Genomic DNA, 284,535 nt, shown 5'->3' on the forward strand with positions numbered 1-284,535 from the left:
CAGGGCTGGGGGGTCCCTGAGGAAGTTCACCTTTCCCTGCATTATGACACAGGGTCAGGGGAGGAGGAGGTTTGGTCTCTCAACTCGACAGACTTTGTACGTAAGAACATAAGAATAGCCATATTGGGGTCAGCTGAATGGTCCATCTACCCTGTTACTAACAGTGGCCAATCTAGGTCACAAATACCTGGCAGAAACTCAAATAGTAGCAACATTCCATACTACCAATCCCAGGGCAAGCAGTGGCTTCCTAATGTCTGTCTCAATAGCAGACAATGGACTTTTCCTCCAGGAACTTGTCTAAACCTTTTTTTTTAACCCAGATACACTATCCGCTGTTCCTACATCTTCTAGCAACAAGTTAGAGCTTAACTATTCGAGTGAAAAAAAATATTTCCTATTTGTTTTGAAAGTATTTCATGTAACTTCATTGAGTGTCCCCTAGTCTTTGTACTTTTTGAAAGCATGAAAAATCAATTCACTTCTACTCATTTTATGTCCCCCTCATCAGTCTCTCTTGAGCCCTAACCATTGGAGAGGAGTTCCATCCCCTTTATCATTTTGGTTACTGGTCTTTGAACCTTTTCCAAAGCTATATATATATTTTTTGAGATACGGTGAACACAATACTTAAGGTGACATCTCATTATGGAACAGTACTGAGGCATTATAATACTCGATCTTATTTATCATCCCTTTCCTAATAATGCCTAGTGCTCTTTTTTGGCTGTCACCACCACACAGTGAGCAGAGGATTTCAGAATATTATGTACCATGACACCTAGATCTTTTTCTTTGGTGATGACTGCTAAGGTAGAGCCCCAGCATTAAGTAACTATGATTCAAACTATTCTTCCCTATATACAGCACTTTGCATTTGTCTAGTCTTCCTGTAAATTTTCACAATCTGCATGTGTGAATAGTTTTGTGTCATCTGCAAATTTAATCACCTCACTTGTTCTGTTTTCCAGATTTATAAATGTTAAATAGCACTGGTCCCAGTACCTGATCCCTGTGGCACTCCACTATTCACTCTCCTCCATTGAGAAAAAGGTGAAATTAGGTCTTACCTGCTAATTTTCTTTCCTCTAGATCCTCCAGACCGTTCAACACGCTGGGGTTATGCACTCCTACCAGCAGAGGGACACTGAGAACACTAAAACTTCTTACACAAGTAGCCTCAGGAGCTTAACCGAGATTGGATAGCAGAGCCGATAGTGGGAGGCGGGACTGGAGGTTGGGAGGCAGGGATAGTGCTGGGCAGACTTATACGGTCTGTGCCAGAGCCGGTGGTGGGAGGCGGGGATAGTGCTGGGCAGACTTATACGGTCTGTGCCAGAGCCGGTGGTGGGAGACAGGGATAGTGCTGGGCAGACTTATACGGTCAGTGCCAGAGCCGGTGGTGGGAGGCGGGAATAGTGCGGGGCAGACTTATACGGTCTGTGTCAGAGCTGGTGGTTGGGAGGCGGGGATAGTGCTGGGCAGACTTATACGGTCTGTGCCCTGAAGAGCATAGGTACAAATCAAAGTAGGGTATACACAAAAAGTAGCACACATGAGTTGTCTTGTTGGGCAGACTGGATGGACCGTGCAGCTCTTTTTCTGCCATCATCTACTATGTTACTATGTTAGCCTGTGCAGACCCTCTACTAACCAGTAAAACAGTAACAAAGCAGAGGAACAAAACACCTCCACCTAAACAAAACCACTGAATCCACACTCAGATCTCCTCCCCTTAAGACGGGGGAATTCCACTGCAGATGGGCACAAACGGTACCACAAACTGCCCTTAGTAAAACTCCAGGATCCAAACCACAGGAGCTACTAGAAATATCAGCAACTGAAGTCTAAAGAAAATATCATACTGACCTGTCCGATACACTGGGTGGGCTCTTGAACAGTCTGGAGGATCTAGAGGAAAGAAAATTAGCAGGTAAGGCCTAATTTCACCTTCCTCAGCAATCCAGACCATTTAAGATGCTTGGGAAGTACCAAAGCAGTAAACACATCTAAGGGTGGGACCTGCGAAGCCCAGAGGACAGGACTGCAGCTCCAAAACTGGCATCCTCCCTTGCCTGTACATCTGTAATGTTTGACAAAAGAATGCAGGGAGGACCACACCACCGCTCTACAAATTTCCACCGGTGGAACAAAACTACTCTCTGCCCAAGAAGCCGCCATCCCCCTAGTGGAATGTGCCTTGAGCCCCACCGGCACCGTATGGCTATGCAACGGAAGCCAAAGAGCTGGCATCCTTCATCCACCGAGCTATAGATGCCGTAGAAGCAGCCACTCCCTTCTTGGGCCCCCATGAAAGACAAATAGCCTGTCCGAAGACCTGAATTCCTCCGACCTGCGCAAGTAAACCGTTAACACTCTGCACACATCCAATTTCGCCAAACGACACTGAGAAGCATCTCCCGTCTGGTCCCCCAAGACCGGCAACAAAATCACCTGATTGGCATGAAAGGAGGATACCACCTTAAGCAAAAACGAAGGGACTGGACGCAGCAAAACCTTTTCCTTAGAAAACCACAGAAACAGAGGCCTACATGAAAGAGCCTGAAGTTCCGAAATCCTGCGAGCCGACAATATAGCTACCAAAAAGACCACCTTCATAGTAAGGTCTTTTATCAAACAAGACTCTAAGGGCTCAAAAGGAGAACCCGCCAAACAGTCAAGAACGATATTAAGATCCCATTGAGGAACTACCGGCCGCTGAGGTGGACGAAGCAACTTCACCCCCCTCAAAAAAATGGACCACATCCGGGAAAGACGCAACCGACCTGCCCTGCACCTTACCACGAAAACACGCCAAAGCAGCCAGCTGCACCTTCAAAGATGACAATGAAAGGCCCTTCTCAAAACCATCCTGCAAGAAATCTAAAATGCACGACACAAAAGCTGTTGAAGGGACACATGCCCGGTCCCCACTCCAATCTTCAAATATGCGCCACAAACGCACATAGGCCAAAGACGTCGCACGTTTGCGAGACTGCAGCATCATCTGAATCAACTGAGGGGAAAACCCTTTCCTTCTCAACCGTTCCCTCTCAAGGGCCACAACGGGAGAGAGAACCGAGCCGGATCCGGCATGACAATTGGACCCTGACACAACAGCACCGAGCCCCCCAGCTGCAGAGGCTCGCCTTCTAACAAGCGCATCAGATCCCCGAACCACGGCCAACGCGGCCAATTCGGAGCCACCAACAACACCGGACCCGCATGACATTCTACCCTTTGTAGGACTCGACCTATCACGGGGGAAACACGTACAGCAATACCCGCTGAGGTCACGGAAGGACCAACGCATCGATTCCTTCCTCTTGCGGATCTCGACGCCGACTAAAATGCCGAGGAACCTGAGCATTTTGTGCCGACGCCATGAGATCCACTACTGGCATCCCTCACTTTAGAACTATCTGGTCGAACACCGACCGGTGTAGAAACCATTCTCCGCTTAGAAAATCCGCGTTCACGTTGTCCACCCCGGGCCACGTGCACCGCCGAAATCTGCACTAGATGCCTTTCCGCCCAACTCAAGAGCAGAGCCGTCTCAATTGCCAACCGCGGACTCTTTGTGCCGCCCTGCCGGTTGACATAGGCTACCGTTGTTGCGTTGTCGGACATGACTCTTATCGCCTTTCCGACCACACTTGAGCGAAACGCTAAGAGAGCTAGCCAAATCGCCCTCGTCTACAACCGGTTGATAGACCACTGAGCTTCCTCCATCAACCACCGCCCCTGTGTGGACCGACCGAGACACAGAGCTCCCCAGCCCAGCAGACTGGCATCTGTTACCAGAATCACCCACTGAGGAGGTTCCAACGGCATGCCCTTTTTCAGATGGGCCGAGCACAGCCACCACTGGAGACTGCGCCGAGGAGCCCCCCTCAATGGCAACCGCAACTCCAAACTGTGTACCTGGGGAGACCACCGGGACAACAGAGACGACTTAAGCTGACGCATAAGTGCCCTGGCCCATGGTACTACCTCTATCGTCGCTGCCATGAGGCCCAGAACCCGAAGGTACATTTGAACCGTCGGACTCTGAACGGACATTAACAGCTGGACCTGCTGCTGAAGAGAGGCGATCCGAGAATCTGGCAGAAAAACACGACCCACTGCCGTGTCGAACCGCACTCCCAAGTACTCCAGACTGTGCGATGGGATCAACTGACTTTTGACTACATTCACTACCCATCCGAGCGATTCCAGAAACGCAACCACCTGAGCCGTCGCTGCAACACTCTGAGCCCGAGACTTCACCCGGATCTACCAGTCATCCAGATACGGATGCACCAGAATTCCCTGCCTCCGCAAAGCAGCTGCTACCACCACCATTATCTTGGAGAAGGTGCATGGAGCCGTTGCCAGACCAAAAGGCAGAGCACCGAACTGAAAGTGCCTCCCTAAAACGGCAAAACGAAGGAAACGCTGATGGGCCGCTCGAATCAGCACGTGCAGATACGCTTCCGTGAGATCCAGTGACGTGAGAAATTCTCCCTGACGAACAGCCACTATGACCGAGCGCAGAGTCTCCATGCGGAAGGATGGCACCTTGAGCGCCCTATTGACCCTCTTGAAATCTAAAATGGGTCGAAACCGGTCTTCCTTCTTTGGCACCACAAAATAAATGGAATAACAACCCATTCCCTGTTCGTGCCGAGGAACGGGTACCACAGCTCCCAACTGGATTAAGCGACCCAGAGTCTCTTGAATAGCCTTTAACTTGACCCGAGAGTGACAAGGAGAGGGAAGAAACAGATTCGGCAGCGGGTGCTCGAACTCGAGCGCATAAGCATCACGAACAACCTCCAGCACCCACTGATCTGAAGTAATTTGGGTCCACCCCTGATAAAACAGATGAAGTCGCACCCCGACCTTCACCAGAGGCTGGATCCGCACACCTTCATAGGGAGGACTTATTACCATTTCCGGCACCTCCGGAGGAGTCCCGACCTCCTCAACGACCCCCTCGAAAGGACAGCGTCCGCTGGAAAAAATGGCTTTTAAAAGGAGACACATCTGCCCAGCTTCTACTGCCGCGCGTCCTTAAACCGACCTCTAGCCGAACCCCCTCGACTAGCCGCCTTAGGCCGTAACTCCGGCAACCGTGAGACCTTGGTATCCCCAAGACCACTCATCAGTTTATCCAAGTCCTCTCCAAACAACATAGAACCTTTGAAAGGCAGAGAACACAACTTTGCTTTGGAGGCCGCATCTGCAACCCAGCCCCTAAGCCAAAGAGCCCTGCGAGCCGTAACCGCCAGAGCCACATTCTTAGCCGAAGCCCTTAGCAAATCATAAAGGGTGTCCGCCAAAAACGAAGACCCCATCTCCAATTTGGCCAACTCCTGAACCAAACCATTCCTATCTAACGCAGGCTCATCCAAGAGCTTCTCCGCCCAACGGAAACAAGCTCTGGCTACCAAGCCCCCACACACCGAGGCTTGCAAGGCCAAAGCCGACAAATCAAAGCTGCGCTTCAGAAAGGACTCTAGCTTCCTATCCTGAGGATCTCGTAAGGCTGTACTGCCACCCACCGGAATGGCCGTAGCCGTAGTGACCGCCTTAGTGACCGCCGTAACCACCGCATCCACATTAGGTGGTTTCAGCAGGGCCAAATCTTCTGGAAGCGAGGGCTACGGCCGCGCCATAGCCCTAGACACCTTAAAAGCAGCCTCCGGCACAGATCATTCCTGAAAAACCATGTCTCTAATGTCTGAATTCATGGGAAAGGAACGGGAGGCTCTCAGAATCCCCTTAACCAAGGGATCTACCTGGGGTCCCTCCGCAGAGGGAGTGGCCACCGGAGCAAACTTCAAAGTAGAGATCACCTGATCAATGAGCTCTAACAACTCCTCCTTATGAAAAATGCGAACCACTGAAGAATCTTCCCCAGGCCTTAGCCCATCCTGATCCTCAGACTAACCTAAGAGATCCTCCTATCCTTGGTCACTCCAAACCTCCGACCCAGGCAGAGAAAGTATCTCCATAGGCTCCAAAATATCCACCCATGGCGCTTAATTCCCACTGAGCTAGCAGCCTCCGGGGAACAAACAGCCTGAGAGGGGCCAGCTCTCCAGGCATTATACACAGACCAAACAAACTCAGGAGCGAAACCAGACACCCCCCCCCCCACCGCTGCTGAAGCATGAAAAACACTTCCCGCAGCCTTCGTGATGGACCCCCCTCGCTCCCGAAGCGGTAGGTCCATCGCATGATCCGCGGCTAAACTAGGTGCACTTCCCGCCAAGAACAGGTCCCCCGGCGCCGGTAAGGAATGCGCGGCCAAAATGTCTGCACCTCCCGCCAAAAATGGCTCCATCGAGCCCGACCCGGGACGCGCGGCCAAAATGTCCGTGTTTCTCACCAAAATCGGCCCCGCCGTTGCCGGGCCGGAATGTGTGGCAGATTTAGGTACGTTCCTGTTGATTCGGATGTGTTTCTAGTTGGTAGGTCGATTAAGTCTCTCGTGTATCCCGGGACTCTATCATATCTCTCCTTAGTCATAAGGTGAAAAGCCCTAACCACTTTAGCCTTTTCTCATATGCATCATTCCAGCCCCTCTCTGTACCTTTTCCAGTTCCATTATATCTTTTTTTTAGATGCAGAAACCAGAATTGTATCCAGATATGTGTGAACCACACCTTCTTGACTACCACTAAACCTAAGTCTGCCTCTTCAATTACAGCCTCTAGATTCAGAATCTTATTTCCCTTACTATGAGCATTAGTACATACCAGGGGCGTAGCCAGACAGCAGATTTTGGGTGGGCCTAGTCAAGAAGTGGGTGGGCACCAAGTGTTATCCCCCCCCCCCCCCAATGTGATGAGGTCAGTATCAGCAGCTTAGGAAGCTTAGACTGCTGAAGTGGAGAGCAGTGTTTTCAGCAACATCAGGGGGAGGTCTTCAGCTGGCGGAGCTTGGGATCCCCACTAGCTAGCACTAAATGGGTGGGCCTGAGCCCTAAGTGGATGGGCCCCTGCCCACCCAGGCCAGCTGTGGCTACACCACTGGTACACACAGCTTTCCAGAAGTATTTAATGTTTTACTTACCTGAGGGCTTTGTTCACCCATCTCCAATGATTCTAGTTTAATTCTCTCCTCAATAGGTTAGCCATGCATTCATCACCTGGGTGCAAGCTTCTCTGCCTTGGCCTTTACCCTGAACAGGGAGGATTGATAAGAAGAACACCTGTACACCTGTCTGCTTCACTCCGTCTCCCAGAGCCATGAAGTCACTTTTGATGCATTTGGTGGGATACCTATCAGTTTAATACGTGCCAGCGTGGATGAGCAACATTGAAAATAGCAGGCTTGATGAGTCTTGGCAAATTCTTCCTAATGTCTTGAACAGGGGCGTAGCCAGACACCCAAGTTTGGGTGGGCCTGGACCCAAGGTGGGTGGGCAGAACTCCGCCTTGTCCTACAAGTGATTTGGTTTCTCCCTCTCGCCTGCATGCCAAATGGTCTTTCAAAAATCTCCTCTTCCCCGTATGCCTTTTAAATAGTAGATTTTCACTGGCAGCAAACAGTTGTTGGGAGTTTTTGGCTGGTGGGGCTTGGGATCCCTGCCAGCCACATTATAGGTGTGCTGCTACTTGGTGGGCCTGAACTTAAGTGGATGGGCCTGGGCCCACCCCAGCCCACCCTTGGCTACGCCACTGGTCTTGAATCCTGGCACCAGACGGCACACCTCCCAAGAAGTTATGAGTGGTCTGTAGATGGATGCCTCTGTACTTTTTAGAAAGGAATCACCAAGCACCACTATCCTGTGCTTCCTAGTGGTCAGTGGTCCAGGCAGCAGCTTTTGTGGGGGGGGGGGGGGGGTTGAGCTTCTGTTCCTCCTCTTTCAGGGTTGTATACCGGTTCTTGAGTTCTAGGGAGGTGGAATCTGGGTATTTATTTAATTATTCCACGGTTTCCTGATTCTGCAGGCTCTGGTGAGTCCTTTCAGCACAGCTTCTTCCCCTCTGCTGGAGATCCTTGACATCTCAAGAAGCATTTTGTAGATGTATTTCTCACTGCCATGGATACTTCTCAGCCTCAACACCTCCTCCCTCAGTTCATCCACTTCTTTCATGAGTAATTCAATCTACAGACATCTCACACATAGAACCAGACCTTGCCTTGCATCATGCTTTCCATCAGGGCAGAGACACAAGCTTTAAGGGGGCAACAGCTTTGGTGACATGAGGTTTCCCACTTATAATTCAGTTACTGGAATTTTTGCACCTGTTGAAATATCAGAGAAAAAGACCTAGGAAAGTCCTTACTGTTTCCTTAGCTATCCTGCGCCTTCAACAGGAGCTCTTCCTTCTTAAAGTTTAAGGGTATTAAAACTTGTTTTATTATTTAGCAGGCCTTCATATAAGTAGTTGGGTGGCTTGTCTCCTGAGGTTCTGTAGACAGCTTAGAAGGAATTGTAATACTAGTTATTTTATTTGTTTTGAGCTCTTGAGGTTTTGAACTGTTCATTGCCATTTGCAATTTATTTATTTATTTGTAACATAGAATTGTAACGATTATGCTGATTGTTGTATTTTGTGGCTTTTGTTGATTAGTTATTGTAAATTGTGTTAAGCAAATCTTGTAAATAAATAATATACCAGGGTACACACAATATGTAGAGTGTTATGGGAGATAGGAGAAAGGGTGTGTGCTGTGTATGTGTGTTATAGCATACAGGAGACAGGGCACACATGGTGTCTGTGACAAAAGTAGGAAGCAAGGCACACACAAAGGAGTATCAAACATATAAACGGCAAGTGACCGACTTACCTGCAAATGCGCAGTAGAGACTTCTCTCTGTCCCGCCCTCGCGTCAAGACATGATGAAGTCAGAGGGCGGAACAGAGAGGGAAACGGAGTCGGAGTCACTGTCGGACGCTGCCGCCTAGAAACGAGCATCGCGCGCACCAACCTCCACCCTCCCCCCCATCCCCCTCCGTATCGGGCCCCTGCACTGACCTGACAGCGCTTCTCACCTCCGTGTGGTGAGAGGCGCTGTCAGGTCAGTGCAGGGGGCCCGGCACGGAGGGGGGAGGAAGCGGCAGCGAGGAGGGTAGCTGGAAATCTCGCCCGTTTTAATGGGCTTAATGGCTAGTTATAGAATAAATGAGTCAGGGAGCACACCGTGTGTGTATGTATGTATGTGTGCATGAGGAAGTATTATGGGATGTATCAAGTGGTTCAGCACACTGATGTAGGAAGCAGAATGCATGTACAGAGTATTAACAGATGTAGGAGGCAGGGAACTTGTTGTATATGTGTGTGGGGTGGTGGATGTATGTATGTGTGTGTGCATGAGGAGTTTATCATGGAAGGAGAAGGCAAAGACATGCTGTGGACATGTATGAGGAAGTTTATTATGGGATGAGGAGCCAAGGAAATGCTGTGTATGTGTGCAGAGTATTATGGAATATAGGAGGCAGGGAGTGCAGAGCATATGTGTGTGTGTGTGTATGTATGTATGCATGCATGCATGTGTGGGGCAGTTATGGGATGAGGAAGCAAGAATATGCACTGTGTGTAAAGTATTATGGGATGGGGAGGCAAGGCTATGGTACTATGTATGTCTGATGTAGAGATGCGGGGACCACATATGTGTGCATGTATGTATTGAAATTATTATGGGATGGAGGACGTGCTGTGTGTGTGTAAAGTATTATGGGATGGTGGCAGGGAGCCTGCTGTATATATATATGTATCCCTATATGTGAGGAGATTATTGTGGATGGAGAGGCAAGGCTATGGTACTATGGGAGCACATATGTGTGCATGTATGTATTGAAATTATTATGGGATGGAGAGATAAGGACATGCTGTGTGTGTGGAGAGTATTATGGGATGCAGGAGGCTGCGGCCTGTGAGAGAGTATTATGGGATGGGTGGGAGGCAGCAGGGAAAATACTTTCTGTGAAGGAGTATTATGGGATGGAGAAGGGTATTATTATGGGATGTGATGAGAGAGCGCGCCGCTGCCGTGTGCTTGTGTGAGGAGAGCATTATGGGATGTGGGAGGCAGCAGCAGGGCGCGCGGGCGCGCTGTGTGCGCTTGTGTGAGGAGAGGAGAGTATTATGGGATGTGTGAGAGGCAGGGCGCGCGTGCTATGAGCTGGTGAGGAGAGTATTATGGGATGTAGGAAGCAAGTGGGGCGCGCGCGCGCGCGGTGTATGTGAGGGAGGTATTATTATGGGATAGCAGCAGGCCTGACGGGCGGGTTCTCGCGTTTCTGTGGCAATGGCACTGGTTGCTATGGAGACGCCGGCTCTCGGTGGGAGGGGGCAGCGGGGGGGCGGAGTTTGCGGCCGGGTCCTGGCGCGGGACAGGCGGCGGCGGCGGCAGCGACGAGACACCGACTGAGCTGCTGGACACTGAGGTACCGGAGTCGGAGGGAAGGAGGAAAGCGCGGGATACTGAGGTACTGGAGGGGGGGGGGGGGGGTAGCGAGGGGGGGGGAACTACTTTTCCTTGTTACTGGCTCTTGTTATAGGGAAAGTAAAGTGTAGGGGGGGGGGTCAGGCAATGGTTGCGAGGAAGAGTCGCTGGGGTGGGGGGGTCTGGATAATCTCTGCCCCCCCCCTCATAGGTATAGAGAGGGAGAGAGTGTTGTACAGAGCCCGCTGCCCCCCCCCTCCCGGACACCCACCCGGAAAGGACAGAGGAGAGGCCTCGTGCGAGCAGTTTGGGCGCCCCCGGATTAGACAAAGCCAGGGAGGGGGGGGGCGAGTGGTGTGAGAAGGATCCTCCCATCCGGGGAGAGAAAGGAAGCGGTGCCCCCCCCCCCCTCCAAAGCACACGCACTGGATCGAAGGAGGCAGCACAGACCAGGCCCTGAAGATAATCCCATCCCCCCCCCCCCCAGCACAGAGGTAATGATTTATTCCTGATGCATATTCCCTGGGGGGGGCTGCTGAGATCCCCCCCCCAATGCACCAGCACACAATACCCAGCAGCTCCCTCTCCTGGGGGGGGGGGGGGGTGATACCTTCCTGTGGGCCGCACTTGCTCCCTCCCCCCCTCCCTCCCTGAGCTTTGGGCGTGATTGGCATCTGGCCTTTGGGAGGGGGGGACAAAGGGAGGAAGAGGGAACATGGATCCTCTGCAAGGACCTGTCTTTGGCCACCTCTCGCCCTCTTTTCTTCTGTTTATCAATATAAAAAGCCGGAATCTCCAGCAATGATGTTGTTGAAGCTCTGACAGTAATAATAATAAACATGTTTTTTATACATTGGCAACTCAAGTAAGAGCCCAAATTCAAGAGTGTCATTCAGAACAACAACTGTTTATTATCTTCAACAACGTTTGACATCTAACCCCATCCCAGTCTCCTCTTTGGGTTGGTTTCTATAAAGTTACCACTGTAATTGCTGACAACTGAATAGATTTTATTTTGAAAGTCAAGACTTCTAAACTTATTAGAAAGTTTGTTTCTATTTGGTGGACAGAGGTACCCAAGCCTCAGAAATGAAGACAATTTAGTAAATCCAGTATAATTCACTCCTTTGCAAAGGAAGGCTCTGTACTTATCTTTGACTTTTTCTTGAATTTACTGTTTTTGTTGTTGGATTGGCCGCTGTCGTGGACAGGATGCTGGGCTCGATGGACCCTTGGCATTACTTATGCACTTATGCCTTTAACCTGGGAGGCCATTCAGTTCATGCACTGTCCTCATTGTAAAGCTGTGGTTTCCCCTCAGACCTTGGCTGTGCAGCCAGTCACATGGGGCTCTTTAACCAATCTGGTGACCAGTAACCTTTACTTTTGTTCATTTTCCTTGTCAGCATAACCTTTTTGTGGGGAAATTCCCACTAAAGTTTGGAATAGGGTGCAATCCTTTAATGCATACAGTGAAGGCAGTGTTAGAACATGCATGGCTTTAAACTTATCATTTCTGTGCAAAGGTGTCACAAGCAAGGTTCTTGGGGTAAGTTTGAAGCATTTAGACTACTGTTAGGATTTTATACCCTATAATGCTTTAAAGGACTGTTGTACCTGAAGCTGAAGTATGGTCGTGCCTTGAGGGTCCTATGGTAGAAGTACAGGTTCAACTGTTCACATCTTCCTTTCCGCTCTTTCAATGAAGGAACACTTTATTTTGCTGGGTTTTTAAATCCTCTTCTGTTTTGCTGTTGTGCTTGGATGGAGAACAAGCTTCTTTCTGGGTGTAATGTTTATCTAAGCGCTATTTTTCCACATTGATGCAGTGTTTGTTTCCCTTTGAACCTACTGCAGGCTACCACTGAATTGCAACCTCTTCACTCCCAAGAGACAAGTGGTGTGGGAGCAGTCAGGTGCTGAAGCGACGAACAGACTCCGTACCCTGTGGATTTAATGTTTTTTGTAAGATGGCATCATCTGGTTTAGGGTCGCCCTCTCCGAGCTCTGCCATCAGTGAGGATGATGACATGGAGGTGTTAATGAACAGCAGCATCCCACAGCACCGTGGTGAGTAGACTGCTTTATTTAACTGCCTTTATTTCTGTTGGCATTGGGTTCTCTGAGGCCCAAATATATATTTTTTTGAGATGAGGTGACCAGTTACAGAAATGGTGTGGGAATTAGGATGTTGCGTGAAGGCTTCTGATGACGTGTAGTTCCTTTCTGGTGTTGCTGGAGTTCAAAGGTTTTGATTGATCCAGGACTTGCTTGCTTTGGTTTCAGGGTTAAGAGTAAAATGTGGAGAATATGATATGTTTGTCGCTTCCTGTTATTTCAGTGCAAGTAGTCGCCCATCTGTGGGGATTTTAGACCTAAATGAAGGCCTGGGTGTTTGACATGTGAGACAATGTGCCTGCGTAACAAGCTGAACTCTGGGAACGCTGGGCATTATGTCAGATTTCTGCTTCTACTTAAAAATAAATAAATAAAATAACTGAAACAATGTGCTGCTATTGCAAGCATCCCCTGCTTTAAGGCTTTGTCAGCTGTTCAGGATCTAAGTATGTTATTCAGTAGGTATTACTCAGTTTCAGATCTTGATTAATGGAGGGGAGGGGTATATCTGGGGTATTTTTCGCATGAAAAATGTATATTGATGTACACTGAGCTTAAATATGTGCTTAAATGTTGTTTGTGCTCTATTAAGACTTTTCGATGTACCTTGACAGTGAACATTACTCATAAACCATGTGCATCTGACTCTGTTCAGACAGTGTTAACGTTGCAGTCTGTTTAAGGTTTATTCTTTGCAAGTTTGAGTTCCTTGGCTTTGAAGGGAGAAGGACTTGTGGGGATGCTTGGCATACACAAAAACTTTATTGATAGAGCATTTCAACCAGTATTTGGATTATAGGTTGCAAGCAAAGGGTTAAAAGACCTTTATCTGTGTATCCTTCTTGTTTATGCGGGAGAGATGTTGTTATTTTTGTTATGGGGCTTGCAGAGCTAAGGATGGAGTTGTGAGAAGATGCTGGTTGAGGGGAGAACCACTCAGAATTTGACTGGCTGTAAATATAATCTGCAGGGTGCAAGTTACTCAGTCTTTCTGGGTTTCTTGCTGGACCTCTGTTCAAAGGTTATTTTTCCTTTTACTATGTGCCCAGGGAAAGTCCATTGACTAGGCCCTCTGAATCTGAGTGTTGTGGCTAGCATGGGTAGGCTCCAATCAGAAGCCATTTTCTCTTTGCTCTGTGCCCTATGGGGGGAGGAGGAGTTGCTGTCGAGTTTGGTCATAGTAAAGGAAATGGATGTCAGCCCTCACCAATCCTGCCACCTCCCCGCCTACTCTCCCCCCTCCCTCCCTCCCCCACCCCATGCTGCTCCTGTTCACTGCACATCTGGCAGCTTTTCTTTCTGTATGTACATAAGATCTTCAGCGCTCCCCTCCATCTTCCTTTGCTTTTGACCATGTTGTTTCTTTATAATTTGTCAGTTACTACATGTTTGCTGATTTTCCTCTTTGTAGCTCCCTGTACATGTCTTTTTATGTTTATGGAGTGCAGGTGCTCTCGCCCCCCACTTCTCCTGCTTTCTGGATTTTTGTCAGGAAGTGTGTTGGGAGGTGCAGATTTGGAGATGAAGGGAGAGCACAGGTCAGCAATTTCCATGCCAGCCATCTCGCTGCACTTTCCACAAACCAAGAAAATGAAGGGAGGGGGTGTATATATGTGGTTGGACTCTGAGCACACCAACTTTATTTTCATCGTGTAGAGTATTTTGGGTGAGGAATCTGTTTTCTTCTGTGGATGGTATGCTGCCTTTCAGGGGAAATCTGGGGCATGGCTCAGGATTTCTCAACCCTGTCCTTGGGACACACCTTGCCAGTCAGGTTTTCAGGATACCCACAGTGAATATTCATGAAATACAGTTGTATGCCCTACCTCTGTGGTATGCAAATGTATCTCATGTATATTCATTGTTGGCTATCCTGAAAACCTGAGTGGCTTGGTGATCTTAAGGCATCAGTGAAATCTGCAGGTTAGAAGTGTTCACCTTTTCAAATCTGAGCTCAAGGTGACTTGCACTCAAAACAATAGACAGTTTATTTCTCAGGACTGTTAATGATGATGTATGAAGACACATTGACTCATCCAGTCTGTCCAATTGAGATACTTCATCTCTACCTCTACACCATTTTGGGTAGATGAATATATGAAACTCTATGCCACAACCAGTGCCACTGTTACCCTCATAATTGTTGCTGTAGAGAACTGCATAATCCTCTGGCTCTGTATCAAAATAAGTTTTATGAGAGACTTTGATCTGGTTTCTCAGCGGTACAGTAATGATAATCTGTGACTCTTGATCTAGCAGTGTCTTCCTTCTTTTTAGGTCCTTTAGCTCATCTAGACCCAAAGCTCATACTCGTATCACCCCTCTCCTCAAGTCACATCACTGGCTTCCAATCAGATACCGCATACAGTTCAAGCTTCTTCTTCTTACCTATAAATGCACTCAGTCTGCTGCCCCTCACTACCTCTCTACCCTCATCTCCCCTTACGTTCCCGCCCGAAACCTCCGCTCACAGGACAAATCCCTCAGTACCCTTCTCCACCACCGCCAACTCCAGGCTTCGCCCATTCTGCCTCGCCTCACCCTATGCCTGGAATAAACTTCCTGAGCCCTTACGCCAAGCCCCCTCCCTACCCATCTTCAAATCCCTACTCAAAACCCACCAATGTTGCTTTCGGCACCTAACCTTTATACCTTTCAGGTAATCTAGACTGCCCCAATTTGACTGACTGTACATTTGTCCTTTAGATTGTAAGCTCCTTTGAGCAGGGACTGTCCTTCTATGTTAAATTGTACAGCGCTGCATAACCCTAGTAGCGCTTTACAAATGTTAAATAGTAGTAGTAAAGCTGTGATTTAGTGCCCTGAGTCTTCATTCACGTGTACTCAAGGATTTTTCCCCTATTTTTGTATGTTCTCTAACATACTAGTCTGGTCATTGTATGATAGTCCTTGCAATCCTGCAAGCATAAGCCTAAATCTGACTCTTGAGCAGTGACGATGGCATCCCCCTTAACAGGGAGAAGACCCAACTCAGGTTGAACCAGAGACCTGTATGGCTGCATGACTACTAACCATCAGGCTGGCTCAAAATCCATTATAACACTCATTATTTTATCTCTTCCCTGTCTTAGAGCATAATGAAGATTTGGATGAGGAGCTTTCTGAGGAAGAAACACCAAAACTGAAGAAAAAGAAGAAGGCGAAGAAACTGCGAGAACCCAAAATACTAAAAACCAAACGGCAGAAAAAGGAGGTGAATACCTTGCTGGCCTGGAGAGAGAAGCACAGGGCTCTCTATTTGAGGGAATGGAAAGAGGGAAACAGTTATCTTGTTGGTGGAGGGAGGTCCAGGTGTTTTCAGAATCGGGGTGAGGGAAGGAGTGTTTGGATTTCATGGAAGTTCATTGGGGAAGGGTGGGGGAGGCTTGGAATCGAAATGGAGTTATGGAAGTTCCCTGCTGCAGTGGGAGAGGGGACAATTGAGGTTCCTTGAAATTTTTCAGGGGAGGAGAGTGTAGAAGTGGCCAGGGGGCTAATGAGCATGTGGTACTGGGATCACAGGTACTCCCTGGTTAGAGGGAGATTGAAGTTATGGGAGTTTGTTGCTAGAGCAAGGAGATGGGAATTAGAGGTCACAGAAACCACCTACTGGCTGTGAGTTACGATGTGAGGAAGGGTTGTGATGTTCAATAGTGGTATAACTGTATTGTGTTATGGAGAGAGCAGTGGTTTTATGCAACTCCAGCCACTGTTTCATTTCTGTTACTACTAGCAAATAGTTCTGGGATGTTTATAAAATCCAGGGGTGTCTAGTGTTGACCCATTTTCCTAAATGTTTCAGCACTGTTGATCTCAGGAGTTTAATGCTGGACCCTTCTCTTTCCCAGGATCTCGGCGACAGTTCTGGAGAAGGTAATGATTTTGGGGAAGAGGAGGAGGAGGCACCAGTGCTGCGGTCTGACAGTGAAGGCAGTGATTACACCCCAGGCAAGAAGAAGAAGAAGAAACCAGGGCAGAAGAAAGAGAAGAAAAGCAAATCTAAACGCAAAGAGGAGGAGGAAGAGGAAGATGAGGAGGAAGATTCCAAGGTATCTCTCAGAATCCATCATGTTATTTTACTGTTTCCGTTACGTAGCTTCCCACTAATCTAGAACCTGCAGGATAGTTGTGGAGATAGAAAATACTGAGAAGCTGGACTGGATGCCAAGAGAACTATGACTCAGCTCAGTTTTACGTTCTCTATCTCCAGCAGGTGGATGAACACACTTTTCAGCCTCTGGTTCTGAGTGATTTGCTCCTGGTCTAGTTGGTCAGCTGGTCCACAGTTGAACTTTGCAGGTGGCTTGAATCTGCAAAGTCATATCTGAAAGTCTCTAGTGCCCTGCAGATTTACTTCTCCTTCCCTTCACTTCCCCCTTGTTTTCTCTGGAGTTCTCCTTTTCTAGCACAACAACTTTTAAAAAAAGAGGAGATCGTGGGACAGAGCGTCAGTCCTGATTCTTTCTCATCTTGAATGAGACTTGTGGAGACTGTGAGCTTGGGGGGAGCAGCAGTCCTACTAAAGTTTGGTACAGCAGAAATCCACTGAAGTGGAGAAATCTGAAATCCTACGGGGTATAGCATCAGAAGACAATGAGTGGGAAATTGACCGTGCTCTCCAGAAAGGAGATGGACAATCTTGACACTTTAAAGATCTATTGATAAAAAGATTCGACACAGCGCTGTGTTTCAGCCTATGGCCTGCCTCAGGAGTATATTGATGACAACTAGATGACAATCTTCAATATAATATTTTTTCAATGCAAAAACCACTAAGGAAGGGTCTTGAAAAAGACCGTAGATAAGAAATGAAAAATCGGCACGTCCTCTGGTTGAGTGGTTCACCCGACTCCCAGCATGGACAGAAGTAGGAGTAGTCAGGCAGGAAAAGACTTGCTGGTGGCGGGCCCCCTCTTGAAGGCAGAGACAGAAAGGTAAGGGGGTGGGGGGGTGGCGCGCGGTGGTCCGGTTCTGCCTTGGGCCCGGCGGTGTGTGTCGGCGGCCCTGTGTTGGTCTGTCACTTCAGGGCTTTGCCCTTCGGTCTCGCCACAGCACCAAAACTGGTCTACCAAGGTTGTTATGGTGGTGGCGGCCTTCCTTCGGCACCAGAGAATCAGTTCATCTGTTTCTCAAAGACTGGCTCATTTGTGTGTTGTCCTATTCAGACAGAGTGGCAGCGACGGACAAAGTTGTCCATCTTCTGCAGTCAGGTTGGTTCATCAGTTTTGAGAAGAGCAGACTAACCATCGCAGGCGCTGGAGTATCTGGGTGTTCTGTTCGACACAGCAAGGGAGAGGATCTAACTCACAGAACACAGAAAGTTGAAGCAGGTCAACAGATTCGTCTTCAGTCATGGCAGGCCCAGGGTCTGGGACTTCAGATTCTGGAGTCAATGATGGAAGTGGTGTCATTGGCAAGGGTTCAAATGCATCTTTTACAGGAGTATCTTCTCAGTTGCTGGTCTCCAGTGTCGCAGAAGTAAGACCTTTATCTTCCTTGGATGCTGGTTGCAAGACAGAATATGCAGTGGTAGTTGTTGCCCAGGAATTTGACTATTGGAGCTCCCTTTTTGATAATACAATGGGAGGTGGTGACAACAGATGCTAGCGAGACTGATTTGGGAGCTCGTTACAAGTTCCATCTGGTACAGGACACATGGATGAAACAGGACTCTCGGTGATTGATAAATTGTTGGCACTCTGGGTAGTGCTTGATGCTTTGCATGACTTCGCAACCTTTCTGGCGTGGGCAGAGTTTTCTCCGATAATGCAACTGCAGTGACTTTATATCAAGAAGCAAGGTGGATCCTGTAGCCATCTGATGGTGGTGGAGGTGGCCTCCCTCATGAGTTGGGAGGAGAAAAATTGCCTCTGCTTGTCGGCAGCTTACATTCCTGAGTCCTGGAATGTGGAGGTGGACTTTTTGTATCAGGCACTCCTTGGACCCGGGAAAATGGGAACTATCCAGCCAGGGTTTTCAGGTGATAGTGGACCGATGGAGTTCTTGGTTTCTGGACTTCATGGCACCAAAAAGGAACACCAAAGTGCAGAACTGGGCTCGATGGGGATTGAATCCCTACTGCAGTCCTGGCAGGAGACTCATTTACTGTATGTTTTCCCTCCTTGGCAAGCTGCATGTTGAAAAGGATCGCATTGTGTCTAATAATTCTTGTATACCTGGCTTGGCTGTTGTACGCAGACCTGATTCAACTGCTGGATGGGGATCCTCTCCATCTTCTGCAGGTACATGGCCTACTGTAAGCAAAGTCTGGTGCTCATGGAGGATCTGTGCTCCTTTTGGATGTACGGCTTGGCCGTGTCAGTTGAGACGAAAACATTATTCTGATTCGGTCATTGCTATTTTGCTTCAGTCTCATAAATGCTCTACATCCATGGCGTATGCAAGGGTGTGGAGGACATTCGAGTGATGGTGTTCTAAGAGCAGACTTTCTCCCTTCTCTTAGCACACACATTAGTGTTTCTCCAGGCAGGTCTGCTAGAAAGGATTGGTGATAGGTTCTCTAAAATTTCAGGACACAGCTTTGGCCTGTTTCAGGAGCTGACTACAGAAGACTGCTCTTGTTTGTTATTGTTTCTTGCAGGGATTAGGTCGCTTGTGGCCTCCCTTCCATATGCCATGTCCAGAGTGGAAATTTAGTCTTTTGGGCTCTTCAGTAACCTCCTTTTGAGCCACTCTGGAAGGCCTCCTTGAAAGATCTTACGCTAAAGGCGGCATTCTTGGTGGTTGTTGCATAGGCAATTAAAGGTTTCAGAGCTACAGGTTCTGTTGTTGAGATCCCTTTCTCCTCTTTTTGGAGGCAGGGGTCCCCCTATGCACAGTTCCTTCCCATCTTCCTAAAGTAGTATCTACTGTCATCTCAACAAATCTGTGGAGCTTCTGTCCTTTCACAGAGAGAATGAGGAGGCTTGGTATTCTTCCTTGAAACTTCTTAATATGCGTAGCAATCTTATTAGATATCTGGAAGTCATAAATGTTTTTGGCAAATCATTCAGACTGTGCTTTTTGGTAAACAGAGCCTTGGCTTCATGGCCTCGAAGCCCACAATTGTTAGATGGCTGAAGGAGACTTTTGCATTGGCTTATTTGCTTGAGGGGAAGCAGGCTCCTTGGACCTTGCAGGCTCACGAGGCATACAGAGACTTCCTTACTGTCTCTGGCAGATATTCGCAAGGCGGCGATATGGTCGACGATGCACACCTTTGCCAAGTACTATATGGAGTGTGTTGAGGTGTCCTTGGAAGCCAGTTTTGGGGCTTTGGCCCTCAGGGCGGTGGTGCCAGGATCCCACCCACTCTAGGGATAGCTTTTATACATTCCATAGGTTCTGGAATATTGGGAACCTATGTAATGGGAGGAGAAATTAGGTCTGTCTTGATAATTTTGTTTCCAAGATGTTTAGTCGCTGTGAAGTGATGGGTCAAATACGACTTGTCACCTTGCATGGTGCTTTCTGCATATCTTTTGTTCTCTAGGTTGTTCAGAGATGACAGGTCCACACATATTTGCTCATCTGGTTAGTGTTAGCAAGTTGTTTGTTGTGTTTATTCTGAGTTTTTCCTTACTGCTTGTCTACGTAAATACTGAGGAGCTGGACTAGATGCCAAGAGATGTCAGCTCAGTTTTCTGTTCTCTATCTCTACCTGATGGTTGGCGGACACAGCTATCCCACAGGTTCTGGAATAGTGGGAAGGACTAATGGAAAGAAAATTACCAGGTAAGATTTAATTTCTCCATTTCATTTTAAAATTTCTAAGAATAAACTAAACCACTGCCTTACTTGTGAGTTGAATGTAGGTAGAAGCTGTATTGGATTTTGCATTCTATTAAGTTGTGGCTTTGTTCTGATGACCTTGAATGGGGTGGGGATCCTCTTCTCTCCTGTGTAGGAGCCCAAGTCTTCAGGACAGCTGCTAGAGGACTGGGGCATGGCAGACATTGACCATACCTTCACTGAGGAAGACTATCGTACTCTCACTAACTACAAGGCCTTCAGTCAGTTTGTGAGGTGAGAGGCGCTGGGGGTAGAAGAAAGAGCCGTTGTCTGCTTTTCCATGCTGACATGTGCCTCTGCATGACACATGTTTCCTATCCCACAGACCCCTGATTGCTGCCAAGAATCCAAAAATTGCGGTGTCGAAAATGATGATGGTGTTAGGGGCCAAATGGAGGGAATTCAGCACCAACAATCCTTTCAAAGGCAGCTCGGGAGCATCTGTGGCAGCTGCTGCCGCTGCCGCTGTTGCTGTAGTGGAGAGCATGGTTTCAAACTCTGAGGTGGTTGTGCCTTTGCCCCCAGCAGACGTTCCTCTCCGCAAAGCCAAGACGAAAGAAGGGAAAGGTAAGGCGAGGGGTCTTTCCTCTGATTTCATACACCGCTACTAGTTAGGACCCAACCCATTCTCTTGTTTGTGGAGTGTGCTATGTGGGACATTTATATATCTCAAAGTGGTTTTCTGTGCCTCCTATGACGGGGTGTTCTATGGGGTATTTCTCTGTGCTCATATTTTTAGGATTTGGATTTCTTGATTTTAGATTTAATCACATTTCCTGCCTGGCACGGTGTTCTGTTAGGGCTTTTTAAAGCTTGCATTGGTTGATTGGGATGTTCTGAGGTCCTTTCTGTGTATATGTTGGAAGACAAAGGTTAATCTCGCACTTCTTTCTACTCGTATTTTAGGACCCAATGCCAGAAGGAAACCAAAGATCACACGAGTTCCAGATGCCAAGAAAACCAAAACAAAGAAGGTGGCACCCCTGAAAATCAAGCTCGGGGGCTTTGGATCGAAACGCAAGAGGTCCTCGGTGAGGAGCCAGTCCTTGGGAACACAGTGTCCTGTTCCAATAGTCAAGCTGGGTGGAGTGGTATAAATGTGGGTGAGGAGGTGTTAGCACATCCCCCCCCCACAAAGCAAAGATGATTTGAAGTACTAGCACAGAGGTCCACTAGCTATGGCCTACTGGCTAGATACACGCTTGGAGCAATTATTTGGCCCTTCATGCTTTTCCTGTTCAGATGTTTGTGCTGTTTAACACTTATTTTGCCCATATGAGCAGCCTAGCCTGAGTCTCAGTAGTCCTCCCTCTCTACTCCCTCACTAAATTGTCCTGCTGCTCAGATGCTTTTTCTCTTCTTTCTCTCTGCTGGGAAAGTGGCTGCAGGAATAAGGTGAAAGAGCAACAGGGTCAGAAACCGCTAATGCTCTGGAGCCTGGAATTACTAAATATGTTAAAAGTGACTTGTTCCAACTGTCTCCAATTCCCACAATTGCATTTCAGGCCTGACATGCATCTGTTATAGCCTTGGTGCCTTCATAACTGTGGGAAATAAGCTACTTTTTACTCTTGGTAATGCAAGGCTGCAGATCTTGAGAGAGTTGTTGGGGTTGCGGGACCTAGATGGAGGAAGGGAGTCTCCTCAACAGGAGACAGGATGGAAGAAAGGAAGGTAAAGAGAAGGGGTGGGGGGGGGGGCGTAAGAAAAGGGACAGGTGAATGTACTGAGGTTGTGAGTGGTAGAGAGTCCACCACCACCACCCACGTTATTTTCCAAGGTACAGGTGCTGTGGAAATGGGGATGAAAGGGGATAGGGGTTGTCTACCTTACTTCTGGGAACTTTGTCTCCCCCCTTCACCTCCATCTGAAATTACAGAAGAGTCAAGGCATGATGGCCCTCTTCTCTGGAAGTGGGGACCCATTTTGAGATGTCCTTTGTGGCCATTCAAGCAAAATGTTTATAGTATATGGATAGAGGGGTCCTATCTCATGTTCAACTCCTCTTGTACAGAACAAGGATAATAATCTGAAGGGCATGGTATATGGGAGAGGGCCTTGTGCTATCTCTTTACTCTCTCTACAGAGTGAAGAGGATGACCTGGAAGGGGAATCTGACTTCGACGATGGTAGCATGAACAGTTACTCTGTTTCGGATGGCTCCACCAGCCGCAGCAGCCGCAGCCGGAAGAGGTTGAAGGCTAGCAAGAGAAAGAAGAAAGGTAATGCATCCACTTGTTCAAACACAACTGCAGCAGAGCTTCACTGGTCCTTTCTTCCTTCTCTCTGGCTGATAACGGAAAAGAGCATTGATCTTACTCTCTGAAGGTTCTTCGGTGCCTGTTTACATCCTTTGTACTGATGAGGAATACTTCTGGGATGTCCAGCGAGTACAGTCTGTGTTCCTTTAAATCTTTTTTGACACTGAATAACAATGCCCTGGTGGCCTGGGCTTTGGTTTTGTTTCCCTCCTTTTTCAGGGATGTAGATAAATGAAAGAAATTCATGCCTGGTTATACGCCAGCAGAAGGAGAAAGATGAGCTCTTCCCGTATAAGAGGCATGTACAGCCACAGCTTGCCAGAATTGTCTGACTGTAGTAGGCAGTAACGAGCATCCTGTGCAGCTCGGGGCTGGGCTGGTGGAAAGCTGGTCACCCAGTCGAGCTTAGAAAGGCAATTTGGAATTGAGGGCATCTGCCTTTTGGAGGAGTCCAGATCCCTCCCCTGTCAAGCCAGCCAGGCTCCTTTGGGGTTGATAAACATAGAAAGCATGGGCAGATAAAGACTATATGGCCTATCCAGTCTGCCCATCTATTCTCCCTATCACTCCCTTAAAGATCTTATGTACTTGACTCAAGCATGGAGTGCCTGGTAGACTCAAATTGTGTGTAATACATGGAGAGAATAGTCAAATGAGATTCAGAAGCTGGGTGGTAGGAGTAATTTATTTATTTTCCAGACTTCATATACCACTAGTACCTAAGCATGCCAAAGAAATAGTTAAGCTATGAACCGTTATTAACCCCATCATTCAATTTAAGTATTTCTCCACTCCCAACCTTATCAAAGTGATCTTAAAGAACTGTGAAGGATAGTTTTCCCCTCGGGTGCTTAATGGCAAGTGGTCTTTTTTTGATGGTGGATGGGGGAGGGAAGGGAGAGTCCGAATTTTTCTTTATTAAAAGTGACTTGTCATGCGTAAAATGGTGTATTCCTTCCTCTTCACCATTACCCAACTTCTTAAAACGAGCATCAACTGGTCCAACACAGATCTTCATATTTATTAGACCTTTTACAGCTACTGGTACAAATTTATTTAATTTCTCTTCACTTTTAAAGAAATTTCCCCAGATCCTGTGTTGAATTGCTAATCTATTTTAATGTTGCTGTTGGTTAATCAAGGCTGACTAATATAGATGAGTTTTGGAGATAATTCTTTAAACATTTCTTCATGTCCAATTTCCCAGTTTCTCAGGATTAGTCATACTATTAGAAACCTGTTTAAAAAGGCATACCCTATCGATCCAACTTTAAATGCCTAATCTCTGCAACACAACCAAACTAAAGCACGTAATGGACATAACACAACTTTTCCGTTCTCCGATTCCCTAATGTGGCTGTGCAACATGAACTTGATCTTACCACAACATCACCCTGTATTTGTTCACACCGGAGCCTCCGGTACTATGTAAGCCACATTGTGCCTATAAATAGGTGGGGAATTGTGGGATACAAATGTAACAAATAAATAAAAATAGGGAAAGAGAAAGGGGTAGGGAGGAGTATCCAGAAAGCAGAGTAAGGAGAAGGCTAAGAGGTAGAGGGAATGGAGAACAGAAAACAGAAGTATTAAAAAAGAAGATGGAAAAAAGGTGAGTTTTTTTTAAAGAGCTTGCTTGCATTTAGGGAGGGTTGGTTGGTTTCTGACACGCAATGGAAGGTCATTCCATGATACTTAGGTCCCCAGCTATGGAACGCCCTTCCATTGCATGTCAGAAACCAGCAGTCATGTACAGATTATTGTTGGGTTATTGTCAGCAGAGGGGTATAGGGTTTCTGTCTCCATCTGCTGGCCAATGGGCATACCCATATCTAATCCCCCCCCCACACACACACACCTGCCAAGGCAAAATCTAGAATCTAACAAAATTGTTATATAAATTTGAGCTGTGTTTGTAGATACCTTGTTTTGCCTTGTGCAGTGATGAGTAAAAGTTGTCAAAAAACATTCAGCTCTCTTTAGAGTGGCAAGATCTGGTATGTACATGATGTGTCTGAACTAATGGCAAAACTTAGTAAACAATGATAGTTATCTTGACTTCCCACTCATTTGTTAGCAGGCAGTTACTAGGTTTTGCCGGGTGCGGGGTTCGGATATATTCTAGGCTGGTGTGGTTGGACTTGAGGAAAGAAAATAGCAGGACCAAATTTTTCCATCATTCACATTTCCTACCAGACCCTGTCCTTTCTGTCTCTGCAGGTGAGGAGGATGCATCACAAGTGACCCCAGTGGATGGGTATGAGACAGATCACCAGGATTATTGTGAAGTGTGTCAGCAAGGTGGTGAGATCATCCTGTGTGATACCTGCCCTCGTGCATATCATATGGTCTGCCTGGACCCTGACATGGAGAAAGCTCCTGAGGGCAAGTGGAGCTGCCCCCATTGTGTGAGTACCTGGGACGGGAGTAAAGGGGAAGAAGTAGTGTGGCTGTGCTGTCTGCTTATGGGAAGGTACAGCTTTATATTTCTGGTGGAAGCCTGCAGAAAAATGTTAAAATTTACACACTTATCAACATAACATAGTGTGAGAGAACGCCTAGCCACCATCTAAACATTTGTAAACTTTCTAAAAAGTACCTGGGAAGTTCAGGACATAACAGCTGCTCCACAGGTTATCAAATATAACTGTTTACAGGGCTTTAGCAAAGAGATCCCTCTGTTTTCTTCCTGGCTAAGACTAGGGGAAAAAGCCAGGTGAAATGAGCTCCTGGGCCAATCGGAGCCCAGAACAACACCCTTTGAAAGTATACTGCAGACTGCCTTTCCAAAGGCTTAAACAAAGAAAACAGCTTCAAAACATAAACATGCACCCCCTGCTGGCCAAACTAGAGAAATACACTTCAGGAAATAAGGCAGTTTTACAGACTTAAAACATACTGTTCTGTCCCACATAGTCACTGTCTTTGCATAATTAATGAAGTTGATATTCAGCATGGTTTTTAGTCAGACAGGTGGGGCAATAGGCTGGGAGCAGGTATTCAGTGGCACTTAACCTGAGAGTGCTGCTGAATATCTGCTTTGAGCGCTGGAGCAAGAAGCTGTCCCAGGTTAACTGGTTAACTATCTGGTAACTCCCGACGGCAGAAACTGATATTCGCTGCTAGTATCTGCATAGGTGCCAGTACCAAATATCCAGGTTTAATTAAGCCTACGGTGTCCAGTGTTCAAAATGATACAGAAAAAGTGTTAGAGGCAATAGGCAGTGACAGCATTTTAAATTTTTGTTAAATTCACATGCAGCAATCCCCAAGGATTACTGTAAAAGAGCAACTCCTCCTTGTCGTCAGCAGCAGATGAATCTGGAGACTTGTGGGTTATGACCATCTACCAGCAGGTGGAGATAGGTACCAAACTGAACTCTGCCACATAGTACAGTATGCTCCTTGGTTAGTCAGTATTCTGTATCTCCAGCAGGCAGTGGACAGTCTCAAGCTCCTATTTTCTCCTGCTTCTGTGGCTCCTGTTCAGGTTCCCTAGTTCAGTTGAGCTTACGGGTGTCTAGGCCATAGAGATGCCTGACTTGGGGTATATCTGGGGGTGCCAGGTTCCCCCCCCCCCAACTCTCCTTCCACTTCGTCACAGAACTTTGGGGGGAAAACGCTGGAAAAGAAGAGCTTTCTGCTTATATGGCATTCTGGAGGAGAGGGGGGTGTCTCTGCGCTCCTGCAACTGTCTGGATTGAGCCACCTGATTGGAGTCAGAAGGCCTTTGGGTACTACTACTACTACTTAACATTTCTAGAGCGCTACTAGGGTTATGCAGCGCTGTACAAAATAAACAAAGAAGGACGGTCCCTGCTCAAATTAGCTTACAATCTAAAGAACGAAATGTCAAGTTGGGCAGTCTAGATTTCTTGGGTAGAGGTGTAGAGGTTAGGTGCCGAAGGCGACATTGAAGAGGTGGGCTTTAAGCAGAGATTTGAAGATGGGGAGGGAGGGAGGGGGGCTGACGTATGTGTGGTTGGACCATTAAGGCCAGCAAAATTGACACGTTTTCCAGACCTTTTCTGGTGGATGGTTTTGGCTAGATCTAAGGCATCATTTGGGCTGTCAGTTCTTTCTACCGCTGAGTCTGGTTCCCACCCTACTTACGGACTGCTTTACTACGTCCCACGAGTCTGGATTTGTCTGCTGATGATGAAAAGGAAGGAAAATTTCTTACTTAATAATTCTTTCCTTTAGTTGCAGCAGACAAATCCAGAGTCTCACCCTTCCACAAGGTTGACACTATTGGTTGTCTGTTTCTCTGCTTAGATTTCTTGCTGTGGTTGCCTGTTCATAATTCTGCTAAAATTGACAGGTTTATGCCTCATTTGTGTGAGGAGGGAAAAATGTTTGCCATGTTATTCCTTTTCTTTGTTATGAGAAATACTGACTAACGAAGGATCATACCATTCTATGTGGTAGAGTTCAGTTTGATACACTTATTTCCACCTGCTGGTAGATGGTTATAATCCACAAGTCTCTGGATTCATCTGTTGTGACTAAAGGAAAGAAAAATATCAGGTAAGACACAATTATTTCTTTAGTGTCATTGCACTGGTTACCATTGAGTGTGTTGTGATCTTTGCATTGAAAAGAAGTTTTCCATTATGTAGCTTCCCACTATTCCAGAACCTGTGGAATTCTTATTTGTGTCCATCAGCCAGCAGGTGGAGATGGAGAACTGAAAACAGAGCTGAGATATCTCTGGCTTTTGGCATCTGGTCCAGCTCCTCAGTATTTTCTATGTCCAGCAGGTGGATAAACACATTGGTCAACTGGTCCCCAGTTGAGCTTTGTGGATGGCTTGAGTCTGCAGAGTCATATCTTGAGGTCTTCAGATCCCTCTCTCTGGTGCCTTGCAAATTTACTTCTTACCTCCTCTCATCTCTCCCCTGTTTCCTGTGGGGCTCTCCTTTTCCAGCACAACAACCTTTAAAAAGAAAAAAAGAAGGTGAGCATGGGACAGAGTGTCAGTCTTGAATCTTTCTCATCTGGGGTAAGACTTGTGGAGACACAGAGCTTGGAGGGAGCAGCCAACAGTGGTAATTCTGACTAAAGTTTGGCTTATAACCGGTCAGAGGACTGTAAGTTCTACTTGGTGCAGGGGAGGGTTCTGACTTGCTGGTTCGGACTTCGTTGTGCTGTTTTTTTGCCGGTCTGGGTGAATGGTGACTCCCACGGATGTACGCTTTTCTGCAACCACAAGCTGGCCTGTGGGCGTTGCAGTGTGTGCAAGCCAGGAATTCCACGGAACATGGGGAAAACGGTTGGCAGCAGCACGTCTTTGGATTTGGCACAGCATCTGAATATGCTGGGGACTTTGGGCTTCCCAGCAGGGCTGGTGCACAGTTTGATGCAGGAGAGCACAGGAACCTGCGCCATTTTGTCGGGGCCAACTGGCAGTGAGGAGCAGCATCTGGCTGATCACTTGCAGAGCACAGCCACCATTTTATAACCTCAGGGCCTACCAGTGTCTCAGAAATAAGAGTACTGAACTCCTCTTTATAAAACAACCTTGGTATTTTCAGATCATCTCCCTCCTCTAACAGCTCCATCAGATAAGGAGGGAGAAGCACTGAGACGGCATCATCTGCCCATACCTGGAGGTCTAAATGAGATCTTAAGAGCTGGAGGGACAGCGGGGCGTGAAACTGAAGTGCCTTGCAGCAATTTTGACCATCCCTGGAAGAGGGAAATACGGCTAGCGAAAGCATTAGCGGAAGAAAAAATGGCTAAAGATGTAAAGAGAGGTGACAAGACCTTTTTCAGATATATTGGAGAAAGGAGGAGAGAGGAATGGAATTGTGAGACTGAAAGATAATGAGAATGGCTATGTGCAGAGTGATGAAGATAAAGCGAACGTGCTAATCAATTATTTCTCTTCGGTGTTCACGGAGGAAAATCCTGGAGAAGGACTGCGATTGGCTGCCGAGGGAACGTCTGCCGTGTAGGGAAGAAACAGTTTATAAACAGCTGGAGAATCTGAAGGTGGACAGAGCTATGGGGCCGGATGGGATACATCCCAGGATACTGAAGGAGCTCAGAGAGGTCCTAGCGGGACCACTTAAAGATTTATTTATTAGATCTTTAGAAACTGGAGAGGTTCCGCAAGATTGGAGACGAGCGGATGTGGTCCCTCGTCACAAAAGTTGAGTCAGGGAAGAAGTGGGAAACTACAGACCGGCAAGTCTCACGTCGGTGGTAGGAAAAATAAAGGAGTCTCTGCTGAAAGAAAGGATGGTTAACTTTCTAGAAGCCGACGGGTTACAGGACCCGAGGCAACATGGCTTTACTAAAGGAAAATCCTGCCAAACGAATCTTATTGACTCTTTTGACTGGGTGACCAAAGAACTGGATAAAGGATGTGCGCTAGATGTAATCTACTTGGACTTCAGCAAAGCCTTTGATACGGTCCCCCACAGAAGACTCGTGAATAAGCTGAAAGGGTTGAACTTAGGAACGAAAGTGGTGAACTGGATAAGAAACTGGTTGACCGACAAGTGGCAGAGGGTGGTGGTAAATGGAATCTGCTCTTAGGAAAGGAAGGTGAGCAGTGGAGTTCCTCGGGGGTCGGTGCTGGGGCCCATTCTTATTTGTGGGAGATATTGCTGAAGGGTTGAAAGGAAAGGTGTGCCTTTTTGCGGATGGCTTAGAGGTCCTTCTCCCGGTACATCCTGACAATCAAGACATTCAGGACCGGATTACAGCAGAATGTCTTACGGGACGTGGGGTTGAGTGTGGGAAGAGCCATGAGTCGGTTCTACCTGTTGGGTCCGGAGGAGAAAGATAAATTGCAACTTACCAGGTTAGCTCCTTGTTATGGCAGTGACTAAGAAGACCATCCTGTTGGTGGAAGGGGGGCATTGCCCTAAAAGACCTACAAAATAGGAAGCTAGAAGACTCGTTGGAGCAAGCCTTTGAAGTGGCCTCTTTGGGCCTTTAGGCAACAGTGTGCAGCTCATTCGTGGCAAGAGGATGCCTGAAGTGGCATCAGCAGTTGGGGTTGACCTATTTGGTGGATGCTATTTGTTATGTTATGGATTACAGTCTGCGGTATGTCTTTGGCTATTGCAGCATTGGGCAGCGAATGAAGCTGTCAGGTAGTGGTAGAAGCCTCCATTCTCCTGCATTGGGCTCATTTGTCAGCTCTCGGCAGTCCACATAGCAGGCATGGACAACGAGCAGGCACATGGACTCGGAGGAATGGACCTTTGAGAAGGTTGATCATTTTGGTGCTGGACTTGATGGTGACTGCGCACAATGCTCAAGTTCCTCAATTTTTCAGTCACTGGAGAGAAACACGATTGGAAGGGATAGATGCACCGATTCTTCCCTTGCCCAGAGACAACCTGTTGTATGCGTTTCTCCAGTGGCCTTTGGTGGGTCAGATCATTCAGTGCATAGTCTCTTCCAGGCACGGTGATTCTGAGAGCATTGGACTGGCTGCACAGGCCTTGGTATGGTGATCCGATTCCACTGATAGTGGACGACCTGCTGCACCTGCATCAAGGACCGGTGGTGAAGCCAGACCCATTGCTTACGACATGGCTTTTGAAGGCATGTCTGAAGAAAGAGAGGTTTTTCTTTTGAGTTGATTGCTTTGTTGAAGTTGTCACGAAACACCTAGCCACCCGCCTGGGGTTACCCCATGGCCACTTAGGGTCATTCCCCAACACAGCACAGGTCCTCCTGCACCTGCCGCTTGTGCTCTACAGTAGCACCTTCCTCCAAACGATTGGGTCACAACCACCTCTGGGCAGAAAGCACTCACAGACCCAACACACAAACCACCAGGATTCTTTATCAGTCCAGACAAGCAGAGCGAACAAACAATTTTGTTTGTGCTCATAAAAATTGAACACTGAACGAAAATGTCAAATAGCAAACAGTAACAAGTAACTGAAAAATGGATCAATTAGAAAACTAAACATCTATATACTGTCTAAACAGTACCTGAGAAGATCAGGACATCTGTGGCATGAGGAGGTCATTACAACCCTTCTGCAGGCGTAATAAAGGATTTGGAGGACTTCCAAAGAGTGGTATGCAGAGCATGAATTCTCTTCAGGCTCCAGTTACATATTAATCTGTTTTTGCAGGAGGGACTAAAAAGTCCAGCATTTGGTTCTTTGAAAGCTCGGATGGCAACATTCCCATATTTACAAGGATGCCTAGAAGGAGCGCAGTTAGCGTCTCATTCGGATGAGACTTTGCCTTGCCATGCCCTTGTTTTGCCTTTTGTTCCTAGAGCCCATCAATAATAGGTGTGCATTTTTCTGTGTTGCATCTCATCTCTAGAATGCCCCTTCCATGCTCTCTCTGAGCAGAATGCTCTCAACCAAAATTCAGGGCAGCTCTGAAATCCTATCTTTTGCCAAAGGTTTTTGGGCAATCACTAGTGCGATAGGTGCTGGGCTTTACTGGCCAGAATTGCAGCATTTTTTTTCTTTTTGGCTCTCTGCTCTTTTGGGCTCTACATCCTTCTTGGTTTTCTATCTTTACTGTCAAGATTTATAGTTATTTTCTGTTTTCTTTTCTCATGAATTGACTGTGAACCACTCTGATGGTTTTGTTTTATTGAAAAGTGGTATATCTAGTGACAAACGTAAGCATGGCTTTTACGTTTTAATAACTTTTATTGATGATGATGAGCACATTAGACAGGACCGTAACAATTCAAATATGACCTTTTGAATATTATAACATGCTTGTAAACATAAATATAAATCAGGCAACTTTTATCATCAAAGATTTTACTTTTTCTCCCTCCCGCCCCCCTCCCTATGGCCTATAGTTCCCAGTAGTTGACAACCCAGCGACACAAACAGCTTGACACAGCAAGTGTCTTAATAGGTTACATAATATAGTGCATTAACCAGACAAGTGGTCCTTAGTCTTTAGTCGTTAATCCTACTGTCAAGCCCCTTTCCCTCTCCCGCCCCTGTACCCTCCCATCCCTCCACCCCCCTCCCATACCCCCCACCCCCTTAGCGAGCAGGACCAAATTCCCCTCTGCTAAACCGTTAACCATACCTTCGGGTTAACCAGAGTTGAGGAGTAAACTACGTCCCCTGGGGCTCAGCTGCTGTAGGTACGGAGCCCAAACCTGAAGAAATAGCTTTTTACATTTAGCTGATCACTTTGAATCCCGAGCTTCCATGTAGCTAGAAGATGTACCTGGTTTCGCCAGTGCCAATAGGCGGGAGCCTCTGGAGAAGTCCAATATTGTAGAACGCACTTACGAGCAACCAAACTCAGCTTCCTACAAAGATAGCTGCAGGTGCGCGAAGAGGTGCAAAAGCTCGGGCTGGTCTAACAAACATTGCCTTTCTGTTCCTGTAATTTTATTCCCCATCTGAATCAAAAATCCAAATACCCTCTGCCAAAATGCTCGAATTTTTGGGCATTGCCACATGGCATGATAAAATGAGTCTGGGCCCCCTCCGCACTTAGAACAATTAGAGCTCTCCGTTCCCGTCAAATGAGCCAGCTGTGCCTTGGACATGTATCCTCGTAGAATCACTCTGGAGGAGAGGTTCTTTCCCCTCTCCCTCCATTTTTGTTACATAAATACTGATGAACATGTGGTTGCAAGATGCCCTATATAGGGTAGGACTTGCAGGTCTTTGTTCTGTCTCCATCTGCTGGATGAAAGCATAGTCCATTTGTCATGAAACGCCTACCACCCCTCTGGGGTTACCCCACGGCTACTAAAAGGGTCTGTCCCCAGCACAGCTCAGGTCCACTTGTTCCTGCCGTTTGTGCTGTACACTAGCACCCTCCTCCCACATCCGCTTCTAGGTGAGTCTCCTGTTCTCAAATTATCACCAGTGATTTCTAGGTTACTGGATCCACACTCCAGTGGTTCCACAGTTTCCAATAAGCACTCACAGATCCAGCACACAAACCAGGATCCTTTATCGGTCCAGATAGAGAGGCAATAAACTAAATTATTTATTATCTTAAAAATTGAACAAAGAGCAAAAACAAAACTGCAATCAGCAAACAATAACAGGTAAATGAAATATGGATCAATTATGAAACTAACTAAATGTTTGCTTACTTCCTAGAAAGTATCTGGGGAGATCAGGGCATATATCTGGTCACAGAGCTTCAGCAGAGATCTCTCTCTCTCTCACTCTCACCAAAGAACCACCACCTGCTGGCCAAATAAGAGACATACACCTCAGGACGTAATTAAAACAGGAAAATATCGAATGCATTTTACAGGCTTAAAACATACTGTTTCTTCACGCCATTATTTCTGGATTGATCTGGTAGGACTGAAAGAAAGAGTCTTAGCAGGAAAGACCAAATTTTCCCTTTCTGAGTCCCAGCAGCAAACTCTTGCTTAGACGTCCCCAAAAGAAGCTTTAGGAGTGGGAAAAGCTCTTTTGTACTGCGAGGGTGTGGCTTATTTACCCTAGAGATAAAGTGTAGTGGCAGTGTTCATTGCACAGCAGTATCTGTTTTCTATGAGTATCTCACACTTCTTTCTTGAAGGATCAAGGAGTACATTGGTCTTTTTTTTTTTTTTTTTGGTCACTTTCATTGCAGGAGAAGGAAGGAGTGCAGTGGGAGGTAGAAGTGGAGGATGACATGGAGGAAGGAGCTGGAGATGCTGAAGAAGAAGATGATCATCATATGGAATTCTGTCGTGTATGCAAAGATGGAGGCGAGCTGCTGTGCTGTGACACGTGTCCTTCTTCTTACCATATCCACTGTCTGAACCCTCCTTTACCAGAGATCCCCAATGGGGAGTGGCTATGTCCCCGCTGTACGGTGCGTGTGTTATACAGGGTGGAGGAAGGAGCAAGGGATTGGTTTTGGTGTTTGTCCTGAGATGCATTGTGACCTTTTCTTCCATTAGTGCCCTCCCTTGAAAGGGAAGATCCAGAAAATCTTGACCTGGAGGTGGGGACAGCCGCCCCCTGCCACAGCAGTACTGAAAGCAGCAAATGCAGAACTCTCAATTGTACCACCTAAGCCCCTGGAAGGACGGGCAGAGAGAGAATTCTTTGTAAAATGGCAGGGCATGTCATACTGGCATTGCTCCTGGGTGTCAGAGCTGCAGGTGAGAGATGGTACAGTTTCCAAATTATATCAAAGGGGATGTTCTGTTCATGGGGGTGTAAAATGCTGATCTGTGTCTTGCCCTATTGCTGTTGCTCACAGCTGGAGCTACTTGTGGTGTCTTTAACCATCATCTTTTCTCCTCTTACCCATAGCTAGAGTTGCACTGCCAGGTCATGTTCCGCAATTATCAGCGCAAGAATGACATGGATGACCCGCCACCAGCTGGTGATTATGGAGGGGATGATGATGAGAAGAGCAGGAAGCGAAAGAACAAAGATCCACAGTATCTGGAGATGGAGGAGCGTTTCTACCGCTATGGGATCAAGCCAGAGTGGATGATGGTCCACCGAATCCTGAACCACAGGTGCTGCAGGCATAGGAGAGCTCGGACAGCTCTGTTCCTGTACTAGATCCCTTGGTTAGATCACTCATTTGACAGTATACTCCAAGTTTCTACATAAATTAATATAGATTTCTCTTAAGATTTGTCCAGCACATAACACTTGATTGTAGTTACTGTCTTTTCTGTAACCATGTTGATACCCCCTGTTTCAGACCGAGTCTGTACATTAGCTGTCTACCCTTGTAATGGTTTGATCTTGGTCATATGGTAACTCGCATCTGCCATTTTTTCCAATGTTGATAATGCTTGGATTGGGAAGAAGGAACGAGCATGTGGTATAGCTTTTGCTGACATGGATGTCGTGCTCTTATCAGATATTGATGTATATCTTGATGATGACTTGCTGCTCTTTCATCTTCCTGCAGTGTTGATAAGAAGGGCAATGTGCATTACTTGATCAAATGGCGAGATCTGCCCTATGACCAGGCCTCATGGGAAACGGAAGATGTGGACGTCCAGGATTATGACATTTACAAAGCAAGCTACTGGAACCACAGGTACTGATACATACAGAATCTGTTTTGGGGTTTTTTCTCCCCTTTTTATCACTTCAGTGCTTTTCACTACACTGGCTCTGTTTTACTTGTATACGAGTCTGTCCCTTTCCTCCTGTAGCTCGTGCACTGATTTCCTGCATAACTTTTTAGGGAGCTGATGAGAGGGGAGGAAGGGCGTCCTGGGAAGAAGATTAAAAAAGTGAAAGTAAGAAAATTGGAACGACCTCCGGATACCCCTACAGTGGATGTAAGTGTAGAGAAGCTTAGGTCATTGATGTGTACGCTGTACATGGTCTGTGGTAGACCACTGTATGTAACGGATGCTTGAAGTTCTGCTGCCTATGCTGTCCCTGTTGCATAGTGGGGCAGTGCCTGAAGGAAGAGGGAAAAAAGTTCACACTGTTTTTGCCTGTAACCAATATATGCTCTTGTCTGATTCATACTTTTATTTTTTTATTCTTTCTGTGAAGCCAACGGTTAAATATGACCGGCAGCCGGATTACCTTGATGTGACTGGGGGGACTTTGCATCCATATCAACTAGAGGGATTGAATTGGCTGCGTTTCTCCTGGGCCCAGGGCACTGATACCATACTGGCTGATGAGATGGGTCTGGGGAAGACAGTGCAGACAGCAGTGTTCCTGTATTCACTGTACAAAGAGGTGAGAACTTCTCCATGTACCTCCCCTTCCCTCCATCTGCAAAGAGGTGGGTGAAGGGGGGTGAGTTCATGATATTAGTAGAATCCTGCCTTGGCGCAGTTTTAATGCCTGTATCAGTGCATTGTCACTCTCCCCCTTGCCACAGGGTCACTCAAAGGGACCATTCCTTGTCAGTGCCCCATTGTCTACTATCATCAACTGGGAACGGGAGTTTGAGATGTGGGCTCCAGATATGTATGTGGTGACCTATGTTGGGGATAAGGACAGCCGTGCTGTGATCCGTGAAAATGAATTCTCTTTTGAAGACAATGCCATCCGTGGTGGGAAGAAGGCATCGCGTATGAAGGTGAGTAACTGATAGAGGAGATAATGATGGGCAGTTTCTTCCTCAGTGTTTCTCTGCATGTTCTGAGCCTGCAGTGTGCACAGTTTCTAACATCTTTATGCTCGTTAGCTTTTAAAATATGTGATATGCAGGATTTTGTTTGCTTTGTAGTTGCTTTTCTGAGTGCTTAAGAACGTAATAGCCATACTGTTAAACCAGTGGTCCATCTAGCCCGGTATCCTGCTTTTAAGAGTGGCCAATCCAGTCACAAGTACCTGGCAGAATCCCAAATAGAGTCAATAAATGTTTGGGAGAAATGTAAATATGTGTAGCAGACTCCCCAAACCAGTAAATTACAACAAAACTTTTTGGTAAATATTAAATATACCAGAAAGGCAAGTTGGCATTAGACATGTTTAAGAACAAGCTTTAAGACTTCTTATACCACTCAGCTATTTCAGGGCACAGTTTATATGGAAATGTCAATCATTTGCCAACATGTCTCTCCATCAATCATTTTTACTTTTTATTAAATCCAAATGAGAATAATGTAAAAAAAATACATATCAAAACAGCGACTCCTTATCTTCAGAAGTGCCCACCGCACTGTGTGATAGCAACCAAACATAATGCACCCAACGCCACCTTGGAGTATTGACGTTTTGGTCAAACAAAGACCTGTATCTGGGGTTCTCCGAGGACAAGCAGGCTGCTTGTTCTCACGACTGGGTTGACGTCCGCGGCAGCCCCCACCAACCGGAAAAAGCTTCGCGGGACGGTCGGCACGCAGGGCACGCCCACCGCGCATGCGCGGCCGTCTTCCCGCCCGTGCGCGACCGCTCCCGCCAGTTACTTTTTTTCCGCGACTGAGAGAGTCGTGTTTTTGCAACTCTCTCGTTTCAGCCGCCGGAATTTTCGACCGCGTTTACGCGGGTCGTCGCTCTTGGCCTTTTCGGCCTCTTCTTCTTTCGTTTCGTTTTGTTATCCAAAAAAAAAAAAAAAAAAAAAAAGAATTTTGCGCGTGTGGAGCACGCGCTCCTCCCTTTTCCCTCGCTTTCTAGCGGGGACGCCTCGTTGCGGCCTAGTGGCCGCTCGGTCGGTTTCAATTTTCGTGGTGTGATTTTAGCCACCATTGCCGACTTTGACTTCGCCGACGCGATTTTTCCGTCGATGTCCTCGAAGGTCCCGAGTGGATTTAAAAAGTGTGGTCGCTGCGGCCGGCCGATCTCGCAGACCGACACCCACGCTTGGTGCCTCCAGTGCCTCGGGCCGGAGCACAATCTCAAGTCGTGTGCTTTGTGTCTCGGTCTCCGGAAACGGACTCAGGTTGCGAGGCAAGTTCTGCGGGACCGTCTTTTTGGAACTTGCGCCGGCCCCTCGACGTCGACCTCGACGGCATCGGTATCGAAGGCCGGTTCTTCGGTACCGGTATCGATGCCCGAGACATCGGCACCGATGGCAGCGACCCCAGGAGAACAGGTCCCGTCGGCCCGCCGGTCCGCCGGCGAGAGTGGGGTAGAGAGACCGCGTGGGCAGTCGGCCCCGGTCACTCCCTCAACTCGTGAGCCACGGGACCGAACCCTGTCGGACCCGGTACCTCGAGACCGAGGGGGATCGACCTCCTCCTCCTCCATGCCCTCCGGCACCGGTGACGTGCACCGGAAGAAGGACAAGAAGCGCCGTCACCGGGAGCCCTCGGTGCCTGAAGAGGAGTCGACGCCGAAGCGTCATCACAGAGAGGAGAGATCTCCGTCGGTGGTGGAGGTACCGACGCGTCGGGGGTTCCGGCACCTCGGTGCCGTCTCCTGGCCCCCAGCAGCTTCTGGCACCGACACCCTTACCGGCCCCACCGCCTTTCTCGGCAGCGGGCCTGGACGAGTGCCTCAGAGCCATCCTTCCGGGGCTCCTGGAAGGGCTGATGCGCCAGGCTGTGCCGGCGCCGGGGGTGCTTGCGCCCTCGGCGCCGATGACTGTGGCGCCGGCGAGCTCTAGCCCGGCGCCGGGGCAGTCGACACCGCCGCCGCTTGCGGTGCCGGTCTCGACAGCCACGCAGGTGGAGTCCCCGTCGACGTCGATGGAGGGAGCTCCGTCCCCGCCGGCGCGGGAGTCCACCGCTCGACGACACCGAGGCCTCGGTGCCTCGACGTCGAGCCGGGCCCGGTACCGGACTCAGCTACATGAGCTAATGTCCGATACCGAGGATGAGGACTCGTGGGGGGAAGAGGAGGACCCGAGATATTTCTCCTCAGAGGAGTCTACGGGCCTTCCCTCGGACCCCACGCCGTCACCGGAGAGGAAGCTCTCACCTCCTGAGAGTCTCTCCTTTGCCTCCTTTGTGCGGGATATGTCTATAAGCATTCCCTTTCCCGTGGTCTCTGTGGAAGAGCCGAGGGCCGAGATGCTCGAGGTCCTCGACTATCCATCACCACCTAGAGAGTCCTCCACGGTACCGCTGCACAATGTCCTGAAGGAGACGCTGCTCCGGAACTGGGTGCGACCATTAACTAATCCCACCATTCCCAAGAAAGCAGAGTCCCAGTACAGGATCCACTCTGACCCAGAGCTCATGCGGCCCCAGTTGCCCCATGACTCAGCGGTCGTGGATTCTGCTCTCAAGAGGGCACGGAGTTCGAGGGATACCGCCTCGGCGCCCCCGGGGCGGGAGTCTCGCACTCTGGACTCATTGGGAGGAAGGCCTACCAGTCCTCCATGCTCGTGACCCGCATCCAATCTTACCTGCTCTATATGAGCATCCACATGCGGACCAATGTGCAACAGCTGGCGGACCTGGTCGATAAGCTCCCGCCGGAGCAGTCCAGGCCTTATCAGGAGGTGGTCAGGCAGCTGAAGGCGTGCAGAAAGTTCCTGTCCAGGGGGATTTTTGACACCTGTGACGTGGCATCTCGTGCTGCGGCCCAAGGTATAGTGATGCGCAGGCTCTCATGGCTGCGTGCCTCTGACCTGGACAACCGCACCCAGCAGAGACTGGCTGACGTCCCTTGCCGGGGGGATAACATTTTCGGTGAGAAGGTCGAGCAGATGGTGGACCAACTGCATCAGCGGGAAACCGCTCTCGACAAGCTCTCCCACCGGGCGCCTTCAGCACCCGCCCCCACGGGTGGGCGTTTTTTCCCGGGCACGGCAGGCTGCACCCTATTCTTTTGCAAAGCGTAGGTACAACCAGCCGGCCCGAAGGCCTCGTCAGGCACAGGGACAGCCCCAGCGCGCTCGTTCTCGTCAACAGCGTGCGCCTAAGCAGCCCCCTGCGCCTCCACAGCAAAAGCCGGGGACGGGCTTTTGACTGGATCCACGGGAACATAGCCGCCCTACAAGTGTCCGTACCGGACGATCTGCCGGTCGGAGGGAGGTTAAAATTTTTCACCAAAGGTGGCCTCTCATAACCTCCGACCAGTGGGTTCTCCAAATAGTGCGGTGCGGATACGCCCTGAATTTGGCCTCCCTGCCTCCAAATTGTCCTCCAGGAGCTCAGTCTTTCAGCTCCCATCACAAGCAGGTACTTGCAGAGGAACTCTCCGCCCTTCTCAGCGCCAATGCGGTCGAGCCCGTACCACCCGGGCAGGAAGGGCAGGGATTCTATTCCAGGTACTTCCTTGTGGAAAAGAAAACAGGGGGGATGCGTCCCATCCTAGACCTGAGAGGCCTGAACAAATTCCTGGTCAAAGAAAAGTTCAGGATGCTTTCCTTGGGCACCCTTCTGCCAATGATTCAGAAAAACGATTGGCTATGTTCCCTGGATTTAAAGGACGCATACACTCACATCCCGATACTGCCAGCTCACAGACAGTATCTCAGATTCCGCCTGGGCGCACGGCACTTTCAGTATTGTGTGCTGCCCTTTGGGCTCGCCTCTGCCCCACGAGTGTTTACAAAGTGCCTCGTGGTGGTAGCGGCCTACCTACGCAAGCTGGGAGTGCACGTGTTCCCATATCTCGACGATTGGCTGGTCAAGAACACCTCGGAGGCAGGAGCCCTCCGGTCCATGCAGTGCACTATTCAACTTCTGGAGCTGCTGGGGTTTGTGATAAATTACCCAAAGTCCCATCTCCAGCCAACTCAATCTCTGGAATTCATAGGAGCGCTGCTGAATTCCCAGACAGCTCAGGCCTACCTTCCCGAGGCGAGGGCCACCAATCTCTTGGCCCTGGCTTCGCAGACCAGAGCGTCTCAGCAGATCACAGCTCGGCAGATGTTGAGACTTCTGGGTCATATGGCCTCCACAGTTCATGTGACTCCCATGGCTCGTCTTCACATGAGATCTGCTCAATGGACCCTAGCTTCCCAGTGGTTCCAAGCCACCGGGAATCTAGAAGATGTCATCCGCCTCTCCACCAGTTGTCGCACTTCACTGCTCTGGTGGACTATCCGGACCAATTTGACCCTGGGACGTCCATTCCAAATTCCGCAGCCCACGAAAGTGCTGACGACGGATGCATCTCGCCTGGGGTGGGGAGCCCATGTCGATGGGCTCCACACTCAGGGTCTGTGGTCCCTCCAGGAAAAGGATCTGCAGATCAACCTCCTGGAGCTCCGAGCGATCTGGAACGCACTGAAGGCTTTCAGAGATCGGCTGTCCTGTCAAATTATCCAAATTCGGACAGACAATCAGGTTGCAATGTATTACGTCAACAAGCAGGGGGGCACCGGATCTCGCCCCCTGTGCCAGGAGGCCGTCGGGATGTGGCGTTGGGCGTGTCGGTTCGGCATGCTCCTCCAAGCCACATACCTGGCAGGCGTAAACAACAGTCTGGCCGACAGACTGAGCAGAGTCATGCAACCGCACGAGTGGTCGCTCCATGCCAGAGTGGTACGCAAGATCTTCCGAGCGTGGGGCACCCCCTCGGTGGACCTTTTCGCCTCTCAGACCAACCACAAGCTGCCTCTGTTCTGTTCCAGACTTCAGGCACACGGCAGGCTAGCGTCGGATGCCTTTCTCCTCCATTGGGGGACCGGCCTCCTGTATGCTTATCCTCCCATACCTTTGGTGGGGAAGACCTTACTGAAGCTCAAGCAAGACCGCGGCACCATGATTCTGATAGCGCCCTTTTGGCCCCGTCAGATCTGGTTCCCTCTTCTTCTGGAGTTGTCCTCCGAAGAACCGTGGAGATTGGAGTGTTTTCCGACTCTCATTTCGCAGAACGACGGAGCGTTGCTGCACCCCAACCTTCAGTCTCTGGCTCTCACGGCCTGGATGTTGAGGGCGTAGACTTCACTGCGTTGGGTCTGTCTGAGGGTGTCTCCCGGGTCTTGCTTGCCTCTAGGAAGGATTCCACTAAAAAGAGTTACTTTTTCAAGTGGAGGAGGTTTGTCGTGTGGTGTGAGAGCATGGCCCTAGAACCTCGTTCTTGCCCTGCACAGAACCTGCTTGAATACCTTCTGCACTTATCAGAGTCTGGCCTCAAGACCAACTCAGTAAGGAATCACCTTAGTGCGATTAGTGCTTACCATTATCGTGTGGAAGGTAAAGCCATCTCTGGAGAGCCTTTAGTCGTTCGATTCATGAGAGGCTTGCTTTTGTCAAAGCCCCCTATCAAGCCTCCTACTGTGTCATGGGATCTCAACGTCGTCCTCACCCAGCTGATGAAACCTCCTTTTGAGCCACTGAATACCTGCCATCTGAAGTACTTGACCTGGAAGGTCATTTTCTTGGTGGCAGTTACTTCAGCTCGTAGGGTCAGTGAGCTTCAAGCCCTAGTAGCTCATGCTCCATATACTAAATTTCATCACAACAGAGTAGTGCTCCGCACTCACCCAAAGTTCCTGCCGAAGGTGGTGTCGGAGTTCCATCTTAACCAGTCAATTGTCTTGCCAACATTCTTCCCCAGGCCGCATACCCGCCCTGCTGAACGTCAGTTGCACACATTGGACTGCAAGAGAGCATTGGCCTTCTACTTGGAGCGGACACAGCCCAACAGACAGTCCGCCCAATTGTTTATTTCTTTCGACCCTAACAGGCTAGGGGTCGCTGTCGGGAAACGCACCATCTCTAATTGGCTAGCAGATTGCATTTCCTTCACTTACGCCCAGGCTGGGCTGACTCTTGAGGGTCATGTCACGGCTCATAGTGTCAGAGCCATGGCAGCGTCGGTGGCCCACTTGAAGTCAGCCACTATTGAAGAGATCTGCAAGGCTGCGACGTGGTCATCTGTCCACACATTCACATCTCATTACTGCCTCCAGCAGGATACCCGACGCGATAGTCGGTTCGGGCAGTCGGTGCTGCAGAATCTGTTTGGGGTGTAATCCAACTCCACCCTCCAGGACCCGAATTTATTCTGGTCAGGCTGCACTCTCAGTTAGTTGTTCTTCGTAGGTCAATTTCTGTTGTTTCCTCGCCGTTGCGAGGTTCCATTGACCTGGGTTCTTGTTTTGAGTGAGCCTGAGAGCTAGGGATACCCCAGTCGTGAGAACAAGCAGCCTGCTTGTCCTCGGAGAAAGGGTATGATACATACCTGTAGCAGTTGTTCTCCGAGGACAGCAGGCTGATTGTTCTCACCTACCCTCCCTCCTCCCCTTTGGAGTTGTGTTTTATACTTTATTGCTTGTCATTCAACTGGCGGGAGCGGTCGCGCACGGGCGGGAAGACGGCCGCGCATGCGCGGTGGGCGTGCCCTGCGTGCCGACCGTCCCGCGAAGCTTTTTCCGGTTGGTGGGGGCTGCCGCGGACGTCAACCCAGTCGTGAGAACAATCAGCCTGCTGTCCTCGGAGAACAACTGCTACAGGTATGTATCATACCCTTTAATCACCAGCAGTCGTAAAAATTTCCAGAATTGCAATAGAGCTATGACCAGCAAAAAGCGTTTGTCATGAAACGCCTAGCCACCCTCCTGATGCTATCCTGTACCACTTAGAGGGTCTATTCCCAGCACAGCTCAGGTCCGCTTGCACCTGCTGCTTGTGCTCTACACTAACACCCTCCTCCCACCGACTGGGTCATAACCACCTCTGGGCAAGTCTCTTGCTCTCCAATTATTCCCAGTGATTTCTTGGTTACTGGAGCCACGCTCCCGGTGGTCCCACAGTTCCCAGAAAGCACTCACAGACCCAACACACAAACCACCAGGATTCTTTATTGGTCCACACAGGCAGAACAAACAAATAATTGTGTTTATTCTCAGAACTTGGAGCAGTGGACAAAAATGTGCAAATAGCAAACAGTAACAACTGAAAAATGGATCCATTAAAGTAACTAAACATCTATATACTGTCTAAACAGTACCTGGGAATGTCAGGACATATAATTTTCCGAGCCTCAGCAAAGAGATCTGTCTCTTTCTTCTTCCAGGCTAAGACTGAAGCAACAGTCAGCACTACTGGGTGATTTCAAACTCCAGGCCAATCAGAGCCAAGTCAAGAAGCTTTAAATGTGTACTGCTGCTTGCTTCCTGCTTGTGTTAAAGAAAAAGAACACTTGGTTCCCTATAACAGGCTTTAAGCATAAACATGCACCATCGGGTGGCCAAATGGGAGAAATACATTTCAGACATAATTAAAACAGGGAAAAAACACGCTATTTATTCACAGCGTTCTTACATCTGATTTAAGGAATCCCAAATAGTAGCAAGATTTCATGCTGCTGATCCCAGGTCAAGCAGTGGCTTCCCCCGTGTCCATCTCCATAGCAGACTGTGGACTTTTCCTCCAGGAACTGGTCCAAACCTTTTTTAAACCTAGATATGATAACTGCTGTAACAGCATCATCTGGCAGTAAGTTTGAACTTACTATTTGAGTGAAAAATCGATTTACTTCTACTCATTCTACACATTTGAGATTTTGTAGACCTCTATCATATCCCGCCTCAGGTGTCTTTTCCAAGCTGAAGAGCCCTAACCTCTGTAGTCTTTCCTCATATGGGAGGAATTCCATCCCGTTGATCATTTTAGTTCCCCCCCACCCCCCTTTTGAACCTCTTCTAATTTCACTATATCTTTTTTGAGATACGGCAACCAGAACTGAACGCAGTACCTCAAGGTGAGGTTGCACCATGCAGTGATAGAGGCATTGTAATAATCTTTGTCGTCTTATTCATCCTTTTCCTAATAATTCGTTGCGTGCTTACTTTGTGTAGAGTGTAGGATTTAACATTTTCTCTATTTGTGTAGAAAGAAGCATCTGTGAAATTCCACGTCCTCCTCACTTCTTATGAGCTGATTACGATAGACATGGCAGTGCTGGGCTCCATCGACTGGGCCTGCCTCATTGTGGATGAAGCCCATCGCCTTAAGAACAATCAGTCTAAGGTAAGGCATGGGATGGGGTGAGAGGGGATGGAAAGCTTTAGGTAAGGAACAGTGTTGGAAGGGAGCAGAATGGTCAAGGGTAGTGCTCTTTTAGAGGGGGGGGGGGGGGCAAATCAAAGCAGTTCAGTAGTCAGTTGTGCAGCAGAAGCCAAAGCAGTGAGCAGATTTAATTCCATATGGTCTGCAGTCATTCCCCTATTAGACTATTAGGGAGGGGAGGTTGGTCTAGCTGATTCCTTCCTAGGGTCAATCCTTTGTTGAATGATCTCTTGCATGTGTATTGACTTACGCCTAATTCAGTTTTTCAGGGTCCTTAACGGATACTCACTCCAGCACAAGCTGCTTCTTACAGGGACGCCACTGCAGAACAACTTGGAGGAGCTGTTTCATTTGCTCAATTTCCTCACTCCAGAGAGATTCAAGTATGAAACACCCTCTCAGCTTATCTTCCCATCCCCAGTTAATGATTTATTTGAGACTCCCTCCACTCCATTATAATCCTCCAGATACATATATATATGTTTTTAATGCAATTCCTTTGCATTCCTCCAGCCCAGTCCAGACTGTTTTGAGTTATACACTCCCACCAGAAGATGGAAACTGAGAATTTCTGACTGCTGAGAGAACTATAACTGTCCTCTGCAGCCCACCTAGAGTCGGTATTTCTCAGTCTCCACCAGATGGTGGATGTGGTAAGCGTGATCTAGTTTTGGGGCCTGGAGGAAGATTAGGACATTTTCCCAGGGATCCCAATGATTATCCCTGGTAGCGCAGTTTGGGGCTGAGACCTGAGAGGGGAGTTTCCTTTGCTCCTGGTCTGGTAAGATTAAAGGAAAGAAAGTAGGAAAGCCTAATTTCCCCTTCCTTATTATCCACAACAGCCCAGTCTGCATATTTATTCAGTAATTCCATAACATTCTATCAATCGGAAACTAATAGGGGAGAAGCCTGGATGATGACTGCAAAAAAAGTAATAGTGGATTTTTAAATGTAGAAATGTTTCCCTCATCACCCTTTTAATTTACAACCCCCACCCTCCCCCATCTTAACTACTGTCTTCCTCCCTATCTACTGGCATGTTGAATGCTTAAATGTAGTTTCTGCTCTTGTTTGTCCTTTCTCCTGTAGTAATCTGGAAGGTTTCCTAGAAGAATTTGCAGACATTGCTAAAGAGGATCAGATTAAGAAGCTACACGACATGCTGGGGCCACACATGCTGCGGAGACTAAAAGCTGATGTTTTCAAGAACATGCCATCTAAAACAGAGCTCATTGTCCGGGTGGAACTTAGCCCTATGCAGAAGTACGTGGGTGGGGTTTGGGAGTAGACCAGTCAGAATAAGCCCCTGGATCTGCATGTGGAGGGAAAGAAGAGGAATAAAGGGTTCTAATCTGTTAGAGACAGACTCCCAAGTGCAGGGAGTGTGGAATATAAAAATGCCAACTTGCAGTTCAATTGCTCAGAATAGCAATATAGTGGGATCTTTAAGGGTGAATGGAAAATATACTTAATTTGTGTATAACTCCTGTGTTGTGTTTTGTGCAGGAAATATTACAAATTTATTTTAACGCGTAATTTTGAAGCGCTAAATGCCCGAGGAGGTGGAAACCAAGTGTCTCTGCTCAATGTCGTCATGGACCTGAAGAAATGCTGCAATCATCCCTACCTCTTCCCTGTTGCTGCCATGGTATGCTTTCCTCATACCCATGTACCCCTAAAGAAAAGCCTTTTTGACTGCTCTGGTATCTTTTCCTTTCTCTTGCTGTGGTAACTCTTCTCCTTCCTATTCCTTCTGCAGGAAGCTCCAAAGATGCCAAATGGCATGTATGATGGAGGTGCTCTTATCCGAGGAGCTGGAAAATTGTTACTGCTGCAAAAGATGCTGAAAAAACTGAAGGAGGATGGACACAGAGTACTTATCTTCTCACAGGTATAATTATCAACTCCCCACCTCCAGCACCCATCCATTCTGCCCTTTGTCTTTTTCTTCTCATTTATCTCACTTTCTTCTGTACAGATGACAAAGATGCTGGATCTGCTGGAGGATTTCCTTGAACATGAGGGTTATAAATATGAGCGAATTGATGGTGGGATCACAGGGAACCTGCGACAGGAAGCCATCGATCGCTTCAATGGTTAGTTCTAGTTGCATAGGAGAGGTTACAATCCTTTTCTGTCTCCTATCTTGTCCCTTGCAGGTCAAAACTTTTTTTTTTTCCATCCTGGGATTTCCCAAGACACTTACCATCTCCTCCTCTGTTCTCGGCAGCTCCGGGTGCTCAGCAGTTCTGCTTCCTGCTTTCCACAAGAGCTGGAGGTTTGGGTATTAACTTAGCTACAGCAGACACCGTGATAATCTATGATTCTGACTGGAACCCTCATAATGATATCCAGGTATGTTGGGTTCCAGGGTTTTGGAAAGAGAGAGAGTCCCCAGTCACGTGACTAATCTGCTAGAGTGTGTGAGAATGGTGCTCTATCATATGGCTGTGGTTTCTCTTCTTGTGGATACGGTTGAGCAACATAGGAGCATGTTAGTGTGATGTAGCTGTGTGGTTGTTCTTTTCCTTGGGGATTGTGGTAGTATTGTAACTGTTGTTCTGTCTGCTTCCTTGTAGGCATTCAGCCGAGCACATCGCATTGGACAGAATCGGAAGGTGATGATTTATCGCTTTGTCACCCGGGCCTCAGTGGAGGAGCGCATCACACAGGTGGCCAAGAAGAAGATGATGTTGACTCATCTGGTGGTGCGTCCGGGCCTTGGTTCCAAGACAGGTTCCATGTCTAAGCAGGAGCTAGATGATATCCTGAAGTTTGGTACAGAAGAGCTCTTCAAGGATGAAGCTACTGAAGGTGAGGGAAGGGGATAGCTCCAAGGGACCCCTGGTAACTTGTCCTCTACATTTTGCCTTAAAAGAACTAGGTTTGTTGGGGTTTCAGTAACTTTGTATATTGTTCATTCCTTAGTGTCTTCACCAGACCAGTCTAGAATCTGTGGGTTGTGCCCATCAACCAGCAGATGGAGACAGAAAAAAAAAAGTAATAGTCCAGCCTTAGATGCTCTGTCTCCAGCAGATGGTGACATGTGGACTGTGTAGCTCCTGGACTGGCTACTGAAGCAGCTATTGATCTAGATGGAGAACTGGGCATCAGTTGAACAGAAGGCATCTTACTTGAGGATTTTAGCTTAAAAAAAAGGTGGGGGGAGTGACATTTTCTTGGCATCGTCAACAGACCAGGGCTTGTGGGTTTGTCCATTAACCAGCAGGTGGAGATAAGAGGAAAACTGTGTTCTGCCCTGTAGGGCATTGTTGTGCAGTTCAGATGAATCAGTAATTCTCTATCTCAAGCAGGTAGAAGATGGATCCCTTTGGGGGAAACTGTTTTGATTCACCTTCCTGGGTAGGGGTACACTTGGTAGTATTGGGTCCCTCCCCTGCTACTTTGATGACCCCTTCCTTCTTTTTTTTTTTTTCCCCCGTTACCCTTATTTATGTTTCAACGGTTTTTATTGATGATTCAACACTTGAAACAGAATCATTAAATTTGACGTTTTACAAGTTGAATAACACATGCCACTTGTATACATACAAACTTAATTTCTATCATCAATGTTTTTTTTATCATTTTCTCCCTCCCTCCCTCCAACCTTTTCCTGGCCACCAAACTGTTTACAATTATTTTATTAATTAAACAACATAAATTAAATATATAATTTATCTTATATCTCTTGGGGTGTCAGCATATTATTCTGGACATAGAATTTTTAATGTGCTACTTAGACAATACCCTCAAATATGCATTTCCTTCTCAATCACAGATTGTGTTGGTGACTTTTACCTTTGCAGAACCTTCTCCTCCCCCCAACTCCCTACCCCCCCTTCCGTCCTCTCCTAATTCCTCCTTACTTCATGGTGTCTGCTTCTTCCGAGTTACACTACAAGACTTTATCTGTCTAGAACTATAGGTTATTATCTACTGGGTGCTTTATTGTTGCTATAATTCTGTTTACTGTCAACATCACTATCGTTGCATTCCCTCTCTAGCTTCCCCCGATCCATTTATTCAGAAATTCCTACTGCCCTATGCCTTTTTCTAGATTGTACCAAGTTTGTTGAACATAGCACTTGTTGCTTTATGGGAGATAATTTTGCAAATATTTATTCCATATAGCAACAAAATTCTTTCTTTTCTTTGGGTAACCGTAGGCCGCCCGGGCCTCCCAGAGCATTAATTCATGGAATCTATTTCTCCAGTACCAAAAGGAGGGTGGTTCCTCTTGCAACCAGTGTTTAAGTATACATTTTTTTCCCACTGCATATGCCCCGTTATTTAAAAAGAAAAAAAGATTGTTTCAGAGTTGTATGGTTTTCTTACCCGAAGGGGGATCTATTTCCTTCAGTGATGAGTGCAAGCACTTTCACACTGGATGATTTCATTGGGCTGCAGCTTGTTTCACAGCTAAGACCCCAGTGTCCTTTGGGCTATTTCCCTTATGATAGTGTCAGCGGAAGCCACTAAGCGTGGCTTCCTTTGTGGCATTAGGCTGGCTGCTTTGGGGCAGTGCTAACCCTGTCGCTTTATCTCCCAGGCAGCAACTAGAGTCTGACATTTCTTTAGGGCAGGGTTGTCAATCCTCAGTCCTCAAGGACCACAATCCAGTTGTGCTTTTAAGATTTCCCCAATGAATGTGCATGAGATATGTTTGCATTCGCTGCCTCCATTGTATGCATCCGAGGTTGGATACCCTTGCTTTAGGGGAAGGGCACGGGTTGAGCTCTAAATGGAATTCGGCACTTGGAAGTGAAAGTCTGTTGCATTGATTGCTTCAGCTCCCTCAAAATGCAGAAGCAGCAGCTATTTTGTCTTCTTTCATAGGGGCTAAATTTTGGAATGATCTGATGGTCTACAATTCAGAAAGGTATTGAAAACATGGTTGTTTGAAACTTTTTTTATATTGCTAATTGCTATACTGCTAATATTTTGCTTTGGTAAAGATCTAGAATATTATTTTTTGCTAGGATAGTTTTAATAATACATGTGGATTTTATCCGGTTTTTGAGAGGGTCTCCCTCATCTGTCCCCCTCGCTGTTCCTTTTGTCCCTCCTTGGGATCTTAATTTACAGGCCTTGATTCACTTTCCTTTAGAGCCTCTCTACCTGTTCTCCTAAGGACCTTAAATTTAAAGGCGTTCTTTCTGGTGGCTATCTTGTCTGTGTGGTGTGTATCGGTTGCAAGCCTTGCTGTGCTGGGAGCCTTTTCTGGTTTTCTCTGCCTAAAGTAATGTCAACTTTTTTTCATTTGAACCAGTCAGTCTCGTTGCCAGTCCTTCGTAGAAGCTAGATGTCAGGATAGTGTCGAAGGTGTACTCGAGTAGGATGGAGGATTTTTATCATTCGAAGCGTCTTTTTATCCTTTTTAGTGGAGGCCACAAGAGGTTGGTGGCTTCTAAGCAAGGTTGGTGGATTAAGAGTGCGGTAGCCTCTACATACTTGCTGGCTTGCGGAGACAGTTCCAGAGGTTCTCAAGACCCATTCTATACTAAGGGTCAGGCGGCGGCGTGAACAGAGAGCTCTCTGGTGCCACCAGTGTATTATTGCTTTCTATACTGCTTGAACTGATATGCAGAGCTAGTTGGTGTACATACTTACAAATGAAAGTAATAACTACAATAATATAAAGGACAGAGTGCACTTACACAGAAAGGGATCAGTCACAGATAGCAAATCAAGTCAAAGGACAAGCTTCAGTCACAACCAGGTATAAATTTTAAAAAACCCCAAAACTTAGACATTGCCAAAGAGAGAGAGACTGTGTCCACATAGTCTGTGTCAAAAGGCTGACCAAAGAACCAGGTTTTTATTGCCATCTTAACCTCTTTTAGTGAGACAATACTACGTATACTTAGAGGTAACTCATTTCAGATAGCTGGGGCCTAAAGTAAAAAGCAGCATGCCTTTTGGACATCGGTGGTTGGTCTTCGTTGCATTCGTTCATTCGTCACTATAGAGTGGACGTTCAGACACATGAGGATGGTCGCTACTTTGTTACTGTCTATCACTCTGTCTGGAGGGGCGCTAAGGAAGGAGAAATTAGACCTTACCTGCTAATTTGCTTTTCTTTAGTCTTTTCAGACTGGCCCAGATCCCACCTATTGGTTCTTGTTAGTACTCTGCTGTTGGGTAGTTCATTTGGTGGATTTCACTGGCAGCTGTTGATGGATTTCTAGTTTTTTGTTTTGTTTTTGTCTGCAAGGCATTGGCTAGTTTGTTCTATCTGGTTTTGCATGGTATGTTACCAAGCAAATATTTACAAAAAACAAACAAACAACCCCACAGTAAAAGTTAAAGCAAAACAATTGGAGGAGCAACTTTATTGTGCTCATGGCTCACTGAGTTGTTTCAGCTGTGGGTTTCACAGGAGAAAGGAGAACAGACTAGTGTTCTGGGAGTTTATGGTTTCTGTGCTTTGGGACCTTCCATACTGGCTGTCTTCTGGATGGCCCACTGTAGTTGTAGGTGCTCTCAGGGATCAGTGTTCTCAGACTCTACCCGCTGCTAGAAGTGCATAATCCATCAGCCTTCTCTGGACAAGTCTGAAGGGACTAAAGGAAAGCAAAGCAGATTAGCAGGTAAGGTCTAATTTCTCCTTTGTACCAAGCTAATCATTGCAGGCTCAGACACTTGAAAGTGCAAATAACTGTCTCCCTACATTTTTTATGAGAGTTTACTTTGAATGTGTTTAGCACAAAGTGTAACCAAGGATATTTGTATCTATTGTGGGCCTTGGACAGCATCTGTGTAATTCAGCGCATGATGTCTCCTGCTGCAGGTGAGAACAAAGAAGGCGAGGACATCAGTGTTATCCACTATGATGATAAAGCTATTGATAGACTCCTGGACCGGAACCAAGATGAGACCGAGGACACAGAAATTCAAGGAATGAATGAGTACCTTAGCTCTTTCAAAGTTGCCCAATATGTGGTACGGGAGGAGGAGATGGGGGTAAGTGTGGTGCACATATTGGATGTTCTTAGCTCCGTCAGTGGTCCCAGAGTGTGGTCTGGAAGGTGGGGTGATCATCATCCTAGCAGTAGCTTAAGGTTGGGGGCTGTATTCTTTTTTTGTGTGTGTTTTGCTTTTTATAAGTCTGCCTGGGTGTTTCTGACAAGAGAAGAAGTGGGAGATAATTATAATAGGAAGAAAGTAGTTTCTTATAGTCACCGTCCTATTTTCTGTGCTTGACAGGAAGAGGAGGAGGTGGAACGGGAGATCATTAAGCAGGAGGAGAGTGTGGACCCTGATTACTGGGAGAAGCTTCTGAGGCATCATTACGAGCAGCAGCAGGAAGACCTGGCCCGCAATTTGGGCAAGGGGAAAAGAATCCGCAAACAAGTCAACTACAATGATGGGTCCCAGGAGGATAGAGGTATGTGCCCTCAGATCACTGCATATATCTCAAATCAACCAGACACTCGGTGGTCTATTTTATGGCCCCAAACCTATGCAATGACCTATCCTCCTACTTACTGAATGAGCAATCTTTTTTCCAACTTTTGAGTTATTTTTTTCAACAGTCATTTCATTTGCAGTAGACGGGGCTCCACATGCAGCAGTGGGGACTTGTGATGGGAAGAGCTTAATGTATGAATGGACTGTCCTGTTTTATCATTCCTTTTCTCTTGAATGTTATTTTTAGTTTAATTGTACATCGCTTAGGTCCACATGCTGGTTTTATGCGGTATAGCAAGTTTTTATTAGGCTGTAAACTGTATAGTCCCCTTCCCTCAGTTATTAGATACCCAGTGTTATGAAACGCCTAGCCACCCGCCTGGGGTTACTTAGCAGCCACTCAGAGGGTCTATCCCCAGCACAGCTCAGGTCCACATGAACCTGCCATGTGCTCTACACTAGCACCCTCCTCCCACCAACAGGGTCACAGTCGCCTCTGGGCGAGTCTCCCACTTCGAAATTATCCCCAGTGATTTCTAGGTTACTGGAGGCCACATTCCCAGTGGTCCCTCAGTTCTCACAGACCCAACACACAAACCATTAGGATTCTTTATCGGTCCAGATGGGCAGAACAAGCAAACATTGTGTTTATTATCTTTAAAGTATTGAACAGTGGAACAAAATAGTGCAAGTAGACAAACAATAACGAATAACTGAAATACGGATCAATTATAATACTAAGTAAACATTTGCATTCTGGCTGAACAGTACCTGGGAAGATCGGGATGTATAATTCACCGAGCCTCAGCAAAGAGATTTATCTCTTTCTTCCTGGTTAAGACTGAAGCAGCAGCCAGCCCCTGCTGGGTAATTTCAAAACTCCAGGCCAATCAGAGCCCAGAACAGTCAAGTTTCAAATAAAACTGGTTATATCACTACAGGCACTTCCTATTTGTGTGCCAAATAAAAGAAAGTCAGTCCTCTGTAACAACTTTAAGCATAAACATGCACCATCTGCTGGCTAACCAGCAGAAGTACACTTCAGACATAATTAAACAGGAAAATATCCAATATATTCCAATATATTGTATCCAATTTATTTTACAGGCTTAAAACACACCGTTTCTTCACACCCAGAGCATTCAGTTCTCAAACACCCAGTAGACACTGGATGTTACACAGCCCATGGTCTCTTGTCACTGAACAGACCTCACAGTATGTGCTGAATCTCTCTCCTTTCTCTCAGATTGGCAGGATGATCAGTCCGATAACCAGTCTGATTACTCTGTGGCTTCAGAAGAGGGTGATGAAGATTTTGATGAGAGGTCAGAAGGTAAGTGTCAAAGGAAGTGGTTTTATTCCATTGATGTAGCATTATCCTGGGATTGTAGTTTTGTTCTGCGCAGGGCAGTTCCCAGGTTCATTGAGTCCTGGCCTATAGCACTTGTATCATTGTGTGTATGTGTATATATATATATATATTTTTTTTTTTTTTCAAATCTTTATTGCAAATGCCAAATACATTGCAAAGAATGAACTGAAATAGCTGAATACATATAGCCAATAATCAACAGCTCAGCAATCATCTCAAATTTCTCACACCCTTCCCCTCCTCCCCTTAACAGTGTCGGGGGTCTTCTCCCAAGGTCTATGTGATCTAGGTCTTTGGCACTGCTCCTGACGATCAACATAAAATGCACAGGATGTACCCAAGAGTGAGTCAGGTGACCACATTAGCTCTCCATACTTGGTAACAGTCCCAGGTCAGGTGCAGCAACCTAGCCTCTGAAGGAGCACTTGGTTGCTTCCAGTCTTTGGCTAGTGTGAAATGGGCTGCTGTAAAAATATGAATAGCCAACTTAAGCTGGACAGGCTTGATCCTCACAGGCTTATGGTGAAGCAAGCGATGCTCTGCCTTCAAGGGATATGGCAGCTGCAAAATCTGCTGTATCAAGTCAGTAACACAACCCCAATAGGGTTGAATAACAGGACAAGTAAACCAAAACATATCCCCAGGCATGCCACAATTAGGCCAACACATACCAGTACCAGATTTAAAAGAAGTCTTTGTGGTGCATTTTATGTCCATTTTTTATCAGAACACTACAATATAGTACTCATCATCCCAGGCATGAATCCCGGTGCATATTGCATTGCCTTATACAAAAAAAACGTGTTCCCCCCCCCCCCCCCCCCCCCGGAAATAATTTTTTCTTAACATCATACCAGGTTTTCAGGGGCCCTTCTATATTTACCGGTATCCTTTTGATGTACTCAAGGATCTGGGAGAAAGGAAGCCAAGGAACTGCCCTCAGTGATAACAATCCCACCCAGCATTGTTCCGTCAGCACCCACACCTTGGGAGACCATGAGAGCCAGTCTGCCAAAATTAGGGGTTGCATTGCCTGATAGTATAAAAAAATCAGGTACTGTCATTCCACCATTTTTGCTGGGATGATACAAGGCCCATCCCTGACCCAAGGAGGGCATTTGTTCCAACTATAGTGAAACCTAAGAAACCTAAGAAAAAAAAGTGTTTGGGATTGGAAGGGGCAAGACCATAAAACAGGTACAGCAATTTCAGCAAAGCATACTTTTGATGGCACTAATTCATCGCACCCATGAAACATTTAAGCCCTATCACCTGTATAATTAAAAAAACATTTTTTTTTTAACTCGTACCTCCACTCCCCCCGCCCCCAGCAGCCCGGCGGCCAAACCGTAAGGGACTGAGAAATGACAAGGACAAGCCGTTGCCTCCTCTCTTGGCTAGAGTTGGTGGGAACATAGAGGTAAGTCACTCCTAGGTAGCTGTAACCTCTGACCCCATTTAAACCAGCTTCTGACAATCACTGAACTTGTCTCCTTTAATTTGTCTCCCTTCCTGTCATGATAGGTACTTGGCTTCAATGCTCGTCAGCGCAAAGCCTTCCTGAATGCTATCATGCGTTATGGCATGCCACCTCAGGATGCCTTCACCACACAGTGGCTTGTGCGGGATCTTCGGGGCAAGTCAGAGAAAGAATTCAAGTGAGCTTTGTTATTTTTTGGGTGGTCGAGAGGGTGCTGTCTCCAGATTTATTTTGTGTAAACTCTGCTCTTAAGCCAAGATCTCATAAGGTGTAATATGTAGAATTAACATTTAAGGTGTGCTTTGGAGTTCTTTTAATCAAACTGGAGGTGCCTAATATAATTAGGACTGTATCTGTATCCTTTTGCCACATTTTTTAAAGTTTTGATGATATCTTTTGGAACTTAATGATCTCTTTCCCTCTTCCCCCAAACATAGTATATAATGGTATTGGCCCACCTATTAGTAATAAGAGTCTTGTTTTTATTCTTTCTGCTGCCTTGCATGCAATGAAGCTACAAAGTAGTAAATTTAAAATGAATCGGAGAAAATGTTTCTTCACTCAACGTGTAGTTAAACTTGGGAATTTGTTGCCAGAGAATGTAATGAAAGCAGTTAGCTTAGTGGGGTTTAAAAAAGGTTTGGATGACTTCCTAACGGAAAAGTCCATAGACTATTGTTAAAATGGACTTGAGGAAAATCCGCTGCTTATTTCTGGGTTAAGCAGCATAAATATATTGTACTTTTATGGGATCTTTTCCAGGTACTTGTGACCTGGATTGGCCACTGTTGGAAACAGGATTCTGGGCTTGATAGGCCTTTGGTCTGTCTCAGTATAGCAGTACTTATGTACACAGGCACCTAGGTCTCTGACACTGACGGACTAGCTAGTAAGCTGTCAACAGATTGTGAAAGGTTATGCTGACACTCTAGGAGCTATGATTAGGTTAATGCCCTAAACAACTGTAAAATGAACACAAGATGAACTTTATATGATAATCCCTACTGCAGTTCCAATGTAGATGTTTTGTGATGCAGATCCACTGGCTATGATCTTGGTACTGGTGGAATTGTCCATGTTAATGAGTGGTGTCCCTCCTTTGTCAGGGCCTATGTCTCCCTATTTATGCGCCATCTCTGTGAACCAGGGGCTGATGGTGCTGAGACATTTGCAGATGGAGTTCCTCGCGAGGGTCTGTCTCGGCAACATGTTCTCACCAGAATCGGGGTCATGTCCCTCATCCGCAAAAAGGTGCAGGAGTTTGAGCATGTGAATGGGCGATGGAGTATGCCAGAGCTAGCGGAGACAGAAGACAGCAAAAAAGCTTCTCAACCAGAGTCTCCATCACCTAAAACACCAACTCCATCTACACCGGGGGACACACAGCCCAACACACCAGCGCCAGTTGCCAATGGTGAGTTACAGCGCCGCCCTCCCCCACTTCCATCAGCATCGAGTGATTCTTAGCACTACATACTGGGACCTATTACTAACAGTGGATTTCAAGCATATTTCTGTGAGCCACAGTAACAAGCTTCCTCCCACTGATAAGATAGAGAATAAAGTTTGTTACATTAGCAATGGATTGGGTCAGTTGTACTTAATATTTTCATAAGTGGTAATGTACCTGGGGAGCCTGGTAGGAAAAGGGATTTAAAAATTTTTTTTTTAATGATGATGCGTTCAAGAGAGGCATTAAAAAAACCCCATAGTTCTCTATACTACAAGACACATAGGTTCTACGTGACTTTCCTTTGGTTTGTTCTTGTGTGCCCTGTATTACAGTCCCAAGCCCAAGGTATGATGAAGGATTGTCAGGCGCACAGAGAGTAATCTGTCTGTTTAGGAGGGCTGCTCCAAATGCTGAGCAGACCCTTAAAGGCATGACAGGACATTATCAGCATTCATGGGACGTAACCCTTCAGTGAAGTGTGGCTTGGGTTTTATCGGACCAGTTACAAATAACCTTACCACTGTAATTCGAACTGACTTGTATCTCCTGTAGCAAGGCAGATCAGCTACAACTCAGGATAGAGTACACACGTTTATTTAGTTATAAAATTTATACCCCATGCCATCTACAATTCTAGGTGGTTTACAAACTCACATCCATAATAATTTTCACATAAAACACACAAAAAATGCTAAAAATAAACATCAAAGTACCAGGTACTTTGAGCCATAGGAGCCAACGTTTCAAAATTGATTGGGGGTGCTGAATTTTTTTTTTTTTTACAGGTGGTGCTTGCCCCCCCTCCCTCTCCTCTGAGTTCCAGGCCCCCCTCCCTCTCCTCCAACTGCCAGTCCGACCGCAGCCCGATCTCTTCTCCCACAACAGTCCTCCACCCCTGCCCTTGCCTTCCTGCGTGCCACCTAGAATTTTAAAAGTCATCTTACCTCGGGGCCCGGCGGCAGCAGTGAAAAGCGAGCAGGCTCGGCGCTTCAGCCTTCCCTACTCTCGTCTCAGCTCTGGTTCCCCTCAGGGAAGGCTGAAGTGACGAGCCTGCTTGCTTTTCACTGCTGCCGCCAGGACCCCGAGGTAAGATGACTTTTAAAATTCTGGGCGACACGCAGGAAGGTGTGAGGGCGGACTGGCGGAGAACTGTTGAGGGAGAAGAGGGTGGGCACCGGGCAGGTTGGGCTGGCAACTTACGACGTCCGGTGGGTCAAATATTGGGGTGCTCGAGCACCCACGGAGTTGGTGCCTATGCTTTGAGCAGTAGAAGCTGTTCCCCTACTTTTGTCTTGAGAAATAGCTATGGGAATAAGGTACTGCTGATGGAGGGATGGGAAAAAATATTTTGTTCCCACTCTAGGATTTTTCTCATCTCTTCAGACCATTCCCAACAAGTGGGTATATGCTCTCCTATAGCAGATGGAGATGAGAACTACTGAGTGATGTCACCCTGTAAGGTCCTGTGCAGTCTTGAGTCAGCCAGTATTTCTCAGTCTCTCCAGACCGTTCCCAAACCCACCTGGATGGTGGTGGAGGATTCGCTGGTTAGGAAGGTCCTGAGTTGTGGCGCACAGCTAGGATTGGGAAGGCTCTGTGATACAAAATTAATAAATGGTAGAACAAATGGCTAACTGTGTATATAAGTTTTAAACTTCTGGTTATTGTCTTCTTCCCATGGGTTCTTGGGGATTTGTTTTGATTTTTGTTCTACTGTTCTGCTTGGTCAATGGAAATACTGGCTGACTCAGAACTGCATTGGACCTGATTAGGGTGATGTCACTTAGTAGTTCTCTGTCTCCATCTGCTGGTAGGAGAGTGTATAACCATAGCTTAGATTACTGCAATTCGTACTATATTGACTGCACAAAACGTTTGAAATACAGGTTGCGGTTGGTACAAAGTTCAACTGATAGGTTGATTTACTGTGCATTTAAATGTGATTCACTGGAAAGTCTCAAGGAAAGAAATTAGCAAGTGAGATCCAATTTCTCTTGTTTGATGCTAACAGAACTGGGTGGGTTGAACTGCAGGTGGGCACTGACAAGTGGCATTCATGGCAGCTGGTTAATAATTTCTGAATAGAGTCTTATTGATGGTGTCTTTGGGGGGGGTCGGGTGTGTGTGTCTTCCAGAAGAGCCGTCAAAGGTTGAAGAAGGGGCCAGTAAAGAGGACATCCAAGAGGCTGAGAAGGAATCAAAACCAGCAAGTGAGGCAATAGAGGTGAGTAGTGATCACCATCTTTATAGTTGCTCATCCAGGAACCTGTGTGGCACTAGTCTATAGGCTAGAACAGATGAAAAGTCCCTCTGCAGTGCCACAGGCAGGTTGGAACAGGTACATTATTCCCCCCTCTCCCATTTCCTACAGCTCCCCCTCTCCAGTCTAGTACTGGTATCCTATCATCCATTCCCCATAGCACCCCTGTCTCTCACTCTCCCCCCGTCATAGGCTGGAACAGATATCTGAAAGTAAAATATCACACAGCTGAAGTCAAATTAGAACAACCTATGAATAAAGTTCACCTATAAATTAGTGTGTGTTCATAAACCAGAAGAAACAGAAAAAAAATAGGCAGATAAAGATCAGTCTGCCCATCCAACTACTCTCCCTATCACTCCCTTAGAGATCCTATGTACTGTACTTGTTCCAAGTTCTCTTGAATTCAGATACTGTTTTTGTGTCCAGTACTTCCACTGAAAAGCTGTTCCATGAATTCGCCACCAATTCTGTGAAGAAGTGTCTCCTCAGGTTACTTCTGAGTCTATCCCCTATCACCTTCATCCTATGCCCCCCTCATTCCAGAGCTTCGTTTTGGTTGAAAGAGACTCTCTTCCTGTGCATTAATGCTGCATAGGTTTTTAAATGCTGCTATCATATCTCCCTTCTCCCGCCTTTCTTCCTAAGTATACATACTGAGATTTTAAAATCTGTCCCTGTATGCTTGATGACAGACCACTGACCATTTTAGTAGCCGCCCTCTGGACCTACTCTAACCTGTTTATATCTTTTTGAAGGTGCGATCTCCAGAATTGTACACAATATTCTAAATGAGGTCTTATACAGGGGCTTGATCACCTCCTTTTTCTTACTGGCCATTCCTCTCCCTATGCACACAAGCATCCTAGCTTTCACTGTCGCCTTTTCTGCCTGTTTAGCCACCTTAAGATCATCACATATGGTTGCACTCAAGTCCCACTCCTCTTTCGTGCACAAAAGTTCTTCACTCCCTAAATTGTACCATTCCCTCTGGTTTTTGGAGCCCAAATGCATGACCCTGCATTTTTTATCATTAAATCTTTAGCTGCCAAATTCCAGACCATTCCTCTAGCTTTGCTAAATCCTTCCTCATGTTATCCACACTATCAGGAGTGTCTACCCTATTGCTGATTTTGGTATCATCTGCAAAGGTGCAAACCTTACCAGGCAGCCTGTTGGTAATATTGCTTACAAAAAAATGTTAAAAAGTACTTGCCCAAGAACCGAACCTTGAGGCACACCACCTTTTTCTCAGAGTGAGTTGCATTTACCAGTACCCTCTATACCCTCTATACCAGTACCGTATGACCAAAGACTTGCTGACCTGAACATGTATACCCTGGAGGAAAGGAGGAACAGGGGTGATGTGATACAGACGTTCAAATACTTGAAAGGTATTAATCCGCAAAAAAATCTTTTCCGGAGATGGGAAGGCGGTAGAACAAGAGGACATGAAATGAGATTGAAGGGGGGCAGACTCAAAAAAGATGTCAGGAAGTATTTTTTCACGGAGAGGGTGGTGGATGCTTGGAATGCCCTCCTGAGGGGTCCCATGATGCAACGCGGCTGATCGGACGCACGCGATCTAGCTCCGCTCCCGACGCCCCTGAAAATCTGCAAATTTAACCGCACAAAGCTCTTTTAAATTACAAAAAACGGAGTCGCGTACAGCGGAAGAGCGGGGCAGCGCATCGGCGCCCTAATCAACAGCCTTACGAGGACGAGAGACGGGTATGCCCGCTAAGACCCAGCGGCCTAAAAAGACCCGCGAGGTGGAAGCGCGCGCCAAAATGGCGACGATAAACATGGCCGCGGGGGAGGTCAGCCAGCCAGCAGACGCCTTTAAAGACTTGATTCAACAAGTTACCGCAATTCTGGAAGAAAAACTATCCAAGTTCCAGACATCAGTGGAACAAATCAGAGAGGCTGTGGAGCGGCAGGGCGCGAGGCTGCAACAAGCAGAGGAAAGAATCTCCAGACAGGAGGACAGGGCAGAGGCAGCAGACACGAGGTTGGTGGCACTTGAACAGAAATGCGGGAAACTGGAGCAGCAACTAGACGATCTGGAGAATAGGAGCAGAAGAAACAATGTGAGAGTAGTGGGACTTCCAGAAACAGTAAAAGAGAAAGATTTATGGCATTTCATGGAGTCATGGCTACCGGAAAAGCTGGGATTAAAGGAGCCTGAGAATGGATTGAAGGTTGAGCGGGTACACAGACTCGGTGCTCTGAAAGAGGGAAATGCACGCCCTAGGACGGTTATTGCCAGAATCCTAAATTATGCTGATAAGGAAAAACTTCTATTAGCATTCCGGAAAGGAAAAGGGGGCCTGGAATACGAGGGGCATAAAATCTTACTGTTTCAGGATTACTCTGCCGCAGTAACTGAACAGCGTCGAAAGATGGGACAGCATTGCAAGAGGCTGTATGAGAAAGGAGTGAAGTTTGCATTGCTTTTCCCCGCTAAAGTTCGTATCATGCAGGATAACAAAGTACTGTTCTTTACAGAACCTAAAGATTTGGAGAACTATGTGGAACGTATGCAGTTTTGAAAGTATGTTTTTCAGTTTACAGTTACCAATTTTCTTATTTCACAAATTCTGAGACAAAGAAAATATGGCCGCAGCCCTGATGGCAAATGTTAGTTGACAATGGGCAGAGCCCCACAGCAAGTTCAGCAAGGGGAAGGAGGCTCTCGACATGTGTTGGACGCTTGCAGGCTACTGGATCAGATTAACAAACGCTGCCTGCTAGAGAAGGATGCGCGTGGAGTTGGGAGGAGCAGGATCATGCCAAGCAATGAGCCGACACCCTTTCCGGTCTGGCAGCAAAGAGAGCCTCCTCAAAGTTCTTATTGTATCTCACTTTGCCCAAGCTGTGGGGCACGAGATGAGAAAAGTGGCAGTGCCTGAGGAGTTCTACACTCAGATATGACCTGCAAAGATTGTGAGCCTCTCAACTTGCAATTGATTATCTGTACTAGTTTAGTTATGTTTACGTTTTACATGCTATGGTTAACATGTTCCAAATGTTATAAGCTCCTTTAGTGGGTGGTCTGCTGACTGGTCTATGTAAAGAGACTTAAGTTTAAAGGCATTACGTTTAACAATGTAACACATGATACAAGCAGGGCACCATGGAGCAGAATCAGGACAGGCTCAAAGAAGGTTATAAGAGATTATCTTGTAGGGGGGGAGGGTAAGCTCAAGGGAACGGGGAGAGTTAGTGTTAGGGGGATGAATGACGTGAAGGACTGGTTGTGTGTGGAGGGGAGTATGATTGGGTTGAATGGGCGGGAGAGCTTGGAAGGCAAGGGGGGGTATCCTTCCATGGGAGGGGGGCAGGGAGTGAAGAGAAGGGGGGAGGGAGCGGGGAAGAAGTTGCTCACTGCACAAATGAAGAAGCTAACTAACACACTGTATGCTGGTACTAGAACTTCCTGGGGGGTTTGGCTGGGAGGCCCCCTTGGTATGAACCTCATGATATTTACTGAAAACTTTCGGCTATGGAGATTGCTTTTATATGGCTAGTTTGAGAGTGATATCACTAAATGTGGACGGAGTCCACTCACCAGTCAAGCGCTTTAAAATTTTACAGACATTACGGAAACAACAAGCTGACATCGCCTTATTGCAGGAAACACACTTGGGGAACGCTGAGCATATCAAATTGCGTAGAGATTGGGTGGGGGAAGTATACTACGCCTCTTACAATAATAGGCAGAGAGGTGTGGCAATCCTATTAAAAAAGAACTTGGCATTTGAGCTGCACAGATTATATCAGGATCCGGAGGGCCGGTATGTAATCATAGCAGGCCTTTTGCAGGGACAGAAAGTAGCTATATGCAGTATATATGCACCTAATATATATTCACAGAAGTTCTTTACCCTGTTGGCTGCAAAGCTCACCACCTTCGATAACTACCCGTTTATACTCGGGGGAGACCTTAATATAACCAGTGACCCCTCGATAGACAGGAAACCCGCTAAGATAGTCAGCAAAGACCATGATGGGAGGGGGGTGAACTTCCTTATCAATGAATTGGGAGTAATTGATATTTGGAGATTATTACACCTAGAAGAGAGAGAGTTTACTTTTTTTTCTCACCCACACGGAGTCCATGCACGCCTTGACTATGTGCTGATAAGTCAATCTTTAGTGAGATTGACTGAGAAAGCAGAAATTGGCGAGGCGGTCGTATCTGATCATGCCCCAGTGTGGGTCCAACTGAGGTGGGGTGGAAAGGAAAAGATGAACCGTTGGCGAATGAACCCGGCAATGTACCAGGACCAGGCCTTCTGCAAATATCTAAAGCAGGTGTGGAAAGAATATGTAGAAGACAATTCAAAGCAGCCAGTAAATAGCAGAATCTTTTGGGAAGCAGCAAAGGCAGTAATCCGCGGAAAGATTCTGGCGTATACCGCTGCACTCAATAGGAAAAGGGATGAGGAGCTTCACACACTTATAGCCCAGGTGCAGGGAGCAAGGAGAGAGCTTGTCCTCGCGCCCTCAGAGGTTAAAAGGTTGGAATACGCAGCAGCCAGAAAGAGATTACAGACAGCGCTAGATGCTAGAGCATTGTATGATATCCGTCTATATAAATACCGCATGCACAGATGGGGCAACAAAACGGGGAAACTGCTAGCAACCCTGGTGCGGCAAAGAAGTGGGAAAAGTTTCATAGGAAAAATTAAGGATAGACTAGGTAAAATTCAAACGGGGAGGACAGAGATTCAACAAGAATTTGTTCAATTTTATTCCTCACTCTACGCAAAGGGTTCTTTCTCAGAGGCCAGTTGTGAGAGTTTTTTTGCAGGGCTGAGATTGCCATCCCTTGCAGAGACTCAGGTGGCTAGTCTGAATAGACCAATTGAGGGGCAGGAGGTACTGAATGTCATAAAACAATTGAAATTGGCAAAGGCCCCTGGACCTGATGGCCTGGGAACAGAGTTCTATAAAATTCTGCAGGGTGAGTTAGTCCCTTCATTTGTGGCTATGTGTGAGGAGGTACGTGATTCTGGTGATATGGGTACTGTTCTGAACCATGTACATATCACGGTATTACCAAAACCCGGTAAAGATGTGGAGCTTGTAGGTTCTTACCGCCCTATATCCCTGCTGAACCAGGACATTAAGATCTTGGCAGCAGTCTTAGCAGCGCGTCTGGGCACAGTGGTCCCACATCTAGTGCATCAAGACCAAGTGGGCTTTGTAAAGGGCAGATTCGCCTCAGCCAACATACTGAAGGTCAGCCGCATTCTGTTGGAGGGCAGGAAAAAAGCAGGGGACAAGATCATGGCAAGCCTAGATGCCGAAAAGGCTTTCGACAAAGTAGTGTGGGAATACCTATTCTGGGTACTCCGCAAATTTGGTATTACAGGCGAGTTCCTGAAGTGGGTTCAGGCACTATATAGCAATCCCACTGCTCAAATTATAATAAATGATATGTTGACTCCTGTGGTGCGCTTGGGGGGAGGCACCAGACAGGGGTGCCCCTTGTCGCCCCTTCTGTTTATCCTCACCCTCGAGCCATTAGCGGCAAAAATCAGACAAGAGCCGACATTGAAAGGGGTTCAGGTAGGAGGTCGGGAATACCGCATAAATATGTTCGCTGACGACATGTTGTTACTGGTGGATGATGCATCCACAGGCATCTTCCAAGTGATGGACCTTATTAAAAAGTTTGGCCAATTTTCGGGTTTGTGCATCAACTTTGGGAAGTCGGAGGCACTTCCAATTAGTAACCCCTGTGCATGTGCCCAGATGTCAGATTTTCCGTTGGGATGGGCCAGTGAAGGGATCAAATATCTGGGAGTGTATTTAAGTGCAAGGGTAGACTGGGTGTACAAAAAAAATGTAGTGGAAAGACTGGAAGCCATTAAAAAGTTATGCAACAAATGGAAAGACCTCCCAGTCAGTTTTATGGGGCGAGTGGCTCTAGTAAAAATGGTCCTGCTACCGAAAATATTGTATCCCTTACAGATGGTGCCATTATGGATCTGTAAAAAGGAAGAGAGCCAATATCGCAGCATAATTACTTCATTCATTTGGCACGCGAAAAGACCCAGAATCTCATTTGCTAAATTGGTGCTAGATAAAACACAGGGAGGCCTCCGGCTCCCCGACCTTAGAGCATACAACGTGGCAGCACTGATGCGCTGGATACATGAGTTATATTCCGGGGGATCGACTTTCTCCCCGGATGATTTTTGGGAGAGTTGGTGTGCTCCTCTAGACCCATTCGTACTTATAGACAAGGCTCAGACTAGTGGTCTTGGCAAGGTAAAAATCAGCCCATACTTGCTTGCACTGCGGAGGGCCTGGAAATGGTGGAAAGAGCTTGGTGGCACTAGGGGAGGAGTGAGTCCTTTTGTCACGTTGACGGGGAACCCAGACTTCCCAGCAGGTCTTGGAAACACGGTATTTCAATCTTGGAAAGCAAGGGGGTGTAGATACATTGGGGAATTCCGTCAGGTGGGAGAACAGATTTTCCCGTCTTTCGAGCAGCTCAAGCGTGCATGGAACTTCCCTAATACCCAGTTTTATGCTTTTTTGCAAGCCAGGGACTATGTATTGTCAATAGAACGTAAAAACGGGGGCCCGGTAACCTTTAGTAAACTGGATTTAGTGCTCATGCAAGTGCCACCTATCTTAAACAAGTTGTCTATGTGGCATAAGATTATCAGGGACAATAGAAAGACTACATACCTGACACAACTAGCACATACGTGGAGTAAAGAAATTGGGGGCACAGTAACCGAGGAAGAATTAGGGACGGCCTTTGGAGAGCTTTGCAAAGTTACACCCAACGCTGCTTTGCAGGAGATACAATTTCGCATTTTGCACAGGGTTCACATCTCCAGGGCAAAAGGGAAAGCATTAGGGCTGTGGACAGATGATCAATGTGTGAGATGTAGGGCGCATGTGGGGACTCTGCTGCACTCTTTTATGGAATGCCCCAAACTGGATAAGCTCTGGCAGGGCGCTCTTACTCATATAGAACGTCTGGTACAAGCGGAATTTGACTGGTCCTACTCAGTTGTATACATGGGTAGCTCGATAAATCTGAGAGAGCAAGGGCTGAATGAGGCCCAATGTAAGTTCATTATAGTGGCCACCATACTAGTGAAAAAGTGTATCCTGATGTCTTGGATAGACAATGTCCCTCCCCAGCTCAATGTGTGGACGGGTCTTATGAGAGAAATGGCTAGCTGGGTACTGAAGACAATACAACCCCAGGCATCTACAGGTTTGCAGCAATATCGACTGATTTGGGGTAGAATCCCAGAGGCTGAAACCTTGCTAATAGATCCCTCAGCAGAGAGCAATTGAGGGCTAATTGATTGATTCTAAGCTAATACACGGAAAAGAGAGTGAAAGACATCTCCAAGCAGAAATCAAGGAGATTTGGAAGTGTCGGGTTAATAGCAGTGGGCAACAGGGGGGGGGGGGAGGGGGGATGGGAGGGATGGGAAGTTTAATCACAAAAAAGTCTAAGGTGTTCTACAAAATTACAAGACATAGTCATGTAGCCTTTCTTGTGATATACCTGTGTACTGGTTATCAACATGTTTGTTGTTGTATCAGAGGAAGTCCCCCTATAGGGACATGTTTATGTACTTCATGTCTGTATTTTTTCCCTGACAATACTGTACACCAAAGACACAATAAAGATATTTTCAAAAAAAAAAAAAAAAAAGGAATGCCCTCCTGCGGGAGGTGGTGGAGATGAAAACGGTAACGGAATTCAAACATGCGTGGGATATGCATAAAGGAATCCTGTGCAGCAGGAATGGATCCTCAGAAGCTTAGCTGAAATTGGGTGGCGGAGCAGGTGGGGGGAAGAGGGATTGGTGGTTGGGAGGCTAGGATAGGGGAGGGCAGACTTATACGGTCTGTACCAGAGCCGGTGATGGGAGACGGGACTGGTGGTTGGGAGGCGGGAAATACTGCTGGGCAGACTTATACGGTCTGTGCCCTGAAAAAGACAGGTACAAATTCAAGATATGAGTTTATCTTGGGCAGACTAGATGGACCATGCAGGTCTTTTTCTGCCATCATCTACTATGTTACTATGTTAGTGATGCCCGATCCGGCTCTTGAGAGGAGCAGGTTTTGAAGAAAGGGTTTTCGTCCAGAGTAATTGATACTATGTTGCAGTTTGGGTGTGGCGAATTTTTGAAAATTGGTGTCGGGAGCGTTCTTATTTTCCTTGGTGGATTTCGGTTCCGGAAGTGCTAGAATTTTTGCAAGATGGTGTGGATAGAGGTCTCGCTCTTTCCTCTTTGAAGGTACAGGTGGCGGCTTTGGCTTGTTTCCAGGGGAAGGTACAGGGTGTATCCTTGGCCTCTTAGGGCGTGGTTCGTTTTTTGCGGGGCGTGAAGTTGATTCGTCCGCCGCAGCATCAGGTAGTTACTCCGTGGGATTTGAATCTGGTGTTCGAGGTGTTGGTGGGTTCCCCCTTTGAGCCGTTGGTTTCGAGTACTTTTAAGGATCTCACTCTGAAGATGGTGTTTTTGGTGGCTATTGCTTCGGCTCGGCGGATTTCGGAGTTGCAGGCTTAGTTTTCTCGTGCTTCTTTTTTGACTTTGTCCCTGAAGCCTGTTCCATCTTTTTTGCCTAAGGTAGTTTCCTCTTTTCATGTGAATCAGGACATTTCTTTGCCGGTTTTGGGCGATAGGTCGGGAGATTCGACTCAACGCCGTTTAGCTAAATTGGATGTTCGTCGAGCTTTGCGTTCTTACTTGACAAGGACTCAAGTGTTTTGGTCCTCTGATAGGTTGTTTGTGTTGTATGGGGGACCTAAGAAGGGTGCTGCAGCTTCTAAAGCAACGATGTTCATATGGTTGAAAGAGGCAGGCTAGAGAGGATGCGAGTTTTGGTGCGGCAGTTCTGACTTCTGGTTTTTGGGGTTCCCGCCCTTAGACTATTTACTGCTTTGGTACTTCCCAAGCGTCTTGACCGGTCTGGAGGGTCGCTGAGGAAGGTGAAATTAGGCCTTGCCTGCTAATTTTCTTTTCTCTAGACCCTCCAGACCGGTCAAGAACCCACCCGGTATGTTTTAGTGTGGTGTGGTCTGCAGACTGTTTTTGGTTTTGTGCCTCAGGGTTGCTATGGCTGATAGGTCTTTAGTTTTGGACTCGTTTTCTGAAGTTCAGTGCATAGCCTCTGCGTTGTCAGGGGCGGACCGCAGCGCTTTGGTGTTCGGTCGACAGAAGCACATTCATGTCTATTTTGAGTTCTGAGTACAGGGTTCTATGTATTGGTTTTATGTGTTTGTTCTTTTCTGCTTTGTTACTGATTTACTGGCTGCTTGGGGGTTGGCAGGTGGCTTATACATTGTTACAGTTTTAGTGTTCTTAGCCTCCCTCTGCTGGTAGGAGTGCATAACCCAAGCGTTTTGACCGTAAGGCCTAATTTCACCTAATTGGTTTACTTTTACACTGTAAACATTTTCTGTAGCATTTCCTGGACTATAGTCACTCTGAGCCCTCTCCTACTTCAGGCTGTTGAATTTCTGTTATGCCTTCTTTTAAACAGGCTGTGACACCTGTGGAGGAGGTGAAATCTCCAGCAAAGCCATCAGGAGTCGAAGAGAAGCCTGTGGAAGAGGCAGAACTGAAGGAAAAGACTGAGTCAGAACCTATGGAAACAGAAGGAAAAGGTACTGAGGAAGAATGGAGTGGGGAGATAGACAAAAGTGATGTTGGAGGAGGTGTTGGGAGTTTTACTAGGAGGAACGACTTTGGTTTAGTACAAATAATTGTAAGGGACCTGATACATATTTAGGATTGGAGGTGAAAGCAGGGTCTGCATATGTGAAGTTCTTGTCTTGTTATTTCAGCTAGGTTAGGGAGGGGGAGGGTCTTTATTAGGGGAAAGGGAATTATACCACAAAAATAACAAATAACTATCATTTAAAAAAAATGTCTGCATATGTTGTGTTTTCACAGTTGAAGGAGAGAAAGTGGAGGAAAAGCCAGTAGCTGAAGGCCCTGTCACAAACATGGAAGAGAAAAAGGGTAAGAGACTTAATCCTCTGGGCTGGATCTGATAATAATGTACATGCTGGTAGAGGAAAGGAAGGACTTGTCATATCAGGGCTGAGGCTCACCAGTAATGTCTCTTCCAGAGGAGAAGGAAGAGAGAGAGCTTAAAGAGGTTAAGCTGCCAAATGGAGAAACCCCAAAAGAGTCTGCTGAGGAGAAACAGAAAAGAGCATCGGCTGCAGCAGCAAAACAAAGATTCATGTTCAATATTGCAGATGGAGGTTTCACAGGTATAAGTAGTAATTGACTTTGTTTTCTGATGTATATCCCTCCCCCCCCCCCTCAAAAGTGAGCATTTCAGAGCAAAAGTGGGTCATATTCACTTTTCACATTTCTAAGCAGAACTATCTTTACTTTTAGAAAAATGACAGATTAAAGCCAATTCAGATATTTCTTGTACTGAAATTTTATCATAAGGTGACTGTTTATCTCATGACTTTCCTAAAAGCAAAGAAAGTTCTGCTTAGAAATTGGACATGGCCTGTTTTTGGTCTAAAGAGTTTAATTACAGTTGGAATTCTGGATAATTCTTCCCTTACTACCCATCCCCTCCCCTTGTTATAGCTGAGAATCTGTGCTGATTTCACTTTTTCCTCTCACTAGAGCTTCACTCTCTGTGGCAGAATGAGGAAAGGGCGGCGACTGTTACTAAGAAAACCTATGAAATTTGGCATCGTCGGCATGATTATTGGCTTCTGGCTGGCATCATTACGTATCCTTTAATGTATATGTGACTTGCATAGGGAGGGGTTGGGGTGGGAGGAAGGATGATGACTATGTATGGTTTGGTTTTCCTAAGCTACCATCTCTGTAGTCACGGCTATGCCCGCTGGCAGGACATCCAGAATGACACGCGCTATGCCATTCTTAATGAGCCCTTCAAGGGAGAGATGAACCGTGGTAACTTCCTGGAGATCAAAAACAAATTTCTGGCACGGCGCTTCAAGGTTAGAGTTCTCAGGGATATGGCCTTAGAATGTAGAGGTAATGTAATGTAATATGATTCTTGTATCCCGCTAGCTCCCACAAAACAGTGGTTCAATGTGGGGAACAAAAAAAAAAAACCTGAAAAATCCCACAGTTCAACAGAGTTAATCCAAAAAAATTTTTAAATAAGTTTTCAAATTTTTGTGAAAAAAAAGATGGAGATGTTTGCAAATCTAAGAGCAAAGAGAGCCAGAAATGTGTAGCCTGATAGCAAAAAGTCATCCAGATATCTCTTATACCTAATGCCTATAAAAGAAGGAAAAAACTTAAACAATCAGGGTCTCTAGGTCTTAAAGTACTGCAGTTAGATGGAAAGGATAACAGTCCAAAAAAATATTCTGTAGAGGAACCATTAAATATCGTAAATATAATACACCCAAGTTTAAAAAGAATACAAGCCTGTATTGGAAGCCAATGAAGAGATCATCAGATGAAATATAAATTTGGACGCTGTATTTTGAAGAATCTGGGTTTTAGTACGTAACTAAACTGAAATAGACATGTAAAGACTATTGCAGTAATCTGAGATAAAATTATGGCCTGAGCGAAGAAACAAATGTTTTTTTTAATAAAAATTATGCCAAACATTACGTAGTGGCCAGAATTTGAAAAACACTATTTGAACTAGATGGTTAACTTGTCTCAAGAGAAGTGTAGTATCTAAAGGTTGAACGGATTTGTTATCAACAAATTATCTGGAGTAGATCTAAGGTCGTAATCGAGCCAAAACAGTTTGGTTTGAATCCATGTATGGAGCTATAATGGATGTAGTGCCGGCCAAATCATTGCTTACCGGAACCAACAAAAACATATCATCCACGTAAGAATAGAATTTTACACCTAATGCAGAAAAACCAAAATCAGCAGAAGACATGTAAACATTAAACAGGATGGGCAAAAGCAGGGAGCCTGTGTCAGGGTTGAGCAGGCAGCTGAGCAGAGTCCTTTGTGAATGTTTGAGGTTAAGGGAATTGTTCTGAGTATGCCTTAGCTGCAATCCCCCGCCTCTGTTACTGACTTTATGCAGGACATTTGAGGAAATTCTATTGCCTTTTTTTTTACCTATTTAATTGAACCACCTTTGGGGCATTGATTTATTTATTACATTTGTATCCCACATTTTCCCACCTGTTTGCGGGCTCAGTGTGGCTTACAATGCACTATCTCATGTTATGGTTTGGCTGGGAATCTTGTTCGTAGGAAATTATAGATTTTGTGTTTGTGCTCCTTCCTTTTTGTCCTAACCAGACCATCTGGAACATATGGGTTATGCCAGCAGATGAATACAGAGACCTAAGGAGCTGTAAGCTGTTTCCTATAAGAAGCACCATTAGCTAGAGCTCAAGTATTCTTGGTCTCCAACAGATGGTGACAAGTATTCCATGCAGCTCTGGGCTGGGCTGGTGAGCCATCAAGTGGGGGGGGGGGGGGGGGGGTGGACAAGCTGGAGTCTGTTTTGTATGTATTTTTATTTTACATTGTAGATAATGTTTTTTTGTACAGTGCATCAGATTAGATTATGGGTCCAGAATTTGTAGTGCAAGCACACCCAGGTGATGCTACTGCTTCCCTGTCTCAAACCACAGCTCATGGGCAGAGCTGCAAGAGTACATAAGTATTGCCATACTGGGACAGACCGAAGGTCCCCATCAAGCCCAACATCCTGTTTCCAACAGTGGCCAATCCATGTCACCAGTGTTTGAGGCACCATTTTAGGTCAGACTCGAGTGCTGTTTGTGCTGTGGAGCCATATGCAGCAAATCCTTGGGGATGGGGCAGGGTAGTGCAGTAGCTGCTGGTGCTGCTTTGGTTGCAACAGTCCAGTGACAGAACACTCTGGAAGGGATGGCTTGGGGAAACAGTCTTATTCTGCCAGAGGACAAACCTCTGCAAATTGAATGCATTTTAGAAAGGTGAAACTGTACTGGCCAGACAGATCATCTGGTTTGCAGCAGAATCAACTGCAGATCAGACCTTCAGCCTTTCTTTGACCAAAGAAAAGGTTCCCAAGATCAAAAAGCCTCAGGAACTTCTAGAGGTCTTGAATAAAAGCTTGGGGGTTCACTCCTCAAGAGAGTAGGTAGGGGTTTGGCTGTCCCCATTTTTCAAGGAATGGATCTAAATCACTTCTGACCAATGGAGGACAAGAATACAAATTGAAATTTTCCTGCTGCCTTGTAGATACTTTTTTTGTCTCTTGGGCAGGGCTCCAGCAAAAAGATTGACGGTGTTATCTACATTGGAAAACTAGTGACTCTTAAGGACAATCAATTTATATCATTGTTCCAGAGAAAAAAAGGTGTTACTTGGCCAATTATGAACTTGAATGAGGTGAACCAAGCTCTGCAGATTCCCGATTTCATGTAGGAGACCTTGCATTCAATCATTTTCAGCAGTGAGGGCAAGAGAGTTTCACACAGTTCTCGATCTCAAGGAAGCATATTTGCACATTCTTATCTGGGTGCCCCCCGCCCCCCACTAAAGGTTTTTAAGGCTTGTCATCCTGAGTCAGGCTTTTCCATTTGGCCTGGTCACAAACATATTTGAAAGTCACAGTAATGGTAGCACCAGCTCCATACAAGAAAGGCCTCATGGTTCACCTTATCTCAATGATTAGCTCATCAAAGCAAAGGGAGAACAGGAAAGTCACCAGGTCACTGCACAAGTTGTGCAGTTTCTGGAGTCTTCTGGATGGGTAGTTAACATCGGCAAGCACAAGTTTCAGCCCTCCCATTGTATAGAGTATTTTTGAGCTTTGTTCAGTACCTGCCTGAGGAAGGTGTTCTTGCCCTGACAGGAGGATCCAGAAGCTTCAGGCTCAAATTCATGCCCTTCTGAGACAGAGCACGCTTTGGGCCTGGGATCCTTGGTCACTACTTGATCTGGGCTCAGTCTCAAATGCGGCCCCCATATGCGTCTCTGCTAAATCAGTGGTTCACTCAGTCTTATGAGGTTCTGCTCATTAGGCTACACCATATCAGTATTTTTATACAGAGTTTGACCCCTGACACAGGCACTGTGCACTGAAACAGTGTCGGGTCTTTGATATACAAGTCTGATCTACGCTGTGAATTAAAATAACTTGTTCCGATTTTGAAGGCTCCTTGGTGCGTTCTTGCTTTGAACAGCCACCTTTTGCCATGATTGATCACCAGTGGGGAGTTCCAGCAATGGACGGTGTGCAGTCAGAATGTAGAATTCCTCAGTTTTTCAATTTAAGGAAAGAGCTGAAGTTTTGGCCACATTTGAACAGCACATGCAGGCCCAAGTGGGCTTGTTCTATATTTTTTGCTCAGCTGCTTTTGGGCAGTGTGTTCCAGAAAATAGTACCTCCTCCCATGTTGGTGATCTTAGTAGCTCCAGATTGGCCAAGATTGGCCTTGGTATGTGGACCTGGTGCAGCTGCACAAAGAGTACCCAAGCCTGCTGTAGGAACAGGGCTTCCTCTGGCAAGACCTAGTAGTCATGGATGACCCATCTCACTTTTTTTCTTACAGTTTGGCCATTGAGAGGTAGCATTTGAGATGCAAAGCTTACGCAGATGGCATCATTGCAACTCTCTTGCAGGTGAGGAAGTATTTTAACTCTTTGACCTGTTCTAGATTCTGGAGAATCTTTGAGGCATGGAGCTGTAAGTGGGTCATCCTTTCTGAGCTTCAGCAGTCCAAATATTACCTTTTTTCAGGACTACTTGAAGGGTCTAGCTTTATCTTGCCTTAAAGTGCAAGTGGCAGTGCTGGATTGAAATCGGAGGCATTTACAGGGAGCACAGGTTAGTTTGCACTTTGATGTGCGTTTACGTCCTGTAGTTCGTTTGATGTCTTTAATTTGGTTGTTGTGGATGTTGTCAGCTCCACTCTTTGAACCTCTGAAGATGGTGACATTGAAGGATCTTATGTTGAAGTTGGTGGTTTTTGCTAGCAGTTTCTTCATCCAGGAGAATTTCAGAATTGCAGCCTTCTTCCATTTTATAGAAGTGAGAATTTCAATTCGTATAGTTCCCTCCTTTCTTCCCAAGGTGTGTGTTTTAATGTAAATCAGGTGGTCATATTGCTCTCCTTTCAAAAGGAGGATTGTGGTTATGAGTACAAAGTTAAGTATCTGGAGGTAACTGATGAGTTTTCTAAATTGGACTGTTTGTACTTTTTGGTGATGCAAAGAAAGGGGAAGCAGCCACAAAAGTAACTCTCTCTTATTGCCTAAAAGAAGTGATTGCTTCGGCCTGTCTTCTCAAAGGTTCAGAAGTTCCCCAAAGGCTCTGGGCTCAAGTCAGCCTGGCAGTGTCTTCAGCTAAGTTGCTCGCCAGAACAGATTTGTAAGAGCCTCTACTTGGTCCTCCTTGGCATTCCTTTGCCAAGTTTTATAGGTTAGATGCACAAGTGAAAGAAGCAGTTGCACTTGGAGCTGGCATTGGTAATAGAGGAGCAGCTTCGCCGGGCAACATACCTGAATATGTCCGAGGACCCTTCACATCCATCCATGGCATTGAATACATGATTTGCAGAGGTGGAGTGCTTGGCAGAGAGTCACCAACACCTCTCCAAAGAATCTATGGCTGGGAACAAGCCCGCCAATGCTGTCCTGCACATTTGGAATATCATCTTCCCACCTGACATAAGGATTGCTTTGCTTCATCCCATGTGTTCTGGGCTGGTCTAGTTAGGACAAAAAGGAAAAACATTTGGTCTTCCCTGCTAATTTATTTTTCCTTGTCCTTTTGGATATTTCTGGTTTCTTTTCTATCCTATGTAACTGGTGGGAAGGAGCCAGAGGCTCTCAGAGAATATCTTGAGAAAGCACTGATTTGCTTTGGAGTCCCAAATTTTTAGGATATTAGTTTAGGAATATTTTCATTTCGATAATCCACACTTTGTTACAGGAAGAGTGCTAAGCTGTGGCTGCCTTTTTTTTAGGGCATAGCTCACAGCTGTTAAGTCTCCCTCAATCTGCTGGCTGACAAGCAATAACCCATTCATTTTGGATTGGTCTGGTTGAACTCAAGGAAAGAAAATTAACAGGTAATACCAGATTTCTTTCCTTTTCCCCTGGCAGCTCCTGGAGCAGGCATTGGTAATAGAGGAGCAGCTTCGCCGGGCAGCATACCTGAATATGTCTGAGGACCCTTCACATCCATCCATGGCATTGAATACACGATTTGCAGAGGTGGAGTGCTTGGCAGAGAGTCACCAACACCTCTCCAAAGAATCTATGGCTGGGAACAAGCCCGCCAATGCTGTCCTGCACAAAGGTAACGACCGGTAACTAGCGCCCAGGCTTTTTATTTTCTTCATATGACATTTACTTATAATTAACTGGCAGAAGCTGTGATAGCTGGTGCTGTGGGGAGGCGGTCTTTAGATGGGACTTGTGGAAGCATTTGGGTATAAGCTCTGAAGAATGACATCGTATACAGTAAGTATAGGCATGTTATACATTTTAGTACCCACTGCTGTGCTCACATACTGTATTTTGGTGTTTTAAGATATGAATTTACGGGACCTGCATGGGGAACATTATTGAGGTACTTTTAGAAGGAAGAGACCTTGTGCTTTGATAGTGTTTGAGGGTAGATTGGCTTCTTGAGAAGAAGCAGGGTATTCTTTCTTTGATGCTATTGTGCTTATTTCTACAGAATTTGCCTTCTAGGTTACTGTGTGATATTGTTTCCTCTCTTCTGTTTAGCACTAAGATGTTGACACAGTCCTTGCTGTACAGGAATAGAGGAAGAGCACAGCATGGGTGCTTATCTGCATAGTGAGCAGAAGATAACAAATCACCTACTTGCATAGGAAGCATGGGGGGGGGGGAGGGGGAGGGAGATGCAAGATGTCTGACTGCACAGAAAGCGGCAAAGCAGGAGGAAGCAAGACATGGCAGAAATGTTTTGTCCCTGGAGTTTTCTGCTTTGTGATATGCACTGGCTACTGAAATTCTTTCCATTAACTGTTCTCGTGTACCCACACTCTCTCATGGTGTAGTTCTGAAGCAGCTGGAGGAGCTGCTCAGCGACATGAAGGCAGATGTGACCAGGCTTCCAGCCACTATTGCCCGGATCCCGCCCGTGGCAGTTCGCCTGCAGATGTCAGAGAGAAACATCCTTAGCCGGTTAGCAAACCGGGGCAATGAGCCACAGCCTCAACAGGTATATAAGAAAAAGATGGACTTGGGGATGACTCCCCTCATCACACCTACTTCCAGTGTTAAACAACATTAAGTTAGGGAGGGGTGACAGGCTTGTAGATTTAATGCTAGGGAACTCGGGGTGGGGGCTTTTTGTCCCTGTCACTCTGGAATGGGAGTGGAAAACGAGAGGAGAATAATCCTGTTTAGTGCTTGGAAACATTTGAGAGAGTACTGAATGTAGTAGCAGGCAGTACTGCTGAATATGAAGTGAGACAAATGGAGGGGTATTTTTTTTTGTGTGTGGGGGGGGGGGGGGGGGGTTGTGTGCTGGCTATCTCCTCCCTGCTTCTTACTTACTTTTTTTTTTCTTGCTTCATCCCCCACAATAGCCTTTGCAGGTGGCACAGCAGCAATGATGGTGTCATCTCCCCCTCAGTGAGGTGGGCTGAAGACTAGGGAGACCCTTTCTGATCCTTCTGTACATTCCTGATTGGACCAGAACCAGGATCTGACAAGTGACTGACACCTCTACATAGAATCCATGGGCTCCTCCCCCCTCCCCATCGGTCTTTATTTAAGTGATACTCCCTCCCTCACCCCCACAAATGGGAGCCACAATGATCTCAGTTTTTGTTCTTTTTAATTCTTTATTAATAAAAGTGGACTTGGAACACAAGATTGTACTGTACAGCCTGAGGAGGCGGCCCTGCAGGAAGGTGTTGGGAAATTCTGTTCCTGACTTCTGCTGAGTTTTTTCATGGTGCAAATTGTTCTCCCCATTTTTGGATAACAGTGAGACTCTGTTAAAAACAATGTACATTGAAAAAATATTAATAAAACAACATTAGGGTTTTTCCCTTTTTTTTTCCAAAGTTGAGTGTTCATCCTTTTTGTTTCTTGTGTGTTGGACCGTGGAAAAGAAAAATGGATAAAGCAGAAAGGAGCTGGAGACATGAGGGACTCCGACACAGACTTACCTACCTCTGTCGTGCTTTTTAATAAGAAATAGATAATAAAAAAAGCAGAAAAATTGGAATAAAAGTTTTCCTGTTGTGTTCTTTTGGGTTGTTTTGTCGCCTTTGGAGGAGGGAGATGGAAGGAGATTTGGTTCTCTGTTGACCAGTATTATGAGTTAGCCTCATAGGTGGGTGACATCCTGAGGTGCCTGTATAGGCTCTTAAGAGCTGAGAAGAACCTAGAAACTTCTGGCTTATACCGAACATGAAGAGAGATGATAGAAATCTACAAAATCATCAGTGGGGCCAGTTGGTTTTCTCCTAATGTTTTGCAGTTATGGCCAAGAGACATGAAGACCTCAATATGTATACCCTAGAGCAGAGATTTTCAACTTTTTTTTTTCATCTTGCACACTTCCACAGTGCTAAAAGTATCGAGGCACACTCCCACACATGGTCCAGCATTTTACCTTCTCCCCCACCCCCCTTACAAATAGTCCAGCATCTCCCCTTGTCTCTCTTGACCCCCCCCCCCCCCCCCCCCTCTAGTGTAACTTTTAAAAGTTTTCTTGTCTCTAGTGGTCAGTGGCAGTGAGCAACGATTCACACAGCCTGCTCATGCCAACCATGGAGCCCTTCTCTCTGATGCTTCCTGCCTATGCCGAAGCAGGAAATTAAATCAGAGAGAAGGCTTCAGGGTTTGGTGTGAGCAGCCTCAATGAATCGTTGCTAGCTGTCACAAACAGCTAGAGCCAAGAAAAAAGGTACACTCCATTCTTTCACAGATTAAGCTGGCCCTACTCCTACGAGCACACAGGTTGAAAAATGCTGCCCTAGAGGAAAGAAGGGATAAAGGGAAATACGATAGAGATGTTTAAATACTTAAAAGGTATTAACGTACAAACTAATCTTTTGCAGAGATGCAGAAGCAATAGAACTAGAGGTCATGAGTTGAGGTTGCAGGAGGGAGAATTAGGAGCAATGTCAGGAAATACTTTTTCACAGAAAGGGTGGTGGATGCTTAGAATGCCCTCTCGTAGGAGGTTGTCAACATAAAAATGGTGGAAACTGTACAAAGCAGATCGTTGATAAACTGAGATGTATTTTATTAATGTAACAAAATTAAAATATGTATACAGAAACTCATATACATATACATATTATAGCCCGACACAGGCCGTGTTTCGCCCAACTGGGCTGCTTCAGGGGCTAAAAAATAATAGATAGATAATAAATTATGCATCTTAACATCTAAATAAAAACATAAAATGATAACATAGAGATTGCATGATTTGAACATAAATAATATTATAAAAATATATTTAAAAAAAAGGTCAAATGACATAAAATATATATGTATATACATCTATAATTACATATAAATCAATATCATTAAAATCTATAACATCAAAATCCCACAGACACTTTATTCATAATGAAAATTGGACTATCAGAAATCGCGTATGTTAGTCACAAATAGGTAATATATCTACCACATATATATATACAGGTACATGTTACAGAATCCCAAAAGGGTAATTATAGAGTATCCCAAGAAACACACAGAAAGTATATACAGGAAAATAGATACAGACATAACAGCATATTCAGACATCAGACACCCATCCTCAATAATATGATTCAAAAGGCACCCACCTATATAGTGGTATTCCACCATCAAACCAGAGATATTGCTGGAGAAACAGCTAAAAAGGTACAGAAAGGAAATATGACGATACAGATAAAAATAAATGTAAAAATAGAAATGGGTATGATCAAAAGAGTAATGTGATAGAAAAATGATATAATAGAACTCACGTATATTATCTATATTCTGAAAAAAACAGCTCGTCTGGAAATGCAGAAAACAATTGGTTATAAACCTGTGTAAAAATAATATTGAAAAAGGGAATATAAGCCAGTTTACAGAGATATTCACAGGGGGCTGTGTGATTGAAAATCAATCGCAACGCTTCATTATTATGTGCTAGAAAAAAGTTTTTAAAGCCATTGTAGCGTGGACTCAGATATAAAGATTGTTAAGCTTCTGACACGATCACAGCGTCGCGCTATTTAATCTAGAGGAATAGGGAAATCTATTTTTGTAGGAGGCAGACGTCATCCACAGCGGATAACTTGACTTTGTTTTGAATATGAACAACAGGCTATATCTAATAATAGTAGTGTTTCAGCTTTTGTACCCTATCAAAGGCGCAATGGTTGAAAAGTTTTTTAAAAAAAGCCATTGTAGCATTACTCTATTTTTATAATATTATTTATGTTCAAATCATGCAATCTCTATGTTATCATTTTATGTTTTTATTTAGATGTTAAGATGCATAATTTATTATCTATCTATTATTTTTTAGCCCCTGAAGCAGCCCAGTTGGGCGAAACACGGCCTGTGTCGGGCTATAATATGTATATGTATATGAGTTTCTGTATACATATTTTAATTTTGTTACATTAATAAAATACATCTCAGTTTATCAACGATCTGCTTTGTACAGTTTCCACTTTGGAGTTTGCAGATCGTCTGCCCCTTTGTTTTCTTGAACATAAAAATGGTGACAGAATTCAAGAATGTGTGGGATAAACACAGAGGAACACTAGGAAAAGGACGGAATCCAATTAAAGGAAAATTTAAATGACCTCATAACTGGAGTGAGGTTTGACAGCAGCTTCAGAGGTTGGGAAGTAAGACCAATGGTGAGTAGACTTCTACAGTCTGGGTCCTGTAAATGGCAAAACAGCTCAGGATTGAGGCTGGAGTGGGCTTCAATGGCATCTCCATTAGTTTGGAAGTAGGACCAGTGCCAGACAGACTTCTACAGTCTGTACCCCAAAATTGGCAGGGAGAGAGAGAGATTAAATATACCAGCCCTTAATCACGAAGAAATGGAACCTGTGCAGAGTGCCAGATTCAACTCTGGCTACCTTGTTGGGCGGACTGAATGGACCATGCGGGTGTTTATCTGCCGACATTTACTGTGTGTTATTTGCGTATTTAATTGTTGTGTTACTGACACCTTAAACTCCACCCCCCATATTGCCTTTTAAGTCCCTTAATGTATTTCTCTTTGAAGTCCTTTATATAATTATGTATACTGCCATGATATATTTTTAAAGGTGGCATAACAAATACAGCATAAATAAACGCTCAAATAATATGACAAGGAAACAACCCTCCATCCCCACCCCGCTATTAAAAAAAAAAAAGTGGCTAATTCATCATATGTTCAGTTAATCTTCCTTTTGTTTTCCATTACTCATTCTAGCAGTGCTCTCCATTTCTACTACTACTACTATTTAGCATTTCTATAGCGCTACAAGGCATACGCAGCACTGCACAAACATAGAAGAAAGACAGTCCCTGCTCAAAGAGCTTACAATCTAATAGACAAAAAAATAAAGTAATCAAATCAATTAATGTGAACGGGAAGGAAGAGAGGAGGGTAGGTGGAGGTGAGTGGTTACAAGTGGTTACGAGTCAAAAGCAATGTTAAAGAGGTGGGCTTTCAGTCTAGATTTAAAGGTGGCCAAGGATGGGGCAAGACGTAGGGGCTCAGGAAGTTTATTCCAGGCGTAGGGTGCAGCGAGACAGAAGGCGCGAAGTCTGGAGTTGGCAGTAGTGGAGAAGGGAACAGATAAGAAGGATTTATCCATGGAGCGGAGTGCACTCTGTTTCCCTCTCCTTGCTCGTATCCCCTTACATTTTCTTACTCTTTTTTTTCCTCCCTCCTACTTCGCTTGCAAATATTGTAATTTCTTACTTTCTTTTTACAGTTCTGAATATAAACTGGCCCAGTAGCACTTGGGTGTGATTTGGTGGTGTATCAAGCTTCTGTAGTAAATAACCAGCATTGGACTCCTGTGCAGTATATCAAACCTCTGTAAATATAAATGAAAATAATAGTAGCACATCTAATTGGAGGAAATATTTTGATTAAGCTGTGGAATTTGTTGCCAGAAGCTGGGTTTCCTTTTTTGTCCGCTAGACTAGTTCAGCATGAATGTTATGTCCCTCAGCCAGTAGATGGAGACAGACTTAAAAGGGGCCATGCAGTTATTTGCTCATCACTAGTCTCTGTGAGAGCGCCTGGACCAAGTTGGAGAGTATATCCAGGGGTGGCCACACTTTGAAGATACCCAGAAGCGTCTAGGTCTCCCCTTATACCACATAGACATTAGGGAGCTTGGTTTTCTGTAGTGTCCCTCCAGACCGGCACAGATGAATGGGTTATGCACCTCTACCGGCAGGTAGAGACTGAGAATCACTGACTTCTAAGTAACTTATAAGTGGGCTGTGCAGTCCCTTTACAGTCAATCTGTTCTCAGTCTCCAGCAGATATGATAGAGGTCTATAAAATGAGTGGAGTTGAACGGATAGATGTGAAGTGTCTGTTCACGCTTTCCAAAAATACTAGGACTAGGGGGCATGCGATGAAGCTACAATGTAGTAAATTTAAAACGAATCTGAGAAAATGTTTCTTCACTCAATGTGTAATTAAACTCTGGAATTCGTTGCCAGAGAATGTGGTAAAGGCGGTTAGCTTAGCAGAGTAAAAAAAAAGTTTGGACAGCTTCCTAAAGGAAAAGTCCACTATTTCTGGGATAAGCAGTATAAAATGTTTTGTACTTTTTGGGATCTTGCCAGGTATTTGTGATCTGGATTGGCCTCTGTTGGAAACAGGATGCTGGGCTTGATGGACCTTTGGTCTTTCTCAGTATGGCAATACTTATGTACATGTAGAGGTGGTAAATCTGTACAGGCTGGAACTCGGGATTTTAATAAAAAAAAAAACAAAAGTTTTTTTTTTTTTTTTTGCTAGATTGAGGCAGAGGCTCACAGCAGTCTCCTGTGCCTCAGGGTGCAAAACCCAGGTGTCCAGGTCCTTTCCCCACCTGTGGTGCCTTGGTTGTGTGGTTCTGTGTTGGGACAATCAGCCTAAGTTAAAAAAAAAAAAAAAAAACCCAAAACCTCTGGTTTTTTTGTGCAGCCGATGTTGAGGTAACCTCGTGCTGTGCAGCCGCTGTTATGAGTGGGGGCTGATTGAAGCGCTGTACAGGCTGTTCCTACTAGAGTTTGGACTCCGCAGGCCAGTGTTTTGCTCTGCTTGAGCTGGGGGTGAGCCCAAAGTTGATCCTGAGCCAGGACTGTTGTCAGGGTCTTCCCACTCGTGGGGATTCGGTACAGCCTGTGGGTGTCAGGTATGGTGGTGGACTCAGCTTTGACAGGAGCAATTACATTTTCTCAATGGCAGGTTTTGCTTCTTTCTGCTGGGCCTAGTGCTGGTACTCCTCAGGGGTCATCTGCCTTGGATTTTACCCCTGCTTTTATCATAGGTATGTATGGGGCCTTTTGTCTGTGTCAAGTCTGGGGCTCAGTTCCATTCTGGAATTAGGAGTGCAGCGTGGTAGGTCAGTTCTCCCTCTGTACCTCTCCTCTTCCTAAACAGCAGAAGTCAGGCCAGGGCAGCAGAGGCGTTTGGCACGGCAGGTTCGATGATGTCTGAGGAGGAGTGGAAGCCAGAGGATCTGGAGGGTCCAGGGGATGTAGATGATTGGATGGAGGATCTCCCTGCGAAGGATTCCTTTGTGGTCCATATTTTCCATAGGGATGAACTCCAGGAAATGATAGCACAGGTCTCCACAGTGCTGCGCTTTGAGGAGGAGCCTAAGGCAGCTCCATATGTACTTGACCTCCTGTTGAAGGACATTAGGAAGTCTGCTAAGTCTTTTTCTATGTATCAGGATGCAGAACGACATGTGAAGTGTTTGAAATTTGCAGATGACACAAAACTTTTAAGGTGACAAAACCCATGTGGACTGTGAAAAATTGTAGGAGGACCTTAGGAAATTGGAAGACCACGCAACCAAATGGCAGATGAAATTTAATGTGGACAAATGCAAGATGATGCACATTGGGAAGAATAATCTGAATCATAATTACATGATGTTGGGGTCCACCATGGGAGTCAACACCCAAGAATAAGATCCAGGTGTCATTGTAGACAAATCACTGAAATCAGCCCAGCTAAGAAAAGCAAACAGGATGGTAGGAATTATTAGGAAAGGGATGGTGAATAAGACTGAAAATACTATAATGCCTTTGTATCGCTCCATGGTGTGACCTCATACTGGTCTGATGCAGTATGGCCTGCTTTTATATTCTTATATCATGAGGGCAATTGTGAAAAGCCATTTACTCTCAAATTGCCTACTTGAAAACTGAGCCCTCTTGCACGTTACAGTCCACATTGATGGTTCTTTGAGTTTGTGTGGCTGTTAGGGAAATTTTTCAATAAAAATATTTTGGGAAGAAAGAAAAAAAAAGATGTGGTTCACATTAATTTTATTTGATACACTGCTAAAGAGAGAACATCATGGTGGTGTACAATATATAAATTATAGCAGAGTTACCACAGGAAAGGAATTGCAATAGTAAATAGGATAGCAAACAAAACAAGGCAAAACAGGAGAACATAAGAGAAACAGGATAGCAAATAAACCAACCACAGCAGGCCCTGGGCCAACACCTGGCCAGTCTATAGCTGAAATACATGACGGAGGAATAGGCTTAAGGGTCAAAAGTAGGTCCATATGTTTGCTGGAAAAGATAGGTGTACAGAAACTTCTTAAATGTGTCATGAGAATGCACCTTATGCAAATCTGGTGGAAGTGCATTCAATTGCCTTGATCATGACTGAATAGACATGGGTGTGCTGGAGTGTAAATTTTAAGGGCCTTCGACGTTAGCTTCAGAACCTTTAGTACAGGAACAGTGCTGGGCAGACTTTCACAGTCTGTGCCCTGAGAAAGAGGGACAAATCAAACTCGGGTATACATATAAAGTATCACATACCATGTAAAATGAGTTTATCTTGTTGGGCAGACTGGGTGGACCGTTCAGGTCTTTATCTGCTGTCATTTACTCTGTAATTGGACAGGTCTTGCTACTGTAAACAGTGCCTTCCGAAAGGTAGTTAATGGAACTTTCCGCAAATGTGGGCACCACTAGGAGAAAATTGATCCAATACAATAGAGAATGACAAGGGGACAAAGTTTGTCCTCGCTGCTGTGGGTTCTGGCTCCGTCCCCACCATTCCTGCAGGTTGTGTCTCCATCCTCGTGGGCTCTGTCCTCGGAAGCATTGAACAGTTATGATTTTATATGTAAATAAATAAAAAGGAACAATCTGCTGTGCAACTAGTGTTTATAAATCACAAATAGCAATACTAACAATGAGCAACTATAATAACCCTCATGCCACCATCCTTTACCCTTCCAACCCCAACAATAGTTGACTTATACCTCAAGGAATCCTAATCGACCCTGTTAAAATATCCAGGGGTACAAAATACAACCTGTTCTGTATGCCTGAGTGGGGGAGAAGTATGCCCTATGATGCACTGTTATGATTTCTTTAATCTCTGGGTGAGCAAGTCATCAATCTGAAGATTCAGTCTAGCTCTCCTGCATTCCAGTCTTTCCTGCAATACAAAATGCCTTGTTTGAAGATGTACTAGTAGCAGGAATGTACGGGATCCGCCGTGCAACTTTTGCTAGTTGTAGCCAACACGTTTACTTGTTTTTCAAAAAAATCAAAACAAAAATGGTCCAGTTCATTAACAGGCTTCAAAAATCACATGGGGACAGAATTCCTGTCCTGTGGGATCTGTCCCCATCCCCTCGTACTCCCCGCAGGCTCTGTCCCCATCCCCGTGTTAGTGCTGGTCTCTGTTCCTGTGTCATTCTCTACAATACAACCAAGAGAGATTTAAAATAAAAGGCCTTTTTTGTGAGTTTTAGCAGAAAGAGGCACAGTGGCCAAGGCAATGCTAAGTAACTCTTCTAGCTCCTGCTCTCTTCATAGTCTTTCCTCTTTCATAATGTGTATTTCACGAAAAAGCCAACCTTGCACTTTCCAACACCTACTTTAACTTATTCATATATAAATGCAGCAACTCTTGTGTGTAAAAAAAAACAAAAACAATCCGAACCCCTTGTTTTCTAGCCTCCAAGTCTGCATCATAAAGAAAGATAGGTTTGGAAAGCACAGAGACACAGGTTATTTTGGAGCACCAGAATGAAGAGCTATTGCAAGGAGGTTCCATCCTTGGGCTATTGGAGCACCAGAATGAGGCTTGAAGTACACTGAGAGAGTCTATTGGAGCACCAGAACGAGGCTTGAAGTTCACTGAGAGAGGCTATTGGAGCACCAGAACGAGGCTTGAAGTTCACTGAGGAGGCTATTGGAGCACCAGAACGAGGCTTGGAAGTTGGCATACCTAAGAGGCTGTGGGAAGCCCAGATTGAGGCTTGCAATAATAGTGAGTAAAAAGTAGCTGAAAAATCTGCAACCAGTATTGAAAGCCAAGGAGGATTTCAGTCTAACCTTTTTGTTCAAAAATTGCCCAACTGGCACTACTGGTCCCGTCCTCCTCCTCTCTCAACGCAACTTCCTGTTTCCGGTATTGGGGAAGGAAGTTTGGTCGTGGGTTTTGCACTACTAACGCATGTGATTGCTCCTGGGATTCACGGTGGGAGGTAGGACTCAGGTTAGTCCTAATTATCATCAGATCGAAGGATAGTTTTACAGGAGTTGAGCTAAAGAGGATAGAGACGCATTTGTCAGATTGTTAATCATGTGATAAGCGCAGTCTCAAGCCTCTGTGTCGAGAAATAAAGAAAGAGCTGAATTAATAGAAAAGTAAAGTAATGAGAGCGCTGTGGATGGTAAAGGATCAGCCTGAGATGGGAGGTGGGGTTGGAAGGTCAATGAAGGGGTCACATTTTGTGTCCTTTTGGGTTGGAGGGCTTTAACAACAAGACACTTTGTTTTATAAATAATACTGCTGATAGGGTTCTGCCAATTTTCTTTCAGACCTGAGACCACAGTGGCAGAATGGGGCGAAAACTGGACCCCACCAGGAAGGAGAAACGTGGGCCAGGGCGCAAATCCCGGAAGCAGAAAGGAGCAGAGGCTGAACTAGCCAAGTTTTTACCTGCTGGTGAGTGAGAGGTTTCTGTTCTCTTCCCTCCTGTCCTGCCACCTAACAGTAGGTCAGGCAGCTTCAGACCAGTGCATTCTTTGCTATTTCAATGCTAATATGTCTCCTTTTTTAAAACTCTGTACAGATGTTCAAACATCCAAGCGTTTATCAAGCCACGCCAGGAAGCGGTGAGTATGCTTAGTTTCCTACATTGGGTTAGGTGAGGAAAGGGCAGGATTGTAGGGGCATAGCTTTTCTTTGTAGGTAGATCTGGTGTCTTATCTGTGGCCTAATAGGATGATATAGGAAAATCATTAGCTTGTAGCAACTTCTCTTATTTATGAGAGATGAAAACAAATTTGTTTTTTTGACTTTCTTCGTTTGGTCTTGATTGCACTTATTTTTGCATAGAGCTGCAAAACGCTGCCAGGAACTTCCCACCCCTGTAGATAGGAAGAATGCAGACCTTCAGGAGCATTCTGGCCCACAAGATGAGAAGGCTTTTCAACAGAAACCTGTAACAGGCAGGAAAGGTGAGATCTTAAGATGTCTGGAATCCCATAACCTGATACCGTAAGACATGCTTGTCCAAAACCCAGGTCACAACTCAGCCAGCCAACTTAATTTTCCTGGCTCACAGAAGCGCCATGAAGTCCTCTGAGGCAATCCCTGCTTCCCTGTGTAAATGGTCTAACCATGTGTTTTGGCTCTTGATACAAAAAGGTTGGACACGCTGCACCACTTTTCCTTTTCCAATGGCAACTTCCTTTCATAGCTCCACTTATCTTCTGCTACTGTGGTTATCCCAGTTCTAGGTGTACACATTAGTCTGTGTCCTGTGACAACATCAGTGGAGAAGGAGCTGATTTTTATTCTCTTCAAACGGTGTGTATTTTTGCTCTGGTACAGCACATGAAATGCAGCACCAAGAGGCCAACACCCTGGGCTTCAGCGATGAGAATGCTGAGTGGCTGACTGTAGCCAAGCGGAAGAGACCCCAGTCAGAGGAGAGCGAGGAGGAAGGAGGTCCAGGGCTAGGTTACAGAGGTGAAGAGGAGGCGATGGTATCAGATGATGAGCATCTGTCATTGGGGAGTAGTGACGCAGAAGAGATGGTGGATGATTATGGCACTTCATCAAACAGCCAGACAGAGGTGTGAATCTTTTAATAAGACCATTCTGTTTCTACTGTACCCTCTGCGCCTCCTTCTAATGTTCTCTGCCCCTCCTCTCTTCATCTGTTTTGACAGGGGGTAGTCACAGATGCCCCTCTGAGGGTGCTGGACTGTCAGATGTCTGCTATGAGGGTCGCACTTAGATTTGGCTTATTTTTTCTTTCAAATATAGCAGCTGCCGATTGAAAAAGCAGCTCGAAAACTGAAACTGCTTCAGGAGAAGAAGGGAAGGTGAGTGAGAGGAGGGAGGGTGGTTTATAAGAGCATGGTTTATTGTGGGGGAGGCTGGGTAGGGAGCTGTGACATAAAGGGGAAAGGAGTTTCTCTTAGTTTGTTCATACTGTAGGATTTCCTCTAGAAACAAGGTTTAATATTCACAAAATGTGTTGGGCAGTGAAACTTCAAATTTATGTGTTTAGTGTTTGATATACTGCAGTACATGAGTAATATCTCTGCGGTTTACGTAGGTTAAAGGGAGAGAGAAAGTTCAGGAGGAAAGTTAGGAAGGGACTGGGGGAAGAAAGAGCTGGGAGAGGCCAAAGGCATTGGTGAAAAGATCAGGTTTTGAGCTGACATTTGACAGCAGAGAGAGATGGGTTTTAATATGGAGTGGTAATGAGTTCCAGAGCTTGGGTGTAATATAGCAGAAAGCAGATCCTCTGGAGATGGTAAGGTGTAGAGCTGAGAGGTGGACTGAGAGGAGTATGGGCAGATATATGGGTGAGAGACTGGAGCCTGTGATTTGCTGCTGGTGTGTGTTTCTCTGCCTTGCCATCCATCCCTTTCTCCTCCCTGTCACATTTCTATTGCAGACAAGGCTCCAGTTCTAGAGACAATGAGGATGATGCTTTGGCTCCAGATCTAGCACTGAATATGGATGTAGAAGCCTTTGTGCTCCCCAGCAGCCAAGCGATTCAGGAGATGAATATCCTTTCACATTATCTGTGGTCTGGGGCACCCCAGGTGGTGGGTGACAACTGTGGGGTTTTTTTTGTCTGTTGTGTGTTCTTAACTTGTGGTCTCACCTCACCACCCTTCTGATCTCCATGTGATCCACCAGCGAATTCAGGACAATGTGGAAGTGCTGCAAAACTTTGCAGCTCGGCGGGAAGCAGAGCGCACACGGCAGGAGTACCTGACCCTGCTACGTAAAGACCTGGCCGTGTATTTCAGCTATGGAGATTACCTCATTGAAAAATTGATGGAGCTGTTTCCAGTGTCTGAAGTGAGAGGCTCCCCTTTCTCCCCATCCTGCTCGGCTTCTCCTTGCTCCGCTTTTGCTTTTTCTTCAGGTATATTTCATCTGCTGAGAGTTCTCTTGTGCACTCTTACTTTTCCATGTCTTGTTAGTTAGTAGATTTCCTAGAGGCAAATGAAGTGCAGCGGCCTGTGACTATCAGAACCAACACCTTGAAGACCCGGAGGCGAGATCTTGCACAGGTACTATTCTGGTTCTCCTTTCCCTTCCTCTTGGTCACCCTTTTTAATTGTATCCAGGTTTCACCTCTCTTTTACTGTCTATCCAGGTGCTCATTAATCGTGGCGTGAACCTGGACCCCCTTGGCAAGTGGTCAAAAACTGGGCTAGTGATCTATGACTCGTCTGTGCCCATTGGTGAGTCCAGCAATTTGCTGTCACTTTACAGGATCCTGTCTGGACACTGAACAACTACTCGTGATCTTGCCACTTTCTGCATGAAGGCGCTTCCTTGCGCTGTTCTGCTGTGTTGTGTTTATGTGGCTGACTATGTCCTCATGTCCTAAGCCCACGGCAGAACATTGTATGCAGTAGAAAGGCAGCTGCACTCGGAATGAAATCTGTCTTGTTCTGTAGGTGCGACCCCAGAATACCTTGCTGGACATTACATGCTACAGGGAGCTTCCAGCCTGCTGCCTGTCATGGCCTTGGCACCACAGGAGAACGAGAAAATCCTGGACATGTGTTGTGCCCCTGGAGGGAAGACCAGTTACATAGGTATTTCCTTCCCACCCTGTGATTTGTTTTTATTTAGAAGAACTGCACATATGTACAGTACCTTATGAAACTCTGTATGTTCTTGGGCATTTTTACATTTTGCTATCAAAGTATACAATTCAAAGTGTATTAAAGGACAAGTGTATTTCACTGATCTACTCCACATACTTTAAACTTTCAGTATTAAATAATTATACAGATATTCAAAAAACATACTCAAAGTGTCTCTCGCTCGGTTTCGTAGCTCAGCTGATGAAGAACACAGGGATGATTCTTGCTAATGATGCAAATGCTGAGCGTCTGAAGAGTGTCGTAGGCAACCTGCACCGTTTGGGAGTCACCAACGCAGTTGTCAGCAATTATGATGGCCGTCAGTTCCCCAAGGTAGCATCCCTGCTGTGACTGTGTTTATCTGCTTGACGTGTGTACAGCTTATTTGGCACAGGAAGACATTTTTCCTAGGAGCAATCGGATGCTGCCGTCCAAGGAGCAGACACTTACGACACCTCCTCCCTCTCTCTGCAGGTTCTGGGGGGTTTTGACCGGGTTCTTCTAGATGCCCCCTGCAGCGGCACTGGTGTGATTTCCAAGGACCCCATGGTTAAAACCAACAAGGTATTACTCAAAAGGGGGAAAGTAAGGCAAAAAGGAGGGGTTGGAGGTTCACCATTAGTCTGAGGTGCTTGAGGGGGGTGATCTCTTCCTGATTGGATGGGTGCTGGCTGCTTGTATACTGAGATTTTCGTTCTCTGCAGATGGAAGTGGATTTGTTACGCTGTGCGCACTTACAGAAGGAGCTACTGCTAGGTGCGATTGATTCTGTGGATGCAGATTCGGAGACGGGTGGTTACCTTGTTTACTGCACCTGCTCCATCACTGTGAGTCCAGCTCTGATGTAGACTTGCGCCACTCCTAATAATTGGCATTTTATGACCTTTTAACCTTGTCTGTCAGCACAGGTGGAGGAGAATGAGTGGGTGACAGACTATGCTTTGAAGAAACGAAATGTGAAGTTGGTGCCGACTGGGCTGGATTTCGGCAGCGAGGGATTCACAAGGTGTGTGGTAACAGTGTGTTAGAGGCCGACCAAAACTGTTTAAACGTTTTCAGCCAAAAACGAAAGTTTGTTTGTGTTAATGTGAACCAATGAGGCCCACTGGGGATTGTCAGAGCTTGCAGTCAAAAGCCCTCAGGAGATTACCCTCCAGACCAGAACTGTGAGAGCCATTTTAACAAGGACATAAGAACTGCCATACTGGGACAGACCAAAGGTCCATCAAGCCCTGTATCCTGTTTCCAAAAGAGTAAAACAGATTTTATGCTGCTTCTCCTAGAAATAAGCAGTGGATTTTCCCAAGTCCATCTTAATAATGGCTTATGGACTTTTCTAACTGCTTTTACCACATTGTCTGGTAACGAATTCCAGAGTTTAATTACAAGTCTGAGATGTTTAGGTTCCCAAGTCAATGTAGATGTAGTTAAATATCCTCTGAAATGGGAACTTTGTGAGTATGTAAGAAAAAAAAATCATCATTACCAAACAGTGGACAAATAATAAGAGAAAGTATTATTGAGATGTTCCTGTTTTGTATTTAGTTATAAAACTGATTAAGGACATTTATGATATAGATTCTTATTAAAATAGGGTAAAGGAGTCCAGACACTGCGAACATTATACCAGCCTGATGCACAATCCAGCATAAAAAGGCACATTGATATTGAACGCAAGGACTGTAGGCTGTCAGAATTAAGAGCAATACATTTCTCAAATTCTATAAACTTCATTTAACCAGAGTTGGTGATTTTGAGTATAGTCACTCCAGCAGTTTGTTGGATCATTTTTAGTTAAATATGTACTTTATTTATAAAGTATGCCTGTGAGCTCTGTGCATTTCTGTTTCTGTGTATAAAAGTTGCCCTTCTGTGATATAGTGTGTTTAAGTGTTCGGATGTGAGGAGTTGTGACTTCATCTTTCTATCTTCATAACTCCATAGGTTCCGGGAAAGACGATTCCATCCCTCGCTGAAGCTGGCACGTCGCTTTTACCCCCACACACACAACATGGATGGATTCTATGTAGCCAAATTCAAGAAGTTTTCCAACATGATTCCTAAACTTGTGAAAGGTGAGGGCAGTAACAGATGACAAGAAATGTCCCCCACCCTATATAACCACTACAGCCACTACCACTAAAAGTAATTGTCTGGCCCCAGTGCAGTAAGCATGAATGACATCGGGCTGGAATGTGTATCTGTAGCAGACCCTGGAACGTCAGTGCTTGATATGTGTCTGAAGCCAACACCCAGAGCTAGGTACCAGCAGGTGAACAGCAGAACTCAGCCTGGGCGTATCAGTGGGGAGAGTGAGATGGAAGGAGAGGGTGCTTGCAATTACGTATATACTGATGTGCTTGGGGCTTTTTTTCTTTTTCTTTTTCTAGAGGTGGATTCGACAGTAGTGACTGAGCAGACATCCTTGGATATGCCTGTACCTGTTGCTCCCACTGCTAAGCAGGTGAAGAACAGCAGTGATCAAGGACTTAATGTCAATGAACAGTTAAATGGGTTGAGCTCTGCCCAGCGGCAAACAGGGCTGAAGCTTAAACAGAAGTCTGTGCAGCAGAGACTCCACAGTAAAAGTGCCAGAGGAAAAACCAAAACACATATGCTTAAAAAGTTTAAAAAAGGGAAATAAAGAAGAGCTTTCACCTCCCCTACTCCCCATCAGAATTCAGGAGCTGGGCTAGGGCACTCCTCATCCACGCCCACCACATGCAGCAGGACTTTTCACTTGTTTGCTACTTGGCAAGAAGCTGTGCACTCTTCTACCTTGCACTGTACAGGGGAAGCTGTGCACATCCTGCCCATGTGTCATTAAATGATAATACTGGGTTACTTCCATTTCTTCTTTTTTTTGCAAATGTTGTGTCAAGAACCAGCGTAAAAATTGGAGAAGGGAGCCTTGCTCCTTAAGGAGAGTTGGCCCCTTTCTTCTGTACTGAAGCTTTACTCAGTGAACCCATTACTTGGTTGCTGGACAGGGGTGAGAATCAGTAATGAAGCTTAGCACACAGGCCTATGAGAAGAGAATACCGGAGAGGGACACTAGCAGATCCATCACACAGTGCTATAATGGATCTGTGCATGCCTCCCTGGCTGATAGAGAGTTACTGTCAGAAAGAGAGGTGGGAATCTCGCTGCCAGATCCATCACACGGTGCTAGAATGAGAGGAGGATCAGAGGGTTCAGCAGCAGATCCATCAAATGGTGTTAATATGGGGGGGGGGGCAGCAGTTTCATGCCAAGATTCTAGGAAGGGAGAGCCCGTCTGCTCTGACTGACACAATCTAAGATTCCCTTCCAGTTGTCTTTAAGGGTATAACTTCTGTCTCTGGGCAGCGAGCACTGGTAAGATCGTTGCTGAGGTACAGGTAACCAATCTGGTTTTCTAGGAAACCACAAGCAATGCCTGTGGGATTGAGTGGCAGCATCTCCTATTCTGAGAGGTGTTGGACATATATGATGATTTTGAAATGTAGACTGGTTAGGTGGGTCTTCAGGTAGAAGTCTGGTGGTTGTCCCAGTGTAGTGATATACATTACGTTTGCCATCAGATTTACTTGTACAAGTAACTGGAAATTTTGAATAGTGCTTAAATTTCAAAACGTTGACAGGATTCAATAAAGCACAGGAAGGGGGAAGTTGGGGAGGAGCTGGACCTTTTGTACAGAGAACGTGGTGTGTAGGTCGAAGACTCTGTTAAAGCTCTGATTTAGCAAGCTTGCTACCTGCTCATTTTAATGTTTTATGGGCAAGAGAAAAAGAAAAGTTTGGGGTGTTTGCCTGCCACCTCTCTCTTCTGTTACATGGCAGCCTTCTATACTTAAGCCCTTGTGTTTAGTGCCCAGCACGTCAAATGGATCAGGTTTGGGAACCACTCTTGTAATGACTTCCACTATCCACTCTAGAAAGCTGGATTTTCTGGAACGATTAGTGAGGGTGGAATGGGCTTTGACCCAAGCGTCAACGGTTGAAGCTGGACTGCTGCCAGATTGAAATTCACTAGTTCATAGATTGGTAAACTTTAGTATTTTGAAACTGGTGTGTGTCCAATTTTTCTTTTTTTTTTTAGACTGTGTAAATTTGTAGGGGTTGAAGATGGAATTACACTAATTCACAAAGAGTTCTCTAGTATTTGTGAAGAGGCTGAGGTGGAAAGTGAGGATCTTTGTCCTATATTGGAAAGATTTGGCAGTGTGCTTTCTTCTTACCTTTATTTTGCTAGAAGATAAGAGTGGTGGTCTTTATTTTTTTCAGTGAATCATAATGCACTATTTGGGATGTGAGATACAACACTTTCCTGATGCATCTAGAAGCAGTGCAGGAGTGTAGGTGGGAATGTTTACGTACGTGCAAGGCATCTTTCCACTATCACATTGCTATTTTTCTCTGGCCTGTAAAAGGTTAGGAGTATGTTTTTGCATTTCCTGTACAATGACTGTGATCTGTCTTTTGCTTAATGATGCCAGAAAAAAAGCAGTACAAGCAATGATCCTCCCAGCCTAGGTGGAATATCACTGTAATCTTGGAAGAGTAGCAAATTGCCTGGACCAAATGGTCTACTTCCCAGTGTACTGAAAAATTAACTTGCAGAGCTCTCGTTTTAACAATATGTAATTTAACTTTAAAAATCCAGCATCGTAGTAGAAGACTGGAGGGTGGTCACCAGAACGCCTTAAAAAAAAACAACACAAACCCTGCAAGTAGGCCTTTGTTCCCCCATCCACTTCCTCCTTTCGGACATGAACTTGAGTAGAGAGACAGCTAATAGCAGGAAGAAAAGAAAGATGATTTGGGGGGGGGGGGGGGGTACGCCGAAGGTCTCTGCCATTGGCCTATGGGCCTTGCATTGAAGAACACTCCCGGAGCAGAGTTTTTGGAGTCCCTCCTTGCTTCATATTGTTCTAACATAGTAGATGACGGCATAGAAAGACCTGCATGGTCCATCCAGTCTGCCCAACAAGATAAACTCATATGTGTTACCTGATTTGTATCTGCCATTTTCAGGGCACAGACTGTAGAAGTCTGCCCAGCACTAGCCCTGCCGCCCAATTCTGATTTGATCTGACCACTTGTGCTCTGTTTGGCTGTAGATGACCTTCTGAGCTTGTGTTGTACTTTGGTTTTGGGGGGGGGGGGGGGTCTGTATACAGTGAGGGCAACTGATCATGATCTCCAGTGTCCAGTAGCCAGAATGTGCTTGTGCTTCTGTCTTTAAAATATATTTCATAGGGACAGAGTGGATTGCTGCTGGGGAGCCTAGGGAGGGATGGCTGCTAGGTTTGGCTTCCATGTCCTTTGTTACCCCCAACTTCCTTTTCAAACTTTTTCCCTTTCAAATGGAAATGTTGGCTGGTTGGGAGAGACAGGCAGTGATGAGCTAGCAGAACAGCTGTGGCAGCCTGATTTATAAAGGTAGCAGCTGGTGATGACACAAAGCAGAGACCCTTTTCCTTTCTGAGCATGCAAATGTGCTCCTTTTCACTCTGGGCTCATACCTCCTTTAATAGTGTAAAGTGTTCTGGGTGCCCCTTATGCTGAATTGCTCTTGTTGTTTGAGTGGTGGTGCTGCTGTGCTGATCATCAGACTTGACCCCCCCCAAAAAAAAAAAAAAAAAATTTGAGCATTATATGGAACATTATCAGCTTCCTTGCACCTACTGTTACTCTGTTTTCCACTCTGTATATAGTAACATAGTAGATGATGGCAGAAAAAGACCTACACGGTCCATCCAGTCTGCCCAACAAGATAACTCATATTTGCTGCTTTTTGTGTATACCCTACTTTGATTTGTACCTGTGCTGTTCAGGGCACAGACCGGATCAGTCTGCCCAGCATTATCCCCGCCTTCCACCACCGGTTGTCGCACAGACTGTATGTCTGCTGAGCACTATCCCCGCCTCCGCCACCCGATCTCGACTAAGCTCCTGAGGATCCATGCCTTCCGCACAGGATTCCTTTATGCTTATCCCACGCATGTTTGAATTCCGTTACCGTTTTCATTTCCACCACCTCCCGGAGTTGGTACTCTCCTCTCTGGAACCTGTAAATCATGAGGCAACACAGACAGTTGAATAAATGAATCCTCAGCAGAGCCGTGTGCAGGAGTCACACTAATATAACTGAAGCGTGAATACGTTAAGCAAGATGTGGAATTTTAATAGTTGGTGGCACTCTGTGACTTGGTGCAGTCAGAATTTTTGACTCCAAAGTAAAGTATGGAAGTAGAGAAGGTTACAGTTTATTCAGAGCAGTGGGAAGTGTTTAGAATAATAAAGGTCCGCAGAAAAGGCTTTCACATAGTAGATGATGGTAGCGAAAGACCTGCGTGGTCTATCCAGTCTGGCCACCAAGATAAAACTGGTATGTGGTAGTTTTTCTGTATACCTGACCTTGATTAGCATCTGCCATTTTCAGGGCACAACCCCTAGAGGTCTGCCCAATACTAGCCCTGCCTCTCAACCACCAGCCCCCCTTCCCCAGCGCTTCGGAGGATCCATTCCGTTTTGAATTCCCAAAATGAAACTGTAAAGGGGGGGGGGGGGCTGGCTGCTTATAAGTGCACCGCTGTTTTGGGATAAAGGGGCTGCTGCCGCCTCGGTACCTGGATTGGAAGAGTGAGGGGTTTCTGCATCGGCGCTGCTGTGGCCTCTCCTGCACTGCCTATGTGTCTCAAGCCCTTACTCGCCTGCAGAGGGCGCTCCGGAGGCATCTTGCTGGGCTGCTGACGGCGGCGCTTTGCAGATGTCTGCATCACTCCCCTGACCTCGTCATCCGGTTGCAACAAGCCTTTCCGCCCTCCCACCCAGCCCCGGTCTCTCTCTTCCTCTCTCCATCATGAATCCGCTTTTGGGACCAAACCTCTTCTTCCAGCAGCAGCAGGCGCTGTACGAGGAAGGCGGAACGCCCCTGGACGGATCCCCCTTCCCTCCACAACCCCCCGCCACCATGGCCCTCCGCAACGACCTGGGCTCTAACATCAGCGTCCTCAAGACCCTGAACCTGCGTTTCCGCTGCTTCCTGGCCAAAGTGCATGAGCTGGAGCGGAGGAACAAGATGCTGGAGAAGGAGCTGCAGGAGGTTCTGTACCGCCGACCCTTCACCCGGGACCAAGGGGTCCAGACTGGCTTTGTGGGTCCGGTCCGCCCCCTAGGGCTGACCTTGGGTAGTGTCTGCAGCCCCTCCCGACCCCTGGGATCCCCCGGGTCCCCCTCCTTCAGCCAGGCCCCCGCCCCGGCCCCCTCGCGCTTCATGCCCGGAACCATCTGGTCCTACTCGCACACGCGGAGGCTAGGCTCGGGCCTAGAGACCCTGGTGCAGGGGCCTGGGGTGTCCTGGGTTCACCCCGACGGCGTTGGGGTTCAGATAGACACGATCACCCCGGAGATCCGAGCTCTGTACAACGTCCTGGCCAAGGTGAAGCGAGAGAGGGACGAGTACAAGCACAGGTGAGACAGACTGACCAGGTAGCTTTCTTGAATCTCTTGTTTCCCTTCCTCCCTCCCTGGGCTTTAGGTCTAGGCCTCTCTCTCTCCCTCTCTGGGTTCTTGTAAACAGCATTTCAGCAACTTTACTTAATCTCTGCACAATACTAACGGTATCTGATATCCTGGAATGACAATGTCATAACAAAACTATGTAAGCCACATTGAGCCTGCAAATAGCTGGGAAAATGTGGGATACAAATGCAATAAATAAATAATCCCTTTTCATTTCTTGCCCATGGGGTGTTTAGGCCCCGCTTCTTCTCCAATTTCTTGTTCACAGGGTGTTTAGGGCCCATCTTCTGCCCTGATTTCTTGTTTACAGGGAGTATGGGACCTTTTTCCCCTCAGATTTCTTACTGACAGGGAGTTTAGGCCCCTCTTCTGCCCTGATTTCTTGCTGCCAGGGAGTTTAGGCTTCTCTTCTGCTCACATTTATTGCCCACAGGGAGTATGGAACCTCTTCCCCTCTGATTTCTTGCTGACAGGGTGTTCAGGCCTGTCAGTTTGCATGGGCTCTTGACTACATAGGAGCCCTGTCCTGTCTCCCCCCCCCCCCCCCCACTTCCATGTTTGTTATTGTGGAAGGATCCAACAAACCACATTTTCAGGATTCCGCCCTAAGGAGAGCTTATCCTGGTTTTGCTGTTCTGTCCAGTTCAGTAAACAGGGGAAACAATGGCATCCACCACCCCTTCCTCATAGGTGTTATATAAACAGCTAATTAAGCAGTCTCAGGAGTAGCTATCATGGGAAAGGGATAAGAAATATCATACAGGAAGCGGGAGATAACCCTGTGGTATGAGAGAGTGTGGAATTCATATGTGTTAATACCTAACTGGGGGACCGATGCAACCGTGGCTGTAACCGCAGGGTTACTGAGGGTTGAACAGTGGTTGTATTCACTGAACAATGCAGAGATGATTTGTGTGCAGGTGTTAACTTGATTGGAAGACACAACCGCAAATTGTATTAAAATGTTCACTGATGACGTAATTTAGGTATTCCTCGGCACAAGTACAATGTGAGAATTTTGGCCCTGAAGTCTGAGGTGGTGTTGAGGGTTTTGCGGAGTGGATTTCTTCTCAGTCTTTCATATTAAAGTGCTGGTTTTCTTTTAGTTTGCAAGTTTTAAATGCAGATGGTAACCAAGAAGCATGTGTGCGTGTCCAAACAAAGCCGAAAGCGTCGGCGCCTAAGTATGAGCCTGGCAAAAATTTCAAGTGCAAACCATTAAATATTAGGCGCAGAAGATCAAGAGCCAGTGTTTGCTGATTTTCAGTTAGGACACGCGCACAAGAAGCTGTGATCACCACGAAAGCTTGTGTGTGTGTGCATCTGGCAGACTCCGCCCACATTTGCCTCATGTTTGCCACACATAAAATTCTGCGGTGGTATTTATTTATTTGTTGCATTGGTATCCCACATTTTCCCACCTATTTGCAGGCTCAATGTGGCTTACATGATGCCGTAATAGCGATCGCCATTTCCGGAGTGGGAAATACAGAGTGGTGTTGCATTAAGGATCATAAATGGCAGAGTAAATTAAGCAGTCAGGTAAAAAGAGTTCAGTTTTGGTCAGTCCTGGTATAAGTTTCGTTGTCTGGTGTTTAGGATGGATCATTGTGGTATGCTTTTTTGAACAGATTTTCAGTGATTTCCAGAAGTTTGCTAGTTCGTGTGTTGTTTTCGTGACGTTTGGTAGCGCATTCCATAGTTGCCTACTTATGTAGGATAAGCTGGAAGCATATGTTGATTTGTATTTTGGACCTTTGCAGCTGGGATAGCGGAGATTCAAGAATGTGCGTGCTGACCTTTTTGTGTTCCTGGTTCGTAGGTCTATAAGGTCTGCCATGTAGACTGGGGCCTCGCCGTGAATGATTTTGTGAACCAGGGTGCAGATTTTGAACACAATGCGTTGTTTAAGTGGGAGCCAATGTAGTTTTTCACTTAGGGGTCTGGCACTTTCATATTTCGTTTTTCCGAATATGAGTCTGGCTGTGGTATTTTGGGCAGTTTGGAGTTTCTTGATGATTTGTTCTTTGCATCCGCTGTAAATTGCGTTGCAGTAATCTAGGTGGCTTAGCACCGTTGATTGTACCAGGCTGCGGAATATTTCCCTTGGGAAGAAAGGTTTTACTCTTTTGAGTTTCCACATTGAGTGGGACATTTTCTTTGTTGTATTTTTCGCTTGATTTTCTAGTGTGAGATTTCGGTCAAGTGTAACTCCGAGAATTTTCAGGCTATTTGACACAGGAAGGGTGTATTCTGGGGTGTTTATAGTGGTGGGTTTATTTGTGTTGTATTGTGATGTGAGGATGAGACATTGTGTTTTTTCTGCGTTGAGCTTTAATTGAAATGCATCCGCCCAAGCATTCATGATTTGGAGGCTGTGTTTGATTTCGTTTGTGATTTCTGTTAGATCATATTTGAACGGGATGTAGATAGTGACATCATCTGGTTGAGGTCTTGGTTGGATAGGGATTTGGCTAGTGGTATCATTATCAGGTTAAAAAGGGTCGGTGATAGCGGTGACCCTTGGGGTACTCCACATTCTGGTCTCCATGGTGTTGATGTGATCGAATTTGATATCACTTGGTATGTTCTTGCGGTTAGGAAGCCCATAATCCAATTGCGTACGCTTTCCCTGATCCTGAAATATTCTAGGATGTTTAATAGTATTTTATGGTCGAACGCACTGGACATGTTGAATTGTAGGAGAAGTACACTATTGCCAGTTGCAATTTCTTGTTTGAATTTGGTTAGGAGAGTGATTAGCACTGTTTAGTCATTCTTATACCCTACAATTACACTTACTATTTACTGTGACCATATGAAGTAATGAGACATTATATTACTTGTTAGTAGGAAAAGTAATGTTTAGAATTAAGATTTAACCATTTTTATTGACGACAAAGCATGGTTACCATAACCAACAGAAGAGTGAACTTTAAACAAAATAAATAAACGACATAGAAAACATAAACAAGGGTTACCCTGTATTTGTTCACACCGGAGCCTGCAAAGGCCTTATGTAAGCCACATTGAGCCTACAAATAGGTGGGAAAATGTGGGATACAAATGTAACAAATAAAATAAAAATAGACTGTTTCGTCTGTTTTTTTTTTCCTGTCTAGAGACAGAGGAGTGATGAATTATTTGCACAAAAGTAATTCTCACCATTACTTGTTACTTTTAAAAGTAATATATTACTGCCCACAACACTGTCTTCTTTCTGCATCAGGGCCTGGCGGGAGATTAAACTACTGCTCTTAGCAGGGAGGGAGATGAAGTTGTTAATGTGTGTTGAGGTGGATATAATATTAGTATTGCACAGGAAGTGCGATAAGTAGTGGATAGCAGATGACAGCTGGAAAAAGGCCACTGGGCCCATTTATTCTGGCCCACAATGCCAAGGAATCATATCTGCTGACCGCTAGAAAATCCACTATTTCTGGGATAAGCAGTAGAAAATGTTTTGTACATTTTTGGGATCTTGCCAGGTATTTGTGACCTGGATTGGCCACTGTTGGAAACAGGATGCTGGGCTTGATGGGCCTTTGGTCTTTTCCAGTGTGACAACACTTATGTACTTATGTACTCAGTGCTTGCAGAATATTTCTCTTCTTATCTACTACTACTACTTAACATTTCTAGAGCGCTACTAGGGTTACACAGCGCTGTACAATTTAACAAAGAGAGACAGTCCCTGCTCAAAGAGCTTACAATCTAATAGATAAGAGTGAGACAAATATAGGACAATCAAGCCATTGTGACATCACTGATGAGGTTGGCTCTTAGGCATTGGTGGAATGAGGCATTATGACATCACAATCTCAGCTCTGGATACCAGAGACTGAAACTCTTCACACTAAGGGGGGAAGTGGGCCAAGTATAGGACAGTCGAGCCATTGTGACATCACTGATGAGGTTGGCTCTTAGGCATTGGTGGAATGAGGCATTATGACATCACAATCTCAGCTCTGGTTAAATCACTGCTATATGTAATACTACTACTACTACTTAACATTTCTAGAGCGCTACTAGGGTTACGCAGCGCTGTACAATTTAACAAAGAGAGACAGTCCCTGCTCAAAGAGCTTACAATCTAATAGATAAGAGTGAGACAAATATAGGACAATCAAGCCATTGTGACATCACTGATGAGGTTGGCTCTTAGGCATTGGTGGAATGAGGCATTATGACATCACAATCTCAGCTCTGGATACCAGAGACTGAAACTCTTCACACTAAGGGGGGAAGTGGGCCAAGTATAGGACAGTCGAGCCATTGTGACATCACTGATGAGGTTGGCTCTTAGGCATTGGTGGAATGAGGCATTATGACATCACAATCTCAGCTCTGGTTAAATCACTGCTATATGTAATACTACTACTACTACTTAACATTTCTAGAGCGCTACTAGGGTTACGCAGCGCTGTACAATTTAACAAAGAGAGACAGTCCCTGCTCAAAGAGCTTACAATCTAATAGACAAGTGAACGGTCGGTCCGATAGGGGCAGTCAAATTGGGGCAGTCTGGATTCACTGAACGGTAAGGGTTAGGTGCCGAACGCAGCACTGAAGAGGTGGGCTTTAAGCAAAGGGCAGGGAGGGGGCTTGGCGTAAGGGCTCAGGAAGGTTGTTCCAAGCATAGGGTGAGGCGAGTCCTGTTTGACTCTTTACCAAACCATGTACTACTACTACTTAACATTTCTAAAGCGCTACCAGGGTTACGCAGCGCTGTACAATTTAAACATGTATATTTGAGTGCAGAAGTTTCTTTCTATGCCCATGAGCTCCTCCTCCTGCCCCCCCCCCCCCACAAAAAATGCATCTCACCCCCACACAGTGATATCTGAGAAGATGTTGGTATGGGAATATCAGGGGTCTGTGTCTTATGTGGTCTCACTCCTGCAGCTCATTTCTAGGATTCCTGAGGTGGAGCAGATGAACGGGTTATTATTAGAAGTGCTGCATTGCAGACACAGGAAGGAAGACTCAAACAGACACGCATGCACACACAATGCACGTGTGTTCACACACACAGACAGTCTCAAGTCACTGCTTGTTTCTTCTGTCTCTCTTACCGCCCACATCTTTACATGTCAGGATATCAGGTTCATGAATGTAAAGTGACAGAAGGTGCCCTTCCTCTTTCATCGTTCCCCTCCCTCCCCCTCCTCCTCCAGATTGTCAGCCTCTCCTGCCCATGTTCCCCTTTCATCCCGCCCATACACCTCCCTCCTATTCTCTCTTCATATTAAATTATTTATATGGGATTTGCAAATATCACTTTTACTCTTTTCTTCTTTAATACCAACTGGGGGGGAATTTACTGGCAGTTGGAAAGTCTTGGGAATAAGTTAGGGTTTTGGGTTGAAGGTTTATGATTAAGTTAGGACAAAGGATTAGAGTTTAGGGGTTACTACTCTGAGGGAAGGTTGCTTTAGGCTAGGGTTTAAGGATTGCATTTAGGCTTTAAAGATTGGGGTAGGGTTAGGACTAAGGGTCTAAAGGTTGGATTACAGGTTACGGTTAACAGGATTTGGTTTATTAGATAAGTTTAAGGCTTAGGTTAGACTTTAGGGACTGGGGTTGGGAGTAAGGGTTTGGATTGGTTAGGAATTAAGGTTGTTTTACAGATATAATTCAGGGTTTAAGGGTTATGGTGTTACAGGATGAAGATACTGCCTCAGAAAAGATCTAGTGGAACTAGAAAAGGTACATAGACAGACAACCAAAACGATTAAGGGATGGAAGGACTCTTACATGAGGACAGGCTTAAGAGGCTAGGGCCCTTCAGCTTTGAAAACAGACGGCTGAGGGACGATGTGATTGAGGTCTACAAAATCCTGAGCGGAGTGAACAGGTTGATTACTCTTTCAAAGACAAGGGGACACGCCCTGAAATTATATAGTGGCACATTTATATTCTGCTTAAAGCAAATTGTATTACATATATAGTAACCAAATAAATAGGAGAAATATTTTTTAATTCAGTATATAGATAAACTCTGGAACTCGTTGCCGAGGCAAGTGGTGAAAGCAGTTAATGTAGCTGGGTTTAAAAATAGTTTGGACAAGTTCCTGGAGGAAAAGTCTATAAACGTTAAGGTAGACCTGTGGAAGGCACTGCTTATCCTTGGAATTAAATAGCATTGAATCTTGCTACTTTTTGGGACTCTGCCATGTGCTTATGACCTGGTTGAAAATAGGATTCTGGACTAGATGGACCCTTGTTCTGACCCATTGTAGTTATTCTTGTGTTCTTTTCATTTTGGCAGGTGGGAAGAGGAATATACAGCAAGAATCCAGCTGCAGGAAAGAGTTGGTGAGCTGCAGGAGGTGAGAGGTTGTTGCCTTCATTCTACAGCAGGTGTCTCGCTCTCTCTCTCTTTGAGCATCATAGGGTGGATTTTGCTTTTTCTACAACTGTTGTAAGGCCTCTCTCTTTCCAGGCCTCCCTAAACCTGATATATTTTGTTGCCTTCTTACCCCTTCCCATTTTCCACTTGTAAAGGAGGCCCAGGATGCAGAAGCTTGTCAGGATGAGCTGCAGATGAAAGTGGATCAGCTGAAGGCAGAGCTTGTGGTCTTCAAAGGGTTAATGAGTAATGTGAGTATAGAAATCAGCCTGCCCCTCCTCCATCTCCTCTTCCTTGTTTCTGGGTTGCTCACTGAACTGTCTGCTTGTTACAGAATCTCTCAGACCTGGACACAAAGATCCAGGAGAAAGCCATGAAGGTCGACATGGACATTTGCCGGCGCATTGACATTACCGCCAAGCTCTGTGACGTAGCACAACAGCGCAACTCAGATGATACAATGAGAATGTTCCAGGTGAGTACTCCTGCAGTTCCGCTGACAGGTAGATGTTACTCAACACATCACAAATGGAGGAGGTTTTGGGTCACAGGCCGTCTACCACTCCAGGCTTCATGAGTTGCACAGATCAGCTTTTGGATCACGGACTCCTCACTGCAGGCAGAGTTATATATTTTTAATGCTACAGTGCCAGCTGACTCCAGCACCCTCTCATTCTGGAGATCAAGGCCACCTTTGTCTGTGATATCCCACCTCACCCCCCCCCCCCCCCCCCCCAGTTCGAGAGTACCAGACAACCAGTATGGAGATGTCAACCATTCACCTATCACACTGGTCAGGGAACAGAACCCATAAAAACTCAACAAAGACTTAGAGAACACAAAAAGGTCGTGGGCGTGTTAACACTTGTTATGCCATTTCTCTCTTTCTTTCCATACATAACCAAGGGTTAGCATTTGAAAAACTTGATTGTTCTGAAAGTCTGTCTAGTTGCTGCCAAAGTGCAGAACAGAAAATCCCAGACACAGTTCTGGGTTCTGATGCTGGTCCAAATTGTCTCTGCTCAGGTTCTTGTCCTAATCTGGGTACACAATCCCACAGATGTTGCTGCTTCTGTTTCTCCTCTTTCCCCAGGATAAGATACAGTTTTTTCTGTTCATTCTTTTGTGGGAAGTCTGATTTTTCTCTCTCTGCTCTTTGGGAAATGTGCATCTCTTCTCTTCTCTGGATTTTGCACAGCTCAGGAGGAAATGCATTTCTGCTTCTAACCTGGGTTCAGGATTCCACAAATTTTGCTGCTCCAGCTACTGTTTCTCCAGGATAAGATACAGTTTTTCCTGTTCATGCTTTTGTGGGAAGTCTTTGATTTTTCTCTCTCAGCTCTTTTGGAAATGTGCATTTCTTCTCTCTGCATTTTGCACAGTGCAGGAGGAAACACATTTCTGTTTCAGGATCCCACAAATGTTGCTGTTTCTCGTTTTGGAAAACTGCCCTGTACTACCTGACCAGAGGGCCAATGCAGAAACCTCACACAGGTTAGCGTTATGAGTGCACAGTTTTATTGATGCAGAGAAGTGTTTTATACAGAAGATACTTCTGCACGAATCCATGCATAGACACCAGCTCACAGCATATTAAAATCAATGTAAATGAAACTAATAGCCAAATAATGGTGATGCAGAGAAGTGCCTGAAGACCTTAAAGCTGAGCACGGAGGCAGGAATTTTAAAGCCTCATCAGAAGAGGCGTAGAAGGGTCAGTTCAATCTTCTACGAGGGTTTATTGCTTGTTTCTTCTTTTTGCTGTGAGCATAACAGTACCCACAACTTTTTAAAACAGACCAGGAGGTGACATTCTGTGCGATAAATATCAGCATATTAAAAATGTTATGCACAGAACATTTTTGAGATGCCTCTGTACCCTCAGAATAATATTCCAGCAGATGTGCACTGGCATTTTCATTTTTGCACCAGTTATCTGTGCTCTATCATGTAGCTTTTCTGCATCAGCCCCTGAAAGTACATTCAGGTATCCACGGAAGGTGCACTTGTAGCCTAATTAAAAAGAGGTTTTCCCCCAGATGTATTTCAGTGTATATACATTCCAGAAGTGAATTGTCAAAGCCCTGCTTCATGCATTAAAATCATCTGTGCTCCTTGCAGTTGTGTGTTGCCTTGGTGTCAGCCCACTTCCTGCTTATTTTAGGAATCATTCTCGTCTCTCTGTGTATGACTCTGCTTTAATTTCATCACATCACATGACATTTATAAATGTAATCATAAGTGCACGTCTCTCTCCTTTTTCCCTTTCTTTCATTTATGCTTCCTCTTTCTACACTGTGTCTTTCACTTCCTTCACCATCCTTGGTATATCTCCAGTCTTTCAACTTGTCTCCAATTAAGGTCCCCGCTATGGGCAGAAAGCGGGAGCGTAAGCCAGCCAGTGATGAAGACACATCCATCTCTGAGAGCGAGACCTCCCGCAAACCAGAGGAAGAAGAGGAGAGCACAGCTCTCAGCATCAATGAAGAAATGCAGAGAATGTTAAACCAGCTGTGAGTATACGGCACCTTTTTCTTGGAAAGGCTGGGACTGCAAAAGGGTGGTTGCTCACTCGCATTCAGCACCCCTGCACCATTTCCTGCAGTACCTCTTTCTGGGAAAGGGACTGCAGGAGTTATGAGCTCATTCCTCATTCCCTATACTGACTCCTGCTGGGTGAGGCTGGAACTGCAGGAGCTATGAATTCCCCCAGCTCTTCAACACCATCTGTTGGGAGAAGCTGGGACTGCAGGAGCTGTGAGCTGTGTCACATTCAGCACTCTTGCACTATTGGCTAAAGTACCTCCTAGAAATGGGACTTGAAATCTGACTCCTGACTGTTCCTTTTTCTACAGCAGAGATTATGATTTTGAAGATGACTGTGACAGTCTCACATGGGAAGAGACAGAAGAGACGCTCCTATTGTGGGAAGATTTCTCTGGCTATGCTATGGCGGCAGTCGAGAACCAGGGAGAGGTAGCCATAAAATTGGAAAGGGTGAAAGACAAAATCTCTCTCTCTCTCTCTCTCTCTCTAGCAAAAGAACAAAATTTTATTGGCATAAAGCAAATGAAAAGGAGAAATAATTGTACTCGGAAATAAAAGTATGCCGACAAAACTGAACTAGAAATACAAATTGTCAGACATTTGCAAAACTAGAAGCAGAAATGCATTTCCTCCTGTACTGTGCAAAATCCAAATACAGAAGAAATACACATTTCCCAAAGAGCAGAGAGAGAAAATTAAAGATTTCCCACAAAAGAATGAGCAGGAAAAACTGAGTCTAATCCTGGGGAAAGAGGAGAAACAGCATGTGGAGCAGCAAAATCTGTGGGATCCTGTCCCAGGTTAGAAGCAGAAATGCATTTCCTCCTGTACTGTGCAAAATTGAAAGAGAGAAGAGATGCATATTTCCTAAAAAGCAGACAGAGAAACTCAAGACTTCACACACACACAAAAACAAATGAGCAGGAAAAACTGTCTAATCCTGGGGAAAGAGGGGAAACAGCTGCTGGAGCAGCAAAATCTGTGGAATCCTGAACCCAGGTTAGAAGTAGAATCTGAACAGAGACAATCTGGATGAGCACCAGAACCCAGAGACAGTCTCTGGAATTTAATGTAGAAGTGAAATCTTAGAGACAATTCCTAAGTTTTGGAGCTGGTCTGGATTGTCTCTGCTCAGTCTAGCTCTAACCTGGAACAGAATCCCATTGGTTTTGCTGCTCCAGGTGCTGTTTCTCCTCTTTCCCCAGGATTAGACACATTTTTCCTGCTCATTCTTTTGTGGGAAGTATTTGATTTTCTCTCTCTGCTCTTTGGGAAATGTGCATCTCTTCTCTCTGGTTTTTGCACAGTACAGGAGGAAATGCATTTCTGCTTCTTACCTGGGTTCAGGATCCCACAGATTTTGCTGCTCCAGCAGCTGTTTCCCCTCTTTCCCCAGGATTAGACACAGGTTTTCCTGTTTTTTCTTTTGTGGGAAGTCTTTGATTTTCTCTCTGCTCTTTGGGAAATGTGCGTCTCTTCTGTCTTTAGATTTTGCACAGTTCAGGAGGCAATGCATTTCTGCTTCTAACGTGAGTTCTGCCAGAATTCTCAATTTGTACAATTTTGTCCAAACCAAAAAATTCCCATAAAAAAAAATAAAATAAATGAGGATCATGAAAGTAAAGGGGGAGAAGAACTGTTTTGTGGTCTGTCTCAAGTGCCAATCTGTGTCTGTAAGCTAAGGATATAGGTTAGTGATTCCATGTTTTGGGAGGAACTCATACTTTTGGTGTTCATTAGGTTCTGTTGTACTGGTTTACTGAGTAACATAACAAAGAAGCTGGTAGCATTTTATAAACTAAACCAGTTTACAGTCTGAGCTTCAGCATACAGTTTGCTAATGTTGCTTCTGCCAAATCCTTTGTAATTGTTTGGGTTACTGATATCCACCTGTTTATATAGTTACCCTGGTGTTTCCTGCACATGTTCACTGTGGATTTCAGCTTTTCCTTTAGAGACTCTATTGGTTAGTGTTTTATTATTTGGGGGTTGTTTGTAATTGGGTTAGTTTGTAATTGTTTGGGTTAATGTGTTATTTTGGGTTGTTTGTAATTGTTTGGGTTAGTGATATCCACCTGTTTATAGAAAGTACAATCAGGGTAAATAGTTTTACTGGTGTTTCCTGCACTTGTTTGCTGTGGATTTCAGCTTTTCCTTTAGAGACTCTATTGGTTTATTATTTTGGGGTTGTTTGTAATTGTTTGGGTTAGTGTGTTATTATTTGGGGTTGTTTGTAATTGTTTGGGTTAGTGATATCCAGCTGTTTATAGAAAGTAGAATCGGGGTAAATAGTTTTACTGGTGTTTCCTGCACTTGTTCGCTGTGGATTTGAACACTTGTTTAGACAGTCTGTTAGATTTGTGTTAGTTATAATTTTTGAATAAGCTTGTTATTTTGTTGCCAGAATAATGCATATAGGACTTTGTTTACTAAGCTGTACTGTAGGTGTTCTATTGTTTTTAGCATGTGCTAATGCTAGAGACACTTATATTCCTCTGGGTGTTTCTAGCGTTAGTGCATGCTAAAAACACTAGCGCAGAAGAGATACATCACGTTCAAAATATGTACCCTAGTTCACAAAATCATTCATGGAGATGCTCCAGCCTACATGTCAGACCTGATAGACTTACCACCCAGGAACGCTTAAAAAACATCCCGCACATTCCTTAATCTTCACTTCCCCAACTGCAAAGGTCTAAAGTATAAACTAACGCATGCATCAACCTTTTCCTACTTGAGCGCACAATTCTGGAACGCGATGCCGCGTAACTTAAAAATGATCTATGAACTAACTAACTTCCGCAAACGATTGAAGACCCATCTCTTTAACAAGGCATACCCCAAAGATCAACAAATGTGAACTCCTACACATTTATCCAGAACTGCCTTACGATATTTGCTGTTATACTATCATCATGTTTACCCAAGATCTATTTTCTTATATACTTCCACTACTCATGATATATTGTAAGCCACATTGAGCCTGCAAAGAGGTGGGAAAATGTGGGATACAAATGCAATAAATAAATAAATACAAATTGCATGCTTATTAGGTGTATCATTAGTATTATGCTATCATTGTATTATCTCTCTGGTATTTGAATTCCAGTGCTATTAAATGTGTAGATTTTTGATACTGTTTCACGGTAGTTCTATTATTAGGTTTCAATTTACTGTTTTCAAGTTTCTCATTTATTGTATTTATGTTTATTCTTGGTTATTTTACTATTATTATGCAGTTACCAAAATTGTAAGTTTCATATTAAACTGTACCTGCTATACACCACCTTGGGTGAATAAATTCCATTAAATAATGGATAATAGTGAACATAGGTCTGTCTTTGCGTCTCTTGATTTTATATTTTATTCCTCGTTTCTGCCTTTCTTTTTTGCTGTTTTTATTTTTTTCATGGGTTACATTCTGTGTTTTCTCCTTTTGTCCTTAGCAGCAGGATGATAGCCTGGAAAAGGTGATTAAAGACACGGAGTCTCTATTTAAGAGCCGGGAGAAGGAATATCAAGAAACCATTGGCCAAATCGAGGTGAGATTGGGGTCCAGGACCTTGCTGGCAGTGGGATTGTCCGTTATCATGTGTCTCTCTCTACAGCACTGCACACAGCTGGTTGCACTGTACAGGTCTTGATGATAATTTATATTTCAGCAAGCTGCTGAGTGTAGCATTAACTTTGAATATAAATTGTAGATTTACAAACTTATATTCTGTATTTGGACTAATTAAGAATATATGTAATCTATGCCTACATATTTATTTTTGCTACAAAGACATTACAAACAACTTTTGGAAATAAGATTGGATGCTAATGATATGAATATAGATTTCTAAATCTGATTAAGGCTAAACATTAAAGTGATTTTTTATATATATGCATTTATTCCTTCTAGGATAGTAAGACAGCTCTGGAGCTGAGGGGGGGGGGGGGGAGGCGGACATGGCAGTTTGTCAGTGCCTGTGAGGATGTTGGGTGAAGGGAGGAGGGTAAGGGCATGGGGCAAGGACTGAGAACTAGGCAACTCCTCATTTCTGATAGTGAGTCTCAGTAGACCTGGTTGGTTGCAGGATTCAGATCTTAGCACAGCGTGAAAATGGCAGACTCCTGGTTGGCTGTCTTCCTCAGCGTGTGCACACTGGAACATTATTCTGCGACCTCTGAAGAGCAGGATCATTCCTACTCCTTGGAGGCGGCTTACCCTCCCCTCCCCCTCTTCTCCTTTAATCCTTCTTGTTTTCCCGCTCGGTTTCTTTTAATGTGATGTATCTAGCGGTTTCTTTATCATTGCAGTGGGGTTACCTGAGCTAAAATTTGAGTTCTAAGGGAGGACCTTTAGATCTGGGTTCTAATATCCACCAAGTGGTGACTATTAGATCTGTGCTTGTGGGTTTCAACCCGGAGCTAACACATGGAGGGGCATGCCAGGTGGGGAAGGAAATTGGGGGCAGTATTATCCATGTTCTATTCTTCTCTCTTACCCTGTCAGGAAGGAAGTGGGGGTAATATTATCCATGTTCTGTAGGTTTAGAAATATCCGGGTTCTCTTCTTTCCTACCCAGGCAGGAAGGAAATGGGGGTAGTTGTGAAGAAACTGTTTGTTTTAAGCCTATAAAATGTATTGGATATTTTCCTGCATTATGTTCTGAAGTGTATTTTTCCTATTTGGCCAGCAGATGGTGTTTCTTTGCTGTAAAGCTGTTACAAAGAACTGAGTGTTCTTTTCTTTAGTTTGTCATAAACAGGAAGCAAGAAGCAGTATATATTTAAAATCGTGTTGACTGGGCTCTGATTGGCCCAGGAGCTCTTCTCATTTGGACTTTACTGGTTTTGAGTTCTGTTTCAGCCTAGGAGAAGAGAGAGAGAGAGATCTCTTTGCTGAAGCTCTGAACAGATATATGCCCTGATCTCCCCTGGTACTTTCTAGGAGTTATGCGTTTAGTTAGTGTTGTTATTAATCCATATTTCAGTTACCTGTTTGCCAATTGCACTATTTTGTTCCACTGTTCAATATTTTTTACAAGAATAAACTACTACTACTACTATTAAACATTTCTATAGCGCTACTAGACTTACGCAGCGCTGTACAAATGAACATGAAAAGACAGTCCCTGCTCAACAGAGCTTACAATCTAAATTGGACAGACGAACAGACAGCTAGGGGTGGGGAAATTGCAGTGGTAGGGGTGATAAGTGAGGGTGTTGAGTAATTGACTCATGGTTAGGAGTCGAAAGCAGTAGCAAAGAGGTGGGCTTTAAGCCTAGACTTGAAGACAACCAGAGACTGAGCCTGACGTACTGGCTCAGGGAGTCTATTCCAGGCATAGGGAGCAGCGAGATAGAAGGAACGGATAAACATAATTGTTCTCCCTGTTTGTCTGGACTGATAAAGAATCCTGGTGGTTTGTGTGTTGGGGTCTGTGAGTGCTTTCTGGGAACTGTGGGACCACTGAGAGTGTGACTCCAGTAACCTAGAAATCACTGGGGATAATTGGAGAGCAGGAGACTAGCCCAGAGGTGGTTGTGACCCAGTCGGTGGGAGTAGGGTGCTAGTGTAGAGCACAGGTGCAGGTACTAGGGATAGACCTTCTAAGTGGCCACAGGGTAATCCCAGGTGGGTGGCTAGGCATTTGTGATAGTAGTATTTTCCATGCTGTTTTCTTCTCTTTTACCTGGGCGGGGAAGGAAATGAGGGTAATAGTATCCGTGTTCTGTGGGTTTAGACATTTCCGTGTTCATATAAAAACATAAGTATTTCCATACTAAGAGAGACCGAAGATCCATCAAGCCCAGCATCCTGTTTCCAACTGTGGCTAATCCAGGTTACAAGTACCTGACAAGATCCCAAAAAAGTACAATACATTTTATGCGCTTATCCTAGAAATAAGCAGTAGATTTTCCCCAAGTCCATCTTAATAATGGCTTATGGACTTTTTTTTAAAGAAAGCTAGCCAAGCCTTTTTTAAACCCCACTAAACTAACTGCTTTTACCACATTCTGTGGCAATGAATTCCAGAGTTTAATTACCTGTTGAGTGAATAGCAAACTGAGCAGAGTTTCAACGTATCATCAACGATGACACAGAGATCCCTTTCCTGGTTGGTGACTCCTAATTTGGAACCTTGCATGACGTAGCTATAGTTCGGGTTCCTCTTTCCCACATGCATCACTTTGCTGTTGCTCACATTAAACGTCATCTGCCATTTGGATGCCCAGCTCGTAAGGTCCTCTTGTAGTTTTTCACAATCCTCTTGTGATTTAACAACTTTGAATAACTTTCTGTCGTCAGCAAATTTAATTACCTCATTAGTTACTCCCATCTCTAGATTATTTATAAATATGTTAAAAAGCAGCGGTCCCAGCACAAGCATAGACCCCTGTGGTCTCCTCTGTCCTATCCATGTGGGGGAGGGGACAGTGAGAGTGACTGAGTGTAAGGACCAGGGTGCAGTTAGTTGTGCTCAGTTAGTGCTTCAGACATGCTGGTGCAGCTTGTCTGAAGATGCAGCTTTTGGGGACATGATTTTAAGTAATTTAAAGGAACAGTAGCTGGAGCTCTGCCTTGACTCCTCTCTGCATTTCTGGCAGCTGGAACTCGCCACGGCCAAAAAGGACATGAACCGACACCTGCATGAGTACATGGAGATGTGCAGTATGAAGAGAGGTCTGGATGTACAGATGGAAACCTGCCGACGCCTCATTACTCAGTCAGGAGACAGGTGAGGGGAGCGAGTGGAGCCAAAGGAAATGTTGAATGAGATGGGGTGCGCCACCTTTCACCCTTCATCCCAGCTGTATTTGGGACCAAGTGCACAAACCCTAATGGTTCTGAGTTGTGACCTGTAAAGAACCAATCAGGAGACAGTTGAGAGTAGGAGGCATCAGTGGACCAATGAAACGGGTGCCTGTATCTCGGTGCTGTGCTTGTGTGTTTGTGTGAGCGTGAGCGAGTGTGTAACTCGTGTCTGTGCTGTGTGTTTAATCATATATCTGTTCAATTCAGCAGGAAATCTCCCTCATCTTTTACTCCCACCACCAGCAATGGAGACTCAGTAGGAAATGAAGAGACTGAAGATTCAGAACATGATGCTCAGTCTGATAGCTCTACCAGATAACATGGAGATGGGGTGGTGACAGGATGCTTCTACCAATTGGAGAAGTGAGGAACGAGCCAGACACAGCTCTTTGCCTGCTAGAAGCTCTTAAGATTAGCAGATTTGACGACATCTCACCTAAGGAAAGAACAAAGGTCTGGTCCGTGAGCTCTGTGGTTAAGAACAGGACTCTGTAACCATGTGAGAGCCAGCATCTGGTCCCTACTCTCTACATTCAAGGACAAGAGTCAATAGCTGGACATTATGCTCTGTAGCCAAGGAATGAGAGCCAACTTCACAGCCTAGAGCAGATCTACACTCCATAGCCAAAGACTGAGAGCCAACAGCCAAGGATCTCGGGCCCAACCTATGGTCCTACATATTCTCCAGCCATGAGCCCATAAGTATAACCAAGGACTGCAAATGAACAGCCATCTCTTTGATTTACAGCCAAGGGCTGTGAAATATCTGCTTTCTACGCTTTCCTTTGCTTTACAACCAAAAAGGCTGTAGTAAATTTCTTTGCTTATCAAGGGCCGAGAGCCTAAGCCCAATCCCTACACTGGCCAAGGCCTAGAGTCAGCATTGATCCCTCCTTTAGGATGGTGGGCAAATAGACAGCATTTGCTCCCAGTGTCTGAGAGACATCACTCTGATCCAAGCACCATGTTTCTGTTGTGGAGGAGTGATGACAAATAGACACTGCAGCCTATCCAGTCTGCTCATCCACACTAACTACTAATCTCTGTAGTCCCTTCCTCTCCCTCCTATAATCTACCCAGTCTGACCCTCCATAATAACTAATCTCTGCAATCCCTTCCTCTCCCTCTTATAATCTACCCAGTCTGACCCTCCATAATAACTAATCTCTGCAATCCCTTCCTCTCCCTCCTGTAATCTACCCAGTCTGACCCTCCATAATAACTAATCTCTGCAATCCCTTCCTCTCCCTCAGAGATCATCTGTGCTTATCCTATGCTTTCTTGACTTCAGATACTGTTCTCATCTCCACTGCATGTGCATTAACCAGCCTTTCTATAAATAAATATTTCCTTAGATTACTCCTTTCCCTGACCTTTGAAAGAGACTCCTGTCCGTTTATACCGTAGAGGTAGTTGTTCCTTTCTTCCAAAATCTACATATTGAGATGTGTAAGTCTGTCCCCATATGCTTTTATGATGAAGACCACTGACCATTTTAGTAGCCACCTCTGGACCGACTCCATCCCGTTTAAATCTTTTGGAAGGTGCATCTCCAGAATTCTACACAATATTGTACATAAGGTCTGACCAGGGCCATCATCACCTCCTTTTCCTACTGGCCATTCCTCTTCCTGTGTACACAAGCATCCTTCTAGCTTTCACCATCACCTTTTGTACCTGATGTTCTTTAAAGTGGGCCAGTCACCCCCAGAATTTGCTTACTTTTACTTCATATACTCTGTGCTTGTAGGGTCAGCATTTGAGACGGGGAAGAGGCTGCAGATAAATGTGATAGCTGATTCCATTTCAGTTCTTACTTACTTCTCTGTGCAGAGGAAGCTGATTGGTGAGCTGGACAATGGCACGTGATGATGTCACTTTCTGGCCCCAAGGATTAAACATAGCCTCAGTTAATATCAGTGTGCAAGAGAGGAGAAAACTGATTGGTGGGATGAAGAATGGTCGTTTTATGATGTCACTCTTGCCACAATTCAGTTTTTTTTTAATGTAGCTTTATTGTTCTTTACAGGTTCAAATTGCCTTTTATCTATTTATTTTCCAGATCAGATTTTTACATCTTATTTATTTCAGTTGGATGTTATATCATTGTTGTTTGGGGTTTTTTAAATTATGTTTTATGCTTCATTTTTTTACGGTTGGAATTGCTTTTTGACACAGCTGCTTATGTCATGAAACTGACTCTTCAAGCAGCTCAGATTTGCCTTAATTCTTTGTCCAAGACCATTTCTTAGATGTTTTTTTTTTTTCTTCATATCGGTTTGGAATAAAAGGTAATAACCTACTATTACTGCTCCAATCCTCTTTTCCCAACTCCGTGCCAGGGCTGTGAAGCTGCTCAGATTCAGACAACTAGTACACAGTGACATCCCTCGTGACTTCCACCATCTTCCCTTGTTCTATACTGCAGCCATATTTAATTATTAATACAAGATTAGGTGCAGCCGATTTCCTTTTATAAAAGTGATTTGTACAGCATTTTCAACTCTTTTTTTTTTTTAATGTTTGGTAAAAATAAAAAATAGAGATTTGGTTTTGTAGGTAACTGTAGAAAGGAGGAAGTGAATAGGGAGAGAGGCGTGGAATAGTTGCAAGGTGAGGTTGTAAACAGTAGGAAGGGGTTGAGGCAGAGACCCAGGAGAAGAGATAAAAGGAAATGATGGGTGGAGGAGCCAGAGGACGAAGGGTAGGGTGTGGAGGAGAGAAGGGAGTGAGGTGTGCATAAGGAAAGGGGAAAGAATGGCCAAGGGTTAGGGACAGGAGCTGTTGGTGTGTAACTTCCTGATTTGTAATGAGATACTATAAGCACTTTTGCCAACTTTGCTGATTATAATGTACATATATATCTGTAAATTATGTTTCAAACTACCTGCTACTAGTAAACCTTGGTATACTGATGTGAATAAAGACTTAATGGCTACTCTTAAAATCAGTACTGCTTTGCAACAGCTTCTGTTACTGACGGGCACTGCGGTGTGGAAGCTTCTGCTGCTGACAGGACCACTGAGGTGAGGAAGCTCCCACTGCTGACTGGGGGCTCAAACTGCAGACCAGGGACTCTGAGGTAAGGAAGCGCCCACTGCTGATGGGGGTACTGAGGTAAGGAGGCTCCTATTGCAGACCAGGGTACTGCTGTGAAGAAGCTTACACTGCTAACGGGGCTACTGAAGTAAGGAGTCTTGCACTTCTGCTAAGGGTACTGCGAGTAGGCTTGCATTTTGAGACATGATGGGTACTGTAGCATTGATTTCAGTGGGTAAGACTTAGGGCCCTCAAAAAGACTCCCACTGCCTGTGCTGACCTCAGCATTTCTTAGGTTGATCCAAGCATGATTTCCAAATGCTGATACATTATTCCACCTGGCATAATACCAAGGTGTAAGACAGACTAATGATTTCTGAACTTTGATACACCTTGGTATCATGGCAGGTGGAATAAAGCTTCTAGGTGTGAATATTTCCTGTGGAGAGCTCATAGTCCAGAGAATAACTCAGAAAACAGAGAGTAGGGTTAAATGGCCATTCCTCAGCAAGCCTCCAGATGGTTCAAGACGCTTGGGTTATGCACTCCTACCAGCAGAGGGAGACTGAGAACACTAAAACTTCTTATACAAGTAGCCTGTGCAGACCTTCTACTAACCAGTATTTTCTCAGTCTCAGCAGAGGGTAGATGTGTGCAGCCTGTGCAGTGTACTCAGTCTGGTAGGGCCGTTTGGGGTTTCTAGGTTGGGTTGTAAAGGTTAGAGAACCCAGACTTGGATCTCTATTACAGAGTGTAAGTCCTAAAGGGCTTCTTATTCCCTGTGGGGTGTCGCACCCGGGTGGCCGGGTCCCTCCCCCTGTGCTCTTCCTCTGGAGGACTGCTTGACCTCGGCTACAGACTTCGTTCTGTACCGTTGAGGCGTTTAGGCATCAACAACGAGGTTTAAAAAAAAAAAGTTTTTAAAAGGTGGCTATTTTGGCCGTTCTTGTGGCAGTCCAGAGATAAAACTTCTTTCAAGGGCGTTCTTGACATAGGCGGTTTTGCCTATTAGTCTGTCAGAGCACAAAGCAACTGTTTGTTTTCATTGTGTTTGTGGCGCTGCGTTCCGCAGCCATTATGTCTAAGCCGGCGAGGTGTCGGTTTTGTGCGAATCGCGGCGTTGACGTGAAAAGCGGCCAAGGTAAATTTTGGGGGGAGCCTACGTTGTTGGTGCTCTTGCCCCCCGTGCTTTCCCCTGAGTCGGCGGATTTGTTGGATGGCGATTTGGCCGCACATTCCGGGCCGGTTTTGGCGGGAAACACAGCCATTCAAAAAGTACAAAGACCAGGGGACACTCAATGAAATTACATGGATTTACTTTTAAAATAAATAGGAGGAAATATTTTTTCACTCAAAGAATAGTTAAGCTCTGGAACTCGTTGCCGGTGGATGTGGTAACTGTGGTTAGCATATCTGGGCTTAAAAAAGGTTTGGATAAGTTCCTGGAAGAAAGGTCCAAAGTCTGCTATTGAGACAGACATGGGGAAGCCACTGCTTGCCCTGGGATTGGTAGCATGAATGTTGCTGCTTTTTGGGATTCCACATGGAATGTTGCTGCTTTTTGGGGTTCCGCATGGAATGTTGCTGCTTTTTGGGGTTCCGCATGGAATGTTGCTGCTCTTTGGGGTTCCGTATGGAATGTTGCTGCTTTTTGGGGTTCCGCATGGGATGTTGCTGCTAATTGGGTTTCTGCCAGGTACTTGTGGCCTGGAATGCCCACTGCTGGAAGCAGGATCCTGGGCTAGATGGACCATTGGTCTGACTCAGTATAGCTATTCTTATATTCAAGCTTGATGGACATTTACCCAGTGTGATTGTGGATTGCCTCTTTATTTCTGCTGACGGAGTTTTTTTCTGACCTGTGGACATCAGCTATGTGTTATAGTGGAATTGCTCCTTGTGACTGAGGTTTTTTTTCTCCACATATGTTGTGTGTGACTTGGGCGCTCCATTATCACATTAGAAGAGAGTGGATTTTTTGCAGCATTTAGAATTTTGGTTTTGACTCCATGCTCCCCTACTGTATATTTTTTGGTAACTGAAATCACCCATTATTATACTGTTGCCCAATCTGCCAGCTTTCTTAATGTCTGTAAAAATGTCTTCATCTGATTGTTGAAATTAATTATCAAAGTCTTGGGGGAGGGGGGGGGCTGCAGACTAAGGTCCTGAAAGGTAATTGAAAGGGGGTTTAAGGCTGAATGTTCACCCTTGCATCTGCTCTGAACCCTAGCCTGTTTCCTGACCACCTTTCTGCTGCCTTGGTGCTGTTCCTGTTCGTACGCCTACCTTGCTGAGTCTCACCGTGGTGTTCCTGCCTCCTTCCACCTGGTGACCAGGTCTGCTACTCTGCTTCTATGGGTAACACCTCAAGGTAGGGCTCCAAGTCCTAGCAGCCTCTGAGTACCTGAGAGCAATGGACTGTAGTAGGTGAAAATGCCTGACCTGGGTCCAGGGTCCCTGGTGTTCTTTGTCGTGGTTGACCTAGCTGTGACATTGACTGTATAAATAGACACAGCTTGATCAATTTATCAGATTTTTTTTAAAGTTGTAAACAAATTAGAGGATAGCGGTGAACTGGTTGATACAGTGTCATTGAATTTTCAGAAGGCTTTTGCCAAAATCCCTCATGAGGCCTCCTTAGGACATTACAGTCAACGAACAGGAGACAGTACCCTTTTGTGGACTGCAAACTGAGTGAAAGGCAAGAAACAGAGTGAAGGATTGAACAAGTCAATTATCCACACTTTATATGTGCTGTGCAAACTTTTCGAGTTCTAGCTAGAGCATTATTCTCCCCAATAGAAACCCATAGTGCTTGGGTTATTCCCTCTCCTGCTTCCCTCATGCCCTGTGGAGTTGCCCAGACATAAACTTTTTGTGTGCCCAAATAGTGGAATATTTGGAAGCCCTTCTAGGGAGGCTTCTTAGGCGATCACCATTGGGTATTTTAGCCTTTTTGTATGATGAGTAGGAAGGGGGGAGGTTCTGGTGTACAGCGCTGTGTATGCCTTGTAGCGCTATCAAAGTACATAAGTAATGCCACACTGGGAAAAGACCAAGGGTCCATCGAGCCCAGCATCCTGTCCACGACAGCGGCCAATCCAGGCCAAGGGCACCTGGCAAGCTTCCCAAACGTACAAACATTCTATACATGTTATTCCTGGAATTTTGGATTTTTCCCAAGTCCATTTAGTAGCGGTTTATGGACGTGTCCTTTAGGAAACCGTCTAACCCCTTTTTAAACTCTGCCGAGCTAACCGCCTCCACCACGGTCTCCGGCAACGAATTCCAGAGTTTAATTACGCGTTGGGTGAAGAAAATTTTTAAACTCTAGTAGTAGGTAGTAGTAAATCTGCTCTGTACCGCTGGATGCAGAGAGTCTCTTTCCCATAGGGTTTCCTGCTAGCTCCAGATTTGCCCAAAAGGGCTAATCCAGTCCCTGAGTTTACCTCACTGCATTGCAGGGATTTATACTCTTGCATTTTCTTTAGGGAATGAAATGGAAACAAAGAACTGCAAGTCCCTGCATGTAGTGAGGTAAACAGAGGACTGGATCACCCCTGTTGGATGAATCTGGAATCCTGCTCCGTGGCCCCATCTTTCTGTTTCCTTTCTCTGACACTAGGGAGTGTTGGATCACTATAATTACCAATGCCCAATACCCCTTTTCTCTGTGGGTGCCACACCCTTGAAAACTGGAAAATCCCATAAGAAGCAGAGGGAGAGAGAGAATGGTAAGAGGGGGGTTGTGGCCATCCCATAATAACAGCACTATGACAACAAGTCTCTTCAATTCTTCCAGAGAAAAGAGCAGATATCCCATAAAAAACAGAGAGGAGGGTGATCCTGCCAGAGAAAAGGGAATGAGGACATCCCATAATAATCACAGAATATAACTATTCCACAATAATCAGAAACATACACATGAGAGAGATGAAATTGACACTTCAACTTCAAGAAAGTTTATAAACATGATAGTCTGTGTGTACAAGACACAGTAATGTATAAAGAATTGAGCTACCAGTAAATGAAAATACAGAATATGGAAAGACCATTCAGACAGTTCCTGGGTTCTGATATTGCTCCACGTTGTCTCTGTTCAGATGCAAGTAGAATCCCACAGACTTTGCTGCTCCAGCTGCTGTCTCTCCTCTTGCCCCAGAATTAGACACAGGTTTTCCTGGTTTTTTTGTGAAAAGTCTTTGATTTTCTCGCTCTGCTCTTTGGGAAATGTGCATCTCTTCTCTCTTTCAATTTTGCACAGTACAGGAGGAAATGCATACGTGCTTTTGTTTTTTCAGTGTTGCACTGCATACAGGGCTTGTCTGTGTTGTGCATGCATGGTGTTATGCTAGTAGTTTCTGTGTAGTGATCTGTGTCACTATTGCTTTTTGTTTATCTAGCAAGTGGTTCATTGATGTTTCAGGGCTGGTGTAATAATTGCAGTGTTGGATGCGTATTCTATACACCACGCATAACTTTAGGCTTGGCTTCTAGAATACACTTAGGTGAAAATTTGTTCTACATGGATTATTTAGGCTTTGTATATAGAATCTAGTCCTTAGCTCCAACACACCTGAGAAATGGCCCTATAAGTCCTACCCAGACCTGCAGTGGTTTGTGGGTAACTTGATTTTTTTCCCATAAATACATTGTTCAAAGGTAAAAATTCTCTCCAGCAAATCACAGAACTTCTGAGTCAAAAAAAACAACAACCCAAAAACAACATTTGATACAAAATACTGGACTGGAGAGGCCTGTTTCTCTCTTTCCACAGATACTTTATATTCCAGATGTGTTACCTGTTTGCTTTGCCACACTTTACACACAAATATACCTCTCTCACACACCAATAAACATACACTCACCCTTTCTCACATGCAAACACATACACTCACCCTCTCACAAACACATACACTCACCCTCTCTCACATGCAAACACATACACACAAACACATACAAATGCACACACTCACCCTACCTCACACACAAACACGTGTAACATAACACACATAACACAACTCTTCCGTTGTATGATTCCCTAGTGTGGGGGGGGGGATAACACTTGGTGCCCACCCACTTCTTGACTAGGCCCACCCAAAATCTGCTGTCTGGCTACGCCCCTGGTATGTACTAATGCTCATAGTAAGGGAAATAAGATTCTGAATCTAGAGGCTGTAATTGAAGAGGCAGACTTAGGTTTAGTGGTAGTCAAGAAGGTGTGGTTCACACATATCTGGATACAATTCTGGTTTCTGCATCTAAAAAAAAGATATAATGGAACTGGAAAAGGTACAGAGAGGGGCTGGAATGATGCATATGAGAAAAGGCTAAAGTGGTTAGGGCTTTTCACCTTATGACTAAGGAGAGATATGATAGAGTCCCGGGATACACGAGAGACTTAATCGACCTACCAACTAGAAACACATCCGAATCAACAGGAACTTACCTAAACTGCACTACCCAAGCTGCAAAGGGTTCAAATACAAATCAACTTACGCATCCAGTCTCTCCTACATAAGCACACAACTGTGGAACGCATTACCAAAAGCCTTGAAAACTACGTATGACCACCTAAACTTCTGGAAAAAAATAAAAACTAACCTGTTTAAAAAGGCATACCCTACCGATCCAACATAAATGCCTGATCTCTGCAACACAACAAAACTAAATTTTAGTACGTAATGGACATAACACAACTCTTACGTTATATGATTCCCTAATGTGGCTGTGCCACATGAACTTTATCTTACCACAACATCACTTTGTATTTATTTACACCGGAGTCTCCAAACGCCTCTCCGGTACTATGTAAGCCACATTGAGCCTACAAATAGGTGGGAAATGTGGGATATAAATGTAACAAATAAAATATACACAAACTCTCTCTCACACACAAACACATATACATAAACTCTCTCAAACACACAAACATATACATAGTAACATAGTAAATGACGGCAGATAAAGACCTGTACGGTCCATCCAGACTGCCCAACAAGATAAGCTCATTTACATGGTATGTGATAATGCAAAGAATGCCAAGGAATCAAACAAGAGAATATGGCAAGCAGAGAAAAGGTGATTAGTTGTGATCAACTGCTACTCCCCTGGCCAACAAACCTTAAAATTCCTGTTTCAACACATATACACAAACTCTCTCACACACAAACACATACAGACACATACAAATAGCCTCTCACACATACAAACTCTCTCTCACACACACAAACGCATATACTCGCCCTCTCACATACAAACACATACACATAAACTCTCTCTCATGCACACATACATACAAATACCCTCTCTCACACACAAACACATACCCTCTCAAATATACAAACACATATACACAAACTCACACACACAAACACAGGAGGGAAGCAAGAGTCAGAAACTCCATAGTCTGTACATGTGACTGACTGCCAGAGGGCACTGTAACTCCAACAGTAGCAGGTCTGCACACTGAACTGAGTACCAGAAATATCCCAGACACTATCTTTACCCAATTACAGAAACCCCTGACTTCCCCTCCTCCTCCTACAGCTCACCACAGTCATAGAAATCCTGTATGTACCAGACAGTTCCAAAATTATCTCTGCCCAGTTGCTGAGACCCCTGATACAGATCCCTAATATACAAAACCCCACAGACAAACCTCCCAGTATACAGACCCCAATAAGAACATAAGAATAGCCATACTAGGTCAGACCAATGGTCCATCTAGCCCAGTATCCCACTTCCAACACTGGCCAGAAACCCAAATCATGGCAACATTCCATTCTACTATTCCCAGGGCAAACAGTGGCTTTCCCCATATCTATTTCAATAGCAGCCTATGGACTTTTCCTCCAGGAACTTGTCCAAATCTTTTTTTAAACCCAGATATCACATACAATGATATTGACACCCCTGCAAAAGTGATTCCCCGTTCCCCAATACTGGGACTACCTCAATGCAGAGACTCCTCTGATGGAAAGATTCCCAATTCAGAGTCCACCTAACACAGATTCTTCCCTTAGCCACCCTGTACCTCCCCAAAGCAGAAAGACTGACCCTTCCTTGAGACACAGACTACATCAAAGTAGAAACCTCATAATAGAAATGCTTTCCTGTGACAGATGCCCGCTGTAATATATAGACTATCATGATTCAGAGACACAGAAGCTCTCTGATATTGCATAGCAACATAGTAGATGATGGCAGATAAAGACCTGTATGGTCCATCCAGTCTGCTTGATAAGATCAACTCATTGCATATGGTATGAAGTGATACATCGTATGTATACCTGATCTTGATGTATCCTTACCATTTTTAGGGCATAGACCGTAGAAGTCTGCCTGGCACTGGCCTTGTTCTAAAATTTTGGAAGTTGTTGTAGAGAGATGTGGTAGCCGTGTTAGTCCGCTGTTAAAGGTAATCAATAGAAATAAAAGAAAATAAGATGATACTTTTTTTTATTGGACATAACTTAAGACGTTTTTTGCTTAGCTTTCGAAGGTAGACTAAGAAGGGCTACCTTCGAAAGCTAATCAAAACATGTATTATGTCCAATAAAAAAGGTATCATCTTATTTTCTTTTATTTCTATTGAAGTTGTTGTGAAAGCCCCTGAATAGCTCCACTCCAGCCCATCCTAGCATGATTCAGAGACACAGAACCCCTCTGTTGACGTGTAGACAGATTCCCCGTCTGATATAACTACCCCATTGCATTTACTCCTGAATAACGACCTTCTCCCCCTAATACAGCATTGTGTAAGTTTTGTGTTCAAGTGTAGGAACAGCCCATGACCTTGACAGATGCCCCCACCTCCCTCGTAGCTGTGTGGCGTAACACTTAATTGCTGCTTTCTAGAATAGTGTTTGTTGAGTGCAGTTCTGTATCTGCCATTTCACCTCCATTTTGCCACGTAACTGCTAGTTTTAGTGTGAAAGTTACCTGCCAAATTGGCAACCTATCTTTTGATGCAGTATATATAGAATTGAGGCATTTTCTCTCAGTTTGAAACATTAAAAATTATTTTTGTATTTTTCTTACCTCTCATCAGAGTAATGCCAGGTCTGATAATTATACCTTGTTTTAAAGAGTCAACCATTTTAACCTGTCGTCTCTGCACTAAACTGCTGACTTTAATTCTCTGCAGACTATCTCTGAGGGGGAGGGGGGAAAGATTTGTAGGCTGGTGGAGGAGAGAGACAGGAGGATATGACACCTGAGACTGCAATAAATACATATATTTTAGCAAAACAGTTCATGATCAGAGGCTCCATGTTATTATTTAACACCATGCTCTACCTTATATTTTGCATATCTGAGATGTATTAATTATTTATTTGTTTCTAATTTTCTTGATATCTAATGTACCTTAATTGTATTAATACTTGCTCTTCTCACACCGTTAATGACGATTGCCATTGCAGCATAATGTAAGCCACATTGAGTCTGCAAAGAGGTGGGAAAATGTGGGATACAAATGCAGCAAAGAAAGAAATTAAGGTAGATGTCTTGTTAGGTGGGACAAGTGGATGCATGTAATGAGCTTGTAGGGAAAGGGAGGGGTAAACCACAGGTGACCAGGAGTCGGTGGTACTGCAGATTAGATAGGGTTCATCTAACACTGGATTATTTGGAGTTAAGTATTCAGATGGCTTTGCTGGGGGTTTAAGTTTAGCGGCGTTAAATCTGGACAGTCCTGGGGGTGGAATTCAGCTAAGTTATCTGGGTAGCCCTGGGTTTTAATGTTAGCAGCCTGACAGCAGGCTTTAATCTAGCTGCTAAACTTTCCACCGGTTAAATCGAGGTTTGTTCTCATCTGCATTCTAGCTAAATAATAGATACTCTGCACCTTGAGCCTCTTACACCGTCCCTGCTTCAGGCTCAGTAACTCTCAGGCTCTGTTCTGGACTGTTGTTACTCGTCTCTCTCACTCATTTAAGCTTATTGTGCTTTCTGTTTCTCACTGGGGGATTGGGGAAGATCCCCTGTTGCAGAGAATCCGTCTCTTACCACAGAATGCTCCCCCACTATGTTCCTCATTCCCTTGACTTCCCTTATTACACAGCAGAGTCCTGTATGTGGTGATTCAGGAAAGTGGTCCTACTGCTCGGAAACGTGTGGTCCCCATGGGGGCAGTTCTGTGTCTTGCTTTTTCCTTTCACTGTATTTAGCGTCTTGGGCTCACAATCCCAGGTTTGGCCCTTGCGGAGACCTTTAAAGGTATTTCGGAAGCCCTCAGTGCTGAAATAGTACACAAGGGGATCCAGGGTACAGTTCATGCTGGCTAGAAGGATTGTCACTACCAGTACCTGCCGCACTGCACCCACAGTCCCCTTGCTGGCCTCGATCACGTGGGCCCTCAGTAGTCCATAGATGGCTAGTGCCAAGTTGTAGGGCACAAAGCAGATAATGAAGATAATAAGGTTGACCACAAGGAGCCGAACAGTCTTCCGCCGCCGTCCACCCACCTGTTTGGTGCTGTCACTATAGCTTCTACTACCACGGCACAGTTCCCGGAAGATACGGGCAGAGCCGTAAACCACGAACAGCAGTGGCACTAGGAAACCCAAGACCTCAGCCAGAATTATCAGTGGGAAAAGTCTGCGTTCCCAGGCACTGAAGGCCTCAAAGCAGCGGGAAACGGCGTGGCCCCCGTACCAACAGTCGTTGGAGACGTGGATTAGAGCTGCAGGCACTGAGCCCATCAAGATGAGCGCCCAGACACCCAAGCAGACCAGGCGGGCTACTTTGCGACGGCGCAGATGGCGCCAGCGCAGCGGGGTGCACAATGGCCACGTAGCGATCCAGGTTGATACACATCAGGAAAATGCAGCTGCCGTACATGTTGATTTGGAAGAGGGATCCAGAGACCTGGCAGAGAAGTTTCCCGAAGGGCCAGTGATGGTGGTCATAGTAGTAGAGGCGTAGAGGTAGGGAAAGCGTGAAGAGCAGGTCGCTCAGCGCCAGGTTGAACATATAGATGCTGACCACGGAGCGCAGGTGCAGGTAGCGCAGGAAGATCCACAGTGCCAAGGTATTCAGAAACAGCCCCAGCGGGAAGAGGATGCTGTACCCTACTAGATGCAGGGTGTGATTGGAGCGATAGTCTTCACATTCAGACAAGTTACGATAGTTTTCACATTCAGACAGGTTAGGGGAGTTGTTCAGGTATCCCATACTGGAGCCAGCCAGGGTCACAGAGGAATCCCCCAGCCAGAGAGCTGTGAAAACCAAAGAAAGCATAAGACAGATTAGCCAACTGTCAGCAAGAAAGCGCTGACACATATACCATAAAGCCAGGCACTTCCAAAATGATCTTAAGACACTAGTTTTCCTCCTGCCAAGAACAGCTGTCCTATCCCTTACCTGTCTCCCTGGGTTTGTACCCTGCCATTCAAGAAAATCTGAGATCTTTGAGAAGCTGAGCCTGATCCCGAAAGAGACAGCAAGCAGGAAGACTTCAGGAAATACTCCTGGGATAAATAAGAAAGAACAGCAAAGTAAGAAATCACTCAGGAGACTGTCCAACTGGAAAGAATGAGAGACCAAGAGGAAACAGCAATGCAGTGGATAAAAGTGAGGGGTAGAAAGATGGGCATAAGCAGAGCCAGAGAGATGATGTGTGACATAGCTTTGATTTTTAGAAAACTTCCAGTCTTATAGAGAGGATAGTGATTGTTGTACTTTTGTGTTCTTGTTTTGTTTTGTTATTTAATTGCGTAGATAGAATCTTAACCCAGAATTTAGTTGGGCAGGTTACACATTACATTATTAAACAAATAAATAAAAAGGAGTGACTTTGGAGGGGTGGGGAGAAAAACAAATAATGAAGTTTCAGAAATCCTGAGAAAAGCACAGAGGATCCCTAATGTCAGGATGGGGAGGTAAAGCCTGGGAGGGACACAGAGGATCCCTAGTCAGGATGGGGAGGTAAAGCCTGGGAGGGGCACAGAGGATCCCTAAAATGTCAGGATGGGGAGGTAAAGCCTGGGAGGGGCACAGAGGATCCCTAAAATGTCAGAATGGGGAGGTAAAGCCTGGGAGGGGCACAGAGGATCCCTAAAATGTCAGGATGGGGAGGTAAAGCCTGGGAGGGGCACAGAGGATCCCTAAAATGTCAGGATGGGGAGGTAAAGCCTGGGAGGGACACAGAAGATCCCTAGTCAGGATGGGGAGAGTAAACCTGGGAGAAATGCACAGACCCTTCATTGTGAAGAAGTGAGGGGACGCGTGAGGTTTAGTGGGGTCTATTGTCACTGCACAAGGGATGAAACTGGGCAGACTGGATGAGACAGTCATCCGTATATGCCTTTATGTATTGTGTTTCTATCAGACATTTTGATTGAAGAGAAAGACAGAGACTGACACACTAGCGAGTTCTTTCCCTCTGTCTCTTTCCCCCAGACTCAGAAGTCGAAAATTTGATTGCTGATCCCCCAGGACCTTCAGATACTGACAGACCCTTCTCTGCTTCCATTCTTCACCACACAAAACTCTGAGACACTCACGTTTCCTCCCTGTCCTCTCCTCTCTAGGGACCTCACATTAATAGACTGCTTTCTACCTGAAATCTCCTAAAAGTCACAAAGTTAATCAAGATTCTTCTTTTGCTAAAGAGACAATAAATGTGTTTCCAGTCCTTGAAAGATCTTCCTGAATTATTGGTGGGGGGGGGGACAGGTAGGAAGGCATGTAGGGATATTGAAGTCCCTGCTTGTGGAGCTGCAGTTAGGAGCAGGGTCTTTCTTTCAATGGATGGTGGACCTTCTCTTCCTGTTACCCTCTGTGAGAATTAACTGCTTGGGATCCCTCATTTCATTGGTTGTAAAGAAGGGGGGGGGGGGCAATTTTTGGCATTGTGCTGGAAAACAGACTAAATAATTTTGAGGCCCTTGTGTTCCTGTCTACTGTCAAATTATGTTTCTTACCTGTAAGTCGTCTGGTGGGAATTCAGAAGAGTCGGAAGAGTTACATGCTCTGTATGCGTTTGAGTTTCTTCCTCCTGGTCATTCCTTTCTCTATCAGTTTTTCACTTCTCTCTCTGTTTCTCCCATGACACTTTTTGACAGTTTTTTTGGACTTTACCCTGGATATCGTAATAAAGGCAGCTGGGAGAGGCTGTACGTCTGGCAACTCCCAGTCACTATTATTAACTATATGAGCTGTTAATACAAGTTGAAACATTAAGAGGATGACAGAGAAAATGAGAAGAGACAAACTCAGCACCTGTGGAGAAAGAGCCAGGACTGACACAGCAACAAACTGTAAGACACCTCGTATGGGAAAAGGAAAAGAGCCAGATAGAGTGAGACTGATCCCTAGCAGAGTACCTCGACTCAGTAATGCATACAGAACATGGATGGACCCTCACCAAATATGTGCTGAAAGAAATTGAACTTGGAAACCCAAAGAAGCCAGAGTCTGCATGCGAACCTAGAAACAGAAATGTAGTTCCTCCCGTACTGTGCAAAATGCAGAGAGAGAAGAGATACACATTTCCCAAAGAGCAGAGAGAGAAAATCAAAGATTTCCAACAAAAGAATGAGCAGGAAAAACTGTGTCTAATCCTGGGGAAAGAGGAGAAACAGCAGGTGGAGAAGCAAAATCTGTGGGATCCTGAACCCAGGTTAGAAGCAGAAATGCTAAGAGAGAAGAGATTCACATTTCCCAAAGAGCAGAGAGAGAAAAATCAAAGATTTCCCACAAAAGAATGAGCAGGAAAAACTTGGGAAAGAGGAGAAACAGGAGCTGGAGCAGCAAAATCTGTGGGATCCTGAACCCAGGTTAGAAGCAGAAATGCAAAGAGAGAAGAGATACACATTTCCCAAAGAGCAGAGAGAGAAAATCAAAGACTTTAATAACAAAGAAATGAGCAGGAAAAACTGTCTAATCCTGGGGAAAGAGGAGAAACGACAGCTGGAGCAGCAAGATCTGTGGGATCCTGCTTATGGACCTGAACTAGCATCTGAACAGAGATAATCTGGAGTAGCACCAGAACCAGGGAACTGTCTCTTGGATTTAACTTCTGCACCCTGTAATTCTTTCCTTTTATTGTGAAGCCTGTTTAAGTGCAAAATCTGTCGGTCATTTTATGTCAGTGGACTTCTGACATGACTTCCTGTTTTGTGAATGGCGGGGACGGTTGAGAGAGAGAGTCTGGGTGCAGGCACAGGCAGCCTATGAATGCCACTGCTGCTGGCTGGGCAAAAACTGGAGAGGAAGAGATTTGAAGGCATGAGCGGAGAGGGGCTTTGCAGGGGCAGGAAGGGTGCATTCTCCCTTGAGGGCGAAGACTGGAGTGGATGTGATTGGAAGATATGAGGAGGGCGATGCACCCCCTGTGAAAAATTCCTGGGTACATTGCTAAGTGATAGGGAGAGTTAATGGCATGGACAGACAGGTCATATGGTCTTTATCTGCCTTCATTTTTCTATGCTGCTATTATTATTTTTTTTTCATATTCTAAGTTCTGAGGTGGATTACTTAGCCACACAATAATAATAATAACAATAATAATAATAATAATAATAACAATAAGAATAACAATAATAATTATAATAATAATAATAACAATAACAATTTTGAGAGACTGTGAGATCAGATTCCACATGCCTTGGCTTAAAAGTAACATTTATTACTGTCATGGTATGTGGAAAACTAATGAAAAAAGAAGGTGACTGCCCCCAAGGCACGACACAAGATCAAAAGAAAATCAATTGGGGGAGAACAATGTAATTCCAACCAGGGGAACAATTTATTGATAATACTAAAAAGGTGTAAGATACAAAGGCTGATAGGTCCAAAATATCAAGAAAAATGAATGAACTCAACGCCATCCTGCATTTCAGTGCGGCGAGCACCTGCTTCAGGAGTCAGAGATATTCCAGTCTAGTTGCCAATGGAAAATTGTTAAGCCAGTGAATAGCAGTTCAGGGATATCAGACAATAAGTCACGCTATAACATAACACTGTAACACCGCCAAAATGATGAAACAACAACGTGTAGAAATTAGATTGTTTTTATGTCAAGAAGAGAGAGCCTGGCTGACAGACGCTATCAGATCAGGAGGGGCAGAAGGGTGCTTGAACACCACCACATTGGTTCTATCTCCTATCTCATAACCTCATTACTCACATGTTCCAAAAAGGATCACCTAGATAAGAAAGTTGAGTGTCCCTACCGTTCCTTTGCAGTCTCCTTTCTCAGACAATGAAGTGTGGGATCCCGGGCCAGGAGCTGGGCTCTCTGAATTGCTAACCTGAGCCTCTGCACAAGCCCACTGATGTCATACATGTCTGTGCAGTGTGGGAGGGAGCTATGATTTGGAACTTATGCAAAATAACGGAAATATCTGACATTCATACACACACCTGCTCTTTGCAAGAGGATAGTGTGATCCAGATGAAAGCGTCTGTCAACCCCCAGCTCTCACTTCCTTCTTCTCTGCCTCTGTTGCTCATGTTGAGTATTACTTAGCCACCTCATGCTGGTAACCAGCCTAGTGAGAAACAAATCTTTGTTAAGGAGTCTATTATGAACTGATTCTCTTTTTCCTGTACACCAAAATGTGTCACTCCTTAGATCAGCCTACTAATTGGAACAACCCAGACCCCAGGAAATGCCTGTTTCAGCTCCAAGGGTTCACAAAGGACGCCCTGCAATCCTGGGTACCAAAAACTGAGCTCTTGTGAATCCCACACTCGCTGCCCCTTCTCTGAGCTCTCCTCATCACTACAGCCTCATTGAGTCTGGATGGTCATGAACTGGAGCTGGCTATGAGAACACGATTTCAGATTTATCAGCATTAATCTTGTAACCCAATAGAGCCCTATCAAAATCCCTTTTGGGACCTATGAACTCCAGACTCAACACTTACGCTGATTCCCAAAATCCAAGCAACATTTAGGAACTGCCTCATATCATGTGACAACTATGCTGTCTCTCTCCATACCTCAAGAAGGCAAGTCCTGTCGCAGTGGTTCATGCCATGATAACATCAAGGCTGGACTACTGTCATGCACTCCATACTGGTCTTGACTACAAAGGGTTGCACCAGCTCCAATTGACTCAGAATACTGCAGCAAGAGTGATAGAATGTTGTAAGTGATTACATCGTACCATTTCTGCCAAAATTGCACTGCTTACCAGTACCATACTAAATTTAAAACTCTTTTATGAGTTCTTCAAAGCCCTTAAAGATAATAGGACAGAGTACTTTAAGAACAAGGTTTTCCTCTATTCCACTGCCAGGAGAATCCCTAACCATACCCTCTCCAAAGGTAATCATGTGATGTGACATCCACCAACTATAATTATCTAGAGTAGCCCCACACACTGGAAAGCACTTCTAGAAATGCTTTCCTTAACACAAGGCATTGATTTCTCAAGTTAAAAATATCATGAGTAATGGTAACCAGCCATTAATAATGCAGTTAGACCTCTTGAGTGCCTTTGAACTGGTTCATCAGGATATACTTTTTAATAAGTTGGATAGTGTTGGAATATCTGGTAAAGTGTTGAAATGGTTCAAAGGCTTTCTTTCGAGTTTATCCTATATGGTTAAAAGGCAGGGAGTTTTCGGAATGTTAGTCACCTGGTGGTGGAGTTTCTCGGGTCCCCACTGTTACCAGTTTTGTTTAATGTATTATTATCATCTCTGGGCAATTTACTTTAAAAGGCTGGTCATCAAATTTATCTATATGCTGATGACATCACTGTTTGCAGTTGACTCTACATTAGAAAACACACATTCTATAGTAACTAGGTGTATGTCTCTCATCGGCAATTGGATGAGTAGTAATTTCTTACAACTGATTGATAATATGTCCAATTCAACAAGGACTTTACCTTTATAGCAAACAAGATAACATATAAGCTGGAAAAAATCAGTCAAAATTCTAGGTATATTCATTGTTTTAATTAATTATGGAAGAACAAATTAACCATCTAAGTAAAATCTGTTTTTGGATAACGAGGAAATGAAAAAGGATACGTAAATATCTTCAGGATCAATTTAGATCAGTAGTACAATACTGGATTATTGCAATGTAAGCCTCTTGGGGCATATCTAAAAATTTACAAAAACGGTTTCAGACAATCCAAAACATGGGACATTCGATTAATTTTTGCTTTAAAATCTTCTCCCGTATTACTTCTTTTTTTGTATCTTTGCATTAGCTCCCAGTTGAGGCTCAAATTGTATTCAAACTTGGGAGCTTGATATTTAAGATCTTATATGGTTTAATCCCATCTTGCTTTTTAACATGTGTAGGCCTGTATCTGTAAGAAATCATCTAGTATGAAAATTTAAGCTGCTGTCATTTCCAAGTCCTAAGAGCATACGATATTGGAAACTATTTAAATCAACATTTCCTTATCAAGCAGCCAGTTTTCTAGTCAGTTTTACCTGAAAATATTAGGTCTATATCTAATCTTGATTCTTATAAAAAGGCGATTAAAACTCAGTTGTTTCAGAAATATGTTCTGGGGAAATGACAATGATTATCTAGCTCTATCATAAGGTTTGTAAAGCTTAACTGATTCGGAAGTATGTTTTATTTATTTATTATTAGGATTTATTTACCGCATTTTTGAAGGAATTCACTTGACGGTGTACAGTAGGAATAGATCAAACATGAGCAATAGGCAGTTACAGCAGTAAAAATATTCAACTAACAATACAAAGTATGGCATAGTTATTACTTACAATGTCAACACAATATGTACTAGATGGAACATTATAATTGGTAGAGAAGGGTAAGGCAAAGTTGTAACATATACATGGGTAAGAAAGTAGGAAGAGTTAGAAAGTAAGGTGACTGATTTGAAGAAAGTTGCACGAGGTCAGAGAGATGGTTAAATATTATCTCAGAGAAACGATGATATTTAATAATTATAATGTTTTAGCTCCTAGATAGTCTGATCTAATAATCTTTATGTTAACCTTTTAGAACTAAATTTGGTAAAAACGGAATAGAAGAACTGTAACTGTATCTCTACTTTGGGAAGATGTGGTCCATTCAAAACACAGTAAAACTATATCGGAACAGGAGTTTTGAAAAAGATGGAGAAAACCCTTAACAGAGAAGCCTTCAGCAATACAGTCCACAGCTTCCGTCGGATAAAACCTTACAGGTAAAAAAGAAAAAGAAATCCATCATCACCACTTGTGCCAGGATGGGATATAGTTATACCAGGCTATAGTCTGTTCAGAAAGGACAGGGTAGGAAGAAGGAGAAGGCGTGACATTATATGTTAAAGATACTATTAACGTGACATAATTGCAGGACTTATGGGATAAAGAAAAGCCACAGTGGGTTAATCTGGAAATGCCCATCCATGATCCCATGTACTTGTCCCGACCTCTCTTGAATTCAGTTACAATTTTCGCCTCCACCACTTATATCTTTGTAAAGATTAGGTCTCCAGAATTGTACACAATATTCTAAATGAGGTCTCACCAAAGTCTTATACAGGGGCTGTTCCTCTCCCTATGCACCCAAGCATCCTTCTAACTTTCGCTGCTGCCTTTTCTACCTGTTTGGACACCTTAAGATCATCGCTTACAACCACACCCAAGTCCTGCTCTTCTTTTGTGCACAAAAATTCTTCACCCCCTCCCCCTAAACGGTACCGCTCTCTTGGGTTTTTGCAGCCCAAATGCCCTCCATTTTTTTGCCAAATTCCAGACCATTCCTCTAGCTTCGCTACGTCCTTCCTCGTGTTATCCACATCGTTAGGGGTGTCTAATGTGAGAAGGGTTTCATCCATGAAAAGGGATTCTGGCAGTGGAAAATTCCCATGAAAAGGGGTTTCATCAATCAACTTTCCCAGTGGGAGGAGTTCAATCCTGAAATATTCCTGAATTCAGGAAACAAAACCTCTCACTTACTCTCTGCCATCCTCTCCTCTCTTCTTGCAGAGAAGGTCAGTGAAACATGGAGAGTCCAGTGAGGTTTCTAAGGCAACAGCCTCCGCCTTCATGTGTTTATCTTCCAAAGACAAACTTTTCAAACAACAATAAAACACCAAAACAAATACAAAATTACAAGAAGAAAGGCAATAAGGGATCCTAAGAGGTATCGAAGCAGTTTCCTTGGAAATGAAAGGGAAACATGTTGGGTGTAACCTATGGATTTAAAAGCCAGCACAGTTCAGAGGTCCTGCAACACCAACAGCAAAATTATTATTCCCCACAGGAGGGAGAAAAGTGAGGGGTAGAAAAATATAGATGCAGTCAATGCTCTCCTGCACCCAGGGGTGTGCTGGTAAATTTTTAACAACGGGCTCTCTCTCTCCGGGCATAGCCGGCCCTGAAATTTTGTGTGTATGTGGGGGGGGGGGATGTCTCTCTCTCCCCTCCCTTGTGCGGGCACGCTAGGCATACCTTTGCCGAGCCCCACCAGCCAATAAATGGACTGCCACCACTCTCTGCTGCTTGTTTCTGGCTCTGAGCAGCATGATGGAACCTTCTTGCGCTTGCATGAAAAGTCTCAGCCTGATGCTCAGAGTCAGAAAGAAGGAGCAGGGAGCAGCAGCAGTCTATTTACTCACTGCCATCAAAGTAAAAGAGAATTCAGGAGGGGGCCCAAGCCCACATTTTGGGAGTCAGTTGTTAAAGTAGCCATGGGGAGGCCTACTTTAACAACCGGCTCCCAAAATTCTTAAAAACTTAACAAACGGCTCTCGCGAGCCCGTGAGAGCCCGCTCCAGCACACCACTGCCTCCACCCCTTCCCCTGCATTGTGAAAGACATCCACCAGCCTAGTGAGAGCGCCTCCTGCTGGCATTAGAGAGGCATTCTCTGTACTCTGAATCCTGGGGACTCCTTTTCACTTGCACTCTCAGTGACATCCCCACCCCAGCCTGGTGAAAGCGCCTCACGCTGATTTTCTTTAGTTAAAACTGCCCAGCTTTTCAGATCTAGGTGGTTCAAAACAAATTCAAATATTCGATTTAAACAAAAATTAAAATAAACTTAAAATTAAGATAACAAAAGAACTCCATTAGTACAGGAAAGACTTCAATCATTTCTACTATTAACATAATACAGCAAAATCAATGCAAGCTGAATCTCTTGTCTCTTCAAACCAAAAGCCAGCTTGAAAACAAATATTTTTAATAAAACCTTCAATTTTTTATAGACAGGCTCTGCCCTGATCTCCTTGGGCAGATTGTTCCAAAGAGCTGGCTCCTGCCAGAAAAAAAAACCCTCTCCTGTGTAACCACCCAAAGCGCCTTTGCTAAAGGAATCACTGACATCCTATGATCTTGAATTGAACCTCACAGATGTACACAAGACATTCCACCTACTCCAGTACGATCATGGCTTCTGCTCCCATTGGACTTTATGTGCTAAGCAAAGTCCTTTAAACTTGCATCTATAAAAAACAGGCAGCCAGTGATACTTAATATTCATAGAGGTAACATGCTCTTGCAATCGGGAATTACCTAAAAGCTGAATAGTAATATTCTGCAACCTCTTTACTTGACTATTTATTTATTGCATTTGTATCCCGCATTTTCCCACCTCTTTGCAGGCTCAATGTGGCTTACATTACATCTTGAATGGGGGAATTATATTAGAAATTAAACATTTAGTGTTACAGAAGGATCTTAGTCGACATGATAATGATGAAACATGATAGTAGAGTATTACAAGCAGATATTGTTAGATAGTCCTGAATATATGTGGAGGAGTTGTGTTGGTTGATCTTTGTGGTATGCCCTGTAAAAGAGTTAGGTCTTCAGTAGTTTTGCGGAAGCTCGTTAGTTCGTGGGTCGTTTTTAAGTTGCGCAGCAGTGCGTTCCATAACTGTGTACTCAAGTAGGTAAAGTTTGACGCGTGCATTAATTTGTATTTTAGACCTTTGCAATTAGGGAAGTGCAGATTAAGGAATGTGCGGGATGATCTTTTGGCATTCCTGGGTGGTAAGTCTATTAGGTCTGACATGTAGGCTGGTGCATCTCTGTGAATGATTTTGTGGACTAAGGAGCATATTTTGAACGTGATGCGTTCTTTAAGTGGGAGGCAGTGTAGTTTTTCTCGTAGGGGTTTAGCACTTTCATATTTTGTTTTACCGAATATGAGTTTGGCTGCAGTGTTCTGGGCTGTCTGAAGTTTCTTGATTATTTGCTCTTTACAACCAGCGTAGAGTGCGTTGCAGTAGTCTAGATGACTGAGCACCATTGATTGTACCAAGTTACGGAAAACAGTCCTTGGGAAGAAAGGTCTTACTCTTTTTAATTTCCACATTGAGTGGAACATCTTCTTGGTTGTGTTTTTCGTGTGGCTTTCGAGTGTTAGGTGTCGATCGATGGTAACTCCGAGAATTTTTAGGGTGCCTGAAATTGGAAGGTTCAGATTTAGTGTGTTAATGGCAGTGAATTTGTTCTTGTTATGTTGAGAGGTGAGTATTAGGCATTTAGTTTTTTCTGCATTAAGTTTCAACCGAAATGTATCTGCCCATGAGTGCATGATCGGGAGACTTTGGTTGATGTCATTGGAAATTTCCTTTAGATCTTGTTTGAATGAGATGTAGATCATTACGTCATCTGCGTATATGTATGGGTTGAGGTTTTGGTTTGATAATAGCTTAGCCAAGGGTATCATCATTAAGTTGTATAGAGACGGCGAGAGGGGAGATCTCTGCGGGACTCCGCATTCTGGTGTCCATGGGGCTGAGGTAGTTAAGTTAGATGTCACTTGGTATGACTTAGATATACATGTTACCAGAGTCCAACCTTGTAACTAATAGAACATGGATTAAAGTCTGCAAGGCTTTTTCATCAAAATATCCCCTAATGGAACACATTTGTCTTAGTACATGGAATGTCTTACCACTACTAATCATTTCGATAGCACTACTAGACATACACAGTGCTGTACACGTTATAAGCAGGTACTTTCTCTGTCCCAAGAGGGCTCACAATCGAAGTTTTTGCATCTGGGGTATTGGAGGCTTTAGAGAGTTGCCTATTGTCACAAGGAAATGCAGTGGGAATCAAACCCAGTTCGCCAGGATTAAAGCCTGCTGCACTAACCGTTAGGCTATAGTTAATATTTGTTCAGCAAACGACAGGGCATAATTGATCATAATCCCTAAATATCTAAAGCTAGTCATGGGGGTACATTCTACTATTCCCAGTGACCCAGCAGGCTGTGGTTTTATTAACATTCAGAACCAGCCGATGCTGCTGAAGATGGATTACATCTGTGGTCTGTGGTGATACTTCCATTGTCTACACTCTCATATCTGGAGACTCCTTCCCCCACCCCCACATTGTCAAAAGACAACCACCAGCCTGGTGAAAGCACCTCTTGCCAGCACTAAAGAGACAGGTCCATTCTCCACACTCCCTGTCCTGGGGGCTCCTCTCCCTCTACACTACCAGTGACAGCACTAGCCTGGTATGAGCGCCTCACGCTGGTATCAGAGGCTTCCATTCTATGCACACTCTGTCCTAGGGATGTCATAGGTACATAAGCGTTGCCATACTGGGACAGACCGAAGGTCCATCAAGCCCAGGATCCTGATTTCAACAGCGGCCAATCCAGGTCACAAGTACCTGGCAAGATCCAGAAACAATACAATACACTTTATGCTGCTTATCCTAAAAATAAACAGTAGATTTTCCCCAAGTCCATCTTAATTACGGCTTATAGACTTTTATTTTTTAAACCCTGCTAAGCTAACTGCTTTTACCACATTCTCTGGCAGTGAGTTCCAGAGTTTAATTACACATTGAGTGAATAAATATTTTTTCTGATTTGTTTTAAATTTACTACTTTGTAGCTTCATTGCGTGCCCTCTAGTCCTAATATTTTTGGAAAGAGTAAACAAGTGATTCACATCTACCCGTTCCACTGCACTCTATTCTGCACTATGCAGTGCTTCATGTGATGTTAGTGTTCCCCCTTCTTATTGCAGTTGCTGGAAGAGATTCTTGTTTGCTTTTCTCACTCTGAGCTCTCCTTGTTCTGGAACTGACAGTCCAGGGAAATATTCCCTCTACAGCAGTAAATTGTGCAGGGAGAACAATGAGATGTCCACTGAGTGCTCCAGCAGCCTTCCCCAAGTGATTCACTGCATCCTAGTCCCAGACCTCATCCAGTCTCTGTTGCTGTGGGATTCACTCTTTATTTCTTTAACACTCCCCTGTTTTTCTGAACACCAAACCCCTTTTCTGTTCAATGTACAGCAGATTCTGACCCTGCCGACCCTCCTTAGAAATCAGCACACAGGGTTTCTCCTCCCCATCTCTCTGCATTATTCAGTGCTGGGTCGACCTTCTTCATGTTGAGACCCAGGGGCAGACTGACTATTTATTTATATATTTTCAGTATTTATAAACCACCTAGACTGTATGAATGACAGTCCATACATAGCAGTTCACTAGACCTGAGTGGTTTACAATTTCTTTACAGGTACTTGCACTATCCCTAATGGGCTCACAATCTAGTATATTTTACTTGGGGCAATGGAGGGCTCAGTGACTTGCCCAGGGTCACACGGAGGTGCAGAGGGAATCAAACCCAGTTCCCAAGGTCCACAACCCACTGCACTAACCATTAGGCCACTCCTCCACTCCAGACAACAGAGCAGTTCCCCAGGACCCATAGCAGTAAAGGACCCCGACTCCCTTAGCCTTCATCTAGTTTAATCACTTTTGACCCTTATTGCTCGGGAGCCCAGATCACTGTAAGTCCACTCCCGCTGAGACCAGTGACAATACAATTATTCTAGGGCGTCAGGTATTGCAGGGCTCAAGGTTCCTGAGTGCAGGAAACAGTGAAAGCCAGACAGTCACGGGTATTAGTGCTATAAGGCTAAATATTCTCAGGTTCCCCACCTTCTCCCCCCCATCCCGCAGGTGATATTCAGTAATGGGAGGTGTGCTAGGTCTGGGTGTAGTGAGAGCAAAGACACTCACAGGTATCGGACAGTGAGCGCAGTATCACCATTCCCCTCCTGGATTCAGTGATGGGAGGTGCTGGGTCTGTGCATTCCTCACTGTGTGTTTTTTTTACGGGTAAAGGCTTGAGATTCCCACAGCTTGACAGAGAAACATATAATCAGAGAAATATGAACTTACTTCTTGGAAGCCTTCTCAGGATTCGACCACATGGAAGGGAATGCTGACGTTCAGCTCACTACGTTTTCCCTTGCTGTACTCCTAGGTGAGCGATTTCTCACTGCAGCCCAAAGCACCAGGTCCTGGGAGTCTGGAAACTGTCACACCCTGGGTGCAGGGCCTAACAAGTCCTCACTTGTCAGCCTAAGTTTCTTACAACATGGAGGGAACAGGCGTATGAGTGTGCAGAGCTCAACGTATGGATATGCAGTATTCAGACCTGTAGCATGCAGACACAGAAGTGTGGACTGTGAGAGCAGCAAAGGAGCAGAGAGCTCCGACAGGCAAAAAATAGGTACAAACTCCACAGGTCCTTTTTTACCTGTGGAGTTTGTACCTATTTTTAGAGAGAACGCACTCATATAGTTTCACGTTTAAACACGCTTCAAGAAACAGGGACCCACTTTTGTCTGTCATGCTTCAGCTAGAATTTGCACATGTATGAAATACAACCTCCTAAACATACATAGACTGGGAAACCACTTTTAGCCTCAGTGAATATGAGAACGTTTCACACACAGATAAAAATGCTCTTTACCTGTGAACATCCTCATTCTCTCCCCTGCCCTTTGGAATAATATTCCACTTCACCTATGGATTGCATTGTCATTCTTGAGCTTCACAAAGCCTATTTTTTTCTCCAAAGCATTCTTCCTTGAACCTAGATGATGGGCCACATGACCTTCACTGTCCCATGGCAGCAATCTCGCCCCTTCACTGTCCTGTCAATTCTTTTCACTACCCCTCCCCTCCTTTTGTATCATATTTATTAATTAAATGAGTTTTAATATTCTATATTACATTATAATTTTTCTCATTGTAACATAGGCATCCCTTTATTCCTCACCCCCCCCTTTCAAACCAATAATGTTTTATTTGTACACTACTTAGATAAGTATTTTATTTGTGGTATATTAAATAAATATTACTACTACTACTATTAAACATTTCTATAGCGCTACTAGACTTACACAGCACTGTACAAATTAACACTAAAAGAAATGCATCAATGCACTCTCTTCCGAGTTCTCTTCCCCCGTATTTTCACCACACTTAAAACTCTACCCACAGGTAAAATTGTTATACCCTAATGTTCTCTTGCTATTGTTCTATCGCCCTATCATTTCCCCATTGTTACATTCCACTGTTCTATTCCCTAATGATGTTTTGACTTTCACTTTGTCTTCCCACAACTCTTCACAATGTAACTCATAATTGTACTGTAACAAATTGTATTTCCATCATTCACAATGTATTGTAAGCCACACTGAGCCCGCAAATAGGTGGGAAAATGTGGGATACAAATGCAATAAATAATAATAATAATAACATGAAAAGACAGTCCCTGCTCAACAGAGCTTACAATCTAAATTGGACAGACGAACAGACAGCTAGGGGTGATAAGTGAGGGTGTTGAGTAAGAGAGTCATGGTTAGGAGTAGCAAAGAGGTGGGCTTTAAGCCTAGACTTGAAGACGGCCAGAGACTGAGCCTGACGTACTGGCTCAGGGAGTTTATTCCAGGCATAGGGAGCAGCGAGATAGAAGGAACGGAGCCGGGAGTTAGCAGTGGGGGAGAAGGGGGACGACAGGAGACAGCGAACGGAGTTCACGGGGAGGAGTGTAGGGAGAGATGAGAGCGGAAAGGTACTGAGGAGCTGCGGTGATTTAACCAGAGCTGACATTGTGATGTCATAATGCCTACGAGCCAACCTCATCAGTGATGTCACAATGGCTTGACTGTCCTATACTTGGCTCATACTACTACTACTACTATTAAACGTTTCTATAGCGCTACTAGACTTACGCAGCGCTGTACAAATGAACATGAAAAGACAGTCCCTGCTCAACAGAGCTTACAATCTAAATTGGACAGACGAACAGACAGCTAGGGGTGGGGAAATTGCAGTGGTAGGGGTGATAAGTGAGGGTGTTGAGTAAGAGAGTCATGGTTAGGAGTTGAAAGCAGTAGCAAAGAGGTGGGCTTTAAGCCTAGACTTGAAGACAGCCAGAGACTGAGCTTGACGTACTGGCTCAGGGAGTCTATTCCAGGCATAGGGAGCAGCGAGATAGAAGGAACGGAGCCGGGAGTTAGCAGTGGGGGAGAAGGGGGACGACAGGAGACCTATGTGACCTATGAACTATAAAATTGCACTTCCTGGTTGTTGTTGTGGGGGGGGGGGGGGGGGTCCTACCAGCACAGAACCAGCTATCTCTTGCTTTCCCTCTCTGCTTCTCCCAGGCTTTACCCCTCCTTATCCTGACACTAGGGATCCTCTGAGCTTCTCCTAGGCTTTACCTTCCCTACCCCAAACTTGGGAATTCTTTTTGCCTCTCCCCAGCTTTCCTGAGTTCTGTAACTTTTTACCCTTCCTCCACCTCTCTTGACTCCCTTGTTCTAGAACCCCTCCCCCACACTGAAAAAAATATCATGCTGTAACATGCATTTAAGTTGTAGGGAACTGTACCAAGAGAAGAGAATGCAGCCACCCATGCTCCCCAGTGGTGCTAAGCGGATAGAACTGAAATAATTAATCAGAGGGGGGGGGGGGTGCTGTTTGCTGTTACTATGAGGAATACAGCCTGAACTGCCAGGAATCCAGACATGGCTAAACCCAGGGGGAGGAGAGAGAGCTCAGGAAGGGGTGAAAACACTTCCTAGTCCCAGATGGGGGTGAATAGGTGTAGGGAGAGGAGAGAAGAAGTTAGTAGGTGGAAGGAATGCAGCCAAAGGACAATGATGAGAGCAGAGGTAAGAGATGGGAAGAGCAGATGAAGAGAAAACAAAGGAAGGATAGGAGACAGGGGAGTAATTGAAAGAAAAGCAGAGGCGGGTTTAGTAGAGGGGAAGGAGAATGAGATGGAGAATAGATGGAGGGAGAGCATAATAGGAGGTAAGACACAGGGAAGTAAGTGGACGGAGACGAGAGGAAGATTTATAGGATGGAGGAGCAGGTGGAGATTTTATAATATAGAGAAGAGGATAGAAGGGTTAGGAGATGCAGAATGGGTGGCTAGTAAGAGAATACTGGATTAAAAAATGGGGGAGTAAGTGGATCAGAGACTACGTTAGAATATAAAAGAGGAAATGGAGGAGAGGAGGGGTTAGGAAATATAGAAATAGGTTGAAGGGGAGGGCAGAGAAGGATCTGAGAGGGGGGAGAAGAAGTCAGGATATTAGAGAGTAGGTGGAGAGAGGAGAGGAGACCAGGGGAGGGGAATGGTGAGAAAGTGAGGAGGAGAAGGTTAGGATATAAAGGAGCAGATGAAAAGAGACATGAGGAAATGAAGAAGTAAGTGAGAGGAAGGAAGGAAGGAGAGGAGGAGGTAGAACCTGGAAGAAGACTCCTGAGTTTACAGTGATTTAGGATAGAAATTCAGGAGTACTGTTTGGAAGTGTGAGGGAAAAGTGGGTGCATCTAGGAGTATCTCCTTGAAGACAGAGTCAGGAGGCGTAAGAACGAGCATTTCATCTACCCTGTTGTGAGATTTCCAGAGGTTCTTCCACATGGTCCAGGAGTGTCTTTACTTGGGGCCATGAGGCTAGAAATCAGGGACCCTGAGGGCTGACATCACAGAGCCATGTTGACTGATCTTGGTGGCTACTGAGAAAAAATATTATAGTCATAGGGACAGGTGTCATAGTGTTACAAGACTGACCAAAAAGTGACTTTATGTAGCCGTGGGATTAGATCTCAGGGGGGTTGTCTTTTAGCTCATGACACATTGAAACTGTAGGATGCTGGCAAGAGTCTGCAGAAGCTCCCTTCCCAAATCTCTTTGAAGATCGTAGTGTGCCCAAGTCTCAGGGAGAGAGAGAGATGAATGAAACAAGGATCCCTAGTCAGGATATATTTCTGTAGTGATGACTGAGAGGGTGAAGTGGGGTCTGTCTCTCACTTCATCTGAGATTTTGAAGGTGATGATGTCTGTCCTGTTATGGAGTCTTCTCTTTCTGCTGGTGTCTCCTACAACTGCCTCCATCTCCTGGATGTAAGTACAAAACTACAAATTCCAAATCCTTGAAGCCCTCACTGTCAAGGAGGGTCAGGGCCTCTAGTAAGAAATTCCTGCTGTCATTCTTGAAACTGCAGGGAATGTGGAGGGTAAAGAGTTCCTGCTGCCTTTAAGAGGTGGGGAGGGAGGGGTGAATTGGGGGTGCTGAAATCCTGGTTGCCTTCAGGAGACTCTGGAGGGGGGAATGGCGTGTGGGGTGGTGGAATCCTTTCTGCCTTCAGGAGACCGGAGGGGGTGTGGGGTGGTGAAGCATCCCTGCTGCTTTCAGAATACTCTGCGGAGGGGGGCAATTAGGAGTCACTTTTGCCCTCAGGAAACTTTGAGGCATGAGTAGGGTTAGTAAAGTATCACTGCTGCCCACAGGCAACTCAGGGGAATTCCAGGGTGGGAGGACGTATGTATCCTGTATTGTGTATGTCTGCTTGTGTGATCTGGTAAATATGTCTGTTTTAGTGTATATATCTGCGTATCAATATCCATCTTTTTATTGTTTTTATTTCATTATGTATCTGCATGTGTTTCTATATGTGTGTGGTTTAGAAATTAGTGTGTCTGTTTCTCAATGCCTAGGAACCCTGTGTAAGGTCATGTAACACCACCATGCTTCTCTTACTTTTCAGGCACCTGTCCAGGCAGCCTTATCTGCACCTGCAGCAGGACAGGACCCTCTGTGAGAAAGTGAAGAGCTTCAGTGAGGGACAGATACAGCTATGCCGCCGGCAGGTGGAGGCTATGGACTCGGTGAAAAAAGCAGGAGAAATGGCCATACGGGAATGTGCACACCAATTCCAAAAGCGCCGCTGGAACTGCTCCACACTGGACAGCATGCAGGTCTTCGGCAAGGTCATAATGCAAGGTCAGAACTTCAGGGCTTTCATTGTATTTATTCATTGAGATTTATGAACCACCTTTATGACCAGATTCACTCAAGGCACCACCTACAGAGTCCAGTTCTTCCCATCACAGCTGTCAGCCGTGGAGCAGGACCACTTGTAATATAGTTCTCCTTATCCAAGAGTTTCCCCTTATGTGAGGTCAGGGTCCATTCTACTAAAGGATCCACTTTCTTCTAGGTACAAGGGAAGCTGCTTTTATCCATGCAGTAGGTGCTGCTGCTCTTGCTGCTGCTGTGACCGGGGCCTGCAGTCGTGGAGAGCTGCAAAAATGTGGCTGTGACCGCAAAGTGCGTGGAGTCAGCCCAGAAGGTACCAGAAACAGTGCATGGCTATGAGACACAGGGAGGGACAGTGCTGGGCACTGAAGCCCCTCTGTAGAACCCCAGCACAGGGACAGGGGAGGGACTGATGGGGTTGTTTTGTGTTTTCCCCCCAGGATTTCAGTGGTCGGGATGCTCCGATAACCTTTCTTATGGAGTGGCATTTTCACAGGCCTTTGTGGATAACCCCGAGAGGAGTCGTGGAGTCTCCTCCAGCCGGGCTCTAATGAATCTCCACAATCATGAAGCTGGAAGGAAGGTGGGTAGTGAGCAGAGAGTTGCATAGGCCAAAAAAGTATTGGCCAGTAAAGCTATTTTTGAATGTCGGTTAGCAGAATATCCAGAATGAACAGCAGCTATCTGGATGGCATCACTGAATACAGAGCACTGCAGTCTTGTCCAGATAGAGCTATTTATTTAAAACATTACTAGGCAGGTTACAAAATGAACAGATCCAGCAGTTCAGGCCTAATAACAAAGAGGAATTGAAGGTATTTATTTATTTACATATTTTTATTCATCCCACTGAGAAATCTCCTGTGTGAATAACCCCCCCCCCCCCATACATAGAAAGAACAGAAAGGCAAAAATAACCTCCCCCTCCCCCCATATTTAGTAAATGAATGCAGCACTTGGACAGTAAAGAGGGATATACTACAGGTGCTACCTGGATTTTATTTATTTTTGTTACATTTGTACCCCGGCAGGCAATGGAGGGTTAAGTGACTCGCCCAGAGTCACAAGGAGCTGCCTGTGCCGGGAATTTAACTCAGTTCCTCAGTTCCCCAGGACCAAAGTCCACCACCCTAACCACTAGGCCACTCCTCCACTGAGGACGGCTTTTTTACTGTCCAAAGTTATCCAAAGAGGTGCAGAAAATCTCTACTACCTTGTCACTGTATCCAGCTCTGTTTATGTATTTATTTAAATTTTGATTTGGGATTTAATTCAGTATGCCAGTATTTTATGAAGATGAAGGAATAATGTATATTTACAGGTCTAACTTCTTGTTTTGCTGGACTTTGATGTCCACAGACACTTTCTTGCTCCAATCCTGCCTGTGTCTATCTCGTCACATCTCACAATGTTTTAGATTTTCACCCCTACAAGATTTTAAACAGGAGGATTTGTGAATATTGCTCTGTTTCCCTTTTGCAGGCTATCCTTGCCCACATGAAGGTAGAATGTAAGTGCCACGGGGTGTCGGGATCTTGTGAGGTACGCACCTGCTGGAAGGTGATGCCACCCTTCCGTAGGATTGGCGGTGTGCTGCGGGAAAAGTTTGAGGGTGCCAGTGAGGTACAGCAGAGGAAGGTGGGGTCTCGCAAGGTCCTTCTCCCCCGCAACCCACACTTCAAACCCTACACCACCAGTGACCTGGTATACCTCTCTCCTAGCCCAGACTTCTGCCTACCGGATACTCGCAATGGCATTCTCGGGACCAGTGGGCGGCTGTGCAATCGAACTTCCCAGGCTCCTGAGGGCTGTGATATTTTGTGCTGTGGCCATGGATACAACACCACTGAGACTGAAATAGTGGAAAGATGTAGCTGCAAGTTTCGCTGGTGCTGCTCTGTGCAGTGCAAACAGTGTCGACATGTTGTGCAGGTACACACATGCCGCTGATGGAGGGAGAGGGAAAGAATACTGGAACCTTGTGCAGGTGTGCAAGCGGCTTTGATTGAGGAGAGGGGGAGATGAGTAACATACCTTGTGCAGGTACACAAACACTATTTGATGGGGGAGTTTGGGATGAACAACAGAGCCTCCTGCAGGTGCACAAGTGCAAGTGATGGAATGGAGGAAGAAGTGAATAGTGGTACCTCGTGCACGTGCACAAGTGTCAGTGATAGAATGGAGGAAGAAGTTAATAGTACAACCTTATTTAGGTAATGGAGAGCGAGGTGAATAGTGGAACCTCGTGCACGTTGGTGTGGAGAGGAAATTAATACCAGAAACTCATGTTACGTGTGGTTTCCACTGAGGCTGGGGAACGGGTAGAACGGATGTGCAGATGAAGATGGCAGAGCTGGTGCAGGAGAACACAATTGTAAAGGCAGAAACAGCACAGTGAGAGGGAAGGGCACTGCTGGATGGAGTGAAAAAAAAAAAAGCAGACACTGAGGGTTCAGAGTTAATATTTGTTTCTGCTCCTGCTCTAGAATTAAATCACTTCTGATTGTTTCTGTATATTAGACAAAGGTTAATGCACAGCCTGAAAAGACTTTGAAAGAGTTTGTGACTTGTAGAATAAAAATAGTCTGTTAAAATACGAATCTACCTCTTTATTCTCAGAAAGTAAATATGAATTTGCAGAGAGTGAGGGAGAAACACCCTCTATATACCCCCTTCTGAATCTCTCTACTGTGATCATCAATACATTTTATAACCAGTAATAAATGTAAAATATTACAGAAATAAAACCCTGCATGACAAAGTTGGACAAACACTTACCCAGTGATCAACTATAGTCAGCCTGAAAGGAAATTACTGATCTGCAACAAGGGAATTTCTAACTACAAAATTAGAAATGAGAGACCTGATGAAAGAAACCACATCCACAGTGACCTGGTTTGATAAACATAGTAACATTATAGTAGTTGACAGCAGATAAAGAACTATATGGTCCATCCAGTTGCCCAACAATCACATTCATTATCAATGAATGATTAATCCAACAATGCTCTTAACAAACAATATTTTACTTGTTAAATTCAACTTTAAGATGCCCTTCCCTTCCCTTCCCCACTGACTTACATAGCACCCACACTCGTAGCATATGATATGGATGTGGCAAAAATACATAACCTGATCTGTCTTAGCAATTTTGGGGACACAGACTGTAGAAGTCCACCTGGCACTTGCCTTACTTCCCGTGACAGTGGCGTAGCTACGGGTGGGCCTGGGTGGGCACAGGCCCACCCATTCTTGGCTCAGGCCCACCCAGCGGCAGCACCACACTGCTCTCTTTCCTCCTCTCCCCTGTGGCGTCCCGGCATCTGCGTTCCTGCCTCTGAACCCCATCCCTCCCCAGTGTCCACACAGGCATCCTCGGCACCTGCAGCGATTCATTCTTGTTGCTTGCGCCAGCCCCGCAGACTTCCATTTGCCGCATTCTGCCAGACAGGAAATAGGAAATGATGTCAGCAAGGGCAGGACGTTGGGAGATGGAAGCCTGTGGGTCCTGCACAAGCAGTGAGAATGAATCATAGCAGGTGCTGAGGATGCCTGTACGGTATACCAGGGAGGGCCGGGGTTCAGAGACAGGAGCGCAGATGCCAGAATGCCGCGGAGGAGAGGGAGATGTGGGGTAGGTGAAAAATATCTCTGGGAAGATATTTGTGGTGTGGAGGGTGGCAGATTGTCTAATATAGGAAGTTTAATCTCTGGAGTGCTAAGGGTAGTTGGGGTGAGTGGAGAAAGTTAGCACTCCAGAGATTAAACTTCCTATATTAGACAATCTGAAATCCTTGGAGTAAAATCATCAACAAAAAAATGTTTCTAACATAATGTGGACATTGAAAAGAGTGAAATCCTACCTTACCCTGGACACCTTCCGGAACCTAGTATAATCTACTGTGCTCATACACGCAGATTACTGCGACAGTGGTTTTTTAGGTTGTAAGTCTCTAATATTGAAAAAGCTCTAGACTTCCCAAAACACGGCAGCCAGACTAATTTTTGGCAAGTCAAGATTTGACAGCACAACACCTCTTCGAGAGAAGCTTCACTGCCTCCCCATCAGAGAAAGAATTAACTTTAAAGTCCACGCAATGATTTACAAGATATTACACGGAGAAGCCCTCACCTACGTGAATGACCTTATTGTCCTCCCAACCAGGAACAGTTTGAAGTCTTCCTGTACCTATCTAAATTTACACCTCCCCAACAGCAAAGGTGTTAAGTACAAGTCCCTCTACGCATCCAATTTTTCCTTTTCAGGTAGCCAACTTTGGAATGCTCTACCAAGACCAATCCTTACCATTAACGGCCTTCTGCTCTTCAGGAAAGCACTGAAGACCCATCTGTTCAAGGTAGCCTACCCTAACGATCCAACCTAACCAAAGCTTGTCCACATGATTCTTATTGACATTTGTTATATTGACCATGTTCCCATTATCCTTTTTGCTAGCCCCATATCCCTTCCTTTCCATCTTCCTACACCTACCTCCCAACGCTCAATTCCTTCTGCTCCCAATTTCTCCCATGATTAATTTACTTCCGTTAACCCCATTAATTTCACATTTACTACAAACTGTATATTCTTCTTACAACTTTATAAATAAATAAATAAACTGAAGAGTCCTAACCTATTACGCTTTTCCTTATATGAGAGGATTTCCATCCCATTTATCATTTTGGTTGTCCTTCTTTGAACCTTTTCTTATTCTGCTACATCTTTTTTGAGATACGGCGACCAGACCTGAACACAATGCTCAAGGTGAGTACATAAGTAATGCCACACTGGGAAAAGACCAAGGGTCCATTGAGCCCAGCATCCTGTCCACGACAGCGGCCAATCCAGGCCAAGGGCACCTGGTAAGCTTCCCAAACGCACAAACATTCTATACATGTTATTCCTGGAATTGTAGATTTCTCCCAAGTCCATTTAGAAGTGGTTTATGGACTTGTCCTTTAGGAAACCGTCTAATCCCTTTTTAAACTCTGCCAAGCTAACCGCCTTCACCACATTCTCTGGCAACGAATTCCAGAGTTTATACCATGGAGTGATACAGGGGTATTATAATGTCCTTGGTCTTATTTTCCATCCCTTTCTTAATAATTTCTAGCATCCTGTTTGCTTTTTTTTTTTGGCCACCGCTGCTGCACACTGGACAAAAGATTTCAGCATATTGTCTACAATGACACCTAGATCTTTGTCTTGGATGCTGACTCCTACAGTGGACCCTAGCATAACTATGATTTGGATTATTTTTCCACTCTGGAAATTCACAGATCTTTTCTCTTTTATGTTGTTTATTGTTTGTGTTATCTGTCTCATTTTAGCTCCTGTGAAACTGCAAGAGAGAAGTCCTACCCTTCCTCTCCAAAATACTTGAACGCGCCGTTCACAGCCGTTGCATTGATTTTCTCGCCTCTCATACCATCCTTGATCCGCTTCAATCTGGCTTTCGCCCACTTCACTCGACAGAAACGGCATTATCCAAAGTCTGTAATGACCTGTTCCTTGCCAAATCCAAAGGTCATTACTCCATCCTCATTCTCCTCGACCTATCCGCCGCTTTTGACACTGTCAATCACAACTTACTTCTTGACACACTGTCCTCTTTTGGGTTCCAGGGCTCTGTCCTCTCCTAGTTCTCCTCTTATCTCTCCCATCGTACCTTCAGAGTACACTCTCATGGCTCTTCCTCCACCCCTATCCCGCTCTCTGTTGGAGTCCCTCAGGGTTCTGTCCTTGGACCCCTTCTTTTCTCTATCTACACCTCTTCCCTGGGCTCCCTGATCTCGTCTCATGGCTTCCAGTATCATCTTTATGCCGACGACACCCATCTTTATCTCTCCACACCTGACATCACTGCGGAAACCCAGGCCAAAGTATCGGCCTGCTTATCCGACATTGCTGCCTGGATGTCCAATCGCCACCTGAAACTGAACATGGCCAAGACCGAACTTCTTGTCTTCCCACCCAAACCCACTTCTCCTCTACCTCCACTCTCTATCTCGGTTGATAACACCCTCATCGTCCCCGTCTCATCTGCCCGCAACCTCGGTGTCATCTTCGACTCCTCCCTCTCCTTCTTTGCGCACATCCAGCAGTTAGCCAAGACCTGTCACTTCTTCCTCTATAACATTAGCAAAATCCGCCCTTTCCTCTCTGAGCACACCACCCGAACTCTCATCCACTCTCTCATTACCTCTCGCCTTGACTACTGCAACCTACTCCTCACTGGTCTCCCACTTAGCCACCTATCCCCCCTTCAGTCCGTTCAGAACTCTGCTGCACGTCTTATCTTCCGCCTGAACCAATACACTCACATCACCCCTCTCCTCAAGTCACTTCATTGGCTTCCGATCAGGTACCGCATTCAATTCAAGCTTCTGCTACTAACCTACAAATGTACTCGATCTGCAGCCCCTCCTTACCTCTCAACCCTCATCTCCCCTTACGTTCCTACCTGTAACCTCCGCTCTCAAGACAAATCCCTCCTTTCAGTACCCTTCTCCACCACCGCCAACTCCAGGCTCCGCCCTTTCTGCCTCGCCTCACCCCACGCGTGGAACAAACTTCCCGAGCCCATACGTCAGGCCCCCTCCCTCCCCATCTTCAAATCTCTGCTTAAAGCCCACCTCTTCAATGTCGCCTTCGGCACCTAGCCTCTACACCTCTACCCAGGAAATCTAGACTGCACAACTTGACATTTCGTTCTTTAGATTGTAAGCTCATTTGAGCAGGGACCGTCCTTCTTTGTTTATTTTGTACAGCGCTGCGTAACCCTAGTAGCGCTCTAGAAATGTTAAGTAGTAGTAGTAGTAGTAAGTCACCTGAATGACAGAGAACATGAGACAAGAGTTGTCAACCAAGTTCATACCAGACCGGAGCTTGCTGCCCCGGCTTTCTGTGGTATTTTGCAACTACATTCAAAGCGGTTTACATATATACAGGTACTTATTTTGTACCTGGGGCAATGGAGGGTTAAGTGAGTTGCCCACAGTCACAAGGAGCTGCAGTGGGAATCTGAACTGTAAGTTATTTTTCCTTGTTTGATTGCTGCATTAAAGAAGATTTCTGAATCTTCTCATAGTGAGTTCTATTCTCTAGTTTATCTTTCATGCCAATCACACCCAATAAAAAGGCAGAACACCCAGTCAGTGGCATAGCAAGGGCGGGGCGGTGGGGGCGGTCCACCCCAGGTGCATGCTGCTGGAGGGTGCAGAGAGTAGCCGCGCGCCTGTCGGCTCCGCTGGTTCTCTGCTCCCTCTGCCCCGGAACAGGTCCTGTTCCGGGGCAGAGGTAGCAGGGACCCAGCGGAGCTGACAGGTGCGCGGCTGTTCTCTGCACCTGGGGGGGGGGGGTCATGCTGCACCCTGGGTGGACGGACGCCGCTGTGCCCGGAGGGGGGGTGCGCAGCGGCGATTCGCCCCGGGTGGCAGCCGACCTAGGATCACTACTGCACCCAGTTGTAAATGTCACCGCACACCACTGATCATGTTATGAGTGGTTTAACAAACAAAACAAAGGAAACCACAGCTGTATTGACTTTTAAATCCTTTGGGAGAAAAGACCTTATATGACAGCGTAATAGCTGATACCAACTGCAGAGTTATAATGTCCAAAGTCTCCAAAAAACTTTTAGATCATTTGGATGGCCACAAAACCTTGTCAAAACATTCTTATAATCAAGCAACACTTAGCTCTTCAATCCCTATGAGGATCATCATTTCACCAGAGGTTGCTTGAGAGGAGAAATGAAGACTGCTGCTTGAATTTGTTGGCCCAGTCCATATAACATGAAACTCTGTATCCAGCTGATTTTGCAAATACTTTTAGCAAAACCTAGGTATGTTTTGACAAGATTTTGCGGCCATCTTTTTTGGTTTGCATAAGCAGTGTAAGTAACAAACGTAAATGAAATCCTCATCCTGCAGAACCATCTTCCGGGTTGCCATATCTGGAGGGCATCTTCTGAGATAATTTTGCTTTGTTATTTTGATATTGCCAGATCATGACCATTTTTTAATAACATTGCCTCAGAATGATCTCCAGACATACCAAATCACATGCATTTGGCCCTCCTCCAGCTGTGATGCCAAAGTTCCCTCCTCTCATGCATTCATGGAGGACAGATTTTTTTTCCTACTGCACAAGCATTCTAGTCTCCTGCCAAAGTCAGCTGGCCTCACCCAGAAAAAATCTCTCTCCCCAAAGCCTCCCACTGCCTACCCCCTCCCACAAACCTAGTCGAACGATGCCCTGGTGGTCTAGGGTAGGGCGGACAGCAGCGATCCCTAGTCGCTGCTTCCCATGCCTGCTCTACAGTTCTAAATGGTGGACTACCATGAGAGGTTACAGCTGCCATTTTGAGTCTCAGAGCCGGCACTAGCTGGGGCGAGGCAGAGTCCTGAGAGCCCATCAGGCAGAGGGAATGGGATAAGATGCTATTGTGGTGGGGGGGGGGGGTGGAGAGGGTGACTGGGGCTGTATCGGGGGAAGAGGCAAGGAGGGAGAGGGGTGCTGTATCAGGGGAAGGGGCAAGGAGGGAGAGAGGTGCTGTATCGGGGATGGGGGCACAGAGGGGAGAGAGGTGCTAGAAAGGAGGTCAGGTAGGGAAGAGAGAGATCCAATGAAGGGAGCGAGGAAAGAAGAGGGTGCGGAAAGGGAAAGAGGTGCTGGACTTTTTTGTGTGTGTGTGGGGGGGGGGGGGGGGGGGAGGAGGACAAGAAAAGAGAGAGGTGCCAGGACCTGCAGGGAAAGAAGGGAGAGGTTGTGGTCCTGCAAAGGGGAGATAGAGAGAGGAACAGTTGCTGGACCCCTGGGGGGGGGGGTAGATGGAAGAGAGAGGGAGAGATGCTGGCACATGCTGGGGGTGGGGGGGGGGTGTGGAATAAGGACACAGAACAGTTACCTTGGACACAGCAAGAATAGGGACATAGAGATGGGGAGAAAAGAAGTGGCAAATGGACAAGGAGACTCTGGCATCATTGGCCTTAAATCTCCAGCTTTGGAACGGGCGACCCTTGGCATCTCCGGATCTCTCCTGTCCTCCTGGAACTGTCTACACTGTTATTATATTCACACAGCATTGTGCAAATACTTCCTTAAACCGAGCCAGCACAGGAGGGAAGGAGGCCAGTGAGTTCCTGACCCATTCTGCGATCCTCAGGAGCTACAATCCCTATTGGGCACAGGAGGGGATTGGAGCCCTTTCTTGTGCTCTGGCTCTTTAAAACCTCCTGCACCTTTAATCACTCCGTCTGCCTGAGACAGCGCGCGAGTGCGTCTGGTGGGTGACGTCACGGGCATCAGGGAGCGCGCTCCCCGCCCCGCCCCGCCCCGCCCGGAGCTACGGTCAGTAGTACAGTACTGCAGAATAGCAAAGGGGAGAAACTGCAGCAGCGCCGGAGTCCGAATCCCAGTGCAGACATGTGAGTGCTGAGGAAGGGGGCAAAGGGTGCAAAAATCTACTGTCAGGAGGGAGGGTGCGGGAGAGGCATAAGGACAGTGTCTGTCAATGCAATATCCGTGCAGGGCGGGGGTTACTGCGACAGTGCCATCCCGTGTAGGAGGATGAGGGGTGGATATGGGGCAGTGGTGGAGAAGACAGACATGTGCCACCCAATGCATCGGCATTCAGGGAGGGAGAGAGAGAGGGGGGGGGGGGATACAGAGCCAGTGCCATGCCATTTCGTACAGGAGGTGAAAGAGGTAGATATAGGACTGTGCCATCCTGCGCAGGAGGAGGAAGGGGTAGATATAAAGCAGTGCCACCCCATGCAAGGAAGGATGGAGGAAACAGGTGGTACCATTTTGTGCAGAGAAGACAGATATAGGGCGGTGCCACAAGGGCGGGGGTATGGATTAAGGAGACTGTGCCATGTCATCCTGTGCAGGAGGGGGTAGATATAGGGCAGTGCCTTCCTGTGTAGGAGGATGAGGGGTGGATATGGGGCAGTGGTGGAGAAGACAGACATGTGCCACCCAATGCATCGGCATTCAGGGAGGGAGAGAGAGAGGGGGGGGGGGGATACAGAGCCAGTGCCATGCCATTTCGTACAGGAGGTGAAAGAGGTAGATATAGGACTGTGCCATCCTGCGCAGGAGGAGGAAGGGGTAGATATAGGACTATGCCATCCTGCGCAGGAGGAGGAAGGGGTAGATATAAAGCAGTGCCACCCCATGCAAGGAAGGATGGAGGAAACAGGTGGTACCATTTTGTGCAGAGAAGACAGATATAGGGCGGTGCCACAAGGGCGGGGGTATGGATTAAGGAGACTGTGCCATGTCATCCTGTGCAGGAGGGGGTAGATATAGGGCAGTGCCTTCCTGTGTAGGAGGATGAGGGGTGGATATGGGGCAGTGGTGGAGAAGACAGACATGTGCCACCCAATGCATCGGCATTCAGGGAGGGAGAGAGAGAGGGGGGGGGGGGGGGGATACAGAGCCAGTGCCATGCCATTTCGTACAGGAGGTGAAAGAGGTAGATATAGGACTGTGCCATCCTGCGCAGGAGGAGGAAGGGGTAGATATAAAGCAGTGCCACCCCATGCAAGGAAGGATGGAGGAAACAGGTGGTACCATTTTGTGCAGAGAAGACAGATATAGGGCGGTGCCACAAGGGCGGGGGTATGGATTAAGGAGACTGTGCCATGTCATCCTGTGCAGGAGGGGGTAGATATAGGGCAGTGCCTTCCTGTGTAGGAGGATGAGGGGTGGATATGGGGCAGTGGTGGAGAAGACAGACATGTGCCACCCAATGCATCGGCATTCAGGGAGGGAGAGAGAGAGGGGGGGGGGGGGGATACAGAGCCAGTGCCATGCCATTTCGTACAGGAGGTGAAAGAGGTAGATATAGGACTGTGCCATCCTGCGCAGGAGGAGGAAGGGGTAGATATAGGACTATGCCATCCTGCGCAGGAGGAGGAAGGGGTAGATATAAAGCAGTGCCACCCCATGCAAGGAAGGATGGAGGAAACAGGTGGTACCATTTTGTGCAGAGAAGACAGATATAGGGCGGTGCCACAAGGGCAGGGGTATGGATTAAGGAGACTGTGCCATGTCATCCTGTGCAGGAGGGGGTAGATATAGGGCAGTGCCTTCCTGTATAGGAGGATGAGGGGTGGATATGGGGCAGTGGTGGAGGAAACGGGTGGTACCATCTCGAGAGGAGAAGACAGACGTGTGCCACCCAATGCAATCGGCATTCAGGGAGGGAGAGAGAGGGGGGGATACAGAGCCAGTGCCATGCCATTTCGTACAGGAGGTGGAAGGGGTAGATATAGGACTATGCCATCCTGCGCAGGAGGAGGAAGGGGTAGATATAAAGCAGTGCCACCCCATGCAAGGAAGGATGGAGGAAACAGGTGGTACCATTTTGTGCAGAGAAGACAGATATAGGGCGGTGCCACAAGGGCAGGGGTATGGATTAAGGAGACTGTGCCATGTCATCCTGTGCAGGAGGGGGTAGATATAGGGCAGTGCCTTCCTGTGTAGGAGGATGAGGGGTGGATATGGGGCAGTGGTGGAGGAAACGGGTGGTACCATCTCGAGAGGAGAAGACAGACGTGTGCCACCCAATGCAATCGGCATTCAGGGAGGGAGAGAGAGGGGGGGATACAGAGCCAGTGCCATGCCATTTCGTACAGGAGGTGGAAGGGGTAGATATAGGACTATGCCATCCTGCGCAGGAGGAGGAAGGGGTAGATATAAAGCAGTGCCACTCCATGCAAGGGAGAATAGAGGACAGATATAGGGCAGTGCCACAAGGGCAGGGGTATGGATTAAGGAGACTGTGCAGGAGGCGGTAGATATAGGGCAGTGCCTTCCCGTGCAAGGGGAGTAAATATAGAGTAATGTCATCTTCAGCCAGGGTGGAGGGAGGAATTGGGCACTGCCATCTCAGGTGAGGAAGAGACACATAGATCAGTGCCATCCAATGCAATTTGCATGAGAGAGGAGGTGGGTGGTGGGATTAAAGGACTGAGCCATACTGTCCAGTGAGAGGATAGATATAGGGCAGTGGGGAGGGGGGTAGATATAGCATAGGGCCACCAAATGCATTTTCAGTGGAGGAAGGGGGGATTGCATGGACAGTGCCATCCCACCCACTGAGAAGTAGGTATAGGGCAGTGCCATCTTGTGCAGGAGGAAGGGGGGGTAGATATAGGGCAGTGCCATCCCATGAATTAAGGAGATATGGTGTATTGCCAGCCGAGGGGTGGGGGGACACTAAAGAGACACTGCCATCCCCACAGGCAGTACCATCCCAAGTGGAGGAGGGGCATTGCCAGCAATGTGACCATTCTTACATACCTGTGTAAATAAAGGAGTCTCTGCCCTTGATACTGTGTGTGTGATTATGTAAATAAGGGAGTCTTTGCCTCTGATTGTGTGATTGTGCGAGCAGTTCTGTGCCTTTGATACAGAGTGTCAGGGGCGTAGCCAGACACCCAATTTTGGGTGGGCCTGGGCCCAAGATGGGTGGGCAGAAGAACTCCACCTTGTCCCACAAATGATTTGGTCTCTCCCTCTGTCGCCTGCATGCCATATGGTCTCTCAAACATCTCCCCTCCTCGTATACCTTTTAAATAGCAGATTTTCACTTTCAGCGAGCAGCAACAAATACACACTGCTCATGTTGGCCCCACAGCCTTCCCTCCAATACAACTTCCTGTTTCCGCATAGGTCCCACATTAGAGGGAAGGCTGTGGGGCCGGTGCGAGCAGTATAACAGCTTAGCAGGTGTGTATAGCACATATGAGTTTATTTTATTTTTGTTACATTTGTACCCTGCACTTTCCCACTCATGGCAGGCTCAATGCGGCTTACATGGGGCAATGGAGGGTCAAGTGACTTGCCCAGAGTCACAAGGAGCTGCCTGTGCCGGGAATCGAACTCATCTTGTTGGGCAGACTGGATGGACCGTGCAGGTCTTTTTTTGCCGTCATCTACTATGTTACTATGTAAAGGGTGATGGTCTTGATACTCTACCTCTCTGTGGTACAACCAGAACGGGTTACATTTGTTATATACAGGTATTTTCTCTTCCCCTAGTGGGGCAATGGAGGGTTAAGTGACTTGCCCAGGATCAGAAGGAGCTAAAGAGGGGAGAGGTTCAAAACTCACAAATGTGCTTATTATCTTCTTATTATAAATTGCCATATGTGGTAGCCGATTACCCATTTTCCGTCACTTCATTACATTCACTGTAAACAATCAACAATAGCGGAAAGAAGTTAAAATCTAATACAACCAATAACACTCTCCCAAAATAAAATATAAGAAGCCAATGAGAAAAAGGCACTTTTAAACAGAAATAGGAGGGAAAAAGCCTCAGAGCCTCACCTGTAAATATGACCAGGCTTTATGGGCTTAAAAATCCTCCCATTCAATTTCACTAGTGATCTGTGACTTAAAATATTCAAATACAAAAATAAACCACTTCCAACTTTTCTTTGCATAAGTTACTGAAGAATTGGGCTCACCAGTTTCTGTTTAAATGTGCCTTATACTGATTAGTGAGCACATTATCTTCTTATATTTTATATTGTTTTGAGAGAGTGTTAGTGGTTGTTCTTCATTACATTTATCCATCATTGACTGGTATTGGGTGAACATTTCACAATTATTTGGTCTATGCTGCCCTCTAATGGATATGAAAGAAACAGCACTGTCTCCTCACTGAGCTGATGAAGGAAGCAGAGCACCTGAAAGTAGAAATGTCTCATCTACAACATGTGGTTGCCATGTTAGTTTACTTGAATGAATATGTACAGATAATGATCAACAAACAATACCTTATTAAGGAAGCTCTTGTAATGTTCCTATAAGGTTCTAGACCTCATACAAGCAAGCCCTCACCCCCTTAGTTCCACGACTCAAGGTTGACCCCTGTGTAATAAGATGTTTCCCTAGTAAGACTTCCTTTCTCCTGAAAACTTTGAATTGATAGGCAGCTGGCAGCTTAACTGCATTTGTTCTGACTTTTGCTTGTTTCCCGTTATCCTCTGGGAGTTTTAAAGTTGTAAACATTCTGCAGTGTCATTGGTCAGAAAACTACTATGTGCCTTGATTGTTCCTTCAGACACAGCCCATGGAGGACCAGTATCCTTCAGTCCTGACTTGGGAATACAGAAGGTAGAGATCTGTACCAAGGCCCCTGTCCATGCTTTACACATCCTGAGACAGTCTATCCTGAACCTTTCTAAGGACTGTGTGACTCCTGGGTTTTGAGAGGGTCTTGGTGTCCCTAGAACCCACCAGAAGGTCATTTACAGGTGGGAGTCCAGTTGTTGGGCAGGGGTGCCAGTGTACTTCGGAGTACCATGAGGCCGTTGTGTGAGAGGTCGTGGGAGACAGCCGCTAGGAGCAGCAGCGAGTGGGTTTCATTCCTGCCCCCATCGACCCCAATAGACCACCATGGACTTTAGGTAGGCTCAGGGGGTGCTACTGTGAGTGGAGGGGGGAAGTTCTTACAGATTTTGGGGGGTCTTGCTCATTGAAGGGGTGGGGGGTGGGATGGAGGATTGGAGAGGGCTTTATCTTGTTTTGGTGGGGGGGGGGGCAGAATTGGGGGGGGGGGGGGAGCAGAAGGTATCAGAGGGAACCCACATCCCTTATGCAGGTCCTGGACAATATTTGGCTGGGACCTGCCTAAGCTTCTGCAGCCAGCATGTAAAAAATTAGCCCCGGATATTCAGTTCAGGCTCGTCCTGATCAGCAAGATAGACTTATGTGACATGAAGATTGTACCTTGCTGGCTGCATATGTTCCAAATGTCGCCCCTGTGTCTTAATAGGAAATTTGAGATGTCTTTGGGGAGAAATTTGAGAACTTATTTATGGCAAGGGAAAAGAACTTGCTTTCTGCTATTGGTACTCATGACATCAAGGGATCTACTTAATTAAATGGTTGACTAGCTGCATTCGTCACATAAATGATTGGTTTAGAGGCACAGTGGATTTCACTGACACCGATGCTGAAACTACCTTAACTCAGTAAAAACATTTTACCATTCTTCCTCCATCTTTAAACCATTACTAGCAACTTGGGGGAGGGGTGCAAGGAACTCCATTACTCACCACCAATTATTTCATTTTTACCACTTCATAATAATTCAAAGTTTATTCCTGGCTCAACTAACAAAACGCTTTAGATCTGGGAAAGGAACGGAGTCTGCTATTTATATCATGTGTTGGATGATGAAGGGGAAATTAAAAAGTTCCAAATTTTAAAGGAAGAGTTTCACCTGCAATTCAAGGATAAATTTGCCTATCTTCAGCTCCAGCTCTGTATATCTAGCTTAAAACCTACTCATTTGGTCATGGATGTCCAAGAGACGTAACCACCGCCTATACCTTTGATTTTCAGCTCAAAGTTCCCTTACTTACCATCGGAAATACCATGTCCAGCAATTCTCTCTTCCCTCCCCTCCCATCCATGTCCAGCAATTCTCCTCTCTCCTGCCCTCCTGCCCTCCCATCCATATCCAGCGATTCTCCTCTCTCCCCTGCCCTCCCCTCCCTTCCATGTCTAGTGATTCTCTTTTCCCTCCCCTCCCCTCCATATCCAGTGATTCTCCCCTGCCCTCCCCTGGCATTCATGTCCAGCGATTAATCTTCCCCCATCTTCCCCTGCTATCCATGTCCAGTGATTCTTCCTCCCCCCACCTATCCTCCTCCCCTGCCCGCCTGCTTGAGAGTCCGGACCCCAGCCAGCATCAGCCAGTGGAGCGATTAAGAGAGGCTGTCGGCATTGGGGCCTTCCCTCTGCGAGTCCCGCCTACTTTGTTTCAACTTCCTGTTTCCGCATAGGCGGGACTCACAGAGGGAAGGGCCTGACACCGGCAGCCTCTCTTAGCTGCCAAGTCGCTAAAGAAGAGAGTCATGGGGGAGAGGGGAGCGAGCAGGACTCGTCGGGGAAAAAAAAGGTGCCTATATGCTGTACCAACACAAAAAAAGCCCTGGTTTTAGTTGAACTCGATTGCATTGTTACACTTGTTCTCAACATATTTTGTTTGTACTCTGCTTTGATGTTTTCTTTACAACAAGTGGAATATCATGTGTAAATACATAAATAAGTGTGATGCCATGATTAGCAGAGGCCTGTGTCAGCTCTGTGCTTGTGAAGAGAAACTAACTTTACACATCTTCAGGCATTGTTACTCTGATACATACCCTGCGTCCATATTAACACATGTTCAGGAGTGTATGTCTGCCTCTCTCTACATTGTATTTTCCATTTCCAGGTCTACTTCCCCTGTCGGCCCAGCCTCTGCAGGACCCGATGCCGGCACACCTGCTGGGCCTCCTCCTAACCTGACCAGTAACAGAAGGACGCAGCAGGCACAGGCTCAGGTGGAAGAGGTGGGAGGTTCAGTCCAAAATTAGTTCTGCATTGCCTGAGTTTGGGAGTGTGCTAGTGATTTGTGCCAAGGGTAGAGAGGGTCAGGTTGGTGGAGGGATGGTGCTACATGCTTAGCACATAAAGAGGGACATTTCAAATATGATGTTTAAGTCAGGCTTTGGATGTTTTGCGCTAAACAACCCAAATCCGAATAGGAAATATAGCCATTTAAAAAAAAAAACAGCAAAACATCTATTTTGTGTTTTCGAAAATCACGTTAGATGTTTTTGTGCTCTGTGTAATTATCTTGTTGGTTCATTTTTGAAAAAAAAAAAAGTCCAAGTGCAACACGCACAAAATCAAGCCATTGGGATGTAGGAGGAGTCAGCATTCTTAGTAGACTGGCCACACAGACATCCCAGCAGACCAGTGGGGCCCCCTAGGGGACACTGCTGTGAACTTCATATAAAAGCTCTCAGGTACACATCTCACTGTTACCCCCTTGTCTGCTAAACCCACCACTCCCAACTGTGCACCACAACAATACCTCTTATGGGTGAAAGGGGCACCTGTATGTGGGTACAGTAGGTTTTTGGTGAGTTTGGGAGGGCTGACACTTTCCATCACAAGTGTAACAGTCAGAGTGGATTATGGGCCTGGGTCCTCGTCTCCTCACTAGGCTACTCCAGAGACCTGCTTGCTACACTAAAAGGACTGGCTATAATATCTGAGGCTGTCATAGAGGCTGATATATAAGGTTGCTTTTATATCTTTGGGGGTGGGAGGGTGTCAGTGACCACTGGGGGAGTAATGAGAGGACATTCCTTTATTCCTCCAGTGGTCATCTGGTCATTTTTTGTGGCTTAGCTGTTATTAAAACAGGTGTAGCTCAAAACATCTTAGTTTTAGTCCTGGACATTTTCAATTTGTTCCATTATGACTGGAAAATATCCAGGTTTTGTGTCCATTGAGTTTGCTCTTCCTGTTCTCAGGTTGCAGACATCGTACGGGTGAACATAGATAAAGTTATGCAGAGGGATGAAAACCTATCTGAAATGGATGACCGTGCAGACAGGCTGGTACAAGATGCATCATTATTTGCAAGCAGCGCTGCAAAATTAAAGAGAAAATTCTGGTGGAAGAATTGCAAGGTACGAGTAATGTCTGCCTCTGTCCTCGGGAAGGGGGTGGGTGGGAGGCAGCAGAGGGCTGGACATGATAGTCAGTGATAGACTTGGGGATGCGATCTGAGATACTGGGAGATAATGTGATTCCCATGACTCCATGCCCTAAATTACTTTAACAGAGTTGGAGATGAGAGCTGAGACAGGGAACTGCAGACCTGCCAGTTGGTTCTTATTCTTCTAATGTCCAACAGGGAGGGTTTGGGAGAATCTGAAGTCTTGAGGAAAGGCTGGGAAAGGGATTCTCTGGGGAATGGGACACAGTTCTGGTGAATTTAACCCTCTTTTTCTCTCTGCAGATGATGATTATAATGGGAGCCATATGTGCTATCATGGTGGTGATCATTATAAGTGAGTTCACTGGGGGCTGCTGAGAGTGGGGGGGGGGGGGAGGGGATTAAAATGTGCTTGGTTGGGTCATAGACAAAGATGTCACCCCTAGTGTGGGAGAGACCATAAATGAGAGGGAAGGAGATAACATTTGTCAATGGGGCTATGTGGGTGAAAAGGGAGACTGTCCCCTCCCAGTGTAGGACACAGGGGGATCTCTGGGGTTAAGTGCTAATTTGTTTTTGGGGAGAGAGTGTGGTATGAGTGCTAAGTTCTTTTCCTGTAACTCTGTTCTCTCTTCCATTGTTTTTCTTTCGGTCTACAGTTTACTTTAGCACTTGAAAATGCTTGAAGAACCTCCGTCTTCCCTTTCCACCGTTCGTCTGATGTCACTTCCTCTTTCACTTCCTTGTCAGCAATATTATCTGCCTTATCTATTTTTGCTTTTTTATTATTTGATTCTGCCTTTGTATTTTCAGCCAAGCTTGGTGTTTTAAAAATAATGTTATTTCTACATATGTATTTATTTTTCTACTCTTTTGAGAAAAGAATTTCGAAATTAATTTTCCTGCTTTGAATAGATAAGAGGTGGTCATTTTGGATTTAGAAGCAGGAAGTTGGCCAGCGACCATTTTGAATCAGAATTCATAAAGAAAAGGTTTTTTTTCTAATGGAGTTGTCATGACCAGTGAAGAAGCAGGAGATTCTCTCTGATGCAAGATTTCCATTCTGTAGGTAAATTTATGATTCTGCGAGAGGGCCTTCTGTAGGTAGGGTACTAGTCTTGCCAGTTATTATGATTCCTATTAATTGAGGACTTGTGTATGCCAGAGAATGCCCTAAAGATTCTGCCAGAGGTGCCTTAAAGTCCACAGGAGTGAAGGGGGACAGGGCACTGTCTGTAAGATAAGAGACCTTGCCACAGCCATCTGTCTCTCTCAGGGTTGGGGGAGTAGATCCACCTTTATAATGCTCCCTACTCTCTCTCTCACCAGCACTGCTATAGGACCCTGAGAAGGAGGAGTCCCTACTCATTTTCTAATCCTAACATCTGGGATACTGTGCATGTGTCCACACCGTACACCACCACCCTGTGTAGATTCTGAGACTGTCGGGATCTGTTGAGGGAACGCTGGTGTTACGTATGAAACCCTGAGGAGAGGGAACGTGATAAGGATGGTGTTTACTCTTCCTTATTGGAAGTGGTCGTTATAAACACTTTTGTGCCAAACTCTCTCTTCAGAATTTACGGGTAAAAGATAGATCAGTCTTTGTCCCTTCCCTGTCTCCATCCCTCATCAACCTTTTGGGTGGGAACGGACGAATATTGCCTCTGACCCAAGGTAGATCCTTAGTTCAGATCATTAAATGAGAGTCTCTTCTTTCCCACCTGGTTTGAAGTAAAACATTCCAGGCTTTTGCCCTGTTGCCTCCCATAGAATTTTGTGCTTTGACCCTCACCCTCTGGTTCTTTCGTGGGGAGGGGTCCAGTCTTGCCTTTATGATCTACCTGATGTGCTCTGACTGAAGGGGAGCTGCTCTAAGCAAACGTTTAGCCTTATTATATCTCCTTCAATTAAGTATCAGGTCCCTAATTTTACCTCCCCCTCCCCCCAAGACATCATGCTTTTACCTATTATACTGTGTTTTGTGTGTATGTGTGCATCACATACACACACACACACAAATAATGAGAACGGTTTCCAAAATTTCCCCCCTTCCTGCCCATCAAATTAGAGCAGTGGTTCCCAGACCTGGTCCTGGAGGCAGCCCAGCCAGTCAGGTTTTTATTATTATTAGCAATTGTATAGCGCTACCAGACGCACGCAGCGCGTGAATGAATATTCATGAGAGATATTTGCATGCAGTGGAGGTAGTGCATGCAAAGTCTCTCTCATGAATATTCACTGTGGATATCTTGAAAACCTGACTGGCTGGGCTGCCTCCAGGACCAGGTCTGGGAACCACTGAATTAGACATTGACAGTTCTTTGAGTTTATAAGGGCTGATAAGCATCGGTCGTTTCGCATTGACTTCAGCTGCCCTCTGCTGCCTTAGGCAACAGCCTGTCTTGGTTAGTGCTTGGGCCAGTCCTGTTCGCATGTGGTTCAGAATCAGCTCAGGCTTCTGTTTCCTTCGAGGAGGGGGGGCCGGGAGTTAAAATGTAATATGTTCAGTGATTCTTGTGTCTTTAGATCAGCCAGAAACATTGGAGTCACTTTTCAGTTCTTCTTCTTGACTGTTGGTTCATTTTATGTTTTTACCTGTTCACACGATGCACGAGCTAAAAATGTAGCAGAAAAAAATGTAGTCATAAATATGTTAAAACCTAGAAAAATCTCTTTTGCACTTTGTTAGCTTATACATACTTTTTGTCTGACTTTATTGCACATGTATTGAAAATGTACAGAGAGAATAATATATAATATTTAAAGGCAATTGCATATGATTAAGGCATGTTCGTGTCTCCCCCCCCCCCCCCCCCAATAAATTTTACCTGGAAAAAGCTGGTCAATGTCACTGTTTCACTGCTCACACGGAAGAGAATGGTGCAAGATAAAAGGAGACGGGTGATTGGTGCATTTTATCGGAGTAACTGTATAACAGGCCAGGAAGATGCTTCTATGTCAAACACTGGCAGAAATGCTACAGAAATGGGGTTAGATTGTGAGAACTGACATTTACGCCGGCTTGACATTTCTTCTAAAACACGTGACCATCTCTGGAAAAAAGTGACTAAAGAAATCAGAAATAAAAAATATGAGATTTTAATTAATTTTGTTGGAGGAAACAATTTGTAATACAACAGTTCAAACCCCGTCCTTTTATGTGAAAAAATAAAAAAATTTACAGAAGTTCAAAGGTAACTTTTTCATAATGCTTACGGACCCATGAAGAGAAAAATCGGCCCATCCTGTACATTTTGGATCCTCTACTTCAGTCACTTTTTCCCAAAGGTGGACACATATGTGCATAAACTGACTGTTCCCACACTCTGACGAAACTCCTCCCTGAACAGGCTTCGCTACCCACACTCACCTTCTTGCACAATGTAGAGATCTGAGGTGTGACCTCATTTCATAAAAGATCTTTTAGGCTTGAAAAACCTTATAAAATTACCTGATATATTTCATAAAGTGGCAAAGCCTCAAAGTTAAAATGATGGACACTGTATAATATCCTGTAATAAGCAGTTATAACGCAAAACACACAGAGATATGATGATAATCAGCAGGTATATTTGGCAACACGGAATAACCAGAATCTATATGCTAGTAAGTATAGCCCCTTAGGCAGTCACACATGCAGAATCTGGATAGGCATCGAAGAACCATGAGCAGTAATAATTTCCTTCTGTACTGTGCAAAATCCAAAGTCAGAGGAAAGAGAAAATCAAAGGGTTTGCATTCAAGAATGAGCAATATTTTATAGACCTCCATCATATCTCCCCATAGCTGTCTCTTCTCCAAGCTGAAAAGCCCAAGCTGCTTTACCCTTTCATTACACAGTTCTTAAGAATGGGCAACAGTCTTCAAGTTGGCCTGCCAACTTGTGCTGTTCCACAGGGGTCACCTCTTTCCCCACAATTATTCAATATATTAAGCCCTTTACTGAAGTTTTTGGAGACCTTTAATATTTTTTCACTAAGTTATATTTGTATTGTGTCCAGGGTCAGACACTTTAAATGATACAATTCAGAATGTACAATGCTTGATTACGGTGGTTGAACACTGGGCAAAAACTAATTTTGTGAAATACTCAGAAGACCACACTTTTATGGTTTGGTGACCAGTTACAGCAAGTCAACCAATATATCTTTAAGTTCTGTGAAAGAAAAATCAAATGAATTTCAAACGCCATTAAAAGCAATAGTAGAAGGTTATTAGAAATAATGGATTGCCTATTCATGATCCATCTGTAAAAAGTCAAAAGCTGTTCCAATTGGATAGGCAATTCCTTAAAAGGTGGAGGACTTATTTGACAGCTTTTTAATTTACTTGAAAGCATCCCACATGTAGATATAAATATCATAAAATCAAAACTGAATATCACTAAAACAACTTCAGAAATTATTGTAGCTGGTGGAAACAGCAATAATAAAGGCTGTATTTTGTGCTAATTTCTCTACACAATACAGTAATACATGGCCAAATTTCAGTGACGCTATCCTTTTACTGATGGGTTCATATCAACTGTTGTTGTAATCTGCTTTTGGAAGCCTGGTGTTATAAAGTCTGGAAGTAAAATTAAACTCTTTTTTTCATTGGGGCACATGGAATCAATCACATATTCACCTAATTTCTTTTGTACAAATGGATTATACTGTTTTGAGCATGTTTCAGGGAGAAGTGGTTTTCGTAAGTAAAAATAATAAAAATAAATATTCTCTTTCATGTAGATCTCTCATTTGTTTAAACATAAATACATGGGCTATAAGCCTATACAGTCCATTGGTTTTCTTATATTTTGTCCTTGTGATGACTTATACTGTGCCAAAACTGGAACCACAGTGAGACAATAATAGAATTCAGTAAAATCCAAAATTTATTAATTAACATTATAATTGTGTTGGCATTTGGGTATTAACTGAGAAAATGCTGTTGAAAACGGACTTGAAGAAATATATATCACAGAACTGGAAAATATTGGCACATTTAGACTGACTCTGGACTTCAGCATGAACTATCTCTGTCCTATTTAATATCTTTCTTTTAAATAGTAGTAATAAACAGTATAAAGTGCATTTTTATAATATACCACTGCATTCCACAAACCAGAAGGAGCAAGTTCCCACAAACCATCTTTCTAGTTTGATCTAGGCACAGGAAACAAAAAAAAAGATTTTAAATGATCCCAAGTTTCAACCTAATTTGTTTAATGTGGGATAGAATTGCCATAAATAAATAAATAGACAGAAACGCTGAATGTTGAGTTGAGCACTTGATTCTCATAACGCTTTTAGTGGCCCTTTAACAGGAGAAAAAAAAAATCTGTATGACTATGACACAAGCCAGGGTGTCCCTATAACCAGTCCCTGCAAATGATACCCTGATTACGATTAATAACAAATTATCTAAGAAAAGTTAGTCTGTTATTATACTTCCTCTGTGTAGATCAGTACACAAGCTGGCATGTTTGAAAATATAAGTGAGATTAAATAAAAAATGCTACCAACAATAAAGAATGACAACGTGGATGCTGCATCTCGTAGGTTTCTTTTCCTTTGTTTTGAGTGTACGCAGAACGACGGCCTCGCGGGGCAGGGGAAACAGAGACTAACCTAAGTGACTTCAACTTTTAAACGTTATGCCGTCTCTTTGTTCCAATCCTCAGCCGTTCTGTTTCGTCTGTCTCTTTATCTCTGCCTCGTTCTGGTCCTCCAATAGCAGCTCTCTCAGTGCGTTCCAAAGTGTCATTCCGGGGCTCCAATAGCAGCCCTCATTCTAGGCCAAGCCTTATTCTGGTTCTCCAATAGTAGTAGGTCTCAGTGAGTTCCAATCCAAGCCTCATTCTGGTCCTCCCATAGGTTGTCTGTCTCTGTGCGTTCCAGGCTTGACTCTAGTGTCCCCACAGGCCACATGTTTTGTCTCTCTTTCTCTTTTTTGTCATGTGCAGTGTTTGATTCCAGAGGTTTTCTTCTTGGTTGGAGTCGATTCCTTTCCTTTCCCAACGTGAGGACGGCTGCTAAGCAGAGTTTGGAAGCAAGAGAACAAGGTGCAAGAGTAATCGACCCGTCTGTTGTAAGGTTCAAAGCAGCTCAACTAACATTTCCAGTGGTTGTTCTTTTTCACCTTCCGCACATGCCTCCTGCTGTCTTTCTCCTCCTTCCACTCCCCCTGCCTTTCTTTCTTTCTTTCTTTCTCCAATCCTCCAGCATGTGCCTCTACCTGTTATCCAGGATTTGGTCACTGTAACAAAATCTCGCCTCCCCCACCCCCCCCCCCAAAAAAAAACCCCCCAACAACCTTAAGCATGAGTACAAAGTAAGTTAAAACAGTTGTCTTTGGCACTAAATAAAATATAGGTTCATGTGGCAGAGCTGGTGGTGGGAGGTGGGGCTAGTGCTGGGCAGACTTCTACGGTCTGTGCTCGCCCCTGAAACTACTACTACTACTATTTAGCATTTCTATAGCACTACAAGGCGTACGCAGCGCTGCACAAACATAGAAGAGAGAGTCCCTGCTCAAAGAGCTTACAATCTAATAGACAAAAAATAAAGTAAGCAAATCAAATCAGTTAACCTGTACAGGAAGGAGAAGAGGAGGGTAGGTGGAGGCGAGTGGTTACGAGTCAAAAGCAATGTTAAAGAGGTGGGCTTTCAGTCTAGATTTAAAGGTGGCCAAGGATGGGGCAAGATGTAGGGGCTCAGGAAGTTTATTCCAGGCGTAGGGTGCAGCGAGACAGAAGGCGCGAAGTCTGGAGTTGGCAGTACTACTGTCTGTGCCCTGAAAATGGCAGATACAAATCAAAGACAGGTACACACATAAAGTAGCACATATGAGTTTATCTTGTTGGGCAGACTGGATGGACCGTGCAGGTCTTTTTATGCCGTCATCTACTATGTGGCAGATATTTATTATAACACACACGGCTGAAGATTTGCTTAGGACGTTCAGTACTCATACTGACTCTGTGCGTTCCTGGGTGGGTGGGTGGCAGCTCTGCTGTTTGTTCAATCAGGGGCTGTATAATGGTTGAGCGGGTGTAGGTTTTTGTCACTTTTCTAATAACATTGGTTTGTGCTAGGCACAATTTTAAAGAGAAAATCCAGATAATTAAAGGGCTGCAGTGGTTAGAGGAAATGAGCTGCAGTGCTGTATCCAAAAGAAGTTTGTTGGGCAACAAATGTTTGCAGAGGCCTTGGAATTGCTGGACAAATGCATTCCCTTCCTAGACAAATATTTTAACTGCCATGTTACTTGGGTGCCTAAAATTTCGGGCCTGTGATAAGGTAAGAGAGTTATTTTGAAATCACCTGGTGGTTGGAGAAGGGGAAAGATTGGAAAAAGGTGGAAAATTGGGAGTAAGGGATACCTGGAGGATGAGAAAAACAAAAAATGAAGGGACAATCAACAATAAGAAACCTGAAACAATAAAGGAGAAAACTCCCAGACTCTCTATCCCCCCCCCCCCCCCCAAAAAAAAAAAAATTATATAGTAAAACGAAATTACTTGGTTTTAGAAACTCTTTGATGGGTGCCTAAAATTTTGAAATATTTTTCTGTTCCTGGGAAAGGGGTATTAGTTGAATAGTCTTAGGTGGTCTGTTCACCATCTACAAAACAATATTTCACTTCAAAACATTTGTGGAAAGATAAAGTAAATTTACAGGTTTACAGTTTAAGCTCACATTTCAGATGTTTTTGCTTTGTAATTTAAAAATAAGATTTTGTTGTTTTATTTTTATTAAAAAAAAAGTTGTAAACCTCCCATCTAACATATTGAGTGGTTAACAAGCAACAACTTCAAAGTTCGGCGCTTCTGCCAAGCCCTTAATGTAGGAAGCAACTAACTCCTGAGAAAATTAAAACGTAATGGGATAGGAGGCAAACAGGATGCTAGGAATTATTAGGAAAGGAATGCAAAATAAGACCAAGAATATTATTATGCTTCTGTATCACTCCTTACTTTGAGTATTGCCATATTTCAAAACAGACATAGTGGAATTAGAAAAGGTTCAAAGAAGAGCGACCAAAATGATAAAAGGGGCTGGAATTCCTTTTAAATGAGGAAAGACTAAAGAGGCTAGTGCTCTTCAACTTGGAAAAGGGGTGGCGGGGGATATTATAACCCATGCTTTGTAAGCCGCACTGAACCTGCTATTGAGTGGGAAAGATCGGGGTATAAATGTACCAAATAAATTATATAATATGGAAATACTTCAAAACTTTTGATTTAGTTTTTTTCTTATTCTTTTTATATCTCTGCTCGAGTTCTTAAAAGAGAATGTTTTAAAATATCAGCTTAATGTTTCCTTCCAAGCAGTTGCTATCTGGAACAAACTTCTGTTCAAATTTGTTAGAAATCAGATTATATTTTCCCTCTTCTGCTGTCCTGGTACCCCTGCCTTCTTCATCTCTCTCGTTTTTCTCCGCACTCCTACCTGTCCCTACTCTCAGGTGTATTTTTTTCCCTTCCTCTGCAGGGATTGATTTGACATGGCGAAGCTCCTGCAGCGGCTGTCCCCCTGCCTGTCACTGCTGAGTTCTTTTTCATGCTCGCAGCGCACTTTTTCTCTAGGTGAGTCTGGGTATCTCTTCATACTGAGTAGCTGAAGGAAGAGGAGGAAGGAAGAATAAATATTTACCATAGATATGCATCAGTCCACATGAAATCCTTTGCAGTGCCTCTGTCAGTGTGAGCTCCTGAGCTTTCTACAGTGATTGCTCACGCTAATATGGTTGTGTTTAGCTGAAGATGATGTGCTGTTGCTTTTCTTGCTTTTTCTATATTTTGTGACTGGTTTGTACCTCGCCTTGAATGTCTTTTGTAGTTTGAGTATGACTAGTAAGTGCAAATAATAAGTAAAGAAATGTTAAAGTAACTTGTCAGAAGTGACATTTGCAGATTTTTAATATTTCTGCCAGATGCCTTAAGTACATAAGTAATGCCACACTGGGAAAAGACCAAGGGTCCATTGAGCCCAGCATCCTGTCCACGAGAGCGGCCAATCCAGGCCAAGGGCACCTGGCGAGCTTCCCAAACGTACAGACATTCTATACATGTTATTCCTGGAACTGTGGATTTTTCCCAAGTCCATTTATTAGTGGTTTATGGACTTGTCCTTTAGGAAACCATCTAACCCCTTTTTAAACTCTGCTAAGCTAACCGCCTTCACCACGTTCTCCTGCCTTATGCAATGAGGTGCAGATTGGGGTGTGTGTAGTTGGGGGGGGGGGGGTTATTAAGAACTTGGGTGACCCTGAGGTTCTAGTATGGATGGGTGAATTGACTGAGGGCTACTTTTTCTTGGTAAGGAGTCAGATGTTTGGAGTAAACTAAAGTGTTTAGGAGTGGGTAGATGAAGGGGTTCACGGGTAGTAAGATAATCAAGTGGATGCTTATATAGGTAAGTGGATTAAAAATTGAGTTGTAGTCCAAGCTTCAGAAACACAGACATCAGGATGGGTGGGGTGGGGTAGATGGATGAATTTAGAGATGATAATGTAAATGGCTGGATGCATGGATGTCCACGGTTGTGGTAATCTGGGTGGGTGAATAGGTTGATGGCAGGCTGTCTTGCAAGGTTCCGCGTTAGGAGTTACGGATCAAGAAAGGGATCTGGGTGTCGTCGTCGATGATACGCTGAAACCTTCTGCTCAGTGTGCTGCTGCGGCTAGGAAAGCAAATAGAATGTTGGGTGTTATTAGGAAGGGTATGGAGTCCAGGTGTGCGGATGTTATAATGCCGTTGTATCGCTCCATGGTGCGACCGCACCTGGAGTATTGTGTTCAGTACTGGTCTCCGTATCTCAAAAAAGATATAGTAGAATTGGAAAAGGTACAGCGAAGGGCGACGAAAATGATAGTGGGGATGGGACGACTTTCCTATGAAGAGAGGCTGAGAAGGCTAGGGCTTTTCAGCTTGGAGAAGAGACGGCTGAGGGGAGATATGATAGAAGTGTATAAAATAATGAGTGGAATGGATCGGGTGGATGTGAAGCGACTGTTCACGCTATCCAAAAATAATAGGACTAGAGGGCATGAGTTGAAGCTACAGTGTGGTAAATTTAAAACGAATCGGAGAAAATTTTTCTTCACCCAACGTGTAATTAGACTCTGGAATTCGTTGCCGGAGGACGTGGTACGGGCGGTTAGCTTGACGGAGTTTAAAAAGGGGTTAGATAGATTCCTAAAGGACAAGTCCATAGACCGCTATTAAATGGACTTGGAAAAATTCCGCATTTTTAGGTATAACTTGTCTGGAATGTTTTTACGTTTGGGGAGCGTGCCAGGTGCCCTTGACCTGGATTGGCCACTGTCGGTGACAGGATGCTGGGCTAGATGGACCTTTGGTCTTTCCCAGTATGGCACTACTTATGTACTTATGTACTTATGTACTTATGTACTTATGTCTGCATAATTGGTGATAATGGGAGGGGGGAGGGGGGTTAGAGGGTCTGGGTAGCTAGGTGGGACGATTGGTCATCTGAGTGGGTGGGTGGTAGAATGTGTCGACAGTTGATTCATTGAATGTTTTTGGTGGCTGGATCAGGTAGATGGGTGGGTTTTCCAAGTTTGACTTTCCTTAGATCTTATTGTCTATATGTGTTTTTTTAATCATTATTGGTAAAATATCACTATAGGTGTTGTGAATTTCATTCGGGCGGAAGCTTTTCATAAGCCCAAGCAGGTGGATCGCTGGACAGAGAAGCGAGCGCTTTTTGGAGTCTATGACAACATTGGTATTCTGGGTAAGTGGAGAGCAGGCAGGGGGCCTTGGATAGAGGAGGAAGGGGGCTAAAGGCCATGTTATTTGCTGGTAGTGAAAAGTGACAGATTGAAAGGGCTGTGGCAGCCTCAGGGACACAACAGTCACTTACTCCTAATCTAGAGGCCATTCGTAATACAGACTGAAACATGATCTCTTTATGAACAAAGACCACTGCTCCCCGATCTATATAATTAAGATGATTATGGGTGTCGGGGATATAAAACCTGTATATGTGCTTTTATACCACGTATTGAAATGAGTGTTTAAGCTCTGGATAAAACAAAGGAGAGCTGTGTAAGATAAATCTGTATAATATTAACGGCTGTATCCTTTCAACTTTTCCCTTTATAGGCGACTTTAAAGCTCAACCCAAGGACCTTATTAAGGGACCGCAGTGGCTGCGTGGCTGGAGAGGAAATGAGCTGCAGCGTTGTATCCGAAAGAAGAAGTTTGTGGGGCATCGCATGTTTTTAGAGGACTTGGACAAACTGAACAAACGCATTCGTTTCCTATACAGGCGATTTAATCGCTATGGAAAGCACCGATAATCCTGGAAACAGCTTCAGTGTCACTGATACCTGGAGAGTACGGCTGGCGTTAAGGGGTGTTTGTCTGCATTTACAATATATAACATTTCTCCAATAATTGTTGGGGTTTGTGCATCTTTTTTTATTTTATATTCACTGGACCACGCGTCGGTTTGCCACTGAGCTCATGCCTGTGTTGCAGTGCCCTCTTTTATTTCAGTATCGAGTATTGTGTTATTTTACTATGTAAATTGCCTTGATTGCTATGTAGGAAAGACAATATACCAAATATTTAATAAACATAAACCTGCACCTTATTCCTACTCTACAGCACCCTGCTGATATCCAAATACTGAGACAGCTCTTTCCCTCCCCTACATAAGTATATGCCATACTGGGACAGACCGAAGGTCCATCAAGCCCAGCATCCTGTTTCCAAAAGGAGCCAAACCAGATTACAAGTACCTGGCAAGATCACACAACAGTACAATACACTTTATGCTGCTTATTTTAGAAATAAGCAGTAGATTTTCCCCAAGTCCATTTTAATAATGGTGTATGGACTTTTCCTTTAGGAAACCATCCAAACCTTTTTTAAAACTCAGCTAAGCTAACTGCTTTTACTACATTCTCTGGCAATGAATTCCAGAGTTTAATTACACAGTTCAGTGAAGAAATATTTTCTTTGATTAGCTTTAAATTTACTACTTTGTAGCTTCATTGCGTGTCCCCTAGTCCTAGTATTTTTGAAAAGAGTAAACAGACGTTTACTGAAATTTAGCTGAAATTGGGTGGCGGGGGGAAGAGGGGTTGGTGGTTGAGAGGCTAGGATAGGGGAGGGCAGACCTATACGGGGTCTGTGCCAGAGCCAGTGATGGGAGGCGGGACTGGTGGTTGGGAAGCGGGAAATACTGCTGGACAGACTTATACGATCTGTGCCCTGAAAAAGACAGGTACAAATCAAGGTAAGGTATACACATACGAGTTTATCGTGGGCAGACGAGATGGACCGTGCAGGTCTTTTTCTGCCGTCATCTACTATGTTACTGTTTCACGTCTACTCTTTCCACTCCACTCATTATTTTATAGACCTCTATCGTATCTCCCCTCAGTCTTTTCTCCAAACTGAAGAGCCCTAGACGCTTTAGCCTTTACTCATAGGGAAGTTGTCCCATCCCCTTTATCATTTTTGTTGCCCTTCTCTGCACCTTCTCTAATTCCACTATATCTTTTTTGAGACGCGGTGACCAGAATTGAACACAATATTGTAGGTGTGGTTGCACCGTGGAGCGATACAAAGGGCATTATAACATCTTCATTTCCATTAATTTCCTAATTATACCTAACAATCTATTTGTTTTCTTAGTCGCCGCCGCCACAAACTGAACAGAGAGTTTCAACGTATCATCAACGATGACACCGAGATCCCTTTCCTGGTCGGTGACTCCTAATTTGGAACCTTGCATTACGTAGCTATAGTTCGGGTTCCTCTTTCCCACATGCATCACTTTGCACTTGCTCACATTAAACGTCATTCTTTTGTAATGTTCTATGTAAAGTGTCTTTTCTTTCTTGCACTTTTGCTCTTCAATTCTAATTTGTATCTGATATCACCCAGAGATCTCTCTCTCTCTCTGGTTTTGTAAGCCACATTGAGCCTGCATGTTTGTGGGGTAAAAATACATTAATAAATAAATAAATCTGCCATTTAGACGGCCAGTCTCCCAGTCTCGTAAGGTCCTTTTGTAATTTTTCACAATCCTCTCGCATTTTAACAACTTTGAATAACTTTGTGTTGTCAGCAAATTTAATTACTAGTTACTCCCATCTCTAGATCATTTATAAATATGTTAAAAAGCAGCGGACCCAGCCCACACCCCTGGGGAACCCCACTAACTACCTTTCTCCATTGAGACTATTGACCATTTAACCCTACTCTCTGTTTTCTATCTTTTAACCAGGTTTTAATCCACAATAGGACACTACCTCCTATCCCATGACTCTCCAATTTCCTCTGGAGTCTTTCATGAAGTACTTTGTCAAACACCTTTTGAAAATCCAGATACACAATATCGACTGGCTTACCTTTATCCACAAGTTTATTCACCCCTTCAAAGAAATGTAATAGATTGGTGAGGCAAGATTTCCCTTCACTAAATCCATGTTGGCTTTGTCTCATTAATCTGTGCTTTTGAATATGCTCTGTAATTTTGTTCTTTATAGTCTCTACCATTTTGCCCGGCACTGACGTCAGACTCCTCGGTCTATAATTTTTTTTTTCTTAATTTGTACCCCGCGCTTTCCCACTCATGGCAGGCTCAATGCGGCTTAGGTACTTATTTGTACCTGGGGCAATGGAGGGTTAAGTGACTTGCCCAGAGTCACAAGGAGCTGCCTGTGCCTGCAGTGGGAATCGAACCCAGTTCCCCAGGACCAAAGTCCACCACTCTAACCACTAGGCCACTCCTACTACTACTACTACTATTAAACATTTCTATAGTGCTACTAGACTTACACAGCACTGTACAAATCAGCATGAAAAAGACAGTCCCTGCTCAACAGAGCTTACAATCTAAATTGGACAGACGAACAGACAGCTAGGGGTGGGGAAATTGCAGTGGTAGGGGGTGATAAGTGAGGGTGTTGAGTAAGAGAGTCATGGTTAGGAGTCAAAAGCAGTAGCAAAGAGGTGGGCTTTAAGCCTAGACTTGAAGACAGCCAGAGACTGAGCTTGACGTACTGGCTCAGGGAGTCTATTCCAGGCATAGGGAGCAGTGAGATAGAAGGAACGGAGCCGGGAGTTAGCAGTGGGGGAGAAGGGGGACGACAGGAGACATTTACCCAGCGAACGGAGTTCACTGGGAGGAGTGTAGGGAGAGATGAGAGCGGAAAGGTACTGAGGAGCTGCGGAGTGGATGCACTTGTAGGTCAAAAGGAGAAGTTTGAACCGTATGCGGAAGCGGATAGGGAGCCAGTGAAGCGACTTGAAGAGAGGGCTAACGTGAGTATAGCGACTCTGCTCGATAGTCTGTCTCCTAAGCTCTCTAATTTAGCCAAATCTCTTCCATCCCATTTTCCAGGTCCTGCTGAGGATTTGTTAAGTGTCAATGAATTTGGGAGAAATAGAAGGCTGTAGTGAGAAGAAAGTAGGGGAAGAAGGCTGGGGAGAAGCCAAAGCTTCCTCATTCCATAGGAAAAGCACTCCTCGAGGCTGTTCCTGACCCATTCTGCGATCTTCAGGAACTAAAAATCTCCACTGGGAGGGCTGCACAAGTGAGGAGCTGTTGAGTAGAGGAGAGGATTGGAGCCCTTTTCTTGTGTTCTGGGTTGGCTCTTTAAAGCCTTCACGTCCCTTGGTTTTCGATTGGTTGAAGCACGCTTGCCCCAAGGAGGTTATATGAGAGGAGACAGAGTGATGTCAAAAAGTTGAAGCAGTGTCCCCCACGCTTCTACCCTATTGTGTGAGCCCCCAAACATTCGCAGCTGCTATTTATTTATTTATTGCATTTATATCCCACATTTCCCACCTCTTTGCAGGTTCAATGTGGCTTACAATATATCATGAGTGGTAGAAATAGATTGGGAAATAGACATTTAGTGTAGCAGAAGGATTTTGGGTAGTATTATAGTAAGATGATAGTAATATAAGAAGCAGAAATTATAAGACAATTCTGTATATTTGTGGAGGAGTTGTGTATATTCACATTTGTTGATCTTTGTGGTAACAATAGCAAACTTGTGCGGTTTATGACTATCTATTTGTGTGGGTGGGTGTGTTTTTGTTTTTTTATTATTCAACAGAGGTTTTTGGTTTTTTTTTTAACCTTGAAGGGGGGGGGGGGGGGTCACTGGGGAATGAACTGCTGTCCTGCTACAGGGGTGGGCACCCCAGAGCAGCAGAGTTGTTTTTGGAGCCCCAGGAGGTGCAATCTGCAGCTTTAATAAAGGCCCTAGCTCTGTCTGACCTTTGGGGCCGTGTTGTGGGGGGGGGGGGGGCCCTCTCTGCACCTCTGAAAACAAGTCTGCTGCTTTGGAGCACCAGCATCCACAGCAGGACCCCCCCCCCCCCAGGTTTAAAAAAAACCCTGGTTAAATATGGGCTTGTAAATTAAAAAAAAAAATCCTAAACCTGACAACTTTGCTTTGCTTTTCAGTAGCCTCTTTGAATGTTTTGGGTCACACAATATGGCGGAAAGCTCCGCCCACTGGCTTCAGGCCAGACAGCCTCATCCCGTCTCCTGCAACCTCCTTGGCTTGCCTCGCAGCGCATGCGCCTTTACTCGCCGCCTGCGGCGGGGGAGCGCGTCTGGCGGATGACGTCACGGGCGTCAGGGAGCGCGCGCCCCGCCCGGAGCTGCTGCTGCTGCTGCTGCTGCTGCTGCAAACTAGCAACAGGAAAAAATTGCAGAACATTCAGTGCTGGAGTCCGAATCCCAACGCGACCATGTGAGTGGGAGGGGGGGGGGGGGGGCAAAGGGTGCAAAAAGCTACCATCAGGAGGGAGGGTGTGGGAGAGGCATAAGAACAATGTCTGAATGCAGTATGCATGCGGGGGGGGGGGGGGGGGGGTCACTGCGACAAAGCTATCCCGTACAGGAGGAGCTAAATACAGGGTCGTGCCACCCCCTGCAAGTGACGGAGGAGGGTAGATACAGGGCAGTGACATTTCGTGCAGGGGGACGGGGGAGTAGATATAAGACAGTGTTACCCAATGCAGTTCATATGCACGGAGGGTGATTTCATTTGACAGTACTGACCTATATGTACGTGTGTGGGGGGGTGCATATAGGCAGTGCCATTCAGTAGAATCTGTCAAATCATCTCATGGAGAGGGTTAGAAGGGATGTATGACAGTCATCTCCATCAGCATGGTGGGGGGAATTCAAGAATAGTGTTATCCTAGGTGGGAGGGGAGGAGGGGGAAGAGATGGAGTGCCAGGCGCAGAGTCAGTTTATTTGATAAACAGCAGCATTTTCAAAAAGAAATGGTTTACAGAGTGCCTAGGCAGTAGGCATGCATTGTGGGTTTCCCATTTAAGCTTCCTACCCTGGCAGTGGGGATCTTCTGTGCTTCTCCGAGGCTTTATCATTGAGTAACTGTTATCTTCTGTTTCCACCACCCTATCTGTGAACACCCTATATAATTTGTATGTTGTTCCAGAATCTACTACTACTTACCATTTCTGTAGCACTACTAGACATATGCAGCGCTGTACACTGATTATGTAAGTCTGATAGGTACGGACAGGGAGAGGGATCTTGGGGTGATAGTATCTGAGGACCTGAAGGCGACGAAACAGTGTGACAAGGCGGTGGCCGTAGCTAGAAGATTGCTAGGCTGTATAAGTACATAAGTACATAAGTAGTGCCATACTGGGAAAGACCAAAGGTCCATCTAGCCCAGCATCCTGTCACCGACAGTGGCCAATCCAGGTCAAGGGCACCTGGCACGCTCCCCAAACGTAAAAACATTCCAGACAAGTTATACCTAAAAATGCAGAATTTTTCCAAGTCCATTTAATAGCGGTCTATGGACTTGTCCTTTAGGAATCTATCTAACCCCTTTTTAAACTCCGTCAAGCTAACCGCCCGTACCACGTTCTCCGGCAACGAATTCCAGAGTCTAATTACACGTTGGGTGAAGAAAAATTTTCTCCGATTCGTTTTAAATTTACCACACTGTAGCTTCAACTCATGCCCTCTAGTCCTAGTATTTTTGGATAGCGTGAACAGTCGCTTCACATCCACCCGATCCATTCCACTCATTATTTTATACACTTCTATCATATCTCCCCTCAGCCGTCTCTTCTCCAAGCTGAAAAGCCCTAGCCTTCTCAGCCTCTCTTCATAGGAAAGTCGTCCCATCCCCACTATCATTTTCGTCGCCCTTCGCTGTACCTTTTCCAATTCTACTATATCTTTTTTGAGATACGGAGACCAGTACTGAACACAATACTCCAGGTGCGGTCGCACCATGGAGCGATACAACGGCATTATAACATCCGCACACCTGGACTCCATACCCTTCCTAATAACACCCAACATTCTATTCGCTTTCCTAGCCGCAGCAGCACACTGAGCAGAAGGTTTCAGCGTATCATCGACGACGACACCCAGATCCCTTTCTTGATCCGTAACTCCTAACGCGGAACCTTGCAAGACGTAGCTATAATTCGGGTTCCTCTTACCCACATGCATAGAGAGAGGTGTGACCAGCAGAAGGAAAGAGGTTTTAATACCCCTGTATAAGACATCGGTGAGGCCCCACCTGGAGTATTGTGTTCAGTTTTGGAGGCCGTATCTTGCGAAGGATGTTAAAAAAATGGAAGTGGTGCAAAGAAAAGCTATAAGAATGGTATGGGATTTGCGTTGCAAAACGTATGAGGAGAGACTTGTTGACCTGAACATGTATACCCTGGAGGAAAGAAGAAACAGGGGTGATATGATACAGACGTTCAAATATTTGAAAGGTATTAATCTGCAAACGAACCTTTTCCGGAGAGGGGAAGGCAGTAGAACTAGAGGACATGAAATGAGATTGAAGGGGGGCAGACTAAAGAAAAATGTCAGGAAGTATTTTTTCACGGAGAGAGTGGTGGATGCTTGGCATGCCCTCCCACGGGAGGTGGTGGAGAAGAAAACGGTAATGGAATTCAAACATGTGTGGGATAAACATAAAGGAATCCTCCTCAGAAGGAAGGGATCCCCAGAAGCTTAGCCGGCGGTGGGAGGCAGGGCTGGTGGTTGGGAGGTGGGGGTAGTGCTGGGCAGACTTATATGGTCTGTGCCATAGCTGGTGGCGGGGCGGGTGGTTGGGAGGCGGGGATAGTGCTGGGCAGACTTATACGGTCTGTGCCCTGAAAAAGATGGGTACAAATCAAGGTAAGGTATACACAAAAAATGGCACATGTGAGTTTATCTTGTTGGGCAGACTGGTTGGACCGTGCAGGTCTTTGTCTGCCGTCATCTACTATGTTACTATGTAAGAAATAGCCCTTGCTCACAGAGCTTACAATCTAATCAAGACAGACAAACAGGACAAAGAAGGGAATTACTTAAGGTGGGAATGATAAAACAGACATAGGTACTGGACAAGGGGGTTAGGAGTTAAAAGCAGCCTCAAAAAGGTGGGTTTTTAGCCTAGATTTGAAGATTGCCAGAGCTGATACAGGAAGTCTATTCCAGGCATATGGTGCAGCAAGATAAAAGGAAAGGAATCTGGAGTTGGCAGTGGAGGAGAAGGGTACAGATAAGAGAGATTTACCCAATGAATGGAGTTTCTAGGGAGGAGTGTAGGGAGAAATACGAGTGGAGAGGTACTGAGGAGCTGCAGAGTGAATGCACTTGTAAGTCAGTAAGCGGAGTTTGAACTGTATGCAGAAATGGAGAGGGAGCCAATAAAGTGACTTGAGGAGAGGGCTAATATGAGTGTAGAATTTTGAACAGATTGAAGGGGAGAGAGCTGGCTTAGTGGGAGACCTGTGAGAAGCAAGTTGCAGTAGTCTAAGAGAGAGGTGATAAGAATGTGGATAAGGGTTTTGGTAGTGTACTCAGAGAGGAAGGAATTAATTTTAGTAATGTTATAGAGAAAGGAAATGAAAGGTTTTAGCAGTCTGTTGGATATGTGCAGAAAGAGAGAGCGAGGAGTCAAAGATGACCCCAAGGTTACGAGCTGATGAGAGGGAGGATGAGAATGTTATCCACAGAGATAGAGGAGAGGTGGGTTTAGGGGGAAAGATAAGAAGCTCAGTCTTCGCCATGTTTAGTTTCAGATGGCGGTGAGACATCCGGGCAGCAATGTCAGACAGATAGGCTGAGACTTGGGCCTGGATTCTTGCTGAAATTTCTGGTGTGGAAAGGTAGATCTGGGAATCATCAGCATAAAGGTGATACCGAAAACCATGGGAGGATATCAGAGCACCAAGGGAAGAAGTATAGATGAAGAAAAGAAGAGGTCCCATTTCGTTGCATTTCTGTTTAACGAGCACATTCTGTGAATACAATTTGTGACCCCTGAAGCAGACACCTTGGTGCATCGAAACACGGGCCGTGTTGGGTCCCTTGAGCAACTAATAAAGAGTTTTCTTCATTATTATCTCCTAAGTTGGTTTAGTCTATGGTCAGCCTCTACTCCTTGTGTACAGTGTGGACTCATCGTAGAGGTTTTTCCTGTTTTGCTGTTCCAGACTGGTGCTCTAACCACATAACACTCTGTGTAAATAAAGGAGTCTTTATGTGTGTAAATAGAGGGATTCCTGCCTCCATTACAGCAAAGTGTATTGTGAGTAGTAAGTTGGTACAGGTTTAATAGTCATTCTTTCCTCTTCCAGGTCTGCTCCCCCTGTCGCCTCAGGCCCTGGAGGGCCCGAGGGTGCTCCTGCTGGGCCCCCTCCCAACCTCACCAGTAACAAAAGATTGCAGCAGACTGAGGCACAGGTTTCAGAGGTGAGAGGTAAAATCCCAGATCAGTTCTGCAGTGCCTGAGTTTGTGTGTGTATGTGTGAATAGAGTCTATACCTGCTTCTGGCATCTGCTCATTGCTGGTGTTTCCTTGGGCGATGTTAGTTCCTCTCAAACTCTCTCTGCCATTCCAGAGTGTTCTAGGCCCTGGGTTTGTTCTTCCACAACATCTCGGGTGCCAGGCTTATGACCCCTCCCCCTTTCCCCTACACTTTTCCTCTAGTTGTGTGTGTGTTTGTGAGTGTGATAAGTTTCCTATTCTGCTTTCAGGTTGTAGGTATCATGCGAGATAATGTGGATAAAGTCATAGCAAGAGATGAAAAACTGTCAGAACTGGATGACCGAGCAGACAAGCTGCAGGCAGGAGCACAGTTATTTGAAACCAGAGCTGCACAACTGAAGAGGAAATACTGGTGGAAGAACTGTAAGGTACTGCAGAGGGCTTGAGGTCACAGCCAGAGAGTGAGCAGCAGAACCAGGGATTAGAACTGAGTCCTAGTGAAATAACACGATTGTAAGCTCACAGCCAGAGAGTGAGCAGCAGAACTAGGGATTAGACCTAATGCCTAGTGAAATAACACGATTGTAATGAGGTCACAGCCAGAGAGTGAGCAGCAGAACCAGGGATTAGAGAATAAAGGGTCATGGATTTGATATACCGCCTAGGAAACGAGGTGCTGTGGTTCTTTTGCAGTTCTACAGACAGTTTTGGAGAATCTAAAGTCTTGGGGATGAACTCTTTTAGGTTACACCTTGTCTATTCCACATCTTATCAACTCTGTAGTCAGCAATATGGAAAGGCACCAAGGGTTTTGTTTTTTTTTTTGTTTTTTTTTTGGAGCGGGTGTGTGTGTGGGGAAACAGTTTTCGTGGTGCCTTTGCTCTCCTAGTGAATTTAACCCTCTTTTCTCTCTGCAGATGATGATTATAATGGGAGTCATATGTGCTATCATGGTGGTGATCATTATAAGTGAGTTCACTGGGGGCTGCTGAGAGTGTGTGTGGGGGGGGGGGGGCTTAAAATGTGTTTCGTTGGGTTATAGACAAAGATTTCACCCCTAGTGTGGGAGAGACCATAAATGAGAGGGAAGGAGATAACATTTGTCAATGGGGCTATGTGGGTGAAAAGGGAGACTGTCCCCTCCCAGTGTAGGACACAGGGGGATCTCTGGGGTTAAGTGCTAATTTGTTTTGGGGGAGAGAGTGTGGTATGAGTGCTAAGTTCTTTTCCTGTAACTCTGTTCTCTCTTCCATTGTTTTTCTTTCGGTCTACAGTTTACTTTAGCACTTGAAAATGCTTGAAGAACCTCCGTCTTCCCTTTCCACCGTTCGTCTGATGTCACTTCCTCTTTCACTTCCTTGTCAGCAATATTATCTGCCTTATCTATTTTTGCTTTTTTATTATTTGATTCTGCTTTTGTATTTTCAGCCAAGCTTGATGTTTTAAAAATAATTTTATTTCTGTTTTTTCGTATTTTTCTGCACTTTTGAGAAAAAAAATTGCTTTATTTAGGGTAAAGTTCATTTTTCTAAGTTGAATGATTGAATAGAGGTGGCCATTTTGGATTTGGAGGCAGGAAGTTGGCCGGTGGCCATTTTGAATCAGTTTGGCAGATATGAAAATGAGACAATGTAAAGCTTGCAGAAAAATATGTTTTCTAAAGGGGTGATGACTAGTCAGAAGTAGGGACTTATGTCATCCTTAGAAAATCCTGGGCTGTTATGTGGGATGCCGTCCTGCAGGTGACTTTACAGTTCTCTTAGAGGACTAGTACGTTAATCTGTGTGGGCTGGGCAATAATCCTGTTTGCTTCCTGTTTAATGGGGAGTTGTGTGTGATGTTGTACCTGCCTGCCCTGGCGGTGATGGACAGAGGCTGTTGCAGGGGTGAATTGGAAAGCACAGGAGCTGCACAATGAGACCTCATGACAGCCTTTCTGTGGTTCCCTAATGTGCACAATGTGTCCCGTCTACTCTCTCTCACTGATACCTGAGCTTTCCCTTCCGACCTTCTATGTGGGATATCTGACAGTTGTGTATAAATCCACTGTGAGACCATCTCTGTGAACGTGTCTCTACCATCCATAATCTTGAAGGACTCTGGGGCTGTCAGGATCCATCTTGAGTTTGAAGATGGCTTGAATGTCTGGGTTCTCTCAGAAAATCTGTCTTACGTCTACTTACACAAGTGCTTCTAAGATTCTTAAGACACATGGTGATTGAATTCCAAAGTAGTGGGATGGGTCGGGACATCTTTAAGTATTGTCTCTGAAACAGCCACGTGAGAGCCAAGAGCAGCAAATGGATCTGTGGTAGAATATTATTCACTTTCACAGCCTGTGCAAGTCACACAAAAATGATTGATATTTCCATAGATGAAGCCAAGCGATTGTGGCTGGAGATCGCTACTCCGCTTTAACCCTTCATCACCTGTCCTGACCTGTATCATAGCACCCAGTGCTTTCAGCAAAGCTTGAGTCTCAAACCATGTTTGTTTTTCCACAGAGGCCTGTTTTAGCCTCCTGCTCTTTGCTCATTTGTTTTTTATGTTTCTCATTTCATGCCGTCATCTGATGTTGACATATAGACAAGATGGAGAAAAACACAGTTAACCCATTTTCATCTCTCTCAAGCTTTACTGTTCCATGCCAAAAGTGGGCCCTTCCGAACAGTTTTCAGGTGAGTCAGCTTGCCTGTTCCAGTGGGGAAGATGTAATAAGCGTTGATGGGTCTCTGAATTGGTTCACTGCCCCATATCTCAGATCTTTTCCCACTGAGCGAGGGAGATTGACTGAGGTGAAGTCTGCATTCGATGCCACTTTGCCAGGGCTCCGCAGAGCTAAAGGCTGAGAAGGATCGGGCTACAGCACTGATGGTATGTGCGAAACCCTGTGGTCAGGGAAGCTGGTAGGGGCAGTTCTTGTTCCTTTACATTGGAAATGGGGAAGGGGAGGAGGGAGGGTTAGGGAGCTTGTGTGCCAAAGTCTGTCTCAGAATTTACGGGTAAAGGATTCATCAGTCCTTGGGGTGGGAACAGGTGGGTATTGCCTCTGGCCGGGGGCAGGTCTCTGTGCTCATCTGGTTCACCAGCTTGAAGTAAGAGACCCTGGGCTTTTGCCCTGCTCACGCCATATACCTTTCAGAACCCTTCTACACTCATCCTTGGGTTCTACGTGGGGAGGGTCAGGTCTCCTCCTTTCTGCACTACCTGATGTGTGCTGTGATGCTGGAGAAGACTGATTGGGGTGGGGGCTGCTCACAAATGGTTCAGAATGATCTCGGGCCTCCATTTCCTGCAGGGAGGGGGGCGGATTTGGGAATTCAAATTTAATATGTTCAATAATTCTTGTGTCTTGAGATAAACCAGAGATGCTGGAAATCACTTTCAGTTCTTCAGTGCATAAGCTACAAAATCTTGACATATTCAAAATGTTAGGAATAAGAAATCAGGTCTTTTGCTGTGTGTTAACTGTTATGTGGTTCTTTGTCTTTATTGTATGTACATTAAAAATGTACAGAGATGATGATACATACTGTGTAAAGATGTTGCATGTGATAAAGGCATGTTTATTCATGTAAACAAATCCCCCTCCTTCCCCCCCCCCCCAAAAAAAAAATATATAAAATTTATGTGGAAAATGGTGGTTGTTGTCTCTGTTCCTGTAATCACACTGGAGGGAATTGCATAATGGGATTAAGAGGTGACACATGACTGGTACAAGGTCAACCGTCAGAAAATGTGTGTTAATAACAGTACAGACACCATGTGACACTCAATGTTAAACCTGTAATAAGTTATAGCTGAAATCTTCGAAAACAATAGGGACACTTAAACATGAAGAAAGGTGAGAATTGCTCCCCATCAATATCAAATTCAGTTCCACTTCTGAAAGATTTTGAATGCAGTTTAGCCTTTAAGAGCATCTGTTAACATAAATTCACCTTTGGAAAACTACTCAAAATATTTTAGAGTGGTATAAGACTGTTTTCCCATGGATATATCCATGAAGTCTGGTGTAATCCCTATGGTTTGATCTAATATTTCTTTCAAAGTGTTTAACAAAACTCATTTTGTCCCAATCCATTATTAATCTGCTACTGTTTTCAAACATACAGATGAATATATGAATAGTGGAATGCATGTATGCATGTTGTGGTTAGATCTGTAGGTAGTAGGATGGGTGGATAGTAGGGTGTGTGAGTGGGAGGATAGGTGGGTGGTGGGATGTCTAGATGGCTGAATATGTGAACGGTAGGGTGTCTGAGTGGGTGGAATGTAGTTGGAAGGGTATCTGGGTTGGTGGATTAGTTGGGTGAGTATGTTGGGTGGTTTGGTCGGATGTATGGGTGGTGTATTGACTTTCCATGGTACACTTGATGACAATGGGTCCTCTGTTTTTTTTTTTTTTTATCATTACTGGTAATATTGCCATAGGTGGTGTAAAAATCGTCTGGATGAAAGTTCTTCAGAAACTCAAGCAGGTGGACCTCTGACCAGAGATGCAGCACTTTTCTGACATCTGTAACAATGGTGCTGTCTTTAGCCAGACTGCTAGACAGGGGACACGGGGCAGGGCAGCCCAAAGGAATTTGATGGCCTGGGTGAACCTTCAGCTGTATGCCCACTTCCTTTGGGTGGCTCAAGCCCTCTCCCCTAATAGCCCAGTAGTCCAGCATCTCTCCTTCCCTATCTACCTCCACAGGTGACCAGCACCCCCACCCCCCTCCAAGTCTATGATTTGCAGCCAGACACACTCAATATCATCTGTGTATGAATGAACCACATACAAAAAGGTGGGGGAGGGGGGCATAGAAACACTTGGCAGAGAACTTTACCAGCTAAGAAAGGGAGGGAGTTGTAGGATGAGTGTGAAGGGCCCAGAGAAGGAAGATCATTGAAAAGGACAGGCAAAGTGAGGTGCCTTTTTACAGAATAACACCAATATCTCTTCTCTTCGTGCAACACCAGGAGCTCATTGGCGATCTGCTGCTGTTACTGTTCTACCCCATTATAAAGATGCAGAGTAAATGGGGTGATGTGGCAGACGGTGGGGAAGGTGTTACTAGGATTCATATTATCAGGGTGAGGAGATCAGATCTTGGAGGTGTAAAGCAGAAATGAAATTATTAGAACTGGTACCTACACTAGGTTGCTGAAACTAGGGGAGAAATGACACAATTAGGTTTAACATGTTTTTAGAGCTACAAGTTAATGATGTTAATCTAAGAAACTCATTTCTGTTTAATAAATTCTAGTCTTAAGACACATGTAATTCTCTTTAATTTGCTCACAAATAAAGTTAATGCTGTTTTTTCTTGTGTTGTGGAGTTGTTACATGAGGGGTAGCTGTGTCTGTATCTGCTGCGGTCTGCTCCCTGCACTGGCTTCGGCCTTCATCTCTCCTTTTACTGCTTAGAAAACAGCAGAATACAATGAAGATGACAGTTGCAAGGGAGACTCCAGCAAGGCCAATAAATGATTCCACATCTGCTTTGAAAAAGACAAGAGCAGTTAATGGTGTCATCATGTCTGACTCAGAAATGTGTTCTTGGTGTGTGGGGGGCACGGTTGCTGTAGGGTGGAGTAATGTGTGTGTGTGTGAGAGAGAGAGAAAGGGGTGGTGGTGGTGGTCTACAGCAGTTTAAGAAACCAATGGGCAGACAATCAAAAGCCCCATGCTGTTCCAAACAGCGCTCTAAAAATAGCGCTGGAACAGGGCAGGGTTTTACCGCACCTATGATCAGAGAGAATTGCATGCAAATTTAAGTACGCAATTCTCTCTGATCATGGGGTAGAAGTGCGGGAGGATTGTATCTGGGCATGGTCTGAAGCGCCGCCAAGTGCATCCCAGGGTACACTGGACAGGGCACTGCCATTTTGCAGGTAGCGCTGATGGGAGAGGCCACCTTCCTCCTCCAACCTAAGGTAAGGGTGTTGGAGAAGGGCTGCTAGACCACCAGGTTGGGGGGGGGGGGGGGGGGATTGACCACAGGACCACCAGGGACATCTTGAATGCTGGAGGGGAGTTAGGGGGCTAGAGACCCACTGGATCAACAGCCCGCCCTGAGCGTGTGTTGGGATCAGAGCTCCACTGGACCTCCAGCTGCCTGTCACTGAGAGGAGGGGGGCATCGGGTTGAGGTTCGTGCGGGGGGGCTGCTAGCATGCAAATGCATGCGAGACGGGGCTCACCATTCCTCCCCAATGGTCTGCAAACCCTAATGCCAGCGCCGAGCTGGCGTAGGGTTTGCCGCAGCCAGCGAGCCAATGTTTGGTGTGCTGGTTGCTGATCATTGGGGCTGAATAGGTTTAGCATGCATTTGTATGCTACTTCCCTGTTTTGCATGCTAGTTGTGTTCAGAGCCCGTGAGTGCGTTGTTTCATGCGCTGGGGGGCTCTGATCATGGGGTGGTAGCAAACGCAGGCGCTAGTATGGCGCTAACAGCCTCTAGCACCTCCATTTGCTTCTGATCAACGGCCCACCAGTGACTATAAAAGTTCTGGTTGCTTTCCTTTGACCCTGGGTAGCTTCTCCAAGCTGAAGTGCTTACCTGCAGAGGCCAAGTGCAGACTGGCTGTGATTGGCACTTGCAAGGACACGTGAGATACACTGCAGGTGTAAGTTGTTCCTCTCTCTTCTGGAGAAGGGACTGTCACACTGACGATGGAGCTAACAGTGAATGTACCATCATGGTTTTCCCGATGACTAGTTGAATATGATTCAGAGATCTCGATGAGCTTGCCCTCATTCTCTGGAACCTTCTGGCCCCACTTCACATGGACATCCAGTGGGTAATAATTATTTATTTCACATGTCAGTAGGCTCCTTGAGGACCCTTCATGGGACGGTGTTGAATACAGCTTCACTTTCGGAGGTTCTGAATGAGACAAAAGAAAACTCAGATATGAAATTCATGAGCACTATGATAATTATGGCATGAGAGTCTTTGCATCCTACGCCCCTGCTATGCATCCCGTTACAGAATCTACTGTGGCTAAGCCTTTGCGTCTTCAGCTTATGAACTACACAGAATCTCCTGTTACAGCTATCTCTGCCTCCTGGATCCATAAGCAACATGATAGCGTCACTTGTCATGGCTGTCTCTGTCCCCTATGTCCATGAGCAGCATGACAGAATCTCCTGTCTGCCATTGCTATTTAGTCTTGCTTTGAAACTGTGAGTTATTAAATCTGCTGATATAGGATTATTTACCTGTGCACTGCTTTTCTAATTGTTAAACCTCTTGATAATTGAGGGATTAACAGTAGTCTTAGTTAAAAAAAAATAAAGGTATCTGTAGTTATTACTGTGTAATTTTATCTCTCAAGTATTTGCATTACTTTGCTTTCCCCTTTCTCTACCTATAGCTGAATCACCTGATCTCTTGGAGGCAGGGTCTAAGCCCAGGTGGGTGAGATTAGTTTTTTGGAAATAGTGAAGCTAGAAACCTTACATGTGGTCTTGAGATCAACGTTCCTTGGAATCAGACTAAGCTAAGCAACATTTCTACATTTATTCTTCCCTATATTTACCTGGTTAATCTTTATTCTAAGTGCTTTTCTGTTTTGCCTTTTTAAACTCTGCCTGCTCTTTCACAAAAAGGGGTGGGGGGAGGAAAGGTTTTAGTCTTGCTTTGAAACTGTGCATTGTTAAATCTGCTGATTCTGATATAGGATTATTTACCTGTGCACTGCTTTTCTGATTGTGAAGTCTCATTAGCACTAGTCTTAGTAAAAAAAACAAACAAACAACAGATATAGCTATTCCTGCTTAATTTTATCCCTTAAGTATTTGCTTTCTCCTCTCCCACCCTCACCCTTTGTCTACCCATTGCTGAATCACCCCAGCAGGTGGGGGCTCATTTTCAAAACACTTAGCCTTACAAAGTTCTATAATAACCTATGGAAGTTTGTAAGGCTAAGTGCTTTGAAAATATGCCAATTGCCTGCTCTCTTGGAGGCAGGATCTAAGGCAACAGGTGGGATGAGCTTTTTGGAAATAGTGGTCTTGAGATCAACGTTCCTTGGAATCAGACTAAGCTAAGCAACATTTCTACATTTATTCTTCCCTATATTTACCTGGTTAATCTTTATTCTAAGTGCTTTTCTGTTTTGCCTTTTTAAACTCTGCCTGCTCTTTCACAAAAAGGGGTGGGGGGAGGAAAGGTTTTAGTCTTGCTTTGAAACTGTGCATTGTTAAATCTGCTGATTCTGATATAGGATTATTTACCTGTGCACTGCTTTTCTAACTGTTAAGCCTATTGATAATACTAGTCTTGGTAAAAAAAAAAAAAAAAGGTATCTAGTTATTCCTGCTTAATTTTAACCCTTACGTATTTGCATTACTTTCCTGTCCCCCATCCTCACCTTTTCTCTACCCATAGCTGAATCACCTGATTTCTTGGAGGCAGGATTCTAAGGCAAGAGCTATTGTATTAGAACATTGGAGATTATCACAGCTCTTGGTCTGATAATTGGCAACTAAAATTTAATGCTAAGAAATGTAAGGTCATGCACTTGGGTTACAAGAGTTCAAGGGCATGGTGAAGTGCTTCTGTGTACGAAAGAAGAGTGGGACTTGGGGGTGATTGTGTCTGATGACCTTAAGGTGGCCAAACAGGTAGGAAAGGCTACTGTCAAAGCCAGAAGGATGCTTGGGTGCATAAGGAGAGGGATCATCAGCAGAAAAAAAAAAAAAACCAAGGTATGCCTCTGTATGAGTCTTTGGTGAGGCCCCATTTACAGTACTGCATGCAATGCTGGAGACTGCACCTACAGAAAGATATAAACAGGATGTAGTCTGTCCAGAGGGCAGCTACAAAATTGGTAAACAGTCCCCGTCATGAAACATATGGGGACAGGCTTATGAACCTCTACAAGTATACTCTGGGAGAGAGGGAATATGATAGGCGTTTAAATACCTCAGTGGCATCAATGTACAGGAGCTGAGCATTTTTCAGACTGTCATAGTAATGCTTGAATGTTTTCACTTATATACACTGTCAGCTAGCACATTTGCTTATTTCCGATCTGACAAAGAAGGGCAAACCTTCGAAAGCTAATCAAGAAATGTATTAAGTTATGTCCAATAAAAAAGGTATCATCTTATTTTCTTTTCCATGTTTTATTTTGTTTGATTTCTATTGATAACCTTAAGAGTGGACTAACACGGCTACCACACTCCTCTACTTAAGATGGTGGTTACTGAGGAAAGGCAGACTAGATGGGCCATTTTTCTCTTATCTGCCGTTATGTTTCTATCTGTGCTCCCCTGAGTCCATGAGCAGCATAATAGGGTCTCTTGAAATGACTATCGTGCTGCTTATGGAGTCAGGGGGCAGAGATAGCCATGGCAGGAAATCCTATCTCTGCCCCCTGACTCCATAAGAAGCATGATAGCATCTCTTGCCAGGCCATCTCTGCCCCAGTAGTTCACTGACACCACAATATAATTTGCTGGCCAGTCTCTGATTCCTCAGATTATGACCCCCTAGGACAGGATCTCTGTAAAAGGAGGAACAGTACAGTTATGTTGTAGCTCTCACCTATGACCAGCACCTGTATGATTTGCTGAGCATTATAGTGGGTTGTTGATACCAGACAAATGTATGTTCCTTCGTCTTTTACACCCAATCCTTCTATAAACAAGGAGGCGTCTCCAGAGTCCTGTAGATTTTGTATATCCATCCATGGGCCTGTGGTCTCTCTGTTGGCTGTTCCTGGCTGGTACATGTATATACTCCGTCCACTGCCCTTGTGCTGTCTCCACCACTCTACAGAGACGACATCTGCAGCGGACAGCTTCAAGCCACAGTCTAGTTTAACTGTGTTTCCAAGCTGGGTACGTATAGATGGAGTGTGTGTGAAGACAGCAAATGCAACTAGACACAGAAGTAAACATGGAAAAAGAGAGGAAAAAGAATGCACCGATTGAATTTCACACTCTTTTCACATACATTTCAAGCAAAGGTTTGTCTGAAGCAGGGGCGTAGCCAGACACCCAATTTTGGGTGGGCCTGGGCCCAAGATGGGTGGGCAGAACTCCACCTTGTCCCACAAATGATTTGATCTCTCCCTTTCTCGCCTGCATGCCATATAGTCTCTCAAACATCCCCCCTCCCCCATATACCTTTTAAATAGCAGATTTTCACTTTCACTGAGCAGCAACTAATACACAGTGCTCATGTTGGCCCCACAGCCTTCCCTCCGATGCAACTTCCTGTTGCCGCGTAGGTGGGAATACATCAGAGGGAAGGCTATGGGGCCGATGCGAGCAGTATAGTAACAGTGGCTGCTCGCTGCAGGCAAAGATCTGCTATTTACAACGTATGCAGGAGGAACAGTTGTTGGGAGATTTTGGCTGATGGGGCTTGGGGATCTCTGCCAGCCACATCATAGGTGTGCTGCTACTGGGTGGGCCTGAGCCCAAAGGCCCACCCTTGGCTATGCCACTGGTCTGAAGGTGGAAGCAAGTGTTCCCATGTTTGTACACATGACAAATTTCAAAGTGAAAATATGCTAGGCCTGTGGTAAAAAGTAAGGGAAAGGGGATGGAATTTGATATACCACCTTTCTGAGGTTACAACCAAAGCAGGTGCTTATTTCTACCTGGGGCAGTGGAGGGTTAAGTGACTTGACCAGGATCTTAAGAAGCTACAGTAGGAATTGAACTTGGTTCTTAGGCCACCGCACTAAAAGCTACTCCCAGTCTTTGTCCCAGTTTAGCATCTGAAAATAGGAAGATCACCCTTCAGCTACCTGTCATGGTTATTGTTCCTCTCGGGCTCAGAGGAACCTTCAGTCTGGGATGCCACCGGTCTTTTCCAACACTGTCATTCTGGTATGGGATAGTTTTCATCACTACAGTGACACTGAAACTATTCCCGGAGATGTGAATACTACTGATGAAACAGGCTGTGTTCTCTTCCTCTCCAGACCCTGCCTTTCCCTCTTTGTGACGAAAATACTGGCTGATTTCACAGGACACTTCCTGTCCATTGCAATCAGCATGGAGCAATGCCTCAGACTCAGGAATCTCCACATCTGTAACTGGAAAAGAACAAGGCCTTGTGAATAATGAGTCTTCAAGTAGGACTTATGGACAGTGTCTCATGCTCTGTGGTTATGGACCAGTCTATATGTCAGAAGCTCTGAAAATGTGGGTTCTCTATACTGCTATCAGAGGGCTCCTGCTACATCTAGGCATCCCATCTCATTCACCTCCATAGACTTCAATGCCATCACCCTCCTGACCGTCTCATTCACCTCTAGACTTCAATGCCATCACCCTCCTGACCGTCTCATTCACCTCCATACACGTCAGTGCCATCACCCTCCTAAGCATCTCATCTTCTGCTAGTGAATCCTTATTATTTTATTTATTGCATTTGTATCCCACATTTTCCCACCTATTTTCAGGCTCAATGTGACTTACATAGTTTAGTAATGATAATGTTCATGGAATGGGCCGAACTTTTGAGGAGCCAGTACTCCCTTGTTTACCTGTGGCCTCAAAGATCATGGCTTCATTTTCCACTGGCTGAGGTTGGAAGTCTGTGATACTGTCCAGGGACTCGTGCTCAGGGACACTCACATTTCTGAGGACCAGAAGAGCTTTCTCCCGAGTAAAGCCACCAGGAAACATACCACCATGCCCAGCACTCTCCGATACATAGGTACAATCCAGAACAAGGTTCACTGCTCTTAGCATCTGGGAGGAAGGCGTTGTGTCTTCAGCCCCTTCTGAGGAGGAAAGTTTGTAAATCTTGTCAAAAAGGGAGCTCTGTTTATTTCAGTTGTGACTCTTAATCTATTGACATCCTCCCAGATCCTATTTTTTTTATTTCCTGCTTCTCCCTCTGATCATCCTGCTTATCTGGCCAGCCTGCATTTATCTCTCTATTGGAATCTCAGAATCTGTGTATCTCCTCCTTGTGTATTTTGTGTGTGTTTGTGTGGGACTGGAGCAGATCACACTGGAAAAGGCCCTTTGAGAAATACTTTAATCATGGTGCTAGTTGCATTACTGAAATGCTGTGTGAGGTTGCTATCTTTTGGCACAGACTGCTTTTTTACCAATGAGGTGAAGTGGCTTGTAAACACGTCTTGGTTACTTTAGTCCCTGATGCAGCCTTTGCGTGGGGTGAAACACAGCCAGTGTCGGGTTTTTATAGACCTTTCTCAAAGGACTTTTTCCTGTGTGATCTGCTCATTTCATACCACTGTTTTAGATCTTGTGGTTTGCTTGCCCTGTTGTTTTCTTGGACTGTACATCTATTGCTCAATTAAATACATGCCTGTACTGCTCTGTTGGACCCATGAAGAAAGCCTTGTGATAGAGCCTGAAAAACTTCCAGAGGATGCTGTAATCAATGAGCATGTAAATTACTGCCATATTAAAATCACAGCAGTAATCCACATCTCATTGCCATATGTCGCCTTTCCTGTCGGTGGCTGAGTGTTGATTGGTTTAGGCACTGACAGGAAGAATGAGCTGCAGGCAAGCATGCATTGCCCCCCCCCCCCCCCCCCCAATGTCCCGACCTCTGAAAAAAATCCCTGGTGTCTAGCGACCCTGATCTCCAAAAAACATCCCCAGTGACTAGTGACACCCCTCTCACCCTCCCCTCCTGACTAAAAAATGGCCCTAGTGTCTAGTGGGTACCCACCTCATGACCCTTCACCCAAACTTCCCCTTAAATGAGGTAAAGCGGTGCCCACTCAGTCCTGCCTCGGTGTCATCTTCCAACTGGCAGTGCCCTGTTCTGCAAGGAGCATCCTGGGATGCACCAGGCAGGGCCTGGGAGAGCCTGGGTGAGGGGTCGGAGTGGAAACTCAGTAGACACCAGGGCTTTTTTCCCCCAGTGAAGTCAGGGGGGGGGGGGAAGAAGAGGTGGGTGGTACGGATGGAGGGGTGGTGGTGGTGTCAAGGTAAGACGGTGGTCATGTTGGGTGAAGGGGTGGATCCCGCTAGACACCAGTGATATTTTTTGGGTGGGGGGACGTGGGACCCATGCGGGAAGCAATCCATTGGAAAAAGAGAGAAAGGGTGTTGCTAGATCCCCCCCCCTCCTCCTAATCAATCCTACGCTGCCTCAGACCAGGTGCTAAAATTCCTGAGCTGAACACATATCAAAAACTCTATTTTCTGCATGGCTGGCGAATGGCTAATGACCACATTACTATGCTTTTTAATGCAGTCTACGGTTATGGTTTCCACGCTGAAACAATTTCTGCATTGCTCGACCAGTTAGCCCATGGCATAGTCAGGTGAAACCCGCAGTAATGATTTCTGCAGGGCCCCCGTGTCTGTCTGTATGTTTGTTATCTTACACCAACCCTTAACCTCTGTAGATGAGTTTCCATATTTTCTTTACTCACCAGTGAAGAGAAACTGCCATAAACAAAAGCAGAGACAGGCTCTGACTGAGCCCCGGCACCCTGCTTTCACGCTGGGGCTTAATGTCATGCTCAGCTGTCCCCCACAGACACAAGATGGCAATTTCCTTTCGCTTTGTTGAGGGGCAGAGAAAGGGCGAAGGCACTGTACACTGTATTCACTTTCGGTTTTCAGCACCAGTGGTTGAATCAAGCCTCGGTATAATACAGGACCAATGCCACCTGTTACACTGTGCTGCCCCCTGCAGGAACAGGGCTGTACTAAACTAACTTCATAGAAAGAGTTATAACAACAATCCTGGACAGACCAGAAAGCTGCACCCCACCGTTTTCATAGTAACATAACATAGTAGATGATGGCAGAAAAAGACCTGCACGGTCCATCTAGTCTGCCCAACAATTTAAACTCATATGTGCTACTTTATGTGTATACTTGACCTTGATTTGTTTCTGCCATTTTCAGGGCACAGACCGTAGAAGTCTGCCCAGAACAAGGCCCACCTCCCCCCACCGGCTCTGCCACCCAATCTCGGTTAAGCTTCTGAGGATCCCTTCCTTCTGAACAGGATTCCTTTATGTGTATCCCACGCATTTTTGAATTCCGTTACTGTTTTCATCTCCACCACTGGCACGTCTTAGGGAGTCATTCTGTCCCACATAAGAGTAGCCATATTGGGTCAGACCATCTAGCCAGTATCCTGTTTCCCGAACAGTGGCCAAGCCAGCTCACAAGTACCTGGCAGAAACCCAATTAGCATTGTTTACCCCTAGTACAAAACAATTACAGCCACTGATTCCTCCTTTACCACAGTGTTCACTTTTCTTGCATCAAGCTTTGTATCTGTGAGAACAGGAGCGATCCAGTGATGCAGTCTGAATGCCGGAAAAGGACGTCCGGGCTTCGCTTCAGGGTTATATAACCCTTTTTCTCTCCGCCCATCCCCAGCGGAGAGCTGTCGCACGGCGGGAAAAATTTTCTGCTGGACTCTGCTTGCACCCCGCTGGGTTCTGTGCGCATGCCCTGTCGGGCTTGCTCCGAAGTGGCAGGGAGCGGCGCACTGACAGCTGTTTCCCAGGCAGGGGAAGGAGTACTCCTCCCCTTGCCTTGGAATCAGCTGTCAGTGACGTTACTGACGTCATTGCGTTCTAATCGGCTTAGCAGACCACATCCGAGGGGTCCACGGTCCTAGGCAGGTTAGAACGTTGGAGGTGAGTATTATTATATAGGATGTGTACAGCGGACCTACCTTTACCAAGGATACCAAACACACAACATATATCCACATTGATTTCAGAGGTCTTCTCTTGCTTTGGAGTGGCTTAGTCAGTAATCGTATGGGAATTCGTCTTTTTTTGGCTTCTTTATTTGAAGTGACAGAAGTTCAGCATAGTGCTGGGAGAACAGGGTTGTTCATATTATTACTTTTCTCCTGGGAAACAAATTGCTACAATGGAAATAAGTCGCTGGTGCAGCAAGTGAGAGACTTTGGAGAGAGGTACTTTGATTTATTCTCTATTGAGTTACATGATGGAGAATGCGGTGTTCGATGTTCATACAGAGCTGATCAAAACAAAAAATGGTCTGTCCTTAAAGTCCTTTAAATGAAGCTCATGTCCATAAAACATTGGGTCTGTGTTCCTTCATGCTTATATCTTTTCAGCTGTGCATGTAGTAGAGAGAGATATTCACATGAGGTTATGAAAGAACAGTTGTTTGCAGGACGTGACCCTTCTCGTGCAAATTGGAACACAAGAAAGAAGAGAGAGACAATAGAACAACATCAAATTGTGACTTTTGACTTTTTGTAGACGTTCAGGTTAACTAAATGTTATGTCTATAAAAAGGTCAGGATGTCGGTAAAAATCTGGCAACTTGTCAATAAAATTCATAAGTTGGTAATGATCGAGGACAGTCTCGGTTCTGTCTGTCAGAATCTCTCTCGTCCGTCTTGTATAGAAAAATGTTCATGTACTCTTATAAGTCAAATAGATTCAGTGTTTGATGTTTCATATAACATTAAATAACACATTATTACAAATGGAACCTCCCCCCCCCTTCTACCTGTCACAGGCTTGACCTGAGGAAGAAGATTCTAGCCTGTGAAAGATTGTCAAAAATGTATAGTTTGTTTCTTAGTAGTTCCATTGCCTTACGTTAGTCCAATAAAGAAGAGTCTTTTAAAGATTATTTCTCAGATTCCAGTTGTATTTGTGGTTTACTCTAGGACATATGTACAGCCTTTGTCTCAGGCTTATTCATTGAAATACATATAGCCCTTGGCCAAGGGTTTAAAAACCAGGGCTCTTTCACTGAGAGAAATCACTTTCACTCGTGATATTTTGCTTGATATTGGGTTTCATATACATTCTCTGCTACCTGTCAGATTTTTGTCGCAGAAAACTCTTTTTATTGTCGGATTCCAGACTAACATGACCCATATAACTAACGTGTGTGTGTGTTCCTCAGGTCCTGGGGGTTTCAGGGCTCCAATCCCCACTCTGGCTTGCGGTACTCCTCCTGGACTGGGACGTTTCCTTCTTCTTCAGAACAGTGACACAGCGAATCAGTTTCTTGTGCCTGTAGTATTTTAGGGACGGGTCTTTCATTTGGGAAGCCTGACCCTGTACAAAGCCCTGGAAGAAAGAACAGAAGAGTAAAGAGTCATGGATTTGATATACCACCTTCCCGTGATACAACCACAGTGGTATACATATATTATGGGCTACAATCTAAGTTTTTGTACCTAGGGCAATGGAAGGTTAAAGGGCCCTTTTACTAAGCCATGTAAGCCTCTACACGCACCCAATGTGTGCCAAAATGAAGTTACCGCCCAGCTACTGCATGGCTCTTGCGGTAATATCATTTTTGGCACACATCCAATACTCACGGCATGCGTATCGTATGAACACCAAGTGGCATTTGGTGTGCGTAGGTCGTTACTGATCGGTTACCGCGTGAGACTTTACCGCTAGGTCAATGGCTGGTGGCACGGCCCAAAATGGATGCACGGCAATTTTGACTTTGCCACTCATCCATTTTTGGCAAAAATTTAAAGAAAGCGTTTTATACAGGTGCGCTGCCCAAAACCCGTGCCTATTTTATTTGTTACATTTGTATTCCACATTTTCCCACCTATTTGCAGGCTCAATGTGGCTTACATAGTACCGTAAAGGCGTTCGCCAATTCCGGTATGAACAAATACAGTAATGTTGTGGTAGAATAAGGTTCGTGTGTACAGACACATTAGGGAATCGTAGAGGAAGAGAATCGTAGAGAGGAAGAGTTATTATATGTACATTACGAGCTTTGGTTTTGTTGTGTTGTAGGGTTCAGGCATTTAAGTTGGGTCGGTAGGGTATGCCTTTTTGAACAGGTTAGTTTTTAATGATTTCCGGAAGTTTAGGTGATCATAAGTTGTTTTCACGCTTTTGGTAATGCGTTCCATAGTTGTGTGCTTATGTAGGAAAAGCTGGATGCATAGGTTGATTTGTATTTGAGTCCTTTGCAGCTTGGGTAGTGGAGATTTAGGTATGTTCGTGTTGATCCTGTTGTGTTTCTGGTTGGTAGGTCTATGAGGTCTGTCATGTATCCCGGGGCTTTGCCGTAGATAATTTTATGAACCAGGGTGCAGATTTTGAAAGCAATACATTCTTTGATTGGGTGCCAGTGCAGTTTTTCTCTGAGGGGTTTGGCACTTTCAAATCACGCGTTTCCAAATATAAGCCTGGCTGCCGTGTTTTGACTGGTCTGAAGTTTCTTTATAATTTGTTCTTTGCTTCCCGCATAAATTCCGTTGCAGTAGTCTACATGGCTTAGCAGTGGCGTAGCCAGACTGGCAATTTTGGGTGGGCCTGAACCCCAAGTGGGTGGGCACAAAATTTTCTCTCTACCCCCCCTCCCCCAGCAAAATTTAGTCACACTAATCAGATGTATTTGTCACACAGGGGTAAAGTGCTGCTTTTCAGTGCATCAGGTTTCAGAATATAATTTATTTAATAGCCTAACACCATTTTCAATGAGCTTTCAGAGGCCAAAACCTCCTGCCTCAGGTCAGTATAATGCTGTTATGGTATCCTCTCCTGACCTAAGGAAGTATTGGTCTCTGAAACGTTATTAACACAGGTACCATATTACTTGATCCTAAATTAAAAATAAAATTATTTTCTTTACCTTTGTTGTCTGGTCATTTACTTTTTCTCATTGTGTTACTCCCAGTCTCTAGATTCTGCTTTCCTTCTTTTTCGCTTAACTCTTCTGCCAGGGTTTCCTGGCCATTTGTCATTTTCCTCTCCTTTTCTTTGCTTTCTTCAATATTTTTCAGCCTCTCTCTCTCTCTGTCCAGATTTAATTCATTCTTACTATCCATTCTTTAATTTCCTTCATCTACCTATGGCTTTTCATCTTTTCTCACCCTTGTTCTCCCCATGCCCCTTCCTCTTATTCTCCAGTCTTTCTCTACTCCCCTTTTCCATCCAGCAGCTCTCCTCTTTCTCTCCCCATCCTTCCAGTCTCTCCCTTCTTTCTTTCTGCATCCTTCCATCCATCCTACCCTTCCATCCAGCATCTTCCCTCTTTCTCTCCCCAACCTTCCACCCATCTACCCTCTCCTGATCCTTCCATCTAATGTCTCTCTCTCCCCCTCCTTCTATCCAGTGTCTCTATCTCTCTACCCTTTTCTGTTCAGTGTCCCTTCTCTCTCCACATCCTTCCAGTCTCTCCCCTTTCTCTCTGCATCCATTCATCTATCTCCACCTTTGTCTCCCCATCCTTCTATCTGTTTTCCCTCTTTCTCTCCCCATCCTTCCATCCGTCTACCCCCCTCCCGATTCTTCCATCCAGTGTCTCTCTCTTTATCCCCTTCTTTCCATCCAGGCCCGCCCACCCAACACAAACCTGCCAAGTCTCCCATTAAACACACGGTGCCAGCTCCCATTTCCGGCCACTGCTGCTTCTCCTGTTGAGCCGCAGCGGCCGCTACAAAAACAAAAAGAGCCAATTTAAACAACCCGAAATGTTTTTAAAAAGCAAGTGCGGCACCTCAGGCAGCCATCAGGCATTGGCTGTCGGCTCTGCAGCCGCTCCTCTCGCCTCTCACGTCGCTGCGCTCCTCCGGGGTCCTGCTCCAGGGGCAGTGACGTGAGAGGCGAGAGGAGCGGCTGCAGAGCCAACAACCAATGCCTGATGGCTGCCTGCGGTCCCGTGCTTGCTTTTTAAAAACACTTTTGGTTGGTTAATTAGCTCTTTTTGTTTTTTTAGCGGCCGCTGCGGCTCAACAGGAGAAGCAGCAGTGGCCGGAAATGGGAGCTGGTGCCACGTGTTTCGCGGGAGACTTGTCAGGTCTGTGTTGGGTGGGCGGGCCTGGAGGGAAAGTGGCTGGGCCTGGGCCCATCCAGGCCCGCCCATGGCTGTGCCCCTGTGGCTTAGTACCATTGATTGCATCAAGTTGTGAAATGTTTCCCTCGGGAAGAATGGTTTCACGCGTTTGAGTTTCCATATTGAGTGGAACATTTTCTTTGTTGTAGATTTCACTTGGTTCTCTAGTGTGAGGTTACAGTCGATTGTAACACCGAGAATTTTCAGGCTGTCTGAGATAGGGAGGGTGTTTATGTTTGTGGGTTTGTTCGTGTTGTATTGGGATGAGAGGATGAGGCAGTGTGTTTTTTTTCTGTGTTGAGTTTTAGTTGAAATGCGTTTGCCCAAGAGTCCATGATATTCAAGCTGAGCTTGATTTCGTTGGTGATTTCTGTCAGATCACGTTTGTAAGGAATGTATATTGTGACATTGTTTGCATAGATGAAAGGGTTAAGGCCTTGATTGGATAAGGATTCGGCTAGTGGGGTCATCATTATGTTGAAAAGGATCGGTGATAGTGGTGTTCCTTGAGGTACTCCGCATTCTGCTTTCCACGGTGGTGATATGTTTGAGCTTGATTTCACTTGATATGTTCTAGTGGTTAGGAAACCCTTGATCCAACTAAGTATGTGTCCGCCAATCCTGAAGTAATCTAGGAGTCTTAGAGGCTTATTTTCAAAGCACTTTGGGAGGCTAAGTTCCATAGGTTTCTATGGAACTTTGGGAGGCTAAGTACTTTGAAAATGAGCTTGCAAGTAACATAGTAGATGATGGCAGAAAAAGACCTGCACGGTCTTTTTTATGGTTTACCATGTCGAATGCACTGGACATGTCGAATTGGAGGAGAAGGATGCTTTTGCCTGTTGCTATTTCCTGCTTGAATTTGGCTAGGAGGGTAATTAGTACTTTTTCGGTGCTATGGAGGGGGCAAAATCCTGATTGTGATTCATGTAATATTGTGAATTTGTTTATATAATCAGTAAGTTGTTTGACCACCAGTAGGATTGATGCTACTGGGGGGTATTTAGTGATTTCGTTTGATTTCTTTTCTTGGGATCTTTTGGTATTGGGGTAAGTAGGATGTTGCCATTTTCCTTAGGGAAGAGACCTTGTTGAAACATGTAGTTTAAGTGGGATGTAAGGTGTGCTATGAAGCAAGCCATTTTTCAGTGCACCTTTGTAAAAGGAACCCTAAGTGACTTGCTCAGGGTCACAGCGAGCTGCAGTGGGAACTGAACCCAGGTCCCCAGGTTCTCAATCCACTGCACTAACCATTAGGCTAGTGACAAAAAGAGAGCGAGAGAGATACAGACTGAGAGGTGAAGGAAAGGAACAAGATTTGGTGCTGGTACCAACTGCTGTAAATTTAAAAGTGTGTGGGTATTTATGTACATGTGTGCATGCCGACAAGATCATGTATAAGCACCTGCGCTCTGTGTACAGACATTTCTGGTGACATGGGGTGGAGTGTAGGTGGAGTTACACCACTTTTGGTGGACAAATAAATGCATACATCAGCACTGACTGTGCACTCTTGGGACCAGCTATAGGTGCCTATATTGCATTTTTAAAATAGACTTGGGCACTTTTTTTTGAACATCTCACTTAAAATAACAGGCCCATAACCTTGGCCATATAAGTTTCTACACACAGAAAGCTCCACATTTTTGTGTTTTTGGGTGGAGTGAGGGAAAGAACGCAGATGTTATGTATGTTATGTATTGAAGTGCTGAAGGGTAAATAAGCATGCTTACTTTACTGGACAAGTGAGTGTTTTCAAGTCTGATATGAGAGGATTGGCTATTTTGTACAAGAATTTTTTTTTAATTTGACTTTAATTCAGCAGTCACCTCGGGTTTAGAATATATGCTTTGTATATTCCAGGATGATTCTAACCAGCCCCAACCCTACCACCAGAGCTGGTGGGAGGCGGGGCTAGTGCTGGGCAGACTTCTACGGTCTGTGCCGTGAAAATGGCAGATGCTAATCAAGGTCAGGTATACACAAAAAGTAGCACATATGAGTTATTTTTTTTGGGCAGACTGGATGAACCCTGCAGTTCTTTCTCTGCCGTCATCTACTATGTAACTTCACCCAACGTAGTGCTGGTATTCTGCTGTTATACAGAGCTCCTGGTCTGATAGTCAAGATATGTTATATGACATTTTGAGGCATATTTTCAAAGCACTTAGCCTCCCAAAGTTCCATAGAAACCTATGGAACTTAGCCTCCCAAAGTGCTTTGAAAATATGCCTCCATGTCTCTCTTTTATTTTAATCTGTTTTCTAGCTTAATTTAATTTATATATGTGACTAAACAGTGGGGTTTCCGAGCCTGAAAACTGTTAGGTCATGAAGTGTAGTTCTCCTAAGTGGCCAGCAGATGGCGCTTGTTTTCAGTTTTAAAGCTGTTACAGAAAAAGACTTCCAGAGAGAGTCCAGAGTTTTGGGCATGTTTTTGGATTATTCCTGAACTTTTGAAGCCCAAATTAATCTGATTTGGAAAAGATCTTTTCTCTGCATGCAGCAACTAAGATTGATTAGATCCTATTTTCTTAACTCCCATTTTATTCTCTTGGTCTGGATGTCAGTGGTACCTAATCTGGGCTGTTGTAACTCTTTATTTCCAGTTTGAGCAGTGGAGTGTGGTAGCCGTGTTTGAGCAGTAAACTATTGCAGAACACGGTGGTGTGGTTGCTTTTTTATTTTTTTTGGTTAAGAAAATATGAAGGTGATTAAGCTTACTTTAAAGAGTTACATTGGCTTCGTGATCGTATTACTTTTAAGACTACTTGTCATGGAAAAACATCAGAATTGCCGATTGAATTTTTTTCCCACTGCTTTTACATCTTTGCTTGAGTTCGAGATAGTCTATTATTGAAATTTCCGGTACTTAAGAGTATATGGTTTAAACATCAGCTTAGTACCATGTTTTCCTTCCAGGAAGTTGTTACTTGGAATAAATTACCTGTTTCTGTCCTCTTGGAATCAGATTATATGCGATTATGCAAGAATCTGAAAACAGTTTTCTATTACTGATTTTTTTTTTTGTTTTAACCCCTTTCCTATATTGATGTTTTTATAGTTATTCCTCAGCTTTATAGTAACATAGTAAGTGACGGCAGATAAAGACCTGAATGGTCCATCCAGCCTTCCCAACAGTCACACTCATTATCAATTCACGATTAAACCAACAATGAATGTGCTATAAAATACGTGATCATTGTCTCTCTTTGGCATTTCTGGGACTTTGACTACAGAAGAGCCCCCTTTTTCCTGCCCGGCTGTAGACCTGTATTGCTCCCAGCGCCACTTCAAAATGTCTGCCGAGGGTTCAAGCAGTGAGCTTGCAAGACTTCTGCTTGAACTCTTGGCAGCCATTTTGAAGCACAGCCAGGAGCAAGACAGGTCTGCAGCCATGCCGGGCAGGGAAAAGGTGGCTCTTTCGTGCCCTGAACAGGCCACTAAACCAACAAGGTACTACTTTAAGATAGGAGAGGGGAGGATAAGACACCCTGAGACCTGCAAATGCAGACAAACAGGCTGGCAAAACCCACCCGGATGCCCGGCAGTGTCCTCAAAAAGAGGACATGTCCAGGTGAAACCAGATGCATGGTAATCCTATGCCTCAGTACTGCGACACTTTCCAGTCAGAGCCAGGAGACAACTGGCCACTGTTGATGTTCAGCAGCACCACCTGAATAACACTCTGGTTAACAAGACAGCAAAAAGGATGCTTTAAAGTAACCGGGTAGCTATTGGAGTTGGATATTGGCAATTCACAGGTAACTTCTGGCAGGCCTGTCGCAGTGGCGTACCAAAGGGGGGGGGCGGTGGGGGCAGTCCGCCCCGGGTGCACGCCGCTGGGGGGTGCCCGCGCGCCTGTTGGCCGAGTCCGCTCGTTCCCTCCCTGCTGCTCCCTCTGCGCGGAACAGGTTACTTCCTGTTCCGGGGCAGAGGGAGCAGCAGGGAACGAGCGAACTCTGAGCCGACAGGCGCACGGCACCCCCCCAGCAGGTAAAAATGCACTCGGGGGGGGGGGGGGTGGCGCATCAGTGATCCGCCCCGGGTGTCAGCCAGCCTAGGAACGTCATGGGCCTGTCGAGTTCCTGCATTTTCAGTGCTTGTGCCTGGAGAGGGGGTTCATTTAGGCAGTAGTGGCCAGCGTTTTAAGAAACATTGAGCCCCTCCAGATAAATATTTCTCATCTAAATGCCTGTAAGTCTTTATAAAGAGAATTCAGCTAAAGAGAAACCACAGACAGTTCCACCTGCTTGTAAAACATGTATGTACATGCATATTTTATTTTAAAAAATACATATAAACCGTGACTCTGAACATGCTTACACTGAGTCCTGCCACACACATATGCAAGCCAGGGGATTAATTTTATAAGTTCACAAGCAATCTTTATAAATCGCCTCACCACAAAGTTCAGATATTTTACTTGTATTATTTACACGTGTGGTTGCAGTGTGTGAAAAATGGGCCTCCCAGGGTCCAGCTCTGTTGGTGAGCAGTGTAATACTGAGCAGGCTCCATCACTTGGTGTCCAGGGCGGGGTTATTTGAAGTGTGTTTGTCTCCTCCAATCATTTTGAAATGTTTGTGCCTATGGTGTGCATACATTTACATGTGTAATTATCCTCCCTGAGCTAAAGGTATATTCAGGAAAGCTCCCTCACAGTCCATAGAATCTCTGCACACATTTAACCTTTGAAAGAAGCAATTTTCAAACAAGCCATTGTACCCAGGCTTCAGTGTAAGTAGAAAGAATATAAATGAGCATCAGAATCTAGGAATTGTATCTGGGATTTCTGTTCTGCACTTTCTAATTCATTTCTTTCCCCTTCGGGTTATTTTGCTGAAACTAGGACAGCTGATCTCTCCAAGCCTTTGCTATCTCAGAGTCTGACACCAGACAGAGAAGGGGAACTGAAGAGATGGTTTGGCAAAAGTGACTGACCTGCTTTTCCTGCCTTGTCTCTTTGGCACCCTCTCCTGTGAAGGATGCACACAGAAGTTATTAAGAAGGCCAGAGAAAAAAATACAGCTATTACAAGCACTAGTTCATCCTGACTTCTGGGAGGCTGCTCACCTGCAAGAAAGAGAAGATTGCAAGAGATAAACTGTAAAGTTTCTGGGGGGCGGGGTGGTGATGGGGGCTGTACTTCACCCACAAGATGTGAGATAAAGAAGTACAGAATAAATGATAGGTCATTTCCCTCCCTCTCCTGACTCTGCTGCTGCCTCGTTCTGTTTTGCTAGTTTGAGGTCAGACATGGTCACCCACAAATGTTTCTCCTGTTAAGTGCACACTGATATGTCACCCCATCATCTACTGGTCCCTTGAGCCTCTGAACTGTCGTTTCTGTGTACACTGAACAGCAAAGGGACTCAGGATAGTTTTCTCTTATACTTTGCTGTACTTACTTTTTCGAATGGGCCAGGTGTGCTGCTCTTTCTCAGTGACAGTGGGCACAGCTGCATCTGTAACAATTAGAAACAAGCCCTGAACAGTTTAGTGAAGCTGCAAATGTAAGCAGGAGGGTTCTTCAAATGTAATCGTCCTTCACTTTCCATTATTTGATCAAGGTGCAGAATAGTAAATGACAATCCCAAATGCAAATTACACTAATGCAATAAAAATATACCACATGGTTGATACTTATTTATGCACTTTAAGGCCAAATTCTATAAATGGGGCCTTCCATTACGTTCATTCCCACTATTCCAGGACAAGTGGGTAGTTATGTCCATCGACCAGCAGGTGGAGATAGAGAATACAGAACTGAGCACCACTACATAGCTCCTACTACTACTACTATTATTTAGCATTTCTATAGCGCTACAAGGCGTACGCAGCGCTGTACAAACATAGAAGAAAGACAGTCCCTGCTCAAAGAGCTTACAATCTAATAGACAAAAAAATAAAGTAAGCAAATCAATTAATGTGAACAGCTTAGCTCCTCAGTATTTTCTATCTCCAGCAGGTGGATGGACAGACTTCCTCTGTCTCTGGTTCTGAGGCCTTGCTCCTGGTCCAGTTGGCCAACTGGTTCCCGGTTGAGCATAGTGGGGTGTTCTGCATTCTTATGGGAGCCTGCTCAGCAACAAGTCTGCTTCAGAAGATAAGGAACAGTGCAGGCAGCACAGTGAGTTTGGCGGGCCAGTGGTGCTGTACCCTGTCGTGACAGGGGGGTGGCTGTGTCCCCTGGAAGCATGGACCCGGGGTAATGTGTTCTTTGCTGTGCTTTGGGTCTCAGGACATCCTTGGAAGCGATTTGTGTCTGTGCTTTCAAAAAAAGAGCTTTATGGTTGAGTTGTGCTGCGCTTCGGTAAAAAAAAAAAAGCGCACAAAATATGAGCCACATGCTTTCCCGCGCTGCGACAATCTTCATTCATGGCAGCCCTTGCTGGGAAAGCGAGGAGCTGTCCATCTTGCAGCGGGCGGGGCCTCCTTTTATTCCCGATGAGCTTGAGTGTTTCTTCAGAGGGACAGCGCTTTAAGTTAGTTTCCAAGTTTCTCGCTGCTGCTTTGTCACCAGCCACAAGCCTGGTATTTCGTGCAGGTCCTTAGATCTATGGCAGCGGCCATGGAAGGGGTTCCTTCTTCTCTCATGCAGCCACTTTAGGGGGTCTTGGTCAGCTGCTGGTCTCAGGTTTCAGAGAGCGGCGGCATCTGGCTCTTTTGCTCACAGTGCATGAGGGGGTTGCTGCTTACCCAGTCGTTGACCCTGGGAAGGTCCTCCTCGAGCCTGCTTTGGGAGGTGATGTCTTTGGATACCAGCTTCTCGGGCTGGGGAGTGCCCTTTGCTGGGGTTCCTTGGTGCAGGGCTCTTGGTCTCCAAGGAGGGCATGGGCCCTCAATCCTCTGGAGCTGCATGCAGTGAGCCGAACTCTGGAGGCCTTTGCCCCACTGTTGAGAATGCTGCCGTTTGGGCCTTTTGGTCTTGCCTGCGGCGGTTGTCTTTTTTCGCCTCGCGGGGGGGGGGGGGACTCCTAGCAGTCTGCTGGCGGGGGAGTCCAGCTTGTTACTGGACGGGGCAGTGAGACTTCGGTTGTGCCTTCGGCTGGTTTGCGGGGTCCCTCAATATGGAGACAGACTTGCTCAGTTGGTACACTCTGGTTTCCAGCAGAGGGAGCAGTTGGTCGACCTGGTTTCAGCTGGTGGCCTAGTCCTATGTCTAGGTTCCTCGGTGCTTCAGTCACCGCTGGGCATATGACTCTAGGGATCTTTTCGCCCTGCAATGGTTGTGTCTGAGCGAGAAACCGCCGTATGCCTTCCCCCATGCCGATTTTAGGTCGGCTGTGGGGGAGAGTGGCAGACCTTTGAGGCAAGGTGATCCTGGTCTCCAGCCTGGCCATGGCTTCCATGGTATGCAGATCTCGTGAGGCTCCTGGTTGGGGAGCCGTTGTGATTCCCTCAGTGTCGAGGTCTTTCTATCGGGGCCTAGTGGCCATGGAGGTTCCCTCCCCCCTTTCCTTTGGTCCTGCGGCCTGGCCCTGGAGAGGGCTCGGCTGAGGAAGAAAGGTTATTCGATTTCAGTGGTGGCTTTCCTGCTTCGGGCCAGGAAGCAATCTTCCTCATCAGCATCTGTCAGAGTGTGTTTCTAAGTCTGACGTGCGGTGAGGTTTTGGGTTGCCACTTTCTGGCCACTTTCTGGCTTTTTGGCAGGAGGAAAATTCATGGGGCTAGTGCTGTAGGTCCAGTGGGGGTCCTGACTTGCTTTCAGGGCTGCTTGCAGGAGTCTTCATTAGCTGCTCCTTCTGGACTGAGTTATTTTTCTGGTCCTTCGGATGCTTCAGCACTCCCCATTTGAGCCTGTTGATAGGTGGCCCTCGTTCTATGGCACCATGGCTTAGTTGGCTAAAGCACCTGTCTAGTTCTCTCTTTGTCCACGGTGTTCTTTGAGGTGTTTCTGCCAACCTGTTGCTTCTTGCAACTTCAGTCTCTTTCTCTCTTGGAACATCCCTTTATCCGTTTTTTGGAGGCAGGGGTCCTACTTGGGGCAGTACCATGCTTCTTGCCTTAGTGTTTGTTGGTCTTTTTCCGTAGTCAGCGGTCTGTTTTTTGGAAGCTTCTGGTCTTAGCAGGGCGTTCTTGAATTTCATGGTTCCCAATGTTTTTCGCCATTCGTTTGGTCCTATTGGGTTGTTTGGTAAACAGCAGGGGGTCTCTTGTTGCCCAAGGCTTTCTTTGCCCAGTGGGTGAAGTTGGCTGTGGTCTCAGTTTGTATTCTGGGAGGCGCTTCTCAGGTTGAAGGCTCTCCTGGACGTATGGCTACATCTTGGGTGGAAGCTTCGTTGTCTTCTCTGATGGCTACTTGTAGGTCAGCGGCGTACGTTTCGCTGCATACCTTCAGTAAGTATGGTAGCATGGTTGGTGCCGCTCAGGCAGCAGCTACATTTGGGGCGTCGGTTCTGCATATGGCAGAGTCGGCTTGCCACCCTTGTAGGGATAACTTTTGAACATCCCACTTGTCCTGGAATAGTGGGAATGAACGTATGGAAGGAGAAATTAGGTCTTACCTGATAATTTTCTTTCCGTTAGTTCTTCACACTATTCCAGGAGCCCTCCTGTGGTGCGACGCATTGGTGGCTCTATGTATTGTCTTTTTATCCTGTTTTCCAGGGGCCTTATCTTTGAATGGTTCTTGGGGCTGGATATGTTGATTGCTGACCATGCTTCTGATTGGGTGTGTTTTCTTCCTTGTTTGAGGACGGATACTGAGGAGCTGAGCTGCTAGCAGGGAGCTATGTAGGGTGCTCAGTTCTGTATTCTCTACTTCCACCTGCTGGTCGATGGACATAACTACCCACTTGTCCTGGAATAGTGTCAAGAACTAATGGAAAGAAAATGATCAGGTAAGACCTAATTTCTCCTTAGAAATCGTTGCCGAAAAAAAACACGCCTAAAGTTACAGCTCCTGCTACCAACAATCACCAGGGCTACAGATAGGCCGAGGGGGAGGGACAACCTGGACTGCTGAGTGCAGGGGGGGAGCAAGGTGGGGGAAGGAAAGTTGGTCATTGTGAGGGGCGGGAGGGGTTTTTTTTTAGGCCAGGCAAAGTTAGGACAGCTTTAGAGCATAACCCTGGGCTCCTCCCTAATGCCACCCCTGACCTGCCTCTCTTTTCTGGCATTGGTCGGAGGTGATATTTAGCGCCACTTCCCACTTTAATGCTGCTGAACATCAAGATAGGCAGCAACAAGTGATTTAAGCGGGTAGGAGCCTCTCTTACCCTCTTAAATCTCTTTGAATATCAGGGTCACAATACCTGGATGTATAACCACTTTGATAGCTCAAGGTGATACGTAAGAAAAATAATAATAATTTAATAACAACCATAACCACAAACATGAACACAACTGTAACTATAACCATAATCGTAAACATAATCATATCCCAATTAACATCCAGCATCTTTCTATTCATTGCAATTTTGGGAATGATTTGAAACAGATCTTTAGCCAGTCATTCCTGCAAAAGAGGTCCATATATTATGTTGATATGTTAGTTTCTTCCACATTAACCCAAAGTGCCACCAACTTACCTTGTTGCTTCAGTAGTATTCTTCAAAAATCATGCCAGTCCACCTCCCTTTCTTCCCACTCTGTCCCTCCGGAAAGGATTATAGCCCAGTACAACTGAATCCAGCTGTGGTTTCTCATTTAGCCATGTCTCTGTAACCACCATGATATCTGGTGAACCTATTTCTTGGTTACTTCGAGTTATACTATGTGAATTGCATTGAAAGGCGGTACATCAAGTCCCATTCCCTTTCCCTTTCTAGGGCTTTATTTTCCATTTCATGAGCTTTTGTGTACATAGCTTTCCATAGTAAGATAGTGAATGATGGCAGATACAGACCTGTGCGGTCCATCAAGTCTGCCCAACAAGATAAACTCATTTTACATGGTATGTGATACTTTATACCCGAGTTTGATTTGTTCTTGCCATTCTCAGGGCGTAGACCGTAGAAGTCTACCCAGGACTGTTCTCGTACTAAAAGTTCTGAAGATTCTGGAATCCTAAAGAGTTACAAGATTCCGGAATCCCAATTAGTAGCAACATTCCATGAAGAATCCCAAAGAGTAACATAGTAGATGATGGCAGAGAAAGACCTGTATGGTTCATCCAGTCTGCCCAACAAGATAAACTCATTTTTCATGGTATGTGATACTTTATATGTATACCTGAGTTTGATTTGTCCTTGCCTTTCTCAGGGCACAGACCGTAGAAGTCTGCCCAGCACTGTTCTTGTACTAAAAGTTCTGAAGCTGATGTTGAAGCCCCTTAAAATTTACACTCCAGCCCATCCATATCTATTCAGTCACGATCAAGGTCTAGCCCATAGAAGTCTGCCCAGCACTAGTTTTGCTTCCCAATTACCAGGGTTGCCACCCAATCTCCGCTAAGATTCGGTGGATCCATTCCTTCTAAACAGGATTCCTTTGTGTTTATCCCACGCATGTTTGAATTCCATTACCGTTTTCATCTCCACCACCTCCCACGGGAGGGCATTCCACGTATCCACCACCCTCTGAAAAAATACTTCCTGACATTACTCCTGAGTCTGACCCCCTTCAACCTCAATTCATCCACATCCGCTTGTCTCCAATCTCACGGAACCTCTCCCGTCTCTAATGATCTATTAAATAAATCTTTAAAAGGTCTCGCCAGGACCCCTCTGAGGTCCCTCAGTATCCTGGGATTTATCCCATCCGGGCCCATAGCTTTGTCCACCTTCAGATTCTCAAGATGTGTGTAAACCTTTTCTGCCATAAACGATGCAGTGTCCACTGTATTCCCAGATATTCCCTTGTCAGCTGACTGTGGTCCTTCTCCAGGATTTTCCTCCGTGAGCATCGAAGAGAAGTAATTGTTCAGCACATTTGCTTTATCCTCTTCACTCTCCACAGATGTTCCAGATGTTCTTTCTTCCCTTTCTCTACAATAGTCAGTTGTACATGTAATATAAGCATAAATAATGGAGGCAAATGTGAAAAGAGGCTGGATTTGGTCTTAGCAAGTGAATGATTTTACCTGGTGTACTGGTAGGTGTGTCTGTTATACAGCGTGTGCATCCTTCATCCCAGCATTTCATTCCAGCTACACATGAACACTGTGAATCTGCTGTCAGGTTGCAATGCCTCTTATAAATGAACTCTGAAAAGTAGTAAAAACACAACCTTAATAAATAAATAAGCATCCCATTACCCACCCACATGGTTCCAGAACACCACAGTCAGTCATTACAGGCAAGGGCAGTACAGAGCAGGGCTTAAAGTCTATGGCAGGCAGCCATCGCAGAAAAGGTAGCTTAGACCTCATTTCTACAAAGAGGCTGACTGACGTTTTTTTGGGGTACTTGGAAGTTCAGAGTTTGCTCACTTACGATTCACGCATTCTCGGCAGGATTCACACTGGTATTTGGTGTTCCACTCAGGATTATATTCAGTTTCTTGCTGGCAGGAACGGCAGACCGTGTCCTGGGTAGAAGTACAGCGGCTTTGCATGTGTGTCCCTGCAAGAGAGACAGGACGGAAAAGTATGGGTGGAGGTAGAAGCAGAAAGACAGAGAGATAATCAGAAAAAGGAAAAAGATGATGAGAAACGGAAAGGAAAAGAGAAAAAATTACGAGTTCAGAAATAGAGACAAACAGAATCGGACAAATTGGGGTTGGGGGAAAATCTTGAGACTAATGATGCACAGATGTAGAAGCTCAGACTTTTTTTGTGCAGTCATGGTGTTTCACACCCTCCATCTCTCTCTAAGAACTGAGGAGGCCCAGCCCTCTGCCCACTTCTACAGAGATTATCGATTTATTTAATAAATATTGCTATCCTGCTTCTCATATAATTAGTCCTTTAAAAGGTGTCAAACTTTACAGGGACCCTGAGGGATGATGCACATCTCCCTGACAAATGTATTTATTTATTGTATTTATTTACTGCCTTTTTGAAGGAATTCACTCAAGGCAGTGTAAGAAAGAATAAATCAAACATGAGCAATAGACAATTACAGCAGTAAAAATACTCATAAAACAATACAAAGTATGGCATAGTTATTACTTACAATGTCAACACAATACGTAATAGAACATTTTAATTGATAGTGAAGGTAAAGCAAAGATGGAACATTCAGATAGGTAAGAGAGTAAGAGGAGTTAGAAAGTAAAGTGACTGATTTTAATTTAACCTCAAGAGTGCCAAAGGTAGGCAGTTTCTCTTTGGAATAAGCTACCACCTAACATAAGATCACAGTCTTCTTACTCTTCCTTCCAAAAAGTGCTGAAAATCTTTCTGTTTAATAAATATTTAAAAAAAATCTTTGATTTATGTAAAGTTTAATGTTAGGATGTTAAGGGATTGCCTAATAGTTGTTCTTTTAAATTGTGAATGCCCAGAGAATGGTGGGTTTCTTCAGGTAAGCCACCTTGGAGCTGAATAGGGATTTGGTGGGTTATAAATACAGATTAGATTAGAGAGGGGGAGTGAATCTTTTCAGCCGCTATAAGGATGAGCGAAAGAGAATTTCCTGCGGAAGGGCAGAACGGTGCCTGGAGAGAGCTCAGAATTGCACTGGGGATTATTCACTCACCTGCCGGACACCTGGAGCAGCAGCGCCCACCCAAGTGATACTGAGTTTGGGAGCAGACCACACCGGTAGCAGAAGATGCCCAGAGAGAAGCAAAGAGTTCCAGAGACAGGAGAAGGCAGACGACGGATCTCCTGCAAGATATCTGCCATGCTGTCTTCATGATGGGTCTCCTCAAAGTCACACTGGCCTCTCTGGCTCCTTGTTTTTATAAAAGACCCTCATGACAGTTCAGATCTTACTCATCAGTTGGATGATTCATCTCCTGACATTTCATCTCAAAGGGTGCAGGCACTAAGCTCAAATTATATACTAAAATTATATTATAGCAAAAAGTCAAATTTATTTGTCAATCACAGACTTAAAACATAAGAACGTAAAAATAGCCATACCAGGAGAGACCAATGGTCCATCTAGTCCAGTATCCCGCTTCCAGGTCACAAGTACCTGACAGAATCCCAGAAAGTGGCAAGATTTCATGTTACCAAACCCAGGGATAAACAGTGATTTCCCCTTTGTCTATCTTAACAGCAGTTTATGGACTTTTCCTTCAGGAACTTGTCCAATCCTTTTTTAAACCCAGATATGGTAACTGCTATGACCACATCCTCTGGTAACAAGTTCCAGAGCTTAACTGCTCATTGAGTGGAAAAAATATTTTCTTCTATTTGTTTTAAATGTATTACTGTGTAACTTCATGAAGCGTACTGTAGTCTTTATACTTTTTTTTAAAGTAAACTATCAATTTACATTGAACTGTTCTACACCACTCAGGATTTTTAGACCTAAAACATATCCCCCCTCAGCTATCTCTCTTAAGATCCCTAACCTCTTTCCTCATATAGGAGGAGTTCCGTCCCCTTTATCATTTTGGTCACCCTTCTTTGAACCTTTTTAATTCCGCTATATCTTTTTTGAGATACAGTGACCAGAATTGCACAAAATACTCAAGGTGAGGTCACACCATGGAGAGATACAGAGGCATTATAATGGAACCCCTTCCCTGTCACAAATGTCTCAAAAACTTACAAGTGAGTAACATTAGCATGACGTTTTCTCAATTCATGGGCCAATGGCCCTTGCAAGGTCAGAGCTAACCTGGAGCACTGCATGTCCCCAATCTGCCCCCCCACAACATAAACACAGAGTGTAAGGAGGCAGTTACCAGAAATCTATGAGGGGAAGCAGGGGTCCTAGAACCAGTCACATCTAGAAATGCTTAAGCAGAGCTTTGCACTTCCACTGCTGATAAACTTCTCAGATTAACTCATCTGATCTCAGAGATTCTGGTTAGCAGGAGCACACGCGTGTTTTCATTTCTCATAAATGTCTTCTATTCTGACCCCGCCAACATTCAGGAGACTCGATTTAGTACAACAATTTTTATAGGTGAAAAATACACAAGTGAAGAAAATTATAACAGTGATAATAATAAGGTAAGATGACCTAATGCAGAAGAGAAAGCCCAGAGACATTTATTCCCGGGTTCTGATGCTGTTGCAGGATTGGCCAGTTTTTCCTGCTCATTTTTTGTGAGAAGTGTTTGATGATCTCATTCTTCTGTCTTTGTACTTTGCGCATTACAGGAGGAAATTGCATGTTTGCTTCTATTTCTTCATACAGAGTCTTGCTTCTTAGGGTTTCCAGTTCAGTTTTTGTCTGCTCTGCATATTTCTATTTCTAATTCATGGTCCCTCATCTGTATTTGAGGGTCTGTCTGCGTTGCTGTATTCTGAGTAGGGATTTTCTCGTTGCTCTGTTAAAGGTTATCAATAGAAATCAAACAAAATAAAACATGGAAAATAAAATAAGATGATACCTTTTTTATTGGACATAACTTAATACATTTCTTGATTAGCTTTCGAAGGTTGCCCTTCTTCATCAGATCGGAAATAAGCAAATGTGGTAGCAGATAGTATATATAAGTGAAACATCCAAGCATTACAATGACAGTCTAGCAGGGTGGGGGTAGGTAGGAGGTATGCATGGAGACATCAAAGCATTTCATTGATTAACAGGGTGGGTATGGGTAGGTGAGAGGAGGGTGATAGAAATACAACTTTATGGTTTATAATGGGCTAGAAAACCCAGATCCTTGTTAAGTCCTGTCTGTTGGGTGTCAAAATATTCAATCATTCTGACTTAAAAGGTCTTACGTTCCTGTATTGTTTTAAAGTTACCTTTCAGGATTCTTACTGTGAAATCACTGGTGCAGTGTCCTGGTCTTGTAAAGTGCTGGCCCACAGGGGTGGGAACCTGACTGGCACCAGCTTTCTTCATGTTATGTCTATGTAAATTAAATCTCGTCTTAAGCATAGCAAAGCGCGGGTTACAAATGTAACAAAAAAAAATCTGGTCTGTTTCTGATTGCTCTCGTTCCTCTGTAGAAGGTGTATTGGTGTTGTAGGGCCAGCCACTGTAATATGTGCAGTGTTGCCATTTTTTAGGTAGTTATTGCTGTGCAAATCCTAGTTATTAGGGCTATAATCTGCCTACGTATTTATTTGTTTTAAGATTGTATTTATATTCCCTTCCTTCTTTCCTCTCTCTGTTCCTTCTACCCTCACAATTCTCATTGTAAGCCGCTTTGGGGCTGCTAAAATGCGGCAAAAGGTGGGGTATAAATGACCTAAATAAATAATGAGGTAGCAGATTTCCTCCCTAAGTGGGTTTTTATTGGCAGGATTTTGTGTTGGGTAGCAGTGTGTCTGCTAGTGATGGATGTTTGTGTCAATATCACTGAAGTAACACCAAAATTTGAATATTCATTTTTTTGTGTGGTGAATAGTAGGGGGAAGTGGCTTGGTTCTGCTCTGTTCCCTTTGTTGGGGGAATTTCTGTGGTTATAATGTGTGTGTGTTTGTAGCACTTGGGGGATAGCGTTTCTATTGGGGTTCTGTCCCGTTCTGTTAAGTTTTGTGTTAACAATAGATTCTGAACCTATTTATTTAATAAAATGTATAATCCATTTAGGAAAAATGTATTTAAGGAAGATTAAAGCCAAATATTAATAGGAATTAAATAAGACTTCCCTCAGGAGAATTCGTAGAATGATGATATCAAATAATTGGGGGGCGAGGAATTTTTTTTGTTGTATAGGCTGCTCTCTTTCTGTCTTTGCTTATCTCTTTATAAATTGCTCTGCAGCGAGACTTAGTTTCTCTTTGACTGCCTTGGTCTCACTCTGACTTAACCAGTGCTCTCATGTTGACTGAGGTGCTGGCGAGGGAAGGGGGGGGGGGGTAACAGATCTCAGGCTCTGTGAATTTAATAAGAGTACCTCCATGCAGAGGGAACACATCCAAACAGAGGAATCAGGATGCCGAAACCAAGGGAGGGGAATGCAGGAGTCTTATGAAACCATGGACAGCCACATCGGACCTCTTAGAGGGTCCAGTGTCTTGTCACCTCTCTGTTCTAGGAGGTCCACTTACTGCCTCTTTCTTTCTAGCTCTCACAGCTCTGCTGATTCTGAGAAAACCTGAGCCCAGAATGGGACTAACGTGAGAATTATCCAGAAACAACATTGTAGGTGACTTGTGGCAGCAATCTGAAACGTCCGCTCCACATTTTTTCTTATTTTGGTATGAGATCCTGTGTCACATCCAGGATTGCAACAGAAGTACACTTTTCTCACTCTTCATTTCACCATTTCTGTCTGTGAGCTGGGGTTGGTGGAACTGGGGGCTTATATGCAGTGTGTAAGGTCAGATTGGGTTTGTGTATGTAACCCGCTCCTCTCATCCAGAAGTGGGTTTTCACGCTCGGGAGGTGGACTCTGTGAGTGAAGCTTGGAATTTGGGAGACTAGGTGTGTAGCACTCACATCAGGAGAGTCAAAACAACTGAACTTTATTGACCAAGTAGAACTCTGTAACAATGGTCATAGGAATCCATAGGACACGACTTTGATGGTAATCATCTCTGATCTTAAAAAGTCACAAGAGCACTTAATCTTTCCTATACACTCAATACACAACCCCTTTCGCCTGATCTGCAACCAGTTGATACAATCACTTTTTCAGTCACCATCAATGGAGAACTGGATCCAGCATTCACTGTCCAAGCCTTTGAGGGTTTCACCTTGAAAGAAATTGCCAGCCATGGGTAGACAGTGTCCTACCCTTAAGCCCAGGTTGCAGCGAGACACCCCGATCTCCAGCCTACAGGTCAGCTTCTCAGTACAGCTCAGGTGAGTAAGCTCAAATCCTGCTCCTATCTCAAGGTTCTTAGCAGGTAACCCTCTTACAGGTCTCTTGGTGGGGGTTATGGACTTCTTAGATACAGGCAACCAAGAACAAGTTTTCACAGCACTGCCCTTACTTAAATAGTAATTCATCAGCTCCAGAAATTAGGACCATCCTCCAGTGTGAGATGGACTCATGATTATTTCTATGCTGGGTTCCTGCCACACAGGACTCAAATATAACAGTGTGTGAGGTGGGGCTGGGGGCGTTATATACTGTGTGTGACATTCCATGCGGAACCCTAAATAGTAGCAACGTTCCATGGTAGCAATCCCAGGGCAAGCAGTGGCTTTTCCCCATGTCTGGACTTTTCCTCCAGAAAATTGTCCAAACCTTTTTTAAAACCCAGATACACTAATTGCTGTTGCCACATCCTCTGGAAATGAGTTCTAGAGCTGAACTATTCATTGAGTGAAAGAATATTTTCTCCTATTTGTTTTAACTTCATTGAGTGTCTCCTGGTCTTTGCACTTTTTAAAAGAGTGCAAAATCAATTTACTTCTGCTTGTTCTACAATCAATTTACGTTTAACAGTTTTACTCAACTCAGGATTTATAGACCTCAATCGTATCCCCCCTCATCCATCTCTTTTCCAAGCTGAAGAGGATTAACCTTTTTAGCCTTTCCTCATACGAGAGGATTTTCTTCTCCTTTATCATTTTGGTCACTCTTTGACCCTTTTCTACCTTTTTTTTTAGATAGATTGTAAATTTTGTTGAGCAGGGACTGTCTCTTTTATGGCGCTGCATACATCTAACAGCGCTATAGAAATGAACGCAGTAGTCAAAGTGAGGTCGCACCATGAAGCAATACAGAGGCATTATAGTTTTCTTGGTCTTATTACCATCCCTTTCTAATTAATTCCTAGCATCCTGTTTGCTTTTTTTGGCCACTGCCGCACACTGGACAGAAGATTTCAGTGTATTGTCTACGACACCAGATCTTTTTCTTGGGTGCTGACTCCTAAGGTGAATCAGGTAACTATGATTCAGATTATTCTTTCCAATGTGCATCACTTTGTATTTGTCCACATGAAATTTCATCTGCCATTTGGATGCCCAGTCTTCCAGATTCCTAAGGTATTCCTGCAATTTTTCAGTCTGTATATATTTTAACAACTTTGAATAGTTTTGTGTCAACTACAAATTTCATCACCTCATTCGTTGTTCCGATTTCCAGATCATTTATAAATATATTAAATAGCACCAGCACAGATCCCTGTTGTACTGTTCACTCTCCTCCACTGAGAAAAATGGCCATTTAACTTACTTTCTGCTTTCTGTCCAGCCTTCTATCCCACGACTTTTTACATTTTTCTGGGTTCTTTCATGAGCGACTTTTTGTCAAAGGCTTTTTGAAAATCTAAATACATTGGGCCGACTCCCGCAGTCGGTGCTGAACGCGAATATTCAATGCTGGGCCGTATCCAGTGGCTCTTTTCAATGATGAGCTGATGCCAAATGGGACTCCTGGGGGAGGGAGATGGAGGTGGGGATGATTATAACTTGGGGGGAATGAAAAGAAGAGAGAGAGCATAGAGGGCAGAACTGACTGAAGGCCGAGGAAGGGGAGAGAGAGTAGTAGATATTCAATACATACTGTAAAGCATCTTCTCCATTACATAAGTACATAAGTATTACAATACTGGGAAAGACCAAAGGTCCATCGAGCTCAGCATTCTGTTTCCAACAGTGGCCAATCCAGATCACAAATACCTGGCAAGATCCCAAAAAAGTACAAAACATTTTATACTGCTTATCCCAGAAATAGTGGATTTCCCCCCCCCCCCCCCCCAAGTCCATTTAATAACGGTCTATGGACTTTTCCTTTAGGAAGCTGTCCAAACCTTTTAAAAACTCTGCTAAGCTCACCACCTTTACCACATGCTCTGGCAACAAATTCCAGAGTTTAATTACACGTTGAGTGAAGAAATATTTTCTCCGATTCATTCTAAATTTACTACATTGTAGCTTCATCACATGCCCCCTAGTCCTAGTATTTTTGGAAAGCATAAACAGATGCTTCACATCTACCCGTTCAACTCCACTCATTATTTTATAGACCTCTATCATATCTCCCCAGACATTACCCCAGGCACAAATTAGTACTTGTATATAATAAATAAACTGCTTGGATGTTACATGAAATCCCATCTCCTTTCCTTTCCACCCTCTTGAAAAGACCAGTGGCAGATGAAAGATAGCCAGGCCATCATTGGTGCCTCTTGTGTTGCTGTGAGGACTTGGGGGTACCTGTGTATCTCCTGTGACTTGGGGGTACCTGTGTATCTCCTGTGACTGGGGGTTACCTGTGTATCTCCTGTGACTTGGGGGGTACCTGTGTATCTCCTGTGACTTGGGGGTACCTGTGTATCTCCTGTTCTGGCTCCCACTGTAGCCTCTTTGCCCTTTTCAGAAATTGAGTCTCTGCTGCCATCCTGTGGTGAAATGTAACTATAGCACTTTGAGTCACCAGTTTCACCTTTAAAAAGACGAGTCCCTGCTGTATCAATAAAATTCACTGCTGCTTGGGTAAATATGTATGTGTGGAAGTTGGATCACATAAATTGCTGTTTTAAAGATTTCTGGATAAATTTAGCTAACTGCATTCAGCTGTCTGACTTAGTTGGATATCACATTAACAACTTGTTTTGCCACTATTTACAAAAATTTTATAATCCACCCATTCAAAAATCTGGTTGGAGTACACGAAAACATAATCAAATCACATAAACACCGTCAGTAATATAGATCCTGAAGACCACCCCGGTGGCGTTCTGAGGGGCGCTGACACCCGGGGCGGATCGCCGATGCGCCCCGCCCCCCCTGGGTGCAGCGTGACACCCCCCTGGCGAAGGGACACCCCCCACCCCGGCGAAAGAACCCCCCCGGGTGCACGCCGCTGGGGGGGTGCCGCGCGCCGGTCAGCATCGTTGGTTTCCATGCTCCCTCTGACCCGGAACAGGTTACTTCCTGTTCCGGGGCAGAGGGAGCATGGAAACCAACGACACTGACCGGCGCACGGCACCCCCCTAGCGGCGTGCCCCCCAGGCAGACCACCCCCCCCCCCCCCCCCCCTTTGGTACACCACTGGCCCACCCCCAACCCCACATCTATGCTTCAAAAAGTGCTGTCTGAAACATCAAAGCCTTTATCTTAAATGCTGCCAAGGATTCCACAATTGAGGTCCAACAACCTCTTTGTGTTTGTGATTTAAATCCCCTCATCTCTGCACTGAACTACCAGGCACCATACAATAGTTAATATAACATCCAACACATGTTTGAAAACGGTAACAGAATTCAAACATGCGTGGGATGAACATAAAGGAATCCTGTTCCGAGGGAATGGATCCTCAGAAGCTTAGCTGAGATTGGGTGGCAAAGCCAGTGGTGGGAGGTGAGGCTGGTGGTTGGGAGGCGGGGATAGTGCTGGGCAGACTTATATGATCTGTGCCCTGAAAATGACAGATACAAATCAAGGTAAGGTATACACAAAAAGTAGCACATATGAGTTTATCTTGTTGGGCAGATGGGATGGACCATGCAGTCTTTTTCTGCCGTCATCTACTATGTTACTATATTACATAGAGGGCAGAACTGACTGAAGGCCGAGGAAGGGGGAGAGAGAAGTAGATATTCAACATGTACTGTAAAACATCTTCTCCATTACATAAGTATTGCAATACTGGGAAAGACCAAAGGTCCATCATGCTCAGCATCCTGTTTCCAACAGTGGCCAATCCAGGTCACAAATACCTGGCAAGATCCCAAAAATGTACAAAACATTTTATACTGCTTATCCTAGAAATAGTGGATTTTCCCCAAGTCCATTTAATAACGGTCTATTGACTTTTCCGTTAGGAAGCTGTCCAAACCTTTTTAAAACTCTGCTAAACTAACCGTCTTTACCACATTCTCTGGCAACGAATTCCAGAGTTTAATTACACGTTCAGTGAAGAAACATTTTCTCCGATTCGTTTTAAATTTACTACATTGTAGCTTCATCACATGCCCCCTAGTCCTAGTATTTTTGGAAAGCGTGAACAGATGCTTCACATCTACCCATTCAACTCCACTCATTATTTTATAGACCTCTATCATATCTCCCCAGACATTACCCCAGGCACAAATTAGTACTTGTATATAATAAATAAACTGCTTGGATGTTACATGAAATCCCATCTCCTTTCCTTTCCACCCTCTTGAAAAGACCAGTGGCAGATGAAAGATAGCCAGGCCATCATTGGTGCCTCTTGTGTTGCTGTGAGGACTTGGGGGTACCTGTGTATCTCCTGTGACTTGGGGGTACCTGTGTATCTCCTGTGACTTGGGGGTACCTGTGTATCTCCTGTGACTGGGGGTTACCTGTGTATCTCCTGTGACTTGGGGGGTACCTGTGTATCTCCTGGGACTTGGGGGGTACCTGTGTATCTCCTGTGTCTTGGGGGTACCTGTGTATCTCCTGTGACTGGGGGTTACCTGTGTATCTCCTGTGACTTGGGGGGTACCTGTGTATCTCCTGTGACTTGGGGGTACCTGTGTATCTCCTGTGACTTGGGGGTACCTGTGTATCTCCTGTGACTGGGGGGTACCTGTGTATCTCCTGTTCTGGCTCCCATTGTAGCTTCTCTTTGCCTTTTCACAAATTGAGCCTCTGCTGCCATCCTGTGGTGCATTTTAACAATAGCACTTTGAGTCACCAGTTTCACCTTTAAAAAAGCCATGAGTCCCTGCTGTATCAATAAAATTCACTGCTGCTTGGGGAAATGTATGTGTGGAAGTTGGATCACATAAATTGCTGTTTTAAAGATTTCTGGATAAATTTAGCTAACTGCATTCAGCTGTCTGACTTAGTTGGATATCACATGAGCAACTTGTTTTGCCACTATTTACAAAAATGTATAATCCACCCATTCAAAAATCTGGTTGGAGTACACGAAAACATACTTAATCAAATCACATAAACACCGTCAGTAATATAGATCCTGAAGCCCACCCCCAACCCCACATCTATGCTTCAAAAAGTGCTGTCTGAAACATCAAAGCCTTTATCTTAAATGCTGCCAAGGATTCCACAATTGAGGTCCAACAACCTCTTTGTGTTTGTGATTTAAATCCCCTCATCTCTGCACTGAACTACCAGGCACCATACAATAGTTAATATAACATCCAACACATGTTTGAAAACGGTAACAGAATTCAAACATGCGTGGGATGAACATAAAGGAATCCTGTTCCGAGGGAATGGATCCTCAGAAGCTTAGCTGAGATTGGGTGGCAAAGCCAGTGGTGGGAGGTGAGGCTGGTGGTTGGGAGGCGGGGATAGTGCTGGGCAGACTTATATGATCTGTGCCCTGAAAATGACAGATACAAATCAAGGTAAGGTATACACAAAAAGTAGCACATATGAGTTTATCTTGTTGGGCAGATGGGATGGACCATGCAGTCTTTTTCTGCCGTCATCTACTATGTTACTATATTACATAGAGGGCAGAACTGACTGAAGGCCGAGGAAGGGGGAGAGAGAAGTAGATATTCAACATGTACTGTAAAACATCTTCTCCATTACATAAGTATTGCAATACTGGGAAAGACCAAAGGTCCATCATGCTCAGCATCCTGTTTCCAACAGTGGCCAATCCAGGTCACAAATACCTGGCAAGATCCCAAAAATGTACAAAACATTTTATACTGCTTATCCTAGAAATAGTGGATTTTCCCCAAGTCCATTTAATAACGGTCTATTGACTTTTCCGTTAGGAAGCTGTCCAAACCTTTTTAAAACTCTGCTAAACTAACCGTCTTTACCACATTCTCTGGCAACGAATTCCAGAGTTTAATTACATGTTCAGTGAAGAAACATTTTCTCCGATTCGTTTTAAATTTACTACATTGTAGCTTCATCACATGCCCCCTAGTCCTAGTATTTTTGGAAAGCGTGAACAGATGCTTCACATCTACCCATTCAACTCCACTCATTATTTTATAGACCTCTATCATATCTCCCCAGACATTACCCCAGGCACAAATTAGTACTTGTATATAATAAATAAACTGCTTGGATGTTACATGAAATCCCATCTCCTTTCCTTTCCACCCTCTTGAAAAGACCAGTGGCAGATGAAAGATAGCCAGGCCATCATTGGTGCCTCTTGTGTTGCTGTGAGGACTTGGGGGTACCTGTGTATCTCCTGTGACTTGGGGGTACCTGTGTATCTCCTGTGACTTGGGGGTACCTGTGTATCTCCTGTGACTGGGGGTTACCTGTGTATCTCCTGTGACTTGGGGGGTACCTGTGTATCTCCTGGGACTTGGGGGGTACCTGTGTATCTCCTGTGACTTGGGGGTACCTGTGTATCTCCTGTGACTGGGGGTTACCTGTGTATCTCCTGTGACTTGGGGGGTACCTGTGTATCTCCTGTGACTTGGGGGTACCTGTGTATCTCCTGTGACTGGGGGGTACCTGTGTATCTCCTGTGACTTGGGGGTACCTGTGTATCTCCTGTGACTGGGGGGTACCTGTGTATCTCCTGTTCTGGCTCCCATTGTAGCTTCTCTTTGCCTTTTCACAAATTGAGCCTCTGCTGCCATCCTGTGGTGCATTTTAACAATAGCACTTTGAGTCACCAGTTTCACCTTTAAAAAAGCCATGAGTCCCTGCTGTATCAATAAAATTCACTGCTGCTTGGGGAAATGTATGTGTGGAAGTTGGATCACATAAATTGCTGTTTTAAAGATTTCTGGATAAATTTAGCTAACTGCATTCAGCTGTCTGACTTAGTTGGATATCACATGAGCAACTTGTTTTGCCACTATTTACAAAAATGTATAATCCACCCATTCAAAAATCTGGTTGGAGTACACGAAAACATACTTAATCAAATCACATAAACACCGTCAGTAATATAGATCCTGAAGCCCACCCCCAACCCCACATCTATGCTTCAAAAAGTGCTGTCTGAAACATCAAAGCCTTTATCTTAAATGCTGCCAAGGTTTCCACAATTGAGGTCCAACAACCTGTTTGTATTTGTGATTTAAATCCCCTCATCTCTGCAATGAACTACCAGGCACCATACAATAGTTAATATAATATCCCACACGTGTTTGAAAACGGTAATGGAATTCAAACATGCATGGGATAAACATAAAGGAATCCTGTTCCAAGGGAATGGATCCTCAGAAGCCTAGCTGAGATTGGGTGGCATAGCCGGTGGTGGGAGGCGTGGCTGGTGGTTGGGAGGCAGGGATACTGCTGGGCAGACTTATACGGTCTATGCCCTGATAATGACAGATACAAATCAAAGTAATGTATACACAAAAAGTAGCACATATGAGTTTATGTTGTTGGGCAGACTGGATGGACCACGCAGGTCTTTTTCTGCCATCATCTACTATGTTACTATGTTACATAGAGGGCAGAACTGACTGAAGGCCGAGGAAGGGGAGAGAGAGTAGTAGATATTCAATACATACTGTAAAGCATCTTCTCCATTACATAAGTACATAAGTATTACAATACTGGGAAAGACCAAAGGTCCATCGAGCTCAGCATTCTGTTTCCAACAGTGGCCAATCCAGGTCCCAAAAATGTACAAAACATTTTATACTGCTTATCCTAGAAATAGTGGATTTTCCCCAAGTCCATTTAATAACGGTCTATTGACTTTTCCTTTAGGAAGCTGTCCAAACCTTTTTAAAACTCTGCTAAGCTAACCGTCTTTACCACATTCTCTGGCAATGAATTCCAGAGTTTAATTACACGTTGAGTGAAGAAACATTTTCTCTGATTCGTTTTAAATGTACTACGTTGTAGCTTCATCACATGCCCCCTAGCACTAGTATTTTTGGAAAGCGTGAACAGATGCTTCACATCTACCCGTTCAACTCCACTCATTATTTTATAGACCTCTATCATATCTCCCCAGACATTACCCCAGGCACAAATTAGTACTTGTATATAATAAATAAACTGCTTTGATGTTACATGAAATCCCATCTCCTTTCCTTTCCACCCTCTTGGAAAGACCAGTGGCAGATGAAACATAGCCAGGCCATCATTGGTGCCTCTTGTGCTGCTGTGAGGACTTGGGGGTACCTGTGTATCTCCTGTGACTGGGGGTTACCTGTGTATCACCTGTGACTTGGGGGGTACCTGTGTATCTCCTGTGACTGGGGGTTACCTGTGTATCTCCTGTGACTTGGGGGTACCTGTGTATCTCCTGTTCTGGCTCCCACTGTAGCTTCTCTTTGCCTTTTCAGAAATTGAGCCTCTGCTGCCATCCTGTGGTGCATTTTAACAATAGCACTTTGAGTCACCAGTTTCACCTTTAAAAAGACATGAGTCCCTGCTGTATCAATAAAATTCACTGCTGCTTGGGGAAATGTATGTGTGGAAGTTGGATCACATAAATTGCTGTTTTAAAGATTTCTGGATAAATTTAGCTAACTGCATTCAGCTGTTTGACTTAGTTGGATATCACATTAGCTCTTCTGGCTGGCTAAACCTACACAAGATTGCATCCTTTTAGCTGGATTGTGAGGAGGGATGTGTTTAGGTTAGGGAGGGGAAACAGTATGTGCACACAGGTTATCTTGCACTTCTCAGTCCTTGATCTTTATAACTTGTGTGGTTTATTGGACGCATCAGTGAGCAAGGCTAGTGTCTCTTTAAAAATCAGCTTAAAGCATGTGCTTTAAATTCACCTGTATCTTGCAGGAATACAGGAGGTTTCTTTAGATCCAAAGTTCTCACTTGTATTAAAAGACTAATATCAGAGGCTGTCATCTAATCGTATTTGCTGCACATAACTGTGTAAATATTCTTTCTCCATCTTTCCTTTATCTATACAATAGATTTGTAAAAACTTTGTTAGAACTTGGGTACATATGAGTTACTAACTGACTAAGCATAAGTGGAATTTCACTCGGCTAAACATGTGGAAATTCATACAGTGAATAAATGTGTTGGCATAAAGAAGAGGGGTGGAGGCACGTTATGAATTTAAGCACACGCCTTTGGGAAACTGCCAAATAGCCCATGTAGCTGCCGGCCATCCACACATATTCGGACATTACCCATCATGGAATATCCAGGTATAATTTCAGCATTTAAAGACGCCACTATCCACCGCAGCTGAATGTTATCCCCTTACAGTACATTTTCAAAAACACAGAAGTTTAACTGGTTAACTCTTGGATTTGGCCTGCTACACATTTGGAAATTAACCCCTGAATAGATTTTCTATCAATTTATGCAGGTTTCTCTTTAACAAAATACAAACCACCCCACCAGAAATCCAGAATTGTGCTCTATTCTGTTAATTTATTAATTCATTCACATCTCAGCATCTTGGAGAGGGTCTCTTTCTGGGTTCCTGGGTGAAGAGAAGCAACTTGTATTCTGATACAATGTGTATGAAGATCTTGGACTTCAAATAATTAAGTGCTGGAACATTCTTTTGATTTCCCCCATCCCTTTCACCTCTTTTATACATTTTTAGAGGGTGAAGGCTTGATTTTATTGTTATCTTAGTCCAGAAACCCACCTTGTTCTGGTTCTTCCGGTTCGGTCCATCTTGATTAGATTGTAACTGCTTCTGAGAAGGGATGATACATTAATGGGGGTGGCCATGTTCGTCTTTAGTAGTAATAACACCAAAGAAACTGGTGGTCTCTTACCGATTTATTGTGGGCCTGAGCTTTCATTGTTGGCTGAAGCTTAACACCTGCTTGTGGGATGTGACACCTCCATGGTTGCATAGGGGGTCATGCAGAAGAGAATGCCCCATGCTAATCCCTTTCCTCTGCAAGTCCTTCAACATCGGGTGCCCAGAGGGAAAGAGAGAGAGGTTGGGGAGAGGTGGTAGGCTAAGGGTGGGGTAGGAAGAGGAGTGTTGGCTGCAGAAGTGATTGGAGCCATAGCTGTTGGAGGTGGGGAAGGAGCACTGACTGAGGAGAAAAAGGAGAGAGAAACAGGGGGGATGTTGTGCTGGAGCCACCAAAGGAGAGGGCAATGAGCCAGGGTTGCCATCATCGAAGGAGGGGGTTGTCTGTTTTGTTTTTCACATAAGATGCCAGTTAGTTAACTCCCCATTAAATCTGCTAGTCTCTCAGGTGCCACTGGCCATAGAAGCCAAATTTTCAAAATGATTGGGATTGATAAACCCAATGGAAATAAGCTTCTCCCTAGACACAGTCAAAGAGTTTGCCCAATTCAAGCACCCACAGAACTGGGTCCTTTGCTACAGGCCTCGGTATCATTTCAGTGCATAAAGTGTAACTGTTCAGTGCTTTGTATCAATGATTAGTGCTAATAATTACAGTTTTCTGGAAGCTCCGTGCTGTTCATGTGGACATTCAGCATCCCCCCAAAGCGAAGGCAGCAATGGCGAAAGAAGACCTCAGGAGCTTAATGCCCAGGTGTGGGACATAGTCCACATTTGTCCTAGATATATGGGGGGGGGGGGGCAGCTCACACATAGGAATGTGTCAGAACATCTCTAAGGTTTATATACCAACTCTCTGGTCCTTTAAGGGACCATCAATGTAGTCTAAAGCACTATGAGGCTGATATTCAGGCAGCGGGAGGCAGTCAGCACTGATCCCAGATACTCAATGCCGGGCCATTTCCGGTGATCGGCATTGAATATTCAGGGGGTTTTTTGGCCGCCAGAACTTAACTGGTTAAGAACATAAGATTAGCCGTACTGGGTCAGACCATTGGTCCATCTAGCCCAGTATCCTGTTTCCAAACAGTGGCCAAGCCAGGTCACAAGTACTTGGCAGAAACCCAAATCGTGGCAACAGTCCATGTAGAACCCCAAAGAATAGCAAGATTCTGGAATCCTAAAGAGTGACAAGATTCCATGTAGAACCCCAAAGAATAGCAAGATTCTGGAATCCTAAAGAGCGACAAGATTCCATGCAGAATCTCAGAGTAGCAAGATTCCATGTAGAACCCCAAAGAATAGCAAGATTCTGGAATCCTAAAGAGCGACAAGATTCCATGCAGAATCTCAGAGTAGCAACATTCCATGTAGAACCCCAAAGAACAGCAAGATTCTGGAATGCTAAAGAGTGACAAGATTCCATGCAGAATCTCAAAGAGTAGCAACATTCCATGTAGAACCCCAAAGAATAGCAAGATTCTGGAATCCCAAAGAGCAACAAGATTCCATGTAGAACCCCAAAGAATAGCAAGATTCTGGAATCCTAAAGAGTGACAAGATTCCATGTAGAACCCCAAAGAATAGCAAGATTCTGGAATCCTAAAGAGTGACAAGATTCCATGCAGAATCTCAAAGAGTAGCAACATTCCATGTAGAACCCCAAAGAATAGCAAGATTCTGGAATCCCAAAGAGCGACAAGATTCCATGTAGAACCCCAAAGAATAGCAAGATTCTGGAATCCTAAAGAGTGACAAGATTCCATGTAGAACCTCAAAGAATAGCAAGATTCTGGAATCCTAAAGAGTGACAAGATTCCATGCAGAATCTCATAGTAGCAACATTCCATGCTACCAATCCAGGGCCAAGCAGTGACTTCCCCACGTCTGTCTCAATAGCAGACTATGGACTTTTCCTCCAGGAACTTGTCCAAACATTAAAAAAAACCCAGATATGCTAACCACTGTTACCACATCCTCCAGCAGCGAATTCTAGAGCTAAACAAATTTGCAGCCCTGTAGTCAGCAGGATTTGAACGTGCGCAGGGAGATCTGAATTGATTTCAAGTTAATTGCCTTAACTACTCGGCCATGACTACCAGCCCTAACTGGTTAATTTCCTAGCAGTTAAAGACTGGTCTGCTGTCTGGTGGACCTATTTAACCAGTAAACCCAGCACTGAATATTAGCACTATAACTGGCTATATTGAGCAATTATAGCAGGTTAGCTGCTATGTGCTAAGCGTGAATATCTCCAGTTGAATAGTAGTGATTAGCCAGCTAAACGCTATTTAACTGGCTGAATATCGGGGGGGGGGGGGGGGGGGAGGGGGTATGATTATACAGAAGAGCAGAGTTGGGACAGGTCCTCACCCTCACTCACTGAAAGTAATACACGTAGAGGGGTGTATCTATATTGTACAATATGTCCTACCAGTTCTTGTGGTCCCAGATGATGCTCTGCTAAATGTTCTACAAACAAGAAGGGGTTTGAACTCCCTAAATTTTGTCTTCTCCCTTGTCCAGGGCATCAAGCTCTAGGACAGCAAGAGAAGGATAAATACGCCCCAACATTTCCAGTTTCCACCTGAGAGAGTGATGCGCCCCAGAAGTCCTCAGAAGATCCTGCTTTCCTTCACATCATTTTCACTGCGTTGATGTTAGTGTAGGGTGAGTCTCCTCTGCTGGGGGCTGCAGCAGTCGTCATGCCTTTTCTCCTCACTATATAGGAAACGAGGTCAGACCCATGTAGTCCTCTTCCACTGACATGTGCATCTCTTTCCCATCTTCCTGCCGAGGTGACACAAGGCGCAATTCCCCTGCTCTTGGCATGGACATTGGAGGCTCTGGAGAGCTGAGGGGGCTGCAAACGAGGAGCTCAGGAGTTTTGCTGTCCATCCCATTGTAGACATAAACGTTTCCATTGAATGTCATACTGCGACCGTTCATTTGTAAGCCACTGTTAGATCCTGAGAAAGCGGAGGAGAACATAGAAAGGAAGGATTAAAACATTGCAGGGTTTTTGTTTTTTTTGCAGCATTGGCCATGCTCCTTTCTCTCTTACCTGCAGTGACTCGCTGACCCTGCCAGTCTCTTACACATCTCTGCTCCTCTGGAGCTGTCTCTGGTAGGTCCTTGCTGTGCTCTGCTTCCCTGTAGCCCTGTGGTTCTGACTGGGTGACTTTCCTTTGGGGGAATGTGCTCCTCAGCAGAGTTTCTTCCTCCTGGATTGGGACATGCATGGTGGAAGGATCTAAAGTTTTCAGATTGTCTTGAAGGAGTGGATTCTTTGGGGAGTTTGGTGATGGGGGATCAGTTAAAGTCTCTTGCACCAGCTGTAAAGGAAGGACGCAAACGATTGAAGACTTATCTCTTTGAGAAAATTTATTGCAAGGATCAAAACACATGAAGTCCAAACACACTAATAGAAATGCATCAATACACTCTCTTCTGAATTCTCTTACCCCATATTTTCACAACACTTAAAACTCCACCCACAGATAAAAATGTTATACCCTATGTTCTCTTACTATTGTTCTATCGCCCTATCTTTTCCCCATTGTAACATTCCAGGGTTTCTACGCCCCAAACGATTTTGACTTGACTTTTGTCTTCCCATAACTCCTCATAATGTAACCCATAATTGTACTGTAACACATTGTACTTCCATCATTCACTATGTATTGTAAGCCACACTGAACCCGCAAATAGGTGGGAAAATGTGGGATACAAATGCAATAAATAAATAAAAATAAATACTTCAACCTCTGACCAGAAGACACTGATCTTCACGGTTTAGAATTACAGAGAAGCAAAGAACTGGCTGCCTAGTGGTAACTTTCTACACTCATTATGTCACATTCAGAAATGCTCTTCCTCTCTGTTCTTCTAGTCTTACCTGAGGCTTCTCATCCATCAGGGTTTCTGTTCAAAAGTAAAGAAAATATTGAATCACAAGTTGTAAAACTAATTAAATAAATACAAATAGATAAAGGGGAGCGGAAGGTGCAGGCTGTAAGAAGAGCTATAGAGAAGGAAGGAGTCCTGGGTGAAGGGGAGATAGAGAGGAGGGGGAGACATGGTAGCTGTGGATGGATATGTAGAGGAGGGGAGGAGTGCTGGGTGAAGGGGAGATAGAGAGGAGGGGAGACATGGTAGCTGTGGATGGATGTGTAGAGGAGGGGAGGAGTCCTGGGTGAGGGGAGATAGAGAGGAGGGGGAGACATGGTAGTTGTGGATGGATGTGTAGAGGAGGGGAGGAGTCCTGGGTGAAGGGGAGATAGAGAGGAGGGGGAGACATGGTAGCTGTGGATGGATATGTAGAGGAGGTAAGGAGTGCTGGGTGAAGGGGAGATAGAGAGGAGGGGAGACATGGTAGCTGTGGATGGATATGTAGAGGAGGTAAGGAGTGCTGGGTGAAGGGGAGATAGAGAGGAGGGGGAGACATGGTAGCTGTGGATGGATATGTAGAGGAGGGAAGGAGTCCTGGGTGAAGGGGAGATAGAGAGGAGGAGAGACATGGTAGCTGTGGATGGATGTGTAGAGGAGGGGAGGAGTGCTGGGTGAAGGGAGATAGAGAGGAGGGGGAGACATGGTAGCTGTGGATGGATATGTAGAGGAGGGGAGGAGTGCTGGGTGAAGGGGAGATAGAGAGGAGGGGAGACATGGTAGCTGTGGATGGATGTGTAGAGGAGGGGAGGAGTCCTGGGTGAAGGGGAGATAGAGAGGAGGGGGAGACATGGTAGTTGTGGATGGATGTGTAGAGGAGGGGAGGAGTGCTGGGTGAAGGGGAGATAGAGAGGAGGGGAGACATGGTAGCTGTGGATGGATATGTAGAGGAGGGGAGGAGTGCTGGGTGAAGGGGAGATAGAGAGGAGGGGAGACATGGTAGCTGTGGATGGATGTGTAGAGGAGGGGAGGAGTCCTGGGTGAAGGGGAGATAGAGAGGAGGGGGAGACATGGTAGTTGTGGATGGATGTGTAGAGGAGGGAGGAGTCCTGGGTGAAGGGGAGATAGAGAGGAGGGGGAGACATGGTAGCTGTGGATGGATATGTAGAGGAGGGAAGGAGTCCTGGGTGAAGGGGAGATAGAGAGGAGGGGGAGACATGGTAGTTGTGGATGGAAGTGTAGAGGAGGGGAGGAGTGCTGGGTGAAGGGGAGATAGAGAGGAGGGGGAGACATGTTAGCTGTGGATGGATATGTAGAGGAGGGGAGGAGTCCTGGGTGAAGGGGAGATAGAGAGGAGGGGGAGACATGGTAGCTGTGGATGGATGTGTAGAGGAGGGGAGGAGTCCTGGGTGAAGGGGAGATAGAGAGGAGGGGGAGACATGGTAGTTGTGGATGGATGTGTAGAGGAGGGGAGGAGTCCTGGGTGAAGGGGAGATAGAGAGGAGGGGGAGACATGGTAGCTGTGGATGGATATGTAGAGGAGGTAAGGAGTGCTGGGTGAAGGGAGATAGAGAGGAGGGGAGACATGGTAGCTGTGGATGGATATGTAGAGGAGGTAAGGAGTGCTGGGTGAAGGGGAGATAGAGAGGAGGGGGAGACATGGTAGCTGTGGATGGATATGTAGAGGAGGGAAGGAGTCCTGGGTGAAGGGGAGATAGAGAGGAGGGGAGACATGGTAGCTGTGGATGGATGTGTAGAGGAGGGGAGGAGTGCTGGGTGAAGGGGAGATAGAGAGGAGGGGGAGACATGGTAGCTGTGGATGGATATGTAGAGGAGGGAGGAGTGCTGGGTGAAGGGGAGATAGAGAGGAGGGGAGACATGGTAGCTGTGGATGGATGTGTAGAGGAGGGGAGGAGTCCTGGGTGAAGGGGAGATAGAGAGGAGGGGGAGACATGGTAGTTGTGGATGGATGTGTAGAGGAGGGGAGGAGTCCTGGGTGAAGGGGAGATAGAGAGGAGGGGGAGACATGGTAGCTGTGGATGGATATGTAGAGGAGGTAAGGAGTGCTGGGTGAAGGGGAGATAGAGAGGAGGGGAGACATGGTAGCTGTGGATGGATATGTAGAGGAGGGGAGGAGTGCTGGGTGAAGGGGAGATAGAGAGGAGGGGAGACATGGTAGCTGTGGATGGATGTGTAGAGGAGGGGAGGAGTCCTGGGTGAAGGGGAGATAGAGAGGAGGGGGAGACATGGTAGTTGTGGATGGATGTGTAGAGGAGGGGAGGAGTCCTGGGTGAAGGGGAGATAGAGAGGAGGGGGAGACATGGTAGCTGTGGATGGATATGTAGAGGAGGGAAGGAGTCCTGGGTGAAGGGGAGATAGAGAGGAGGGGGAGACATGGTAGTTGTGGATGGAAGTGTAGAGGAGGGGAGGAGTGCTGGGTGAAGGGGAGATAGAGAGGAGGGGGAGACATGTTAGCTGTGGATGGATATGTAGAGGAGGGGAGGAGTCCTGGGTGAAGGGGAGATAGAGAGGAGGGAGATGTTGGCTCTGTGGACTTTAGGGAATGGTGAAGTGTTGATGGTGGAGGGAGTTGAGAGTGATGGTGGAGAAGGTGCTCTGGTTGTTTAGGGGGAACTTGAAGGGATGGTAGAGGAGCTTTGGGAGAGATGGAAGGAACATTGGTGAAGTACCCGCTGTGAGGGAGGGAAGTGGTGGGGAACCTCCAGTCCTTGAAGGCTGCACAATGGTTAGGTTTTTAGGATATCCATAATGAATATGAATGAGACTGATTTGCATACTATTGAGGCACTGAGTATTCAAATCTATTTCATGCTTATTTGTTAAAACTCAGTGTGCAGCCCTTGAGAACTAGAATTTCCTCAGGGTTACTGCAGTGAATGATGGAGAACAGCTGGTTGTAGATGGAGGGAGGCAGCTAAAGGGGATGGTGGAGGGAGGGATGGTCTTTGGAGGTGAGGGAATGCTTACTCAGCTTTCTGTGCAGGATCCTTCTCTGGGAACAAATGATGATGATGATGGAGAAGAGGAGAGCTGCCAGGAAGCTGATGGTAATGAGAAGAAGCCTGTAATCTGGGAGAGAGAGATTTTTAATGTCCTAATCATTTAAAACAAGGGGCTCTTTATATTCAGAGCTACAGCACCAACTTATCCTTCTCTGTTCACCCCCTCCCTGGTGCAAACCCAGAGAGCCCAAGTGAGGATTCAACAGCAGCTTAACTGTCCCAACCCCCATATCCCACTCCCGGACATCATTGAACCCCATTCACCCAACCTCCTACAGTCTGTATGAGCCAAGGTGAGCTGCAAGCTGTAGGCAAGGTGGTGGGGGTAGTAAAGCTAAATAAAGTGCCAATATAATTACTCCCCCCCCAAACTGGAGCTGCCAACTGACTCCAGAGACGATCATTAGGATTCATCCAGTCTTGTTTTTATGAGGAAATCAGTTGGCAACCATAAGCTCTATTAAATCATTCAAACTGGAACCTGGAAAAGAAGTATATCCGGATCACCAGGCGGACATGGGGTACTCATTAAACTAAAGTCTGGGGGATGAGGATAGGGGTGGTTGATTGGGGGAGTTGGCAGGATGTTCCCAGGAGCAATTTTAGGTCGGGGTGGGCTATAAGAGTCCAAGTCCTCTCTGACTTGGCAGGCTTCGGGAGTGAAGTTTCATATTCTAATGACTGTGAAGTCTATATCGCAACCCGAGGAAGGACGGGATTTAACTAGGGGATGGGGGAGGATCTTGGTTATATACTTGGGGATACTCAAATATTCATTTATTTGATTTCTACTCATCTGTATACCTGGACAGTTTTAAGAGTTGGAGGTGATGTAGATGTGAATCGTTTGTTTACTTCTTTCAAAAAGTACTAGTACGAGGGGGCATGCGATGAAGCTACAAAGTAGTAAATTTAATATGAATTGGAGGAAATGTTTCTTAACTCAATGTGTAATTAAACATCCCAGAGAATGTGGTAAAGGTGGTTAGCTAAGCGGGGTTTAAAAAAAGGTTTGGACAGCTTCTTAAAGGAAAAGTCCATAGACCATTATTAAAATGATTTAATAAGGTATTAATCCGCAAACGAACATTTGGTGGGAGGCGGGGCGGGTGGTTGGGGGGAGGGGATAGTGCTGGGCAGACTTACACGGTCTGTGCCCTGAAAAAGACAGGTACAAATCAAGGTAAGGTATACACATGAGTTTATCTTGTTGGGCAGACTGGATGGACCGTGCAGGTCTTTTTCTGCCGTCATCTACTATGTTACTATGACTTGGGGAAAATCCACTGCTTATTTCTGAGATAAGCAGCATAAAATGTATTGAACTTTTTCGGGATCTTGTCAGGTATTTGTGACCTGGATTGGCCACTGATGGAAATAGGATGCTGAGCTTGACGGACCTTTGGTTTGTCCCAGTGTGGCAATACTTATTTACTTATGTGATTTTGATTGATTTGTGTATTCATTAGTTTTGTTCTTAGAGCTGCTTTTGTGATTCCTAATTTGTATGTTTTCTCTTTGACCACCAATAAAAATTGTTTGAAAGTTAAACTAAAGTCTGGCAAATGAGCAACCCAGCAGCTGCTTAAATGGATGCACTCAGAACATGAATTAAGCAGTCTGGAAAGGGGCTGCCAGCTAGTGACTGGGTGACTTTTATAGTTTGATCCAGGCATTAAAGTTTCTACCCCCTGTGTCAGCTGGGGCTGAAGATACTCATGCTTTCTAATGGGCGGGAGAGACATGCTAGCTGTGGATGAATGTGTAGAGGAGGGGAAGAGTAGGGTGGGGGCTAAAGCATGAACTGGGCAAGTCCTCAGAGTTTAGGATTGCATAGTTCTGTCTGAAGATTGTCATTGCAATGAACAGGGAAGATGTGCTGGGGACAGATGGGAGGGGGGGGGGGGTTATAAAAGAGGGGGGAAATTCCCATGGAGATGTGAATTAAAGATGATAGTCTCATATCTCAACCTGGCTTCCAACTGAAAACCAGAATAACTAAGAAGCAGAGGAAAGTGTCAGGAAAACAAGCAGAGCAGAGGAGTAGCTTGGTGGTTAGTGCAGTGTGCTGAGAATCCAGGGTTCAAATCCCACTGTTGTTCCTTGTGACATTGGGCAACTCATTTAGCCCTCTATTGCTTCAGGAGGTACAAACTTAGATTGTAAAGTGGAGGAGTAGCCTAGTGGTTAGTGCAGTGGACTTTGATCCTGGGGAACTGAGTTCGATTCCCACTGCAGCTCCTTGTGACTCTGGGCAAGTCACTTAACCCTCCATTGCCCCTGGTACAAAATAAGTACCTGAATATATGTAAACCGCTTTTAATGTAGTTGCAAAAACCTCAGAAAGGCGGTATATCAAGTCCCATTTCCCTTTCCCCCTTTCCCTTATGACATCACAATATCAGAAGTGAGCCAAGTATCGGGCAATCAAGCCATTGTGACATCACTGATGAGGTTGGCTCTTATTGGTGGAATGAGTGGAGGAGTAGCCTAGTGGTTAGTGCAGTGGACTTTGATCCTGGGGAACTGAGTTCGATTCCCACTGTAGCTCCTTGTCACTCTGGGCAAGTCACTTAATCCTCCATTGCCCTAGGTACAAAATAAGTACCTGTATATATGTAAACCGCTTTGAATGTAGTTCAAAATACCACAGAAATGCGGTGTATCAAGTCCCATTTCCCTTTCAAGGACAGGGGAAATACCTGTAGGACCTGAATGTAACTTGCCTAGAACTACTTGTGAAAAAGTGTGAGCCAAATAAACCAATAAAAGGTAATGGAAGGCAAGAACTCACAAAAACCTAGGAGGAGGGAACCTAGTGCTATAAGGGAAAAAAAAGATAAGCCAGGGTTCAAATCCCACTGTCATTCCTTGGGCAACTCACTTTACTCTTTCATCTGAAGTACAAACTTTAGACTGTAAGTACCAAGTACAGGGAAAGAGCTCAGCTCAGGCACCTGAATGTAACTCACTTTGAGCTTTGCATTTACGAGGCACATATCAAATTTAAAGCTGTCCATCTATCCATTCCACTGTACACGGACAGGTCACCACCTGATAAAGATATACTGACCCAACACATTGTCAGACAGCTTGATTACACCAGTCTACCCCCCTAACCCAAACCATCATAGGGGGATCTGTGTCAAATTGTTCTGTACTGACCTAAAGCAAACTAATACTTAAATTCCCAAGAAGCAGCAAAAGTCTGCACATGTCAGAACTGGTTCCTCCGAAACCACTGCTGACCTCATCTTTACTTTATAGAGACTGATTAACAGATATAAAATAAACACCTTTCTGGTAGAGTATTTGCATGTTTTATTGACTTTACAAAAGTTTCTGATTCTATCAACGTTGACCTACTGTAGGGTGAGTTTCAAATGCCACTGGAATGTAAAGTTGTGGTAGAACTATCCTATCCCTACAGAAAGGACAGGTCAGGATAATTGGTAACCCTGCTTTAAGAATGCTAAGATCTGGGATGGATCCAAAATGGCTGCCACATTGCAGAATACTTCCATGGTACCTGGAATCAGGGAAAGGGGAGGGGGAATTTTGATATACCAGCTTTCTGTGATTATACTCGAAGTAGTTTACATATTATATACAGGTACTTATTTTGTACCTTGGGGCAATGGAGGGTTAAGTGACTTGCCCAGAGTCACAAGGAGGAGCAGTGGGAATCAAACCCTCTTCCCCAGCTTCTCAGTCTGCTGCACTAGCCACTAGGCTACTCCTTCACTCTCCTTTTACCTCTCTGGAATTTTTCATTCTTCTTGGTATGGGCAAGCACAGGGGTAAGCTGTTGTGTCTGCAAAAATCTTTGGTTGTCCCCATGATGGGCCCTATTGATTCAATTATGGTCCATGGAGGAGGAACACAGTCTGGTCCAAGCAATGTCCTGCTTGGAGCACTCAAGGAGGAGGAGACAGCTGTGCTGGGAGTGAACCAACCCTTGGTCCAGACCAAAGAATTCGGCCTTTGCCTGAGATCCCAGATCACTGTCTGCCAGAGTCAGGTGGATGTCCTGAAGCAGGAAGGGTGGTGGGGCAGATCTTCCAGAGCAAGTGGTGGTGACCTGATTGCTGTTAACATCCAGTGCACTGGTTTTGGCTTTGGAGGAGAGTGTAAAACCCTGACAGGAGAGCGGCCCTGTTACTGGCCAAAGGGCTGAAGGCAGCTTGGAGATAAGAGATATTGAAAACACTCTTGTACATTTGTCAGGGACATTAACAACCAAACCTGCTGAAATGACTTTAAAAACAATCTGGTTTGCAATTTCAGACTTGGTGAAACTGTTCATCCAGCTGTGAATACTTTGTCTTCTCAAACAAATGATCTTGAAAATAAGGTATTATAAACCATAAAAGATGTGGGAAATAGCTCAAATCCCAAAAAGTTAGATGGCTATAATAAAGGATGAGAGTGGAGTTAGAAACTGTGGAAAATTCTTTATGAAGTGTTGGTTGGTTGAGGTTGGTTAATTTTCCCTCAGGGAGATGGTGAAAGACTTATTGTGTTCAATTCTTATCTATTACGGAAAGCCTTATTATCTCTTCAAATAAGCAGTGTGAATTCATTGGACTCACCTTAAGAAGAAATGTGACCTAAGTTATGACGCTGCTGTTTACTCTGGATGGGATTATTTACATAAATGCTACTTTCAAGAACAGAATGAAACTAGAGGTGTTAAAGTCTACGTTTTTTTCTGATTAATCTAGACATTCCCAGAGATGACAAAAGTCAATTTATTCTGTTGCATCTTGGTGTCCTGGATTTCATTCAGTTTCTTTGACTCGTCAGTTTTGAATAGGCCATCTTCCACTCCCCATTTCTGGCACCTGTATCTCTCACAAATTTTCCTCTGTGAAGGTGGAGGATAATGTATATAATAATACATTTCCAATTCCATGGAAACTCGAGATAAAGTGTAGCCTCCAGCTGGAGGGACTCTGAAGACCGAAGCAAAGAATTTGTTTAATCTCTCTGCTATGGCTTTGCTCCTTTTACCCCTTGGTCATCTAGTGGTCCAACTGATTCTTTTGCCGGCTTTTTGCTTTTAATACACCTAAAAAAGTTTTTACTATGTATTTTTGCCTCCAGTGCAATCTTTTTTTCAAAGTCCCTCTTTGCCTTCCTTATCAGCGATTTGCATTTGACTTGCCATTCCTTATGCTTTTTCTTATTATTTTCAGTCAGATCCTTCTTCCATTTTCTGAAGGATTTTCTTTTTGCTCTAATAGCTTCCTTTACCTCACTTTTTAACCATGCCAGCTGTTGCTTGGCCTTCCTTCCTCCTTTTTTAATACATGGACTATAACTGGCCTGGACTTCCAGGATGGTGTTTTTGAACAGCATCCATGCCTGATGTAAATTTTTGACCTTCACAGCTGCTCTTCTAAGATTTCTTTTCACTGTTCTTGTCATTTTATCATAGTCTCCTTTCTGAAAGTTAAATGCTAACGTATTGGATTTCCTGTGTGTACTTACTCCACAGCCAAAATCAAATCTGATCATATTATGATCACTCTTATCAAGCGGATGGTAACACACTCCTATCACTATCCTTTTCCACTTTACACATGGAATTTCAATCCATAGGGATTCCAAGATGTGTTTTCTGTCCTGCAGAATTTTCAGTCTATTTGATTCAAGGTCCTTAACATACAATGCTACCCCTTCACCAATTTGATCCACCCTATCACTACGATATAATTTGTACCCTGGTGTGACAGTGTCCCACTGATTATCCTCCGTCCACCAGGTCTCAGAGATGCCTATTATATCTAATTTTTCATTTACTGCAATATATTCTAATTGTCCTATCTTATTCCTTAGGTTTATGGAATTTGCATATAGATATTTCAAACTATTTTTGTTGTTCCTATTTACATTTTGCTCAGCAGTTGACAGTATTAATTTGCAATCTTTTGTCTGATTTTTATTTAAAGACACCTGGTCTTCTATGGTCTCTATTGCAACCTCGGTATCGGGATACCCTGTCTTCCCTGTTTTGGTGATATCTTTGAAAGATACCTTGTTCCGAACCATGCACTGTTGAAGGACTGTCGGCCTTCCCCCCAGTTTCTAGTTTAAAAGCTGCTCTATCTCCTTTTTAAATGCCGATGCCAGCAGTCTGGTCCCACCCTGGTTAAGGTGGAGCTCATCATTCCAGAATAGCCCCCCCCCCTTTCACCAGAATGTTGTCCAGTTCCTTACAAATCTAAAACCCTCCTCCCTGCACCATTGCCTCATCCACGCATTGAGACCCCGAAGCTCTGCCTGTCTCTTGGGCCCTGCGCGTGGAACTGTTATATCTCATGTTGTGAACGTCCTCCAGGGGACCCACCGTTTTGCAGTTCTTGTTGTCAACAGCAGCAACAGGCTTTCCTTATAATCTCTTGGCAAAATCACATTCAAAGATATTGAACAGAATCAGTCCCAGGACCAATCCTTAAGGCACTGCGCACTACTCACCTTTCTTTCCGCTGAGCGAATTCCATTTACCACCTCCCTCTGTCATCTATTACTCAGCCAATTTTTAATCCTGTCCACCTTAGACTCCATCCCAGCCAATTTTTAATCCTGTCCACCTTAGACTCCATCCCAGGCCGCTCAGTTTCTTTACTGGGTTCCTGGGACAGTATCAAAAGCCAAATCCACAAACTACATCTAGTGCACATCCTCTATTTAGCTGCCCAATCAAAGACAGCAGATTAATTTGCCATGATCTTCCTTTGGTCAAGCCATGTTACCTTGGATCCTATAATCCACTGGATTGTAGAAGGTTCACTATTCCTTTCTTCAGTTCCATCTCCGTCACTTTTCCCACCTCTTCTCTGTTACTAGTTTTGTGAAGAGAACCCACAGCTAACCTTCTCCTGTCCTGTGGAACCAGTCCCATGGATCTAGTAAGTTCATTGTTCAGCAGACCTGCCAGAACCTCTCAGAGCTCCTGCAGTATTCTGGGTTGTATCTCATCCGGCTTCATGGCTTTGTCTACCTTTAGTTTTGCAAGTTCTAAATAAATGCTCTCTTCTACTTCTTCTTCTTCCATGAATGCCTGGGAAGTGCACTTGTTTTTCTCCTTTCTATATTTTAGAATTTGATTTCACTGTTAATTATAATATATTTTTTCTCATGTTATTGTAGTTACATAAGAGCATAAGAATAGCCATACTAGGCAGTGGCGTTCTTCCGGGGCAGAGAAGAAGCATGGAACAACGGAGGACAGGCGCGCGCGGCACCCCCCTCCCCAGCGGCGTGCACCCGGGGGGGTTCCTTCGTGGGGGGTGTCCTTTTGCGGGGGGGGCCCACGCTGCACCCGGGGGGCGGGGCGCATCGGCGATCCGCCCCGGGTGTCAGCCCCCCCTAGGAACGCCACTGATACTAGGTCAGACCAATGGTCCATCTAGCTCAGTATCCTGCTTCCAGCAGTGGCCAATCCAGGTCAGAAGCCCAATTAGCAGCAACTTTCCATGCTACCAATCCCAGGGCAAGCAGTGGCTTCCCCCATGTCCATCTCAATAACAGACTATGGACTTTTCCTCCAGAAACTTGTCCAAATCTGCCATTACCAATTTGTTTTAAAAGTATTTCCATGTAATTTCATTTGTACTTTTTGAAAGAGTGAAAAATTGTTTCACTTTTACCCATTTTACACCACTCAGGATTTTATAGACCTCAATCATATCCCCTCCCCTCAGCCGTCTCTTTTCCAAGCTGAAGAGCCCTAACCTCTTTAGCCTTTCCTCAAATGGTCTTGCAGTTAATTCATGGGGTATCCCTCTTAAATTCAGGCTATTATTTGAGAGGATATATCAATGGAAGGAAAAACACAAAACAGAGAGGTGGATTAAAAGGGATTACTTCACTAGGGACTCCCCTTTTCTTTCTCCTAATCCTTACCTGGTTCCTTCCTGGGAACTGGAACACACTTTGAGTCAGAACTAGCTGATCCAGGGATGTGAATCTCGAGACCAGCTGTGCACCTGTAGGGAGAGAAAAACAAATTAAGATCACAAAATCTGACTGCCACCAAAATGAGAAGACAGAGGGAGAAGCTGAGGGCTCTGCACTGCACCAGTGACCAGACACTGCATGAAGAGAGGGTGAGAATGAGGAGCCATGGCCTGCACACTGCACCAGACACTGCACCGAAGAAAGAGAGGGAAGAAAGCTGGTATCTACACATTAATGAATCTAACACTCGAAGTGGACATAACATAACTCTTCTCCTTTCCTGTTCCATAATGTGTCTGTCACACATTATCTCTACCATATTATCACTATGTACTTGTCATACCGGAACTGGCGATCGCCAGCACGGTGCTATGTAAGCCACATTGAGCCTGCAAATAGTAGGTGGGAAAATGTGGGATGCAATAAATAAATAAATTATAACAGGCACTGAAAGAGAAGAAGAAACTAAGGCTTGTTTACTGCACCAGATACTGCACAGAGGAGACGGGGAACGAAGAGCTAAGGCCTGTGCAATAATCCAGATGACGCACTGAAGAGAGAGAGGAGGTAAAGAGCCCAGGCCTACACTCGGAGGATGAGAATGAGGTGTCGTAGACTGTGCATTGCACCAGGCACTGCAATAAAGCAAGATAGAGAATGGGGAAGCAAGGTTGGAGCAATACTATAGACACTACACTGATGGAAAAAGTAAAAAGGCAGGCCTACACACTGAGCTACACACTGCACGGTTGGGAGGGAGGAGTCAGGGCCTGTGCACTGAGCTAGGCACGGACGGAAGGGAGGAGTCAGTGCCTGTGCACTCAGCTAGGCACTGCACGGATGGGAGGGAGGAGTTAGGGCCTGTGCACTGAGCTAGACACTGCATGGAAGAGAGGGAGGAGTCAGGACCTGTGTAGTGAGCTAGACACTGCACGGACGGGAGGGAGGAGTCAGGGCCTGTGCACTGAGCTAGACACTGCATGGAAGAGAAGGAGGAGTCAAGGCCTGTGCACTGAGCTAGACACTGCATGGAAGAGAAGGAGGAGTCAGGGCCTGTGCACTGAGCTAGACACTGCATGGAAGAGAAGGAGGAGTCAAGGCCTGTGCACTGAGCTAGACACTGCACGGATGGGAGGGAGGAGTTAGGGCCTGTGCACTGAGCTAGACACTGCATGGAAGAGAGGGAGGAGTCAGGGCCTGTGTAGTGAGCTAGGCACTGCACGGATGGGAGGGAGGAGTTAGGGCCTGTGCACTGAGCTAGACACTGCATGGAAGAGAGGGAGGAGTCAGGACCTGTGTAGTGAGCTAGACATTGTACGGGAGGGAGGAGTCAGGGCCTGTGCACTGAGCTAGGCACTGCACAGATGGGAGGGAGGAGTTAGGGCCTGTGCACTGAGCTAGACACTGCATGGAAGAGAGGGAGGAGTCAGGGCCTGTGTAGTGAGCTAGGCACTGCACGGATGGGAGGGAGGAGTTAGGGCCTGTGCACTGAGCTAGACACTGCATGGAAGAGAGGGAGGAGTCAGGGCCTGTGTAGTGAGCTAGGCACTGCACGGATGGGAGGGAGGAGTTAGGGCCTGTGCACTGAGCTAGACACTGCATGGAAGAGAGGGAGGAGTCAGGACCTGTGTAGTGAGCTAGACACTGTACGGGAGGGAGGAGTCAGGGCCTGTGCACTGAGCTAGACACTGCATGGAAGAGAGGGAGGAGTCAGGGCCTGTGCACTGAGCTAGACACTGCACAGACAGGAGGGAGAAGTCAGGACCTGTGCACTGAGCTAGACACTGCATGGAAGAGAGGGAGGAGTCAGGGCCTGTGCACTGAGCTAGACACTGCATGGAAGAGAGGGAGGAGTCAGGGCCTGTGCTCTTGCATTAGACAAGAAAGAGAATGAGAGTGAAGAGGCAAAGCCTGTGCACTGCAGTGGACACTACACTGATCACACTGCACCATTTATTGGACTGAGAGTTACGGTTAATGCATTTTCTACAGGCCGAACATTGGTTACCAGTTAATTGAAGTACAACATATAAGATACTGGTTTTGGAGCATAAAAACCCTCATCCAGGTTCCCCTCAATTTCTGTCCCAGTATTTGATTCCCTACACTCCTTTGTGGACTCTTTAGTCCATTCAGAAAGCTCAGCTGGTCATTCTGTCTTTCCAAGTTTCTTTGGTCGTTTTTCATAATTCTATGTTTAACGCGGTTGGACTATTGCTTTGGAACTAGCTTCCAATCCAATTACGTCTTTAGTTTTTGCTCACTTTTAAGAAGTCCCTTAAAACTTGCCTTTTCCAGGAAACCTTTACTTTTACTTCTTAATAGGCTTTAGGGCCTGTTTGGTCTGTGTGGTTGGGATTACGTGCCAAGGTTTGGAGACATGACGGTTGGATTTTCCTTTATAATAATTGAGTTCTTTCCTAACATTGTGTTACGGTTTTTGTTTTTTGTACTCCACTTTGATGGATGTTCCTTAAACGGATAATCAAATAAAGTGAACCTTGAAATATACTTTCGTTCTGTGCTACAATCAAAGCAGTTTATAAATTATATGCAGGTACTTTCTCTGTCCCTAGTGGGCTCACGGTCTAACTTTTCTACCTGAGGTAATGGAGGGTTAAGTGACTTGCCCAGGCTCACAAAGAGCCACAGTGGGTTTGGAACCCGGGTCCCCTGATTTGCAGCCTACTGCACTAACCATTAGGCTCCTCCACTCATGAGAGCTGAGGCCTGCTCACTGCAGCAGCCTCTTTTCCATATCTCTCCAGCCTTAACAGGACAGGGTACAGTAGCTACTGGGAAATGCTCTGGCGTATGAGCAGTTTGGCATACGCCTCCTTCGTGACTCTGGAGAACTCACTTGGTGTGGGGCTGACAGGCTGACTCAAGTGAAGACTCATTCTGATAGAAGCCAGGTCGACAGGGCATACAGACGGTGTCAGAAATGCCGTTTCCTGTGAGAAGAGAGAGAAAAAGAAGAAATATGTGATTAATATTATATGCATCAACTTTCATGTGGTGCCTACAGGGCTTCTCAGCCATCCTGGATGGTTTCTCTTTGGTCAAGCAGCAGATAGGCTGGTGGCAGAGGTACAAAATCAGTGTGGGAGGGAACAGATCTTCCACAGAGTTCCAGAAACAGAATTCAATGTTAAGATGCTGTGCCCCTCTCTGCCCCCTGCTCATGCATGGGCTTCTTGTGACCAAAGAAATGTGCCTCGAGTAATTAAATTCCCTTCTCCAAAGCAAACTTCCTGTAACTAAGGTTTCCCAATCAAGGGGTGGGGTCATTGCAGTGTGTACCATAGCCCATGTACACACATGGCCGGGAAGGGGCTGTAGGGAGTGGTAGTTAAAGGACAGGAGCCTGGAATTGCTAGGGGGGGGGCTAGAAGGGAGGGAGGTCATATTGAGAGTTTAACAAAGATAAGTATGAAAAATGAAGCCATTGGAGGGGCAGAGGTCCTGGGTTGTAACATGGCCATGGAGGGAGGAGATGGGAAAGGTTCTGCAGATTAGGGAAAAGAGAAGTTGGAAAAGCTAAGAAAACTCTAGAAGGTTGCCAGAATACAAGGTCCATGTGCTGTGGAAGGAAGGGGCCATGAGGGAATAGTGAAAGGGGACATAGGATGAGGGTCTCTTCCCATGTTTATTTCTTGGGTACATTTTCCCTGCCCTGTGCTTCTCAGTTTCATGCCCACTGACTGCTTAGTGCAACTACCAACAACTGCAAGTCAAGCCCACTGTCAGGCCAGAAAATAACCCCAGAGGGAAGCTGGTAGTTGCCCTGTTTGTCCAACTCCTTGTGACAGACTCAGATGGAAGAAACAAGAGACAGAGGCAGGAAGTGTGATTTTCCGTTATAAAAAATTGATAACCCTAATGGGCTTTTGAACTGGGGAGGGCTCAGCTGGGGGTGGGGCAGTGAGTGTGGGTTGAAGCTGTAGTACTGGGGAGGGCTCAGCTGGGGGTGGGGCAGTGAGTGTGGGTTGAAGCTGTATTATTGGAGAGGGCTCAGCTCGAGGGCAGTGAATGTGTACATAAGTAATGCCATACTGGGAAAAGACCAAAGGTCCATCGAGCCCAGCATCCTGTCCCCGACAGTGGCCAATCCAGGTCAAGGGCACCTAGCAAGCTATCCAAACGTACAAACATTTTATACATGTTATTCCCGGAATTGTGGATTTTTTCCAAGTACATTTAGTAGCGGTCTATGGACTTCTCCTTTAGGAAACCGTCCAACCCCTTTTTAAAGTCTGCCAAGCTAACCGCCTTCACCACGTTCTCTGGCAACGAATTCCAGAGCTTAATTATGCGTTGGGTGAAGAAATATTTTCTCCGATTTGTTTTAAATTTACTACACTGTAGTTTCATTGCATGCCCCCTAGTCCTAGTATTTTTGGAAAGCGTGAACAGACACTTCACATCCACCTGTTCCACTCCACTCATTATTTTATATACCTCTATCATGTCTCCCCTCAGCCGTCTCTTCTCCAAGCTGAAAAGCCCTAGCCTCCTTAGTCTTTCTTCATAGAGAAGTCATCCCGTCCCCGCTATCATTTTCGTCGCCCTTCGCTGCACCTTTCCAGTTCTACTATATCTTTCTTGAAATGTGGCGACCAGAATTGAACACAATACTCAAGGTGCGGTCGCACCATGGAGCGATACAACGGCATTATAACATCCTCATACCTGTTTTCCATACCTTTTCTAATAATACACAACATTCTATTCGCTTTCCATGGAAACTTGGAGGGATCAGCTTTGGGGTAATGAGTGTGGGATCTTTGAATCTGGGGAGGGTCAGCTGTAGTACTAGGGAGGACTTGGTGCAGAAGAGCCATTTATCTGGGTCCCTGAGGTTCCCATACTGGGGAGTCTACAAAGTAGGATATGTAAAAGCTAGATATCTATAGCACTGAGGAAAGTTTTCTGGAGCAGTTGTAAGTTCTGACCTGGAATGGAAACTTCTGTCCCGGGTGGGCATTCAGAGTCCGATTCACAGTGGGTGCATTCGTCTTGTGTGTCTGCAGTGATGCAGTGTGTTCCTTTCACACATCTGCACTTGGTCTTGTGTGTGAGATTGCAAGGTAGAGCCACTTCGAAGCCTAGAACTGTGGAGGAAGAGAAAAGTCAAACACAGTTCAGAAATCATCCAAGCTGCCCATAGCAAGGACTTAGGGCAATGTTTGTGCCTGACCTCTAACTCAGTGTCTTTGACCTCAGGGGAGTTTCTTTATCTGTTTTCTCACTGACTCCCATGAGGAGCAGGGGATGAAAATGTCTCTAAAGGGTTAGTTTTGTCTATACCATGACAGGAGCGAACCTGGTTCTTAAGCTGGGTTATGTTGGCGATCTCAGTTTTTACACTAGTCTCCTTGGATTTATCAACAGCCTGTGACCTGGTCAATCCTTGCTGCTCCATAGACTTTGCTGACCTTTCTTGGTTCAGCTCCTAGTATTAGGAAGTTCATGGTCCATTCATCTGATAAATCCTCCTGTCCTCGGGGTTCCATTCTGGGCTTAACCCCCTTTCTCGCATTACTTGCACTCTTGGTTCAGTCCCTTGACTTTACATTTTTCATCTATGCGCATGACATCCAGGTCCTTGCCCTACCCCCACCCCTCTCATGGACACCCCTATGGCCACCAGGACACAATTGTTGATTGGCTGCCTGTGAATGAACTGAAAGTAAAACACAATTTCTTGTCTAGACATCCACTACTTCCCATCCAATCTGCATCAAAGGAACCAGTCTTTGGTTTAAGGAGTCCGTGAAAATACTCTAGTTTGTATTCCATGAGAGACTTACATTCAAAAACCAGATTTAGAAACATAGAAACATTCTAACACAATCTCCAACTGCTATTTTTTAAAGACAAATTTGGTCTCTCGGATCATTCCTTGAGCCCTCCTCTTTTCCTACCCTTCTAACATTACTAGTCTCTAGACTACGTTATTGTAATTCTTTATGGCAGGGTTTGCCTACATAAAGTTATTAGGGCTACTCTAGCCTGAGGAAATCTGATCATATTACTCCATGTGGAGGAGTGGCTTAGTGGTTAGGGTGGTGGACTTTGGTCCTGGGGAACTGAGGAACTGAGTTGGATTCCCACTTCAGGCACAGGCAGCTCCTTCTGACTCTGGGCAAGTCACTTAACCCTCCATTGCCCCATGTAAGCTGCTTTGAGCCTGCCATGAGTGGGAAAGCGCAGGGTACAAATGTAACAAAAAAACAAAAGTCTTCCTGTGCCTTACAGAATCCCTTTCAAGATAATAAGTCTCCCACCAGACCTTTTACACCAGTCTGTCCCTTATCATCCTCAGGGAAATCTCTGCTCTTCCCAACCAAATCCTCTGACTGTCCCCTCCTAGCATCAGGTTCCTCTGGACTGTACTAGACACCTGCTCTCAGATTTTGCTACTGACTTGAAGTATTACCAAAACAGTATGAAATATCTTTAAGGGACCATTTTAGTCTCTGTGTGTGACTTTGGGGTACTTATTTTATTTTTCCATATTGCAGTTGCAGTCCTGAACTTTGTCAATGACCCTTTGTGTGTGACTGAAGGAGTCACTTTATTTCTCTTCACCTCACCAATAATCCCTGGACCTATGATTGACTCCCTGACTGAGCTCAAGGGAATCATTATTTCCCAGTTCCTTCCCCAGAGGTTAGTAGTTTATATATACTCACCAGATTCACACTTTGGACAGAGAAAGCACTTTGGCAAGTAATTCCAGGTTTCAGTGACCATATTATTTGAGCACTGGAGACAGGTTGTATCCCTCCCAGGAATGCAGGTCTCACTGGCAAAGTATCCTGGGTGGAGAGAGAGATTCTCAAAACATATAAATGCACCATGCCACCTTTCTTCCTTCCCTCAGACTCTGCCACTGTCCTTCCTTATCTTTTCCATCTAAACTCTCCTTTCCTCCCTTGTACCTTGCCTCTTCTGACCTATCCTCCTCACCTCACCTCTCACTCTCCTCACCCAACCCTGCCTCTCACACACACCCTGTCACTCTCCTGATGCCTACATTTATTTATTTGTTACATTTGTACCCTCCCCCCCCCCCCCCCCCCCCGCTTTCCCACTCATGGCAGGCTCAATGCGGCTTACACGGGGCAATGGATCCAGTGCTTCTCCCTCCCTCCCTCCCACTAGCCCGCCACCTTCCTTGTCCTGTCTTCTGCTTCTCTCTCTCCCTCCCAGACACATTACCTGCCCTCCCTTTCACCTCTCTCTCCCTCCCAGACACACTACCTGCCCTCCCTTTCTCTCCCTCCCTTTCACCTCTCTCTCCCTCCCAGACACAATACCTGCCCTCCCTTTCTCCTCTCTCTCCCTCCAAGACACACTACCTGCCCTCCCTTTCACCTCTCTCTCCCTCCCAGACACACTACCTGCCCTCCCTTTCACCTCTCTCTCCCTCCCAGACACACTACCTGCCCTCCCTTTCACCTCTCTCTCCCTCCCAGACACACTACCTGCCCTCCCTTTCACCTCTCTCTCCCTCCCAGACACACTACCTGCCCTCCCTTTCACCTCTCTCTCCCTCCCAGACACACTACCTGCCCTCCCTTTCTCTCCCTCCCTTTCACCTCTCTCTCCCTCCCAGACACAATACCTGCCCTCCCTTTCTCCTCTCTCTCCCTCCAAGACACACTACTGCCCTCCCTTTCACCTCTCTCTCCCTCCCAGACACACTACCTGTCCTCCCTTTCTCTCCCTCCCTTTCACCTCTCTCTCCCTCCCAGACACAATACCTGCCCTCCCTTTCTCCTCTCTCTCCCTCCCAGACACATTACCTGCCCTCCCTTTCACCTCTCTCTCCCTCCCAGACACACTACCTGCCCTCCCTTTCTCTCCCTCCCTTTCACCTCTCTCTCCCTCCCAGACACAATACCTGCCCTCCCTTTCTCCTCTCTCTCCCTCCAAGACACACTACTGCCCTCCCTTTCACCTCTCTCTCCCTCCCAGACACACTACCTGTCCTCCCTTTCTCTCCCTCCCTTTCACCTCTCTCTCCCTCCAAGACACACTACCTGCCCTCCCTTTCTCCTCTCTCTCCCTCCCAGACACATTACCTGCCCTCCCTTTCACCTCTCTCTCCCTCCCAGACACACTACCTGCCCTCCCTTTCTCTCCCTCCCTTTCACCTCTCTCTCCCTCCCAGACACAATACCTGCCCTCCCTTTCTCCTCTCTCTCCCTCCAAGACACACTACCTGCCCTCCCTTTCACCCTCTCTCTCCCTCCCAGACACACTACCTGCCCTCCCTTTCTCCTCTCTCTCCCTCCCAGACACATTACCTGCCCTCCCTTTCACCTCTCTCTCCCTCCCAGACACACTACCTGCCCTCCCTTTCACCTCTCTTTCCCTCCCAGACACTCTACCTGCCCTCCCTTTCTCCTCTCTCTCCCCCTCCCAGACACACTACCTGCCCTCCCCTTCTCCTCTCTCTCCCTCCCAGACACACTACCTGCCCTCCCTTTCTCTCCCTCCCTTTCACCTCTCTCTCCCTCCCAGACACAATACCTGCCCTCCCTTTCTCCTCTCTCTCCCTCCAAGACACACTACCTGCCCTCCCTTTCACCTCTCTCTCCCTCCCAGACACACTACCTGTCCTCCCTTTCTCTCCCTCCCTTTCACCTCTCTCTCTCTCCCAGACACAATACTTGCCCTCCCTTTCTCCTCTCTCTCCCTCCAAGACACACTACCTGCCCTCCCTTTCACCTCTCTCTCCCTCCCAGACACACTACCTGTCCTCCTTTTCTCTCCCTCCCTCTCACCTCTCTCTCCCTCCCAGACACAATACTTGCCCTCCCTTTCTCCTCTCTCTCCCTCCAAGACACACTACCTGCCCTCCCTTTCACCTCTCTCTCCCTCCCAGACACACTACCTGCCCTCCCTTTCTCCTCTCTCTCCCTCCCAGACACATTACCTGCCCTCCCTTTCACCTCTCTCTCCCTCCCAGACACACTACCTGCCCTCCCTTTCACCTCTCTTTCCCTCCCAGACACTCTACCTGCCCTCCCTTTCTCCTCTCTCTCCCCCTCCCAGACACACTACCTGCCCTCCCCTTCTCCTCTCTCTCCCTCCCAGACACACTACCTGCCCTCCCTTTCTCCTCTCTCTCCCTCCCTCCCAGACACATTACCTGCCCTCCCTTTCACCTCTCTCTCCCTCCCAGACACACTACCTGCCCTCCCTTTCACCTCTCTTTCCCTCCCAGACACTCTACCTGCCCTCCCTTTCTCCTCTCTCTCCCCCCTCTCCCCCTCCCAGACACACTACCTGCCCTCCCTTTCTCCTCTCTCTCCCCCTCCCAGACACAATACCTGCCCTCCCTTTCACCTCTCTCTCCCTCCCAGACACAATACCTGCCCTCCCTTTCACCTCTCTCTCCCTCCCAGACACAATACCTGCCCTCCCTTTCACCTCTCTCTCCCTCCAAGACACACTACCTGCCCTCCCTTTCTCCTTTCTCTCCCTCCCAGACACACTACCTGCCCTCCCTTTCTCCTCTCTCTCCCTCCAAGACACATTACCTGCCCTCCCTTTCACCTCTCTCTCCCTCCCAGACACACTACCTGCCCTCCCTTTCTCTCCCTCCCTTTCACCTCTCTCTCCCTCCCAGACACAATACCTGCCCTCCCTTTCACCTCTCTTTCCCTCCCAGACACACTACCTGCCCTCCCTTTCTCCTCTCTCTCCCTCCCATGCACCTTACTACTTCCTGCAGTCTCTTCTCCCTCCCGCATCTTCTTGTTCTGCTGCACTCTCCTCTCGTCCATGCAGTCTGCTACTGGCCTCCCGCTCATTTCCCTCCGTTCCCTATCATTTGTCCTTCCTCGTAGCTCTTCTGTCCTACAGATTCCAGAATACATCTCTTTAGGAGGAACATGTGGCCTTTACCTGGGGGGCAGCGAGAACAGCACAATCCATTCTTTTTCAAGTAATACTTAGTTGCATTTGGACACTCGTCTTGATCCTTAACCTTGTATGGGGACAACTAAAAGAGAAAGAAAGAAAGACTATAAATATGGTGTGTTATGGGAACATTTTAAAATCATCCACAGTATACCCAGGCTTAGTAAATAGGATTAGACAGCTCTCTGTGTGTTATATACCAATGATCCATTACTCAGAATTAGACAGCTCTCTGTGTATATGATTAAGTTTGCATATTATACCCAAGATCCATGGTTAGGATGGTGGACTTTGGTCCTGGGGAACTGAGGAACTGAGTTGGATTCCCACTTCAGGCACAGGTAGCTCCTTGCGACTCTGGGCAAGTCACTTAACCCTCCATTGCCCCATGTAAGCCGCATTGAGCCTGCCAGGAGTGGGAAAGCGTGGGGTACAACTGTAACAAAAATAAAAATTAAATCGTAGGATGTGATTCCCGCCAGTGTGCCATCTCAGGAGTAACCCCCAGGCTCTGGAATTTACTCCCAGAGGGGTTATGTGTAACTTGAGACTACCTCTACTTCAGGAAGCATGTGAAACCCTGGCTCTTCTCAAGCCTTTAATACTTAGGGTGACTGACTATACACTCATTCTGCACCTGGACTAGCTTACTACACACACTGTAACTTAAACCAAGTCCTTTATATCGTGATTAACTATACAAAAAAGTTGCCTTTAGTTTAGTCACCCATTTATCCCAACTGACTCTGTACCACCCATCTTGTCCCCATCTATATGTCTGCATTTGGCCCCTCAGCTATAGGGTAAGTTATATTATAGAAAAGCATTAGTATCGTAGGTATGTTATTTGAATGGTCCAGTGTGTCCTCATTAGATATTATGCTTACATCATATTGTATCTCAGGTATGTGAATTTCAGTACATAAATAATGCCATACTGGGAAAAGACCAAAGGTCCATCGAGCCCAGCATCCTGTCCCCGACAGCAGCCAATCCAGGTCAAGGGCACCTGGCAAGCTTCCCAAACGTACAAACATTTTATACATGTTATTCCCGAAATTGTGGATTTTTCCCAAGTCCATTTAGTAGCGGTCTATGGACTTGACCTTTAGGAAACCGTCCAACCCCTTTTTAAACTCTGCCAAGCCAACTGCCTTCACTACGTTTTCCGGTAAAGAATTCGAGTTTAATTATGCGTTGGGTGAAGAAAACTTCTGTCCTATTTGTTTTTAATGTACTACACTAGTTTCATCGCATGCCCCCTAGTCCTAGTATTTTTGGAAAGCGTGAACAGACCCTTCACATCCACCTGTTCCACTCCACTCATTATTTTATATACCTCTATCATGTCTCCCCTCAGCCGTCTCTTCTCCAAGCTGTATAGCCCTAGCCTCCTTAGTCTTTCTTCATAGGGAAGTCGTCCCATCCCCGCTATCATTTTCGTCGCCCTTCGCTGTACTGTTGAATGTGTATATTTTGGATCCTGTTCCATGGCAGTCCTATTAGGTTTGAATTTGCTATTTTCAAGTTTTTCTCTACTTGTACATTTTACTATTGTTATGCTGTTAACAAAATTGTAATTTGTCTGTTAAACTGTACCTACTGTACACCGCCTTGGGTGAATCTCTTCATAAAGGTGGTTAATAAATCCCAATAAATAAGTAAAATCAGACCGCTCTGTGTGTATTATATACCCAGTATCCATTACACAGAAATAAACTGCTCTGTGTGAATATTTATAGCCAAGCTCTATTAGAAAGAGGGTTCTGTGTTTATGTATATCCAGGGTCCCTTAGAGACAGACAGCTCTGTGTGTGTCAAAATATAAGAACAGCCATACTGGATCAGACCCATGGTTTGTCTAGTCTCCCTTACAGACGGACAGCTGTCTCCATTAGAATTAGAAAATAGCATGCTTGTGTAACATGCTTAGGGTCCATTAGAGGAACCAAAGCCCCATAGCAGCAGATCCAGGATACTGAAAACTCAGTGCCACCAAAGTGACATAGTAACATAGTAGATGACGGCAGAAAAAGACCTGCACGGTCCATCTAGTCTGCCCAACAAGATAAATTCATATGTGCTACTTTTTGTGTATCTGACATTTTCAGGGCACAGACCGTATAAGTCTGCCCAGCACTATCTCTGCCTCTCCCAGCCAACCAGTGCATAAAGAACGTGAATCCTTGGGCTATTGAGATCTAGTTGCAGATTTTGTGCTCTGTCCACCGTTTTACCTGAGCAGGTGCAGTGGGTAAGAAGTCCCAGAGAATAGCCAATAGCAGCCAGGTTCCTTGGAGGAGGAAGGCCTGAGTTGCAGTCATCTCACCAAATCTGGTCCCCCTTGTCTGTGTTGTAGAGGTGGAAGTGCACCGAGGATAATTCTTTAGCAGTTCTAGTTGACAGAATGCATTGCCCCCTGCCCTGACTCCCCGGCCTGTGGCTAGCCAGGGTTTACCCCACTTTTCTGGACATCTCCAAACACACCGAGCCGGAAACTGCTGCTTCTGGAAGTGAAACTGCAGGAGCCTAGGGCTCTGAGAGGAACAGGGAGGGCTGGATAACAGGCAGAGGCTGACGGGAGGCGATTTCACAATCACTGCCAGGAACTGACAGAGAGAGAGAGAACAGCCTTGGGCTTTGCTGAGAGGCAGACAGCCTTCCCCTCCTGTCAGAAGAACTCATGCAGCCCTGGGCCTTCCTGTCCTTAAAAACAGCCAACAGTCTCCTTCCCCTCAGACAGACACATACAACTCAATGCTAGACAGGCAGTGTTCTCCCAACCCTCTTCTCAGAGAGATGCAGCCTGTGCTTTCCTCCTCTGAGAGACTGCCTGAGCTCCTTCCCCTCAAGCAGCCAGTGACAATCCTGAGAAACAACCTGCCCAATCCCTCCACTCCTCTCGGAAAGGCATCTTGGACAGAGAGACTGACTTTGTCCCTTCTTTTGCTGTGCTAATGAAATGTGTGATTTTCATGTTATACATAGTCCAAATCCAAGCTCAGGGTGAGGTACAAAGAAAGCGAGATGACAAGACATTGGGGGGGGGGGGGGGGGGAGGAGGAAAGCCAGAGGTGGAATTAAAGATGCTGAGAGCCAATGCGTGGAAAGTGATGACGGAAGATCAGAAATGTTGAACAAATATTTCTGTTCAGTGTTCAGAAGAAAAACCTGGAGAAGGTCCGCAGATGACTGGCAAAAATAGATATTGGGATGGTGCAGATACCAAACTGTTCACTGAAGAAAGTGTTTATGAACGGCTTGCCAAACAGAAAATAGACAGAGCCGTGGGACCCAATGAGATTCATTCCAGGATATTAGATAGATAATGGCAGGTCTTCTAAAAGATGTGTGTAATAGGTCTTAGAAACAGGGGATGTTATGCAGGATAAGAGAGAGGATGATGTGGTAACTAAAAGCTGATATGTTCAACCTTGGTGGTGGTAAGAATAATCGAGATGTTACTGAAGGAAAGGATAGTGAACTTTCTGTAATCCAGTGGGATACAAGATCTGAGGCAACTTGGCGTCACTTAAGGTCAATTGTGCCAAATGCATCTGATTGATTTCTTTGACTAGATAACAAAAGAACTGGATCATGGACGTGGGCCTAGATGTGGTCTACTTAGATTTCAGCAAAGACTTTGATACTGTTCCTCATAGGAGCCTCATTAATAAATTGAGCAGCTTGAGGATGGGATCCAAAGTGGTTAACTGGATCAGAAATTGGTTGACTGATAGGCAACAGAGGGTGGTGGTAAAAGGAAGTTGCTCGGAAAGAAGGAAGAAAGGTGAGTAGTGGAGTGCTTGAAGGAACCATCCTGAGGCCGATTCTGCTCAATTTTTGTTTGAGTGATATTGCTGAAGGTTAGAAGAAAAAGTTTGCCTTTTTGTGGATGAGACAAAGATTGGCAAAAGAGTGGACACTTTGGAGGAAGTGGATGCTTTGCAGTTGAGTTTTAATATGAAAAAATGTAGAGCGAAATCCAAAGGAACTGGATGCAATAGGAGGTGAGTGACTGGTGTACATGGACCAGGCACAAGGTGGCAACACAAAGGTGGAGGCCAAGCCCAGAAGGATGCTCGACTGCATAGTGAGAGGCATAACCAGCATAGAAGGAAGGAGGTGCTAATGCCCCTGAAGAGGTCTTTGATGAGGCCCCCACTTGGAATATTGTGTTCAGTTTTGGATGCTGTATCTTGCCAAAGACATGAAAAGATCTGAAGAGGTCCAGAGGCAAGCAACCAAAATAGTATGGGAAGACATATGAGAGGAGACTTGAATAAGTATACCCTAGAGGAGAGAGGGGAGATACGATACAGACATTTAAATATCTGAAAGATATTGTTTATTGTTGATATATTTATATCTTGCCTGGATCAATGCTGGTAACAAGCATACACAGAGGCTTATTTTCAAAGCATATAGACTTACAAATTACATAGTCATCTGTGTAACTTTGTGAGTCTATGTGCTTTGAAAATGAGCACCATAAACAATTATAAAACTACAATAACACAAAAAAATAAATAAAATGAATAAAAAAGACATAAAATGGGACAAGAAAAACAGAGGCTGGTGATGGCAAGTCTGCCTCAACAAACACTCCTTGTATCCCCATATAATTTATTCATTCTCGTATTCCACAATTATCCAAAAGCAAGTTTTGGTTCAATGTGGCTTACATTTAAATGGTTTGGGAGTTCTACATTGTTGTTGTACAATTACAATACAATATAGTGTAGTGCATTTATTTGTTGTGTGGTTAGACAAGAAATTTCTTGAAAAGGTAAGTTCTCTTCTGAATTAGAGAGAGTTGTTGACGTTTCTTATGGCTTTGGGTATTGAGTTCCACCATCTGGAGCTCAAGTAGTTAAATCCTATGGTGTAGCTGGATTTGTAGGTTACCTACTATAATAAAAAGCACCTCCAACGTTCTGAAGCTGACTCCGTGGCAGTGAAGGGTTGTAGGGTTCATGCTGCCTGTAACGCTGTATCCATCTCCTGTTGTGACGTTAGCGTGCTTCCTGGTTCGTCACACGCAACGTCACATGCATGAGGGTGTTGTCGTCCCTCCCTTCCTCCCTTCCAGTTCCAGGTCCCCTCCCTCTGATTTTTAAAAGTCATCTTCACTTACCAAGTCAGGGTTACAGCGGACGACAGCAGCGGTAAAACGCATGCAGGCTCGGCCCTTCTCTCTCTCTCAGCTGTGGTCCCGCCATTGTTGAAACAGGAAATGAGGGCGGGACCACAGCTGAGAGAGAGAGAAGGGCCGAGCCTGTACGCCTTTTACCGCTGCTGGCGGCCGACGTAACCCCAATGAGGTAAGTGAAGGTGACTTTTAAAATTCGTAGGGAGGGGGCCTGGAACTAGAAGGGAGGGAAGGAGGGAGGGAGGGACGACCTGGAACTGGGAGGGAGGGACAGAGGGGGGACTGTCTTTTTCATGTTCAGTGTACAGTGCTGTGTACGTCTAGTAGTGCTATAGAAATGATAATTATTATTAGTAGTAATAGTAAAATCTGTTTCTGTTCTGGGATCTCTTCTAGGTACTTGTGACCTGGAAACAGGATACTGGGTTTGATGGACTTTTGGTCTGTCCCAGTATGGCATTGCTTATGTCCTTGTCTTAATGTGTATTCTGGTCAATATTTAAAGCAATTTAAGCGGTTGGGAGAGGCTTCTGGCTGTTTACATTGCTTATGAGGGAGATTCTGCCGCTCTTAACTGGTTAGTATCTCTGAATAGCACCGACTGCTAAATTGAAAGCTGGCTGTTTTGATGGTGGCTTTGGCATGCATTCGGTTAAGTTCTGATATTCAACGTTCAGGTGCGGAAGGTAAGCAGCTAATTCAGACGGCATAAAACATAGTCCTGTTTTTACACAATGATGCTTAAGCAGTTAAGTGTGGAATATCACACTTACTCAGATGAGAGAGAGGTGCCTGAATAAACGCAGACATTCAAAACTGCTGCCTGGACATGGCCCAAAATTTCATATCCGGGGATAATGCCAGTGGTGGCTAAAAAAAAAAAAAAAATGCTTGCTGCCACTGGCCTAATATCAACCCTGTTCTTTTTAGGTAGGTGATTTATTGTGTGTGTGTGTTTTTTTTTTCTGCTACTGGAGGAGTGGCCTAGTGGTTAGGGTGGTGGACTTTGGTCCTGGGGAACTGAGTTCGATTCCCACTTCAGGCACAGGCAGCTCCTTGTGACTCTGGGCAAGTCACTTAACCCTCCATTGCCCCATGTAAGCCGCATTGAGCCTGCCATGAGTGGGAAAGCGCGAGGTACAAATGTAACAACAAAAAAAATGTTTTTCTAATACTTGATTTTAGGTGTGTTTTATCATCATCTCCATCTGGGACATTGCTTTGTAATGAATAGGTAGATTATAAATGTTTTCAAATGAATCCATTTTAAGTTTGCTTCAGTGTAAAATGGATGTGTTGGCACAAGGGAAGGGTGAGGGACACAGATCAGAGAGCAGATAAGCTTCTCTCTGGCTACTTATGGAGACCCAGGAGAAATGTCTGGTGTCGGAACAAGTCAGTTGTGCTCCAGAGCAAGGAGGGTCCTGTTGCATGATGGGAATGATCTCAGGAGCAGGCATTGGCAATTGTACATAAAAACATAAGCATTGCCATACTGGGACAGACCAAAGGTCCATCAAGCCCAGTATCCGGTTTCCAACAGTGGCCAATCCAGGTCACAAGTACCAGGCAAGATCCCAAAACAGTACAACAGATTTTATGCTGCTTATCAATATATATAAATGGCGAGTGTCGTACTCACTCGCAAATGCGCAGTAGAGACCCTCTCTGCCCCGCCCCGCGTCAATACGTGATGACGAGGGCGGAACAGAGAGCGTCTCTACTGCGCATTTGCGAGGGACACCACCGTCGCTAACACTCCCCCCACCCGGAGTCGCCGCCGCCACCCACCTTCCACCCGGTCGGGCCCTTGATCCGCTATTGAAACAGCGAGGACACGCAGCACACAGCTCTGCTGAGCTGCCGTCGTCCTTCCTTCTTCTTCTCTGCCTGTGTCCCGCCCTCGACGACGTTACATCACATGAGGGCGGGACACAGGCAGAGAAGAAGGAAGGCCACGGCAGCTCAGCAGTAGAGCTGTGTGCTACGTGCTCTCGCTGTTTCAATAGCGGAGCGAGGGCCCGACCGGGTGGAAGGTGGGTGGCGATGAACTCGGAGGGGGAGCGGCAGCGGCGAACTCAGCGGCGGGGTGGGGGGCCTTTCAACCCCCCCCCCCTCTCCTATACTAGCCCGTTTTTACGGGCTGAACGGCTAGTCCTAGAAATAAGCAGTGAATTTTCCTAAGTCCATCTTAATAATGGCTTGTGGACTTTTCTTTTAAGAAAGTATTCAAATGTTTTTTAAACCCTGGATAATTTATTCAGTTTTGCACACAAAGAAAACCAACAAATTCTAAACCTGATTTACATTTTAAATATATTTACATTTTGAAAGATCTTATGTTTTCCAGCCAGTGACTGAACAGAGACAGTTGGTGAAGCAATGCATTTCCTTGGGAAGGGGTAGATAAAGGTGTCCTCCTAAGAAAGATGTCGTGGGTGTTTGAGTAAATTCCTTCACCATGTCCAGGGAGTGGTAATGTGAGTTTAGTCCCTGTAGTCATTTATAAAATTGGTCTCCTTGCAGGTAGTTTCCGTTCAGGCAGCTCTTCAAGGGCAATCTCTACACAAACAGTATACAAGCAGCCCTCCTTGAGGGAGATCTCCATAGAGACAGACTTCATAGCAACTCACCTAACAGATACTCTCATAAGGTAGCCCTCATAAGTGAGAGTCTTCTAGTGAGTGGTTTCTAGACAGTGAGTCCTTCATGTGGGAGTCATTTCACAGGCAGCCTTCCTATATGGCATTTTCTATAGGACAGGTGGTAGAGGGATCCGTCATTACCCAGAATGAGAACAGATCGAGGAACTGTTCTCTGGGGTTGTAGATGAATTTGTCATTACCCAGAATGAGGGTGGACCTAGGAAATGTTCTCTGGGGTTTTAAAGGGATCTTCATTATCCAGAATGAGGATGGACCTAGGAACCATTCTCTGGGGTTGTAGAGGGATTTCTCATTACCCAGAACGAGGGTGGAGCTAGGAACTGTTATCTGGGGTTGTAGAGGCTTCATTACCGAGAATGAAGGTAGACCTAGGAACCGTTCTCTGGGGTTGTAAAGGGATTTCTCATTACCCAGAACGAGGGTGGAGCTAGGAACCATTCTCTGGGGTTGTAGAGGGATTTCTCATTACCCAGAACGAGGGTGGAGCTAGGAACTGTTATCTGGGGTTGTAGAGGCTTCATTACCGAGAATGAAGGTAGATCTAGGAACCGTTCTCTGGGGTTGTAGAGGGACTTGTCATTACTGAGAATGAAGATGGGCCTAGTAACTGTTCTTTGGGGTTTAAAAGGAATCTGTCATTACTGAGAATGAGGATGATCCTAGGACCTATTCTGTAGGGTTGTAGAGGGATCTGTCATTGTCCAGGATGAGGATGGATCTAGGAACATTCCATGTGGTTGTAGGAGGATATGTAATTGTCCAGCATGAGGATGGATCTAGGAACCATTCCCTGGGGTTATGGACTGATATTGTCCAGAATGAGGATGGATCTAGGAACATTCCATGTAGTTATAGGAAGGCTTTGTCATTGTCCAGAATAAGGATGGATCTAGGAACCATTTCCAGGGGTTGTGGAGGGATGTTTATTGTCCAGAATGAGGATGAATCTAGGGAGCATTCCCTGGTGTTGTGGAGGGATCTTTCATTTCCCTTGATTGTGCTGACACTCCTCCTGAATGGGAATGAGAGATTTTTCTAGCCCCTCCTGATGCTGGCTAGGAGGTTCCTTTTCAACTGAAAGATTTTCCTCCTGTTTGGGGTATTTTAGTTCATCCTTAGAGAACTGGTCTTCAACCAAAGGACCAGAGTTTGTCAATGTGGTGATGTACCCAATGAATACAGTTGAAGGGTTATAGATAGAAAGAGAACCTAAGGCAATAAACATACAGGGATTAACTCTCACTACTGCATCTCTTAAAAGGCAATCTCAACAACCTGCAACACAAAAACAGTGTCTTTACAGCAGCGCCCTTGTCAGCACTGTGATCTTCCTTATAACAGTGCCCCTGTGAGCAGTGTGGTCTTCCTTATAACAGTGGCCCTGTGAGCAGTGTGATCTTCCTTATAACAGTGTCCCTGTGAGCAGTGTGGTCTTCCTTATAACAGTGGCCCTGTGAGCAGTGTGATCTTCCTTATAACAGTGCCCCTGTGAGCAGTGTGGTCTTCCTTATAACAGTGCCCCTGTGAGCAGTGTGATCTTCCTTATAACAGTGCCCCTGTGAGCAGTGTGGTCTTCCTTATAACAGTGGCCCTGTGAGCAGTGTGATCTTCCTTATAACAGTGTCCCTGTGAGCAGTGTGGTCTTCCTTATAACAGTGCCCCTGTGAGCAGTGTGGTCTTCTTTATAACAGTGGCCCTGTGAGCAGTGTGGTCTTCCTTATAACAGTGAACCTGTGAGCAGTGTGGTCTTCCTTATAACAGTGCCCTTGTCAGCACTGTGATCTTCCTTATAACAGTGCCCCTGTGAGCAGTGTGGTCTTCCTTATAACAGTGGCCCTGTGAGCAGTGTGATCTTCCTTATAACAGTGTCCCTGTGAGCAGTGTGGTCTTCCTTATAACAGTGGCCCTGTGAGCAGTGTGATCTTCCTTATAACAGTGCCCCTGTGAGCAGTGTGGTCTTCCTTATAACAGTGCCCCTGTGAGCAGTGTGGTCTTCCTTATAACAGTGCCCCTGTGAGCAGTGTGGTCTTCTTTATAACAGTGGCCCTGTGAGCAGTGTGGTCTTCCTTATAACAGTGAACCTGTGAGCAGTGTGGTCTTCCTTATAACAGTGCCCCTGTGAGCAGTGTGGTCTTCCTTATAACAGTGAACCTGTGAGCAGTGTGGTCTTCCTTATAACAGTGAACCTGTGAGCAGTGTGGTCTTCCTTATAACAGTGCCCCTGTGAGCAGTGTGGTCTTCCTTATAACAGTGGCCCTGTGAGCAGTGTGATCTTCCTTATAACAGTGCCCCTGTGAGCAGTGTGGTCCTCCTTATAACAGTGAACCTGTGAGCAGTGTGGTCTTCCTTATAACAGTGCCCCTGTGAGCAGTGTGGTCTTCCTTATAACAGTGAACCTGTGAGCAGTGTGATCTTCCTTATAACAGTGCCCCTGTGAGCAGTGTGGTCTTCCTTATAACAGTGGCCCTGTGAGCAGTGTGATCTTCCTTATAACAGTGCCCCTGTGAGCAGTGTGGTCTTCCTTATAACAGTGAACCTGTGAGCAGTGTGGTCTTCCTTATAACAGTGAACCTGTGAGCAGTGTGGTCTTCCTTATAACAGTGGCCCTGTGAGCAGTGTGATCTTCCTTATAACAGTGCCCCTGTGAGCAGTGTGGTCTTCCTTATAACAGTGCCCCTGTGAGCAGTGTGGTCTTCCTTATAACAGTGCCCCTGTGAGCAGTGTGGTCTTCTTTATAACAGTGGCCCTGTGAGCAGTGTGGTCTTCCTTATAACAGTGAACCTGTGAGCAGTGTGGTCTTCCTTATAACAGTGCCCCTGTGAGCAGTGTGGTCTTCCTTATAACAGTGAACCTGTGAGCAGTGTGGTCTTCCTTATAACAGTGAACCTGTGAGCAGTGTGGTCTTCCTTATAACAGTGCCCCTGTGAGCAGTGTGGTCTTCCTTATAACAGTGGCCCTGTGAGCAGTGTGATCTTCCTTATAACAGTGCCCCTGTGAGCAGTGTGGTCCTCCTTATAACAGTGAACCTGTGAGCAGTGTGGTCTTCCTTATAACAGTGCCCCTGTGAGCAGTGTGGTCTTCCTTATAACAGTGAACCTGTGAGCAGTGTGATCTTCCTTATAACAGTGCCCCTGTGAGCAGTGTGGTCTTCCTTATAACAGTGGCCCTGTGAGCAGTGTGATCTTCCTTATAACAGTGCCCCTGTGAGCAGTGTGGTCTTCCTTATAACAGTGAACCTGTGAGCAGTGTGGTCTTCCTTATAACAGTGAACCTGTGAGCAGTGTGGTCTTCCTTATAACAGTGGCCCTGTGAGCAGTGTGGTCTTCCTTATAACAGTGGCCCTGTGAGCAGTGTGGTCTTCCTTATAACAGTGCCCCTGTGAGCAGTGTGGTCTTCCTTATAACAGTGGCCCTGTGAGCAGTGTGGTCTTCCTTATAACAGTGCCCCTGTGAGCAGTGTGGTCTTCCTTATAACAGTGTCCCTGTGAGCAGTGTGATCTTCCTTATAACAGTGCCCCTGTGAGCAGTGTGGTCTTCCTTATAACAGTGGCCCTGTGAGCAGTGTGATCTTCCTTATAACAGTGCCCCTGTGAGCAGTGTGGTCTTCCTTATAACAGTGGCCCTGTGAGCAGTGTGATCTTCCTTATAACAGTGCCCCTGTGAGCAGTGTGGTCTTCCTTATAACAGTGAACCTGTGAGCAGTGTGGTCTTCCTTATAACAGTGAACCTGTGAGCAGTGTGGTCTTCCTTATAACAGTGAACCTGTGAGCAGTGTGGTCTTCCTTATAACAGTGCCCCTGTGAGCAGTGTGGTCTTCCTTATAACAGTGTCCCTGTGAGCAGTGTGATCTTCCTTATAACAGTGCCCCTGTGAGCAGTGTGGTCTTCCTTATAACAGTGCCCCTGTGAGCAGTGTGGTCTTCCTTATAACAGTGTCCCTGTGAGCAGTGTGGTCTTCCTTATAACAGTGTCCCTGTGAGCAGTGTGGTCTTCCTTATAACAGTGCCCCTGTGAGCAGTGTGGTCTTCCTTATAACAGTGCCCCTGTGAGCAGTGTGGTCTTCCTTATAACAGTGTCCCTGTGAGCAGTGTGGTCTTCCTTATAACAGTGAACCTGTGAGCAGTGTGGTCTTCCTTATAACAGTGTCCCTGTGAGCAGTGTGGTCTTCCTTATAACAGTGTCCCTGTGAGCAGTGTGATCTTTCTTATAACAGTGCCCCTGTGAGCAGTGTGATCTTCCTTATAACAGTGCCCCTGTGAGCAGTGTGGTCTTCCTTATAACAGTGGCCCTGTGAGCAGTGTGATCTTCCTTATAACAGTGCCCCTGTGAGCAGTGTGATCTTCCTTATAACAGTGCCCCTGTGAGCAGTGTGATCTTCCTTATAACAGTGCCCCTGTGAGCAGTGTGGTCTTCCTTATAACAGTGTCCCTGTGAGCAGTGTGAGCTTCCACACAGCAGTGGTGTTTTGTTGTGTTCAAGGCGTTCAATGTTTCAGACTTTGTTCTTTTTCTTATTTATTTACCACCTTTTTAAGAAATTCACCCAAGTGGTGTATAACAAGAACAATCTTCTTTAAACACCCTTATAAATCCCTTCCTTCTTCTTTCTTCCCCTAATCAACCTCTACACAATACTAACTATACCTAATATACTGGAACAACAATGTTAACAATACTATGTAAGCCACATTGAGCCTGCAAATAGGTGGGATAATGTGGGATAAAAAAAATCAAACTTTTCAATGTTCTTTTCTAGGGCAGCACTGTAACATGGAAATAGGTTTTTATGCTCAGACCTGTCATTCATATGTTAATCATCTCTCTGAACTCATGTGCAACTTTCTTTAGTCACCTTACTTTCTAACTCCTCTTACTCTCTTACCTATCTATATGTTCCGTCTTTGCTTACACCCTACGCTGTCTATTAAAATGTTCTATTACATATTCTGTTGACATAAGTGGTATACTAAACTGTTCTTTGTATTGTTGTTTGAATATTTTGACTGCTGTATTATTCATGCTTGATTTTATTTGTACTATACACCTTCTTGAGTGAATTCCTTCAAAAAAGCAGTAAATAAACCCTAATAAATAAATACGCACCTAGGACTCCATATCCCTCTGCCTTTATGTTAGGCTGCAGGGCAACTTCTGTTCTAGGATGTAGCTCCGCAGGGATCTCTAGCAGCTTTTCTGAGGACCCTGGTGTTATGGGCCCTGGATCAGAGGTGTCATTGCCAGTCCAGTCACAGAGAGGATGATGGGATGCAAAAGCATCTACTAGGTGATTCTCATTTCCCTGTGAGAAAGAGTAAGGGGGTGGGGGGGGGGGGAATGGATATCAAAGAGAGATGGGACACTAGTGAACAATGCTGTGTAGACTGAAACTAGAGTAGATTCTCAAAGGGAACAGGAAAAGGAAAGGGAAATGATGGGAAAGAGGATGGGGAATGTTTTACTTTTACACTGTTAACATTCTTTAGCAACCTTCTTATAACCAACATGGTCTTTAGAGATCTACAGATCCTTTGACTGTTCTATTTTCTAACATTTATACAAACTAGAGGTGCATTGTTGCTGTGCTTTTAGGGGTTCTTTTGCTAAATGGGCCCTGCTGCAGATAACTCGAGCTAACCTTTAGTAAAAGATACCCTGAGTGTTCTATTTTGTAACTTGTGGAGATTTAGAGGTGTTTTGTCACTGTGCTTTCAGTGTTCTGTTTTGTAACATATAGAGATTTGGAAGTGCATTCTCAATGTGCATGGATGGTCCTCATTTGTGAGTTATGAGATTTGGAGGTGCTTTGTCTCTCCTTTCAGTGTTCTATTTTGTAACATTTATACATCTAGAGGTCCGTTGTCGCTGTGCTTTGAGTGTTCTATTTTGTAACATATAGAGATTTGGAAGTGCATTCTCAATGTGCATGGATGGTCCTCATTTGTGAGTTATGAGATTTGGAGGTGCTTTGTCTCTCCTTTCAGTGTTCTATTTTGTAACATTTATACATCTAGAGGTCCGTTGTCGCTGTGCTTTGAGTGTTCTATTTTGTAACATATAGAGATTTGGAAGTGCATTCTCAATGTGCATGGATGGTCCTCATTTGTGAGTTATGAGATTTGGAGGTGCTTTGTCTCTCCTTTCAGTGTTCTATTTTGTAACATTTATACATCTAGAGGTCCGTTGTCGCTGTGCTTTGAGTGTTCTATTTTGTAACATATAGAGATTTGGAAGTGCATTCTCAATGTGCATGGATGGTCCTCATTTGTGAGTTATGAGATTTGGAGGTGCTTTGTCTCTCCTTTCAGTGTTCTATTTTGTAACATTTATACATCTAGAGGTCCGTTGTCGCTGTGCTTTGAGTGTTCTATTTTGTAACATATAGAGATTTGGAAGTGCATTCTCAATGTGCATGGATGGTCCTCATTTGTGAGTTATGAGATTTGGAGGTGCTTTGTCTCTCCTTTTAGTGTTCTATTTTGTAACATTTATACATCTAGAGGTCCGTTGTCGCTGTGCTTTGAGTGTTCTATTTTGTAACATATAGAGATTTGGAAGTGCATTCTCAATGTGCATGGATGGTCCTCATTTGTGAGTTATGAGATTTGGAGGTGCTTTGTCTCTCCTTTCAGTGTTCTATTTTGTAACATTTATACATCTAGAGGTCCGTTGTCGCTGTGCTTTGAGTGTTCTATTTTGTAACATATAGAGATTTGGAAGTGCATTCTCAATGTGCATGGATGGTCCTCATTTGTGAGTTATGAGATTTGGAGGTGCTTTGTCTCTCCTTTCAGTGTTCTATTTTGTAACATTTATACATCTAGAGGTCCGTTGTCGCTGTGCTTTCAGTGTTCTATTTTGCAACATTTATACATCTAGAGGTCCGTTGTCGCTGTGCTTTGAGTGTTCTATTTTGTAACATATAGAGATTTGGAAGTGCATTCTCAATGTGCATGGATGGTCCTCATTTGTGAGTTATGAGATTTGGAGGTGCTTTGTCTCTCCTTTCAGTGTTCTATTTTGTAACATTTATACATCTAGAGGTCCGTTGTCGCTGTGCTTTGAGTGTTCTATTTTGTAACATATAGAGATTTGGAAGTGCATTCTCAATGTGCATGGATGGTCCTCATTTGTGAGTTATGAGATTTGGAGGTGCTTTGTCTCTCCTTTCAGTGTTCTATTTTGCAACATTTATACATCTAGAGGTCCGTTGTCGCTGTGCTTTGAGTGTTCTATTTTGTAACATATAGAGATTTGGAAGTGCATTCTCAATGTGCATGGATGGTCCTCATTTGTGAGTTATGAGATTTGGAGGTGCTTTGTCTCTCCTTTCAGTGTTCTATTTTGTAACATTTATACATCTAGAGGTCCGTTGTCGCTGTGCTTTGAGTGTTCTATTTTGTAACATATAGAGATTTGGAAGTGCATTCTCAATGTGCATGGATGGTCCTCATTTGTGAGTTATGAGATTTGGAGGTGCTTTGTCTCTCCTTTCAGTGTTCTATTTTGTAACATTTATACATCTAGAGGTCCGTTGTCGCTGTGCTTTGAGTGTTCTATTTTGTAACATATAGAGATTTGGAAGTGCATTCTCAATGTGCATGGATGGTCCTCATTTGTGAGTTATGAGATTTGGAGGTGCTTTGTCTCTCCTTTCAGTGTTCTATTTTGTAACATTTATACATCTAGAGGTCCGTTGTCGCTGTGCTTTGAGTGTTCTATTTTGTAACATATAGAGATTTGGAAGTGCATTCTCAATGTGCATGGATGGTCCTCATTTGTGAGTTATGAGATTTGGAGGTGCTTTGTCTCTCCTTTCAGTGTTCTATTTTGTAACATTTATACATCTAGAGGTCCGTTGTCGCTGTGCTTTGAGTGTTCTATTTTGTAACATTTATACATCTAGAGGTCCGTTGTCGCTGTGCTTTGAGTGTTCTATTTTGTAACATATAGAGATTTGGAAGTGCATTCTCAATGTGCATGGATGGTCCTCATTTGTGAGTTATGAGATTTGGAGGTGCTTTGTCTCTCCTTTCAGTGTTCTATTTTGCAACATTTATACATCTAGAGGTCCGTTGTCGCTGTGCTTTGAGTGTTCTATTTTGTAACATATAGAGATTTGGAAGTGCATTCTCAATGTGCATGGATGGTCCTCATTTGTGAGTTATGAGATTTGGAGGTGCTTTGTCTCTCCTTTCAGTGTTCTATTTTGTAACATTTATACATCTAGAGGTCCGTTGTCGCTGTGCTTTGAGTGTTCTATTTTGTAACATATAGAGATTTAGAAATGCTTTGTCATTCCTTTGAGTATAATATTTTGTAACTTGTAGAGATTTTGAGGTGATTTGTCTTTTTTTTTTTTTTTTTTTTTTTAACTTTTAGGGATTTAGAGGTACATTTTCACTGGCTTGACTGTTCGTGACTACTAAATATGTCTTTTCAATATTGATCAGTCAAAGCACTGTGCCATTGCACCTCTAAATCTCAAAAGTTACAAAATACAACAGTCCAAGCCTTCTGGTTGTTTTTGCTGCTATAGACCAACACACTATTCCTTTGGAAAATAGAGAAAATAGTTTAAAACTATGTAGATAGTACTATAGCTCAAAAAGTAAATTTATTCCTACGCTTAATATAACACATGGTTAGTCCAGTGGTTCTGTGTCAGCAGTCTGATCTGCCATGTAGAGGATCCAGATTAGCTCTCTCTATGCCCTCTGGCCATCTGGAGGTAGAAATACTGCAAAGACAGCATTGAGAGCTCCTAAGGAGAGCGAGTTGCTATTTTTAAGGGAGAAACCTTGTGGGTGCTTATAGAATAAAGCTATTTTCCTGTATAAAGAGCTACTTATAGGTCTAAGAGGGATATTTGATAATTGCTGGGAGTTTTGGCTGCATACTTTAACCCTCCTCATTCAGCAGTGTTGTTCCCAAGAGCAAAAGCTTGCAAGTTACCCTGACCAGGAGGGAGATTTTGAGTCAGTGCTCAATTTCTAACATACCTGTTACTTGGGTACCTGAGGCAGGTATAGGAGATAGGTATCTACTATGGGGACCCTCTTTTAAAAGGAGGTAGTAACATCACAATGCATTATGGGACCAGCAGTGCTGATTTTAAGCTGTAGAATCAGGAACTGAAATAGAACACTGCATTAAGATGCAAGTTTAAAACTAGGACTTGGGAAAAAGTCTTCCCCCTGGAACTGGATAACTTGGTAGCTCTGTGCATGTCATTTTCTATTTTCAGAACTTTGTGCATTATTTTCATTGGGAAAAGTAAGCTCAAGACTTAGTGAGAATATGCATGGACTTTCAGTATGAAAACTGATGACTAAAAAGATTGAAACTGCACTGATTACCCAATAACACGGGGTCTCAAAACAGGCCCTATTTTATGGTTCCTGCCTTCAGGCTGAGACTGGAAACTGCAGGGGAGTTGTGAGCAAAGTTTCAGCTTTGCCTAGGACTGGAAGAAAAGGGAGAAAGGAGGAACTACAAGACCAAAAAATAAAACACAATTCAAAACTCACCTCTGAGAATCGGCTGCAGGATTGGAAGACTGAGAAGGAAACAGAAATGTCATGAGATCACACGAATGCAAGACTTGAGAGTTTCAGCAGGAGGCACTCGTTTAGTCAGAAGGCAACTTTTGAGTGAGCTAAGAGGTAGGATGGGTGAACATCATTTCTTCTTTCCCCTCCCAAGCCCCTCCAACTGAAGACATCAACAGCCCACCAAATCCCCCATCAGAAAACCATAGCACTTTGACCCACTGATGCCAGCATCCTGGAAATGCTTAATTCTTGACCATGAACTCAGCCTACGAGAGAACTGAGCATGCGGTGGAACCAGTGTTGGCAGCTCAGAGCATTCTTGTTGACCGCTGCAGTTTTTAATGGGGGTTTGGTAGGCTGTGGATGTCCCATCAGCCCAAATGATGCACCACTGTGGGGTTGGCATGAGGTGAAAGTGGATGGCCTAGGCCCTCTCAGGCCCATCTGTGGCTATGTCCCTGACTGTAGGTCCTGGGCTGGCTTATTCATTAGGCAATTTATTTATTGGGAATTATTAACCACCTTTATGAAGAGAACAGCGGGAACAGTCACCTAGGTCAACAATCTTTGGGGGGGGACCAGCAAAGGGCAGCTGTAGTCAAGGGAAACAATAGATCTTGACAGCCACAAGCTCAAAGAACCATCAACAAGTATTTCTTCCTTCAGGGAGGGGCAGCAGCTTCAGACAAAGAAAAACAATAGATCCTGCAGCTCCACTAAAGATCCATCAGGGCATTCTTGTAGCTCCAGGGAGGGTGGGCAATTTTCAAATTGCCCATTTACCCAGAAAATGGCTTTTTGGAAATTGCTTTCATTTTGAATATGAGTCATGATAGCAGGGGGCCACTTTAATAGCATAATGCCCAGTTACGCAGTTTTACAGGACTGTTGTGGGGTGACCATGAATTTGTAGTTTAATTTCAGAATCTCATTGGGAGGGCAAGAAAGGTAATTGCAGGGAAGTGTTCAAGGCTGAAGGTTTGCCAAACACGTCCAGTACCCTTAACCAGTCAGCAGCTGCTGTTGGCAATGCGTTGGGCACCTGCGGCAGGTATAGGAGAAAGGTATCTACTATGGGGATCCACTTTTAAGAGGAAGTGGTAACATCACAATGTATAGCACTAGGGCAAGGCAAAATGAAGTTTGTAATCCTTGGGCCAAAGGCACCTGACATGCATCTCTTCTATGAGACATCCTTCACTGTTGTGGTCTATGGAATGACACCCAAGATGACCCCATTGCATGCTGCAGACCCCTGCTTTGCTGTGTAGCCTGTGACTGTCTCCTTGTTGGGTTAGTGAGAAGCTACATCAGACACTACTCACCTTTCTTCAGGCAGGGAACTTTCACTTTCCTTCTGTGGAAAAGCAGAGCAGCCAGGAGGAGGGTCACCATGGAGAGAAGGAGAAGAGCCAGCACAGCCTGAGGAGCTGAAGATTTTTAAAAATATCAGTCCCTCTCCCCTATTATTTACATCAAATCATTCTCCAACTCCATACTCAGGTCTCTCTTCTATCCCTTTACCCCACTCTCCCTCCTTCAGCCCATCCCCAGTTTCTTTACCCAACCCTCTCTCCATCTTTCCCCATCTTTTACCAGCTCATTCATTTCCATCCTGTGCCCTTCACCTCCCCATCTCTCCATCACTGTAACTTTGCTCTATCTTATGCCTCTGCTCTCTCTGCTACAGAGTTTAGCAACAGTTGTAGGCAAAAAAATGCAGGACCACAGGATAAACTGATCACAAAAAAAATAATACCCAACAAACTCCATGATTTCTGCTGTTCACACGCTTTGTCCACAGTCCTTGTCACAGGATGCAAACAACTAGAAAATGGAAACACAAGAAATAAGTAGGACGCACACATGTCCATTCCCCAGTTCTCCCTGCAGTGTCAGTGGCAATTCCAGCCTGGTGAGACTGCCTCCTGTTGGTATCAGAGAAGCACTTCTATTCTCCTTTTCCCATGCAGTCGGTGTTTCTTCTCCACTTACTGTAATGTGGTTATACATTCCCCAGTTGTTGAATTGAAGACTCTCAGTTCTGTACAAGATGTCAGAGGTGGGCTGGAGGTAGGCTGGAAGGTCAAAGCTGAAGGAAACAACAGATAAATATTAAGTGTGTGTGTTGGGAATCTATTTCCTCTCAGATTTTAATGTTGTGTGTTTGTGTGCTGGGGGTCCAGTTCCTCTCAGAGTTTCTTATACTACTACTACTTATCATTTCTATAGTGCTACTAGACGTACGCAGTGCTGTACACTCAGGGGTGTGCTGGTAAGTTTTTAACAACAGGCTCTTTCTCCGGACATAGCCAGCTCTGCAGTTGGAAGGGCCAGGGGTGGCCGGGGGTGGGGGAGCAACACTTGCCTCTCTCTCCTTCCTCCCTTCGTGCGGGCACGCTAGGCATACCATTGCTGGCAGCCAATAGATGGACTGCCACCACTCCCAACGTCTTGCTCTGAGTAGCATGCTGGAACTTCTCTCACATGCTCGAGAAGCCCCAGCCTGCTGCCCAGAGTTGGAAACAAGGAGCGGGGAGCAGCAGTAGTCTATTTACTTGGCTGGCAGGGCTCAGCATCCCCACCAGCAAAGTAAAAGATAATTCAGCAGGAGGCCCAAGCCCACATTTTGGGAGTCAGTTGTTAAAGTAGCCATGGAGGGCCCTACTTTAACAACCGGCTCCCAAAATTCTTAAAAACTTAACAACCGGCTCTTGTGAGCCTGTGAGAGCCTGCTCCAGCACACCACTGTGTACACTGGACATGAAGAGACGTGATTAGGATGGACAAATAAGGGATAAAGGAATTAAGGTGGGAATGATAAAACATAGAAGAAGTGTTAGGAGTTAAAGCATCACCAAAAAGATGGGCTTTTAGCCTAGATTTGAAGACTGCCAGAGCTGATTCAGGAAGTCTATTCCAGGCATATGGTACAGCAAGATAAAAGGAACAGAGTCTGGAGTTGGCAGTGAAGGAGAAGGGTACAGATAAGAGAGATTTACCTGATGAACAGAGTTCTCAGGGAGGAGTGTAGGGAGAGATAAGAGTGGAGAGGTACTGAGGAGCTGCAGAGTGAATGCACTTGTAAGTCAATAAGAGGAGTTTGAATTGCATGCAGAAATGGATAGGGAGCCAATGAAGAGACTTGAGGAGAGGGCTAATATGAGCATAGTGACACTGGTGGAATATGAGTCATGCAGCAGAATTTTGAACACATTGAAGGGGAGAGAGATGGTTTAGTGGGAGACCTGTAAGAAGCAAGTTGCAATAATCTAAGCAAGAGGTGATAAGAGTGTGGATAAGGGTTCTGGTAGTGTGCTCAGAAAGGAAAGGACAAATTTTGGTGATATTATAGGGAAAGACATGACAGGTTTTAACAGTCTGTTGATTATGTGCAGAGAAGAAGAGAGGAGTCGAAGATGACACCCAAGGTTACCAGCTGATGAGACAGGGAGGATGAGGGTGTTATCCACAGAGATAGAGAATGGGGAAGAGGAGAGGTTGGTTTAGGGGAAAAGATAAGAAGGTCATGTTTAGTTTCAGATGGCAGTGAGACATCCAGGCAGCAATGTCAGACAGGCAGACTGATACTTTGGTCTAGATTCCTGCTGAAATTTCTGGTGTGGAGAGGTAGATCTGGGGGGAGTCAGCATAAAGATGATACTGAAAACCATGGGATGAGATCAGAGTACCAAGGGAAGAAGAATAGATGGAGAAAAGAAGAGGTCCCAGGACAGATCCCTGAGGTACACCAACTGACAGTGGGATAGAAGTAGAGGAGGATCCACTAGAGTACACACTAAAGGTATGATGCTGGGAGAGATAAGAAGAAAACCAGGAAAGAACAGAGCCCTGAAATCCAAGTGAGGACAGTGTATCTAGGAGTAGGTGGTGATCAACAGTGTCAAAAGCAGCAGATAGATTGAGAAGGATGAGGATAGAATAGAGATCTTTGAATCTGGCTAGAAACAGGTCATTGGAGCCTTTAGCAAGCGCTGTTTCAGTTGAATTAAAAGGGCCAAAGCCAGATTGAAGTGGATCAGGAATAGCTTGAGATGAAAGAGAGTCAAGATAATGGCGGTGAACAGCACATTCAAGTATCTTGGATAGGAAAGGGAGAAGGGAGATGGGGCAATAGTTGGACGGACAGGTAGGGTCCAATGAAGGTTTTATATATATATATATATATATATATATATATATATATATATATATATATATATAATATATATATATATATATATATATATATATATATATATATATGTGTGTGTGTGTGTTTGTGCGCTGGTGGTCCATTTCCTCTCAGATCTTCTTATTGTGTATCTGGGTGTAGGGTTGAAGCTATAATCTTACTATTTGGATACTTTGTGCTGTTGCTGATCCACAGACACTGTTGGCAAGGCTTGGAGTATACGGTCCGGTTCTGACATCTGTAGCCAGGCTTACACTGACAGATTCGTGGGGACCGAGGGCCGCAGGGTTGCTTTTCTACTAGATCACCTGGGTAAGTAGACACAGACATAGGAGTCAGGGCATGTGCAAGGCCTGAGAGTGTGGAAGTTCAGGCAATTTGTAAGGAGCATCTCTTTACCTTTGCATTTGGGAGAGCATTGAATACATGCAAAATGAGTGTGCCACTCGCTGGTGTAAGAATTCATAGGACAGGTCCTACAGATGGTGTTATTGGTTTCAGAGCATCGATCTGCTGCATATTCTCCTAATGAATAAAAAAAAGTAAGGAGGAGATGCAAGAACATCAAGATTCATGTCTTGGAGTTGTCAGAAGTAGATCTTGGAGGCAGTTACCTGGGGGGCACTTTGAACAGCACCATTTTCCCTCATGCAGATACTCGTGCTCACTGGTGTTGCACTTTCCTCCGAGAGGACGATAAGGAGCTGGAAACTGCAGAAGATCATATTGGAAATCAGAATTCATCCTGCTGTTGTGGGATGTTTGTGAGGGTGAGGTGGTTGGGTGATGTGTGACAGGTGTGTGTTCATATGGGTGTGAAGCCTGCATTGTCATTCCACCTTTTGCACCTAATCTGCTGTGGGACTGTGTGTGTGTTTCTCAGGGTGAGGTAGTTGGGTGGTGTATGAAAGGGCAGGAGATGTGGTGTGTGTGTGTGTATAGGCATTGCTGTTGCCCATTCTGTACCTATTCTGTGGCTACAGGATATGTTTGCAAGGCAGGGTGGTGGGACAGTGTGTGCAGGTGGTGCAGATCTTGGATTCAGTGGAGCAGTAAGATATAGAAGGCTTCATGTCAGTTTAGCAGGGTCTGATATGGTGGAAAGAGGAAAGATGGGCTGCTTCACACACGTTTCTGAGTAACCCACTGTCTGTTCTGATCAGGTCGTGATGACGGATGTGGCAGCTAGAAACGAGAATAACAAGACTGCAAGAAAGGGCAAATACGTGAGAGCAGGAAGAAAGTGAGTCACAGTGAGATCAGTGTCAGCAGTGAAGAGAGAAGTCAGCTTTTCCCCAGAATAAATACATACACGCGCATACATGGAATCACAGGAAACCTTACACACACAAACGTATGCATGCACAAAAGATTGCATGCACACTGCACCAATATGCATTCACACACACAGGCATATTAATCACATATATGCACACACAAACAGAGATGCACATCCTTACTACACATACACATGCAATCACATGAACACTCATACACACACATGCAAATGTTTGTGCAACCATGTGTTTTTGTATCTTCGTTGCACCCAGATATACTGACACACACATGCATATTAACTCACATATTTTCACTCTTATACACACATGCATACTCTCATATCAACACAAATGTAAGCACATGCAGATACACACGCATATGTACGCATGGAAATATATCTACACACTTGCATGCACATATATGTTCTCACACATCCCCATACATGAATGCACACACACACAGAGCCTCAGTTCTTGAGTACAACTCTGCCAGGACTCAAACACTGAGGAGGGGACTAAGCCGCCTGGTTTCCTGTCGCTGAATCAGACCTGAATAGGATGGAAACCTATGTTTCTCCTTCTCGTAAGAGATGCTCTTCCTTACCATTCGTCCATCTGAGTCATGGGGGGCAAGGGAAGGGAATAAACCCTAGGTACCGTTACCTGTGTATAGCAGGCATTAAGGGTGACACTGAGATGCACTGTCCTTAAGGTTTTTGTTGTATGTATGTGTCCACATGTGTATTGTAGAAGTTTGCCCACAGCAGTGCCCCTGTGTGAGTTTCACTGCAGCAGTGCCCCCCCCAAGGGTGTTTCCTTGCCTTTTCTTTGATACTCCTGCAACCCTCCCTGAATCACAGTAGCTCACAGACTTGTGTGTTTCTCAGTGAGAGGAATACAAATTACTTTCAGAATATTTGCTTCTTACCTGTCTGGGCTCCATAGCAGCAGAACCGAAACGCGTGAGGAGCAATAGTTTGATGGCATGTAGGACCAATTCCAGACCCCCCATTTCGGATCAAATGCTCCTGGCTCTTCTCAAGTGCTGCCTCTGCTTCTTCAGAATAACGGACCAGAAGCACAAGGTAATGTGCCGAGAGCACTGTGCCAGTAACGGTGTCTTCAGCAACCACCACCCCCCCGACGTCACCCGAGAAGTAAAATTGCAACAAGCAATGGAAGAGACCTTTTGTGACTTCTTCTGTCTGCCAACACCTCCAGCTGCCTGAGATACCAACTTCCGTGCTCAGGTGATGCACCCACACACAGATCCACTTCCTGCCCCTGGTGGCAGAAATAGACCACGTCTGTGCCCTTTTGTAAACTGTTTCTCTACAGAGATACAGGTTAAGTGGAAATAGGTAGAATTTGAGGTGAAGAGATGAACTGTAAGTGGGGGAGATGCACAGAACTCCACCAGCTGAACACTGAGTCAGAATTACTGACCAATGCAAATAGTATGCAAATTATATGCACACTGTTAAAGTGTTGAGCATTGGTTTGTAAAGGGGGTCCAAATATTCCTGATGCATGCCCACAAGAGCTGGGTGGTAGGAACAACTCTTCTGCATATGCGCATTGATGATTGGACCCCTCCCAACCCCAAACCTAAAAATCCCTGGTGGTCCAGTGGACCCCTCCCAACCCCCCAACCTAAAAAATCTGTGGTGGTCCAATGGACTTCTCCCAGCCCCCTAAACCTATAAAAAATTCCCTGGTGGTCCAGTGGACCCCTCCCAATTCCCCAACCTAAAAAAAAAGCCCCAGTGGTCCAGTGGACCCCTCCTGATGTCCCCCCCCCCCCAAAAAAATGACCTGGAGTTTTTTTTCCTTATATAGTACTTAGCCCCTCCCAGTACATCCCAGGATGCACTGGGCAGGGGCTAGGCTCCGTCATTTTGTTGAGGGAGTAGGCATTCCTTCTGCTTCTGACTAAAAGTATTTGGAGGGGTCCTGGGGGGTGGGATTTCACTAGACTACCAGGGCCAGTGTTCACTCGGGTGGGTCAGGGGGTCCGCTGGACCACATGCTATTTTTTAGGGGGGGTTGGGAGATAGCCACAGGACCACTGGGGATTTTTTTTGTCTTGGAGGAGGCTCAGGGAAGGTTTTAGAGAGAAGGGGCTAAGGCATGACTTGTGCCTGAGCCAATTAGTGGTCAGTCACTATCAACTCAAGAGCTGTTGGTAGTTTCTAGCCCTTCTTGCTGTACCATATACTTGGAATAGACTTCCTGAGCCGGTACGTCAAGCTCCATCTCTGGCCGTCTTCAAATCTAAGCTAAAAGCCACCTTTTTGATGCTGCTTTTAACTCCTAACCCTTATTCACTTGTTCAGAACCCTAATTTTATCATCCTCACTTTAATATTAGTAGTTTAATATTAGTACATCCACGCTCTTATCACCTCGCACTTAGACTATTGCAACTTGCTTCTCACAGGTCTCCCACTTAGCCATCTCTCTCCTCTTCAATCTGTTCAAAATTCTGCTGCACGACTAATGTTCCGCCAGGGTCGTTATGCTCATATTAGCCCTCTCCTCAAGTCACTTCACTGGCTTCCTATCCGTTTCCGCATACAGTTCAAACTCCTCTTATTAACCTATAAGTGCATTCACTCTGCAGCTCCTCAGTACCTCTCCACTCTCATCTCTCCCTATATTCCTCCCCGGGAACTCAGTTCACTGGGTAAATCTCTCTTATCTGCACCCTTCTCCTCCACCGCTAACTCCAGACTCCGTTCCTTTTATCTTGCTGCACCAAATGCCTGGAATAGACTTCCTGAGCCGGTACATCAAGCTCCATCTCTGGCAGTCTTCAAATCTAAGCTAAAAGCCCACTTTTTTGATGCAGCTTTTAACTCCTAACCCTTATTCACTTGTTCAGAACCCTTATTTTATCATCCTCACTTTAATATTCGCTTATCTCTTGTTTGTCCTGTTTGTCTGTCCTAATTAGATTGTAAGCTCTGTCGAGCAGGGACTGTCTCTTCATGTTCAAGTGTACAGCGCTGGGTACGTCTAGTAGCGCTAAAGAAATGATAAGTAGTAGTAGTAGATTTTCCATGCGCCATTTCTCTGTGCATTGCATGGAGTCACTAATGAGCTGATAAGTACATAAGTATTGCCATATTGGGACAGACCCAAGGTCCATCAAGCCCAGCATCCTGTTTCCAATAGTGGCCAATCCAGATCACAAGTACCTGGCAAGATCCCCAAAAGTACAATACATTTGATGCTGCTGGGCCCTCCCACTGCATGCCAACCACTAGAAGTAAAGCTGCTTGAACAGGCTGCCACTGGCCCTCAGGAGCTTAAGAATCCTGACATCTGCTGCTAACCACTCAAAGGCCACATCTGCATCCTCTGTGCCCTTCATACCAAAGCAGTAGGAGGCAGTTCAGCTGCAGACAAGCCCACCCCCAAAAGCACAGGATGTCCAATTGCCTATCCCTGACAATGAAGGCATTCGGGGCGCCTGGATCCACCCCACCCCCTGGGGCATACCATCAACAGACAATCCCATGGGGAGGAGGAACTGAACACTAATGTGCCCTGCCCAATGCCCCCCTCCCAAGAGCAATCAAGGCCAGGCCCCAACCCATAGAGAGCAGAGACTCCACCCAATACCCAGAAAGGTCACCTGTCAAAATGGCAGTGTAACTGTAAATCCAAAATCCCAAGGGCCCCCCCCCCCCCCCCAGATCCATCCGCAGTTGTGTATGGCATTCCTGGATGGGGGCAATTGAGGCTCTACTACTTCAGGTCTAAAACATGCCCCCAGGGTATTTTTATTCTGCTTCTCAGCAGGTTGTGGATGATGTGGGGCTGAAGGTTGCTTCCTGCAGTGGGTGGGGAGGGGAGAGGGGTTCCAAGACTGATTGTCAGATGGTTCCTGGCCAGACGAGGTGTCTGTTGGACTTGGGCTCTGGCTGAGGTCGGTTGGCAGATCCATGGTAGGCTTGCAGCCTGGCAAGGCTATCTGTTCTTGCACAGTTGGGGTGGGGTCCCTGATGTGCAGGATGGTATAGCTGCAATGAGTTCTGTTATCGATACAGGGCTGGCCGTTTGCTCCTTGTTTTGTTTCAGGTGGGGGGGGGGGGGTGTTCCAGACTGCAGCTTCTGATGGTTGAAGGAGGGCCAGCGAGAAGTCCCAACTGGCCCCTTGTGTCAGTAACCCAAGCTACAGGGTCTTAGGCTCATGGGGGAAGAGCTGGATTTTTAACTAATGGGTCAGGTGACCTGGTTTAAATTTGGTACAAGAGGTACATGCTGGCTTGAAGGGCCCTGGCTTGGCTGAGATGGGGCTTTGCTAATTTCACACCACTTTGCTGAGAGGGGCAAGTGTAACTGGGTGATAAGTTCTTTGTCCTTTGGTTGACATAAAATTGTTGCCAGTTAACCCATTTATTAATTTTTTTCTTACATTTGTACCCCGCGCTTTCCCACTCATGGCAGGCTCAATGCGGCTTACATGGGGCAATGGAGGGTTAAGTGACTTGCCCAGAGTCACAAGGAGCTGCCTGTGCCTGCAGTGGGAATCAAACCCAGCTCCCCAGGACCAAAGGCCACCAGTCTAACCACTAGGCCACTCCTCCACCCATACAGGTGTAGAGTCTTTTCATTTGGTATGGATGAGGCTAAGAGGGATTGAATGAGAAATTGTGGCGTCTGTGACTGTTATATTCCTTTTGCAAACCACCATGAGGTCTTTGGTCCAATTAAATACAGGTAATTTTTAAACTACCCACTTAGCTGCAAAGTATATTTCTCTTAGCTCACACTTTGCACTGGTTCTCAGTGGGACAGAATCTGTGCACTTTGCCAGATGTTCATTTAGGAATCGGCTTTGTATATCGCAAATAATAACCTGTAAGTGGTAAAAATGATCTAAGGAAAAGTATCCCCAGGACACTTTTGCATTCTTTTACTGTGGGTGAAAACATGGAGAGCTCAGAACCCTCACCCCAGTCATGCCCCTTCCACTGAGCCTAAATGTACGCACTTTAGCACTATTTTCAGCTGGTAAAGTAATAATTTCCTCATGGAAATGGTGTAAAAATTGTTCACATTAGTGATGAGCTCATTTGTGGCAATAGTGAAAGAAGCAGTCCCACACATCTGCTTTTTATTTTTCCAAAGCAAAATTTCCTTTGTAATTGTTTTGCCCTCCCCTCAATCTCATCTTGTCTAGGTAACGCTTCCTAAAGTACTCGGGTCATTTGTCCACACACAGGGAGGGCAGTAAAGAAAACATTTTGAGGGGGGGGGGGCAAATTGGCATTTACCAGTGGATAGGGCTTTAATAATTGTTTCAGACTGGCCCTGTCAGAGACTTTCCTTTCCTTTTTTTGGATTTATACCCCCCACACATCCGAGTCGGGGACTCAGTTCTGTGTGGCTTACTTAATGTAAGCCCCACAGATATACAAATAGAAGTCCGATATACAACTCGGATATTCATCCTCTGATATACTAATAGCAGGTCAGGGGTGAGTGAAGGGGGACAGAGGGTAGCTGCAGTTTCATGATCTGGGTATATTTGTTGGGCTGTTTGTACTTTAATGCTAGGTTGCATCGATCATAAGGACAGATGCTGGGCACGATAGTCATGGCTTCCCTTATGTTCTTATGTGCTCTATATAAAGGTTCTATATCTATAAGCCCTGACTGTGTATACAGGTGTCTTTTTTTTTATTTTTAAAGAAGTCTTTAATCATGAAGATACATTTTATACAGTTGTACTTCAGGTTTAGGAGGTTGATCTGGAAAAATGACCATAAGTTTAAATTACAGCCTACTCTGTGGTATAATTATTATATGTAATAAGTTGTACTCTGCAGTGTTTATTGTAGCATAACAGCCTAAGATATAAACAGGAAAGACAAGGCAATTTGCCATTGAAATGATGCTGAGGGTTTGGCTTATTCTAAAAATACACCATTTAGCATTTGTGTCATCTCAGCACTCAAAAAATGTGATCTGTGAATAAGGTCTGAAAAACTGTCTCCAAAACTGACCTGCCTCACTGGTCAGGATCTTTTTCCTTCTAATTTGTCTTGGGGTGTGTATCCTTCTCCATTCAGGGGCTGTCTTTGGGACCTCTATCATTAGCGTATTAGGGGATTAAAGATCCTGCTGTTTTCAGTGTAAATGTTGACACTAGTCCACTGGGGTGTGTGGATACTATTGTGGATAAGTACATAAGTACATAAGTAGTGCCATACTGGGAAAGACCAAAGGTCCATCTAGCCCAGCATCCTGTCACCGACAGTGGCCAATCCAGGTCAAGGGCACCTGGCACGCTCCCCAAACGTAAAAACATTCCAGACAAGTTATACCTAAAAATGAGGAATTTTTCCAGTCCATTTAATAGCGGTCTATGGACTTGTCCTTTAGGAATCTATCTAACCCCTTTTTAAACTCCGTCAAGCTAACCGCCCGTACCACGTTCTCCGGCAATGAATTCCAGAGTCTAATTACACGTTGGGTGAAGAAAAATTTTCTCCGATTCGTTTTAAATTTACCACACTGTAGCTTCAACTCATGCCCTCTAGTCCTAGTATTTTTGGATAGCGTGAACAGTCGCTTCACATCCACCCGATCCATTCCACTCATTATTTTATACACTTCTATCATATCTCCCCTCAGCCGTCTCTTCTCCAAGCTGAAAAGCCCTAGCCTTCTCAGCCTCTCTTCATAGGAAAGTCGTCCCATCCCCACTATCATTTTCGTCGCCCTTCGCTGTACCTTTTCCAATTCTACTATATCTTTTTTGAGATACGGAGACCAGTACTGAACACAATACTCCAGGTGCGGTCGCACCATGGAGCGATACAACGGCATTATAACATCCGCACACCTGGACTCCATACCCTTCTTAATAACACCCAACATTCTATTCGCTTTCCTAGCCGCAGCAGCACACTGAGCAGAAGGTTTCAGCGTATCATCGACGACGACACCCAGATCCCTTTCTTGATCCGTAACTCCTAACGCGGAACCTTGCAAGACGTAGCTATAATTCGGGTTCCTCTTACCCACATGCATCACTTTGCACTTGTCAACATTGAACTTCATCTGCCACTTGCACGCCCATTCTCCCAGTCTCGCAAGGTCCTCCTGTAATCGTTCACATTCCTCCTGCGACTTGACGACCCTGAATAATTTTGTGTCATCGGCGAATTTAATTACCTCACTAGTTATTCCCATCTCTAGGTCATTTATAAATACATTAAAAGCAACGGACCCAGCACAGACCCCTGCGGGACCCCACTAACTACCCTCCTCCACTGAGAATACTGGCCACGCAATCCTACTCTCTGCTTCCTATCTTTCAACCAGTTCTTAATCCATAATAATACCCTACCTCCGATTCCATGACTCTGCAATTTCTTCAGGAGTCTTTCGTGCGGCACTTTGTCAAACGCCTTCTGAAAATCCAGATATACAATATCAACCGGCTCCCCATTGTCCACATGTTTGCTTACCCCCTCAAAAAAATGCATTAGATTGGTGAGGCAAGACTTCCCTTCACTAAATCCGTGCTGACTTTGTCTCATCAGTCCATGTTTTTGTATATGCTCTGCAATTTTATTCTTAATAATAGCCTCCACCATCTTGCCCGGCACCGACGTCAGACTCACCGGTCTATAATTTCCCGGATCTCCTCTGGAACCTTTCTTAAAAATCGGAGTAACATTGGCTACCCTCCAGTCTTCCGGTATTACACTCGATTTTAGGGACAGATTGCATATTTCTAACAGTAGCTCCGCAAGTTCATTTTTTAGTTCTATTAATACTCTGGGATGAATACCATCAGGTCCCGGTGATTTACTACTCTTCAGCTTGCTGAACTGACCCATTACATCCTCCAAGGTTACAGAGAATTTGTAGGGATTAGGAGTGTGAATCCTGGCACTAGTGGGTTTTGAAGACTGTGGATCTCGTGCTTAGAATGGAGAAATTTGACTTCTGGCATTAGTGCACTGGGGTGTGTAGATCCTACTGTGTTCACACACCAGGAATGTGAGTCTTGACAGTGAGATGTCTGATTCCTGCTCTGCTCATGTGAACTGAGAGTGTGAATCCTGGCACTAGTGCAGTGAGGTGTCTGATTCCTGCTCTGCTCACAGAGACTGGGAGTGCGAATCCTGGCACTAGTGCAGTGAGGTGTCTGATTCCTGCTCTGCTCACAGAGACTGGGAGTGTGAATACTGGCACTAGTGAAGTGAGGTGCCTGATTCCTGCTCTGCTCACAGAGACTGGGAGTGTGAATACTGGCACTAGTGAAGTGAGGTGTCTGATTCCTGCTCTGCTCACAGAGACTGGGAGTGTGAATACTGGCACTAGTGAAGTGAGGTGTCTGATTCCTGCTCTGCTCACAGAGACTGGGAGTGTGAATACTGGCACTAGTGAAGTGAGGTGTCTGATTCCTGCCCTGCTCACATGGACTGGGAGTTTGAATCCTGACACTAGTGCAGTGAGGTGTCTGATTCCTGCTCTGCTTACAGGAACTGGGAGTGTGAATCCTGGCACTAGTGAAGTGAGGTGTCTGATTCCTGCTCTGCTCACAGGAATTGGGAGTGTGAATCCTGGCACTAGTGAAGTGAGGTGTCTGATTCCTGCTGTGCTCACAGGAATTGGGAGTGTGAATCCTGGCACTAGTGCAGTGAGGTGTCTGATTCCTGCTCTGCTCACTGGGACTGGGAGTGTGAATCCTGGCTCTAGTGCAGTGAGGTTTCTGATTCCTGTTCTGCTCACGTGGACTGGGAGTGTGAATCCTGGCTCTAGTGCAGTGAGGTTTCTGATTCCTGTTCTGCTCACGTGGACTGGGAGTGTGAATCCTGGCTCTAGTGCAATGAGGTGTCTGATTCCTGCTCTGCTCACGTGGACTAGGAGTGTGAATCCTGGCACTAGTGCAGTAAGGTTTCTGATTCTTGTTCTGCTCATGTGGATGGGGAGTGTGAATCCTGGCACTAGTGCAGTGGGGTGTCTGATTCCTGCTCTGCTCACAGGAACTGGGAGTGTGAATCCTGGTACTAATGCAGTGAGGTGTATGATTCCTGCTCTGCTCACAGGGACTGGGAGTGTGAATCCTGGTACTAGTGTAGTGAGGTGTCTGATTCCTGCTCTGCTCACAGGGACTGAGTGTGTGAATACTGGCACTAGTGAGGTGTCTGATTCCTGCTCTGCTCACATGGACTGAGAGTGTGAATCCTGGCACTAGTGCAGTGAGGTGTATGATTCCTGCTCTGCTCACAGGGACTGAGAGTGTGAATACTGGCACTAGTGAGGTGTCTGATTCCTGCTCTGCTCACATGGACTGAGAGTGTGAATCCTGACACTAGTACCATGAGTTGTCTGATTCCTGCTCTGCTTACAGGAACTGGGAATATAAATTTTGGCATCTACTTGTGTCCTGCTGGGGACAGAGTGTTCTGACATGCATTGTTGTTTTGAGGCATGTCTTCAATTTCAGTGCTTTTGACTTTTCTTTATTTTGCGGTTTCCTTCCTCTCTTTGTACAAGATCGCAGTGCTTTTTGTGTCCGCCTAGTTCCCGTTACCTTTATCTGAACCATATCACTTTGAATTGCAGCATCAAAGCAGGCTGACGTCTTTCCCAGCTTTTCCACCCTAAGAAGTCTCCAGCAGATCTGCCTTTACCCCCTTTTCCCACTAAACTGCTGCTCCTCTACTTTCCTCTTACCCTCTCATGTCTCTGTACTTACTCTCCTCATTCTCACCCTCTTTCCCTCCTTTTTCTCTCTCTCCCTCTCTCCTCCTCTTTTGATTATATTTGGGAAAGCTTTGTGGCCTGATGCTCTGTCTGTTCATGTATTGCATTATTCTAAATACCGCCTCTATTGGCGTTTCTCCAGGAAGATGGAATTATAAGATGTTATAAAAGATGGAATTGGAATATCTACTTCTCTATCCCTTACTCTGGCTCCACTTTCTCTCTTCTAGTTCATCACATACAGCTGGCCGGTCCATCTAGGTCTGAAGATGCCCAGAAGCAGCCATGCTGGAATTTAGGCTTTGATGATGCTGTTATGTCCTGACACCCCTGCTGAACTGTGGCCCTTCTGATAACTCTGCTCTCATCACTCTCTCTCCATCCTTCTCTCTTTTCCCCCTCTTAATCTCCAGGACAAGGTTCAGGGAAAATGTTATTTATTATTTGATGACTAAAATATTTCTGTTCCACACTTAGAAATATTAATTTGTTCAGATTGGTTCACATCATGTATCATCTAACAACATAAAGCAAATCAATTACAAAAATCATAAAATCATGCTGATCATTCTGCCAATTGTACACAGTCCTAACTCCCCTTGTCATCCGAGACAGCAGGGAACATCCATGTGTCTAGTTTCTTCTTAAACTTGGCCTTAAATAATAATATTAAAAGCTTAAATGTTATCATAATCATGATTGACAGCGAAGGAAAGGTCCTTAGCACTGGAATCACTTTTTCCCTATGGAGAATCCCCAAATCACCCAAGTGCTCAGGTTTTGTACTAGCAGAAGGTTTCCTTAATAAGACGAATGTTAGTCGTACTGAAATTCCACTTTATAATTCATAATATGCCTTATACACAACTAATATAATCTGAAGTTTAACACTCAAGGACCCATCTACTCCCAGAACCTTCATCTTTGGCATAGGATTTATTTACTTTATTTATTTATTGCATTTGTATCCCACATTTTCCCACCTATTTGCAGGCTCAATGTGGCTTACAGAGTATTGTTATGACATAGTCAATTCCAGGATATCAGATACAATTGGTAATGTACAAAGATTAAGTAGAGGAAGAGAGAAGGAAGGTGTTAGGCAGGATAGAATAGAAGGTGGGCTTTAATAACTGGATGGGTTGGTGAGGCTATGGGTTATCTTTGTAGGCCTTGTTGAAGAGGTGTGTCTTCAGAGATTTGCGAAAGTTATTTTGTCAATAGTTTTCAGGGCTGTAGGTAGTGCATTCCACAACTGCGTGTATTTTAGTCCTTTACAGCTGGGGAAGTGCAGATTGAGAAATTTGCGGGCTGATCTTATGGCGTTTCTGGGAGGCAGGTCCACGAGGTTTAGCATATAGATTGGGGCTTCTGTGTGAATGATTTTGTGTACAATCGTGCAGATCTTGAATGCAATGCATTCCTTGAGAGGGAGCCAGTGGGAGTTTCTCTCTTAAGGGTTTTGCACTTTCATATTTGGTTTTTCCAAATATGAGTCTGGCTGTGGTATTCTGGGCTGTTTGGAGTTTTTTGATAGTCTGTTCTTTGCAGCCAGCGTATAGTGCGTTGCAGTAGTCCAGATGACTTATCACCATTGACTGTACCAGGATTCAGAAGATGTGTCTTGGGAAGAAAGGTTTTACTCTTTTGAGTTTCCACATTGAGTGGAACATCTTTTTCGTCGTGTTCTTCACGTGAGCATCGAGTGTGAGGTTTCGATCGATGGTAACTCCAAGAATTTTCAGATTTTGTGATATAGGTAGAGAACAGTATGGTGTGGTTATGGTGGAGTAGTTGGTTGTGTTGTGTTGTGAAGTGAGTACAAGACATTGTGTTTTTTCTGTGTTGAGTTTTAACTGGAATGCGTCCGCTCAGGAGTGCATGATTTGGAGGCTTTGGTTGATCTCGTTGGTGATTTCGTTTAGATCATGTTTGAACGGGATGTAAATTGTGACATCGTCTGCGTATATGTAGGGGTTGAAGTCTGTGGTTTACATGGTTCGTAAGGTCTTTTTTGAATTGTTTTGGGGCGGATCTTATTAGGCTAGTAGGGCAAATGTCTAATTTGCATTGTGACTTGGCGTATTTTCCAAGCCATTTTGAGATTTCATCTGACGATATCGTGTCAAAGTTGGTCCATGATCGGTCTGCTGGGCATTCCCCAGGTTTTGGGTCTGGA

General features: G+C 45.2%; 10 protein-coding genes and 1 non-coding gene across 37 annotated transcripts; 7 read left to right on the forward strand and 4 right to left on the reverse strand.

Annotated features, from left to right (window-relative positions):
• The first annotated feature begins 10,124 nt into the window (after nt 1–10,124).
• Nucleotides 10,125–75,978, forward strand: CHD4 (chromodomain helicase DNA binding protein 4). 8 transcript variants are annotated; one of them, XM_030188328.1, is made up of 39 exons: nt 10,125–10,430; nt 12,245–12,457; nt 15,598–15,719; nt 16,354–16,554; nt 20,412–20,530; nt 20,622–20,863; nt 21,203–21,327; nt 22,383–22,518; nt 24,778–24,965; nt 33,121–33,345; nt 33,434–33,637; nt 33,792–34,003; nt 34,408–34,539; nt 34,690–34,786; nt 35,010–35,201; nt 35,347–35,547; nt 43,649–43,786; nt 44,087–44,208; nt 44,915–45,088; nt 45,332–45,473; nt 45,585–45,716; nt 45,804–45,921; nt 46,056–46,180; nt 46,405–46,639; nt 50,619–50,791; nt 51,035–51,215; nt 52,485–52,571; nt 53,942–54,030; nt 54,135–54,268; nt 55,197–55,504; nt 57,679–57,767; nt 67,344–67,467; nt 67,757–67,825; nt 67,936–68,082; nt 68,456–68,564; nt 68,667–68,799; nt 73,892–74,097; nt 74,818–74,981; nt 75,352–75,978. In XM_030188328.1, the coding sequence occupies exons 2-38, from the start codon at nt 12,358–12,360 to the stop codon at nt 74,939–74,941; spliced, it is 5,655 nt and encodes a 1,884-aa protein (XP_030044188.1). In that variant the 5' UTR covers nt 10,125–10,430; nt 12,245–12,357; the 3' UTR covers nt 74,942–74,981; nt 75,352–75,978. The 8 variants fall into 8 exon arrangements, with proteins under 8 accessions (XP_030044188.1, XP_030044189.1, XP_030044190.1 ...); XM_030188329.1 differs by having other exon boundaries at nt 75,361–75,978; XM_030188330.1 differs by having other exon boundaries at nt 57,682–57,767; nt 73,892–74,087; nt 75,361–75,978.
• Nucleotides 55,856–55,986, forward strand: LOC115458481. The gene has a single exon (XR_003940079.1).
• An 8,394-nt stretch (nt 75,979–84,372) lies between the features above and the next one.
• On the forward strand, nt 84,373–90,958 carry NOP2 (NOP2 nucleolar protein). Of its 3 annotated transcripts, none has more exons than XM_030187850.1 (17): nt 84,373–84,468; nt 84,806–84,932; nt 85,060–85,102; nt 85,326–85,447; nt 85,824–86,068; nt 86,262–86,320; nt 86,902–87,014; nt 87,115–87,314; nt 87,440–87,529; nt 87,616–87,703; nt 87,923–88,063; nt 88,308–88,447; nt 88,589–88,678; nt 88,819–88,941; nt 89,023–89,120; nt 90,059–90,189; nt 90,505–90,958. In XM_030187850.1, the coding sequence occupies exons 2-17, from the start codon at nt 84,827–84,829 to the stop codon at nt 90,756–90,758; spliced, it is 2,043 nt and encodes a 680-aa protein (XP_030043710.1). In that variant the 5' UTR covers nt 84,373–84,468; nt 84,806–84,826; the 3' UTR covers nt 90,759–90,958. The 3 variants fall into 3 exon arrangements, with proteins under 3 accessions (XP_030043710.1, XP_030043712.1, XP_030043711.1); XM_030187852.1 differs by having other exon boundaries at nt 86,265–86,320; XM_030187851.1 differs by having other exon boundaries at nt 84,384–84,479.
• Nucleotides 90,959–94,906: 3,948 nt separating this feature from the next.
• IFFO1 (intermediate filament family orphan 1) lies at nt 94,907–113,689 on the forward strand. 8 transcript variants are annotated; one of them, XM_030187491.1, is made up of 9 exons: nt 94,907–95,572; nt 101,895–101,955; nt 102,131–102,226; nt 102,310–102,450; nt 104,337–104,488; nt 104,831–104,972; nt 107,969–108,064; nt 111,120–111,250; nt 111,535–113,689. In XM_030187491.1, the coding sequence occupies exons 1-9, from the start codon at nt 94,962–94,964 to the stop codon at nt 111,644–111,646; spliced, it is 1,542 nt and encodes a 513-aa protein (XP_030043351.1). In that variant the 5' UTR covers nt 94,907–94,961; the 3' UTR covers nt 111,647–113,689. The 8 variants fall into 8 exon arrangements, with proteins under 8 accessions (XP_030043351.1, XP_030043353.1, XP_030043346.1 ...); XM_030187486.1 differs by having other exon boundaries at nt 94,908–95,572; nt 104,313–104,488; XM_030187488.1 differs by having other exon boundaries at nt 94,908–95,572; nt 104,313–104,488; nt 111,538–113,689.
• An 8,219-nt stretch (nt 113,690–121,908) lies between these two features.
• LPAR5 (lysophosphatidic acid receptor 5) lies at nt 121,909–129,193 on the reverse strand. The gene is given in 4 exon segments (XM_030187838.1): nt 121,909–124,151; nt 124,153–124,592; nt 124,738–124,844; nt 128,553–129,193. Coding segments are annotated over 3 exon segments (1,191 nt in total). The 5' UTR covers nt 124,766–124,844; nt 128,553–129,193; the 3' UTR covers nt 121,909–123,428.
• Nucleotides 129,194–131,414: 2,221 nt separating this feature from the next.
• LOC115458051 (protein Wnt-4-like) lies at nt 131,415–144,934 on the forward strand. The gene is made up of 5 exons (XM_030187840.1): nt 131,415–131,506; nt 142,142–142,377; nt 142,595–142,726; nt 142,854–142,996; nt 143,896–144,934. The coding sequence occupies exons 1-5, from the start codon at nt 131,436–131,438 to the stop codon at nt 144,361–144,363; spliced, it is 1,050 nt and encodes a 349-aa protein (XP_030043700.1). The 5' UTR covers nt 131,415–131,435; the 3' UTR covers nt 144,364–144,934.
• Nucleotides 144,935–151,764: 6,830 nt separating this feature from the next.
• VAMP1 (vesicle associated membrane protein 1) lies at nt 151,765–185,008 on the forward strand. Of its 6 annotated transcripts, XM_030188265.1 has the most exons (6): nt 175,570–175,682; nt 179,567–179,681; nt 179,967–180,125; nt 180,615–180,666; nt 182,330–182,375; nt 184,132–185,008. In XM_030188265.1, coding segments are annotated over exons 1-6 (456 nt in total). In that variant the 5' UTR covers nt 175,570–175,680; the 3' UTR covers nt 184,214–185,008. The 6 variants fall into 6 exon arrangements, with proteins under 6 accessions (XP_030044126.1, XP_030044127.1, XP_030044129.1 ...); XM_030188266.1 differs by lacking the exons at nt 175,570–175,682; nt 179,567–179,681; nt 179,967–180,125; nt 180,615–180,666; nt 184,132–185,008 and adding exons at nt 151,765–151,845; nt 158,664–158,781; nt 159,754–159,912; nt 160,245–160,296 and having other exon boundaries at nt 182,330–182,463; XM_030188267.1 differs by lacking the exons at nt 175,570–175,682; nt 179,567–179,681; nt 179,967–180,125; ... (1 more) ...; nt 182,330–182,375; nt 184,132–185,008 and adding exons at nt 151,765–151,845; nt 158,664–158,781; nt 159,754–159,912; nt 160,245–160,296; nt 160,601–162,063.
• On the forward strand, nt 165,805–171,553 carry MRPL51 (mitochondrial ribosomal protein L51). Of its 3 annotated transcripts, none has more exons than XM_030188272.1 (4): nt 165,805–166,021; nt 168,422–168,516; nt 170,582–170,689; nt 171,061–171,553. In XM_030188272.1, the coding sequence occupies exons 2-4, from the start codon at nt 168,435–168,437 to the stop codon at nt 171,255–171,257; spliced, it is 387 nt and encodes a 128-aa protein (XP_030044132.1). In that variant the 5' UTR covers nt 165,805–166,021; nt 168,422–168,434; the 3' UTR covers nt 171,258–171,553. The 3 variants fall into 3 exon arrangements, with proteins under 3 accessions (XP_030044132.1, XP_030044130.1, XP_030044131.1); XM_030188270.1 differs by having other exon boundaries at nt 165,805–166,016; XM_030188271.1 differs by having other exon boundaries at nt 165,805–165,992.
• Nucleotides 184,955–193,976, reverse strand: TAPBPL (TAP binding protein like). 3 transcript variants are annotated; one of them, XM_030188263.1, is made up of 6 exons: nt 193,901–193,976; nt 191,199–191,438; nt 190,455–190,745; nt 189,242–189,577; nt 186,248–186,574; nt 184,955–185,187 (listed from the first exon to the last, which is right to left on the reverse strand). In XM_030188263.1, the coding sequence occupies exons 2-6, from the start codon at nt 191,404–191,406 to the stop codon at nt 184,997–184,999; spliced, it is 1,353 nt and encodes a 450-aa protein (XP_030044123.1). In that variant the 5' UTR covers nt 191,407–191,438; nt 193,901–193,976; the 3' UTR covers nt 184,955–184,996. The 3 variants fall into 3 exon arrangements, with proteins under 3 accessions (XP_030044123.1, XP_030044121.1, XP_030044122.1); XM_030188261.1 differs by lacking the exon at nt 193,901–193,976 and adding an exon at nt 193,077–193,245; XM_030188262.1 differs by lacking the exon at nt 193,901–193,976 and adding an exon at nt 193,077–193,243 and having other exon boundaries at nt 184,955–185,184.
• A 32,903-nt stretch (nt 193,977–226,879) lies between these two features.
• Nucleotides 226,880–252,343, reverse strand: LOC115458276 (tumor necrosis factor receptor superfamily member 3-like). Its single transcript, XM_030188139.1, has 10 exons — nt 252,019–252,343; nt 249,767–249,863; nt 246,541–246,666; nt 244,798–244,956; nt 242,703–242,796; nt 239,789–239,871; nt 231,843–231,944; nt 228,865–228,890; nt 228,031–228,301; nt 226,880–227,935 (listed from the first exon to the last, which is right to left on the reverse strand). Exons 1-10 carry the CDS (start codon nt 252,103–252,105, stop codon nt 227,688–227,690), a joined length of 1,293 nt encoding a protein of 430 aa, XP_030043999.1. The 5' UTR covers nt 252,106–252,343; the 3' UTR covers nt 226,880–227,687.
• Nucleotides 252,344–257,838: 5,495 nt separating this feature from the next.
• On the reverse strand, nt 257,839–273,844 carry LOC115458360 (tumor necrosis factor receptor superfamily member 3-like). 2 transcript variants are annotated; one of them, XM_030188260.1, is made up of 11 exons: nt 273,548–273,844; nt 271,957–272,053; nt 271,742–271,867; nt 271,504–271,650; nt 269,143–269,239; nt 268,907–268,974; nt 268,473–268,577; nt 267,124–267,152; nt 262,700–262,895; nt 258,124–258,808; nt 257,839–257,853 (listed from the first exon to the last, which is right to left on the reverse strand). In XM_030188260.1, exons 1-10 carry the CDS (start codon nt 273,629–273,631, stop codon nt 258,582–258,584), a joined length of 1,176 nt encoding a protein of 391 aa, XP_030044120.1. In that variant the 5' UTR covers nt 273,632–273,844; the 3' UTR covers nt 257,839–257,853; nt 258,124–258,581. The 2 variants fall into 2 exon arrangements, with proteins under 2 accessions (XP_030044120.1, XP_030044118.1); XM_030188258.1 differs by having other exon boundaries at nt 257,843–257,853; nt 257,968–258,808.
• Nucleotides 273,845–284,535: the final 10,691 nt, after the last annotated feature.

Source organism: Microcaecilia unicolor, chromosome 14 (assembly GCF_901765095.1).
Source record: "Microcaecilia unicolor chromosome 14, aMicUni1.1, whole genome shotgun sequence".
In the NCBI taxonomy this organism is placed as follows: domain Eukaryota; kingdom Metazoa; phylum Chordata; class Amphibia; order Gymnophiona; family Siphonopidae; genus Microcaecilia; species Microcaecilia unicolor.

What these genes read in the sequence shown, in the direction of transcription:
- LOC115458360 (XM_030188260.1), bottom strand. Translation starts at nt 273,631, where the DNA reads ATGGGGGGTCTGGAATTGGTCCTACATGCCATCAAACTATTGCTCCTC. An exon ending in GAAATCATGGAGTTTGTTGG is followed by an intron (nt 268,578 to 268,906) that starts GTATTATTTTTT and finishes AAAAATCTTCAG; the next exon opens with CTCCTCAGGCTGTGCTGGCT. An exon ending in CCTGCAGCCGATTCTCAGAG is followed by an intron (nt 262,896 to 267,123) that starts GTGAGTTTTGAA and finishes TCTTTCTCACAG; the next exon opens with GGAAATGAGAATCACCTAGT.
- LOC115458051 (XM_030187840.1), top strand. Translation starts at nt 131,436, where the DNA reads ATGGAGAAAACCCTTAACAGAGAAGCCTTCAGCAATACAGTCCACAGC. An exon ending in CGGCAAGGTCATAATGCAAG is followed by an intron (nt 142,378 to 142,594) that starts GTCAGAACTTCA and finishes ACTTTCTTCTAG; the next exon opens with GTACAAGGGAAGCTGCTTTT. An exon ending in ATCATGAAGCTGGAAGGAAG is followed by an intron (nt 142,997 to 143,895) that starts GTGGGTAGTGAG and finishes TCCCTTTTGCAG; the next exon opens with GCTATCCTTGCCCACATGAA.
- VAMP1 (XM_030188264.1), top strand. An exon ending in CTGAGGCACAGGTTTCAGAG is followed by an intron (nt 179,682 to 179,966) that starts GTGAGAGGTAAA and finishes TTCTGCTTTCAG; the next exon opens with GTTGTAGGTATCATGCGAGA. An exon ending in ACTGGTGGAAGAACTGTAAG is followed by an intron (nt 180,126 to 180,614) that starts GTACTGCAGAGG and finishes TTCTCTCTGCAG; the next exon opens with ATGATGATTATAATGGGAGT.
- NOP2 (XM_030187850.1), top strand. Translation starts at nt 84,827, where the DNA reads ATGGGGCGAAAACTGGACCCCACCAGGAAGGAGAAACGTGGGCCAGGG. An exon ending in AGCTGTTTCCAGTGTCTGAA is followed by an intron (nt 87,315 to 87,439) that starts GTGAGAGGCTCC and finishes ATGTCTTGTTAG; the next exon opens with TTAGTAGATTTCCTAGAGGC. An exon ending in AGGGAAGACCAGTTACATAG is followed by an intron (nt 88,064 to 88,307) that starts GTATTTCCTTCC and finishes TCGGTTTCGTAG; the next exon opens with CTCAGCTGATGAAGAACACA.
- LOC115458276 (XM_030188139.1), bottom strand. Translation starts at nt 252,105, where the DNA reads ATGACTGCAACTCAGGCCTTCCTCCTCCAAGGAACCTGGCTGCTATTG. An exon ending in GATCCTGCACAGAAAGCTGA is followed by an intron (nt 228,891 to 231,842) that starts GTAAGCATTCCC and finishes ACTTTTGAACAG; the next exon opens with AAACCCTGATGGATGAGAAG. An exon ending in TGATGGATGAGAAGCCTCAG is followed by an intron (nt 228,302 to 228,864) that starts GTAAGACTAGAA and finishes CTTCCTTTACAG; the next exon opens with CTGGTGCAAGAGACTTTAAC.
- TAPBPL (XM_030188261.1), bottom strand. Translation starts at nt 193,164, where the DNA reads ATGACATTAAGCCCCAGCGTGAAAGCAGGGTGCCGGGGCTCAGTCAGA. An exon ending in ATGGCAGTTTCTCTTCACTG is followed by an intron (nt 191,439 to 193,076) that starts GTGAGTAAAGAA and finishes TTTCCTCCTCAG; the next exon opens with AAGGGGCTGAAGACACAACG. An exon ending in TCTGCACTTGGCCTCTGCAG is followed by an intron (nt 185,188 to 186,247) that starts GTAAGCACTTCA and finishes TCTTTTTCAAAG; the next exon opens with CAGATGTGGAATCATTTATT.
- CHD4 (XM_030188322.1), top strand. Translation starts at nt 12,358, where the DNA reads ATGGCATCATCTGGTTTAGGGTCGCCCTCTCCGAGCTCTGCCATCAGT. An exon ending in TTTTGATGAGAGGTCAGAAG is followed by an intron (nt 52,572 to 53,941) that starts GTAAGTGTCAAA and finishes CCCCGCCCCCAG; the next exon opens with CAGCCCGGCGGCCAAACCGT. An exon ending in GAGTTGGTGGGAACATAGAG is followed by an intron (nt 54,031 to 54,134) that starts GTAAGTCACTCC and finishes CTGTCATGATAG; the next exon opens with GTACTTGGCTTCAATGCTCG.
- MRPL51 (XM_030188272.1), top strand. Translation starts at nt 168,435, where the DNA reads ATGGCGAAGCTCCTGCAGCGGCTGTCCCCCTGCCTGTCACTGCTGAGT. An exon ending in GCAGCGCACTTTTTCTCTAG is followed by an intron (nt 168,517 to 170,581) that starts GTGAGTCTGGGT and finishes ATATCACTATAG; the next exon opens with GTGTTGTGAATTTCATTCGG. An exon ending in TGACAACATTGGTATTCTGG is followed by an intron (nt 170,690 to 171,060) that starts GTAAGTGGAGAG and finishes TTCCCTTTATAG; the next exon opens with GCGACTTTAAAGCTCAACCC.
- IFFO1 (XM_030187486.1), top strand. Translation starts at nt 94,962, where the DNA reads ATGAATCCGCTTTTGGGACCAAACCTCTTCTTCCAGCAGCAGCAGGCG. An exon ending in GAGTTGGTGAGCTGCAGGAG is followed by an intron (nt 101,956 to 102,130) that starts GTGAGAGGTTGT and finishes CCACTTGTAAAG; the next exon opens with GAGGCCCAGGATGCAGAAGC. An exon ending in AAACCATTGGCCAAATCGAG is followed by an intron (nt 108,065 to 111,119) that starts GTGAGATTGGGG and finishes CATTTCTGGCAG; the next exon opens with CTGGAACTCGCCACGGCCAA.